Here is a 208,369-nt window from a genome sequence, read left to right as displayed (position 1 = left end):
GCTGCCTAGGTTGGAGAGAGATCAGAGATATTTCTGGACTGGAACGTGGGCAGTTTGCATTCAGAAAGGAATGAAGTTCTCATCCAACTTTGATGCTAATACTTTAAAAAGAAGGAAAAAAAATTACAAACTTTTATGTGGTGTTCATGAGGGAAGGAAGGAGGGAAAGAGGGTGGGAAAGTAGGAGGAAAGCAACGTCCTCCAAGAAGTTATTTTATCAAACATTTAATCAACTCTTGCTCAAGGCTAATTGTAGAAATAAGCTGTGCACCTCCATCGGGGGCAGGCAGCTGGCAGACGGCGGGTGTGATTTGAGTCATTGTTATGTTCCCAGTTGCGATTCAGAAGACATTTCCTAAGAGCTAAACCAAATTTATGAGCGTGAATCACTCAGATCTTATGAGTTTTTAATACAATATTAATGTAATATTTCTTTATTCATATACTATGTTTAAACTTAATTAACAGACTCCTTAAATACATCACAAGAATTTAACAAGCAAACCTTTTTTCCAGTTTTATTGATATATAACCTTGTATAAGTTTAAGGTGTACAACACAATGATTTGATATTTGTATATATTGTGAATTGATCGCCACAATAAGACTAGTTAACTTCGGTCACCTCACATGGTTACAAATTGTTTTTCTTGTGGTGAGAACTTGTAAGATGTACTCTTGGCAACTTTCAAATATACAAACTTTTAAAAAAGATATTTACTAAGAGACAAACCAAATTTATGAGTCTTGCAGTATATTTTGGGAACCAGACATGGATTACACCAGGTTAAAATATCTTGAAAAGAGAACTGTCACCAGATGAGGGCCTACACTTAAAAAAAAAATGTTTTACATTGCGGTAAATTATACATAACATCAAATTTACCATTTTAACCATTTTTAAGTGTACAGTTCTGTACTATTAAGTACATTCACATTGTTGTGCAACCATCACCATCATTTCCAGAGTTTTTTCATCTTCCCAAACTGAGACTCTGTACCTATTAAACAATAACTCCCATTCCCCCTCCCCCAGCCCCTGGCAACCACACGATTCTACTCCCTGTGTCTAGGAATTGACTATTCTATGTCCTTCACGTAAATGGAATCAGTGTTCTTTTGTGACTGGCTTGTTTAATTTAGCATACTGTACATCCAGGTTGCAGCGTGCCTTCCATTTTAAAGATGAATGGGCCTATACTTTTTAAGTGGGAGGCATGATGCAGAGTCTGCTTTTTCTTAAAAAGAAAAATGTGTATATATCCATATCACTTTTTAAAAACTGCTACAGCAGCAAATACATTTTTTAGCATTTATTTGGTTGCAGAAGAGGCTGGGGCTGGACTTCAAGGGCCTTGTTCAAAGGCCTCTTAGTTCCTGGGATGGGTTCTTTTAAATCTCACAAACAAGAGACCATCCATTAGTGGATGAGACTGAGGACAGAGTTAACCCTCAGTCCTCTTGATTCCTGCCCCCTCCTTCTCTCCCTGACCCCTGAGCCCCCCCATAAGAGTTTTCTGGGTAGAATATATGGGAACAACAAAAAAAGGAAGAGGCATGCCTCTGCTCTTTCAAGTAGAATTCCTGACAAAGGAATACCTTTCCTGGATCCAAATTTTGGACACTGAGTTCTGAGCTGTGTTCTGGTTTTTAGATCAAGTGAATTAAAGAAATTCATAACTTTCCTCCTCTCAGCTCTAACCTTAATTTCAAAACTCTGTGCCTTTTACTGAAATAAGACTCCCCTTATCAGCTCAAAAATGGCTTTGGGGGTGGCTTTTGACCTTATTCCCCCAAAAATCAAAAAGTCCTTTTTCTTTAAGTCACTGCAGGGCACCTGTGGTAATTAATGGCAGATAGGAAGGCACGCTGAATCTCACCTTGTGCTTTGAAATGACAGCTGGCCCTGAAAATAATCTCCCAAACTCAGTAGTCTCTGAAGTCTGTGTTGTTAAGCACGGTACCAGGGCCTGTCAGTAACCCCTGGCCCATCTCTTCACGCCCAGAGCAGAGGCCTAGGAAAACAGGAGCGTTTACAACAGCCGATGCACAGACATGGTCCCCGTGGAAATCAAAGGCACTACAAAAGGGGGATGGGAGACACTAGAGTTTTTAGACCATTTGAAGATTTTTAGATATAGATATATCTAAAATATATTAATATATATTTAGATAGATTTGAAAAGATTTTCTTTTGCGGGAACATGTTCGTGTTTCTTACAAGTCATTCTGAGCTGTTTTAATGTAAAATTATTTACTGGAAGATTGAAACTAGAAAAGGCCTGTATTTTCAAGCTGGACAAGAAAGCCAGTGTTCTTCCTGTCAAGACAGTTGGGAGAGGAAACTGTGTAGCCCCTGTAGTTTCAGTTTACAAGTTAGACCACTGATTGTTCCATGAAAAAAATGGAAAGAAGTTCTAATTTCAGGAGTGGAGGAAGGAGGATCTGGAAGGAGAAAATTCAAGAATGAAGAAGCCCAAGAATTCATACTTCTCCACTCCGTTCTTAGACATTTTGGCCTGATGTAAAAAATATTGTTCCACCCAGCCAGCCAGCCTCCCGGGTATACTGTTCCCCAGCCTTTACTGAAATTCTGCACAGAGGTGGTCTAGGAGACAATGCTTTGACCTTCCACTACATCCAATCGCTCTGCGTCTGGATTCAAGTCAGAAGGCTATGTGCTAACAGTTTGCATTTCTCCTTTTAAGAGTCCTTTGCTTTTGCAGGAAAACTGAGGCTATTATAAGAGTTTTAGAAAAATATGGGACTTGGTGTATTTTGGGTGCTGTGAAATAATTTTCCTAAAAGTGACATTATTTAGCAATTGGGAAGGTGTTAGCTCTAGCCTTATTTCATGGATGTGTGTGTGTGTTTAAGATATATGTAACGTAAAATTGACCATTTTGACCATTTTTAGGTGTACAGCTCAGTGGCATTAAGTACATTTGATGCCTATTTTAAAAATCCTTTAGCTCTCTGAATGCAGAGGCTCCTTCCTACTTTTTGTATAAACCACACCCTGCACATAGTGTTCAGGGACCCTTCATTTTTCAACCTCACTATAACAAAATTATGTGTACTTCTCTCACCCGTTTTTAAAAACAGAGATTCTAAAATGGAGTAGCTGGAAGACTGTCTTTTTTCTACAGGTCCATTGCTCTTCTGTGGTCTTTTATCCACTAAAAATCATGATTAAGTTTATTGTAAACCTGCTGTCCCCCAAGCTAAGCGATTTCCATTTCTTTGTCTATTAATAGACACCTTTGCCCACACTTTAGTCCTGGTGGTTCTCACCGGGGGTCTTCTCTGAACCATGTCCAAAGTTATTTATACCACTAGAGTTTTGAAATCTGGTAGTAGTGTCTATGAACTCTATTTAAAATAAAACAGAACAAAACAAAACCTAACAAGAGTTCCCCAGAGTAGCTTTCTTGACTAGCATCACGAGAGTGAGAAGCAGCTAGTGTTCCAGGGAGGCTGTGGTCTTTCTCACTCTCATCCCCACTATCCCTTTGCCACCAGGATCTAGTCTCATCCAAAACTCCAGTCCAGAGTAAGAAAGCCATTTCTTTCCTTAGTTCCTTACAGCGCAGACAGTACAGCAGTGTGGACAGAAAGGAGGATGTTAATTACACTTTCCAGAGCAGACTGGATTTCGGATATCCTGAGCTGTCGTCATACCTCATGGCAGGTGTGTGACTTGCTCTTTTGTTCAGATAATATTGGCTAAACTATTAATGAAGCCTTAATGGAGGAAAAAGCACCCAAATAAGAACAAGTTTGGTGTGGAGACCAGCTTGGTGCTCACTGGTGCTCGTGGCCCCTCCCAGCATCGTCCCATAAACGTGGAGCCTTGGTGAATATTTGTTGACTGAATAAATGAATGAGTAATGGGTAGGTCTTAGGTAATATTCTAGCCCCTGGTAAGCAGAATAATCCAAAAGTGGAAGCAGGGGCAGGCACAGCCAGTTAGAGTGAGAGTAACTTGTGACTTAATGTGAGGATGTGGTTCAAGTGGGGAAGATGAAGGTCTGAGTGGGTTTGAATTTGGCCATATCGTCCAGGCTGTGACCACCCCAAACGATTTGCAAATGGTTTGCAAAGAAGGTATATCGTCAAAATTCTAAACAAAAATTAATGAATGAATGAATGAATTCTCTTTTCCCTGAATTTTCCCTGCCTGTCACACTTCATGGGCATAATCCTAATTGTTTAGTGTCCTCTGAGTGCCCTGGCCCTACACACCAACACAGCCACACCCAGAACAAGTCTATCTTCTTCAAACTACACTTTGTCTTAAAACTATCCCTTTTAAAAGTGCCCTTCAAGTAAAGGTTCCAATTCCTCAGAACTGGAAAACCATCTGACCACCTGGTCATATGCATGTGTAAGCCATGGTCACCAAGCGCTTAACAGTCAATACATGTTTGAAATTACTTGGTTGAAATACCGTGTTCTAAGTCTGAACAACAGATAGACACACTTGTGTCTCAGAAGAGGGTCTCATTAATCTCAGTGAATATAATGGATGGGATGAATCAGGGCCCCTCTGTGCCAGTTCTGGGCAACATTCTCCTCTCCCCACCATCAGGGTGGAAACAGAGGAATCAGTGACTTTGTATCCCAGTTACAGTCCCGTTATCAGCCGTGGGAAGCCGCTGTAGGTTCTGTGGGGGAAAGGCATGATAAAAATGCGTTAGAAAACAAAGTTTTAGGAAGTTTGCTAGAGAAATGATGTTTATTCTAGATCTAGATGAGGACTTTCGGAGGTGATGTCTACTGCTGCTGCCCCTGGTGCTCGCTGCCATTCGGATTGGGTCCAGTGGAAGACACAGGTGGCTCTGGTCAGTATTCGTGAGGACACTGCCACCTGGTTCTGAAACACGTGCAGAAGATGTACCAGGGGTACAAAGACACGTAAGGTCAGAAAAGGGTGATCAAGTTTACTTGAGGGAAATGCAGAAGAGAGGGTGAGCAGCCCTACCTCTATAGGTAAGAGGGTCGCCAGCCCTCCTGCGAGAGTGGAGGAGGTACCCCCAGGCGACAAGGACCGGGCCAACAACACTGACCATCTCGTGTAGTTACCAAATCCACTGTCCATCCGCCTGGCTCAAAAACTCTGCTGCTACTTGAGGGCGGGGGTGACTGTTACCGATTTTAAGGTAACTTCCGGCCCTACTTGGCACAGGGTGGTGACTGCTATAATTATATTTGAATGAATACATCAACATCTTTTTGTCTTGAAAGATGAGTAGAAATGCAAAGGGAAGAAAGGGGTCAGCTACTCTGTGTGGAGAGAGCATAGCATAGCAATAGCAGAGGTGGGAAATTCAGTGAGCCTTTTAGGAAATGCAGTCAGTTCACTCCTGGAGTGGGGGGTGGCTGGGGGAGGGGTGGGAGTAAAGAAGTGCTGGAGGGGGGGCCAGAGGTCAGAGAGGACGGCCTCGCAGGCTCTGCTAAGAACGTGGACTGTATTCCGTAGGCAAGAGGAAACCATCCAAAGTTTTAAGGCAGGGAGATCATCAAATCTGTGTTTTAGAGGGGTCCCTGGCAGCAACGTCAAGACGAACTGCAGTAAAGGGATGTTCGAGCTAACACCCGTCGGTTCATTTGTGAGTGGAGTAGAGGGCCAGACATTTATGAGAAAATTCAGAGTAGCACTTACTAGTATTAAGAGAATAGAAAGAGTTGAAGGTGACATCATTAGTTTGACCTTGAGCAAGAAACCGAGAGGAAATGGAAGAAGAGAAGCAGGCAGGGGAAGAAGAGATTATTCATTCGATTCTGAATTCTTGGAGTTTGAGAAGCCTATACATTTCCAGGGAGAACCGTGGGTTTGTGGTCAGTAACATGGTGCCCAGAAGAGAAGTTGGGGACAAAGACACAGTTCAGGGTGTGGGAGTTGGAATCATGGGGCTGGATGAGAAGCCCAGAAGCTTCACTTGGAGGGAGAAGAGAAACACTGAGCCTGGGAAAAGGAGGATTCCCTTCCCCCTTTTAAAGTTCACTGCCCTTCTCCCTGTTATACAAATATCTACACAAGAGGATAAGTGGAAATGACACCAACATTTTTTCCCAGAAGTTCTTTAACTTCTGGTCCTGTGACAGGTGAGCTGGCCCTTTCCGAGTCTGGGTGCTTCTCCGGGAGTTGAGCGCCGTGAGGGATTAGGAAGGCAAGAAACAGCCCTGGAGACGTCTGCGCTCCAAGCCCCGGGCCGGGGGCCAGAGCACCAGCTCAGCAGGGCTTTCATTGTTAACTGTCTTGAAACATCTGAAGATGTTGTGATGGTGAGACCAAAGGAGGGGACCCCCAGGCTGGACGAACGCCGCCGTCGGGCTTGAAGGCACAGCCCAGGCCTGGAACACGACCACTGATAAAGTGCATGGTATTCAGATTGGGGCAGTCACTGTTGAGTGAATTCTCAGTGAGAAAGGTGAGTAAGAGAATTAGAAGCTGAAGAATGGACAGCGGAAAATCGGTGGCTGCCAGAGGCGGCAGGTGGGGCCGTGGGAGAAGTGGATGAAGAGGGTCAGAAGGCAGCAACTTCCAGGCATAAAATGAATACGTCTTGGGGGTGTCATGTACAGCATGGTGACTAGAGTTAACAATACTGCATTGAATATGTGAAAGTTGCTACGAAAACAGATCTTAAAGCTTCTCATCACAAGAAAAGAAAAACTGTAACTATGTGAGGTGATGGATGTTAGCTAAACTTATTGTGGCGATCATTCCACAATGTACACACATATGAAATCATTATGCAGTGCGTCTAAAACTAATGCTATAGTTCATGTCAGTACCTCAATAAAACCGGAAAAAAAGAAGTGGAAGACTGTAAAAACTTAAGGGAAAGTAGCTATTGAGGGAAAAAACTCAACAGTGATCCCATAAATCGTATTATTGGATTAAAATAAATCATTACAGAGAGGACATTGAAGACAACAGCAGAAGTATTGTGCTGGGGATGTGGTCAGGGTAGGCTTACTCCAGGATGTGGGACTTGAACCAGCCTTTTAGTGATGGGAAGAGGGGGGATTATCCCAGGCAGGAAGAATGGTGTGAGCAAAAGAACAAGCTTGGGTATAAACTGGAGTGATAATTGGGATGACACAGCGGTTATTTTAGCAAACTGACGTTTTTTATTTATTTATTTTTAATTTTATTTTTACATCTTTCTTGGAGTATAATTGCTTTACAATGGTGTGTTAGTTTCTGCTTTATAACAAAGTGAATCAGTTATACATATACATATGTTCCCATATCTCTTCCCTCTGCGTCTCCCTCCCTCCCACCCTCCCTATCCCACCCCTCTAGGTGGTCACAAAGCACCGAGCTGATCTCCCTGTGCTATGCGGCTGCTTCCCACTAGCTATCTATTTTATGTTTGGAAGTGTATATATGTCCATGCCACTCTCTCGCTTTGTCACAGCTTACACTTCCCCCTCCCCATATCCTCAAGTCCATTCTCTAGTAGGTCTGTGTCTTTACTCCTGTCTTACCCTTAGGTTCTTCATGACATTTTTTTCCCTTAAATTCCATATATATGTGTTAGCATACGGTATTTGTCTTTTTCTTTCTGACTTACTTCACTCTGTATGACAGACTCTAGGTCTATCCACCTCATTACAAATAGCTCAATTTCATTTTCTTTTTATGGCTGAGTAATATTCCATTGTATATATGTGCCACATCTTCTTTATCCATTCATCCGATGATGGACACTTAGGTTGTTTCCATCTCTGGGCTATTGTAAATAGAGCTGCAATGAACATTTTGGTACATGACTCTTTTTTGAATTATGGTTTTCTCAGGGTATATGCCCAGTAGTGGGATTGCTGGGTCATATGGTAGTTCTATTTGTAGTTTTTTAAGGAACCTCCATACTGTTCTCCACAGTGGCCTTATCAATTTACATTCCCACCAACAGTGCAAGAGGGTTCCCTTTTCTCCACGCCCTCTCCAGCATTTATTGTTTCTAGAGTTTTTGATGATGGCTATTCTGACCGGTGTGAGATGATATCTCATTGTAGTTTTGATTTGCATTTCTCTAATGATTAATGATGTTGAGCATTCTTTCATGTGTTTGTTGGCAGTCAGTATATCTTCTTTGGAGAAATGTCTATTTAGGTCTTCTGCCCATTTTTGGATTGGGTTGTTTGGTTTTTTGTTATTGAGCTGCATGAGCTGCTTATAAATTTTGGAGATTTATCCTTTGTCAGTTGCTTCATTTGAAAATATTTTCTCCCATTCTGAGGGTTGTCTTTTGGTATTGTTTATGATTTCCTTTGCTGTGCAAAAGCTTTGAAGTTTCATTAGGTCCCATTTGTTTATTTTTGTTTTTATTTCCATTTCTCTAGGAGGTGGGTCAAAAAGGATCTTGCTGTGATTTATGTCATAGAGTGTTCTGCCTATGTTTTCCTTTAAGAGTTTGATAGTGTCTGGCCTTACATTTAGGTCTTTAATCCATTTTGAGCTTATTTTTGTGTATGGTTTTAGGGAGTGATCTAATCTCATACTTTTACATGTACCTGTCCAGTTTTCCCAGCACCACTTATTGAAGAGGCTGTCCTTTCTCCACTGTATATTCCTGCCTCCTTTATCAAAGATAAGGTGACCATATGTGCGTGGGTTTATCTCTGGGCTTTCTATCCTGTTCCATTGATCTATCTTTCTGTTTTTGTGCCAGTACCATACTGTCTTGATTACTGTAGCTTTGTAGTGTAGTCTGAAGTCAGGGAGCCTGATTCCTCCAGCTCCGTTTTTTGTTCTAAAGATTGCTTTGGCTATTCGAGGTCCTTTGTGTTTCCATACAAATTGTGAATTTTTTTTCTTGTTCTGTGAAAAATGCCAGTGGTATTTTCATAGGGACTGCATTGAATCTGTAGAATGCTTTGGGTAGTAGAGTCATTTTCACAATGTTGATTCTTCCAATCCAAGAACATGGTATATCTCTCCATCTATTTGTATCATCTTTAATTTCTTTCATCAGTGTCTTGTAATTTTCTGCATACAGGTCTTTTGTCTCCTTAGGTAGGTTTATTCCTAGATATTTTATTCTTTTTGTTGCAGTAGTAAATGGGAGTGTTTTCTTGATTTCACGTTCAGAGTTTTCATCATTAGTGCATAGGAATGCCAGTGATTTCTGTGCATTAATTTTGTATCCTGCTACTTTACCAAATTCATTGATTAGATCTAGTAGTTCACTGGTAGCATCTTTAGGTTTCTCTGTGTATAGTATCATGTCATTTGCAAATAGTGACAGCTTTACTACTTCTTTTCCAATTTGGATTCCTTTTATTTCCTTTTCTTCTCTGATCAAAACTATGTTGAATAAGAGTGGTGAGGGTGGGCAACCTTGTCTTGTTCCTGATCTTAGTGGAAATGCTTTCAGTTTTTCACCATTGAGGACGATGTTGGCTGTGGGTTTGTCATATATGGCCTTCATTATGTTGAGGAAAGTTCCCTCTATGCCTACTTTCTGCAGGGTTTTTATCATAAATGGGTGTTGAATTTTGTCGAAAGCTTTCTCTGCATCTATTGAGATGACCATATGGTTTTTCTCCTTCAACTTGTTAATATGGTGTATCATGTTGATTGATTTGCGTATATTGAAGAATCCTTGCATTCCTGGAATAAATCCCACTTGATCATGGTGTATGATCCTTTTAATGTGCTTTCGGATTCTGTTTGCTAGTATTTTGTTGAGGATTTTTGCATCTATGCCCATCAGTGATATTGGCCTGTAGTTTTCTTTCTTTGTGACATCCTTGTCTCGTTTTGGTATCAGGGTGATGGTGGCCTCATAGAATGAGTTTGGGAGTGTTCCTCCTTCTGCTATATTTTGGAAGAGTTTGAGAAGGATAGGTGTTAGCTCTTCTCTAAACGTTTGATAGAATTCGCCTGTGAAGCCATCTGGTCCTGGGCTTTTGTTTGTTGGAAGATTTTTCATCACAGTTTCAATTTCAGTGCTTGTGATTGGTCTGTTCATATTTTCTATTTCTTCCTGATTCAGTCTCAGCAGGTTGTGCATTTCTAAGAATTTGTCCATTTCTTCCAGGTTATCCATTTTATTGGCATGGAGTTGCTTGTAGTAATCTCTTATGATCTCTTGTATTTCTGCAGTGTCAGTCGTTACTTCTCCTTTTTCATTTCTAATTCTATTGATTTGAGTCTTCTCCCTTTTTTTCTTGATGACTCTGGCTAATGGTTTATTTATTTTGTTTATCTTCTCAAAGAACCAGCGTTTAGTTTTATTTATCTTTGCTATCGTTTCCTTCATTTCTTTTTCATTTATTTCTGATTTGATTTTTATGATTTCTTTCCTTCTGCTAACTTTGGGGTTTTTTTGTTCTTCGTTCTCTAATTGCTTCAGGTGCAAGGTTAGGTTGTTTATTCAAGATGTTCCCTCTTTCTTAAGGTAGAATTTTATTGCTATAAACATCCCTCTTAGAACTGCTTTTGCTGCATCCCATAGGTTTGGGGTCGTCGTGTCTCCATTGTCATTTGTTTCTAGGTATTTTTTAATTTCCTCTTTGATGTCTTCAGTGATCACTTCGTTATTAAGTAGTGTATTGTTTAGCCTACATGTGTTTGTATTTTTACAGATCTTTCCCTGTAATTGATATCTAGTCTCATAGCGCTGTGGTCGGAAAAGATACTTCATACAATTTCAATTTTCTTAAGTTTACCAAGGCTTGATTTGTGACCCAAGATATGATCTATCCTGGAGAATGTTCCATGAGCACTTGAGAAAAATGTGTATTCTGTTGTTTTTGGATGGAATGTCCTATTAATATCAATTAAGTCCATCTTGTTTAATGTATCATTTAAAGCTTGTGTTTCCTTATTTATTTTCATTTTGGATGATGTGTCCATTGGTGAAAGTGGGGTGTTAAAGTCCCCTACTATGATTGTGTTACTGTCGATTTCGCCTTTTATGGCTGTTAGTATTTGCCTTATGTATTGAGGTGCTGCTATGTTGGGTGCATAAATATTTACAATTTTTACATCTTCTTCTTGGATTGATCCATTGATCATTATGTAGTGTCCTTCTTTGTCTCTTCTAATAGTCTTTATTTTAAAGCCTATTTTGTCTGATATGAGACTTGCTACTCCAGCTTTCTTTTGGTTTCCATTTGCATGGAATATCTTTTTCCATCCCCTTACTTTCAGTCTGTATGTGTCTCTAGGCCTGAAGTGGGTCTCTTGTAGACAGCATATATATGGGTCTTGCTTTTGTATCCATTCAGCCAATCTGTGTCTTTTGGTGGGAGCATTTGTCCATTTACATTTTAGGTAATTATCAATATGTATGTTCCTATTCCCATTTTCTTAATTGTTTTGGGTTTGTTACTGTAGGTCTTTTCCTTCTCTTGTGTTTCTTGCCTAGAGAAGTTCCTTTAGCATTTGTTGTAAAGCTGGTTTGGTGGTGCTGAACTCTCTCAGGTTTTGCTTGTCTGTAAAGGTTTTAATTGCTCCATAAAATCGGAATGAGATCCTTGCTGGGTAGAGTAATCTTGGTTGCAGGTTTTTCTCCTTCATCACTTTAAATATGTCCTGCCAGTCTCTTCTGGCTTGCAGAGTTTCTGCTGAAAGATCAGCTGTTAACCTTAGGGGGATTCCCTTGTGTGTTATTTGTTGTTTTTCCCTTGCTGCTTTTAATATGTTTTCTTTGTATTTATTTATTTTTTTTGCAGTACATGGGCCTCTCACCGTTGTGGCCTCTCCCACTGCGGAGCACAGGCTCTGGACGCGCAGTCTCAGTGGCAATGGCTCACGGGCCTAGCCGCTCCGTGGCATGTGGGATCTTCCCAGACCGGGGCACGAACCTGTGTCCCCTGCATCGGCAGACGGACTCTCAACAACTGTGCCACCAGGGAAGCCCTGTATTTAATTTTTGACAGTTTGATTAACATGTGTCTTGGCATATTTCTCCTTGAATTTATCCTGTATGGGACTCTGTGTGCTTCCTGGACTTGATTAAATATTTCCTTTCCCATATTAGGAAAGTTTTCAACTATAATCTGTTCAAATATTTTCTCAGTCCCTTTCTTTTTCTCTTCTTCTTCTGGAACCCATATAATTCGAATGTTGGTGCGTTTAATGTTGTTCCAGAGGTCTCTGAGACTGTCCTCAGTTCTTTTCATTCTTTTTTCTTTATTCTGTTCTGCAGTAGTTATTTCCACTATTTTATCTTCCAGGTCACTTATCCATTCTTCTGCCTCAGTTATTCTCCTATTGATCCCATCTAGAGTATTTTTAATTTCATTTATTGTGTTGTTCATCGTTGCTTGTTTCATCTTTAGTTCTTCTAAGTCCTTGTTAAATGTTTCTTGCATTTTGTGTATTCTGTTTCCAAGATTTTGGATCATCTTTACTATCATTATTCTGAATTCTTTTTCAGGTAGACTGCCTATTTCCTCTTCATTTGTTAGGTCTGGTGGGTTTTTATCTTGCTCCTTCATCTGCTGTGTGTTTTTCTGTCTTCTCATTTTGCTTATCTTACTGTTTTTTGGGGGTCTCCTTTTTGCAGGCTGCAGGTTCGTAGTTCCCGTTGTTTTTGGTGTCTGTCCCGAGGGGCTAAAGTTGGTTCAGTGGGTTGTGTTGGCTTCCTGGTGGAGGGGACTAGTGCCTGTGTTCTGGTGGATGAGGCTGGATCTTGTCTTTCTGGTGGGCAGGTCCACGTCTGGTGGTGTGTTTTGGTGTGTCTGTGGACTTATTATGATTTTAGGCAGCCTCTGTGCTAATGGGTGGGGTTGTGTTCCTGTTTTGCTAGTTGTTTGGCATAGGGTGTCCAGCACTGTAGCTTGCTGGTGGTTGAGTGAAGCTGGGTGCTGGTGTTGAGATGGAAATCTCTGGGAGATTTTTGCCGTTTGATATTATGTGGAGCTGGGAGGTCTCTTGTGGACCAGTGTCCTGAAGTTGGCTCTCCCACCTCAGAGGCACCGCACTGACTCCTGGCTGGAGCCCCAAGAGCCTTTCATCCACACAGCTCAGAATAAAAGGGAGAAAAAGAAGAAAGAAAGAAAAAAAGAAAGAATGAAAGAAAGACAGACGGGAAGGAGGAAGGAAGGAAGGAAGGAAAGAAAGAAGATAAAATAAAATAAAGTAAGATAAAATAAAATTATTAAAATAAAAAATAATTATTAAGAAAAAAAAACGGACAGATACAACCGTAGGACAAATGGTGGAAGCAAAGCTATACAGACAAAATCTCCCACAGAAGCATACACATACACACTCACAAAAAGAGGAAAAGGGGAAAAAATCATAAACCTTGCTCTCAAAATCCACCTCCTCAATTTGGGATGATTCGTTGTCTATTCATGTATTCCACAGACGCAGGGTACATCACGTTGATTGTGGAGCTTTAATCCGCTGCTTCTGAGGCTGCTGGGAGAGATTTCCCTTTCTCGTCTTTGTTCTCACAGCTCCCGGGGCTCAGCTTTGGATTTGGCCCCGCCTCTGCGTGTAGGTCTCCGGAGGGCGTCTGTTCTTCGCTCAGACAGGATGGGGTTAAAGAAGCAGCTGCTTCGGGGGCTCTGGCTCACTCTGGGGGGGGGGGGAGGGGCACGGAGTGTGGGGCAGGCCTGCTGCGGCAGAGGCCGGCGTGACGTTGCCCCAGCCTGAGGCGCGCCGTGCGTTCTCCCGGGGAAGTTGTCCCTGGATCCCGGGACCCCGGCAGTGGCGGGCTGCACAGGCTCCCCGGAAGCGGGGTGTGGATAGTGACCTGTGCTCGCACACAGGCTTCTTGGTGGTAGCTGAAGCAGCCTTAGCGTCTCATGCCCGTCTCTGGGGTCCGCGCTTTTAGCTGCGGCTCGCACCCGTCTCTGGAGCTCCTTTAAGCAGCGCTCTTAATCCCCTCTCCTCGCACACCAGGAAACAAAGAGGAAAGAAAAAGTCTCTTGCCTCTTCGGCAGGTCTAGACTTTTCCCCAGACTCCCTCCCGGCTAGCGGTGGTGCACTAACCCCCTGCTGGCTGTGTTCACGCTGCCAACCCCAGTCCTCTCCCTGCGCTCCGACCTCTCCCTGAAGGCCGAGCCTCAGCTCCCAGCACACACACCACCCCCCCCCCCCCGCCCCGCGGCGGGTGAGCAGACAAGCCTCTCGGGCTGGTGAGTGCCGGTTGGCACTGATCCTGTGTGCGGGAATCTCCCCGCTTTACCCTCTGCACCCCTGTTGCTGAGCTCTTCTCCGCGGCCCGAAGCTGTCCCCCTCCACCACCCGCAGTCTCCGCCCGCAAAGGGGCTTCCTAGTGTGTGGAAACCTTTCCTCCTTCACAGCTCCCTCCCACTGGTGCAGGTCCCGTCCCTATCCTTTTGTCTCTGTTTATTCTTTTTTCTTTTGCCCTACTCAGGTAACTGGGGACTTTCTTGCCTTTTGGGAGGTCTGAGGTCTTCTGCCAGCGTTCAGTAGGTGTTCTGTAGGAACACGTGTTCCACGTGTATGTGTATTTCTGGTGTGGGGAGGAAAGTGATCTCCGCGTCTTACTCTTCCGCCATCTTCCCCTCGTCCTGACGGTTTTTTAAAGCAAGGAAAAATACAGATTTGTGGAGGAGTTGGAAGTTTTATTTTACCACCATCTCAGCTGATGGCGACTCCACTCTTGGGGTCGCTTGGAATCATTCTTGGCTCCGTTTTTAAAATTCACATCTCACAAACAATCTAAGTCAGGAAATCTTCTTGACTCTTAAAACAGATCTGGGGCTTCCCTGGTGGTGCAGTGGTTGAGAGTGCGCCTGCCGATGCAGGGGACACAGGTTCGTGCCCCGGTCCAGGAAGATCCCACCTGCCGCGGAGCAGCTGGGCCCGTGAGCCATGGCCACTGAGCCTGCGCGTCCGGAGCCTGTGCTCTGCAATGGGAGAGGCCACAACAGTGAGAGTCCTGCGTGCTGCAAAAAAAAAACCAAAACAGATCTGGAATCTCACTACCTCTGAGTCCCTCCCCTGCTCTCACCTGCTGCAAGTCACTAATAATCTCTAGACTAGGTGACCCGTTTAGCCCCCAGTCTGATTGTTGCATCGCTGCCCTCGGACAGTCTACTCTCAACACTGCCGCCAGAGGGATCCCCCCGAAATGTCCATCAGATCAGGTCATTCTGCCGAAAGCCTTTCCTGACTCCCCATCTTTCCGCAAAGTAAAAGTACATTTCAAAGTCTTGACAATGGCCCAGGAGGCAGTGCTCACTCTGCCTGACATTCTGCCCTCTGATCGCATCTTCCAAATGTTCCATCTCACATTGCTCCGGCCACACTGGCTTTCCACAGGCACACTCCTGCCACAGGGTATACTCTGCCTGGAATATTCTTCCTCCAGCTAGTTGCAAAGTTAACTCCTGCTCAAATGTCATCTTTTTATTGAGGCCCACCTTGACCTCCCTACTGAAAATTGTCTGTCCCTGTCTGCCACTGCACCACCACCAACTGGCTCCTGTTCCAGGTTACACAGGAGAAAGTTCTCCAGCCCTTTTTCAAATGGCTCTTAAATATTCTCATCTCACAATCAACTAAAGCAGATCTCCTTCCTTCCAGAGAGTTCCAATATTCTGGGTTGGGACCCAGGTCAATGAATTCAAATACTTACGGTCAGTGGCTTTTATAGCAAAGTGCTGATCATGATATCTGTTGTAACAGGATACAGAGAAATAAACATAGGAGAACATTCCTCCAGGGGGACTTTAAATATGTAGACTTGGACTTCCCTGGTGCGCAGTGGTTAAGGGTCTGCCTGCCAATGCGGGGGACATGGGTTCGAGCACTGGTCCGGGAAGACCCCACATGCCGCGGAGCAACTACGCCTGTGCGCCACAACTGCTGAGCCTGCGCTCTGGAGCCCGCGAGCCACAACTACTGAGCCCATGTGCCGCTTGCCGCAACTAGAGAGAGTCCACGTGCAGCAACAAAAACCCAATGCAGCCAAAAATAAATAAACAAATAAATTAAAAAATATGTAGACTTATGTCTTGATACTTAAGAAGAATCCACTTTTGTTGCCATAGACTTTAAATCTAGTTTTATAAAATGGTTCATAATTTGACTTTTCAGGAAATGAAAACACCTATTATACTTAAACAGACGTGAATCATTCTTTCCTATTATAATCTTATGTATTGCCTCTCCCAAACAGACATAATTATACCTTTAAAAAATTGTATAGGGCTGCTCTGGTCATGCAGTGGTTAAGAATCCACCTGCCAATGCAGGGGACATGGGTTTGAACCCTGGTCCGGGAAGATCCCACAAGCCATGGAGCAACTAAGCCTGTGCACCACAACTGCTGAGCCTGTGCTCTAAAGCTCGTGCACCACAACTACTGAGCCTGTGTGCCACAACCACTGAGGCCCACGTGTCTAGGGTCCGTGTTCCACAACAAGAGAAGCCACCGCAATGAGAAGCCTGCACACCGCAATGAAGAGTAGCCCCTGCTCATCGCAACTAGAGAAAGCCCACGTGTAGCAACGAAGACCCAATGCAGCCAAAGATAAATAAAATAAATTAAAAAAATAAAATCAGTTTTATAAAAAAAATTGTATAATAAAGTTTGAATTCCTTTATTTTGAGAATATACACTCCTCCTTCAAACATTATTGTTTTCATTTCTTAAAGGTTTGAAATTAGCAATATCAAACAAATCAATCTAGAAATGTACAGTTAAATCTTTAATCTCAGAGAAGAAAAGACCAGTAAGGAAAAGGATCATTGAACTTCAGACCTAGGAAAAAGCTTCAGGGTGCAACACCAGCCCAACTCCTCCATCTTGCTGTTAAAGAACCAGAGCACTCAACAAGACATGGAAGGAACCTAAATGTCCATTGACAGAGGAATGGATAAAGAAGATGTGGTACATATATACAATGGAATATTACTCAGCCATAAAAAAGAATGAAATAATACTATTTGCAGCAACATGGATGGACCTAGCGATTAGCAACATGGATGGACCTAGAGATTATCATACTAAGTGAAGTAAGTCAGACAGAGGAATACAAATATCATGTGATGTCACTTATATGTGAAATCTAAAAAAAAAAAGATACAAATGAATTTATTTACAAAACAGAAACAGACCCATGGACTTTGAAAAAACTTATGGTTACCAAAGGGGAAAGGTGGGGGGAGGGATAAATTAGGAGTTTGAGATTAACATATACATACTACTATATAGATAAACAACAAGGACCTACCATATGGTACAGGGAACTCTACTCAATATTCTGTAATAACCTAGATGGGAAAAGAATCTGAAAGAATGGATATATGTATATGTATAATTGAATCACTTTGCTGTACACCTGAAACTAACACAACATTGTAAATCAACTATACTCCAATATAAAATAAAAATTAAAAAAAAGAACTCGAGGGTGTGAGTGGAAATCACTCAGCTGGGGGACCATAAGCTGGTCCTGGAAGCCAGGCCTCCTGAAGGCTAGCAGAGCAATGTCTTCATTATGCCAGAGAAACCTGAAAATCAGCTGGGGTAATTGTGCAGCTAGTCAGATTTTATTTATTAGTTAGCACTAGCTGATACATTTGGGGAAAACCAAGCCATGCCAACATGATACTACCACTCTTCCATATACAATGAAATTTAAGTCATAAATATGCAGAACCCACTTCTATAATGTTTGAGTACTTTCCTGGCAATTCACCCTCTGGCATTATCCCATTTGTCACAAAGTATTAACTCCCTGTACCTATGTCTGCTTATGTGGCTATCTCTTAGGATCTAGTGAGGAAGAGTTGGATCAAAGAAGAGTGGGATGGGGTAGTGTTCAGGAGTGATGACACAATGGAGACCTTGCCAGGTGAAATTATGGGGTGGAATGGTATGACCATGGTAACCAAGTTGGGACTCAGAACTTCTGAAATCAACCAGCTGCCCTACTTATCCCCAGGATGTTCCCAATGCCAGGTTCCTAGTGACACTTACTCTTTCTTTTCCCAACTCCCACTCTTCAGGCCTCAAGACTCACAAAAATAAAGAGAAGTTTTAGCGATATTTGTTCGATAATCTACACAATTATTCTGAACAAGAAATAAACTGACAGTAGCTCAGGTCATACATACGGGATAGCACAGGACTGAAAATAGGTGATTATTCCTTACATTGCCATCTGGACTAGGAGTTCATTTCCAAGGTAATTGCAGAGATTCTGCAACTGTTTATATACCATTTGAAATCCTAGACCTCTACTCCCAGGAGACCATCATAGCCAGACTGTTTACGTCTCTCACCAGTTGAATGAGAGTCACTTTATTATCTTAAATGTGAGCTCCCCTCAGTCTTGCCCTATTTCCTGTTAACCACCCTTCACCAAGAGATTGGAAGTGACATTAAGAATTGGGGGGCTGGGGACTTTCAGGATAAAGTCTATTGTCACTAAGGTATAGAGATTTTGTGGGCTGCTCTATGTTTTCGGGAAAAAAAAAATTCTAAAAATCAAATATGTTTGGCAAACTTACTCATGCTTACATCAAATTAAAGAAGGAAGCATGGCCTATTTCTGTTTTACAGCTCACTGTCTCAGGGCCTTAGGTATTTGGAATGCAGACTGTGCCCTGTTGGCAGGGATTCGGAATCAATTTAGAGTGTGTGATATGATAACACATGTTCTGGATCAGTGGCAGGGGAATGTTTGGAGCAGTAATTCTGTCTGTCTCCCCATTAGCAGGAAGGCTTGCTAAACTCACAGCTGGAGAGGTGCCTAAAAAGAACTAGGCTCTGTGTGTCTGTGTGTGTGTATGTGCGTGTGTGTGTGTGTGTGTGCGCGCGCGTAAAGGCAACACAAAACCCAACCCCCAGGATAAATGCTAAATTAAGGCCGTCAAAAATGAAACGGTACTTTCATCACAAGGATAAACCGGTATCAAATCAAGATGACTGCCTTTTTCAGCTAGAAGTGCTGCTCTATCCCTTCAGACACTGGGCTTAAAGACACAGGTGATGTTTGACAACAGTAGGGAAAAAAACCTAGACCCAGTGGTCCCAAGAAGAAAATCAAAAGAAAGTGTTCATTTTAATAAGGCACAGAAGGTGGGTGGGTTGGGGGGAGGTATAGAAGATTCAGACAACAGGAGTGAAACTTGATATCTCTCAGGCAGAAGTAGAAGCTGAGTCTTGGCCCTGGTGAGCTGAACATTAAGGAAACACGTAAGTGCGTGTAAGTGCAAGCATGCAGCGAGCGTAATTCAGCAGGCGTTGTGAGGCCGCATGATAAGCTTAGCAAGAAAGATCAAATGTTGTCTTTTGCAAAGATGTAAGTTATTTACTCATTTTGATCAGCAGAAAGGACAATTTGTATAACGTATCCCTGCTTTCGTATTTCTCTTTCCCTAAAGTCTATAGTGTTCTGTAACTTCCTATTGCCTTATAGTTTACCCTGCTTACACAGACACAGCACTTCTCTCCAGATTGACCTGGATGAATGAATGAATGAATGAATGAGTGGTGTTGGATTTAAAATATTCAGAATATAGGGACTTCCTTGGTGGTCCGGTGGTTAGGACTTCGCCTTCCAATGTAGGGGGTGCGGGTTCGATCCCTGGTTGGGGAGCTAAGATCCCAAGTGCCTTGTGGCCAAAAAGCCAAAACATAAAGCAGAAGCAATATTGTAACAAATTCAATAAAGAATTAAAAAAATTTGTCCACATAAAACACGCAGAATACGAACATCATGGAGCCAATCATAGTTGATTTGGCGTTTTAGATTATTTCTCTAATTCACTCAATCAATTTAATTATGGCTAGCTTAGAGATCACCAGGAATCTCTTGAAAAGAGTCAACATGGTTAAATGGTGAAGATACAAGCATATGATTTTACCACTACTTGGTCAAAACTAAAACTGTAAGAATTTATAAAGTCATCTATTGATTTACGATTAGAGTTAAGAACATACTGGCTAACTTTGCAGGCTTCTTCCTTAGAATGAAGCCCTAGTCTTCAGAGGAAGTACTTACCAAGCATTTCTCAGTTGGCACAGTGCTTTTGCACGTATTATTCCATGTAATCCTCTTGACCTCTTACCTGTTGGTTTTAAGATACCACCCCGGCTTTTTTTTTCAGAGGTGATTTGAAGTGTTAGGTCTTAATAATTGAGCAACATTTTCCCAGAGTCCTGTCTTCATTACGTCAACTTCCTTTGACAACTAGGACAGTCTTAGCCATTTCCTGTTCAGATCCCTTCTCCCTCGAAGACACTGACCTGCATACGGGCTTCCTCCTTCAGAGGTGCCTTGGATTATCTGCTCACTGGAGGGGCAGAGAGAGGACCGACCACTGATCCCCTTGCCCACTGAGGTTACCAAATTCACCCCTCACACACCTCCTCTCCTACAGTTTCAGGTCTTGGTTTGTGTTTCAATCCACGCGCCATGTGCTTGTTGATCCTGCCACTTACACCTTTCCAAGTGGAGCTGCACCTCCCTTCCCACTTCACAGTCCCCATGTTCTGCCCAAAAGAAACACTGTCCTCCACCCTTTCCCGGCTTTATTGCCTAGAAGTCCCTTTTGCTCCAGCCTCACGTGTGTGTACTTTTTTCTCTGCACAGTATTTTAAAAACCTTTTATATATTTCTCACTGTACTGAGTAGTTTTTCACCAAATCTATCATAGTTATCGTTGCCATTTCCATGTTAGTGGATTTATTTCGGGTGTTTCCAGTTTGGAGCTATCACAAATAACATTGCCATAAATATCTTGTAAAATATTTTTCATTTAAAATGATTTTCTCAAAATAAATTTCCAAGAATATTACTGTGTCAAAAGGTATAATCATTTTTATGGCTTTTATTCTGTATTTGGTTGCCTTCAAGAAAAAGTACCAACTTGTCCTGTCCTTGGCACTGTGAAGAGTGGGCTTCTTTGAATCTTTCCCAACACTGGGTTTCATAATAATTTGCGTTTTTGTTGTCATTAATTTAATCATTATGAAATAATACTGCAGAGTTATCTTAATTTGCACTTTTTTTTTTTTTTGCTATACGCGGGCCTCTCACTGTTGTGGCCTCTCCCGTTGTGGAGCACAGGCTCCGGACGCACAAGCTCAGCGGCCATGGCTCACGGGCCCAGCCGCTCCGCGGCATGTGGGATCTTCCCGGACCGGGACACGAACCCGCATCTCCTGCATCGGCAGGCAGACTCTCAACCACTGCGCCACCAGGGAAACCCCTTAAGTTGCACTTTTAATTGAGGCTGATTTAGCAATAAAAAAAATTTCAGGACTGGAATGATCTTTAACACAGAGCAAAAATAATTTCCAAGGGGAGCGGAAGGGGGTCATTTCTTCAAATCTATTGGGCTGGCTCGGAAGAATTTGCCTACACACTGGCGGGAAAAACTCGATTGCCATTTAGCAAAACTGCCAGTACCGCTCTAGTCTAGACCCTGCTTTCCTCACACACAGGTGATTGCCAAAGTCTCTTAACCAATTCGCCAACCTTCCACTCCCCGAGTCATTTACCCGCAGCTCCCGGTTTAAAGCGCTCACAGAGGAAACAGGGCCGCGGGAGGGACCAAGGGCGCAGCCCCCTGAGACTGAACCTGTCTCCCGAGCCCTAGACGGTGTGCTTTCTCCGTCGTGCGCCTCTCACTACTTTCTGGGAAGCCAGGTGTCTCCGAAGAGCCGCCGGCTGACGTTGGAGGCTTTTTCTCCAGTCCTCTGGCTGCAGCTCCTGCAGCCGCGGTGCGAGGCTCACCCCCAGCTGTGTGTGATTCTGCCCTTGGCCTCAGAGCTGTGCCCCAGTTAGGGATGCACCGGCCGGCTTGCTCAGGTTGCTTGCCCTGCCTTTTGTTTGCCTGCTGCTTGGTTTCTAGGGCTGCTCCCCTGCGCTGCCAGGCGGTCAGGGTACGGCGAGGGTGGCGAGGTGCGGCGAACTGAGTTTGCGCGCAGTGGAGACCCCTGATCGCTTGTGTGCCTCTTCTTTCCCGAGGGAGGTGTGTGGGAGGTCTGAGTTTAGCAGGACGTGGAATCGTTGTGCCCTGTGAGCGTGTATTGTTTGATCATGCAGATCAGATCTTAATCGAGATGTTCCTTTCCCAATGGCTGGGCAGTTTTATTTTGCAGTTGGAGGGAAAATAAGGAAGCCCTATATTGCCTTGCCCGCCTGGGAATTGAAACACATGTCTAAATAAAAGAACTGAAGTGGAGACTTTTCACAACATGAGGGCATTCTGTTCATGTGGGCCTGGCATTAACGTTGACTCGGTAGAAGCATCGTCTGGGCCATCAACCTGAGCTTCTCTCCTGCTGTGATCCTACAAACTCTTCGGGCTGACCTCCTTCAAGTTCTCATTTTGTTTTTCTTAATACAGGAAACGGCAACAACAAAACAACATGTGCCGGGCACTCTTCTGCAGGCTTATATATATGACCTCATTTTTCTGCCACAACTTATGAGGTAGATGATTATTATCTCCATTTTACAGGTAAGAAACTAAGGCACAGAGCGGTTAGATAACTTGCCCAGCCCCCCAGACAGGACCCTAGATTCTGCTGACTGTATCCTTAGCCAGTGGCTGGAGCCTGGCAGTACAGGTCCGAAGAAACGGCAAGAACAATCCCCCTTATCACGTCAGAACCATAACATCTGGCTCCCCGCTGCTGACCTGGCAGCTTTTTATTTGAACTTTAAGTGCCAAACTTAACATGATTGTAATCTGAAAGCACGCAGTTTCAGGAAGCTGTGAAGTTGCTTTACTCAGTGGATTTTGGAATAGTAAGAAATGATGAATAAAAAAAATGCAGGCTTCCTGCTCTCAAGCCATCAGGTCTGGGCAGAAAATCATTCAACGCAGGACATGGAAAGGACCTTAGAGGTCACATCATTTTATGGCTTCATTTTATAGTCAAGAGAAAAGGCCCAGGGAGGTGAAGTGCCTTGTTCAAGGTCGTGAAACACATTTTCCAAAATTTCAGTTAGATTGTTTAGATGGGTAAGTCAGATAAGTGTTGTTGAAATGCTACTATTAGAATCCTATCTACTAATGGAACTTGATAGATGATATTAGTTTGGGGAGCTTCTACAGCAATATGTAGAAGTTCATATGACTTAATTCAGGGTTACCTCACCTAGACAGACCCATTTCCAATACTAAGCGTGCCATTTTTTCTGGAACCATGACACATTCAGCGACCAGAAATTGGTTGTACAGTATTGACATCCTCTTAAAGAGAATTTCTTAGTTTTCTTGGTGCCATAATGGCCTTTATTCAGTGTTTCCAATTTCCATGTGCTTTCTATACATTTCTAATGATCACCATTACATCACTGTCCATTCACATGAGAGTAAAGGCGGTATTGCTCTGGTGGTGAAGAATGTGGATTCCAGAGACAGACAGCCTGGGTTTGAATTTCAGCTCTGCACCTTATTGCTTTATGATCTGTGCCTCAATTTCTCCATCTGTAAATTAGGGCTAATAATAGTACCTACACCCCATATGTTTGCTGGAAGGATTAAATGACTTAATATAAGCAGAGCTCTTAGGATAGGGCTTGACATGACATAAGCAATATATGAAGGTTATCATTATTTCTAGAAGAGGAAGCTGAATTACAATGGAATCACTTTAGACTGTTAAATGGAGCTGAAAAAGTGCTTACTATTTCTGCTTCCCAGACTAAGGCTGGGCTTTGTTTTATAGCTTAAGTGGGACCTTAAAAAAAGCAGTTTTTCCAAGATCATCTAACAAGAAATTGACTCAATTTACAGAATTGCAATTCTTGCCAACCTTCTGAATGAAATCTACTTCTATATCTTTTCCAATAACAAATAAGAAAGAAAGAAAGAAATGAAGGAAGAGAAAAATAAATTCTCCTCTTTGGTCTACATTTTGAACTCCCAAGTAGAACATTTTAATAGCAAGTATAAACAAATCAGTTAATGGAGTCACTATTTTAGACGTTTACACAAATAACTTTCTCAAATAGACTGTAAGCTACTATGTACACAAATCAGTAAAGGGACAAGATCTGTATGTCCGAAAGTGTGGAGACTCAAAAGAAAAATGACAGATTTTACTGAATTTCACATTGACCTTAATTTATCACCTGGACATTGTACAGATGGGGTATGGTTTGTAGCTATTTGTGAAATCGTAACTTATTCTTAATCATTGTAGCTGGGCCTTCATAGACTTTTCTAACCTTCCTACAAGCATCCTAAAATAAATAGAATTGAAACATAGGGGAAAAAATGGAAGTTTCCAAGTGAGTTCTTGCTTTTTTATCTTTGGAGACAGTATGGTGCAGTAGAATTAGAGTCCAATTTTAACTCCAGATTAACAATCTACCCTGTCAATTTCAGTTTCTAACATGTAAAATAAGGACAATAAGGCTAATCCCATTGCGTTTTTGCCAGGTTTACATAAGACACGAATGTAAAGTGAGTGCCCAGTGACAGTTCTCCCTTCTCTTTAGACATAAGAAATAATACTTTGTTCTGGAGAGAGCGTGGAGAAAAGGGAACCTTCCTACACTGTTGGTGCAGCCACTGTGGAAAACAGTACGGAGGTTCCTCAGAAAACTAAAAATAGAGTTACCATATGATCCAACAATCCCATTCCTGGGTATATATCCAGACAAAACTGTAATTCAAAAAAATACATGCACCCCTATGTTCATAGCAGCACTATTCACAATAGCCAAGACATGGAAACAAACTAAATGTCCATCAACAGATGAATGGGTAAAGAAGATGTGGTACATGTATACAATGGAATACTACACAACAGTAAAAAAGCATGAAGTAATGCCATTTGCAGCAACATGGATGAACCTAGAGATTAACATACTAAGTGAAGTAAGTCAGAGAAAGACAAATATCATATGATATTACTTATATGTGAAATCTAAAATATGACACAAATGAACTTAACGACGGAACAGAAATAGACTCACAAGACATAGAGAACAGACTTGTGGTTGCCAAGGGGAGGTGGGGGAGGGATGGAGTGGGAGTTTGGGATTAGAAGATGCAAACTATTATGTTTAGAATGGATAAACTTCAAGGTCCTACTGTACAGCACAGGGAACTATATTCAATATCCTGTGGTAAATGATAATGGAAAAGAATATGAAAAAAATGTGTATATATGTATAACTGAGTCACTTTGCTGTACAGCAGAAATTAACACAACATTGTAAATCAACTATACTTCAATTTAAAAAAAAGAAAGAATATTTTGATTAGAAAAAGCTGCCCCCTCTGGGAGGATGCAGCATCATGGGCATGTGGTCTGGCCTGTCAGTGCCCTTGTGGAATCAGAAGGCAGCTCCTCTCACTGCAGGCAGCCTGGAGCCAGGGCCAGCTTGGTGCATCAGGGCTGGATTTCAGGCCCCGCTTCTCGGGCGCTCCAGGCATGAGCATACATGGCAGCCCAGTGTACGTGATGAGAGGGAGCCAGATGTGTGCTCATCAGGACAGAGAGCTTTCCAGGAAGAGAAAACAGCAAGTGCAAACGTCCTGAGGTGGGGCGGGGGTGGTGGTGGTCAAGCCTGGTGAGCTCGGTGGACACAAAGGCCCCCGGGCTGAAGAGCAGTTATCAAGGGGAAAGCTGTGGAAGATGAGGTCAGAAAGGTGAGCAGGGCCAGATCGCGCAGCTCCCTGCAGGACAAGGATAGGAGTTTGGATTGTATTCTAATTGTATGGGAAACCACCGGAGGGTTTCATATTAATACATAATATGAATTCTATGTTAAAAAGGTCATTTTGGCCATTGCACAGCCGACATATATATAAGTGATGAGGGTGGAAGCAGAGAGACCAGTAGAGGGCAATTGGAGGAGTCTACGTGAGCGATGGGGCGCTAGCAGGCTAGTGGTGGAGAAAGAAAGGTGAGGTAAGGGAAATACTCTGGAGCTGAGTGCCTCAGGACTTCCTGAGAGTTTTAAAGGCTGTAAAGGAAAGAGGAATTAAATATGACTCCTTGGCTTTTGGCTCGAGCAACTGGGTAGATGGTGCTGCCATGGACTGGAGGTTAGGGAGAGTGGGGATTTAACAGGTTTGGATGGGTACAATAAAGAGTTTGGACATGTTATGTCTGAGACGCTTATTAGCCATTCAAGTGGGGATGGCAAGCAGGCAGTTGGATGGATATACGAGTGTGGAACTTTAGGTTCGGGCCAAAGTTCTAAACTTGAGACTCGTCGGCTTATAGATAATATTTAAATATACTGGGGCTGGATGAATTCAGAGAGAGAGAGAGAGAGAGAGAGAATATCCAGGACCAAGCCCTGGGATCCTCTTACTTTCAAAGTTTGGGCACAGGAAGAAGCAGCTGCAAAGCAGATTGAGGAGGTAGGGACAGATTGAAGATGGTAGAAAGAGTTGTCTGCTGCACTTGACGGGAGTTCCATTGACACAGACTTACAGTGATGGCCCTGGGGAGAGTAGACTGTCCTCTGGAGAATAAACTAGATTACTAAGTGCTAAACACTTTCTCTGCAGCCCTCTAATCAGTATTTACTTTTGTTGCTTTTATTCATTTAGCTAATTTAGTTGATATAAAATGATACATGATAGGTCTTTTAATTTGCACTTGTAAAACAAACCAAGTATTACTTGCTATTTCCTCTTGTTATATGAGCATTCTGTTAATATCTTTGAGACTGGTTATTGTTAATGATTATGGCTCACTTTCATTTTTGTATTGGTGAAGTTTTTTCTTTCTCTCACTTGTGATTGTTTTTGACAGGAAGTAACAGAAAACTTGACCACAATAAGAAGGGGTTACTTTTGCTTACAAAACAAGATGTTAAAAGGTAGACAATCTAGCAATTCTATAATTCCTCTAGGATCAAGACTTCTGCCTTTCTAGTGCACCATCCTCAGTGGGTAGTTTGTGTCCTCAGGCTTGTCTGAAGGCTGCCAAACCTCTGGGCATCACATCTATATTCCATCAGGAAGAGGAACACGGAGCAAAACTCTTGTACTAGCTGAGTCTATTCGTCTTCATCAGGAAAACAGTAGCTTTCCTTGAAGCCATGCCAGTAGAAGTCTGCTTACATCACAATGACCAGAAGTCGGTCAAATAGCCATGCCAAGTTGCAAAGTTGGCTGGGAAGGTGACTATTTTTTTTTTCACTCATGTATCATTCATTTAATCATAATTAAACACGTAGCAGGACCACACTCGAGGCATCCTGTGTAAATCACATTCTAGCCTCTCTTTAAAAATTGTCTTTATTTTTTTAAAAAGCTATCTAGTAAATGTAATCAATTTAATTAACTCTTATTCAGTAAAATTTACCCTTTTTATTGTACAGTTTTATGAGTTTAAAAAAACATGGAGAAAGATGACGATTTTTAACTATGAATACTGTTGCTCCCTCAAATTGCTTGATGTTCCCACGGCAGAAAAGGACAGTGGATTAACACAACAGAATAGGACTTCCCAGGCAGTCCAGTGGTTAAGACTTCGTGCTTCCATTGCAGGGGGAAAGGGGTCCATCCCTGGTCGGGGAACTAAGATCTCCCATGCCACATGGCTCGGCCAAAAACAAAAACAAAAACCCAACCAAACAAAAAACCACAACAGAGTAGTTTAAGAAAGGTGTGAATACTTAATTGATGCTTCCTGAGATGAGATGAAATGGAAGAAAGAATAAGAAGGGTCCTCTTGTGTCAAGGGGGAGGTTTGCATCTCAAGAGTACCTGACCATAATCCCTAGGTTTCTGCCAAACTCAAAAACCATCCCTTCTGGGCATTTCCTCCCAGGCAAGGATGAGGCTTGCATCCCAGCAATGATGGTGGTGATGATTTGATAAAAGACTTAGTTTTGTTGTCTCTACTGGGGTGAGACCTGAAATGTATGAATAGGTGAGCTAGAAAACAGCTGTTACCTGTACATTTTCATTAATCATTCCCATTTCCAGCATGTCTGAGTGATAAGAGATGACAGTGAATGGCAATGAATAGGTAATTCAAGTAACTGAACATCAGTGTCAAATTTACCGTACTCATGATAGTCTGGCACGTCCCCACAACGTGAACACAGGGTAATACCATTACTAGCATTTATTGAGCCCCTATCCTGGATGCTTACCCTACAGTATCTCATTTAATCTTTACAACCACCTTGTGACCTGGTGTGTTGAATCTTCTCTGGATTAGATATAAGTGATTTGGGCTTGACCCTTCCCCGTCAACTTTACGTGGGATGTGTCGAGCTATAACTCACATTTATAAACTTGCTTGGTTTTCATCTGTACTCATTAAGAAAAAAAGAACAAGGGTAAAGTAAGTCAAAAGCATGGTCAATATCTTGCATGTTTAAAGTAAGTATAGATTTAGTTGATTTTAGGAGTGGTTTAAAAAAAAATTACACGCATCTAATTTAAAATTGATATACTCTAGTAAAATATCTCCTGTGTCTTTTCCACCCTTTAATCATCTGTATATAATTTGCGTATTGAGTTAATTCATGTTTACATTAATTTTCTTCCAGTTAACATTATTTCATACATACTTCTCCATAACTCTGCCACTATAACTTGGATATTTCTCATCCTTTCTGGGCTTCAGTTTCTTCTGTAAAATGAGGCAGTTAGGCTATCATGTAATAGCCAAAGTTTTTCCAGCTCTAATAGAATACCTATTATCCACAGGGGAATAATGGAAATATAGCACAAATGACACAGACTCTTCTTTGGAGAACAAATTTACTTCAAAACATGGACGCTACTTAATGGGCCATAACTCTCCTGTTGTTCATGAGTCAGCATGAAAAATACCTCCAGAGAAGGCTAAGTAGGTCAGATTTATCTAAGAAGACAGCTGTGTAATCCTGTATCCCTCTCCAACCTCATGGCACTGCAGATACATGTTTCTGGCTTTTTGAACAACAGTCAAATAGCATTACCAACTTTGTAAAGTTCACAAGACTGCAACTTGAAAAATTAAGCTGGCCTTTAAAAAGCTTCAGTAGCAGATAAAATAGAGCTGTGTTTATATATGGTCCATAGCAATTTTCTTCTATCTTTTAAGCCATTTCCATTGATTCTGAGATACTGGTTGGTGTGAGAAAGACTTTTACTAAAAAGTAAAATAATTTAAAAATTGGTAAAGTTTTGGGTTGTGTCTGTTTATTAAACCTGTTGAATAAAACCTGTTAGGCTGTTGATGTTTGCTTGCTTTCCTTTCTAAGTAGTATGGTCATAAGTGGACTTAAAAATACGTATTGTAAATAAATAGGCCAATGAGAGAACTTTCATGTAGAAACAAACTTTGAAAGTGCAGTTACTGCCGAAGTGGGCTGGGCAAGTATTCTTGTCATAGAAGGCCGCCTTAACACAGTAGAAGAAAGACCTTCAGAGCCCAAGGGGCAAATGCAAACCTAGAGAAGTGAAACTAAGAGAAAAAAGAAGGGACGCGTTGGGATGGGACTGGAGATCCTTGCTAAGGAAAGGTAGATGCTGGCAGGCAACACAGAAAAAAAGGCAAGGGACAGAGAGAATACTGGAGAGTGGATAATGCAAAGTGCCCTTCTTTTTTTTCACATCGAGGTTTTATATTTGTGCTAATCTTCTTAAATGTTTAGTTCTGGCCAAGCAATTAGGCTATTTAACCTTGTTTAGAGTTATGCCCAGACAGTGTGAGATTGGGTTCACAGTACTGTATTATGTCCTTGGGAAAGAGAGGATCCATAATTGATTTAGTCCTTCTCCGCATCTGCCCTGCTATTCGACCACTGCTTTGCCATTGTCTAGACTCTAAGGCACCAGAAGCAATTAAATAGAGGATCAATGTAAGCAGACAGGTGTGCCACGGTCACTTCCCCTCTTCATTCTACGTGGCTCATATTCTCTGATTTTCATACAAGCTACTCTGGAAGCAGCAAATTAAAAATATCTTAAGATTGCCAGTACTTCCAGGTCGTGCAAATAGATCCCTGAAAAAACCTTGCTCCTGATACCACTGGCAAAGGCATGATATTAACTTAAAAGAGATCTCAGATCTTAGACGTACTTTTTAGTTATAGTCATCAAAAAATGTATTTCCAAGTATCACTTATATTACCCCGTGAATGTCAGAGACAGCAACTCACCACGTCCTTGACCCCAACCAGGTTTCAGAAGAGGCTGACTAAATTTTGCAATAGGAATCCGAAAGGAGTGTGTGCAGGGTCTTTAAAGCTCTAAACCCCCTAGGAAGAGGCTTCCCCACCTGTCACAAACTGGACCGTCTCCACAGAGGGTGCCGGGCCCACCACCGCCACGCGGCGCTGAGGTCAGCCTCTCGCGTCTTGGGAGAGCTCTTTTTAATTCTAAATTACAGACTTTGCAGCCACCGGATATCCTCGCTGCAGAACTGGCAGTAGCCATGTGGCAGCACTCGCCTTTCCTGACAACCACTGCGTTATTTCCACTAATAAATACCCTGTCTGGGGCCTCTTGCTGGGCGACTCCTCATTTCCACCTCCCACCGCCGCCCCTGCCCCTGTGGGTAATAACCCGATCGTGGCCAGCGTGCCCAAACAAAGCGGAAACCACCCCAAAGTTCTTGGCGATAGTGGCCCGGGAGCCCCTCCCGCCAGCCCTCGGCGCCCCTGTCACGCCCGCGGAACGTGCCCGGGCCCCGCAGCCTCGTAGGGGGGTAGCCGCAGGTCGCCGCGGAGCGGGCCCGCAGCCATGTGCTCCGAGCCGGGCGGGGCGGCGGCTGCGGCCTTCGCATTGTCCACGTTCCCCGCGCCCCGCCGCGCTCCGTCCCTCCCTATCTGTGGCGCACACGCGCGGAGCAAGCGGCGCGCCCGAGGCTGGCCTGCGGCGGCGGCGGCGGCGGCGGCGGCGGCGGCGGCGGCGGGCGGAGGCGACGCGGCGCGGGGAGGGGCGGGGCAGGCGGCGCGGGGGCGGGCCCGGGGCGAGGAGGCCGGGGCGCCAGCTAGCGAGAGGCAAGCGCGGCGAGCAGCGCAGAGGAGCGCGAGCAGCAGCATGGCGGGGCTCCGACGCCCGCGGCCGGGCTGCTACTGCCTCACCGCCGCGGCCGTGAACCTCCTGCTGGGCGTCTTCCAGGTTCTCCTGCCCTGCTGTCGCCCGGGAGGGGCTCAGGGACAAGGTCAGCCTGGCGCCGATCCGCTGGCTTCCCTCTCCACCCCGCCCCCCCTTTCTTTTGGGGGAACTGCCGAAAGCTATAAGAGGGCGAGGGGAGGAACGAGAAAGGAGGAAGGAAAGCGGTTGCAATTCCGGGCTGGTACCCTTTGCTCACCGCGGCGTCCCCTCCGGCACCCTCCGCCCCCCGCCAACAGAAGGCTGGGAAGTCGCGGGGCTCGGGGACCGCGGCGCGGACCGCTAGCCGCGCGCGCCTCGGAGCCTTTGTGCGCGGGCCCCGGGCGCCCTGGGCGCAGCCCCCGCTTTGTGTGGCGCGCGCTGGGGCCCCGCCGCGGCCCGGCTTCCTGCAGCTTTGTTCCCTGGCCGCCCGGGCCGTGTCCCGCACACGCCCGTCCCAGCTGCTGCGGGATGCGGAGCGCAGGGTCCCGCGGGGTGGCCTCTCCTCTCCGTCCCCCCAGCGCTAGAGCCCCCGAACCCGCACGTCCGAGGGGCCACCGGCTCGCACTCCGTCCATTGTGTTCCGATCTTCGGCTCGCTCCTCGGGTGGCCTCCGCTTCTAGAAGGGAAGGGAGGCTTGTTTTGGTGAGGCGGGTGCACGGGGGGACAATCGGGAAACAGGAAGCGTTTTTTTTCCGTGCATTAAAAACGCGGTGTGTTTTTTGGTGTTGGTGCAGCGATCGAGCCCTTGCCGAACGTGGTGGAGCTGTGGCAGGCGGAGGAAGGGGAACTCCTGCTGCCCACTCAGGTGAGGACGGGCAGGTGACAGGGCGGCTGCGCGGGTGCAAGGGAGGAGAGGCCCGGAGGCCGCCGGCCCCCACGGCGGCACCGGCGCTCGGGCCACTTTGCAAGGCAAATAAACGGTCGGGCCGAGCCTGAACACCTGGCCACGGTGGCCTGCCTGGCCGCCTCCCGTGCCATGTGACAGGGCGTGAGTCACGCCGGCCCCAAGTTCAGGAGGTGGGAGCCGAGGCCACCTCAGCAGGGCCGCTGCCGGCGGCGGCGGTGCAGAGGGGAAGGGCGGGCCCCTCGGCCGCCAGTGGTCCGGGGTGGGCGAGGGACCCGTGCCTGATCTCTGCGTGAGCCGTCCTGTGTGCCTGAGGACCACGGGAGGATGGAATATTGATTTCAGAAATGTTAGAGAGTGGTCCTTGCCGTTAGCGTTAAGTAGCTTTGGGATGAAGATGTGACTTTAAAGGATTGTAATCTTGGGTTTTGTCCAAGTGCCTTTAATTTGTGTTAGAATACACCCTCTTGTTAAGAACTTGAATTTCAGGTTTCGTATCCCCCCCCCCGTGTGATGTAATGATTGCATGTGGAAAAATCATTACTAATGATTTGTTGGGAATCTGGCATCATCAGATTTACCGCTTCAATAGAGTATTGCAAAGCCTTTGTGTTTAAGATTTAACTTCTAGGAGAATTTCTCATTGACTGCAGAATTACACATTTAAATATAATGTTGTTGACTGTTTTTCATCAGCGACAGTAGTGACCCCAAATGCATGTTTTGGATGGGTGGGGGAGTGGTTTGAATTGTAAGGGACTACTCAGATTGTGTGCCAGTAATTTTTAAGATGTTCATTACTTCTCACGTTGGTGGCAGCACTTAATTCTATGTTGTCTCTTGTGGCTGTTTAGAAAACAGGATGTGTAGCTATAACTTCACTGGCGAGGCTGTGCAGTTTTACATTTCAGTGTTCTTCCTCGTATGTGGAGCATTTAGAGGGCTGGTTTTGAGATATTTGGAATATTCATTTTAACCAGGACTAATGAATAACAGCTTCAAGGTGGAGAGGTGATTTTTTTTAGAGGAAAAATGCACTGGACCTTCCCTGAAGGCCAGCAGGCTGAAAGAGACCAGTCCTTGGAGAAAAAGCCCCATCAGGATGGGGAGCAGATAGTCTGTCCTTCTCTTAAAAGTTTATTCCTAAATAGATTTTTTCCCCTGATTGTAAAGGGCAGATGTGTAGTGTTACAAAAATGCAGAAAGATGAAAAGAACGAAATAGAAATCACTCAACTCCTGCTGAGAGAACCATGCTGAACATTTGGCATATTGACTTTTCACAAATGCAGTATAGTCATATTTGTGTATATCAGAGTTTTCAGCAGAGATGTTAGTGACATTTTGGGCTGGAGAATTCTTTATTGTGGGGGGCTGTCCTGGGAGCATCTCTGCCTCTTACCCGCTAGATGCCAGTGGCAGTCACTCCTCCCTCCCCGCAAGTTGTGACAGCTAAAAATGTCTCCAGATCTTGCCAGATGTCCCTGGGGAGCAGAACTGCCCCGGTTGAGAAGCACTGGTGTATATCTATACATTTTTGCATTTTTACTCAATCGTACCCTCTACCTCTTCCTGGTTAGTGTAGGAAGCCAACCCAGACTGAAAGGAAAGGAAAGGAAATGATAGACTTTCATTTGTTACAGCATTAGTCGAAGGCTCAGTCTCTGTGCTCAGAGATGGAAATGTCAAAGCCCCTGATATGATGAATGATTTTACTTATAGGCGCAAAAATGATCTGATGTAAATCTTAATTTCTGGTTTTGTTTATATGTATAATACAGTTTGTTTTGGTAAAAAATGTTAGAATTTTAGAAGCTGTTCTCTGGAATACTCACTATAGAAGCATTTATAACTAAGCTCATTTAATCGAAGCTATAATGAAAGTGAAACTGATATTCAAAATCATTTTCTAAATACTCCATCCATATGTGTATTTTTTAGAGACTGTTTTACCGTACATGTACCTCGGTGGGGGTGAGGATAGATATAGGTCTGTCTGTCTATATTTATCTAAGCTGCATATCTATCTAAACTGCACGTGTGTGTGTGTGTGTGTGTGTGTGTGTGTGTATGTGTGTGTGTGTGTGTAAACTGCAGAGAGTTCTGAAGAGAGTTATTTTTAGGGAATTCTTTTCAAAGTATTTTGAATTTTTTCAGAAAAAGTTCCCTCATGTGTGTCAGGGAGTCTGTTGAAAAGAGAATATTTATAGGTGTTATGTAAATTTGCGGGTTTTCTGCCTACTTTGTAAGTTGGGTTCCTTTCAGGAAGACTTAAAAGATGGCTTCAGAAGCGAAGATTTGTCAATGATCAGTGAAACAGGAGTGTCCGAAGATGTGGCATTAAAAAATTGATACTAACATTTATACAGTTATCTATTTTGGGCATGTTTTCTATAGGTTGGGCCTTTTTCTTTTCTTTTTTTTTTTTTTTTTTTGCGGTACGCGGGCCTCTCACTTTTGTGGCCTCTCCCGTTGCGGAGCACAGGCTCTGGACGCGCAGGCTCAGCGGCCATGGCTCACGGGCCCAGCTGCTCCGCAGCATGTGGGATCTTCCCGGACCGGGGCACGAACCGTGTCCCCTGCATCGGCAGGCGGACTCTCAACCACTGCGCCACCAGGGAAGCCCTCTTTTTCTTTTTTTAATGGGTCTCTTAAGTGACCAAGAACTTGAATAATGCATCATTAGTAAAACCAGATATAATAATTGAATTGTTATAAACTGCCAGCCTTATAAATCCCTCTGGCTGGGCTTCCAGGATTTGACTCAGGGCTCCATCGCTTTCCACCTCTCTGTCCTTGGTTTCTTCATCTGCAAAATGGGGTTAATAGTGGTGCCAATCTCAGAGGATTTTGTGAGGATTGAGTGCCTTGAAGTTAGTAAGCGCTTAGTATAGGTTACCTGTTTTTTTGACAGTATCTCATCTGACCCCTAGATTTGGTCCCTGGAGAGCGTGGAACAGCTTTTCTGCTTTGAAGGGGCTGAACTAGTGCAGATAACTCAGTACTAGCACATGCCCAGCAGTTGCATAGATAAGTTACATTATTCATACCTTTTTGTTACACTCTTTTATGTTGTAAAATGTTTTGGTCTAAGAACATTAAAACTTGATCCATGGTGATAATGAGAAAGAAGAAAAAAACATGTAATTTTATTCTTAGATTTACGGGATTTTTCTTCTCTGACTCTACTTCATTCATGCTTCACCGCACTGACTCCAGGGTGGTGATGTTATAGAAGCCAAACAAATGTTTTCGTCAAATGTTTTATTGTCAAGAAGTGATTGTCTGTGTGCAAGGTACTGCTTTGTGCACCTTCTTCCTCCGCCTTCAAGGTCAGAAACTTCCATGACCCCCTGTGGCCCTCGGGGCCTTTTGCAGTGTGACCTTGTCTGCAGCTCCGCTCAGTCCTCTGGGACACTCGCCTGCCCCTTGACCGTGCAGGCCCAACATGGATCTGTTGAATGAAAGCACAAATGCGATTGCCCTGCCGTTTGTCCGAGATCAGTCCTTCCTGACCCCTAGCTTGGCCGTGGCACTGTCTCCATTTCTCCTCCCCTTTGAGTTTCTTGAGTGTCTGGATTTTTTCCTTTGTCTTGTGTGTGCCTTGTTGCCCTAACTGGGCTCCCCTTAAGAGGGTTTGGGCATCTACGCTTGGGTGCCCCGTTGTGGCCACGATGTTGTGCATGCATTAGGCCTTCAGGGGTTCTTCCTGGTGGAGGAGAGGCCGTGCTCAGTGTCTTGAACAGTTCCCCTATTCATGAAGTTAGCCACTCCTGAAGATGGCAGGTGGAATGCCTTAGGCGTCGAGTTCCTCTTACTGTTTAATAATCACATTTCTGAATCAGTTCTAGGAGCAAGAAGGGCAATCTACAGTTTGTTTATTTAGTCCACGCAGACTTTACTGGGGTGAGAAGCCTCACTCCTAAGGGCCGTGGTTGGGTTTGGGACGTGGACATCGGTGCCGAGTAGGAGCCGTTTCCTGATGCAGAAGCATGTTGGTCTGGGATGGGATGGTGAGGCTGTGCGATCCTGGCCTTGTTAGTCCATCGAGCAAACAGCTGGCCCGGGCCTGACCCAGATAGGCCCCTGCGGTACAGTGATGAATAAGAATGTTTCTGCCTTGAAAAATCCCGCGTCTTGTTTATTTTGCCCACTTAAGCCTGAGCGTGTAGATATCAGAAATTGGTAGAAAGTGAACCAGGAAGTGGCACAATGAGTATCTCAGGTACCCTGTGAGGTAATAGTCTCTTGCCCCAGGCTGGGAAGCATTGACTAGCATTTGGAAATCTTTTTGTCATAGAAATTTCTTTTTGGTTGAATCAAATTCCACTATTAACATAGAAAAATGATAACCAACATGGGTTGAATACTACTGGCATTGTTTAGCCCTTTACGACCCTTAATTCATATTAAGATCCTGAAAGCTATGAAGTATTGTGAGCTGATTTCAGATGAGGAAATTGAGGCACACAGAGGGTAAGTAACTTGCCCAAGGCGATAAGAACACGCACAGCAGTGGTGGGATTTGAATCCAGGAGGAGTTTAGCTCCAGAGCCCAAGCTTTAGGCCACTTTGCTACTGTATGAGTTTTAGCACAGTCTGACCAGGAAAGTAGTATGGTGGTGATAAGGTGTCTGTGTCTGAGAGAAGTAATTTCATGTTATGTTTTGAATTAGGAAGGTTTGCTTAATGAAATTTTGGTTTTTAATTAATTAATTTATTTATTTTTGGCTGCACTGGGTCTTTGTTGCTGCGCGCGGGCTTTCTCTAGTTGTGGCGAGAGGGGGCTACTGTTCACTGCAGTGCACGGGCTTCTCATTGCGGTGGCTTCTCTTGTTGCAGAGCACGAACTCGGCGCGCGGGCTTCAGTAGTTGTGGAACATGAGTTTAGTTGCTCCGCGGCATGAGGGATCTTCCCGGACCAGGGCTCAAACCCGTGTCCCCTGCATTGGCAGGCGGCTTCTTAACCACTGCGCCGCCAGAGAAGTCCAAATGAAGTTTTAAAAATAGTTATATCTGGGCTTCCCTGGTGGTGCAGTGGTTGAGAGTCCGCCTGCTGATGTAGGGGACACGGGTTCGTGCCCCGTTCCGGGAAGATCCCACATGCCGCGGAGCGGCTGGGCCCGTGAGCCATGGCCCCTGAGCCTGCGCGTCCGGAGCCTGTGCTCCGCAGCGGGAGAGGCCACAGCAGTGAGAGGCCCGTGTAAAAGTTATATCTACTGGTATTTAACATTTTTTAATTGGAAAAATTTTTATTGAGCTATTATTCACATAAAGTATTATATTAATTTCAGGTGTACAGCATAATAATTCTATATTTGGAGCTTTGCAAAATAATCACCACAATAAGTCTAGTTAAGATCCATTACCATACAGAGTTACAAAAATTTTTTTTTCTAGTGATGAGAACTTTTAAGATTTACTCTCAAAAAAAAAAAGATCTACTCTCATAGCAAATTTCAAATAATGCAGTACAGTATTATTAACTGTAGTCACTATGCTGCATATTGCATCCCCCATGCCTTATTTATTTTATAAATGGAAGTTGGTACATTCTGACACCCTTCATCCATTTTGCCCACTCCCCACCTCTGCCTCTGGGAACTACCAATCTGTTCTCTGTATCTGTGGACTTGGTGTTCTGTTCTGTTTTGTTTTGTTTAAGATTCCACAAGTAAGTGAGGTCATATGGTATTTGTCTTTCTCTGTGTGACTTATTTCACTTAGCATAATGCCCTCCGAGTCTATTCATGTTGTCACAGATGGCAAGATTTCATTCTTTTTTATAGCTGAGTAATATTCCAGTGTACATACATATCACATCTTCTTTATCCATTCATCTATCAGTGGACACTTAGGTTGCTTCTGTGTGTTGGCTATTATAAATAATGCTGCAGTGAACATAGGTGTATCTATATCTTTTCAAGTTAGTGTTTCAGGTTTCTTTGGATAAATACCCAGAGGTAGAATTGCTGGGTCATATGGTAGTTCTATTTTTAATTTTTTGAGGAACCTCTGTACTGTTTGCTATAGTGGCTGCCCAGATTACAATCCCACCAGCAGTGCAATGAGGGCTGCCTTTTCTCCACATCCTTACCGACCTTTGTTATCTTTTGTCTTTTTGATGATAGCCATGTCACAGGTGTGGGGCGATGCCCACTAGTATTTACGAAACACCTAGGCTGTGCTTAGCCCAGCAGACGTTTATGGAGCATGTACTGTGGGCTGAGCACTGTTTTAAGTACTGGGGATGTCATGGGAACCAAAAAAGAAAATCTCTGCCCTTGTGGAGCTGGCAGTTTAGTGGAGGCATGTAGATAATAAGTAAGAAATAGAGTAAGTGATAAGCTATGCAGTTTGTTAGAAGGGCATCAATGCTATATGGTGGCAGATTGGAGGAAGATTTGGGTGATGGGAGTTTTACTTCAAGAGGTCAAGGTAGGTCTCTTCGAGGGGGCCTGTATTTGGTATTTGAGACAGCCCCTGAAAGCTGTGAGAGAATTAGAATAGCTAGCAAGGTCCGGAGGGACTGCCAAGAGGGAGTGGGGAGAAATTACGGGGTTTGGTCCCTGCCCTTTGAGAGCTCGGTGTTGTTGGGGAGATAAAGCTGGATCCAAGTGCTGAAATGTAGGAACGGAGAGGAGGGAGAGAGGAGCAGTGTGTATTGGAGGGTCTGTTAAGGCTTTGGGGAGGGAGTGGCCGCTTAGAGACCTGCATTAGCCCAGAGCGTCACAGGGGAGGTGTGTTTTATGCTTTGTATGGGAGCCAGAGCCCTGCTGAAGTGTGGCTGTAGAGATTGGGATGGGTGTCTCAAGGTCAAGTGACGGTTGCTCAATTCCAGGTTCAGGAGCTTGGAGGTTGGTTCTTGAGCAGAGATCAACACGGTGACCTTGACTGCTGGGTCCGTAAGTAACGACTGATGTTGAAAAAGATTGGTCTCACAGTGGCACACAGGCTGGGTTGAAGGCAGCAATCTTTAAAAGAAACATTTTTTTTAATTGGGATGTAATTGATGTACAATATTAGATAAATTTGGGGCGTACAACATAGTGATTCACAATTTTTAAAGGTTACCTCCATTTATAGTGATTATAAAATACTGGCTATATTCCCTGTACTGTGCAGTATATCTTTGTAGCTTATTTATTTTATACACAGTAGTTTGTGTCTCTTAGTCCCCTACCCCTATCTCGCCTCTCCCCCTGGTGACTACTAGTTTGTTCTCTATGTCGGTAAGTCTGTTTCTTTTTTGTTTCATTCACTAGTTTGGTGTATTTTTTTAGATTCCCCATGTAAGTGATATAATATAGTATTTGTTTTTCTCTGTCTGATTTATTTCATTAAGAATAATACCCTCCAGGTCTATCCATGTTGCTGCAAATGGCAAAATTTCATTCTTTTTATGGCTGAGTAGTAGTCCAATGTGTGTGTGTGTGTGTATATCACATCTTCTTTATCAGCTCATCTGTTGATGGGCACTTGGGCTGCGTCCGTATCTTGGCTACTGGGAATAGTGCTGCTGTGACCATTGGGGTGCATGTATCTTTTCGATTTAGTGTTCTTGTTTTTTTTTCAGATATATACCCAGGAGTGGAATTGCTAGGTCATATGGTAGCTCTATTTTTAGTTTTTTTGAGAAACCTCTATACTGTTTTCCACCGTGGCTGCACCAGTTTACATTCCTGCCAGCAGTGGATGAGGGTTCCCTCTTCTCCACCTCCTGGAAAGGCGGCCGTCTTAAACAGAGTGAAAAGCCCGTCACCAATGGTAGTGCAGGCCTGGGGTGCTGATGACTTGGGCCGATTTGCCGGCAGGAGGGATGGAGAAGGACAGATCTGAGCTGTATTTCTGATGAGTGGGTAGATCTTCATGCTTGGAGGTGACAGCAGGAGAGCAGTGTAGGACGACCCTCAGGTTTGCCCAGGGGCAGGGAGTGTGATGGCCTCTTCGACACAACGGGGCCCTTCCCTTGGCAGGGACCCCTGGCATTGAGAAGTCTGGTGTCGTTGTTTCCGAGGAGACAGTGCGTAGAGCCTGGAGGTGTCTGGCGGTGGGGCCGCAGCTGTGGGTTAAGTGGTCCTGCATGTACTGTGGGGTCTGACCTAACCTGCCCGAGCCTTGGCTCCTGTGGGAAGGTTGGTGTTTATCTCCATGTGTGATGGTGTGAGAAGCTGGGGCTGCAGGTAGGGATTGGGGCCCTGTGGCTCCAAGAGTGGGTTAACAGTCAGAGGGCGTTAGTGAAGCGGGATCTGGGCCCAGGAGGATGGGGGTCAGGGCGACCAGGAGAGCCTCGGGCTGGGGGCGCTGGAGGCACAGGAAGGGTGGGTGCTTCCGCAGCCAGCGGTGCAGCTTCGGGAGAGATTAGAGCCGTGCCAAGAGCACGGGTGCCGGGCAAGCGCCGAGGCGGCGTTTAATTGGATCGGCCCTTTTGCTTCTGTTGCAAACACCTTCTCTTTTTACCCACCTGGTATTTGGCTTCTGGTCACAGTGTGGCATGGTAGGTCTCAGAGAAGATTTTGGAAGCGCATTTGAGTGAGATATTTACGCCACTTCTAAGTCAAAATCTATCAGGTGCTCATTTAGGGGATTCTTGATGTTTGGGGATTTTAATTATCGTTAAATTTTATCTTGTGCAATTAACCGTAAACACCAAAAAAAGGCTCTTGGAGAGAGGAGTGATGTCAAACCAATTTTGAGACTGTGTTTTGGTGACGATGTTAAACAGGTAGGATGTTTACTTACAGTGAACATCTAAGGGATCACTTGGGAGTTTCTGGCTTTCAGTGGTGCCATTCTAGTGTCATTGTTTTTTTCAAAAAGTATTTATTGAGTGCCTGCTGTGTACCAGGCACTGTTATAGACAAGCTCACCACCCCTGTGGGATTTGAAGAACTGTTTTTGTGTTTTGGGAAATTTTGTGTTTCTTTGAAACAACTGTTAAAGCCTGTTCTCTCTCAATAGGGTGATTCTGAAGACGAAATGGAGGAACAGTCTCGAGAACAGAGGTAAGGAAAAAAAATGGAAGCAAATCCACGCTAAGTTTCTCTGCCCACTTTGGATGCTGTCTGAAGTCTTGGGATATGTCTGTGTTTATGTATTTAACATTATCTGTGATATACCTTTCTCTTTGGCATTTGGGGTATCTATACTCTCTAATAATGAATATGGCTTTGTTTTAAAATAAGGCTGCACAGAAAGCTGTTAAAACACGCCCCCTCTAACTTCACTTTCCCATGACGTGCATACACCATTCTGTTTACGGACATCTGTTGAGCATCAGGCAGTGTGCTGGGTGCTGGACGTAAAACACTGAACGAGACCTGTTTGCGTGTAGTAGGGAAGTCAGACGTTACTGTAAACAAAACAAAATAGTTATGCTTGCAATAGGAACTATCAAGAATCCAGTTGCTGTGGTAGAGAATAAGGAGATGGATAGCATGCTTAGGTGGTTGGAGGTGACGTTTGAGCTGAAGTCTGGAGGCTGTGTGGGAGCAGCCAGGCGGCAAGCAGAGGGAGTGGCAGGTGCAAGGGGCCTGTGGTGGGAAACACTGCTGGCAATCCAGGGACGTGGAGAAGGCCAGTGTGGTTTCATAGGATAGTGAGATGAGCTAGGACCTTAGAGGCCATAGTGAGGAGGTTCGGTTTTAATTTCTTTAAGTGTGGGATGAGTTGTTCAAAGAGTTTAAGCAGGGGCCAGCAAATCAAAAGATGTAAATTACATTTTTTAAGGGAATGCTTTGGTCACGGGGCACTCTTGGTTAGCTGTTGTCAGACTGGGGTATCTGGTCCCTTGGAGGTGCCTGAAGACCCTAAGTGGTACCTGGGCGTGGGGATAACTTTCAGAGAATCAGCTTCTAGATCCCCAGCATCCACATACTCTCCTAAAACTCATCTGTCTGAGGTCACAAGTTCTCCTTTTCCACCTCTTCTTTCGCAGTCTCACTTCTCCACTTTGCCAAACAAAGGCAGACCTCTCTCCGGGCCCCGATCCTGCTTTGTGCTTCATCTTGGGCAAAGGGACAATTTGAAGTGTTGGTATTGGTTAGGAGAAAGTGATTTAATTCTGGATGACGAATTCATTAGTAACTTTGGTGGTTTTCAAATCTTTATTCTCTATAATATTGAAGGAGAATCCAATCTAATTGTCAGTTGTTAGACCATTAAAAAGTGATTTGTGGATAAAATGCTGAGGGAGTGTAGAGCGTATAGGGTCAGTGCTGTAACAAATCTCCTTCCATTCACATCTATTTATGTGAACAAGCTTTCTCAGTGTTTACATTACAAAAAAAAAAAAGAAGGGACAAGGAAAATAAGATTAAATTGATGCTAATTAACCCTGTCTCATTCTAGCAGTAAGAGTCGTATAAACCAATTGAGGGGAAAAAGTTCCATAAATCTCATTAAAGGATGCATTTGCAATAAAATTTGAACTCTTATGTTTAATTAACTATCAAAATTTGTAAAATTTGTTAGATCAGTTGTGTGCTAATAAAAATTATGATAATTCAGAAGAAAAAAATTTGACACTTAGACCCTGTGGTCACAGGATATTTAAAAAACCCCTAGACCTCAATTTATACCCATAGTTTTGTTGAAAAAGGCTTTGCACATAAAGCTATATTAGGTTAAAATTCTTTGAGGGAATATCCAGCAATACAGGAATGCCTATCTGTATATTTCTAAAAATGAATAATGATGGATATCATTATATAGTATTCAGATTCCTTTGAATATATTTTAAAAAGTGAGTTTTATTAAAAATGCCAATATTTATAATAGGCCAGAAATTGCATTCTTTGCAAACATTCAAATTCATAGTATAACATAAAAATTTTTTTTTCTCCTTGACTTACATGTATGTTTTTTTTTAAGTGAAGTATAGTTGACTTACAGTGTGTTAATTTCTGCTGTACAGCAAAGTGATTCAGTAGTACAGCATTTTGAATGTTGGGATTACTTAAATATACGGGGCAGAGTTCAGAGTTTGTCACAATCCTATCTGAGCGTCTGGGAGCAAAAAGAGCTGAGGAATGCTGACGCTGGTGCCTGCTGAAGGTGGTGCGGACAGAGGCACGTGGAAAGTTCTGAGATGAATTTGGGTTGACTCAGTTGTGGAGAGTGAGAGAAAGAGGAACCATGGAGGGCTGCTCGGATTCGGCTGGAGCATCTGGGGTGACGATGACGGTGATGGGAACGGTCTAGCGAGAGGGCAGTCAGGAGCTCTCCTTGGTTGTTCTAGGAATCTCAGGCTTGATGGGACACATCCTGTCCCGGGAAGATGCAGGTAGGCAGTTGAGGTGAGTGTGGAGCTAGAAAGGCCGGGCTGCATCTCCAGGGGGCATTGTTCTGTGTGCCTTTGCATTGGTTTTCCTCTTTCAGAGGTGTACTTCTCTTCTTTCTTATTAATTAGAACTAGTTTCTATTCACCCATTTCCTGTCACAATTAAAGGTGTGAAGTAGATTTTTATCCTTCGCGCTCTTTTTTTTTCTTTAATATTATTTATTTGGTTGCACTGGGTCTTAGTTGTGGCTCGTGGGCTCCTTAGTTGCCGTGTACATGTGGGATCTAGTTCCCTGACCAGGAATCGAACCCGGGCCCCCTGCATCGGGAGCACGGAGTCTTATCCACCGCACCATGAGGGATGTCTCCTTCGTGCTCTTTTGACACAGACGACCAGAGTGAGGGTGTAGAGGTGAGGGGGAATTGAGTCAGTGGCTTTCAAACTTTTGGACAGTGACTCAGATGAAAGACACATTTTATATCATGATTACTTATTACCCACAGGCAGTATATGTGGATGTATGAATAGGTACATGTGTGTTTATTTATTTATTTATAAAATAGTGCTTACCTTTGCTGCCTGTGGTGTACTGTATTTTCTATTTTCATTTTTTTAAAATTGTGGGAAAATATACATAACAGTTACCACTTTAGCCACTTTTAAGTGTGCAGTTCTGTGGCATTAAGTACATTCACATTGTTGTGTAGCCGTCACAACCACGGAACTTTTCTGTTTCATTTTCTTTTGTTAAAAAAATGCTGGTTGCTACTACTGAATTGATTTCAAAACTCACAGTTTGGTCCACCCTGATTTATATGTTTTAATCTTCTCAATATCAAATATTCCAGTGTTTTGCTGTTATTTTATCCCTAGTCCCTTTCCTCTTAGCTGGACTTCCAAGCCTCTTGGGTTTTTTTTGTTGTCGTTGTTGAGGTTTTTTGCCTTTTGTGTAAAGGCAAGATGATGATGAAGGTTGGATGCCGCAACCAGAAAACCTTCTTTGTGTCCATTTTCTGAAAATGTAGCTTCTGGTGTTCTCTCTGAGTCTAATGAATGAATTCTCTCTGAGTCTGATGTCCTGTGATGGGTCAGTCAGTCACCTAAGTACTTACTGTTCATTTACCTTCTACTGTGCAGTTGGGATTTTTAAAAAATGAAGATTTTAATACCTTCAAAGCTGGTAGAATCTCTTGCTACTTTTAAATTAGGCCTTTTGCTTTAGCATAGATTTAGATTTATGGAAAAGCTGTAAAGATGGTACAGAGAATTCCCATTTACCCTTCACACAGTTTACCCCAGTGTTAATGCCTTATGTTACTGTGGTACCTGGGTCACAACTAAGAAACCAACGTGTGAACTAAACTCCACACTTTATTCGGATTTCCCTGGTTTTTCCCTAATGTTCTCTTATCCAGGAGACCACATTTAGTTGTCATGTCTCAGGACCCTCTTGGTTGTGACAGTTTGTCAGACTTCCCTTGTTTTTGAAACCGTGGCAGTTCTGAGGAGTTCATCCTTCAATTTGGGGTTGTCTGAGGTTTTTTCTCATGGTTAGATCGAGGTTATGGGTTTGGGGGAGGAAGGCCGCAGTTATAAGTTGCCATTCTCCTCATATATCAAGAGTATCGACTGTCAGCGTGACTTACACTTTGATGCTGACCTTGACCACCTGGCTGAGGTACTGTTTGTTGGCTCTCTCCACTAAAGTTCTTCTTTTCTTACCTTTTTCCATACTACACTCTTTGGAGGGAAGTCATTAAGTGGAATAAGCTCCACCTCCATAAATTATTTAGAATTCCTCTGTATGGAAGAGGTCTGTTCTCTCTCATTTATTGGTTTATTCAGTTATTTATTTACGTCATGGGTATTTATTTTATACTTTGGGTTATAGGCCAAGACTAGGTTTGCCCTAAATGCCATTTATTCTTAACCTTATTTATGAAGTCATTAGTATCTCCTTACAACATTTTTCAAACATTTTTGTGATTTTCATTTTAATTACTACCCTGCTACGCTAACCTTAATGATATTAAGGTGAACTTGAAGTCAGCACAGGCAGCACATATGAATTCCACAAAACGAGTGCTCTGTCTCTGAGAGAACCCATGTAGAGGAACAGCTACTAACTTGGGAAATAGATTTGATCGTAAAACAGAGTCTCAGTACGTCCTAGGAAAAGTGTAGTCCTAGGAAAAGTGTCAGTGGCACTGACCTCTGTCACTGGAGAGAGTCTGGGCAGTGAAGGGGACTCTGTGTTTCCCCCCAGACTGGCCAAGGTGGGGTCCTGGCTGGACCACTGTAGATTCTGGGGCGCAGGGTTCTAGAGCAGCTTGCCTGTCATCTCAAACAGAGTTTGGAAAGCTTTTAGGGTAATTGGCTTCATTGAAGATTTTGTTTATACTATCTTGACTCCATCTTCTGTGAATGCTATGTAATTGTACTTGGTTGAAAGCCAGAAAAGCAGTATTTGAAAAACGTTCTCCCCTCTCTCCTCTCCATCCTCATTTTTCTCTTGGGTGTTCTCACATATCAGCAGTAATCTGTTCCTCTGCTGAGAAAGAAAGATTGCTGTTGGGTATTCAGTGAGGGGAGCAAAGGAGAGCGAGCTGACTGCAGCTCTTCCTAGAGCTGACACTCTCTGGGAAGCTGGTCTGACTCTCTGGACGCATCTCCAAAAGGCCTTTTTGGGGTATATTTGTTAGAATGTGAAAAGTTTAAGCGTTGGCAAAGTATGAATAGTATATTAACTCTGCTTTTAAAATGGTTAGGTAAAAATCGTAAGTACTGACCGGCCAGGGGGTGTCTGTGGAAGATTTCTTCTGTTTTGTTTTTCTTTTAATGTACTTTTATCTGATTGGTAGCAGCAGCAACATGTGTTCTCCTGAAACCGTTTTCGTCAGAACATGAAGAAAATCTCGTTAACCTTTCAGCAACATACTGAAAGTTGTAGTTGCAGACAGAAGCGACTTAATCTTCAGGGAGCTTCCTTCTGGCAGTGAGTTATCTCAGAGCCCCCATGGGGCAGGGAACTACCTTCCACTTTTCTTTGTTTCTCTTCAGAAATCGAAAGCTGTGTTTTTAGCACAACGTTGAAGTTCCTTACGTGTTGATAGGATCGGGCATTTTTATTTATTTATTTATTTATTTATTTATTTTTTGCGGTCCGCGGGCCTCTCACTGTTGTGGCCTCTCCCGTTGCGGAGCACAGGCTCCGGACACGCAGGCTCAGCGGCCATGGCTCACGGGCCCAGCTGCTCCGCAGCATGTGGGATCTTCCCGGACCGGGGCACGAACCCGTGTCCTCTGCATCGGCAGGTGGACTCTCAACCACTGCGCCACCAGGGAAGCCCGAATCGGGCATTTTTAACCTGAACTTGCCTCCCCAGGGCTGCATCCTGGACGCTCCTCTCTTCCCATCTGTCATTTCCCTGGGTGATGGCGCCTGCTCTCTTGGGTTTTTAAAGAGAGAGAAGGAACTTGAACTCGGTGGTACCTTCTGCCCAGGGGTTGCACCTGTGCAGTTGCCCAGCGAGCTCTCCTCTGCTTTCCGGTGCCGCCCAGTCAGCGTGTCCTGAACTGAGCTCCTGGGCTCAGTCCCCTCAGGTTCCTGGCCTCCCCCATGGCCCTCCCCGAACCCCCCTTCGGCTGCTCCCCTGGCATAGCCCCGCCCCCACTGCTGGCCGGTGCCCCCCCCCCCCCCCCCGTGCGTTCATTTGCATAATTCAGAAATCAGGACGCCCCTTGCCTCCTCTCATAGGCCTCGTCCCCAGCGGGTCACCAGGTCTGGCTGCATCTTCTTCACATGGTCTCCTGCCTTGGTTTTACAGCTGCCCCAGTCTGTTCTCCAGGTTCCTACCCAAGTGATGTATCTAAAGCATGTGCATCCTTGCCCGTCATTCCTCTTACAAGCAGCCTTACCTTCTGAGCATGGCACAGAGGCCACCTCTCCAGCCTCGCTTCCCCTCATGCACGGCCTCTCTCCCTCTCTCTTTGCCGAGACGCTCTTCTCTTCCCTGGCACACCTCCCACCTGACTAACTCCATCCGTCCTGCTCCACACGCACCATGGCAGTTCTGCCGGCCCGGACGTTCACTCCTCTGTTTAAAATTGCCTTTCTCCGGATGCCCACCCACCTGTCTGAGTCTCAGTCAGCTGGCCCCCCGGCACCTAATCCACTACCTAACACCTAGGAGAGGAGGTGCTAAATGAAGTGATGCACCCTCCTGTTTTTAAGTCTTTTAAACTGATTGCTTGTCATGCCTCACTTGCTCTTCATATCCAAGCACACAAACCGTATTTGCCATTGAAACCACAGTACTGGTACTAGGATTAGGGGTTGTAGTTTTTAAATTGGGTTCCTGCAGTTGGCGTATTTTTGAGAATGGGTTATTAGCTCTATCTGTGTGTACCCTGTGGAACCTTCTACAGGGTCACGTGGCCCCGAGAGGGGTGCAGTGAATGCGTTCAGTCATGGTCTTTGTGGTCCTGACAGTGTGAAATGAATTTCCTTTGACTGTAATAGGGCTCATAATTTAGGTGTTGGCCTTAGAATACAAGCTTTTAAACAGGGTTCTTGGTATATATTAAATTTGTTAAACCACAAAACCCCTTTCAGATTTTTGGGGGGTTGTGAAATTTCTAGCAAAGCTTTTGACACTTATATAATTAGTTAACCCTCAATTGAAATCAATTAGAAAAATAGTATAATAGGATCAGAATCTTAATTCTGATTTTCACTAAAATTTTTACTTTTCCTGGATATATTTTTTTACATACTCTGGAGTGATTAGGCTTGTGCTAATTTGTATCTTTATATGGAAAAGATATATTTGAACCAACTTTCATAATTCCAGGTGTATTTTGAAGGTTAATTTAGAACAAAAACAGGCAAACCACTTCATTAATGTTGATATTCCAGAAACAAAAATGGGGAATTGAAGTCTGGAGAGCTTGGGTGTGTTCTGTAAGTGTGGCCACCCAATGCCAGAACCTCAGCGTTGATTATGTTAGACTTAGGGATGCCTTGAGGAGAAGTGGCTAAACTCAGCACCGAAAGTCCGACCCTCAGCTGGCGTCCTTCCACAGGGCACTCAGTGGCCTGGCTGATTACTTACACACTTGTCACAGTATTGAACAGGGAAGTAACTATGGAGTCCATGCAGTCAGGTGGGTGCTCTGAAGAAAGAGGGAGGCAGATTCAACAGCTCGGGAAGACTTGCCCACGGAAATTACCACATGGTCAAAAAGTGTATAAAAAACTCGGAGAAGCTTATTTTAGACAAGAGAGAAGGTAGTGCTATGAGCAAGAGAGAGACTTGGGTGTTTTGTCGCTGGAAACACAACTTAGGTCTTAAGAGACTAGCTGACATTGTGGCTGTTTGGCCCTTCTTTGTTGTGCTTTGGGTCGATGAGAAATAAAGGTACCCTAGGTGGAGCCCAAAGTATTGGCAGCAGTGTTGATTAGCTCTGTAAAGGTGTTCGAGACGTGTCGTGACTCCAAGCTTCTTATTGCTTAAGAAGGGGGCAGAGCCTAGGATTTCAGGGTTCAAAGGAGAAATATGATTTCCCAAGGCAGTGTTCTCTGTCTAGGAACACCAATAATGAGATAATGGGGTCTCCTGGGAGCTTGTTACTCTCATTTTAAATGAATTGTCATCAAATTATGAGTTTGTTGTTAGAGTCTTCCACAGAGGAAATAGGACTCCAGAGTAACAGTGATCCCTCCGCCCCCAATAAATGTAACAAAAGAACATTGGCACTTTACAAATGATTACTGTGGTAGCCTGGACAGTATTTCTCAGATGTGCTCAATAAAGATGTTTTTGGAACCATTACTTTAGGGTTTGCCATTGCATCTATGTCTTAAATGATGCAAGAAGAAGTTTCATTTGCTAAGTGTAGTCCTTCCCAATGCTTTCCCCAGAGTAGTGGGAATGGACTTTTGAAAGGTCTGCTGTGAGCATGAACATTCTTTGAATTAAAAAAAAAATTAAAAATTTATTGTGAATTTTTAGTCATTTAAAAATGACTCACTGGTTATTCCTTTTTTTTTTTTTCCTCCAGAAATCTTTTAATAAAATTCATGTTTCAGGAAGATGGCCGGGTTTACCTCCTGGCATTCTCTCTCTGCTCCACAGATACTTATCCCAGTCTGAGAAGCATGGGTTTAGGGCCGTACCTGCTTTTTCCCTCACTCCAAGTCCTGTGGTTTCTACCCAGTTTGTCCAAGTAAACACGGCTCTGAAGGACATGAGGCTGTTGGGCTAAAACTAAACTTCTCCAGTAGAAAAGAGGATTTGCCACCTGTGGGATGTCCGGAGGAGCCCACGGCCGCTGTCGAAGGTAGTTCCCAGGGAGCAGCTTCTGTAAAAGCGGAGACACAACCTCCCGAGTTGACCTCTGTGAAAATGTGCACAGTAACTAATCCACGTTGATGTCGTGCCTTGTACAATGGTGACTTTCAGGGTCATGGTGCCCTGTGGATGTTGGTTCCTTTAGCTGCTGCTAAATCATTGATAATAGGTGAAGTCCAGTTTGAATAACATGCAGCAGTGTTCCAGTTGATAGTCACGGCAGGTGTGTGTATGTACTGTGAATTTTTTGTGAAGTCATTCTTCTGGGAACATGATTTATCTTTATCTCTCAAAATCAGGCCATGTTAATCCATGTAATCCATTCAAAACTGGATTTAAGTCATTGCCTTTGTACTTTATGGTTTACAGAGTACTTTCACATGCATTGTCCTTAAAAAAACAGGTGGATATGAGCTGGTATTCTCATTTTATAGATGAGGAATGAGTTCATAAAGGCAAAACAGTTTAAGATCACAGAGCTGTGTGGTGGCAGGACAGGCACATAAGTTGAGGTGTCCCCTTTCTAGATATGCTTGTCTACCTTGTCTCTAAAGTGAAATAGGTTAGAAGATCATTTTCACAACTAGATATACTGGTACCTGCTTTCTGCAGAAGGAGACTAAGTCGAAGAGTGATAGGTGAAAACAATTGAATTCTCTGGTGAGCTCTAGTAGTGGGGGGTTCCTGGGAAACCCCTGAAAAAAATGAGCATGGCTCTCGTAAGACAGACCCGAGCTGGGTCTTCAGTAACCCTTTACGGGGTGCTAGACGCCTTCTTCAGTTTACACTATTTCTGGGTGTTGCACACCCACTGACTGTCAGCTGCATAGCTTTTGGAATGGTCTGCAAAGTTCAAATCTGGAATTTTAGGATTATTTGTGGAACATACGCCACTGTCATGTGTGCTGAGAGGTTGCCCTCTGTCCTGGACGGACGTGCTATCCTGTTAGCTTGCTTTGCTTTGTGATTAGATATTTTCAGCTTCAGGTAACAGAAAACCCTGACCCAACCAGCTGAAACAATAAAGAATGTATTATGTCACCTAACAAGAAGCCGGGAGCAGGGTGGTGCTGGCTTGGTTTGCTGAGCAGGTGGATGTCAGCACCGGGCAGCCGGGTCCTTCCCACCTGTCTGTGCTGCTGGCTGCCGGTCCTGCCCAGCTCCCCCCGGGCCTCACGGCCTCCGGCCACCCACTTGAACATCCATGGGCAGCCTAGGACAGCCTGCCTCCTGCGCCTCTTTCTCAGGAGCGCCCCTCAGCGACTTCCGCTTACGCCTCACACGTCAGCATGGGTCCACGCTCACCCTGAACCCCTCCCCGGCCGAGGGCTTGGTGGGGCCACTGGATTGGCAGGGTTTACCCCAGCCCTGGGGAGTGGTGCTCTCCGCACACTGCAGGGGAGAGGGGGAAGGAGGGGCAGGCCGGCTGCAGTAGTGCCACCAGCTGTCACTTGTGCCCAGTGCGGAGTGGAGGGGCTAGGACGGCGTTTCTCAAAGCACAGTCTTGGAACCAGCAGAGTCAGCACCACCGGGGAACCTGTTAGGCCGGCTTCCAGACCCCACCCCAGGCCCAGCGTAATCAGGAGCTCCAGGGACGGGCCTGCGAGCTGCTTTCACAGGCCCTCCAGGGGATTCTGATGTGGCTCAAGTCCAGACTTGGATGCCATTGGTCCAGGATGAGGCATCTAAGGGAGCACATTTCAAAATCCACCTTTGGCTGAAGGTGGAATAATGAGATGCAGAAATGGTCTTGGAGGTGAAGCAGCGGGTGGCAGTTGGGAGACAGGCTGTGCTCAGTGCGGCTCCTGGTCGCTGGCCCGGGGTTTGAGCCAACCTAGGACTCCTGCATTCCTTTCATGGGACCAGCCTTCCGCCAGCCGATGCGATTTTCCTAAATGAGCTCTGTCCGGGGTGGGGATCGGTTCCCCCCGTCGGGGTCCACTGTCCCCCAGCAGGCCATCGAGGTCGGCTTCCAGGGAGAACTGAGGAACTTTCTCTGGGATAATTCATTCATTATAAGGGAAGTGAGTCTGGCAAGAAACCTTGGCCCAGGAACAGAAAGTCTCAGTTATGGGATGGGAGTGGCCACTGGCAGTACAGGGTGTGTGTGTACTCGGGTCTGCCTCCTGGCCCAGCTCCCTCTGGGCACGTGGCTGTGTGTGTGTGTGTGTGTGTGTGTGTGAGTGTGAGTCTGTACGGGGCTTGTTGGGGCAGGACAAAGGATACTACTTCAGTAAAAACTGAAAGAAATGGGGCTTCCCTGGTGGCGCAGTGGTTGGGAGTCCGCCTGCCGACGCAGGGGACGTGGGTTCGTGTCCCGGTCCAGGAAGATCCCACATGCCGCGGAGTGGCTGGGCCCCTGAGCCATGGCCGCTGAGCCTGCGCGTCTGGAACCTGTGCTCCGCAACGGGAGAGGCCACAACAGTGAGAGGCCTGCGTACCACAAAAAAAAAAAAAAAAACCTGAAAGAAATGTTCTAAAAGTTCTGTGAGGAGCTGGGGTGGGCGGGAGCAGCACACTGAAGGGCACTTGCACATCCTGCCTGACCTTCCCCCCTCCCCCCTGGGTCAGGGGTGCTGGCCTGGCCGCAGGAGCGGGGCTGGTGCCCAGGGGTGGGTGGGAGCTGGAGAGAAGGGAGACAATTGGGACCAGGGCCTGGGCTGGCTGAGCCTGCCTTGTGCTCCCCAAGCAGGCCACAGACGGGGATTCCCTGGGGCTCTTTCGTGGTGCAGTGGGAGTGTCTGCCAGCGGCAGGGGCAGGACGGAGGAGGGCAGGAGGAAGAAGCCCAAGTTCAAGTGTGCTGTGTTAGTTTCCCAGGGCTGCCATAACACAGTACCACAAACGGGGTGGCGTAAAACAACAAAAATGTTTTCTCTCAGTTCTCGAGGCCAAGGTGTTGGCCGCGCTCCCTTTGAAACCCGCAGGGAATCCCTCCTTGCCTCCTCGTAGCTTCTGTTGCTTCTCCGGTGACCTTCGTGTCCCTTGGCTTGCAGCCACATGCCACCACCTCTGCCTTTGCCACACATGCCGCTCTCCCTGTGTGTCTCCGTGTCTTCACACGTCTGTCTTCTTGAAAGGACGCCAGTCGTATCGTGTCAGGGGCCCGCCCTACCCCAGTATGGCCTGATCTTAACTAATTATGTCTGCAGCAACCCTGTTTCTAAGTCAGGTCACATTCTGAGGTCTGAGGTAGGACTTCGGCACGTCATCTTAGGTGGACACGATTCAACCTATTACATACAGAGACTCATTTGTGAGCCCTTTGAGGGTCCCCTCACCTGCTTCCCCTGCCCTCCCCGAACTCTGGGGCTCCCGGGAAGTAACTTTGGGTGTTGGACTGGCTGGGCGTTTTCATTCTGAGAGCTGCACTTACGGGTCACACAGCTTTGGGTTGCCAGGGCGCCAGGGACAGCGTTAGGGCCCATGGGTTTTCTTACCGACTCATTGAACCTGACCTTTTGGTCGAATGGGTTTTATTTCTAAATTATTTCTTTGTGTATCTGTAAGAGCATATCCATGGGAATTCTTTATTTACACAAAACTGTGGGCGCCGGGGACAAGTATTTTTTATGATTTTTTTTTTTTTTAACTTGTGGGAAATAAGTGGGAAGGTTGAAGAATATTTCGGTATACACTGAAGTTTAGCAAACAGGCAAAGCCTTGAAATCAAACCACAGTCCTTTGATTAGAATTCAGAAAAATACAACTACTGAAAATGCTGTCAGGCCATGTGTGCTGTGTTGGGGCTGCATGTGGAAGTATCAGTATCTTAAACTTGCTTCATTCCCAATTTAAACCCAGCAAGTGAATCCTTGTGGGTGACGCACATGCTGAAGCACATCCCTGTGAGCCATTCATCGGTTTGGAGGGAGAATCCTTTTGTTCTTCCCTGGAAATGCTTGAATCAAGATGAGTCTCTTTCTGCCTCCGTATGTTTGGACTGCAGTGATCTGGGTGTCTGATAGTGCCAACAGTGAGGCATAGCTGCTGGTACTGTGGGTTTTTTTTTTTTTTAATAAATTCATTTATTTATTTTTGGCTGTGTTGGGTCTTTGTTGCTGCGTGCGGGCTTTCTCTAGTTGCGGCGAGCGGTGGCTACTCTTCGTTGCGGTGCGTGGACTTCTCATCGTGGTGGCTTCTCTTGTTGCGGAGCGTGGGCTCTAGGCGCGTGGGCTCAGTAGTTGTGGCTTGCGGGCACTAGAGCACAGGCTCAGTAGTCGTGGCCTACGGGCTTAGTTGCTCCGCAGCGTGTGGGATCTTCCCGGACCAAGGCTTGAACCGTGTCCCCTGCATTGGCATGTGGATTCTTAACCACTGCGCCACCAGGGAAGCCCTACTGTGGGTTTTAATACTTCATCCATCAGTCTGCTTTCAGGTGGATGGATGTCCCATCCAAATTGCCTGTTGGTTTGACTTTCATGTAACTTTAATTAGCAGATTCATGTTTTGGGAACATCTGATCTGTGATCTTGAAATTGGTTATGGTTGGTGTAATTCTTGGGTAATTAGGCGCTTTCACAGTGACTCCTCCAGTCATTAGAGGGCTGGGGTAATTTGAGGTTGAAACGTGAGAGCGAGGTGGAGAAAGCCCTTGCACTCTAGCCCTTAATCTTTTAATCCATTTAACCTGGGTTGTAAATTCAGGCTTCGTTTTAATTTGAAATGTGTTTAGGTAGTTGGGAATGGGTTTCATTAATTCACCACATTTAGACCATAATTAAGGGAGGTTATTCCTAATTACCTAAACTCCTTAAAGTTAACCGTGGGTACAGTAAGGGTCCATTAAAAGCGTGTTGCTCCCCGTTGGAAACCGAAATTCCAGGTTGAAAAAGTGAGCTGACAGTTAAAGGGAACAAGCACGACAAAAACAAAACCCAGTTCAGAGGTGCGTCCTGGGCATTGTTTTTGTGAGTTCAGAAGTATATTTGTGGCATATGGAGTAGGGTTCATGGACGCACAGATATCAAGTAACCTGGTCTCTTGTTGAGTTTAAGGACCATCTCTCACTTAAATGCACAACACTGTCTACATTTTCTTTTCTTTTTGTTTCTGCTTTTGAATTGGGGCTAAAGGGGAAACTGGAGAAGGAGAGAGATGCTTCAGGAGACCTGCACACCTGTAATATTGACTAATAAAAGGAGAGAAGGGGAGAAGTAAGTAGAATAGGAAACTAGAACAAGAAAAAGAACAGCTAGAGGACCTGGATTGCATACATTTTTTTTTTTTTTTGTCTATGCCCTCCCCTCAACTTTGGGATTTTGACCAGGTAGATGTGGTTATAGGTTTTAATAGTATGAAGTTAGATCTCCAGTCTTTTGTATTGTTTTCTCAGTGATCCATGTCAGTTTTCTGTCCCTCTGTAAGTAAAATCCTTCAGGAGGTTGGTAAAAATCACTTTTATTCGTGTAAATCTGTTTAGGGACAACTTTACATATTTTGTTGCGTTAGTTACTTTATTCCAGTTTGTATGGTCTGTGCATTTATTTTTTTTAAAACATAGTAAAAGCCCTCCATACACATTTAATATAGTTAATCTCTGTATTACTTTTTAGTAGTACAGGTGGTCTCTGACTTACAGTAGTTCAGTTTACGATTTTTCAGCTTTACAATGTTGCCAAAGTGATTCGCATTCAGGATTTCCCTGGTGGCGCAGTGGTTGAGAATCCGCCTGCCAATGCAGGGGACATGGGTTCAAGCCCTGAAGATCCCACATGCCATGGAGCAGCTAAGCCCGTGCGCCACAACTACTCAGCCTGTGCTCTAGAGCCTGCGAGCCACAACTCCTGAGCCCACGTGCCACAACTACTGAAGCCCATGTGCCTAGAGCCTGTGCTCTGCAACAAGAGAAGCCACCGCGGTGAGAAGCCTGTGCACTGCAACAAAGAGTAGCCCCTGCTCGCCGCAACTAGAGAAAGCCTGCGTACAACAATGAAGACCCCACGCAGCCAAAAATTAAAAAAAAAAAAAAAAAGTGATACGCATTCAGTAGGAATTGTACTTGGAGTTTTGAATTTGCATCTTTTCTCGGGCTAGTGGTAAGAGGTACGATTCACTCCTGTGATGCTGGGCAGGGCAGCCGGAGCTCCCACCAACCCCGCCATCACGAGGGGAAACAGCCGATACAGACAGCCATTCTGTGCCCAGACACCCATTCTGCTCCCCACTTTCAGCACAGTATTCCATCAATTACATGAGATACTCAATATTTTATTATAAAATAGACTTTGTGTTAGATGATTTTGCTCAACTGTCGGCTACTGTAAGTGTTCTCATCACATTTAAGGTAGGCTGGGCTAAGCTGACAGTCGGTGGGTTAGGTGTATTGCGTTTTCGACTTTGATATTTTCAACTTAGGATGGGTTTGTCTGGATGTAACCCCATGGTAAGTGGAGGAACATCTGTACTTTTGTAGAGTACTGCTTTTTTGTAGAGTACTTTTTTTTTTAAGGTTTCTTTTGGTTTCCCAAATAAGGATTTTTAGTATCTAAGAATTATTTACACTATTATAGTATGTGAGTTTTCTAAACTTACATAGCTTTTGGAGGCTGTCCCGGTGAGAGCTGTGAAGTAAGATGTGAGACTCAGGTGGAGATGGGAAGGATGACCAGAGGGAGGCAGGGCATTTTTCCCATCCTCAAGGTACTTAGTAGCCTAGGGGCTGGAAGATGTGCTTGGAGCCAGACCCTCTGGGTTTGGATCTCACATCCTACTTATTAACAAGTTGCCAAAACTCTGTGCCTCAGTTTCCCCTTCCCTCAAATGTGGGTATTATGAATAGTACCTATTGCAGTTTGTTGTAAGAATTAAGTAAATACACGTAAGGTGTTTAGAACAGTGCCGCACACGTAAGCACTCCAATATTACCTGCTGCGAGATCGAGAAGGTTGTCCTCGTTTTGGTTGCACCTGCCGTATAACATCAAGGGACCGTGCTCTGGCCTGCACCTGCCCCTTCTCCAGGGAGAATCCTTTTTTTAGGAATTGTTGCATTTGAGAAGCCAGTAGTAGTGCGGCTAAGGCCGCAGGCTCCGAGTTTGAACCCGATCTCTGGCTTTACCAGCTGTGTGATCTTGAGACTCAGTTTTCTCATCTGTAAAATTGGGACAGTAATACTAAATACTTCACAGTCACAGGATTGCGTGAGGATTAAAAAGGTTACGTGTGAAGGAAGCTCTTCAGAGTGGAATATGCAGCACGTATCAAAGTGTGTGTATGCTTTAAAGAAATTATACTCTGTGTCTTAAGGAAACAGTAGGCTAAGTTTACCAAGACATACTTAAAATGATGTTCATCTTTCTATGGTGGGAAGAAATTAGAAACAACCTAATTTATTTTGGGAAAGAATTAGAAACAGCCTATGTGTCCAGCAGTACATCCGTATAGATAATGTCGTAGTGAAATGTTTGTGAGAGAAAGAGGTTCATGATACTGAATTTTTAGTAGAAAAAAATTACGGACAGATGTTAACTAGACTTATGGTGGTGCTTATTTTGCAGTATACAAATATCAAATCAGTATGTTGTACACTTGAAACTAATATAATGTTATATGTCAATTGTACTTCAATAATGGAACCATTTATCTTTTCTTTCTTTTTTTTTTTTTCCGGTACGTGAGCCTCTCACTGCTGTGGCCTTTCCCGTTGCGGAGCACAGGCTCCGGACACGCAGGCTCAGCGGCCATGGCTCACGGGCCCAGCCGCTCCGCGGCATGTGGGATCTTCCCAGACCGGGGCACGAACCTGCGTCCCCTGCATCGGCAGGCAGACTCTCAACCACTGCGCCACCAGGGAAACCCTGGAACCATTTATCTTAAAGAGTGATGTCGATTCAGTGGTTCTGTGCCAGGTTCTGTGATAGGCTTCCCCCTATATTACTTTGTTTTGTCCTTATGACACCTCCCAGGGATGCTGTCCCAAACGTGGAACTACCTGTGCGATGCTGCACAGGATCACTTGTGTAGTCTGGAAGAATACACTTGAAGTAGTTCAGTGTTTTCATTTGGTAGTGAAGTGTTATTTTTATTTTTGCCTCTTATGCCATAAGATACATGAAAAAATAAGACATCTTGGCTTAGGGAAACTCACAATAAGGAGGGGAAACAGACTGAGAATAGCTAACCAGGGTCCCTGATGGCATCTGAGCACGGCAGCCAGGGAGAGCCCCTTCGCTGAGGCAGTTCGCATCCCGAGGTAGACCTTGCTTGAGGCTGTCTCACCTGGAGAGTGGAAACTTGTCTTCTTGCCAAGGAGGATTATGAGGCCTTGGGAAAGGGAAAATCGTGCAGAGCTATTTATTTACCAAGAGCTGTGGGTTAGAGGGGCTGGGAGAGAGTTGGCGCCCTACTGCGCGTGAGGTGATGCCCTGACGGCGGCAGTGGCGTTGGGGGCCCTGCTTTGCCAGGTGTCTGCCCTTTACTTGCTCCATCCTGGGGAGGTGTGAGGGGGTCCTGGGGGAGGGGTAGCAGCTCTTTACCAAACAAGTGTGAACTGCTTCAGCCTGTTCAGAGGATGTGGCTGTGCCTTGGCTTAGGGCATGGAGGCCAGCCCTGGCCAGAGGAGAAGTCTGAAGACAATTCCTCGAGGGCCAGCAAGGCTCGTGATGCCAGGCCAGCCGCGCTCTGGGGTGGGGTAACCAAAGACAGAAAGTGGTTGGTTGAAGAGAATCCTGTTTGGAGTGAGGGTGTCAACATAGATCGGGCTGTGGATTTAATGGTTAGGAATTCTCTAGAAAGGTATCAAATAGTACTTGCCTAGAAGCTGGGTCTAAACTACAGTTTCAAAAAAAAACCCATTTAAAATCACTGAATGCTGTATTTAAGCAGAATTTGCTGTAGGAGCTTGGAATACAAATGATGAACACAGGCTGCTCTGTTACACTGGGGATGGAGAGGCCCACTGAGGCAAAGGGATATTTGCCTTTCAAGAAGCCCCCACTGTGGGGAAGGCCACCCCCTCCCTCAGCCCCAGGGGCTGCTGGCAGTTAGCCTGAGTCGGCGCCCTCTGCATAGACGTGTGTGTAGTGACCATGACAGGTTCATGGTGGTTCCCTCGCCTTTGCCCTTGACCGATCTAGGATTGGACGTTACGAGGACAGTTTTGAAGGGATTGTTGTTTGAGGACTTTGGGAAGGTTTTCCTCACGTCTCCAGAACAGCGGTGGGGCTGTGATGCTGAAGGAATGGCAAGGCGGGAATTCGATGATGTCACTGAGTCGCGGAATCAGCCTGCCCAGGACCACCTGCTCCGGGACGTCAGGTCCTATGAGTCATGTGCGAGAAATACTCCTTTTAGCTTGTTCCGAGTCAGGCCTCGTGCTGCTTGAAGCTGAAAACATCCTGTTACGCCTGTGTTTTAGGCGCCTCTCCTCCAGCCCCCAAGACAAACTGGTCACAAACCCGTGACTCCGTCACCCAGTTTGAAACTTTTTGCTGCATAGGGTCATCTACCTGGAGAGTTAATTTGTTGAAATTAGGTCTTATATTTTATGTTATTCGTAATTTCAAAGACCTATTTTTGAAGCCTGCATCTCAGATAAAGCATTTTCCACGCCACAGTTGAGTCACGTCTGCTGGTTCTGCTGTAGAAAAGAAAGTTAATTTGGGCGCTGAACTCACAGCCTTGAAATTAGAAGGTGATGACAAACACTAGCGCCTGGCTCTTCTCAAAGACTGTGCTCTTTTCCACTTTTTACCATTTCATCTGTGTTCGCAAAGATGCCTCTCAAAATGCAGAAATACTTATATATTTTTTTCTTTTTCTCGTGAAACATTTCAAACATGAAGAAATCTTTTTTTTTTTTTTTTTTTTTTTGCGGTATGCGGGCCTCTCACTGTTGTGGCCTCTCCCGTTGCGGAGCACAGGCTCTGGACGCACAGGCTCAGTGGCCATGGCTCACGGGCCCAGCCACTCCGTGCATCAGCAGGCGGACTCTCAACCACTGCGCCACCAGGGAAGCCCCATGAAGAAATCTTGAAAGAATTGTAGAATGAACGTCCAGAGCCACATCTCGTAGATTCAGCTTCTGTTAGCATCCTTAAAGCTTTTGGTAGCAGAGGCCAGTGTTCAAGCATTTTGAAGTTTCTGGCTAAATTAAGAAAAAGGCTGTGTTGCCTCCTTCCCTGCCTTTTTATGTTTCCACATTTAAGGCACGGCTCCTTTTCCATGTGCCTGCCATTCTCCGAGTCTGTGTAAGTTTGAGAAGGCGGGTGGGAGAAGAGGGCAGAGGCTGGAGAGAGAGCATCTCACTGTATCCACACACACTGCTCAGTGGGTCCTGGACAGAGATGGGGGTCCCCAGGAGGCCTGTGCAGGGAGCCCTTTACCTCCAGCCCTTTATGTGCTTTTGCCCCCCAAGAGGTTGGGGAGACCGTGAGGGGCCTTCCCCGGCTAGGAACTGTTCCTCAAAGTCCACTCTGGGCAGAGAAGCAGGGTTGCAGCTGCAGAGCCAAGGGGGCCGAGGCCAGCTCTCCTGGCTCTCCCACTCATTTCCGGCTCACTACTTAATTTGAAATCCTGGAACATGTGTTTTAGTGAATTGGTTCATAAAAATGTTTTTTGCAGGATTCTGGAATAGAGGCTGCGCCTTCTTTAGCACAGCATACGTGGATAACTGCAGTATGTGAGAGAGAGAGAGTGGGTGCAGTGTGTCTTTTTGGAGGTGGGTAGGGAGGTGGAGGGTGAATACACGTCTTTTAAACTCTGTCTTCACAGGATGCAAATCGTTTCCTGCCTTAGTATTTATTCAGAGTGCAAACAAGGAAGACCTGAGATCCCATGATCCTCTGGGACCCCAGGCTCTTCTCACTCGGCCCTTTTGGACAAGGCTGGGCCTCCCGCTTGACTTCATCTTTTTCCCTTTCAGTCCCTTTGGAAACTAGTGGTTAGAAGCTGGAAATTGAGAAGTTGCCATTTAGAAGTTTATACAACATATGCAGGAGAGTCTTTTCCAAACTTTACAGTTGTGTCAGCTTGGAGCTTTTGCCAGCCCTTCTTGAAGAAAAACCCAAAGCCCTCTGGAGTTAAGAGAAACCTCCCAGTCGTGCACAGCAGGGCCAGTTCTGCCTTGTAGTGTGGAAGCCTCACTGTTTTTGTTGTCTTTCTGTTGGAATTCAGTCTTACGTAGAGAACTTGGGCTGCCTCTGATTTTCCTAAACCTTTACCTGGCTTATCCTAGACGTTTTTTTCTTTCTTCTATCAGTATAGAGGGCTGGGTCAGGCCTGAACTCACTGTTTCATGGTGCTGAGACTGCGCCTTATGCTTGGGACCGCTGGTCCTGGGCCGTCCCTTTCCCATGGTCAGGGATGCTGAGATCTCAGGCGCTGGAGCCCCTATAGGCCCCTGGGGGTGTGTGGAAGCTGCCCAGCACCCACCCGCCCAGCAGCTTGCTATGGCCAGGCCACGGCGTGTCCTCTGGAGGCTCAGGCCCGGTGGGAGTCGTCTAACCCTCTGCCGATGAAGAAATCAGTGCCTTTACGGCGTCCTCTACACTTGATTGGTTCCTCAGCCTCGGCTTGAACGTGTCGGGTGATGGGGAGCTCACCGCCTCTGACGCTGACTTCCCGTCGTTGAGCGTCTCGTGGCTGAGCTGCCCTGCGATGGGGTTTCCCGTCTGCCGTCTTGGCCTCCACCAGCTGTTTGCAGTCCGCCTTGCGGAGCAGTGCAGAGCACGGCCATTCTCTCTGCCGGAGGACAGATAGTTCTTCACAGATTTGGAGGCGGTTGTCAAATCTCCTCTCTTGGTTGATTTTACCTAATTATTTTTTAAACATCTCCAGGCTAACTTATTCCTCATGCTTTTCAGCTCTAATGTTAACTTGGTCAGAACTTTTTTTTAGTTTAACTTTGGCCCGTACTGGCTAAAGGGGTTCAGTTGAGATCCCAGGGATGCCATATGGAGTGAATTCATTTCTGTTTTTGTCTGGACTCTTCTGATCTAATGAAGCCTAAGATTTCATTAGCACGGCTGCACTGTCTCTTCCCACTTAGAACATGATGCAAATGCAAAACAAAACAAAACAAAACAAAAAACCCTTAAGCCTTTCTTTTTCTCTTATCCTTTTTCTTTTTACCAGTTCTCTTTCTCAGTACATACTTAGGTAGTTAATTACCTTCTTTAAGAAAAACAAAACTTTAAGTGTAAGTGTTTACATTTGGTCTTGTTAAGGTTTCATCTTGTTGATTTGGACCTGTGTTAGCCTGTTGAGCCCAAAGAAGAACACACACACACACACACACACACACACACACACGTACTTTTTTTTCCTAGCTGTGAAAATGGGGCCCCAAGTGACTTCGTCTCCTCTCTCTCCCAAGACCTCATTTAAATATGACAGGATAGAAATTTAAAAGGTAGAAAGAGCCCATAGTAAACAAGTGTTTGGGAGAGGAGTTACCAGTTGATAAGAAATTTCCAAAAAATCCTGGAAGATTGAAAATGGATGAAGATGGTAACTGATAAGGAGACAGAGAAAGGCTTAAAACATGACGATGAAGGGGGTCCACCAAGCCTGCTGTGGACTTTCAGAACAGCAAGGAGAAGGGGATGGTTCTTGAAGGTTCTTCTTGGGAGGTGGCTGTGGATTGGTGGAGAACAGGTCAGGTAGCTAATGAAGACACCACAGGGGTCTTCTGTTTGACTGTGCAGGATGCCTAATGAGGACGTGGGACTTAGCATGCCCACCTCACAAGGTTGTGGCCAGTATTAGATAATGTGTGCAAAGCATCCACTGTATTTCCTGGCACGTGGTAAGAGCTGTCCCGGTGTGTGTGCAGGTGTCACTGCTGTTGTTACTATCACTGCATCTACTGTGCCGGGGAAGCAGTGTATCAAGACTAGGATCAGCTTCACGAGACAGACAACTCAGTGGCATAAACAAGATAGAAGTGGGTAAAATGAGATAGACGTTTACCTTTAGATTGCTTATCTGAGAGTGCAGTGGGCAGGCCAGGGCTGTTGTGATGGTTCCGTGCTCACCAAGGTTGTGGCTCCTCTGTCTCTTGGTCTAAAATGACTGCTTACCCTGCAGGATCACGTTCGTATCCTCTCCAGGGAGGAAGAAGGAGCGGCAGTAGCATTTGGCTACCCCCCCCCACTCCCCACCTTAAGGTCACTTCCTGGAGGTAGTCCCCAAACTTCAATATACATCTTATTTCCAGAACTTAGTCACATGATTGCATCTCAGTCAAAAGGTAGGCTGGGGAAAGGAGTCTGCTCTGCAGCCACGTGCCTGCTTAAGCATTTCTTTTAAGGAGGAAGGAAAAAACAGCTATTGTGGTTGGTAGCTAGCATCCTCTTTGTCGCAGTAGGCTTTAATTATCAGTACACCAGATCCCACACTTCTGGAGTATAAGATTTGTTTCAGCTCTTTGGGACTTATCACAAAGGTCCATTGATATATTAACTTATACGTTGGTCCACTTAAGAATTATGTGTTAAACTAGGCGATAAACCACAGAAGCTTTTAATATGGCTGAAATTCATTTAAATGGGCTCCACTGAAAAAGTTCAGTTTAACCTTACTTTTGAAAAGATCTGCCGATACGGAGAAAATTGGAAATTACTGAGACTGTCTTGTGAGGCTGGTATTAGTCATACAGTACCCTTTTGGTATGGAGACAATTTGCGCAGATTCCTTTGACTGTTAGAGGATACTTGCAGCATTCAGTGTTTATAACTTCTTGTTATTTGATCTCTCTGCCCTGGGAGTGCTCTAACTCTCTGCTGTCACTCCTGGGAAATCTGCATCTTAGATTTTTCACATTATTCCCGTCTGTTCGGAGGATAACTATGGGGTCCATGACCCTGTTCCTAGAGATGAAATTTCTAGAAAGCCAGTTACTGCAAAGTCTCATCTTGCAGGACGATCTTTTTTTTAAGTCTTCCTGACTATGTTTATTTCTCTTGACCCAAATACTTGAGATTTATTTTTAGTTGGCAAAACTCAGAGATGCCTAAAGGTTAATCTTAAACTGTATAAACTGTATATTAAAGCAAAGACATAATTTCAGTTTCTCACACTTAACTCAGAGAGTACTTTCTCACTTAGGAAATTTCTCAAGAACCTTAACACTTAACAAATGTTCGTGTGGTGTTCTCCATTGCTGTAACTTCCTTGTTCAATTCATTTTTTCCCTTATCCCTTTTTAGAATGCAAAGGAATTTTCACATTTCAGGGATTTGGTTATTATTCCTTCTTGCCCTTGGAGCATAACATAGCTTTTAAACATAAACCAGCACAGGGTTAACCATATTAGGTAGGATAGAATGGAGTAGGCTAAGTGGCGCAAATGGACGGCTATTTAAAATATAGCAGGATGAGTAGATTCTGTCTCGGTGACTGTCGTTTTCAAATTCAGTCATTATTTATACTAAATTCTATTTAAAGCAAGTACTAGGATATAAACCAAAATATTAAATAGTTAAGAAAAAAATGTTAGGTGTATATTAAATTCATGCCTTAATTCAGTTTCATGGCCAGAGCTAGGACAAGGATTCAGGGAACCTGGCTGCTACAGCTTGCTAGTGATGCGATTTGGGGCAAGTCATTTGACCACCGAGTTTATTTCACTACAGACGAAATAAGGCTAATGTCTGCCTTGCCGGCCTCATTGCAAGAATTTAATACTATGCTGGTTATGGAAGTGCTTTGAAAAAGATTGAGGGTCATGAGTGTAAGGTTATGTTATGGAAGAATCACAGCTGAGACTAGAAGCAAATCTTTAATAAGGAAAGAAAAAACAGAAAACTCACTGCTTTTCAATAAATATTGTTTTCAAATATATTGAAGTCTTTGCTTTTATTTTATTTTATTTTTATTTATTTATTTTTTTTGCGGTGCGCGGGCCTCTCACTGTTGTGGCCTCTCCTGTTGCGGAGCACAGGCTCTGGACGCACAGGCTCAGCGGCCATGGCTCATGGGCCCAGCCGCTCTGTGGCATGTGGGATCTTCCCAAACCAGGGCACGAACCCGTGTTCCCTGCATTGGCAGGCGGACTCTCAACCACTGCGCCACCAGGGAAGCCCAAGTCTTTGCTTTTAAATGAATAGTGAAAGCTAAATGTGTTGGTTCTTTGTGTTTTATCTTAAGCAAGAGAAAAACTGGCTTGTTAGAATGATAATTATTTTGTGGCTTGGTTAGTCTGAGTTGTAATATAGATTTTCTTGTAAGTGATGTTTTTTTTAAATTATTCCATAGAACTAGCAAAATGTTTTGATTCTTTTAACAAGGTTACCAGATTTTCTTCTACCAAAAGGCTTTTTCTACAAACTAGTGACATTTAGGGTATATGAAAAGCAGAACCCTTCACCCTGTGCCTCTTCCTCACTTTACCCCGACCGTACGCCTTTGTCAAGGATGGATGGGCTCAGTTGAATCTCAGTTTGTTTTCCAGAGTGAGCAGCCTTGCTGAGCTGTGAGAGTGCCTGCAGTTCTAGGGGGCCTGTGGGAGGGGAGGTTAGGGCTGGCTAGGCGCATACTATAGGGTGTAGAGCAAGTGTCAGGGGACCTTGGAGGGAGGATGAAGACAACTTATATGTATTTTTGTCCATAAGTAGTTACAGTGTAATACCTGTCTGTAATGAACTCCAAAACTGTGAACTCATTCTTTAATTATAATGTGAGTGTACACATGTTTGTGTATTACTTGAATTAGAAGTTGAAAGCACATTATGTACTGAAGAGGAAAAGAAAATGTTGTCAGGATTCAGGCTCTCATTCTGTTTGGAAAACGAGTTGTAAAGCCCACGACACATCAATGGTATGAGAGAGTACTATAATTTTATTGCCCGGCTAATATGTCTCATGCCACTAAAATGAGGTGGGCAATAAAATAATAAGGATTCAGAAAAATGGAGGTGACTTGGAGTCAGAATGGTAAGAGAGAGACTCTTGAAATAAGCAGGAGAGGACCTGAGAGGAATGAGGGACATCACATTGGAAGTGAGACCCAGGGTTCTGCCGGGGCACTGCTGGCCAGAGCAGAGGGGTTTTTCTTGGTGTGACAACATAAATCTCATGGATGTGTTATACCGGGTTTTGATAGCTTGAATTCTTGTGTGAGAAATGAAAACTTTTCCATGAAGCAAGAAGGATCAGAGAGAAAGTGAAGTAGAAGATGATAGCAAAGAAACAACTTATGTATAATTAGACTGTGAAGAAGAAAAACAAAGTTGTGTGGTGGTACTAATATTTAAAATCCCGGAAAACTTTCCAAAAATAAAAGAATACTTGAATCTATAAATTGGAAGAGACTGTCAAGTACTTGGGGGTAATTAACCCAAAAAGATCAACGTGGAGATATATTCTAGAAAAAGCACTCGACTTCAAAGAAAAGAAAAAAAATTCTCAAGGTTTCCTCGCAAAAAGATTGAATAATGTACAAGGGCAACAAGGATTTGCTCATTATCACGTTACTCAAAATGACGTATAAATCAAGGCCACAGTGGAGCAGCATTTGCAAAAGATCTTTAAGTGCCAACCATGGATTTATATCCAGACAAGCTGTCCTTCAAGTATCAAAGCTAGAAAAACAGTTTTAAGCATACACAACCTCAGGGAGTTCTGCACCTTTGAGCCCTTATGGAGGAGTTTGTGAGAGAATGGACTTTATTTAACCAAGAAGTGACTGGGGAGGCTTCAGGAAGATGACTGAAGGTGAGCATTTCGTGTTCTGTTTGCAGGTCTAAGACTGAAATGGAGGAAGAAACAAGGGTGGGAGAGTAAAAACCATCCCCGTAACCGTAATTGGAAGCTCTTGAAGGGGGTTTTCTGTCTCCGTGTGGGTCCCTTCGAAGCCGCTGCTGAGATGGAGTTTGGCGTACAAGATGTTTATGAAGGATGAATGCCCGTGGAAGGGAGGGGCAGACGCAGGATGGGGCGGAGGGAGGAGAGTCAGCTGCCTGTGGGTCTGCAGAGCCTGGCCGCACTACAGGGCGCTTCGGAGTGTTCGCGCCCATCAGAGCTGTCCAGTCTTGGGCTCTTGCACCCTGTCTCCATCAGTCACTGGGTGTGGGCTGCCCTTTGAAGGGCCTGTGTTTGGGTGGGTGGCCGAGGCAGACCCCGAAGGAGCTGGAGGCTGGCTGTCTACCCACAGCACATCTCCATGCCCACGTATACTTTTTCTTTCCTAGAAGACTGTGGTCAAAGTGATAATTTAGAAAGATGAATTTCTTCTCATTGTCATAGACCTCAGTTCTTTTGTGGTTTCCCAGAATCTTTTGAACATCCTCTCCATATTTGGGTAGCTCTCTGTATTGTGAATCCTGACTTTCCACAGAGAATACACAGCAACACCCCCAAACACAAGAAGCCCTCACACTGTATAACCAGGCTCTCTTGCTGTTAGGGCACGGACGTTTGACTTAAGTGCTGCCAGTTTGAGTGTGAGCCCTTAGCAAGACTTGGATTTGCCACTGAAATGTGAAAAAAAGAGGCAAGGCTGGAAATACCCATTTTGACGCTGGTGTGGCTTCAGAGGCAGCTTTCTGATCACGGCGGAGCTGGTTGGTTCTGGTGCCGGTAGCTGCTCCCTAACAAGACCAGTCCTGTCATGTGATTCAGCCTAGACCCCAGACCTAGGAGACAGCCTAGTCCCCTGCCGCGGTAAATGCCTGTAAAACATGTAGAAAGGGTTCTGTGACTGACAACTAAGAACCTGACACATGTGTAGAATGGATTGTGGGGGAACCAGCTTGGGGGCAGGGAGATCAGCTAAAAGACACTGAGCATAGTCGGGGGGCGCTGGTAAAGGCCTGACCTAGGATGGACTTAGTAGAACCTGAGTGGATTTAAGCAGAGTATGAAAGAAGCAATGAATCACATTTAATGATGGTTAGAATAAGGAATTGATGGGCAAAGTCAGGCAGCATTCAGCACTACCTCTGGGGAGTGGATTTGGGTGTGACAGGGATGTTTGGGTGTATGTGAATGACAGTGAGGCAGACAGTTTTCAGTTTTTACCCTGCTGTGTGTTGTGTTGACTATATGTTCATAGTATTTTCATGAGTTTAACAAAGATAGCTCTGAGGTTTGTGCCAGGAGGATTAGAAAAATTGGAGGGTCCAAGTATCAAATTTTGGTATGTGTATTATACCTGTGTTTGAATGTGTTATTATTTTTTTTAATCTGAGAAGTCACAATAAATCAAATGAAAGAAGGCAATGAAGACTCGAACTGTAGAAAATTATATAGATGTTCCATTTGAATCCTAAGTTCAGAACTCATAAAGCACAGTTACTGAGTTTCCTCTATGTACCAAATGATGTCCTAGGTTCTGTAAATGTTTTCTCATTTAATATTTTCTTCTCACCTCTGTATTGTAGGTAATGTCATCCACTAAATAAATTCCCAGCACACATTGTTTGAAGATGTATCTCATAGGTTTCCTTCAGTTGAGGGATTTGATTTAACGTTTGCTTTAAATGTCCTCTTTTAAGTGACTGAAAGAGTTGGTACATTTTGATCTGTATAGAACTCTATCACTATAATGCTTTTTAAATTATTAATAATACATCATGAAAATTAAAATAGTTTAAACTTGGGTTAATCTACAAATCAGGAATGTACATCACCCCTCCACAATTAACAACACATTTTAATATTTGGTTATTAATTAGTTCAGCGGTTCTCAATCCTGGCCACACTTTAGAATCACCTGGGGAGTTAAAAAAAAAAAATACTGATGCTACTGGCTCCACCGTAAAGTAATTGAATCAGGATATGGGCAGCCAAAGTTGAAATTGCTGCATCAGAATTTCTATTGTAATAGACCGGCGGCTGCTTTTATGGTGCCCTTGTTTTGATCTTGCTAACTGGAATATGATCTGTCAGGAAAGGGACGGCAGTGTTTATTTTGTTAGAGGGCTAAATTTTCATTTTAAAGTGAAGGCATGTCTGATGATGTGAGAGGGTACAAAAACACTCATCCTTACATTATAATTTTGACACCTGACTCTCCTTTGTCGAAGAATATGTGTATGAAACAGCCCAAATTCGAATCAGATTTTGGATAATTTTTTCTTAATCTCTGTCCTGTGCTTCCTTGTCATCCCCGTCTTGTCATTCCCGGCTTTTGAATTTGAGGTCTATCCATGCAGGAGTCTTAGAGCAGCGGCCTTCAGAGCCAAGAGGATGCACACCTGGGGGTACTTTGAAGCCTTTTTGAGGGATATGCTGGCACCGATCATTTAAAGGGAATCAGTTTCAGATTCTTCGATCTTGCCTATAATCAGCCTTAAAATGGACCTGCCTGTGGCCCAGGTAGCCTACTGGTTCCCCTTTCACACTTCTCCTTTCAGAATTACCACTCTTTAAAGGGAAGGCACACCTCTCACCCACTTCTCACCTCATCCTCAGGGTGCTGAGCAAAGGGATGATCAAAAAACTGGTGTGTGGGCTTCCCTGGTGGCGCAGTGGTTGAGAATCTGCATGCCAATGCAGGGGAAACGGGTTCGAGCCCTGGTCTGGGAAGATCCCACATGACACAGAGCAACTAGGCCCATGAGCCACAACTACTGAGCCTGCGCGTCTGGAGCTTGTGCTCCGCAACAAGAGAGGCCGCGACAGTGAGAGGCCTGCGCACTGCGATGAAGAGTGGCCCCCGCTCGCCGCAACTAGAGAAAGCCCTCGCACAGAAACGAAGACCCAACACAGCCAAAAACAAACAAACAAACAAACAAACAAACAAATAAATAAATGGATAAATTAAAAACAAACAAACAAAAAACTGGTATGGCTGCTGCGGGAGGGAATGACTCTAAGCGCCGGGTAAACGATCCTCTGCAAATAAATTTCCCATTCTTCCAATAAAATTGAAAGAAGACTTAATTGAGTGGCCAGCTGAGAGATTATTAAATATCACAGCCATGGATGCATATTATTTTTCTTTGCTAGAAAAATCTTTTTCCATTTCCATCTACCTGTTTATGTGAGCTCATTTGCTCAGTGCCTGCATCTATAAGAACTAAACGCAATCCTACATTGCATGTGGCGTCTTGTCTTATTCCAGTAATAAGTAATAATCTCCTACAAAGAATAAACTAATGGGAGAGAGAGTACCATCCATATAATTAAGATGTACATTTCCAGTAAAATTTTACTTAGAATAATTTGTAATATTTCTTTGGTCAATTTTGTCCTTACAATGCTAATTGTATTTACCTCAATTTAGAAGAAACTTTTAACACTGATTTGTATGGTTAAATACATAAATCTCAATTTGTTTGCAGATATTTGAGGTGTGATGGACTTTCAAGCATAAAAGTATATTAGAATGGAATACTCTGGGGAGAGTGGAAAGGACAGATGAGATCAAGGAGAAAGGGGAATGATGTACAATTTCCAACTCTTTTTTTAAAAAATATATATTTATTTATTTGGTTGCACCCGGTCTTAGTTGCTGCATGTGGGCTCCTTAGTTGTGGCATGCTAACTCTTAGTTGCAGCATGCGTGTGGGATCTAGTTCCCTGACCAGGGATCGAACCCGGACCCCCTGCATTGGGAGTGCAGCGTCTTATCCCCTGCGCCACCAGGGAAGTCCTTCCAACTCTTAAAGAGTCAATTCATTTATTTTTTTTAAATGTATGTTAGTATGTGGGAGATGGTGATGGAATTTAGACCAGAAGAGATACATTGAAAAGTGATGTAATAGTTTTATTTAAAACTCAATATTTACAGTATGCCAGAAATCATCTTCTTTGCAACCATTTGTGAGATTTTGAATGTTAAGTTCAAAATGTGTGGAGTACATAGTTTTTCCAAATCCTTTTTGGGATTATGCAAACAAAAATGTGAAGGAAGGCCTGGTATGGGCGCAAGCATGAGGAGGAAGACAGGTGTCATTTATTTGTTTATTTTTCCTTAGTTAAAATACCTGGAAAGATGACATAATTCAATATTTTTAAGCCTCTTAGCAATTTTTTTTTTTTTTTTTTTTTTTGCGGTACGCGGGCCTCTCACTGTTGTGGCCTCTCCCGTTGCGGAGCACAGGCTCTGGACGCGCAGGCTCAGCGGCCATGGCTCACGGGCCCAGCTGCTCCGTGGCATGTAGGATCTTCCCAGACCGGGGCACGAACCCGTGTCCCCTGCATCGGCAGGCGGACCCTCAACCACTGCACCACCAGGGAAGCCCTCTTAGCAATATTTTAACAAAAAAGGATAGTTGCCAAATTTTAACATGGTGTCCAAAAATGCACGCTCTTTTTTTCCTCAGATCACTTCACTTTTCCAGGCCCATTCTTCTCTGAGCCTTTGTCCATAACATTCCTGACATGTCCTTGTCTTCTGCCTTCTTCCTGCTCAAAGAATGTTTTCCAGTTGAGATATGGAGGCCCTTTGCATTTATCAGTAGATGTTGGTGGGGTTTTAACTCACCAGTTTGTCACACTCAGGTATGCCTTTATCTTTAGGTAATTTTCATTTTTTCTGCTGGTTTTAGTTATCAAGGAGTCTAGAGAGATTGGGAATGCCTGAAGAAGTAGATGGAGCCCTGGAGAAAGTCAGGATGCTCTGTGGTCTCCTACTTCAAGCTGTTTGCATTTACAGATACTTTGTGTCATCGTAGCCTGAGAGGGGAATTGGTATATGCCTTTGCTGATGCCTTTACCTGTGTATTCACTAGAGAAGATTTTGAGGTTTGACCGTTAAAAGCTTATTTCTGTTCTCAGTCTCAAGTAGGTAGGATAGGACCTCTACTCTGTCATTTTTGATAATTTTGAAAAGATATAATAACCAAAATATACTTATCAAATGAGTAAATTGAAAATTGAAAAAGGGCAGAATGCGTTCAGTTTGGTTACATTTTGTGAGATTAAGTATTGGGAGAACAGTATAGGTATTCTTGTTTTCTTGCTTTTTCTCTGACTTTCACTACTGAGGTTTCATAGTATTGCAGACACTGTCATACTATAAAAATATTTAGCAATAAATGAAACACTTGTAAACATGGTCTCCATTCAAACATGCCTTCCTGCTTAATACTAGCTTCTGTTCCACCCATTTCCCATCTGGTTGGTAGCCAGTGTCTTTGTGTTGGCAATGGAAGAAGGGAAAATGGACACAGATGATGTATTTGGTGCTTCAAAAGAGGGTGGTTTAAATGTCAAAACATTAAGGCATGCTCTTGTGAAAATTAATATAGCCCTTAAATATTTTAGCAAAAATTACTTCTGTCATATCATGCTAGTATTTGTCCAGAATTATGCTAAAAATTCTCAACTTTTGACTCATTTTTTGTTTCTACTGAGATTTAGGGCATGGTTGGGATTATAACAAAATTTATTAACTATAAAACACTTATTTTCATAACTTAGTTTTATATTTTTAAGGCGTAAAGTCCCAGATAAGTCTCTCTCCCTCCCTCCCTCCCTCTCTCTCTCTCTCTCTCTCTCTCTTCTTTTCTTTTTCCTTCTCTCACTATTGTGGACGTTAAGTGGATTCCTTTGAACAGCTTTTTTTCAGGTACCAGTTCTCCCTTGGATATGGCAAAGCATAGGCTTTGAAAGCATAAACCTGGGTTTGAATCCTGGTTCAGCCCCTTGCCCTGGACAACCTTGATCAGATAAATCCCTGCAAGCTTTGATTTCCTCCTCCGTAAAAAGGGACCAATGGTACCTTTCCCAGAGTGTGCCGAGAAAGTGTAATACATATAGTGCACACACAAAGCTTGTAGTGTGGGGTCTGCTCAACAGCAGATGCTCACTGATAGGGCCAGAGGCTGTCGTTAAGTAAGTGCTGTGTTACTCTCGCACCTCAGTTACTTTGTACTTGGCATTTGTGTCGGCTAACGAGGGAACTGCTTCTTAAACGATGAGGAACGAGTCAAGAATGTAGTGACATCAGTAGGAGGACATGTTTCCATTTTCAAAATGGAAATCGTGTTTTAATTTTAAAGGTTATAATCATAATAGCTAATTTTTAAGTGTTTGCTTTATGTTAGATACTCTTTAAAGCCTTTTACAATTGGAATCTCATTTATTCCATCTCATGAGCTAGATGCTGTTAAAATGGGTATCGCTACTATCCCCATTTAATAATAGGAAACCAGAGTTAAAGTTAGTACTCACTCAAGCTTGCCCAGGTGGTAAGTGTAATGCCTGTTAATGTTTTCTTAGAAAATACTATAAAATATAAAGAAAATTAAAGCCACCATAAAATATGGGAATAAGTACTGTATTTTAAAAAACAGCTTTAAGCATTGTGTGTGTGTGTGTGTGTGTTTGTATATGAATCATTTTGCTGTACACCAGAATCTAGCACAATATTGTAAATCAACTATCGGGGGAGTGAGGGTTGGATTGGGAGTTTGGGATTAGCAGATGCAAACTGGTAGGTATAGAATGGATAAACGACAGGGTCCTACTGTACAGCACAGGGAACGATATTCAATATCCTGTGATAAACCATAATGGAAAAGAATATGAAAAAGAATGTATATGTATGTATAACGGAGTCACTTTGCTGTACAGCAGGAGTTAACACAACATTGTAATTCAGCTACAGGAATTAACACGACATTGTAATTCAGCTGTACTTCAATAAAAAATAAATTAAAAAAACGTAAAAAACATTAAAAAATAACAACCTTATGGAGATGTAATTCACACAGTCCCACATAAATGCACCCTGTTAAGGCATTCAGTTCAGTGGTTTTTAGAATATTAGCAGTTGTGCAGTCATCGCCACTGTCTAATTTTAGAACATTTTCATCACCCCAAAAAGAAACCTCATACCCATTTGCCGTCACTTCCCATCCCTCCACTCCAGTCCCTGACAACCACTAATCTACTTTCTGTCTCTATAGACTTGTCTATTGTGAGTATTTCGTATAAATGGAATCATGTCATACGTGGTCAGCCTTTTGTGACTGGCTTCTTTTATTTAGCTTTACCACATTGTAGCATATGTCAGTACTTCTTTCCTTTGTATTACCAAATAATATGCTGTTGTGTGGCTGTACCACCTTTTGTCTATTCATTCATCAATTGATGTACATTTGGGATATTTCCAGCTTTTGGCTGTTATGAATAATGCTGCTGTGAACTTTGCTGAACAGGTTTTTGTGTGGACATATGTTTTTGATTTTGTTAAGTATTTATCTAAGAGTGGATTTGCTGGTTCCTATGGTAACTCTGTGTGTAACATTTTGAGGAACTGCTAAGCTGTTTTCCAAAGTGTCTGTACCATTTTACATTCCTTCCAGCAGTGAACAGGGGTTCTGATTTCTCTACATCCTCACCAGCACTTATAAGGTAACTTGTTGATTATAGCTGTGCTAGTGGGTATGAAGTGGCATCTCATTGTGGTTTGGATTTGCGTTTCTTTAATGACGAGTCATGTTGAGCATCTTTTCATGTGCTTATTGGCCATTTGTTTATATTCTTTGGAGAAATGCCAGTTCAAATCCTCTGCCCATTTTTTAATTGGATTCATTGTATCTCTGTTGTTGAGTTGTGTACTGTAAGGTTTTAATGTATCCTGCCAGGACTTTTTTTCTATTAATAAAGTATATTATTTTTACTATATATTTTAAAATGGGATTATTAGACACGTATAATTTTGTAACTTGATTTTTCCCTCTTTCTCTAGTTTTATTGAGATATCATTGATATGCATCACTGTGTAAGCGTAAGGTGTGCAGCATAGTGATTTGACTTACATATATTGTGAAATGATTACTGCAGCACATTTAGTTAACATCCATCATTTCATATGGCTACAGTAAAGAGAAAAAGCAAAAAAATGAAAAAACTTATTTCTCTTCTGATGAGAACTCCCAGGATTTACTTTCTTAACAGCTTTTCTAGATACCATACGGCTGTGTTAACTGTAGTCATCATGTTGTACGTGACACTCCTAGTACTTCGTTGTCTCAAAACTGGAAGCTTGGATCTTTTCACCACCTTCCTCCAGTTCCCCCTTCCCTAATCCCCCACCTCTGGTAACCACATACCTGATCTTTTTTTCTGTGAGTTTGGTTTTTTTAAATTTTATTTAAGATTCCACATGTAAGCGAGATAATACAGTATTGTCTTTCTCTGCCTGACTTATTTCACTTAGCATGATGCCCTCAAGGTCCGTCCATGCTGTTGCAAATGGCAGGGTTTCCTCGTTATTTATGGCTGAGTAATATTCCAGTGTGTGTGTGTGTGTGTGTGTGTGTGTGTGTATGTGTGTGTGTGTGTGTGTGTATACACACACATCACAACTTCTTTATCCATTCATCCATCGGTGGACACTTAGGTTGTTTCCATTTCTTGGCTATTACAATAATGCTGCTGTGAACATGGGGGTGCAGATATCTTTTCGAGTTAGTTTCGCTTGATTTTTAAACTTAATATATTCTGACCATCACTTCTAACGACTGCTTTGTAGTACATTATATGAATTTTCTGTAATTTCAAATCTAATACTTTATATATGGGATTTATTTAAAAGGAAAAAAAACCCAACCGCACTGCATCTGCATCTTTGAACAATCATTTCTTTAAGATGCATTGCTAGAACTGGAATTGCTGGGTCAAAAAGTGGGCATGTTTTGAAGCCTTTTTCCCAAATTGCCCTCCTGAAAGGTGGTTCTGGTTTATCTTCTCACATCAGTGTTTTAGGATTGCTGGTTTGCCCACAAACTTCCCAGCCCTGAGTACCACTATTTTGTTGGGTTTTTTTTTAGCCTTACCACGTGGCATGTGGGATCTTCCCCGACCAGGGAACGAACCCGTGCCCCCTGCACTGGGAGCGTGGAGTCTTTAACCACTGGACAACCAGGGAAGTCCAGTCAGTATTTTCTTAATCTTTGTAATTTTAATCTAAGAGGCCCCAGTTGGTATTATATACTTTTCATTTCTCACCATTGGACTTGTTTCCTGAGCCTGGAGGTTTCCTCCTGTACCTCCTCCAGGTCGATTTCTGTCTGACATCCTTCCTCTAGGAAGTGTTTCCTGCCCCTCCTCCCACCTGCACAAACACACTCATTCTCAATGGGAGGGAGCCTAGGAATGTGCTCACACGATTATGCTTTTTATTAAATTTTCAAAAGTAAAGTATATTGTGTATTTTTTTCCCTTAAAGAATACCCTTCCCCACCACGCAAGCAATAAGTGTCAAACCCCGCAAAAGTGGATCTGTCCCTGCCTGGCGCACGTTAGGTACTCAGTTCAAAGCTAAACTGAATGGAATCTATTCACTAGCTTTTCTGGCATTTAGGTGAGGCACCTTTTGTTCATCTGAGGCTTGGTTCCTAGTAGGCTTGTGAAAAATATGGTAGCATTGAAAGAAACCCTCTACGAAGATTTTTAACAGTTAAGATAATTCTTTGTGCAGTTTGTGTGTTTATGCCATCGTGTGTTCCCAAACTTTGCTAGTCAGAAGTTGAAAATCTATTTTGGTACATTGCTGATTTCCTGTGATAACCCAGTCAAATTACTCAGTGCCCTTATAGCCTCTTTTTTAACTCACTCTGAGATTTATCACTTTAAACGTCACTTTATAAAGCCTTTGCCTGGAGTAGGAGTCTTTTGGAACCCTATTTTTATGGCTTGAAAATTTGCCCAACTTGAGTGTTGGGCTTTCAGGGTGACTTGTTTATCGCTGATTTTCCGTATTTCCTAAACTTAATATGAGTGTGTGTTTCTTAACGGGGCAAAAAGAACCCACTAAGCTTTCTGTTGAGCAGAACTTTTTTTTTTTTCACATCTTTATTGGAGTATAATTGCTTTACAATGGTGTGTGAGTTTCTGCTTTATAACAAAGTGAATCAGTTATACATATACATATGTTCCCATATCTCTTCCCTCTTGCGTCTCTCTCCCTCCCACCCTCCCTATCCCACCCCTCTAAGTGGTCACAAAGCACGGACTTGATCTCCCTGTGCTATGCGGCTGCTTCCCACTAGGTATCTATTTTACGTTTGGTAGTGTATATATGTCCATGCCACTCTCTCGTTTTGTCACAGCTTCTGACTGGCTTTCAGTGAGCGCTGAGACCTGCCTGGAGAACGGGGTACACATGCAGGGGGGTAATTTGACCCCAGCCCTGTCCGGGTTTAGAACTGAGGCTGGTCAGCAGGTGTTTGGCTTCTCCCCAGTTCCCCTGGACGTGCTCTGTGCTGTGATCACCAGATTGAGAACTTAACGTAAAAGTGTCTCCTCATCTCCTGAGCACCTTTGGAGAGCACTGCTAGATGCTGCTGAGTATTTTGAAAGGCGGTGTTTTGGTATAAGAGAAAAGCCAAGGCAGGACAGGGCCGAGGCAGGACATCCCAGAGCAGATCCAAAGAGAAAATAGAATCAGAAGGGGCTGAGCCCAGTGTCAAGGTCTCTGAAAATAAGAAGCAGGTGTAATTAGCAGGGAAACTGTTACTGGAATAGAAAAGCTTGAAAACACAGTGAATAACTTAGTTTTTGTCTCAACATTAGCTCACCCTGGAGAGAAGGTCTATGTATGTGTGTGTGACGTTGCAGGGGAAGGGTATAGACTGGTGAGACTCTAGCATGATGTGTGCAAAGGGAGAATTGGGTAAGGTGAGAAATTTCCTGTTGATTAAAATCATGTGTGACAGTTTCAAAAAGTAATGACAGGTTTTGGTATATGTTGGTATATGTTTACTCTAAAACCCAATAAGCTGACTTGGTGCCCAGACTCTATTTGCAGTATCGCTGGGATGTACCAGGACCATTTTTCAGCTTTTTGATGGTATCTGTGACTTTGGGGGACACACGTGCCGATCATTTAGCTGTTTACCGACGGCACCGCCTCTCTTCTCTTTGTCCCACGTCGGGGCAGGCACCTGGGCATCCTAGCTGTTGGGGCCATATGGACGTTGGGAGACTTGAGCCCGTGGTTTATTTGCTGTATTTTAAACTTTTGACCACTTTTCTTACCTGTGCTGTGATCAGTTTTTAGTCTGTATGTGCAATACTTTTCTCCTTGGCATCCTGTGGGGGAAGAAATTCTGTGTGTGAGGGCCTCGTTACATGGGTGGTGTGACCCAGCACCCTTCGAGAGGTGAGACGTAGCTGAGGGCCTCCTGAGTGTGCTGGTCAGCTGGAGAGATGGGGCAGTCGTATGCAATACTTTTGGTTCTTTGCTTAGAGATTTACTAGAGAAAAATCTCTGGGATTTTGACAGCGCTTGTTGTGATGTCATGTGTAAATACTGTCTTTTTTGAATTGCTTGCTTGCGGCCACACTTTCAGTGAAAGTTGCTGAAGCGACAAAAGTTGTGATAGAAAATTATGTGGTGGCCCCGCATACTTATTTTTGAACTTGAAGTCTTTGTACCCAAATCCAATCACTTTTTACTCTTGCCACAGAGATTGTGAAGTTTTACTTAAACTTCAGGTGACATTCACACCACAGAAGGAGAAAAGCTGGGGTGAAAGCAGGGAGACACTTTCAGTTGCTGTGGAAGGCGTTTGGCCATCTTTACCTGTATATTGGCCAACACATTTACAATATGGAGAATGAGCAATTTGAAACTTTAATTTTCTTTGGTTTGCATAGGAGGGAAACAACAGGCAGATGTAATTTTAAAGCAGATACGTGAATTTAGTGCCTATATGATTTGGCCAGTTTTAGCAGCCAGGGACAAAGGGAAATGGCCCCCCGGCCGTCGGATGCGTTGACGCCATCCTCGTTGGTCCCCATCGGAGCCGAGCGGCTGATCAGGCTTTGAGACAGAAATTCACTGAGTCTTTAGGAAGGTGGCCTGTTGGCTCCGATCACACTCTCCTTTTACACAAGGCTTCTTTGAAGAACCTGCTCTACCAAGTGTCTGTTATGCGTAGGAAACAGGATTAGATGCCGTGGATGCATAGGGAAGTTTGACAGCCCTTGACCACAGGGAGTTTACATTGATGCATGTGAAAACGAACCACCAGGGTAAAGCCCGGTGCCTAAAGGCCATGTGAATGATGAAGGCAACAGCACCGGCCCAGGGGTTCCTGTTGGGTCCAGGAAGGGGGCCCTCCCTGTGCCGGACAGCCGGACCCGCTTCCTCCTCTGAGCAGACTGTGGTGGTGGGGGTCTCTGGAGGCTTCAAGCACATCCATGATCCATCTTTCTTGGTGCCAGTTTTACTTAAGATTTAGAAGGGAGATTTTTTTTTATCTTAAAACGAACCTCAAAGATAGAGTGCTCACTTTGCATCCATCTTAAAAATAGACAATTAGCCTTGCTGTGAGCTCAGGAAAGGCCAGCCCCACACAGACCTCTCCTTTCCCTTCTCTTTGGAGTTAGTTAACGGGAAGCCCTGCGGAACCTTCCAGGGGGTGGTTGTAGCTTCCGCTTTTTCTGTTGAAGTCTTTGGATCCAGTATTTCCATGGTGCCGTGAAGTTGTAGAGCAGGGGTCCAGCGTGTATGTAATGAGTGGGTGGAGAGACTTGCAGTCCACCCCGGGAAGTGTGTGTGTGTGTGTGTGTGTGTGTGTGTATGTTGTGACTCAGGGGCAGTGGGTTTATGGTGGGTCCACACTGGGAAGCAGCCTGGCCCCAGGTGGGTGATGCCCAGGCTTCAGCCGCTTTCGGCTATGTCATCTTGGGCCTCGTTTCTTTATGTGTAGACTGGAGACCATACCTACTGTCCTAGGGTGGTTGTGGGCGTGGAGAGAACATGTATCAGATGAATATGTTTTGGGGATTCAGCTAATGGTGGCGGCGGCTGTGTCGTGGGTAATGGTGCTGGTATCCTTGGGAGGGAAGGGGCTGGCTGCTTCTCCAGGGAAAATTCTGGGCCGTGGCCTTCCAGGCAAGATTCTCTCAGTACACATGTCCACCCTCACTGTTCTGGTTAGGAATTAGATAGTCTCTGTTATAATTGCTGGGACCATTGTGCATTACTCGAGAAAAGTATGTGTTAAATACAGTTGGACCCTAGTTTAGATACAATAAATTCTTGAAGATTGTTCCTTTTAAAAATTTATTTATTGGGACCTCCATGGTGGTCCAGTGGTTAAGGCTTCGCCTTCCAGGCAGGGGGTGCGGGTTCGGTTCCTGGTCAGGGAACTAAGATCCCACATGCCTCGCGGCCAAAAAACCAAAACATAAAACAGAAGCGGTGACAAAGTGAGAGAGTGGCATCGACATATATACACTACCAAACTTAAAATAGTTAGCTAGTGGGAAGCAGCCACGTAGCACAGGGAGATCAGCTCGGTGCTTTGTGACCACCTAGAGGGGTGGGATAGGGAGGGTGGGAGGGAGCTGCAAGAGGGAATATGGGGATATATGTGTATGTATAGCTGATTCACTTTGCTATAAAGCAGAAACTAACACACCATTGTAAAGCAATTATACTCCAATAAAGATGTTAAAAAGAAAACAAAACAAAAAACAAACGGAAGCAGTAGTGTACAAACATCAAAAAACCCTTTAAATAAATTTTATTTATTTTATTTGTGATACAATATATATAATATAAAGTTTACCGTTTTAATCATTAAGTGGCATTGGGTCGTTTCACACCGCTGAGTAGCCACCACCACCGTCCATCCACAGGACTCTTTTCTTCTTGCAGAACTGTGACTCTGTGCTTTTTACACACTAGCTCCCCATTCCCCGTCCCCCAGCCCCTGACCGCCACTCTTCTACTGTCTGTCACTATGCGTGTGACCACACTAAGCACCTCATGTAGGTGAAATCATCAGTGTTTGTCCTTCTGGAACTGGCTCATTTCACTGGGCGTCATGTCTGTGTTGTAGCCTGTGCGCTTTGTTTTGCTGTTGGTCTTCTTTTGTTCTTTATTTCTTACTCTTATTACAGAAGAAATGCACGTTTATTTCACAGTCTTTCAGCAAGACAGAGAAGAAGAAAAACATTCTGTAACTCTCCTACCCAGCACGACTCTTGCTATTTTTGGTGTCTGTGCTTCTGCTGAGGCTACGTCTCAGGGCAGAGTGGCTTAGAGTTGAATCGTACAGGTGCCGAGGCCTCTGGCCTCCTCTTCGGATGTGAGGGACGTGAGGGAATGTGGAATGTAAGTCGTGAAGACGGTGAGGAATCAAGTGCAACTGTGTGTCGGCTGCGGGGAAGGCGCTGGGGGAGAATGTGGAGCAGAGGAGTGGGAACCCTTAACCGCCTTGTATGAAACGGGACATTCTCACCTTTGAAGCTTCAGCTTGTGGGTTTTGAGTTCCTGTGTTGTGCCCTTTAATTTCAACTTTCTAAGTTCATAAGTTGCTAGCAAATAGGTGTGCTGGCTTTCACTATGTGCAAGTATGAGGAGGCCTCAGAAAGGTAGTCTCTTTCCTTCCGGGGTGGGGTTGAGGCGGGCTGGGAGGGAGGCCGTGTGCTGGACACCAGGGCAAGGAAGGGATGGGATGAAGGAAGCAGAGGTGGATTCAGTGCCAAGAGCGTTCCCATCTGGGTCCCCAGGGTGTCGCTTTCAGGAAGCCTGACCCCTCCCCCAGCCGCCGCTCCCTCTGCTAGAACATTCTGCCTTCCACCTGCATCTCTCTAGTCTCTGGCTTGTCTGCACTAGATGAAGTGAGATGACGTTCTTAAGAGCAAGATCCTTCTGCTGTTGATAAATTTTTGTGTCCCCAGTGTGTTTCTTCGAATGACTGGAGACCCTGCCCAGAAGGTGGTCGCTCCCAGGTCTCCTTGTTAATGCCATGCCTGCTGCTGTCCCTCCATCCTTTACTCTCACTCTGTTCCTTACCGCCCCCCGCCCCCAACCAGGGCCTCCCCATCCTCCCACTCCCACCTCCCACGGACCACTTTCTGCTCTGGGTTTGCCTGAGGCCCTACCTTCAGTTGCCTTTGGTGATTCACAAAAGTCAGAGGAAATCCCCACGGCCTCTGTGGGCTGCTGGGTTTTCCCTTAGCCCACTTTGATAGTTGATGGTTAGACTTTATAGGACTTAAGGATTGAGTAGGTTTTTGTGGCTTTGTCTATTCACTTAACTATTGTGTAATATTTCTATGGTACTGTTTTCTCTTTGGTCTAAAAAAAAAAAATTGAAGACCATGTGACTGTACAATTACCTATATTTTTTTTGCCGTGGACATTTGTCGTGCCTTTGGTATTTCCTGTCAAAATAAGACCTGATGGGACTTCCCTGGTGGTCCAGTGGCTAAGACTCTGCTCTCCCAGTGCAGGGGGCCCGGGTTTGATCCCTGGTCAGGGAACTGGATTCCACATGCTGCAACTAAGAGTTTGCGTGCCGCAGTGAAGATCCCGCGTGCCGCAACTGAGACACGGCGCAGTCAAATAAATAAATAAATAAATATTTTTAAAAAAAGACCTGAAATAGAGTTTCCTATGAATGTAATTCCTAAATATTATGTCAGGCATTGGCAAACCACGTTAATTAAAACTGCCAGAATTGTGTTGCTGTTTAAGTAGAAGTATTTGTGAAATTTAGGGATTTCCTAGTTTGTCTCCGTTGCTGTCTGTCGAATGGGATTCCTTCTATACGACATGAGTTTAGGCAGTTTGCCTAAGGCTGGAGAAGGGCACAGTTGTCTCAAGAATGAGATGGAGAGGGGGGAGAGACATAATGGTAAGCAAAAAATTAAAAATTTGAAGGAAAACATCACTGCATTGTGTAGAAGGAAACCAGATCTGTTGCAATTCCAAAGGTAAGACTTGAGGTAAAAAGAAGAAGTCTTTGAGGAAGAGGAACTGAGGTTTAGAAATGCAAAGGCTGACCTTTGCACAGTTTGTTGGCTAGCTGTTTTGAAGGATGCTCTGAGGAGAGCAGTCAGAAAGGAGGTTGCATGCTTGTAATTACCCTCAAGTTTTAGAGTTGAATTTTCATGTGATCATTAGTTAACATATTATTATCAATAGGATTGTGGGAAAAGGTCTGCAGTTAGCTAGTGTTAAAATTAAAATTTATGTCTGGGACTCCCCTGGTGGCGCAGTGGTTAAGAATCCGCCTGCCAACGCAGGAGACACGGGTTCCATCCCTGGTCCGGGAAGATCCCACATGCCACGGAGCAACTAAGCCCATACACCACAACTACTGAGCCTGCGCTCTAGAGCCCGTGAGCCACAACTACCGAGCCCGCGAGCCGCAACTGCTGAGCCCATGTGCCACAACTACTGAAGCCTGCACGCCTAGAGCCCGTGCTCTGCAACAAGAGAAGCCACCGCAATGAGAAACCCGTGCACCGCAACCAAGAGTAGCCCCTGCTTGCCTCAACTAGGGAAAGCCCGTGCGCAGCAACGAAGACCCAATGCAGGCAAAAATTAAAATAAATAAATAAATAAATTAGGGATGAGAAATCATATAAAAAAATAATACAATAAAATTTATGTCCGAATGGGGGCCACACCCAGAAAAGAAGCTATCACCCTCACCCTGCAGTCAGCCTCATAGTTTATGCAGAAAGTTTTGTTTTTTACCATGTGTTCTGGGGGATACCCAGGGTTTCAGCCAATCAGAAGAGGCTTAGGCAGTCAGGAAAGGGAGTCCATCCTAGTCCAGACCTACCCTTCATGACAGAGTTTTCTTATGACATTTCTCATTACGAAAGCCATGTTTGTTGTAGCAAGATTAGGGAATTCAGAAAAGAACCACGAGGATAGAAATCGTCCTTATCCCACTCTCCTCACTAAGACTGTTTGACCAGCACACGTCACTTTAGGTGTGGGGAGGCTGTCTTTCTCTCCTGTGTTTCGCTTCTGTTTGACTTTTTCGGCCTCTCAAAGTCTAGTGGGAGTTTGGCCACTGGCTATGCTAGGTGGCCCTTCTCAAAGCTTCCCACCCCAAGAATTCCCTTCTGGTGCATGTGATCCGGGGAAGGGCTCCGATGGACCTGCCTTGGGTCACGTGCAGGTCCTGGTGGCCAGAGAGGCCAAGCCTCTAACTGGAGGGAGAGGATGGCCAAAAGCCAGGGCTACTCAGGATGGGCAGTCCAGGCCTTCTCCCAGTACTTTGTAACTTTAAAAAACACCAAAAAGAAAAATGGTAGCTAATAACAAGCACACAGATATATAATTTTTAATGACTGATGTTGGCAGGTGAAATGTGTTATATGGGAGTTATGTTTTTTACGTATGTCTTTTTTTTGGAGACAGCATGTATATAACGGTGTGTGTTTTTTGCCTGTTTCCAGGGACTTTTGTAAAGAAAGTACGCTTGTCTAGAAGCACACGATTGGCTGGTAGGAGGCCTGGGTTTGTTTCTCAGTTGGCTTCTAACTAGATCCCTGGCGGTGGGCAAGTGGTCCTCTGGATTTCCATTTCCTGACCTGGCGAAGGAGAGATTCAGACCCTGTGGTCTGTAAGGTCACTTCTAACACAAAATTTCAGTGTTTGGGCTTGATTTTGATCACTTTATGTTAAATATTTGGAGGGTTTGTAGCTGTGTCATAGATTTTGTGCAAATTGTCATTGCTGTTCATTTGGTGCCTTTGACCGGGATGTAACCTGTTGATTGTACAGTTGTAATGTTGTAGTTCCTATGGGAACATGGGATCGGCTTCACGTTCCTTCCGGTTTCTAGTGATGTGCTGTGGCGGGGAGGTGGGGACTGTCTCTGTGTGAGGATGGCCCCTTTTAAGACCAGCTGTCTGGAAGGTGCCTCGCCCTCCACAGTGCTGCGTGTGTGACCGGCACGCGGTCCAGGCATTGATGGGCCACTGTCCATGTGTTAGCCTTTCCTGCCTTAGTGAACCGTCTTGCATTTGTTTCTCTTTAACTTCATCTCTTTGGTTCCATATTTTTGCAATTTGAGAGGATTCTTTCATTTCTGGTCCTGTGTGTTTCGAGTGTCGGCTGTACCAGTCGTGTGAGCAGCTGCTCTGTCCTGTGGACTGTTCTGAGTTTCCTTGGCCTGCTGCGGCCCAGACAGGCCCTCACCACGAGTTCTGTCTCTGTGACGTGGACAGCAGTGTGGATACGTTTGGACTTCTAGAACTGGGGGTGAAATAGTGTAGCCTCTGCTTACCTTCAGATTTTGGCACTAGATAATATAAAACAGGTTACAGCTCGCCTCTTCAAAGAGCGGGTTATTTAGTTGTAAAAATGGAAATTTATTGATAGGGAGAACCTAGGCTATGAAAACAGAACAGAGAGTAAGGCCATACTTGAGCTCCTAGCACTTGGCATCGGTAGATTTTGTGGGTTGAAAAACCCGAGTTTCATGTTTAGTGTATCCTTTTCCAGTGACTGGAGAAAACCATGTGGCATGTTTTAAAATATTGAAAAGAGAGGATTGGTTTTAAATAGAGTGTACAGACTGGTTGCAGTAATGCAGATCAAACGTCCACCTGCGAAAAAATGTAGGGGGAAACCTCTAGGTTTAAAAACAATAAAACAATTAAAAACAGTGAGAACAAGTGTCAGTTTAAAAGCAGGTAGAGGAGGGAAAGACTGACTTGAACGTGAGGAAATACCTCCCTCGTGTCCATTTTCTCCTATGTTTCTACTCTTACTTCCTTGAAAATAACTGGTCTTGTCTCCTGGAGGCTCCCTTCCTCGGCCTGTCTTGTAAAGTGTTTGTATTAAAGTTGCTGTACAATCAACAAGGCGGTTACAACATATGCCTCAGTTTTAGAGTTTCTGAGACTAATAGAAAGAGCACAGGGAGAAAAGGGCTTACTGCGGGTGGGTTGGGGGAGGGTGAGGGAGCCGCTCCCTCCCTGGGAGAGTGTGGGCTTGAGACAGGCTAGACTCTGGAAAAGCAGCAGCGTGGCTTCTTTCTTTCTTTCTTTCTTTTTTAAATTAATGTGTTTTTTTCAGTATCTTTTTTTTTTAACATCATTATTGGAGTATAATTGCTTTACAGTGGTGTGTTAGTTTCTGCTTTATAACAAAGTGAGTCCGCTATACATATACATATATCCCCATATCTCCTCCCTCGTGCGTCTCCCTCCCACCCTCCCTATCCCACCCCTCTAGGTGGTCACAAAGCACCGAGCTGATCTCCCTGTGCTATGCAGCTGTGCAGCATGGTTTCTTATCTGACATGTACGCTGTGGGTCACATGAGGCACTGCAGTTTTGCTCCCTTTCTGTGGGGAAACTTTGTGTTTAGTGGTCTGGGAGGCTGGCATCCTCTGGATTAAGGAGGAAGGGTCCCGGGAGGTGAGGAAGAACCTTCCATTGCTTTTACCCCCACCGTCCAGAGGGCTTCGGGACACCACTGTTGTCTGTTCTGAGATCATTGGTGATTTCCGGGATATTTTGTGATTAATTTTATCTTGGTGCTTATGAGAAATTACACTGAATTTAGTGTCCACGAACTTTGACATTCATCTGTACAAAATGGAAATGTTCCGTCCCACATAGAGTTGGTTGTACTTGCAGTAGTAAAAGAAATGATGGATTACTTTGAATTTTCTATTTAAGGAAATTGCATACAGCATGCTTCTAAAGTGTGGTAGATGGGCTGGAATCCTTTTACAAAAGAAATGAAAGTAAAATTTCCACTTAAATCAGCAAACATTTGTGGGTGTGCATCTTCCACCTCTTCAACCATACCTTGAAGACAGCTCGCTCGGTGTATATGTTTCCACTTACCGGAAGTAAGCATGTAAAGTAAGAGACCGGTGTGGACTCCTTATTTAGAAACAGACGCTGCTGCTTTGGAAGGGAGTGGGTTGAAAGAGGTGAAAAACCAATGAGCAGAGAAGACTGAATCCTCGGGGGGATATCTTAATGTGGGTAAAAATGCGATACCAAATTAATTTTACTCATAAGAGAACACACATGTTCTCTGGCCTGCTCCGTGGGTCAGGAATGATTTCATTTGCTCAAAAGATCTGCCTTCCCTCCCCACCCCATCCGGGTAATGTGGGAGAGTTTTCAGATTTGACATATGCCCATGTTTGGAGTCACACAGTGTATTGAATTAACTAAGATCTGATTGCAGAAGTGGACTCTGTGGGCTGTTACACAAGATGTTTCCGTATGTTCATTTCATGAGACCATGTTTTAAGAATCACCATCACTATGTCAGGTCTGAGCAGTTCATGGTTCATATTGGTGTCAGATGTTCTATTTGCAACATGTAAAGTTCTCGCTGTTTCTGCTGTTCCTTTTTCTTAAGTCTCTGCTACTTCTCTGAGAATAGCAACTCCTTGTTTGTGGTCAGGGGCCATTTGTAGCATCTCATGCTGTGTTGGACATGTAGCCCAGAAAATACCATGTAAAAAATGCTGGTTGAATTTGGTCAGATCTTGATAATGCGATATTAGAATTTTCCAGTGAAGGTGGTATTAGTATATTTTAAAAATTAATCCTATCTGTTCAGTTCAAGAATCATTAATTTGGTGAATGACAGGATTTGGGGGCAAAGAGTCAGCTTATTGGATGATAAAAATCAGGACCCTAAAAGATCTAGATTGGCTGCATTATGAGCTGAATTAAAGAAGAAGAAATTCAAAAGATATCATTAGGTACAGTTGTGGGATCTGAATGAGCATTGTCCCCACAGGAAGGCGAAACGGAGAGGAGAGAGGCCTGAGGAGGTGAGGAGGTCAGGTAGGGGAGGGAGACTTGAGGGGTCAGAGGCTGCCTGGGGGCAAGTGCTGCACTGGTGTGTGTTAGAGGTGAGGGCCTCTGCTCAGAGTAGGCTGGCCCACTGGACTGCGTTCTGGTGAGCACCGTTCAGTGCAGTAGCATCAAAGCACTTGCAGCTCATGTAAGTTCAACCTCTGGAGCATTAGAGTGAGTGATTCTTCCCACCCTCCCACTCAGTGGATATCTGCCGTAGGACATCTGGTGGTGGCAGAGGCAGTGTTTTCAGGTCCTGGGACACTCCTGGCTCAGTGGTTCCAGGGCAGCCTCCCAACGGGCTCCACCTTCCCCGTGTGACAGAGGCCAGAGCCCATGGTGGGGCAGTTCGCTGTTGCTCTGGAGCTCCTTCCTGGAGGCCCAGCCTAGAGCAGGCTCCCTAGAGCCTCTCAGTGATCTCATAAGCACTTAATTCCCTAAATTAAAATCCCTTTCTGCTTAAAACAGCTAGCGTGTTTCCTGCCACCTGACTCTTGCGGAGACTGAAACGTTTTATAATGGGAATGAGCTGCATTGGAAACAGAAGTATTGCTGGACGGATCTCAGAATGAGCTGCAGATAGATGGATGAATGGATCTGTGGTTCCCAAACACACCTACTCCTGTTCTAGTGGGTGCAAGGGCGGTGGGATTGCTTGGGGACGTTATTCCCAGAACATTGCCAGGCTCTATCCCCAGAGATTCTGATTCAGGAGGAACTGGTGGATTCCTGGTAGCCATATTTTTAAAAAGCTGCTTCTGGTTATCCTGAGAGGTGGCCACATTGAATTCCAGCGGACTAAATAATTTCTTGACGCTACAAGCTGGTGCTTATGATGATTCTTTTTAAAAAGAAGGAAATATTTAGGAGCTACATACTTTAAAATTCCGCTGCAGAGGATTTACCTTTTCTTGGATTTCAAGGGATTAATTCTGTAACTACTGCCAGAATGTGGCAGTATTTCTAGTGTGGAGTATACAGGATTTCCTTCTTTTGTTATTAAGAGAGGAAAGAAATATATTTTGAAAAGTGTTACTGAATGCAGAATAAAAGTTGAGTTGTTTGTAATGAGAGTTAAAAATTTAACGGAATACTTTATATGCAGCAGTTATTGTACTAACTATGGAATGTCACAGTATAATTCCCTGATTCATTGTATGAAGTACTGTTAGTGTATTTTCTTATCTCTGTTTATAGTTAAAGGAAAACCACAATGGAGGCTATTTGAAATACGGAAATGCCTCCTCAGAAGAGAGGTCAAAGGATTATTTGGAGAACTGGCAAATTCAGAGTTATTGAGTAGCAGTGGAGTTCATTGAGCTCTAGGGGCCAGGTGGTTTAAGGATCAGGGCTCACATGTCCACGAAGAAGTGTATGGGGACGGACACAGCAAGGGGAGAACATTTCTTGGTGTAAGCATCTGTTCTGCTTTTATTTGATTTCTTCACCGCCTCCCCTCCCCCTGCCAAAAAACAAACAAAACAAACAAACAAACAAAACCTACCCAAAACAAAAAAAACCCAAACCCCAGAACACTAGTCCTGATTTCTGCCCTTTTCTTCATCTTCTCATGCTGGCATTTGGAAGGTACATGCTAACAGATGTGCCTGCTTGATTGAAATTGATTAGCTCTAGATGATTGGGGTCCTTGTAGCAACAGGGGTTATATGTCAAATGGGCCTCCACTGGAGGGCAAGGCTGTTCTTCCCCTGCAGCTGCCAGGCTGCTTGAAATTAGGCGGAATGATTTTGCACTTGGATAATAGGCAGGCATTAACGGCAGCTTGTTACAAAGTGCTGCATAATAATGGGAAACGTGGACGTGCTAATCAAACGTATCTGCATATGGCATTTTCATTATGCATAAGAGGCATCTGTGTGCGCAGAAAGGAAATGAGCTTGTGGGGCTTCCATTACGTGTTTGAGAAGATGCATCTGTAGAAATGACCTGGTTCCTTTCCTACGTTGAATCCTGACAGGATGATTGAGTTAGGAGGCTGGCATGTGTACTTGCTTTTTTTTTTTTGAAACAGCTTTATTGAAATATAATACACATACCATACAATTCACCCATCTAAAGTGTGCAGGTCGGTGTTTTTTTAGTGTATCTGCAGGGTTGGATTGCTGTCACCACAATCTAATTTTAGAATGTTTCTGTCCCTCAATAGAAGCTGTGGTTCTTTTATAAAGAAAATATAGTTTGTACCTTTTAAGGGACAGTTTTTTGATGGGGATGCAGATGATTAGGGCTTTTGCAGAATCACCCTATTTCTCAGAAAGCATTTTTTTTCCCCATAAATAGTCATAAAATGTATTTTAATGTTCCAGAGGTTACCTGTGTTCCTGACTTTTGGACCCAATCTCACGAATTAGGTTTTAGTTACTGGGTTCATCTAACTGTTAGTTGGGACCTTTTCAGCCTCAAGTGACAGATTCCGATTAAAAGGAATTTATTATTTAGTTCTCACAACCTGGAAGAAGGAGGGCTGTTGGCTTTCGGAATAAGCAGAGTCAGGGACTTTCTCTCCATTCCTCAGATCTTTTATCCCCACATTGGCCACATTCGCCACTACGGTAGCTGGGGGACTGGATGTGGGTGTGGGGGACACATCTCCCCACTGGGGCTTGAACCCGGAGTGCAGCTGAGGTAGCAGAAGTGAGATTTAGGATCAGGTGCCGGGCGTCACCTCAGCTTGCCTCTCTTCTTGTGTACCTGCTGTTTATTTATATAGGCTTAGATTTATTTCTTCCTTCTGGGATTATGAATCCACTCATGCAAGCAATGGAACCAGAATGGGCATCTCAGGCATGTTGCTGCTTCGATGTTAGTTAGAAGGTTTGAATAGGCCCAGGCCTGGGATGCTGCTTCCCGAAGATCTTCCCCAAGCCAGGGGTTAACAGACAGGGTCTCTTCTTACGGTCCTGGGTCTTAGCCTAATCTCTGCATGGTTCAGTGCCTGATTCAAGGCCTTATTTTTCTCAGTAGACTCAATATCCTCTCTGCTTCTTAATTTCTTAGTTGTCTCGGCATTTTATTAAAAATTGCGGCATTTGTAATTTAGTAAGTCACTCTAATTTGTATACCCTTGGCATGACTAGACCTTTTTTTCTTCTTAAGGTGAATAAAAAATATAACTTGCCTGACATTTTTGGTTTCGTTTTGTTTTTTTAAAAGGTAACTTAAAAAAAATTAATTTATTTTAATTTTTGGCTGCGTTGGGTGTTCGTTGCAGTTGTGATGAGCGGCGGCTACTCTTCTTTGCGGTGTGCAGGCTTCTCATCGCGGCTTCTCTTGTTGCAGAGCATGGGCTCTAGGCGCGCGGACTTCAGTAGTTGTGGCACGTGGACTTCAGTAGTTGTGGCACATGGGCTTAGTTGCTCCGTGGCATCTGACATTGGTTTTTAAAATTTTTCTATACATAGTTTGTTTCTCCTTTTTTAAACAGTTAGATTTGGTCAAGGTTTATATTGAAATTTAGGAAACCTTTTTTCATGACCTTTCCTGTGGTCTCTGATATATTTTGGTGAGGCTAACTTTATACTGGATAATTAAAAAGATAGTCTGAGGCCTGGATTGTGATTTTAAAAATCCGTGACACCAGTTGAAGAGTTTTTCTCCTATGCAACAAATGCTGTTGAGCAACTGTTGTCTAAATGCTTGGGACGCATTCTGCACAAAACAGACCAAAATCCCTGTCCTGGTGGCACTTGCAGTCTAACAGAGTGTGGGAGAGAGACGGCAAATCTGAGTATAATAAACAACTGACTTGTATGGATGTATGAAGGTGATATGTAGCGTGGAGAAAGTTGAAAAATAGGGCAAGGAAAAAGAGGATGAGGATCGTGGGGTGGGGCTGTCATTATAAGCAGGGTGTTTGGGTGAGATTTTACAAAGATTTGGAGGAGGTAAGGGAGCTTGCCATGAGGCTACGTGGGAAAAGAATGTTCCAGACAGAGTGGCCAGTGCAGAGGCCTGTAAGGTGGGAATTTGTGCCTGGAGTGTTTACAGAGCAGCCAGAAGACCTTGGGCTACAGCAGAGTATCCCAAGGTGGGAGGGAATTGAAGGTGAGTCATGGGGAGAGTGTGCTGTGGAGTTAGTTCCTGTGAGACCCATGAGATGGGGAATCTTTGGGGGCTTTGAGCAGAGCGGTGAGACCAGCTGAATTCGGTTCAAAAAGGCTGTCCTGGCCGGTGTTGACCTAGACTGTGGGAAGGCCACTTGAGCCCAGTTAATTGCAGTCAGTGGTCAAAAGATCAAGAGAGGGTGGTGCCCAGGCCTGGGTGGAGGTGGGGAAGGCGGTGTGGTTCTGGATCTGTTTTGCAAGCAGAGCTCACAGGATTTCCAATAGATGGATGTGGGCGTAAGGCAGAGAGCAGTCAATGATGATTCCAAGATTATTGGCTGGAACAGCTGAGCCAAGATGGCTGTTGATGCAGGGGGGAAGAGTTTTTTTAATGTCTTTTAGACATCCCAGTAGACCTGTGGGTGGGCAGCTAGAGTACTGGGATTGCTGACAGGGCTGGGCCCGAGATGTAAATTTCAGGTGATGGAGCCTGGAGACTGGGTCACATCAGCCAGGGAGTGGTTGTAGGTGGGAAAGAAGAAGGCCTGGGGCTGGAGCCTGGGGGTCTCTGTTGAAAGAGGTGGAGGAGAGTCAGGGAAGTGGAGCAAAGTAACAAGAAGTGTTTGAGAGTTGAAACTTTCGTTAGCTTTCAGATAACTTGTAAATGTGCAAATGTGTTACTTGAATGATAAAAAGAAATAATTACAGGTTGTATCTAAGAAGAATGTACCTTCCTATCGCTCCTGAGTTTTCTAAAAGCACATAACTGAAAACTGTTAATATTCTCAAAGACATTGAACCCTGTAACAAATTTGGAAAACCGGGGGGAAAGGGAAATGTTACTAGTATTCCCCCATCCTAACATGGCCTGTTAATATTTTGGTTATTGCCTTTTCATTTTCCTCTGTATGTTTTTAGTTGTAATCATGTTGCACAGGACAGTTTTGTTTCCGCTTATTTACTTGTTGGCAGCTTTTTTTTTTTTTCCCCCAAGTTGCTATTATTATCTTAGAAACACAGTTTTTACTGGAGCGCTGGACTTCTTTTGCAATTGGTGTTCATTGACAGAAGGATTGAAGGGCTGAAGCTGCATTGCCGCTGGCTGATCCTTGTTCCTCCCTGCTCTGCTGGGCTCTGGAACCCGTGTGGGATTCACACCGTGCTTGTCTGGGCTGGAGAATGCTGCAAGGAGAGGGGAGGGTGTTAGAGACCTGGGAGCAAGACCCTGGACAGGCGCAGGGCTGTACAAAGGGAGGGCAGGTTGTGCCCAGGGGCCTCTCTCCTGGGCCCCACGACCTCGGGGCCATTCTTTCTTCAGCAGTAACACTTCAGTGCTTCAAGGGTTTGAAAGAAAAATTACAATTTAAAAGGAAAACCCTTCATGCACTATTTGCATATGAGTGGCATCTGTATAATTAAGAACAATTAAGTTCCCTGGGCTGAACTGAAAGGGAGGCTCCTGCTACTTTGCTGCTGTTCCAGCTGAGAGCAGCCCGGTGCTGTCAGCTCGCGGGAATTGTTGGAGGTGTTTCAGCCCCTCCCCCCCCAACTCAAGCCGCCCCCTCCTCAGTACGTGAAATTCTGAAACATTTTTGGTCTTGTCCTGATTTGCTTCTGGAGAGTCCATGGAAATCGGAACATGAATCTTTACCATTTTGCTTTTCTGCTGCCCTTAGAACAGACACCCGCCTCCACCACACCGCAGGCACTTTGCGAAGCTCTCTACACACAGATTTCATTTAATCTTCACGGTGGGTCTAGGGGTGATATCTTAACTTTATAGTACTGGAAACTGAAATTCTGGTCACACAAACAATCTCTTGTACTCATCTAGCTCATTGATTCCACCTTTGTGAGTTGGTCTCCGCTGGGGACCCAGTGACTCTAGGCCCTGGGAATTCAGCAGATTTCTTTCTTTCACTGCCGTAACCTTTTTTGGACTCCTTTCTCCCAAGCCTGACTAGGAAACAGGACACAGTCTGGCCCCGATTTTCCTCTTCTGGTTTTGCAAGAGCTCTGCACTTTGTCACGGTGTTGAAGGACTTTGAATAGGGCAGGAAGATAGCCTTTCCCCATTGTAGGGTTCCTGCAGTCACCCTGGGGAAGAAAGTCATGTGTATCAATGACTGAGGAAAGTTCCAAGCAGTCTTTCAAGAGTAGAATAATTTTTACTCCTTGCCCTCCCCGCAGTGTATTTGGTGTTGGGCTGTGATTGGTGAGGCCCCTGCCCGGACTTTATTCCTAGAAGGCCAGGTGGGGACATCACCTGTGTGTTCCTTCCAGCACCTCTTTTATTTCTGCTGTGGTCACATGGGTCTGGGTTCCCTGAAGTGTCTGACAGAGGTCCTGACAGGTCCCTGTGTGAGACTTGTCCCTACATGTGCACTTACGAGGCAGAACGATAGGTTCTAAACTAGAAGACAGTTTCTGTATTACCGGTCCTGAGGGCAGTTCCTATACAGGTGTTTCTCAGTTGGCACCATTGTGTGACCAGAGCCACCGTAGGCCACCACCGTAGTCATTGGCTTTTCCCAGTGTGAGACAGCAGGAACCGTCTTTTCTTTGCTTAGAAGTTTTGTTTTCCTGTCAGGTTTGGGTTACTTTTATTGCTGTAGCCATTTAGTCTGCTGATTTATTGGGAAGCTCTGGTTCTGGACCACATGAAAGGCTGGCAGTGCTGGACCCACCTCCCCAGGGCAAGCAGAGGCTGGGAGGATGGGGCTCTTGGATAGTGGTAGTTCTGTTGAGCAGTGGCCCCTGGCAGCTCTGTTGTTTGAAAAGGGTGAGAGCTGTTTCAATTAGACTTAACTGTTGAGGTAACAGAGCTACAAAGTACCAGAGGTTTAAAACATGCTTTACACTGCCTCTGGCTCCAGGCAGTCTTCAGGGATCCCCGCTCCCCCAGGATCCCCACATTCCTTCGCCTAGGGCACCGGCCTGGTCCTCAGGGTGCGAGGTGGCGGCATTGTGTTCATGGCTGCGGATGGGAGGAAGGGTGGAGGTAGGGCCAGAGAGTTCCTGGCACCCGCCACAGGACCCTACACCCCATTTGCTGGAGCCTGGTCCCGTGGCCATACCTAGCTGCAAGGGAGCTTGGGAAATGTGCCCAGCCAAAAACGAAGTGGAAGAAAGAGAGAAGGAATGTTGAGGGCCAGTCTGTGCCACAGAACCCTGTGGGAGAAACCATGACACCGTGACCATTATTTCTCAAGGGCAAATTGGTTTTGACATAACACATTTTTAAGTTACTAGCCCCTCCATCCCTAGGAGAAAACCCCAGTCTCTGTCTCGTGTTAAGGAGTCCTTGTTTTTCGGGGCACACTCGGGATGGTTTCTCCAGTGTCAGTAAGCCTTGGGCTTCACATGAGAAAAATCAGAGTTTAAGCCATGCTGACGGTGGAATTCTATGGTGTAAGCTGTGAGCTTGGCAGTAGTGAGTTATGCTCTGTGGGCAAGTGTGGGCTCTGTGTTACTATGTTAAGTGGAAAGCCTGATAGGCCAATCAGAAGAGCTTCTTCTACATTCCTGTTTTCAAAAAAAATTTTCATTCAGAGGGTAGATTTTGTTTTTCTCTTTTAAAGGGAGAGGACTTGAGCTTGTTGAATAGGGGCATGTTCAGAGCACGCGAATCCTTGCTCTTTGCAGCGCGCAGATGCCATGGCCAGGAGGGCTGGCCCTTCAAGGGACAGTTAAAAACGCTTAGGCATTTTTCATTAGATTTTTTGGGACAATATTGCTAATATTCTTCGTAATTGCCTGAAATTGTTTTGATATATTTGCTCACTTTGGGATTAAAAAAGTCAATCAGTGCATTGTGTTTGAATTCAAATGTTGTTCTGGACCTTGAAGTTATATAGGATGACTCTTTCATCCTCCCAAGAAACTATAAGAAATCCCCTTAGGTCCTTCCGTTTTTGTGTTACCAACCTTCCTGAAGTCCGTGCGCCTTCACTTGTGTTTCCCTTGTCGGGAACCCCTTCCTCCATGTTCACCTGAACACGGCACATCCAGCCTTCTGGTCCTGCTCAACGCCGTCTCGTCCAGAAAGCTTTTCTGAACCTGCTTCACAGCATCTTTCCCTCTTCTGGACTGTGCTCCACCTTGAGTGATATGTGAGACTGTAGGCCCATGGAAGTCAGGCAGCCTCTTATTCTTCTTTGGATTCTTAGGTCAAACTGCCTTGGCTGTGGTAATGTCTGATGCAGGTGGAGTGAAGGAATTAGTGTTGGTGGGATTTGACATTGCCGCTTTTTTTCTGGTGATGGTGGTTCCATCACCAGAAAAACTAAAGGAATTTCTCTGGAATACAAGCCGATATTGCTGCATCCTATTCGTCTGAAAGCGTCAGATGCAAAAGTAGTGGCTTTCCCAAGCTTTAAATTTATAGAACTAATCTAATTAATCAAATTCTGCTATGACCAATCCAGTATATTCATACCGTTATCCGTCTAAAAGCATTTTTCATATCAACTAAGGTAATGTTTAGTTCCTGCTTAAGTATCAAGGCGGTTGTAGTTTGGAAGTCATCTGTGAATAAATGTGCAAGATGAGTACACATTGGATATATATGTTTGCCACGTGTTAGGAAATAAAATTATTTTGTTGAAGAAAAAGTGATATTTATATACCAAGTTGCTTAAAGGGTCATAGTTGAGCTTTAAAAAATAGCTTGTTCTCTACGTCAGTGAGTATCTTTCTGTTACCAAAGGAGAAAGGGCAGGGGATAAATTAGGAGTATGGGATTAACAGATACACATTACTATATATAAAATAAACAACAAGGATTTACTGTATAGCATAGGGAACTATATTCAGTATCTTGTAATAACCTATAATGAAAAAGAATTTGAAATAGAACGTGTATATATGAGAATCACTTTGCTGTACACCTAAAGCTAACAATAGTGTAAGTCAACAATTGTTCAGTTAAAAAAAAAAACAAACCAGCTTGTTCATGTTCAGAGAACTAATATCTAAATTTATATGGGCCCGTTGGTTGGTTTTCTAAATATAGCTACCGTATTGCACAAGCTGGCATTGTCCACTTATGATTGAGGAGGAAAAGGCCTTCATTCCCAGTCTCCCCATTCACTTATCGTTTGTGTGAATTTCTGTTTGGCTTCCTCTTCACCACGTGTAGCATCTGGCCAAGACTGTTACTGCTGGAGACGTCTAGTACTGATTTACTTTTTCATGCTAACTTGTCTTAGAGCTGAAAGGTAGTGCAAAATGTATTTTGTATTTTGCAGGTTTAAAAATCATTTTAAACTATTTTAACATATAGTAGAGTCTAGGAAAAGATGTTAAGTCTTTAAACTGTAGATGAGAAGCCATGTTTTACAGTAAAGAGAAAGTTGGGCTGGGAGTAGGAAACACACGCTTAATTACTGGCCTTTTCTTTTATAGGTTTTTGCATGGTTATTTAACCACTTAACTAAAGGCGTTCTTTATAGCATGTGGACTGTGGTATGATTAAATGTGTAAACGCAATAATATATTTAAAATTCTTTAACGTGCAGATGTAACGTCTTTTGAACGTAAGGTCCTGCTAGTGAGACTAGAAGGAGGGGATGGCTTTGTGTGGTATCAGCGTGTCAGATGCCAGCACGGCCCTCAGTGTCGGCTGCGTGTGGAGTTAAGAAAGGTAGAGAAGTCAGGGTGTCAGCAGGGCTCCTGGCTGGGCGGGTTGGCTGTCGCTCACCAGGAGGGGCAGACAGCGCCGTGAACCACTGGGGACACCAAGGAAGACGCTGAGCTCCATCTTGGATTGTGTTTGGGGGTTCCGGGGGGCCGTCTGCGGGCTGGTGTCCGCTTCAGGTGGAAGCACGAGTCAGAAGCTCAGCAGAGGAGTCCAGGCCACAGATACACAGGCTTGGGAAATGAATCAGTCAGACCACAGAAACCGACCCTGGCTGATTTAAGCAGAAAAGGAATCCATTGAAAAGATGTTGGGCAGCGGACAGAATCTCGAGGAAGACTTAAGAACCAGGCTCAGAAAACAAACAAGCAAGCAGGGGACTTTGCAGCGAGAACCACAGCCAGAGCGTGTCCTGGAAGGAGACTGCTGAGGACGCCCCGGCCCCTGCCGCTCCCCGTCTGTGGTGGCTACTACCCCAGAACAGCCCCACCTCCTTCCTCCCTTGTGGCATCATTAGCCGCTGCCCTGCCCCGGGCCGGTGAGCCTGGCCAAGTCTAGGTCGTGTGCTGGCGCCCGGCCGCAAGCTCGGCCACTAAAACTAGGGCGGTTGACCCTCGAACAACTTGGGTTTGAGCTGTGCAGGTGAACTTAGACGTGCTCTCTTTCTATCGATATGGACTACACGATCCGCAGTTGATGGAACCTGTGGGCGCAGAACCAGAGCTAGGGGGCGGATCCTGAGGGCTGACTGTAAAGTTAATGCAGACTTTTGACTGTGTGGGGGCGGAGCCCCTGAGCCCCAGTGTTGTTCAAGGTCACCTGTCATTGGCCCTTTCACAGCTCAGCAGGGGTGACAGTGGCAAATCTGTGAATGTGGTAAGGAAGCTTAGATGCTGGACAGCCAGAAACATCCAGATGTCTGTATGGGAAGCATCAGCCTGTTGGTGATGGGTGAGCCTAAGGGGTGAGTGTGATGGTCCAGAAAGAGTGAGAATTGAGGAAGGGCGGAGGAAGGGGTGACCTGGGAGAGGTGAGCAGGGGGAGCCCCAGGGGTGGGAGGAAGACTGGGCGGGACGGCTTAGAAACCAAGGGAGGGCACTCCAGGAGAGAGTAGCCCCGAGAGTGAGTCAGCGCGGTCCCCGAGGTCACAGCTTGTTATCCCTGGAGACCTTAGCAAGAGCAGTCTCGGTGAGGGAGGGGGCGATGCGGGAGAGAAGGGGGCCGGAGGCAGTGTGGGGAGGGGCTCTGAGCCGGGTTCACGGTCCCCTTCAACCACTGGCTGCTAAGTGGGCTACGTGGGCTTCGGCAGGTCACTTAAGCGCTCAGCGCGTCTGTGTCCCTGTGTGTGGAAGCGGGGTACTAACAGTACCCACGGGGTGTATGGGGTTACACGGGGTAATCGAGCGCTCAGCGCGTCTGTGTCCCTGTGTGTGAAAGCGGGGTACTAACAGTGCCCACAGGGTGTATGGAGTTACACGGGGCAATCAAGCGCTTGGCACAGCATCCGTGCGCTGTAAGTGCTCGTAGACGTGCTCGCGGTCATCGGTACTCTCACCGGCAGCTTGCTGCGAAGGGCAGAGAGGGCTTGGAGCAGGTGAGAAGCATCAGGGCCTCTTCTTAAATGAAGGGGTGTGAGTTTCACGTGTGTAAGTGGACAAAAAGACGGCGCGGGTAAGGAGATGGTGAAAACCCTGGGGAGGGCAGGATGGGGCTGGGAGGCCCTGGAATCAGCCCAGGACCCACGCAGAAAGGCGAGGTAGGGGTCGTCTTTGAGAGAAGGAACACCTCCTCTGGATGGAGAAGGACATCAGCAACTCAGGGGGCGGACTGCTGTGGAGGACTTTTGTCCTGGCCTTGGAGGGGTTGGCCGTCACCGCGCCAGGTGGCTTGAAATCCCAGATCTCTTGTCAGTGAGACCGCCTCCAACAGACCACTGTTGGTACTGCTCCAAGGACTTTCCTCGACTTTGATTTTGAAGCCCAGGGCTTCTATAGTAGAAGAAACTAGGAAAATCGTCTACTACCAAATGACTTTTTTCCCCTCTGGGAATTTAATGGGGAAGAATACGGGTTTCTGCCTCCATTTCCCCCTCCCCCCCATGCCTCTTGGCTTGCGGCTTGCGGGGTCTTAGCTCCCCAACCAGGGATTGAACCTGTGCCCTCGTAGGGGAGAGCGCAGAGTCCTAACCACTGGACCGCCGGGGAGTCCCTCTGCCTCCATTTTTAAGCTGTTCTTTGCGAATAGTTAATTTACCGGGAAGAATGACATTTCTAACTTAAGTAGACATGCCTGTGTATTTCATATTTTTTTTCCTTTCAGTAGACTTCTGGGGAGAAGTAATTTTTAAATTAAAAGTAAAGCAGAACTCAGTTTGTACTACCAAAATTATGATGTAGAATTTTATAACTCGTGTAGTTACAGAGCTCATTTCATAAATCATGCAGCCTGGGCCGTTTGTTCTTCAACTGAAGGCCCTAGAGCTGGTACCGATGGGTCCGAGGGGTACTCAGGGCAGCGTCAGTGCCATTGGTGGGGCTGTGCAGGCCTTGCCCTGCGGTGGCCAGTCTGACTGTGGGCAAGATTCCTAAGGGCTGCTGCAGGCTGGGGCTTCTTATATCTGTACAGTGGTGGGTTCCAGTTCCATTGCATAAGGGAGAAGTACTGAATTCCTCCATGGTCCCTGGGAATAGCAGCTGAGTCCTAGAAGTCCCTCTTTCCTGCTCAGGGTCCAAGGGGATTAACAATGCAGTGGCCTTGTCAGTGGCAGTGCCTTCTCAGTCTCAGGGCTGCGCTCCCGTCTGCGCTCTCCTTCCTCCCTGCTCACACTGCCCCGCCCGGCTTTGTGCTCCCCACTCTGCATCTGGCTGGAGCCACCAGATGCTCAGAGGGTGTTCTCCAAAGTGACCTGTGCTTCCTCAAGCTGTTAGCCTGGCTGGAGATGCCTTGGTTCAGTTTCCATTGAGGGTTGCTATCGGTGGAGCCCCAGCCCTCGGAGCCTTTCCTGACTCTTTCAGTAAGTTTCTCCTCCCCTGCGCTTCGAACTCTCTTGATCTTTGAGTTTTGCCTGTTGGCACACAAGCCTGGCCCGGCCTCCTGGATCACGATCTTCAGGGGCCCCGTGCAGCGCCCCGTGCAGCTGGGCCACACCGAATTCAGCCGAGGGCTGTGAGGCAGGGGCCCGAGCCCCTGGGCCCTGATGCTCGTTCCCAAGAGGAGGAGCATTGCGTCTGAAATGATGTGTTTTGGTTGGATAACATTTGTGAATGGCAAGAACAGTTGGTTATAGTTAATTCATTTTTATATCCAAGTTACTGGATTGAATTTTCTTAAAGGGTGTGTCTGATATTCGCAGATCGATTTAATTTTCCTAGGAAGGAGGACTGGGCATCCGAGTGCTTTTCTAAGGATCTTGGCATCATCCAGCCCAGCCCCCTCGATTTTCTGAAGAGGAGACCAAGCCTTGTGTCACGTGGGAGCTCCTGGCTGGGACCTGACCCAAGGTCTTCTCATTTCTAGTGAAATTTCTTTCCTCTTACTAGCCACTTTTTCGAACTGTGTTTCTTTGTTTCATATACAGAGAAAAAAGATGGCCAAAGTTAAAAAAAAGAGAGAGAAAGAAGATAAAAAAGTCAGGTAATCTTAAGCAAAGATATTCTTTCAAAAAAGCATGTGTGGAATTCCTTGTCCACATGTCCTGAAACTGAGGGAAGGCGCGACTCTGCAGGAGGAGGGCATCTTCAAAATAAGTGGGCATGGGACGAGGTCCATATAACAAGAGTGCCTCGCCTCAGTTTGCTGTCAATTTTATGTCTTATTTCTGTGCCTCGTTCCTGCTGTAGAAGCAGAACAGGCTCGCTCTTATTTTTCTCTTTTAATAAAGGGCTTTTCCTTGTAATCATCTTGCAGATGGGGAAAGGGTGAAAGTTAGAAATACATGGCATGAATTTAGAATTTAGTTTTACAAGATGCATGCCTTTATTTTATGGCAGATGTGGGGACTCCTAAGAGTACAAGAGGCCAGGTGGACTTCCACATAAAAGAATCATCTGTATTGTTAAGCGGACAGATGTGAAGAGGGTAATGCTGATTTTTGAGAGAAAAAGGAAAGGGAAAACAGTGTATCTTTTATTTCTGAAGCTCTTGAGGCTTAAGTTATTTCTTTGATGTTGTCGATTTAGAAATGAAAACTTCGGCATCTTTAAACACAGTATGATTTCCTATGATTTCCTAGCTAGCACTGATATTTGAGGATAATTGTTGATGTCCATAGTTGACTAAATTTTGTCAGTTTGCTGCTTTTCCCCCTTCAGTCTTTAATACTCGAGGTCATAGGTATGTGCGTGAGATCCTTCCAGGTCAGTACCTGTGTCTAAAATGGTTTTATCTATGGGAACTAACTTTTTGACTCATATAGTGATGTTAAATCTCCTTGTACAACTTGATCTGGTTTCCAGATTGTAAAGTCAAGTGAGCTGAAACTGACCAAATGAGAAAGATAAATCTGTTCTGTGACTTTTAGGAAAAAATACTGACGTGGTTTTATTTCTCCATTGTGAGGTCAAAAAATAGTTTCTTTGAAGTTTCTACCATACTGCTTAAATGTCTGATTTTCACTGGGTATGAAAAACTTCCTGCTCGTGGGTTTTAGAAAACTCTGTTATGGTGTGAGACAGCCCAGGTTTATATTTCACTTGTTCTATTCAGAGATAATTACTACTACCCCATTTGGGACTTCTAAATCCTGAGGTCAGCTCTGACTCCATGCTCAGTTGGCCTCTCCATCTGTTCTCATTGCTTTTGCTGTTAGATGACAGTCATCCTCTTAGTAACACGATCTAATATTTATTGCACTTAACTATGTGCCAGGCGTGTAGCAAAGGCATTATTATTTCATTTTAACCTCATGATAACTATAAGGTGGATACCGTTGTTATTTTCATGTTACAGATACTAAGGCTGGGACTTTCGAGAAGTTAAGTGACGGCTTTGGGTCTCAGCTCTGAAGCCCTGCCCCTGTCCTGGCAGGTGACACTGCCTTGGTTCCTTGGGTAGGTCATGTGAACTTGGATGGACTTGAACTCCATGCAGGGTTCAGGTTTCTGACCTGGATAGACAGATCTGCATTGGAATTTTGGCTGTGCCTCTTAGTGACTATGTGATCTTGGGTGAATTACTTAAATCCTCCAAAACCTCGTCTTCATTCAGAAGTTGTGTGTGAAATCTGATGATAAATCCACTTTCAGTACCCAAGGCAGGAAGAAGACTCTCATTAGTTATTTTACTTTTTACTAATACAGTAGCCTGACTTTTCTAAGATCATTCTTGGCATGTGAAGTTGCCTGTTTTCTTTTCCTTCTGGAATGCTGAGCCCTGACCATCTCTGTCTGGAGTGGGGGTGACTGCGGTGCGTCTGATGTTGGCACCTCTTTATGTCGCCTCCTGTGGCTCTTTAAAATATTTCTGGAGGCAACTGGGTGTGTGTTTGTGGCCTTTTTTTGCAAGCAAGTCATGGAGTTAGTACTGGCCTTTTGGGGCTTGAGAGAGACCAGTTAATAGCATACCTCTCACCTGCCCGAGCTGGACACGAGGGAGGAGGTTGGCAGATGGACACTGAGGTCACCTTTATTATTAATACAGTTGATGCTGAGGTAGAATAAAGGAGATACAGATAAGAGATAACAGAGAAAGGATTCTTAGGAGAGGGGATGGGGGAAGGGAAGCTTACACAGAGACAGAAAAGTGGAGAGAGGAAGAAGAGATTGCAACCAGGATTCTTCCTATGAGATGAGGATCTTGGAAGGGGTTCTCTGTATTGTTTGCACCTTCAAGAAAAATGGGAGAGGGGCTTGCTGAAGGTTATAGCGTTTCTGTGGGCCGGCAAGTTTCAAACTCAAATGTCTATTCCTGGACCAGCCTCTGGACTGTGCTTGCTGGAGGGCTACTTTGCGGGAGGAGAACATGGAAAGATTGTATTTTGGAAAACTTACTTGAGTCTCTGAAAACAGTTATGCATGCTACATTTAGGAGCTTCTCCAGTTAAGTATTTTTGGAGTACATGGCTTTTAAAATGTCCTGTGACACTAAGTGAAGTAAGACAGAGAAAGACAAATATATCGCTTATATGGGGAATCTAAAAAAAAAAAAAAAGATACAAATGAACTGATTTACAAAACCAAAACAGACTCACAGACTTAGAGAATGAGTTTATGGTTACCAGGGGAGAGGGATGGGGGAGGAGGGATAGATTGGGAGTTTGGGGTTGACAAGTATACACTACTATATTTAAAATAGATAACCAACAAGGACCTACTGTTTTTTTTTTTTAAAAAGAATTTCTTAAAAGAAATGTCGTATGACAGTTAATACTTTCTTGATACACACACGTGTATATATTTTATATTTATATATATTTTTACATATATTTTGTATTTTAAGTCTTTAAGTATGTGTATATATTGTTATAGCTTATTTTTTAATGTCTTTATATGTTTTTTAGTATTTTAATTTCTGGCTTTTGGTTCTGAAGGAAAATGAAATCATAGTAATGATTAACAACTGCTGAAAATATGACCTGCCGTATGAGATTTTATTTGATTGTTAATCTTAAAAATACAGACCTGGTGATGGTTTCAGCCTTTGGGAGCAACCCTGGCTGTGCTCCTGATCCTTTCCCTGTTACAACTTGTCTAACGAATGTGGAGGCCGAAGCTCCCTCCCTCTGCAACCCCTGACCCTCAGCTCCCGCCCTTGTGTGTCTTTTCTTGATTTGGGGTTTGTGAAAATAGATATGTTTCCTGAATTCCCCCAGAAATGAAGCCTATTAAAAATTAAATCTATCTCCATTTTTTATCTGAATGCTTATAGAATCTATATATTTGGTATGAAGTTATACTAACCATAATCTAAGAGTATCTTAAATTTTTGCAGCTGTAGAATTATATTAGGCTTCAAATAATTCAGCTTTAACATTTAAAATCTAGTTCCGACTCCTTTATAAGGGAGTAAAATTATATCTTATGAGAGCTATCGGCCTAAGTATATCCTCTTAACTCAGCATTCAAATTTTAAAAGTACAACAAAAATTAATCTGTCTTGTCTTGTCTTTTTTAGCTTCTCAGACAAGCTATTTAGTGGAAAAGCTTTACATTTTCAGCCATCAGTTCTAGATTTTGGAGTTCAGTAAGTATCTTCTCTTTATAATTTTTAGTAATTTATTATTTACACTCTTTGCTTTCAGGATATCTCTTATGTTTATGTATGATGTTAAATATATTTTAAATATATAGATAATATCAAGAGAGATTGATCCTAGAACTTGTTAAAAGGAACATTTTTGTGAAAAGGAGAGTGTAAGAGTTGTTCTAGCCCTTTCGTTAGTTTTTAATGAATGTACCGTATAATTTAAGTCGATAGTAAGTCCTTGTTTTTCTGAAACAAAGCAGGATATTTTATAATGAAAAACTCTACATATTGATGGTTTCTGAATTTTTAAAATTAGATTCACTTATTCACTCAGTTTTTACTGCTCCTTATGCTTTGGGATTCAAAATTGTACATACATTAGTTACTATGATTGAGGCTTTGGAAACAAGTTAAGTGGGGAAGACAGCGTGGAAGCTGTAATTCCTTGTAGTACATCTTGTTGAGAACCATGAGATGAAGGGGATGTGATCTGAGTGTTGGTTGAGGGACTGATCTGGGAACTCAGAGAAATTAAGGAAGAGAAGGGTGAAGCTGTGCTCAGGAGGGAACTTCAGGACTCATGTTGGTTGTAATGAAGTGTTAAGACTCCCTGGACGCAGAATTTTGCTGCACTGAGTAGATGTAATTTCACGTTAGTAGAATTTCGAGGTGGAAGTAAAAGAGTGTTTCAGGATTAAAAACTCTGCTTGTTTCAGCAGCCTGGAACATCACTTCAGTTTTATGAAGAACTTTTTTCAGTTACAAGAAAAGTTATGTGAGTGAAATAACCATGGTGCTAGGAGAGCATCTGGGGTGAGTTAGTGGTGGTCTCCTGGTGTGCTCTCCTTTATTCATCTGGTTTCCTTCTTTCCATTTCCTTCTGATCATCAAAATATCAGAGCTGCCATGAAGAATAATGAATTTTAAATTTAAAAGCACATTGTTGAGCTTTTTAAGGAGAGTCTGTAAAAGGAAGAAGTGATAAAAGTGCGAAGGGAGCTTGCTGATTTTACAAGAGTCTAGGCGCCTACTTTTTTGTTTTTGAATTTTTATATTTTTATTCTTAGGTAAAGAATGAGGTTTTATAATCAAACCTCACTGATTTCAAATTCTGAGTTCACTTTGCTTTTGTCAAAAGTATTGTAAAAAGAAATTTCAGTGCAGAACCTACTTTAAAGTGTATGTTAGAGGTTGGTAGATATAACAAGATGGATAGTAGTAAATACACTTAGATTAGGATAACAATTCCAGTTCATGGGACACTGGCTGTCCATAGGATATTTACTCTTCAGTCATATAAAAATATCCTACAGTCGTCAGTGCACATGATTGGATGTATGTATGCATTATCTGTGTATGTTAATTAGCTCTGCACATCAATTTCTGGTTCTAATAGCCGGAAGCATGTTGAAAAGGAATGTTTAAAGTTCTTGATTTGAAAAGGTTACTGAGTTTTAGACTTGAATCACCTTTGGATAATTCAGTTTTGTTTATGTAGTAGTTTATAGTTCTTAAAGCACAATCTTGTCTCTTGTGAGTTGAGTCTTAACCGCAATCCTGGAAGGATATTGGAGGTAGGTGTTGTCTAAGAGAGAGAATCATTTCCAAATATCTCTGTATTGGAGCGTGTACTACAAATGCTCAGATATTTGTTGCTGAGAAGTAATGCAGTTTTCCCAAGGTCATTTTACTGGAAGTGACAGAGTAAATCTTTTGATTTCTAAGCCAGCATGTACCATGCTATTTTTCTCATAATTGAGATCCAGGATATGGTTATGGGAATAAATTATTTTTGCTGAAGTTAAAAAAAAACTCAATAATAACAAAATATAGCCTAAATCAGAACACTTTAAAAAAATTAGTCAAGTTTTACCTTGCATCTAACAAACGGTCTCATCCATAGGCATTAGGTACACATTTTAACCAGAGAGTTCTCGTTTCTTCACTGCCCTAGGTCAGGTTTTGCTATTGTTTATTTTGGCGTTGACCTTGAGCAAACCTCATTCCTTCTCAGAGTTCTGGTTTCCCTCTAGGATGCAGAATCAGGATCATGTTATTCAGTTGCCCCCTGCCTACTTCTTAGGGTTTATGTTAAGGGTTAATATTCTGCTGGTCCTGAGATTAAACATGCTAATCATTCATAAGAAATTTTAATCATTCCTTTGTAGTATTAAATTAATAGAGTATCTTCCAGTTGTCACTAGTGAAGGAAATTCTTATCCTCATAACACTTTTAAAAATAGAATTAAAAAAAATAGGATAAAAATAGTACTGTGGTGACTAGGTTTCAGCCAGCATTCTCTGTTAGGTCTGGTGAGGTTTCTGGTGGACACAGCCACTGGGCTCTGTTACATTGCAGTTTTGTGGTCTTATTTTTTAAGGTGTTTCTCGGGGAGACGTTTGTATCCTTTGAAACTAAAAATCTTGTATTCCAATTATGTGAAGGAAACAAAAGCTTTGAGGATAAGTATTAATAACTGCTGATTGATTCATATTATTCACGTAAAACCTAAAATCATGGAAGTTCTTATTTATTTAATTTAATTGAGGGAAAAGGCAGATGTGAGCCTAGTACTCCTGACACAGGGCTTTCTGAGGTGCTATGATAGTATAAAAAGTTTTTAGTTGTTTTATTTAAGAACACTCTAAAAAAAATCAATGTTTTAATCACACTTACTGTATTTTATTTGTAACTGGCTGTTAAGGACTTTTACAATACATATTGGACATACTGAGTCTCCAACTAAGACTTGTGATTAAAAGTAGAAGGAAAAGCTGAAAGAAAAATTCCAAGGATTTGATGACACTAATACAGTATTTTGGAAATCATATTGTATATAAGAGAAACAGCATGCACTTAATTTTTCCTAAAGCACATGTTTTTTTTTTAATATTCAACTGTGAACCCCTAGTTTTTTTGTTGTTGTTGTTGTTGTTGTTGTTTTTTGCGGTACAGCGGGCCTCCCACGTCTGCGGCCTCTCCCGCCGCGGAGCACAGGCTCCGGACGCGCAGGCCCAGTGGCCACGGCCCACGGGTCCAGCCGCTCCGCGGCACGCGGGACCCTCCCGGACCGGGGCATGAACCCGCGTCCTCCGCATCGGCAGCCGGACTCTCAACCACTGCGCCACCAGGGAAACCCTGAACCCCTAGTTTTTAATATAAGAGAAATTGGAACAAAATCAGAAAAACACAAACATAATGTAGATGATTTTTTTTCCTGTATTTAGAATATAGTTTCACTTCTAGGCCATACTAAAGAGAACCGTTTATTTGGGCCTCTGCCACTGAGGGTGTTAAAACTGGAAAGATGACTTAAGTGAAATATTTGCTGGCTCTCTATTTATCACAACACGGTTTAACTGGAGTGAATTTGGTATTGGGTAGTAGCAATCAGAGTAAAGGATTCGAGGGAACATTGCAGGTAGCTCCAGGCAGCTGGGCTAGAAACTGGCCCCTTTCCTCTTGAAGTTCCTTTGTCAGAGCCCACCTTGCAGATGGAGAGCCCTGCGGAAAAGATTCAACATCAAGGTTTCCATTAGTTAGGGTATTTGCTGAAGAGCAGAGATTCTTAACTCTGAGGGTCATGGAAAGTTTTGAAAGTATGTATAACACTTTTGTGTGCATGTTTGTGGATGGAGGAGCCAAAGCTTTCATTAGAGTTTTCTGAAAGACTCATGCTTTAAATGGATACCAGCCAAAGCTAGAAAGTGCTGCAGAGCTTTCATTTTTCTCGGAAGAATGGTGTTTAACAATTAAGTTTTCTTTTATAAGACTTAACACAGTCTCTTTGCCAGTTGAAATCCATTCCCCCCAAAAGTATCTTTAAATGTATTACTCAGAAAATGAACCCTAAGAAGACTGGCTCTTTCTATGAGTATGGTTTCTTATCTAAACATATTTCCATTTGCATTAGAGACCCATGTCAGACAGATACCTAGTTCCCCCTAGATGTTTTTTTGGAAGCATTCAATGGCCTCGATGGGTTGAATTCTTCTAATACAAAAATCAGTTGGGGTGCTACTGTGGGTTGGCGTGAGTGTCTTGTAAAAGAAAGGATTAAAAAATTTTTTTGACTGTTGTGGATAGAATGCTTTATTAACACTAGGATTGTTGCTTTTAACTTTGTAATGAAGTTCAGCAGCTTTCTGGGTTTAGAGTGTATATATGGATGGATGGATGGATGATTTTGTTTATAACCATACAATCCCTTGCGTTTTTTCCTTGTTCCCTTCCTAGGTTCCTGGGACACCCTGCAGCAAAGATTCTCTATGCGTATAACCCTAGCAGGGAGAGCGAGGTCGTGGTGAATTCCGTGTTTACAGCTGCGGGACATTTCCATGTGCCTCCCGTTCACTGCAGGGTGAGTGTGGACGCGTCTTGGAAGCTGTGCTGTGGCGGGCTGCCAGCTTTTCTTGCTTTCTTTGCCTGTAGTTTGTTCACTTTCTGTTGCCTGTCTCCCCTTTTTCTGCTACCCAGACGCTTTCCTTCTATGTGTTTGCTTTAGCATTTATTTTTTCAGTTGTTCAGATTCATAATTTTGGTGGCTCTTGATTATGTGGGGAAAAAAAGTTTAACGAATTTAAACTAGGTAGTAATGCATGTGTATTCAATACGACTTTCTCATACTTAAAGAACCTTAATATTACTTGTCTCGTAGTGACTATCAGTGCTGAAGCATTTAGTAACTAGTACCAGTTTACAGTGGTGATCTCTTCACCTGGCGAGCGTGCTAGGATGGTTAGGACTCTTTTCTAAATTCAGGCCTAAGGGGGGTGGGTGGTTCCTTGTGAAGCTAATATGCACCATAACACAGAGCTCAAAACCCTGATCTTCTAATAGTTTTAATATAATTTAATTTTTTAAAAAATTATTTACTTTTTTGGCTGCGTCAGGTCTTCATCGTGGCAAGCGGGCTCTTCGTCGTGGTGCGCGGGCTTTTTGTTGCGGAGCGCGGGCTTCCCTCTGGTTGTGGTGCGTGGGCTCAGTAGTTGTGGTGCGTGGGATTAGTTGCCCCGCGGCATGTGGGATCTTAGTTCCCTGACCAGGGATTGAACCCGCGTCCCCTGCATTGGAAGGCGGATTCTTTACCACCAGACCATCAGGGAAGTCCCTAATAGTCTTAATTTTACTAATTCAATTTAACTTTAATTTTTAAACTTTTAAAAGGTCTTTAACTTTTAATGAAGATCCAGGTTACTACTAGAGTTTATTTTCCTTACTATCCCCATTATTTTTTAATACTGGGACTCAGGAAGTGGAGTAAGGGGGAGCCCAGTATTTTGATCATGACAGTCCATCCAGATAAACGCCGTCCCTGACTTTTACTAAGTAGCAACATGTCGGTACACCGGTGGTTGTCTTTACTTAAGTGGAGGTGGAAGTGTGTTAGACACAGGCCCTTGAACACATGGGGGAGGAAGAGGAGGATAAAGGAAAGGTATGAGGCACGTGGCTCCACTCGGGGTGAAAGCTGTCTTGCCCTAAGTCTGCGGTGTGTTCTTTGATATTTTCTCTTAGATTGTTGGATATTGATCTGTTTGGACATTCTCGGGGATTCATGATATGCTAAATCAAGGGTGCAAGAATATGCAAATATCTGTTAACAGGAATTGTCAAGAAGAAAGTCTGTGAAAGACAATTTGTCAAAGAGGGGCCATTCCAAGTGGCTAATGAGGTAGCTTTCTTTCAGGTAATTCCAGCAATGGGGAAAACGTCCTTCAGAATTATTTTCTTACCTACTGAAGAAGGAAGCATTGAAAGTTCTTTATTTATTAATACCTCCTCACATGGAGTTCTTTCTTATCACGTAAGTAGCTTTTTCTGTTGGTCATATAATTTGGCTGTTGACGTAATGAAGGAGTTTGGGTGTTAAAGAAAAGCCTTTTGGAAATGTTGCCACCTAGTTTATGTCATTCAAGTATAAGGCTGCTTAGTTGATGTCTAGCTAACCAGCCCTCCTCCTTCCTCTGCCTCACGGGCCAGGTGGCCATCTTTCGTGCAAAGTGCACGGCTGGAATGCACCTTGGATCTCGAAAGGGTATCAGAACAAAACAGAGAAATCTATCCGACGGTTTTCTAGTATAAAATATAATGGGGTTTCAAAACTCACGACGCTCATCTCCAGCAGTCCAGGGATAGGAAGCTTGTGAGGGCGGCCCCTGGGGGTTTTGCTTCCTCCTCTCCCGGGCTCAGGACTGTTTCTGCTCTGGGGACACGGACTGCATGCTTGGGGGCCCGTTCCCAGGGAGCTCCCTATTCTGGCAAAGCACTGGGGAGTGAGTGAGAGGAGTCATTTTGTTGTCGGTCACAGAAATAGTCAGGAATCTTTATCTTAAGCGGCATCTGTGACATCTTTCTTTTAAGTGCCAAGATCTATCGCTTTGGTGGCTAATTCTTACAGGATTTCATGTAACTCGTGGTCCCATATCAGAAAAGTTGTCTATTTCTGAAGAGATTTGCCGCATTGAGGAACATTCAGCTTAAGTACAGCAACTTTGGTTGCATTTTTGTTTTTTGGGGACAAAGATAAATATAATAATTGGATTAATAGTCTTGACGGCCAAGTTGACGAACACAGATTTCCTTTGGAAAGGTATTTCAGCATGATGTCAAATGTGTTTCAAAAGTAATAGATTTTTTTTTTTTTTCCCTGCAGGTATCTGGCATTGGCACTCGCAGAATCTCTGCAGAAGGGTCCGTAAAACAGCTACCAAATGCTTACTTTCTGCTTCCACAGGTCCAGAGCGTTCAGCTTTCACAAACACAGGTGATTTTCGTAGGACATTTATTTTGAATGCTGATAAATACCAAACTTTGTAGCCTCTACATTTACGTGTCTTACACAGAGTACAGACAGACCTTTTTACCTAGTCAGAAGTGGGATTTTAACATGTTCCGCTTTTGGAAAGAATCCTGGTACATATGGAGATAATGTATGTATGTAAAGTGTCAGTGAAATCCGTATACTTCTTTTTAACGGCTGTATAGTCGACGGTGTTGATATTCCATAGTTTGCTTAGTCCTGTTGTTGGTCATTTGCAGGGTGTCCAGTTTTTCATTATTTTTACCATTAGGCCGTGTACATATTTTACAGGTTTCTTTATTTCTCCTTTGGACTACGTGTTTCCTTGGGGTGTATTTTGTAAAGAGGATTCTGTAGTTAAAGACTACCAACCGGTTTATAGGGCTTGTTAATCTCGCCAGGGTGCTTTTCAGGGAGCCAGACCCTCCCTGGTCACTGGTAATGACATTCCTGCAAGCGTCTTTCCCTCTCCCCGCCCTCCTACCATGAGTCCTGCCTGGGTGTGGCTCAGGGGAGAGAAATGTTTTCAATGTCTTAGTAGGTATATAATGGAACCTTAAAATTCTTTTAATGCGTATTTCATTAATCGCTTATAGGGTTGGCCGTTTTTTCCCTTCGATTATTTATATTTCCCTGCAACTGTGGATAACTGTTGAAATTCCAAAAGCACTTGACCCAACATATTGTGAAGCTTACCACCTTACCTACCCTTTCTTTTTTTTTTTTTTTTTTTTGCGGTTCGCGGGCCTCTCACTGTTGTAGCCTCTCCCGTTGCAGAGCACAGGCTCCAGACGCGCAGCCTCAGCGGCCATGGCTCACGGGCCCAGCCGCTCCGCGTCATGTGGGATCTTCCCGGACCGGGGCACGAACCCGCGTCCCCTGCATCGGCAGGCGGACTCTCAACCACTGCGCCACCAGGGAAGCCCTACCCTTTCTTTTTAATGAATAACTAAAGCCCACTGCTCGGACTTCTTCTAGGTCATGGTAACTAGGCTTTCCTTCACCATCAGTTTCACTGCGCCTCTGCTCTGGGCCAGGCATGAGTCTGGCACCTCTGTCTCCATGGAGCTCTCATTCCAGTGGAGAGAGAAGCAAAATTAATTTACCTGTAATGTAATGCCTGGGTGCTTTGCCACCCAATAGGTCATTCTTAGGGATTTAACATACTATTTCCATTTTTTTATAAAATGGAATAGCCCTTCCTCAGGATTTTAAGGAAGATTTCTTTTTATTTGCAAATTTGGATTTGGTTTAAGTTCTAAAACCAGTGGGACTGTATTGAAAGGTTTTAGGCTGGAGACTGCTGTGATCTGACCTGCATTTTGTAAGGGCTTGGAAGGCCTAGAGAAAGTTTAATTTGCATGTGCTGACAGCGAGGGCTTTTCCTGTGAGCACTTTCAGCCTTATCTTGGGGCTGTCCTTCAGCGGGGGGCGGGGAGAGGGAGGGCAGCTGGGAATGGCCAGGTTTCTCTGGTGACTGAGAGCTTTGAGTGCCTGGTGCCATGTTAGTGGTGATAAAAGCATTGAAACCGAGGCGGGTGTTCAGATTACCTTAGTTAATGCTGTTAATTTAAGGATACGTGGAATTAAGGGCCTCAGAGGCCTTGGTGTGATGAGAGCGTGCCTGCCATCCACTCTTCCTGGCAGATCCCGTCCTTGCCGTGGTGCCCTCTGCCCTGCCCCACATCCAGGCCATCCTCATCTGGGCCACTGTAGCAGCCCCTTAACTGGTCTACCAGCGTCTGCTTCAGCCCTTTCAAGTCCTCTTCCCCAAAATGCAAGTTGGACCTCGTCAGTCACCTGCTCTCCATGCATTCCCGTAGGATTTAGGACTTAAACGGAACCCTTCGTGTGGCTGGAAGGCCTTGCGCGGTCTGGCGCCGTCCCTCCCCCGCCTCCCTCCCTCTGCTGCTCACACTGCCTCTTTCCCTCCTGCCCCTGGACCTCTGTGCCTGCCGTTTCCCCAGACGCCCCTCCCCCAGCTTTTCTCACAGTTAACCCTCACTTCATCCTTCCTTTCTCATCTTGAGTTCTCCAAGGATCTTGCTGTCTCTCCCATTCAGTTCCAGACCTCGGTTGGCCCGCAGTACAACTGACTTCCTTCCCCCTTAGGACGGGTATCCGGTGAAATAATCCCACGCCCACATGGTGTGTTTACTTAGCCACTCTCTCTTTCACTCGTGGAATTTAAGACCCACGAAAGCGAGGGCCACCTGACTTGGCTTTCCGTATCCTCCCGGCCCAGCCCGGGGCCTGCCGTTGGAGGGGCCCATGAACTCGGGCTGAGGCGAGTTTCGGCCAGCTCCCCCTACCACGGCGGTGACTTGGCTTTTCTTGTATCTGCTTTAGCTGGTACGAAACTCTGTTTTGTTTCTTTTTTCCTTTTTTGCATTTTTATCTATATGTAGCAGCTTTATCGAGATATGATTCACATACAACAAAATTCACCCACTTAAAGTATACCCCCACTGGCTGCTAGTATACTCACAGAGTTGTGCAGCAGTCACCACTCTCTCACAGTCTAATTTTAGAACATTTTCTTTGCCTTAGTCCCTGGCAACTGTTACTCTATTTTCTGTCTCTATAGATTTGTCTATTTTGGACATTTCATGTAAATGAATTGTGTGGTCTTTTGTGATTGGCTTCTTTCACTTAGCATAGTGTTTTCAAGTTTCATCCATGTTATCAGTTTTTCCTGCCTTTTTATTGCCAAATGATACATTGTGTAGGCATATACCACATTTTGTTTAAACATTTATCAATTGGTTTCATTTTTTGGATTTGTTTTAGTTTTTTTGGCTATTTTGAATAATGTCGCTGTGAACATTCATGGACAAGTTTGTGTGGGCGTATGTCTTCTGTTCTCTTGGGTGTGTATGTAAGGGTGGAATTTTGCTGGGTCATGTGGTAATTCTATGTCTCACATTTTGAGGAATTGTCGAACTGTTTTCTAAAGTGTTATCATTTTACAATCTCACCAGCAATATATGAGGATTCCAGTTCTCTGCAACTTTGCCAAAGCTTGTTATTTTCTGTTTTTTTGTTGTTGTTTTGTTTTTTATAGCCATCCTAGTGGGTGTGAAGTGATACCTCATGTGGTTTTTATTTGTGTTTCCTTAATCACTAATGATGTTGAGTGTCTTTCCATGTGCTTTTTGATAAGTTTTGTATCTTCTTTGGAGAAATGTCTATTCAGATCCTTTGCCCATTTTTTAACTGGGTTATTTGTCTTTTTATTGTTGAGATGTAAGTGTTCTTTATATATTCTAGATAGTAGACTTTCATCAGGTACATGATTTGTATGTATTTTTCTCCCATTCTTTAGGTTGTCTTTTTATTTTTAATTTTGATGAAGTCCAGTTAACCTATTTTTTATTTGGTCGCTTATGCTTTTATTGTCAAATCTAACAAGGTCAAATCTAACAAGGTCCAAGGTTGTAAAGATTTACTCCTGTGTTTTCTTCTGAGTTTTATAGTTCATCTCTTGTAGTGAGGTCTGTGATCCATTTTTACTTCATTTTAGTGTATAGTGTGAGCTCGGGATCCAAGTTCATTCTTTTCGTATGCATTTCCAGTAATCCCAGTACCATTTGTTGAAAAGACAGTTCTTCCCCCATTGGAGTGTCTCGGCGTTCTCCTTGACTGTCTCAGCTTCAGCTCTGTTCCCAATGGTAGATTCTCTCCATTTTCATTTATACTGGGATCTATGAGTTTAGTCAAGTCACTGTCTAAGGCTGCCCCTGTTGAACATAGCTCCCCCCATCAGTCAGTCAACAGTTAGTTATTAGATGTCATTTCTTGAATGTTCCAGGAAGTGATAGGGCAGTGAACACAGCACAGTGTCCCTGCTCTTATGACGTGACAATGTAGAATACATTTCAGAGTTTGAAGGTAAAACTCAATTTTTTTGACTGATCTTTTGTTGGAACCCAGTATTGAGAGGTCTAAATATCAAAAAATATTTCTTAAAAGGCAATTGTTTAAATTTCTTTCATTTTTACAGTGATTCAGAAAAAGAAACTTTAAAGTCTTTTTTTCAAGGCTTACTACACCTAGAAACAAAAACAAAAACCTACAAAATTTAAACTTAAGAAATAATTATGGCATTCCTCAGAAAAAATCCTGACTATACTATTTTCGCATTTAAACTGCACACGTAAAATGCGTTCAGGTTGTGTTTTAAGTGGCTGTAAGGTTGCCGGCTGTCCTTTTCCAGAAAGGAGTATCTTTATTTTGATATTCTTTCTGTCCCGTGTTTTTGTCCACCTTTTGCCCGTGGTCCAGAACCCATAATCTGGGGTGGGTGCTGAGTTCAAGAGGTCTCTTCTCTCAACGGGGAAGGAGGGTGGGGGAAGGAGTGCTCATGACTGAATCTTCTCCAGAACAGAGCTGGAAAGTGCATCTGGTAGAAAGCTAAAGAGCGAGAAGGTTTAGGCAGAAATGAATATGTCTTGAGTCTTTCAGATACAGGGATTGTCACTGGCCTTTGCTCACACATACTTAAAATTGCTTCCTAAAGTAGCAACTAGAAAGTTATGTAATCAGAACACTTTGGCTCACTTACCCTTGCAGCTTACCGCATGATACCTCACACAGAGGGACTGTGGCAGCACTTGGTCTTGTCTCCTGAGCTGCTAAAAGATTCAGTTAGCTATGACAAAATCAAATTTAAATAATGCTAGTAAAAAAACCCATGGATTTATTCTAGGGATACAAACTGGAGGAAAAATTAAGTACTTCCATGAGGGTCAAAAGCCAGTTTCCTCCCGCTGTCTGTCTTTTTCCAAGCCTGTGCTCCTTCCACTGAGCTCACTGTCTCTCGTTGGATCGCTAAATGAACACCTGTAAAGCCCCAGGACAGAGCCCAACCCCAGGTCACAGAGTATAACTTTACTAAAGCCCCCTGGAAAGGGCATTGTTTTATATTTCATCCTCCTTTTCTGAAAGAGCATACATTTAGGGAAAATGGTCAGATGAAATATGTCCATTTTATTTGATCTTATTTCTATGGATAGGGGGAAAAAGAGTGTGACTATTTATAATGTCATAGAGATTGTACTTGGTTCAAGACCTCAGTTTGTTTTTTTGGAATAACAAAAAAAAATGTGTCCCTCTTGTGAAATAAACTAGGTTGTTGTTGGGTTATCTCAGTTTTTTTGTAGTATGAGCTCATTCCAGTCCTTTTTGTTTGTGTCCATCCATATCTTACTTTTGCATTTTTCCTGCTCAGTCGAACTGGATTAAGTGGCTCACTCTTCTGCTGAAGCCGAGAGTGTTTGTGTGACTAGTCTTCTGTCTAAATTCCTGCTGGCCAGGAGTTCTCTAGCAGGGGCTGAGTTCAGTGAGAGGAGGGTGTGCATTGCAGTCTCTCTGCTGCACATGTGTGTCTGCTCAGGGGAAGGAGGGGGCAGACATGAGGAATTAATTTGCCTTTTCATTTAGTCCTTCTTTTTCATTTGCTTTGACGTTTATGGAGTGAGCGTTCCTAGCAGACAAGACGTCACTGTGACAGTGGGTTTGAGTGAGAATCTGAGGTCCCTCTGCTTTTGTTGCAGTCCTGTCATCATTTGGCACCTGGATTATCCCCCAGTCAGGCTTTCTCCCCTCCGGTGCACCTGCTGCGCATGCTGGTGATGTCTTCTTAAACAAAACTATCCGTTATTTCCCTGGTCACTACACTGCTGGGTCCCTGTTGTTTGCAGGATCCAGCCCAAGCACCCAAGCTTGGCCTACAAGGTCCTTCGTCACCTGGGTCCAGCTTCTTCTCCAGCCTCGGGGGTACCACCCTGCTCTTCTCATCTCTGGCCTCACAAACCTCCCGTCACTGCTAGACCATGCCATCCTTTTGTACAGACTGTCTCCCCTTCATAAGCTTTTCCCCCGTTCTGACTCCACTTTTACTTCTAATTCTGTCCCTTGAGACCCAGTTCAGATATCACCTCCTCTCCAGGTTCCCAGGCCAGTCTCTGCTCTGGTCCCATGACGCTTGGTTCAAAGCTGCTTTAACATTTAGTGTCCCGGGCTGTCTCCCTCCACTGTTCTTCCATGAGACTCTCTAGGCCCGGGCCTGTTTCTTTTTCATTTTCATAATCTCAGCATCACCTTAGTATTTGGTACATTGAGGGCAGCCCCCAGAGTTTTTCATAGGTAGATGAGTCAGTGGGCACCCAAGTTAAGAGCCCCAAATAGCATATCTCCAGTCGTAATATCTAAGATTTGTCTAACTTCACCTTTTCACCACATCAACCAGATGACCTTCAACAGATTTACTACCAGGGCAGGTGGTAATTATTCTTATTTTAGAAATTGTAGAATGGTCTTAGAATTTAGGTTACTTGGTGGAGGTTGAGGACAGAGCTGGGATTGGCAGTCCTGGCTCAGTATGCTTTAAATTTTTTCCCAGGTAACGACTTTCATATTGTTGACTTTGTAATTCATGTTCCAGGAAAGGTATATGCAAAAAAAAAATTTTTGGCAACATTTTTATAACGGCAGAAACAGAAACAGCCTAAAACCTCAACAGTCGAAAAAGGATTTGATAAATTTAAATATATCAGCATAGTAGAATATTAAGTAGTTCTTCCAAGTTACAATTATGGTGCTTATGTAGAAATGTCTGACAAGTGAATAGTAGAATATAAGCTGGACTGTACTCTATGATTGTAACTGTAAAGTATATGGTGGGATGTAATATGTAAATAGAGTTGTGTTAGGCTCATGAAAAAGTAAGAAGTTTTATTTTTAAATTTTATTTATTTTTATTATTATTATTTTTTTGCGGTACGCGGGCCTCTCACTGTTGTGGCCTCTCCCGTTGCGGAGCACCCGCTCCGGACGCGCAGGCTCAGCGGCCATGGCTCACAGGCCCCGCCGCTCCATGGCACGTGGGATCTTCCCGGACCGGGGCACGAAGCTGTATCCCCTGCATCGGCAGGCGGACTCTCAACCACTGCACCACCAGGGAAGCCCAGAAGAAGTTTTATTTTTTAACGTTTTCTTTAGTGTTGTTTTGGATCCAAGACATTGAGATTTGAGGAATGTTTCTGTGGTTTATTTGGACAAAACAATGTTTGAAATTGTCATTCTTTCAGAATCCAGCATATAGGGTCACTATAGCAATAACCTTGTCTCAGAGAGCTAAAAGAACTTAAATTATTATTATTGGAATCACTGTAAAATAATATTTATTGTTAAAGGTGGAATTATAAGGCAATATGGGAAACACAGAGAGGTTTTAAATTAGAGGAAAGCCGACGACACAGTTCCCACGAAGTAACAGGGGATCTGTGTGTCCTAACCTAGTATCATAGTATTGAATTCTCTCAAAAGGAGATTGTGACGATAAAAAATTACAGTGTAATTATAAGAAAACACAGGAAACCAGAGAAGTGAAAAATCAGAAATAAGCCCCAAGACCACAGTCACACTCAACATAGGTGACCAGGAAGAATACTTTGTCACCTCCTTTCTGAACTTTTCAGAGTGTCTGCAGTATCCTGTTACCGGATTGTGTAAAGGAGAGATTATTTCTGGGGATTGTGTGTGATGTCTGATAACACTTCAGACCAGGAGTTGCTACCCTTTTAAGACTGGCACAGCCTGGCTTTGGCGTGCTGCCGTCAGGCCCTGTGCCTGCCGGCCCGCCCGGGACAGGTGTTGGAGAGGCCTGCGGTGCCAGCCTGCGTGCAGCCTGGTGCCGGCCAGGCTCGGGGAGGGTGCCCCACGTTGCTGTCGGGGGACTCGCCTCCTAGGTGTTGATCCCTGCCGAGTAAGTGCGGTGGTCTGGAAGGGAAGCTATAAACTCAGTGTGGGAAGGAGGACAAGGAATGTTTCCAATCACAGTTCGACAGAGGAGAAATGGAAAGGGGCAGGTTTCTCAGTAACAAATTAAGTTGCAGAGGTCTGAACGAGGATCTGGAGATGGAAAATAAAAACAGGGAAAGGTTAAAGGCCGCTGTGGCTGCCCTGTTTTCCTGATGTCTTACAGGATAAGTTAAATGAAATACACAGATTTTCTGGGTGTGATAGCTAAGAATTCCTACAAATCTGGGTGGGAACATAACATATTTAATAACATTTATTTGCCTGCTAAAAGTTACCTTTTTTAACACAAAAATGTTAGTCTGTCAGACTCTGGAGAGTTATTACTGTATGTTAGGAAAATATATGCTGTTAACCTACTTGCCTCTGAATGCAGCTTTTAAAGCAAGGAAATTGCTTAAATTTAAAATTTTTTCTTTTTTTCATTGGAGCCTCCAGTGAGAATGATTCAGTGGAGTGGGAGTTTGGGAAGAGATAGAGGGCTGGTGAATGGGAGACAGGAAGGAAGCTTGGTGAAGCTGCAGGAGGTACCCAGGGGTGGGGGTGTTCCCCTTTCCTCGGCTTCTTCCTGCCCCCCAATCCCCCCAGCCCATGGAGTCTCCTCCCGCCATCAGCCCCATTTGCTTCTCTCAAATCTCTGCACTCTGGGCAGGACAGAACAGTGTTCCAGGAGAGAACAGTTTCTCGGCCCCTCCTTTTTTTAAAAATTTTTATTTATTTATTTATTTTTGGCTGTGTTGGGTCTTCATTGCTGCGTGCAGGCTTTCTCTAGTTGCTGCAAGCGGGGGCTATTCTTTGTTGGGGTGCTTGGGGTTCTCATCGCTGTGGCTTCTCTTGTTGCGGAGCACGGGCTCTAGGTGCGTGGGCTCAGTAGTTGTGGCATGTGGGCTCAGTAGTTGTGGCTCGCGGGCTCTAGAGTGCAGGCTCAGTAGTTGTGGTGCCCGGGCTTAGTCGCTCCGCGGCATGTGGGATCTTCTCGGACCAGGGCTCGAACCCGTGTCCCCTGCATTGGCAGGCAGATTCTTAACCACTGTGCCACCAGGGAAACCCTCGGACCCTCTTTTTAACTCAACACTTGCTTAGTCCCTTTTTTGCCTCCTGGAGAATTGACTAGCTCCTTACTGAAAGCCCTGAGAGACCCGTGTCTTAGCAAGGATAGTATGCAAAAGCTTTTGTTTCTGTGTATGTGTTTTCCTTTGATAAGATTATAAGCTCCTTAAAGAGCAGGAATCGTGCCCTAACCAGTATTTGTTTTCTTATCACCTAGCACAGAGCCTCGCCACAGAACACATAGTAAATAAATGATTGAGAATTGAATAAATGACCTTAAAAAGCAAGAAATTGTAATTCTGCCACATTCACTATATTAGAATATTCCAGAAACTTTTGTTAGAAGACTTGAAGGTGCCCAATAAATAGATAGCACCTCTCTTCCTCAGGTTCTGAACTGGTGGATATATAAGAATCAGAAGCTAGAAAACTAAATTTATATTACTGATAAGCCACATTCTGTGTCAGCTGACGTAAGAGGGTCAGAGTTGCTAACTCCCGGCCCCCAGGTAGACTGTGGTGTGGCCCATTGGAAGGGACTTTTTTTTTAGTTGAAGTATAGTTGATGTACAATATTACATAAGTTACAGGTGTACAATATAGTGATTCACAATTTTTAAAGGTTATACTCCATTTATACTTATTATAAAATATCGGCTTTATTCCCCGTGTTGCACAGTGTGCCCTTGTAGCTTATTTTACACATGATAGTTTATGCCTCTTAATCCCCTACCTCTGTGTTGCCCCTCCCCTCTTTCCTTTCCCCACTGGTAAGCACTAGTTTGTTCTCTATATCTGTGAGTCTGCTGCTTTTTTGTTTTATTCACTAGTTTGTTTTGTGTTTCAGATAAGTGAAATCATACAGTATTTGTCTTTCTCTGTCTGACTTACTTCACTTAGCGTAATACCCCCCAAGTCCATCCATATTGTTGCAAATTTCATTCTTCTTCATGGCTAGTAGTATTCCATTGTGTGTGTATATATATATATATATATATATATATATATATATATATATATATATATATATACACCCCATCTTCTTTACCCATATCCATTCATCTGTTGTTGGACAGTTAGGTTGCTTCCATATTTTGACAATTGTAAATAAAACTGCTGTGAACATTGGGGTGTATGTATCTTTTCAAATTAGTATTTTTCGGATATATACCCAGGAGTGGAATTGCTGGGTCATGTGGTAGTTCTATTTTTAGTTTTTTGAGAAACCTCCATACTATTTTCCACAGTGGCTGCACCAACTTACATCCCCTCCACCAGTGTAACAGGGTTCCCTTTTCTCCACATGCTCACCAGCGTTTGGTTATTTGCGCTCTTTTTGAGGATAGCCATTCTGTCAGGTGTGAGGTGATAATCTCATTGTGGTTTTGACTTCCATTTCCCTGATGATTAGCATTCATCTTTTCACGTGCCTGTTGACCATCTGCATTTCCTCTTATGGAAGGGATGTTTGAATCAAGGACAAACACCCTTACCCAGGACGTAGAGAGAAGGAGAAAAGAAACCAACTCCTCCAATAGCCCCCGCCCTGTCACCCTGCCTGCAGTGCAGGGTCATTGTCTGTGGCTCGCTCATAGGCAACTGCCTCTACCTTGAGGGGAGAGGAAGGCTTGGGGCAAAGGAACAGGAGTATCAGGAGTATTTAGTGTTTAGTGTTTACTTTCCTGATACCGCTCCTCAGTTTTAGACTTTCGACCCTTTGGGCTTACCCGTTGTTAAGCCCATGGCCCTCCCTCTCTGCACGGAGATGAGCAGACTTCCCGTGGCCGTGCTCCTGCCTTCCTGAGCCTGTTCCTTCTCCCACTGGCACCAGCCCTGCTTTGTCGATCCTCTGTGGACCACTGGGATGCACAGTTGAGTTTTCCCCTGGAAAGCTCTGAGATGCATTATAATAATTCATCAGTAATCTGCTCCAAAGCCACACTATGCCCCAGGTCTGACGTTCATATCCTCATCTGTTTCCCATCCCAGATTCTTTTCAAGTATCCAATAAAGCTTACCAGAGCTTTGAAAGGGGATCAAATAACAGAATTAAGATATTTCAAAAACAAAAACAAAAACAAAAAAAACAACCCAGCCTTATAAGGATGCCCCATCACAGAACTGTATAGTGAAGTGAATAAGAAAGTGAATTCTAAAACCAGGCCACCTGGGTAAAAGTCTTGGTCCTGAGTGGTCTTGGCCCGTTTACCTAACCCTTTCATGTCTCAGTTTATCTATAAAACAGACAATAGCGCTACCTCATAGGAGTGCTATAGTTATTGAATAAATGAATACATGTAGAACGCTTAGAACCTAGTATCTGGCACATAGCTAAAATGCATTTATCACGTAAAAAAGTTTTTGTATATAAACCCTCTCCTATTATGAAACTCTCAGGGAGAAATTTAAAAGTCAGAGAAGTAATCCTTGGCAAGACATGAAAGTTCAAGGTTCTAGTCCCATATCAAATTATGTTGGCCTGTGAGCTAACATGCAGAGAATTTGAAGTCCTCCCTAATTCCTTTTTTTTTTTTTTTTTGGTCTTAGCCAGAGAGCTTCTCCATGCCTGTGTGCAGCTGGGGTAACTCCTCCCGCCCCCCGCCCAGGACTTCTCGGAAAGCCCCCTGCCAGGATGTGCGTGGCTTCCCCAGGGCTTCTCAGAAATTACAGTAGTTCAACACTAAGTCTCTCTTGTCTCTGCTTGTTTCAAGTGGAGCTTGAGTCTAGAATCTTTTTTTTAAAAAAATAAATTTATTTATTTCTTTTATTTTATTTCTGGTTGTGTTGGGTCTTCTTTGCTGCATGTGGGCTTTCTCTAGTCATGGCGAGCGGGGGCTGCTCTTCGTGGTGGTGTGTGGGCTTGTCATTGTAGTGGCTTCTCTTGTTGTGGGGCACGGGCTCTAGGCACGCGGGCTTCAGTAGTTGTGGCGCACGGGCTTAGTTGCTCCGCGGCATGTGGAATTTTCCTGGACCAGGGCTCAAACCCGTATCCCCTGTGTTGGCAGGCAGATCCTTAACCACTGCGCCACCAGGGAAGCCCGAGTCTAGAATCTTAACAAGACACACAGGAATATTAGATTATCAACCTTACATCCACCAAATTTGGAAAACATGCCCCCCAGCCCTCAAGGCACTAATTTTGGGCAGAATTGTTCCCAGTACTTCATCTTTGCCAAAGAGAGGGATGGAAGGCTGAAACCATCACCTTGGTTTCAGCTTCAGCTCATGCCAGTTGTTCTGAGGCCAAGACCTGCGCCCTTAAACTCTGCGGGCAGAGGTTGTCTCTCTGGAGGCGAGTTTGGGGAGGAGCCACCTCCTCTCTTCAGAAGTGACACCGAGATGCTCAGATTCTCAGGTCTGTGCTCAGAGTCAGAGCCTTGCGGTCGGGCAGTCCAGTCACCAGGTGTGTCTGTCCTCTCCTCTTTGCAGGGAGCCCTTGTTTCCGGCACTCCTGTGCTGAGTGGTGTCCCCGCTCTGTTAAGGGATGGAACATCTGTGGGTGGGGACTTTGAGACCTGTTTGTGGTGTGGTTTCCGTTGCCTCTTACCAGGAGCACATAGAGGCTTCTGGAACCTGCTTCTTTGGGAAGGTTTTTCCCTTTTCGTCCGGCTTGTTTCAGGTAGAGCTTGTTCGCAGCAGATTCCTGGCGGGGAACTGCTGTTGACACTCGGGGAGCTTGGGGCCCAGTGCCGGTAGCTTCTGGCCCCCGAGCCCTGCGCTGTCTCCTCCAGCTTGTGCGTGTGCCCTTCTTTGTCTCTAGGCTGTGTTCTGCCTGCAGGATGTGCTGGTCTCTTCCTGTCCCCTTTTCCTGTCAGGGAGGCTTAGATGAGTTTCTTGCTGTTTAACCAGCTGCTTTTGCCAGTCTCTTTTTCCCTAATGCTTGTAAGCTACTGCTGTCTGCTGGAATTGCTGCATTCCTTTTTCTTTTTCTTTTTTTTTTAAACCTTTTTCTTTCCTTTTTGGTCTAAATCTATTTTTTCCTCTAGGTGTTCCTCTAGATATTTTCTTGTGATTTCTCCCAAGGCAAGAGAGATACAGTTGCTAAGTTCTGGGCCTGCCGAATCTTCTTCTATTCCTTGCATTGGGTGCTCTTACATCGGAGACGCTCTCCCAATAGACCAGCATCTAATTTAGGGCTGGCATCAGTCTGTCTTGTTCTCCCTGGTTCCCCTTTAGTAGGTTTCCTCGATGCTGTGCCTTCTCTTAGACTGAGTCCTAATTCCATAAACTTTGCAAGTGTGTTCCCTCAGGGCACAGGCGGTGACAGTCCCTCCACCTGCTGTGCTCCGAGCATCTTCTTCTGATCTCCGATCTCCACCGCTACCCCCACCCCTCACAGCCTGTCCAGAGTTTGTGTAATCCTTGGTAGAGCTGTGTCAGTCTTTGGAGATGTGGGTAGGTCCTCAGTTGTTCTCACTGTGGGTTTTGTACCTGGCTTTAGAAGTGTGTTTCTCCACAGTTCCTACAACTGAATCCTGGTTCCTTTAGGAGGAGCAATTCCAGTCCTCTGAGATCTTGCTTGTCTTCTTTTATTAGAGGTTTTTTTTTTTTTTTTTTTTTTTTTTTTTTAAGGCTCAAACAAGCACAAAGATATTGCTCCCTCACTTGAGTTAGACTCCAGGCTGTCCCTGTCTCTGTCTGTTGAACCGGGTGTCAAGGTCTCCTTTTCTGTTGCAGCTCTGTCCAGTTATTCCCCAAGATGTCAACCTTTCTCCAAAGGGTGGCCCTCTCTGCCTCCTGTTTCATCAACCTGCCTTGCTTATTTTTGTTGTTTTGTTTTTGTTCCTCTTGTCCTGACAGGAAGATGAGAGAGTGTTCTAAGCTCTAAGCTTCTAGCACCTTTCTGATTTCCGGAATGAGCCTAATCGTTCCAAGGACAGCCCTTAGTGGTTGCCTTCTTCGTGCATGCAGTAATTTTGTCAAATTGCTTTTCTGACTCAACCCAAGATGACAGCATATCTCTTTAATAAGATTATCCTTATTGCTTCTGTATTTATAAAATCTGCCTCCATCTATGTATCTTCCACTTTGGATCTTGAAAATCTGAAGCAGCGGTTAGCATTTAGGTGATTAATAGCTGTAGGGCCAGGGATTTGGAGGGGAACTCTTTCGTCTGTGGACCAACCACATGAACTTAAAATAAACCTTCTCACAGTTCCGACTTGTATCCATAAAGATAAGGCATAAAAAGGAACAGAATTTGGAGCAGCCTGTCTATACTGCTTGCCTGGAGTTGGACCCAACAGTTTCTTCAAGATCGGGCTATAGAAACACCAGATAGTATTCTGGAAGCTCTCTCTATTTTGAGGAGAGAGCCCTGACTGGGACACCATTTTGTTTTTGTTTTGTTTTTCCTTCCCCTGCCCTTTCGCTTTTCTTTTCTTGTGGTAAAATATGCATAACACAGAATTCACCATTTTAACCGTTTTAAAGTGTACAGTTCAGTGGCATTAATTATACTCACAGTGCTATGCAGCCGTGACCACCGTCCACTTCCAGAACTTTTTCGCCTGCCCAAACTGAAACTCTGTCCCCCATTAAGCAGTGATTCCTCATTACCCACTCCTCTCAGCCCCTAATAAACATTATTCTACTTTCTGTCTCTATGAATTTGAATATTCTAGGTCCCCTCGTACATGGACTCATACAGTATTTGTCCTTTCGTGACCGACGTATTTCACTTAGCTCACAAGGTTCCTCCATGTTGTAGCAGGTGTCAGAATTCCCTTCCTTTCCCTTTTTAAAAATTAATTAATTAATTAATTTTTGGCTGCATTGGGTTTTCATTGCTGCGCGTGGGCTTTTCTCTAGTTGCAGAGAGCGTGGGCTACTCTTCGTTGTGGTGCACGGTCTTCTAATCGTGGTGGCTTCTCTTGTTGTGGAGCACGGGCTCTAGATGTGCGGACTTCAGTCGTTGTGGCATGTGGGCTCAGTAGTTGTGGCTCACGGGCTCTAGAGTGCAGGCTCAGTAGTTGTGGCGCACGGGCTTAGTTGCTCCGCGGCATGTGGAATCTTCCCAGACCAGGGCTCGAACCCCTGTCCCCTGCATTGGCAGGCGGGTTCTTAACCACTGCGCCACCAGGGAAGTCCTCCCTTCCCTTTTAAGGCTGAATAATATTCCACTGTATATATATCCCGTGTTTTGTTTATTCATTCATCCATTGGTGGATTTCGGGATGTTTCCATTTGGCTACTGTGTGTAATGCTGCTGTGAACATAGGTGTACAAATACCTGTTCAAGCCCCTCCTGTCACTTTTGGGTGTAAACCCAGGAGCGGAACTGCTGGATATTTTAATTCTGTGTTTAAAGTTTTGAGGGACCACTGTACTGTTTTCCACTGCAACACCCTTTCTTTCACATCCTTGTCTGTGCCATGCTTACTAAGGTCAAAGCCGTGCTGTATTGCTCAAGGGCAAGCCACAGCAGCCTGCATCACAGAGCCTGAACTTGGGCCGAGTGTGGGTCCAAGCTCAAGGGCTGAGCCAGGCCTTCAGGGCTCACTTGCCATTTGCTTTAGGCCCAGCGGCAGCCAATTGTGTAAAAATAGCTGCTTGTCTTTGGATCGCACTTCTGTATGCTGCATGACCTACCAAGGTGGAAATCCCACATGGCTGTCCTGGAACTGCCAGCCCAGGTTGTGGTCGTTAAGGGCCAGCTGCCAAAGTGTAGAAGTCCAGGGTATTGCACAACGCAGGCCACTGCCGCTTGGTCCGACCAAAAGTATTAATATTTCAGTGTTAACTTGTTCTCCACATTGTGTTTTGTCTTTAATGGTTTTTGGCACATTTCAGGGGGGTGGGAGATGGTGTGCAGTCAATGACCCTTCTCTCTTTTCTTCGGTTCTGAACCATTTATGAAATAAGTCGAGAAGAATTTGAAACGTTTAAGACAAAAAATCCCTTCTCTTGGAAACCAAAGGACTGGGGAAGAGGAGTTTCCCTTCTAACAACTTTGATGTGGGGAAAATGCTTCCTAGAAGCATTTAAATGATTTGTTGTGGAGTTTGACTAAATGAATGCATGAACTGTGAATGAAAAAGCTAATGCTCCCTTTTGAGGGCCTGCTTCATGCACTGTGACTGGCATATGTATCACATTTAATGCTGGTAGCATGGCTGTGAGTCCATTAACTGTTTTATACAAGAGGAAGCTGAGTCTTGGAAAAGGTAGGGATTATCCCCAAGGTTTCATCTTCAGTCCACGTTGACTGCAAAGCCACTTGGCCACACTGCCTTTTTCAAAAAGATGTGGATAAGGGAAAATGTGATACATATGCTTTTCTTTAATGATAAAATTGATTTTTATTTATGTCTAATATTAAATTATATATTGGAAAGAAATCTGTTGCTCTGACCAAGTACTATTCACTTTTCTTTTTTAACTGGAGTCTAACAGCTTTACAATGTTGTGTTAGTTTCTGCTGTACAATGAAGTGAATCAGCTTCATTGTACACATATCCCCTCCCTCTTGGACCTCCCTCCCACCCCACCCCCCATCCCACCTGTCTAGGTCGTCACAGAGCACTGAGCTGAGCTTCCTGTGCTTTATGGCTTGTTCCCACTAGCTGTCTATTTTATGCATGGTAGTGTATATATGTCTGTCCTAATCTCCCAATTCATCCCACCCTCCTCCTCCCCCACTGTGTCCACATGTCCGTTCTCTATGTCTGCATCTCTATTCCTGCCCTGGAAATAGGTTCATCTGTACCATTTTTCTAGATTCCACATATATGCGTTAATATACGGTACTTGTTTTTCTGTTTCTGGCTCACCTCACTCTGTATGACAGACTATAGGTCCATCCATATGTCTACAAGTGACCCAATTTCGTTCCTTTTCATGGCTAATATTCAACCCTTTTTCCCTTAAAACAAATAAAAACAACTCATTTCAGCCAGTTCTTAGGGTTTTACAAATATTTTCGTGAGTGGGTCTGATATCGTTTCAGTGGTTACAGATCTGATATTGTTTCAGTGATTACAGATCTGAGAACCAGAAGGTTAGTGGTAGTGGTGAGGGCTGAAACACAACTGATGGTTAATATTAGGGTGAAGCAACCGAACTCAGCTGAGCCTGTCTGTTATGCAGGAGACGCTAAATTAGGAGTTCAGTTAAAGAGTGTGAGTGTTGTGCAGAAGGGACCCAGGAAAGCACTCATTTTATACAAAATGCTTTGCTGTATAGAATGTATTGTGTGTAGCACCATATGTGTGGGCCACTGGCTGGAATGGTCACATGGCTTATGTGGGCTCTGTGTTCCTGAGACACACGTGGGTATAAGAGACTTACCTTTGTAAGCGCCTCTACAATTTAGCATTCAGAATTGTGAAAGGGAAGAAAAATGAGAAGGAGAACTCTCAGGTTGGGATATATCTAAGTAATTTTTTTTTATATTTCATACATTATGTTCCTGAAATGAATGGTTTTCATATGTGATCAGTACTGGGAACATCATAATTTCATATCTGTTGTTCATTCTCTCTGGATTAATGCATTATAGACTCTCATATACTCTTGTCAGGTTATGGTTTACTCTTGTTAGTGAAAGTCATCTCAAATGACTTAGAACTTTGTCTATCATTTTCTTTCCTGTTTAATTGCACACAGACCCCCAGAATCACACTCTGCCCCTGGCCTGGTACACAAAGACCAATTTTTTAGCAAGTAGAGGAAGGTGATTTTTTTTCTCTTTCATCCCATTCCCTAAATTCATACGTCTTCTCCACAAAATATATGCCATACAAAAGAAGTCTTAACAGGGCTATTTTCTGGACTGTTACATTATCTCCTGGTATGGTTTTCTAAGACATATTTTCATGCTGAAGAATTTTTAGGCTTTTAAGTACCTAGGAGAAATAGACTTGGCCTGTTCAGATTTACTTGGAAAAAATACTGATGACTTATGTTAAAAGAACTGCTGTTTTGTTTTTTTTTTCTGTTTTTCTACTAACTAAACTTCGGACCTTTGATAAGTCATTTAACCCCTCCAAACCACATCTTTTCCCATCTTCTAAAATAGTATCATACACTTATGTGAAAACTACTTAGGGGACTTCCCTGGCGGTCCAGTGGTTGAGACTTCGCTTCCCAGTGCAGGAGGTACAGGTTCGATCCCTGATCAAGGAGCTGGGATCCCACATGCCTCAGGGAACAGAAGCAATATTGTAACAAATTCAATAAAGACTTTAAAAATGGTCCACATCCAAAAAAAAAAAATCTTAAAAAAAACTACTAAGGAATTATTGTTTCTTTTAGCTGTCAAATTTAGGAATTAATTTATTAAAATAATGTGCGAGGTTTCAAAAGTAGAGAAGTAGGTTTTTGTTTGTTTTTCTTTTATAATCTGCCCAGGCACACTTCTGCATAAGGGGTCGAAACAAATGTCAAAACAGCTGGGGTCCTTTCAGAGGTAATTTGTAATCCCAGTGTGCCTGTGGTTGCCCCAGGTGGCTCATGTTTTGGTTATAGTTTCTGATTTTAAGTCGAGATTGCAATACTTTTGTTCTTTTGGGAGAGAAAGACATGAACATTTAAATTTCTCTTTGAGAAAAACCAGCATGCTTCAAGGGCCGTTTGGAGGTGTAGGAACTCCCCCTGGTGGGAGTCTGAAATATGTTGTACAGCAAACGAAACAATGTTGCAGTTTATTTTTGTTATGTTTTCAGCTAACAGAAGAATCTTACTTAACATGGTAAATTATAAATTCATTCGTAGTAAATTATAAATTTGTCACCAAGAATGACAAAATATTGGGCTTTAAATCACATCAAATCACTGTGCAGATAGGATTTTTAATCATGTTCAAAGTCATAATTTTGAACTTTAACATAATTTCAACATGTGAAGGAGTATTTTAGGCAAGAAAATTGCCTTGTCAGGTTAAGACCTATAGTTAAATTGTTGGCAGGCTGGATTTGGCCTACCGGCATAGCGAGTTGACCCCTGATCCTTCAGGTGTTTGTTAGGAATAAAGGGGAGTGAACAGATCCAGGGGCTGCTGAGGAGGTCCAGTCAGCACACCTGGGGTCTGGGTCTGTTTGCTGGAGCTGAGTGAGGGAGGCACAGTGAGGTTGGTTTCCAGGTTTCTGGCTTAAACCACTTTATGAGTAACGAGACCCACAGCAAGGACCTGGCTCTCTGGGCGTGGGTGAGGATTCAGAGGGGCGCCCAGCCGCCGGTTCCCTGTGTGGGTGTGCGGAGAGGCCTGCGCTGCTGAGATGAACGTGGGGGGCTTCAGCGTGTCGCAGACCCCCCGCGGGAGAGAGGGAAGGGGGCCGAGGTGGAATCTGGAGTGAGTAACAGCTGGCGCCCGAGGAGGAACAGCCAGCGAAGCAGGAGCCTAAGAGGACGGAGGAACACCGAGAGAAGGCGACGTGGCAGAGAAGTGTTGGGCCAAAGAGGTTTCTGTCAGGTTTGGATACGAGGGGGTCACTTATAACTTTGATTAACGCAGCTTCAGGGAGTAGTGGGCTTTCTTTGTGTATGTCTTTAATGTGGGACCTGCTCACAGAAAAACATATTCGAAGATCTAGCTCTTCTTTAAGATTTGAGGTTCAGTTTACAGGTGGTATTACTCTAAGTCTAACTGATACTAGCAATTACTTTTTTTTTTTAAACGTTTCTTTTTTAAAACATTATTTATTTATTTATTTATTTATTTTTGGCTGTGTTGGGTCTTTGTTGCTGCACGCGGGCTTTCTCTAGTTGTGGTGAGCAGGGGCTACTCTTCGTTGCTGCACGCGCACCTCTTATTGCAGAGCACGGGCTCTAGGTGCGCAGGCTTCAGTAGTTGTGGCACGCGGCCTCAGTAGTTGTGGCTCATGGGCCCTAGAGCGCAGGCTCAGTAGTTGTGGCGCACGGGCTTAGTTGCTCCACGGCATGTGGGATCTTCCCGGACCACGGATCGAACCTGTGTCCTCTGCGTTGGCAGGCAGATTCTTATCCACTGCGCCGCCAGGGAAACCTGCAATTACTTTTTAAAAGAGCCTTTGGTTAATGTTTGGTCCTATTTACAAGCTTGGTTAAACCCCCTAACTATTTTTTACTACACTTTAAAATGTAATGTGAAAAAAAAAAAAAAAGTAATGTGCTCTGGTCCCTCGGCATCTGTGGGTGAATGGATCCAGGACCCCCCTCGGATACCACACTCCAAAGGAGGCTCAAGTTCCTTCCGGTCTGCATCCATGGAACAGAGGATCAACTGTGTTTTGTTCTTGTTTTGTACTTTAATTGCTGAATGACAATTGAAGTGGTTAAGCATGTGTTTTTATATAATGTACTTAGGTAGTTCTTATAAATCTAACAAATTAAACGTAATTGTGGTGATTCCACGTAAAACGAAAGTCAGCCGAGGATTTGGGGGATGCCTTCTTACCTTGCTGAGATTTTCGGGTGTTCCGACTGTGACTGCCAAGCCAAGTGCCTTGATTATAACCACTATGCGAGACACATCACACTGAACAGAAGGGGAAATCTCACAGCGGAGATCCTTTAGACTCATGTGCTGCACTACCTGCCTTCTCTGTGTATTCGCCGTCTGCTGCCCCCGCCCTCCCACCCAAATGGCTGTATCCCTGGATTGACTTTGCATTTCTTTGTCTTCACAATATGTCGATATCATCCCATGTGGCTGTTAAGATCTTTGAACTTTATGAAATTCTGCAGTCTTTGCGTATACTTTTGTCTCTTCCATCCACGTCTCTTCCACACGTGAAAAATGATAGCCGGTTGAATTTTGGGCATCTCCTGTGGTTTTCTCATAGCGTCTAAGCTCACTCTACGGATGGGAGGCAGACGTCAGAACCGTTGATTGGCTCTTACTGGGTGAACCTACTTTAAAATAAGAGCAGACTCCTACGTTGGAACAAAATATTTGAAAAGTATAAGAAATGCCAAACGACAGTGTTCCTGTGTATATTGAGAACATATTTATCTGCTTATTGCCATAATAGGAATTTTCATGTTGCCCAAGGGAGAGCTTATGATTTCCATTAGATGTAAGCTCAGTGACAGAAAAGATTTTTCTCTGTTTTATTCACTATTGTATTTCCAGTAAATTGAATTTTACCTAGCATTTAGCAGACGTTCAAATATATGGTGAATGAATGAAGAAATGTCCTTTCTGAATAAATGATAGATTGTTTATTACTGACAGTAGATTGTGCCTTTTGCTTCCTTTTAATTTCTTTCTCCCCTTTTTTCTGCTTTTAGGCAGAAACCACTAACACTAGCCTCTTGCAAGTGCAACTGGAATGCAGTTTACATAATAAAGTGTGTCAGCAACTAAAGGTAAAATAAAAAATTTAGTGTTTTCTTCCTGCCTTCCTTCCTGCCTCTTTGCTTAGAAATAAAAGATAAAACAGCATGTTCTGTTCTCAGAAATGCACATGCCCTTACCTTAAGCGCTTTTTTCCCTGTGAAGTTCAAAACGAAAAAATTCAGATGATATTTTTGAGTTTTTCCTTTTTCTCCATCCCTCCGATCTCAGAGTTGCTATGTGGAATCAGACGATGTTTTACGGCTACAAATGAGCATAATTGTAACAATGGAAAACGCCTCGAAAGAATTTGAAGAAAACACACAAGATTTGTTAGATCATCTCTCTATTATTTACGTAGCTACAGATAAATCTGAGACCTCAGGTAAGGTGGAATCTTTAAACTTTTCTGTTACAACATATTTTGATTAACCTGTGTCATCATTCTATATCATTTACTTATAGATCGTATCATTGCAATCCAAGACAGAGAGCCTTTGCTTTCATTATTAGCACAGTGTAGTAGTAACTGGTTCTCAATCTGCACCTGCTAGTAAGGCTGTATTATTTTGGGGTAAATTAAGTGGCAACGGACTTCCCTGGTGGCGCAGTGGTTAAGAATCTGCCTGCCAGTGCAGGGGACACGGGTTTGAGCCCTGGTCCGGGAAGATCCCACGTGCCACGGAGTAACTAAGCCTGCGTGCCACACCTAATGAAGCCCGTGCACCTAGAGCCCATACTTTGCGACAAGAGAAGCCACCGCAATGAGAAGCCCATGCACCGCAACGAAGAGTAGCCCCCACTAACTGCAACTAGAGAAAGCCCGCGTGCAGCAACAAAATAAACAAACAAACAAACAAATAAATAAATAATAAATTAAGTGGCAACGGCAAACCATTCTGTGTTTCCCTGGGAAGAATTTTTCTTGGCGTTCTGAAGATAGTAAACTAATTAAATGGGCACGACAATCTAATATAAATATTCACGAAGTATTTGAAGTCTTGTGTCTCTTGTTTCTGTTTTACTGATTTGCAGAAGCTCAGTTGACCAAATCATGCTGTTTATATTTCTAATAGTTGGTTGTCTGCTGCTTATTCCTGGATGCCTGGTCAGTAAGAGTAGTGTGAGTTTCAGTGTTCATTTCTATGAACTTTATCTTTGAAATTGTGTGTCCTACTTACCAAAAATAACCTAGTTTATCAGTTTAAGTTTCTGAGAGATTTTGTAGGAGACACGTATGATCCATGTGATTTATCATGTAGGGTTTGCTCTTATCCATTGGTTATCAAGACTGTTCTGGTAAGTGAGAGTGTGTGTGTATGTACACACATATACACATTCAGAGAAAGAAATGGTACCAAAATATAGTTTTAAATTGGCAGTCTTAATTGTTGGTCAAACATTGTTTACTTTCCAGTCCTCAGAATTGGCTGTAGTAGACATGGGTCAGCAGGAGAGCTTTCCTGTCCTTGGGTTCATAGTTTCTGGTGATTCCCAGAATGGCCAGGTAGACATCAGTGTAGAAAAGACTCGTGTCCCATGGGGAGCACTTCTGTTGGTGAGGATTAAAGGGAAGCCTGCATTTTGAGATCCAGGGTTTTATTTTTCCCAAGTGTGGTTGTCAAATAAGGAAATGAGGAGCTGTCTAATCAATAGGAGACCTTAACTTTATTTGAAGCTGTCCAGTTGGTTAGTTTCATCCAAGGGAGTAGTACTATGACCCTAAACTCAGACTTTTTCCACCGGTAGCTCATCATTTAGAGAACCTGTGTTGACAGGTCAATCTTTTTGCCAAGGTCCTTTTTCTTGTGACTTAATCAACAGAAAATAGCTCCTCACTTCAATTTTGTTGAAAAGTGAGTTACATTTTTTTATAGAGATGTGTAATGTGATGGTTTAACTACTATATTAAGGTGTGAGGATGAGATGGCCCTTTCTTCTAACCTCATTGCACTGATTCTTTTGGACAGATGATTCGGCAGTGAACATGTATATACTGCATTCAGGAAACAGCCTTCTATGGATACAGGTAATTGTAAATACTTTCATAAAGTGTAGTTTAAACTTACAAGTGTGTATTTAATTGCAGAACGTGAAGATTTTGGAGAAAACACTTGTCTCTATTATTTTTTGCTTTCATTTAAACCCATTCTCCCTTGCTCGAGCCCATATTTGGACGAAGATTGTCAGCACCCCTTCGTACCATCACAGGCACATCTGCTGAGCAGTTGTTCTGTATGCCAGTCTGAGCTACTTAGTCATTTTAACAGGGTTGATTCAAACTGGATCAGTCTTCTCCAGCTAAGAGCAGTACTGTGGATTGTTTTTTGTTACAGGATGTACATCATTTCTCACAGAGAGATGCCCTGTCTCTGCAGTTTGAACCAGTACTCCTACCTACTTCCACAACAAACTTTACAAAAATTGCCTCTTTTACTTGCAAAGGTACGGATTTTAAAAATATTGGAGATTGTCTTTTTATTTTCATTATCCAGTTGTTATCCCTGCAGTTCTTTCTGTGAAATGACTCACAACTACAGCGTAGGCAAGTCTTTAGGAAGTGAATGGGCTCGGTTTCAATTCCACAGACTTAACAGTTATAAGAGGTAGCGTGATGGAAGAAGTGATGGTGATGCTGCTTTTGTTCTGCCCCATGTGCAGGATTTTGAGTTTATAGATCGTAATTCAGTTGGTGATTTGAAAGACCAGGTTGTATATGAGTCTGATGGACATACTGCTTTCACAGAGAGGTTGAGCTGCCCCATGTTTGTTTCTTTGTGTAGAAATCAATGCAGAATGTCTAGCGAGTATAAACCCAATCCTATCTTCAGGGTCTTACTTATAGTTCAAAAGATTTCTGTAAAGAAATGCATTTTAAACATAAGAAAACAAGCACCACCTCACTTACACTGAAAGAAATGTTAACTTAAAGCAATACATGAGGTATAATTTATGACTTAGATCTATAAGGTCAAACAGAATGTTAATATTCTGTGTTGGTAATGATTAGGAAGAAAAAAAACCTCATATTTTTGACATGGGTATAAATTGATGCAGCCTTTTTGGGAGGGAAAATTGGCAGTCTCTGTGAAAATTGAAGATGTGCCTATGTGCTCTCTGATCCTTAATTCTACTTCTAGAAGGTTATCTAGAGATACACTTTAGATGTTCAAAACTGTAACATAGGAATATGCATTGTTTGCGGCAGCATAACAGTATAAGCCTCCACTGACAGAGAATTGTAGTTCATCCCCGGGGGCGGGGGGGCTAGCGTCTGCAGGTGTTAAGAAGCATACGTGGGCGTGCAGTATCAGCAGTGTCGTTCTTCTAAGGGTATCTGTGTATTTGTATATGTTAGAGCACCTGGAAGGATGCTTGGGAGTCTGTTGGCAGTTGTTTCCTTTGTCTAAGGTAATGGGGAAGTCAGGGGGAAAGGTAGACTTTTATTTTCACATCTTTTTGTTAGTGTTTGAAGTTTGGGGGGAACCATATATATAGCTAAAAGAAAAAAAAGAGTTGGGTATTAGTATCAGAGTCAAGAATTCAGTACCAGTGTTTTGATGTCCTGCCATGGCTCAAGGAATACTTGAAAGTGATTTGATACCTCAGCAGTGTTTTGCAGCGCGGGCCCACTTTGGCTGTGATCTCCTCCGTGCTCTCAGGTTGAGCTGCTCCTTTCTCACTCACACCTCTACCACGCCTCTTCACTGTTCACTTTTGTCATCTCTGCAGACCTAAGGACTTGCCTCTTACTTAAGATCTTTGTAAAAGGAGAGCCACAAAGCGTTGACTGTGTTCCCCCCGCTCCCCCCGCCAAAGAAGAAATGAGAGGTTGCTTTAGGAAAGAGGGGTGGGTAGGTAAACACCACGTTCTCCGTAACTTTCTGGGCACGCAGCCAGGAAGGAGGAAAGATAGTGTTCAAGAAAGGATTTTATTGGAGCCAGAAGAGTGAAGGAACTAAAACATTACAAATAAAACATTTATCTTGTTTTTGTTTGGGCATAATGAAAGAAAAGATACTGATACTTCACATTTATTTCCTCCTACCTCTAAACAGCTCCATCCTGTGACAGTGGGATGAGAGAAGACAGGAAGAAAAAAAACACTCCGACACTAAAAGCGTGCCTCTCCTCTCCTGTGTCTCAAGGGTGGGTGAATTTCGCTTTCTCTGGTATTGAGTGGTTCCCCTCCACCCCCTCCATCTAGAGACGATTTAAAAATATAACGGAGACTTGCATGATTCTGTCTCTGGACTTGCCTTCCCTACATTAGCACAGCTAGTAGGAAGGAAAGGGTGGTTTGCAGGATGGGAGGGAAGAAGCTGAATGACGGAGGTTGTGGATCAGATCCAGGCCAGGTGGCCACATGTGGGAGAAGGAAGAAGTACTCCTGCACAGTTTCTGAGTTACATTTGGGTCCTGGTTTTGCCTGGTGGCCTCTGTGAGCCATCCTGGTCCTGGCTCCATTGCACCCTCTGGCCTTCAGATGCTCCACTCGTGGGCAGGAAGGTTGAAGAAGGCAACTTGTCTGGTCCTTGCCAGTACTTACATTTGTTCTCTGACATGTTATGTGGCTACTATTTTTGCAGTTAGAGGCTCATTCGCACGCTAACAGCTGTTGTACACACAGGGCTGATGGCATGCATGTCCTGTGTTCACAGGTATTTTCGAATGGACTCTTCTGCCACCCAGTTTCACATAGAGACTCATGAGAACACATCGGGGCTTTGGTCAATGTGGTACCTCAACCATTTTGACCGTGGTGTTGTATTGAATGATGTGTTTGTTTCCAAGGAGACCAAGCGTGTTTTAAAGGTACACATGGTATTTTTATCCAAGTTTAGCCTATTTTAAGATTTGTTTAGTGTCAAATACTATGAAACTGATATTTACAGAATCTTACTTTCACCTATGAATTTTAAAGCAAGTGTTTCTTTTAACGTTTTCAGAATTACATTTAGGCTCTCTTTATTTTTTTCAAACTATTGTTCAAGGAGCTCAAAGGGACCAGGATACATCTTTTAGAGATATTTGCTGTTACCATTATTTAAAAATATTATAAATTATAATTTATTCTAAAAAGATTATATTTAGTAAAAAGAAGCCTGGTTCATGATACAATACTAGGTTTTTGTAAAAGACTGCCTGTGAACATTTCAAGATTACTTTTGTGAAATTTAAAAACAGTTGCATGCTAAATATTAAGTGAAACCTATCATTTATATAAAAATATTTCAATATTGGACCTGGAAATAACTGAGTAAAATTGTATTTCTCAAAGTATAGAAGAACTTTAGTATCACACATTATAATGATTTTAATCATAATTAGCGTTAGTTAGGAAAGTAATTTCTCTTACTTCTTTTCTTTTTAGATTCTGAATTTCACTGGCCCTTTATTTCTACCTCCAGGCTGTTGGAAAATATTTTCTTTGAAACTTGCCGTTAAAGACTTTGCCATAAATCTATTCACCCGTGTATTTTTGACTACAAACGTAGGTGCTGTTTTTGCAGTACCTCTACAGATTTACTTGGCGCCGACCAAGGTATTGTTTACACAGTACATATGTGTTATAATTTTTGTAGTAATTATTGTTTCTTTTTATTAACTTATCTTACGGTGCTTGGACTTTATTGACCGAGTTGAGCTCATGTTTTTTAAGGCTGCCTAAGAAATTGAAGGATATTACCCAGCCAGTCTTAGATGATAAATTGTTCAGATACAGAAATCTTTATTTGAAAAGAGTTTCTATTTCTCATAAAGTGATGAGGTAATTTTCAAATGAAATAAGGCATTACAGGTCGATAGATCTCATTTTCACTTATTTCCAAAATGTATGGAGCAAGGAATATGTGCTTGCTGTAGCAAACACAGTTGAGCTTTTAGCACATACTTGCAATGACTTCAAATAAACTAAATCATTAAATGTTTTATTTCGACCTCTGGTAACTGGCTCCCAGCTGCTCATAATCCTTGAATTTCCTTAGCGGGCCAAATCTAAAGCCTGAAAGGGTTCACAATTAAGAAAATGCTTTCTAAAATCTGGGTAAATTGTATTTAATCTAGATCTTATCTTAAACATGCCTCATTTTTTCTTAATGTTTATTTCTTTTCATTTAGTTACTGTTATTGCTTCTTTTTGATCCAAGCTCTTCTGTATAATGCTGGGTTCTAATTTTCCACTATGAGACATTCATGCAACCATCTTTATGATTTTTCTCACTTACTAGCGTTGGTGTTTCATAGATAGAAGTGCCTCACGTTTAGCTAAAAGCTTAAAGATAGGGCTTCTAAAATTGCGCTAAACAAAATATAAGGTTAATTTCATTCATCCATATTTTGAGCAGGGGAGGTTTCTTGGAAATTTCCTTTTCCCATCAAAGGATGCATACTGGAAGCGTGACTGGGAGGGAGCAGGCAGGCTGCAGGAATGTGTGGAAGCAGCAGGTCTGCTTGCCGAGCCTAGGAAGTGCGACATTCATTTAAATGTCCTGAGTAGCTTAGGAGTTACTATGGATTAGAGTACAGTTTGTTACAAACCCTACTAAGAATGTCCTGAGACTAATTTAATCCTGACTTCAGAAGGCAGCTTGGTGTCTGTCAGGCCCAAGGGGTGTGTGTCACTGTGGGCATTGATTATTGCACAGAATCCACTGTAGTGACCCTGCCTGTATAGACAGTTAGAGCTCTCATTCAAGGAGAAAGGAAGCCAAGAAACCCCTCTCTAGCAGTCTGGCTTCTGGACAAAGGGAAGTTCGCTGAGGTGGAGGCCAACGTCTGCTACGCATTTGAGTGCATTAGGATTTGTGTGTTTAGTGTTGTGTTGTAAGTTATTCATATATTACTTTTCAATCTAGGAAGGGAGTCTGGGTTTTGAAGTGATAGCACATTGTGGCATGCATTATTTCATGGGAAAATCAAAAGCGGGTAAGTATTTTGCCCTTAGGCTTTTTGTAGAACTCTAGTTTGGGATTGGGTGGGAAGTAGTGAGGAAAATTCGTATTTGTAGATGGAATAATTAGTCCTATTAACGTCATTGCATCATATTCTGTTCTTTAAGAGCATGATCATTAATAGAACGGCTTGAAATTGTTAAGAATCCTCCAGAAACATCCGAGTGCTTGTGTAATTAAAGCCCCCTGAAGTCTTAGCCTCTACTTTTGTAAGGGATTTTTTTCAGACACGTTATTTGATCATCATAGCAACCTCGTTGCCAGGAACAATTGGAAGATCCTGGTTCTTTTATAAAAGGGCTGACTAGAAGTTAGTAAAAAAATAATTTGGAATTGTGTTTGAAAACTCTAGTACAGGAGCATAAACATCGCATAGGGAGCGCTAGTTGTTGTCTGAGCCTGAGGGCCAGAGTGTTGACAGAGAAAGCTGTTCCTGGTTTTCTTCCTGCTTTTTGACTTATTAAAATATGTAATCTAAGGACACTGTTATAGCACAGAGATTTCCTTTGGGAGATTCCCACTTTCCCACCCTGATAATGCTCTTTAGCACAGACAAGACAGAACAGATAAGTAGAGAGGGCAAGGTGAGCCGGAGACCAGCTTACAAATGTAAACACGCACCTTCTCTAGACTGAGCCCTGCTCTGGGCTCTCTTCTGAGGCTTGCTGTTTGCGCATCAGCATTCTGCCTAATAACCCGGCTTAGATGATGACTAGCACTTACGTGGAAGCAGTTTAGCCTTTTAGGTATAAAGCTGTTAAACATGGTCCGAGTATGATTTTTAACTTGTTTCAGACTGTATTCATGAGCCATGTGTCTTTTATGTTATTACCTTCACATAATTCGATTTAGTTTTGTTTTATACGTTTCTTTGATTTGATATATCATTTGCCATTGAGTTAGAGGGACTTTTAGTAGAGCAATCCGAGGACAGGGGGGCATTGATCACTTTACCGTCCTCTCAGTTTGAGAAGTTTTAACCCTCAGCCCTTGGCATTATTTACTAAGTGAATTGTGTTTTCCGTACATCTAAATAGTACATCTGATTTAACTTGTAGAAAATCCTAACTGGGAAGGGAGCCTTTCTCTGGATTGGTCTACCTGGGATGTGGATTCCGAACTTGCAAATACACTGTATGAAAGATGGAAGAAATTAAAAAATGGTGACGTCTGCAAGTATGTTTTCACCTCTCTTTGTTCAGCACTGGGGAGACATTGTGACATAATACTTTATTGAAATTTCAACACCGAATTTTTAATATCTAGCCTTTTATTTTGACAAATTTCAAACCTCAGAAGATTTGAAAAGTATAGTATGGTAAATATTCAAATATTCCCAATCAATCTAGACTCACTAGTTGTTTACATTTTTACCACTTTTGCTTTTTTCTCTCTCTCTACGTCTGTATCTATGTGCACATACATACATTTTCTTTTTGCTGAGTCATTTGAAAGTAAGCTGTAGACATCATGATACTTCAACCCTCAGTACTTTATTAGGAAAGACATTCTTTTCGAAGGAGAACGTTATCCTCCATATAACTACACTGCCATTACATACCCAGAAAACTTAACACTGATGCAATTATATGAGCTGATATACCGTCTAGATTCACATTTCCCTAGTTGACCCCAAAATATCCATTATAGCTGTCTTTTTCTTTTTCCTTTTTTTTTAACATCTTTATTGGAGTATAATTGCTTTACAATGTTGTGTTAGTTTCTGCCATAGAACAAAATGAATCAGCTATATGTATACATATACCCTCATATCCCCTCCCTCTTGCATCTCCCTCCCACCCTCCCTATCCCACCCCTCTAAGTGGTCACAGAGCACCGAGCTGATCTCCCTGTGCTATGCAGCTGCTTCCTACTAGATATCTGTTTTACCTTTGGTGGTGTATATATGTCCATGCCACTCTCTCATTTCGTCCCAGCTTACCCTTCTCCCTCCCCGTGTCCTCAAATCCATTCTCTTTGTCTGCGTCTTTATTTCTGTCCCACCCCTGGGTTCTTCAGAATCTTTTTTATGTTTTTTAGATTCCATATATATGTGTTAGCATATGGTATTTGTTTTTCTCTTTCTGACTTACTTCATTCTGTATGACAGACTCGAGGTCCATCCACCTCACTACAAATAACTCAATTTCATTTCTTTTTATGGCTGAGTCATATTCCATTGTATATATGTGCCACATCTTCTTTACCCATTCATCTGTCGATGGATACTCAGGTTGCTTCCATGTCCTGGCTATTGTAAATAGTGCTGCAATGAACATTGAGGTGCATGTGTCTTTTTGAATTATGATTTTTCTCAGGGTATATGCCCAGTAGTGGGATTGCTGGGTCATACGGTAGTTCTATTTTTAGTTTTTGAAGGAACCTCCATACTGTTCTCCATAGTGGCTGTATCAATTTACATTCCCACCAACAGTGCAAGAGGGTTTCCTTTTCTCCACACCCTCTCCAGCATTTCTTGATTGTAGATTTTTTGATGATGGCCATTCTGACTGGTATGAGGTGATACCTCATTGTAGTTCTGATTTGCATTTCTGTAATGATTAGTGATGTTGAGCATCCTTTCATGTGTTTGTTGGCAATCTGTATATCTTCTTTGGAGAAATGTCTGTTTAGATCTTCTGCCCATTTTTGGATTGGGTTGTTTGTTTTTTTGATATTGAGCTGCATGAGCTGCTTATATATTTTGGAGATTAATCCTTTGTCAGTTGCTTTGTTTGCAAATATTTTCTCCCATTCTGAGGGATGTCTTTTGGTCTTGTTTATGGTTTCCTTTGCTGTGCAAAAGCTTTTAAGTTTCATTAGGTCCCGTTTGTTTATTTTTGTTTTTATTTCCATTTCTCTAGGAGGTGGGTCAAAAGGATCTAACTGTGATTTATGTCATAGAGTGTTCTGCCTATGTTTTCCTCTAAGAGTTTGATAGCTTCTGACCTTACATTTAGGTCTTTAATCCATTTTGAGTTTATTTTTGTGTACGGTGTTAGGGAGTGTTCTAATTTCATTCTTTTACATGTAGCTGTCCAGTTTTCCCAGCACCACTTACTGAACAGGCTGTTTTTTCTCCATTGCATATTCTTGCCTCCTTTATCAAAGATAAGGTGACCATATGTGCATGGGTTTATCTCTGGTCTTTCTATCCTGTTCCATTGACCTACATTTCTGTTTTTGTGCCCATACCATACTGTCTTGATTACTGTAGCTTTGTAGTATAGTCTGAAGTCAGGGAGCCTGATTCCTCCAAGTCCGTTTTTCTTTCTCAAGATTGCTTTAGCTCTTTGGGGCCTTTTGTGTTTCCATACGAACTGTGAAATTTTTTGTTCTAGTTCTGTGAAAAATGCCATTGGTAGTTTGATAGGGTTTGCATTGAATCTGTAGATTGCTTTGGGTAGTATAATCATTTTCACAATGTTGATTCTTCCAATCCAGGAACATGGTATATCTCTCCATCTGTTTGTATCGGCTTTAATTTCTTTCATCAGTGTCTTATAGTTTTCTGCATACAGGTCTTTTGTCTCCTTAGGTACATTTATTCCTGGGTATTTTATTCTTTTTGTTGCAGAGATAAATGGGAGTGTTTCCTTAATTTCTTTTTCATATTTTTCATCATTACTGTATAGGAATGCAAGAAATTTCTATGCACTAATTTTGTATCCTGCTACTTTACCAAATTCATTGAGTAGCTCTAGTAGTTTTCTGGTAGCATCTTTAGGATTCTGTAGTATAGTATCATGTCATCTGCAGACAGTGACAGTTTTACTTCTTCTTTTCAGATTTGGATTCCTTTTATTTCTTTTTTTTCTCTGATTGCTATGGCTAAAACTTCCAATACTATGTTGAATAATAACGGTGAGAGTAGGCAACCTTGTCTTCTTCCTGATCTTAGAGGAAATGGTTTCAGTTTTTCACCACTGAGAACAATGTTGGTTGTGGGTTTGTCAAATATGGCCTTTATTATGTTGAAGTAGGTTCCTCTATGCCTACTTTCTGTAGAGGTTTTTTTTAATCATAAATAGGTGTTGAATTTTGTCAAAAGCTTTTTCTGCATCTATTGAGATTATCATATAGTTTTTATCCTTCAGTTTCTTAATTTGGTGTATCTCATTGATTGATTTGCATATATTGAAGAATCCTTGCATTCCTGGGATAAACCCCACTTGATGATAGTGTATGATCCTTTTAATGTGCTGTTGGATTCTGTTTGCTAGTATTTTGTTGAGGGTTTTTGCATCTGTGTTCATGAGTGATATTGGCCTATAGTTTTCTCTTTTTGTGACATCTTTGTCTGGTTTCGGTATCAGGGTCATGGTGGCCTCGTAGAATGAGTTTGGGAGTGTTCCTCCCTCTGCTATATTTTGGAAAAGTTTGAGAAGGATAGGTTTTATTAGCTCTTCTCTAAATGTTTGATAGAATTCGCCTGTGAAGCCGTCTGGTCTTAGACTTTTGTTTGTTGGAAGATTTTTAATCACACTTTCAATTTCAGTGCTTGTGATTGGTCTGTTTATATTTTCTATTCCTTCCTGGTTCAGTCTCAGAAGGTTGTGCTTTTCTAAGAATTTGTCCATTTCTTCCAGGTTGTCCATTTTATTGGCATATAGTTGCTTGTAGTAATCTCTCATGATCCTTTGTATTTCTGCAGAATCAGTTGTTACTTCTCTTTTTTCATTTCTAATTCTGTTTAATTGAATTTTCTCCCTTTTTTTCTTGATGAGTCTGGCTAATAATTGTTTATGAATTTTGTTTATCTTCTCAAAGCACCAGCTTTTAGTTTTATTGATCTTTGCTATCATTTCCTTCATTTCTTTTTCATTTATTTCTGATCTGATCTTTATGATTTCTTTCCTTCTGCTAACTTTGGGTTTTTTTGGTTCTTTCTCTAATTGCTTTAGCTGTAAGTGTAGGTTGTTTGAGATTTTTCTTATTTCTTGAGGTAGGATTGTATTGCTATAAACTTCCCCCTTAGAACTGCTTTTGCTGCATCCCATAGGTTTTGGGTCATTGTGTTTTCATTGTCATTTGTTTCTAGGTATTTTTCTATTTCTCTTTGATTTCTTCAGTGATCTCTTGGTTATTTATTAGTGTATTGTTTAACCTCCATGTGTTGGTATTTTTAACAGTTTTTGTCCTGTAATTGATATCTAGTTTCATAGTATTGTGGTCAGAAAAGATACTTGTTACACTTTAAATTTTCTTAGATTTACCAAGGCTTGATTTGTGACACAAGATATAATCTATCCTGGAGAATGTTCCATGAGCACTTGAGAAGAAAGTGTAGTATATTTTTTTGGGATGGAATGTCCTATAAATATCAAGTCCATCTTGTTTAGTGTGTCATTTAAAGCTTGTGTTTCCTTATTTGTTTTCATTGTGGGTGATCTGTCCATTGGTGAAAGTGGGCTATTCAAGTCGCCTACTACGATTGTGTTACTGTTGATTTTCCCTTTTATGGCTGTTAGCATTTGCCATATGTATTGAGGTGCTCCTATGTTGGGTGCATAAATATTTACAGTTGTTATATCTTTTTCTTGGATTGATCCCTTGATCACTATCTAGTGTCCTTCTTTGTCTCTTGTAATAGTCTTTATTTTAAAGTCTGTTTTGTCTGATACGAGAATTTCTACTCGAGCTTTCTTTTGCTTTCCATGTGCCTGGAATATCTTTTTCAAGCCCCTAACTTTCAGTCTTTATGTGTCCCTAGGTCTGAAGTGGGTGTCTTGTAGACAGCATATATACAGGTCTTGTTTTTGTATCCATTCAGCCAGTCTGTGTCTTTTGGTGGGAGCATTTAATCCATTTACATTTAAGGTAGTTATCGATATATATGTTCCTATTACCATTTTCTTAATTGTTTGTTATTGTAGGTCCTTTCCTTCTCTTGTGTTTCCTGCCTAGAGAAGTTCCTTTAGCATTTGTTGTAAAGCTGGTTTGGTGGTGCTGAATTCCCTTAGCTTTTGCTTGTCTGTAAAGGTTTTAATTTCTCCATCCAATCTGAGTGAGATCCTTGCTGAGTAGAGTAATCTTGGTTGTAGGTTTTTTCCTTTCATCACTTTAGGTATGTGCTGACACCCCCTGCTGGCTTGCAGAGTTTCTGCTGAAAGATCAGCTGTTAACCTTATGGGGATTCTTAGACCCTTTCTTTTTCTCTTCTTCTTCTGGGACCCCTGCAATTCTAATGTTAGTGCGTTTAATGTTGTCCCAGAGGTCTCTGAGACTGTCCTCAATTCTTTTCTTTCTTTTTTCTTTATTCTGCTCTGTGGTAGTTATTTCCACTATTTTATCTTCCAGGTCACTTATCCATTCTTCTGCCTCAGTTAGTCTGCTATTGATTCCTTCTAGAGTATTTTTAATTTCATTTATTGTGTTGTTCATCATTGTTTGCTCTTTAGTTCTTCTAGGTCCTTGTTAAACGTTTCTTGTATTTTCTCCATTCTATTTCCAAGATTTTGGATCATCTTCACTATCATTATTCTGAATTCTTTTTCAGGTAGACTGCCTATTCCCTCTTCACTTGTTTGGTCTGGTGGGTTTTTACCTTGCTTCTTCATCTGCTGTGTGTTTCTCTGTCTTCTCATTTTGTTTAACTTACTGTGTTTGGGGTCTCCTTTTTGCAGGCTGCAGGTTTGTAGTTCCCATTGTTTCTGGTATCTGCCCCCAGTGGGTGAGGTTGGTTCAGTGGGTTGTGTAGACTTCCTGGTGGAGGGGACTGGTGCCTGTGTTCCGGTGGATGGGGCTGGATCTTGTGTTTCTGGTGGGCAGGACTGCGTCTGGTGGTGTATTTTGGGGTGTCTGTGAACTTAGTATGATTTTAGGCAGCCTCTCTGTGTTCCTGTCTTACTAGCTGTTTGACATGGGGCATCCAGCACTGGAGCTTGCTGGCCATTAGGTGGAGCTGGGTCTTAGCATTGAGACGGAGATCTCTGGGAGAGCTCATGCCAATTGATATTACATGGGTCCAGGAGGTCTCTGGTGGTCCAGTGTCCTGAACTTGGCTCTCCCACCTCAGAGGCTCAGGCTTGACACCAGGCCAGAGCACCAAGACCCTGTCAGCCACATGGCTCAGAAGAAAAGGGAGACAAAAGAAAGAAAAGAATAAATAAATAATTTTAAAAATTATTAAAATCAAAAATAAAAATAATAAAAAGAAAAGTAGAGAATAACCAAACCAATAAACAAATCCCCCAGTGTTAACAAGTGCTAAAAACTATAGTAAGATAAGCATAAAAATCAGAAACAAATCAGTTGCAGACTGCCAACCCCAACTCTACAATTGCTCGCGAAGTCCACTGCCTCAACTTTGGGATGATTCATTGTCTATTCAGGTGTTCTACAGAAGCAGGGTACATCAAGTTGATTGGGGGGATTTAATCCGCTGCTCCTGAGGCTGCTGGGAGAAATTTCCCTTTCTCTTCTTTGTTTGCACAACTCCTGGGGTTCAGCTTTGGTTTTGGCCCCGCCCCTGCTTATAGGTCACCCTCAGGCATCTGTTCCTGCCCAGACAGGATGGGGATAAAGCAGCGGCTGATTAGGGGGCTCTTGCTCATTCAGGCTGGGGGTGGGGAGGGAGGAGTATAGTAGTTATACTTCAAACGTGAGATGAGCCTGCAGTGGTACAGGCTGACGTCACGTTGCAACAGCCTGAGGCGTACTGTGTGTTCTCCCAGGGAACTTATCTCTGGATCATGGGACCCTGGCAGTGGCGGGCTGCACAGGCTCCTGGCGGGGTGTGGATAGTGACCTGCACTTGCACACAGAATTTTTTGTGGCAGCAGCAGCAGTTTTAGCGGTTCATGCCCATCTCTAGGGTCCGAGCTGATAGCCACGGCTCACGCCCGTCTCTGGAGCTCGTTTAGGCGGTTACCTGAATCTCCTCTCCTCACGCACCCCCAAAACAATGGTCTCTTGCCTCTGAGGCAGGTCCAGACTTTTTCCTGGACTCCCTCCCGGCTGCTTGTGGCACAGTAGCCCCCTTCAGGCTGTGTTCACGCAGCCAACCTCAGTCCTCTCCCTGGGATCTGACCGAAGCCGGAGCCTCAGCTCCCAGCCCCCATGTGCCCTGGCGGGTGAGCAGACAAGCGTCTCGAGCTGGTGAGTGCTGGTTGGTACCGATCCTCTGTGTGGGAATCTCTCCACTTTGCCCTCTGCACCCCTGTTGCTGCGCTCCCCTCCATGGCTCTGAAGCTTCCCCCCTGCCCACACCCCATCTCCGCCAGTGAAGGGGCTTCCTAGTGTGTGGAAACCTTTCCTCCTTCACAGCTCCCTCCCACTGGTGCAGGTCCCGTCCCTATTCTTTTGTCTCTGTTTATTCTTTTTTCTTTTGCCCTACCCAGGTACGTGGGGAGTTTCTTGCCTTTGGGGAGATCTGAGGTCTTCTGCCAGCGTTCAGTAGGTGTTCTGTAGGAGCAGTTCCACGTGTAGATGTAGTTTTGATGTATTTGTGGGGAGGAAGGTGATCTCCACGTCCTACTCCTCCGCCATCTTGAAGGTCCCTCCTCTCTTTTTCCTTTTATAAAATCCAGAGTCCATTCAAGGACCATGCATTGCATTTGGTTGTCATGTTTCCTTAATTTTCTTCAGACTAGTGTCTGCACTTTTTTTCGTCTTTCATAGTGTCAGTGTTTTAAAGCGTCCTAGCCAGTTGTCTTACAGAACATTCAACACGTTGGATTTTTTGGGGGTTGCTTCTTCAAGTTTACATTCCTGTTGAGCATTTCGGGGAAGAGTACTAATTACTTGGTCGGTGTTGTGTCCTTATCATTTCATCACCTGAGGGAGGGACATAAATGTCAATTTGTCCCATTATTGACATTGCTCAGTTGAATCGTTTGACTCTCTCCATTGTAGATAGTTTTCCTTTTGCAATTAATACATAATATATGCTATGATAATTCAAGACCATGTACATTTCCTGTTCCCTAAGAATGTTTCACCCCATGATTTTGGCATCCATTGATAATCCTTGCCTGGGATCAGTTGTTGAATTGATGGCTGCAAAAATGGTGATGTTTCTAATTATTTTGTTCATTCTACACTCTTTGAGCATCACTATGGATTCTTTGGTCCTTACCACCATTATTATTTTTGATGCTGACTTGTCCCAGATTTGCCTGATGGGAGCGCTGTGTGCCAATCATTCTTTGAGCACTTCCTTGCTCTCTAGTAAAACAGGACCTTCCAGGATCATCTTGTAGTTTGTGTCACCCAGACCCCAAATAAATCATTTTTTTCCAAGATCCCCTTGTTCCTCTTAGTGGAAGTGATTTCCTTTTTTTCTGTCAAAATTATTTTTCATAATTTCTTTGTTTACGAACTACACAGGAGGAACGTTTTAGGCATGACTCGGTTTGCCCACTCGAAGAAATCCAAGGAGTCCGAACCCTTTGCTCTCTTCCTGCCTCGCTTGATCCCGGAGGCTGGCCTCGTGATAAACTTCAGTGCCACCGCCCTGAGGAACAGCGTGGTGAGAGTCCTGCGTCTTTTCATCTCTTCATTTCACCCCAGCTCTTGGGTTTTTATGTTATCAGAGTATCGCCACCTTGAGATACTGTTTTAGAACCAAAATTAGTTGAAATTAAGTGACACACATATGCCATTCAGTGCTTTTAGGAGGGAGGTGTCAGAAGAACAAAGTAAGGGGTAAAACTCGTGAACAGACTGAAAGTGCTTAAAACAAACACGTTTTATGAAGTCTGTATTCAGTTCAGAATCTATCAGCTAAGAAAGTATTCAACTGCAAAAACAGAGAAAATCCTGACTAACACGGGCTTCAGTAGGAGTGAGTGAGTTTGAAGTTCAGAGGGGAGAGGAATTGACTGGGTGATCGTTCGTGGTTAGATGCAGGTGATGCACTTTTGCAGGGGCATCTCAGGAGTGGTCTGCCTTCCTTGGGGTCTGACTCTCTTCTCTGCACGTCTAGGTGAAGTACTTTGTGGTGAAGAACCCTTCCTCATGGCCAGTCTCCCTGCAGCTCCTGCCTGTCTCCTTGTACCCAAAGCCCGAGGCTGCCGCGCGCCTGCTGCACAAATGGTAATGCCCAGCTGGTGAAGACCTCTCACGGGGTGTTGGGAGGTCCTGTTAAGACCCAGAATTATTTAACGTCCTTTGCGTTTTCCCTGGGACCTGTGTGTGGATGTGCATGGGATCAGCCTGTGACCACAGCCCCCGTCTCCTCAGTGCAGACCCCTGAGGACAATTCCCAGTTCTGGGTACTGTGTGGGTCTTGAATGTTACCATGTCAAGTCCAGGGCCCAGCAGAATATTCTTTTCTTGTCAGGGAACCTTTACAATCATGATTTTTCACATGTACTCCTAAAATTTAGAATTGAAATCACAGTGACCTCTGGGCAACACAAGAAATGAGTTTAGTGGTTCAGTGTGTTTTAACCTAGTGTTGTTATACAAAATATGATCATAGTTCACGTCCGTTACATCTTATTTTTGCACAGTAGTCACAGTTTCACTTAGCATGTTTCCTCTTCTGGCTCATCCCTGGGTCTCAGCTTCAGGATTCCTGATGTTTTGGACCACATGAGTCTCTGTTTGGGGTGGGGGTAGGGGTGTTCTGTGCTTTGAAGGATGTTTAGCAGCATTCCTGGCTCCCACCCAGTAGATGCCAGTGGGACCTCCCCAGCTGCAGCAACCAAAAGTGTCTCTAGATGTGGCCAGATGTCCACTGGGAGATAGAACGGTCCATGGCTGAGAGTCACTTCCTGTCAGGTTCCATAGCTGTGAACCATTTGGGGAAAAAAAATTGCTTCATGTTGGGAGCTTCTGTCACCATATGATTCTTTACATTCTGTGCTGCCAACATGATTCATTCAACAATATTTATTGAGCTCTTACAACATGCCTGGTACAGCGTGGGGGGCTGGGACACAGGAGTGACAGGTTGGGGTGAATTGTGTCTGTGTGCAAATAAATGCATATATATCTATATGCACACGTATGTTCTTCTTTCTTTCTTGGTGATCTGAATGCTATTTTAAACATTTTTTTCTTTATAGGTTTGGCACCGATGTGCAGATGATTAATTTCACAACGAGTGAATTCCAGCTCACCAAAGCTTGCCCTTACCGGGTAGGATGTCATCTTTAAACAGAAAAAAGAATGCTGACCAACTAGACACGTAGCATATGGGCCTCACTGATTTGTGTTTCAAGTGTCTTTATGTAATATATGTGGCTGTCTATTTTTATATTCTAGGAGTTAAGTATACATAGCAGCTTTTTCCAGTTAACTAATGCAGCAGGAGCCCATGGTTCATGTGAGCCTGTAAATCATTTTAATTTGATCATTTAGATTCATGTGAGTGAGGAAATAACAATTGAATCAGAGCTATGTAGAAAACCATAAAACCCGAGATCCCAGAATTTATAATTGTCTTAAGATTCCTTGGCCCCATCAAATTCTTTTAAGGGCAAGATAAGGTAAAAACAAATACGTTAAAAAGAAATCTTCTCTTACTAAACTGGCTTCATGTTTTTAGCAGATCACCCAGTTTCTGTGATAGTCACCTGCTCTATAAAAAAGGATTTCTGGGAGTCTTGAGCCTGTGGGCCCTCATGAGGTCTCGCATAAATTATACCCAGGGAGGGAGTAAACATGTCACGTGGCGAGGACATTGCTTAACTGGGAACTGGCAGCCTGCTTTCTGAGTTTTCACGCAGTCGTTCTGTGCGTCACTGGTATTCTGTGCTTGAGATCAATTAAAAATGAAGCATCTCTTAAAAAAATACACAGACACACATATGCATGTCACTGTGGTTCTAATACACACATGTATTCAAATGCCTTGGGTATTTTCTTCTTTCTCTACCCATAACCCTCCAAAGATACACTGTTGGCTGTAGATTAACTTGAAAGGGGGGGGCCACAGATAGCCTCCAACTGTGAGTTAGAACGAATCAAAGCAAGCTTTTAAGTGGATTTTTAACAGAGAGTTATTTATAGTAAGAAACACGCAAGCAGTAACGTTCCTTTCCCTTTGTCAGTGGTCTAGGCAGCAGGGTCTTGTGTTAGCAAGCCTGTCCTGCCCTGTCCCTCTCATTCTTCTCTTCACCAGGCAGCCTCCCAGGACTGCTGGGAGGTAAATGAGTCCAAAATGCTGACAGGTATTTTGTCCCACGACTATTTAACCACATGTAACTTGAAATTCCAAAAATAATGCCAGTTTCTTTTACATGTCAGTGTTCTATTCAGATTTAAACAAATGGTGGAACTCGCAAAAAGTTTTTAATCTGTGATTGAAGATTTCCCCCGAGAATGTTATACCTTTTGTGACAAAGGAGATATCACTATTGTTAATTTATTACATTGACAAAAAGAATAGTCAGTATCAATGTCTCTGAGACACTACAAATTTAACTTAAAATTCTTATTAGAATTCTTTGCCATATAAGAAAGGCCTACATTTTTGTTGGTTTATTTTTAGAAATGCGGTTCCTTTGGTTAAGAGCATGTGGAATTAGACATTCAAAGTTCCAAATCCAGGCTCCTCCATGTAGTCCTGGGTAAATTATTTAACCTCTCCAGGTCTTCTCCTTCTCACTCATAATAATGTTTGAAGATTCCATAGGTTTATAGAATGCTTAGCATTTTATATACCTAATTATATTCCAGAGCCTGGCATATAAGAACTATTTTATTTAATAATTGGTGCTGTTGTTATTATGCTTTTAATACCCTAAATCGGCAGCTTTTTTTCAACATTCATATGTGTATAATGAAGTTGTAATGAATTATAAACTTCATGAAGTTTATAATTTTAATGAAAATGAATCAAATACCATCACTATTTCTTCTTTCAGATAGTATGGGAAATGCGAGCAATAACTGAGGGATAAAACAAATTTAAAAACTAAAAATATAGAAAAGAGAAATATTATGTAGACTACATGGTTACAGTTCTAAAGAATTAATAAATTATTTTTAGTGAGAAGGAGCTAGAGAAAACATTGGAAAGAGGGAAAGTCTACCACAATGATGAAGAACTAAATCTTTTTTTTTTTTTTTTTTTTTTTTTTTTTTTTTTGCGGTATGCGGGCCTCTCACTGTTGTGGCCTTTCCCGTTGCGGAGCACAGGCTCCAGACATGCCGGCTCAGCGGCCATGGCTCACGGGCCCAGCCGCTCCGCGGCATGTGGGATCCTCCCGGACCGGGGCACGAACCCATGTCCCCTGCATCGGCAGGTGGACTCTCAACCACTGCACCACCAGGGAAGCCCAAAGAACTAAATCTTGAATATTAACTTTAGAACACAAAATTTATTCAGAGAAAGTAAGAAATCTTGGGGAGAATAAAGGAGGATATGAATAAATAAAGATCTTTCTCCTAAATGGAGAAACTAAATAAAGATGGTTTCTTTATAAACTTAAAGAGAATTTAGGGTTGTTCAGCAGTGGACATGTGGTTTGGTCAGATCCCTGTAGCATTCAAGCAGAGGCTATTGCTCTGTCTTCTCAGTAATGTTTTACATCCAAAGCATCTTTGCATCAAAGGCCTGTAGCCCCAGCTCGCATCTGGTCCAGGCGGCAAGTCCCCTTTTCAGCCTCCATGTCAGGTTGTCCTGCAACCTCTGCCTCTGCTTCTCAGCCGGGCTCAGGAACTTTTGATGGGTGTGAACTCTCGCAGTAAACAAGTTCCACAGGTTGATTTGGGTGGTCAGATCCAGACGTTAAAGAAACAGCAGTCATGTTTATGCATTTTAATGAAGATGGAATCTTGTTCTGTAGGAGTTAATTGCATTTATTAATGACTTGCAGGGTGTGCATTCTGAGGAATCCAGGTTTGGCATCCTCCACTTACATTTGCAACCTTTGGAAAGGAAAAGGGTTGGTGTAGTTTTCACGCCAGCTGACTATGGAAAAGTCACCTCCCTCATCCTAATCCGGTAGGTGTGTCCCTTTCTCATTGGCTGGCTGACTCTCTTCCTCTCAAGAATCTCTTTAGCTAAGAGGTGACGTTGACTCACTCAGGCCCTCAGTGATGAGCTGTGTCCAAGGGTAGGAGAGGCAGTGGCTGAGGAGAGCGGCTCCCTGAGGCTCCGCACTTAGGCCTCCTGTGTGTCAGGTTCCTGCCTTGTACCGTGAAGAGCGTGTACCCACCTCGCCAAGGGCGGTGGTACCCTTCCCGCGGCATCTCAAACACCGTCACAGAGGGCAGAGCATACACGTGAACACACACACACACACACATCCACACTTACTTTTCTGTCCTCAGCTCAGAAGAATAATTGAAACGCTGCCATATATGTTTTCATTCCGTGGTGTTTGGATTTACACTGTTCTCATGTCTCTCTTGCTTCTGGAATTCTCTGTAGCCCCAAAGGGCAATGGAAAAAGTCCTTAGTTGAGCCCACTGGCTTGTTTTACTTCTTTTCCTTCCTTCTAAATGAACAATTATTGCCAGCTGATTTAAGCAGCTAAATGTTTTTCATTCTGAATTTTTTTTTTCCTCTTTACTCTTTATTGAGTCTTCTTTCAAAAATTTACAGTAACTACAGATCTCTGTTGAAGCTCTCCCTGCATTGGTGAGACTTCTAACACAAATTTAATTTTTTCATTAATGACGTTTTAGTTATATATATCTTTTAAGCTTTTCCAGTGTCATTCCAGTTGGCAAAAGACTTTCTTATTCAGGACTTCCTTTAATCTATGAGTTTGTTCTTCTGCAAGTGAGTGCTGCTAAAAAGAAAATGCACTAAGATAAAGTTCTTAAAAGAGTCTGCTTGTTCATTGTAAAACAACTATACACGCCCCCTGCCAAAAAAAGAAGTACCCATAAAGCACTCATACTGCATCCATGGTTGTCTCCAAGAAAAATACGTTGGCGACTGTTTGAATTGTAAGCTGAATTAGCCACTCTTTTTCATGGAACACCATTTTTACTTGAAAGGATGATTAGCAGAAAAACTGTGGTTGTTTCAGATTCAGGTACTTGGCAAACGTTTTCCTGAAAATGAACAAAGTGAGCCTGTCACTTCAAGGGTAGTGTTTGTTGCCAATGATAAAATTTGAGCATTCGCATGAAAAGTAGAGTTTTGGAAAACTTGTATCTGCCACTGTGAGCTTCACAGCTTCTCAATACTTAAAGTACTTTTCTATTAACCATAGTGAGGATATTAACAAATGTGATTTTTATAAGTATAATGAAATTTGTCAGCATTGGGAAGATCTACATATCACAGTGAACAGTCTTTTCCAAATAACTAATTATGATAATCCAAAAATCATCCCTGGTAAAATGTGCAAGATAGACCACTGGATTTTAATGTAACAAACTATGAAAATTCATTAATATAGTTTCAGATTTCACATCATAAAGAACCTTCAGGAGACTTCACTTGTTGAATATTGGTGTTATATCAAAGATTTGCCACATAGATAACTAAGCACAGGGAACTGTATTCAGTACTCTGTAATGACCTATATGGGAATAGAATCTAAAAAAGAGTGGATATATGTATATGTATAAGTGATTCACTTTGTTGTACAGCAGAAACTAACACAAGATTGTAAATCATCTATACTCCAATAAAAAATTAAATTAAAAGAAGAGACTGTTTTGTTAAGCATTTTAAGTAATGCTGACTAGAACAAACTAATAACTAATGTTCTAGTAAGCATTTTAGTGCTCTGCTGACAACGTGTGTCCTTTTAAACCCATTCTCTGTTGAAGAACTAAGGTCATGGGAAGTGTAGAGATAAGCTTTACCTCATCCCAGCTTAAGCTGTGCCAGGCTTGAAAAGAAAGTCTCAGTTTTTTATAGTAGTTAATTTAGTTTTGGTGGTTTCTGTATTGAGAGACACCATATTTTTCTGTAAACAGTATCACTCATCTAACATCACTTTAAAGGCTTTTAAGTGGTTCAATAAAGGTTTTAATCCTTTAGATGAAGGTGTAAAGATATCTCAGTGTATTTTGCTTCTAGGGTTTACCTTAATGGCAACTGACTTTCAGTGCAGTCTGCATCATTTAAACATCATTTCCACTGAACTTTCCATCCTAGGAATCCTGATTTCAGTTCATGAAAAGGCAAAAGCTAGTCTGAATTACTATTTGACTGATAAGAACTTGAGTAGATACATGCTATTTGTAGGATGCTATTTTAAATCTTTGGTTCGAAAGGTAGGATAGGATTTCATTTCTAGAATTATCCCTAAGGGAGAATTTCTTACAGTCACAATTACTATGAAAACTCCTTAATTCACCCTGTAAACAATTTTTATCAATTTGTCTAAATTTGTTAATGTTTCTTTGTGGCCCCCCAGTTTACTCCTTCACTTTTTGTCTCTTGGAGGTCTGATCACCACCCTGGTGCCTGGTTAGAAAAATATAGGTTTCCATTCTTGGGTGGAAACTGGAGAGCGATCGTGGTCATTTGCTGGTTCTTGCCCACTCAGCTTGCCTTGACGCCGCCGGGCTTGGCAGTTTCTGTGCTCTGAGATGGCGGGAGATGCCACACTATTTCAACTGAGTTTTTTCTCAAAACTTAAAAAATTTTGTTTTGCTAATTAGGAATATTTCAATTCAAGTTCATTGTATCTTGTGACACCTCGATTGCAGTGCATTTTTAGTTGCATCTCCTTTCTCTGTAGGAATAACTTGACTGTTATCGACATGATTGGCGTGGAAGGATTTGGAGCAAGAGAGCTACTGAAGGTGGGCGGGAGACTTCCTGGCACTGGAGGTTCACTGCGCTTTAAGGTGCCCGAGTCCACACTGATGGGCTGCCGGAGACGTGAGTCCCTGCGTGTGGTCCGTGTGTGTGGTCTGTGTGTGTGGCACTCGGACAGGACAGGCTTGGTGCCAAAGCCAAGAGCAAAAGGAGATATGAGAAGATTCTTTTAAAAATATACAGTAAATTCATTGTATTGATGCTAGTAATTAAATCAGGCAAACATTTGAGTATATGTAGGCTGGTACCACTTGATTAGAAACAATAGCCTTAGATATTTAACCCAACTTAAATAATAGGTATGGGGGGAAAAGTATAATGTTAAGTTACCAGTAGAGTGTCAAACATTTAAGATAAATAGTGTGAAACTGTTAATTTGGTTATCAGTTACCTAATCCTAAAAAAATCACACCAAAATGATAAGTAGAGAGAAGGCTGAAGGTGAACTAACCACCCTTTTGCAGTAATGGAAATGTTCTACGTCTGTGTTGTCCAGTATGGCAGCCATGCGCTACATGTGGCTAATGAGTGCTTAAAATATAGCTCGTGTGACTGAAAAACTCAATTTTTAAATTTATTTAATTTAAATTTAAGTAGCCATATGTGTCTAGTGGCTACTATATCAGACAGTGCAGATTTAGAAATTTGTTTAAGTGTTCCATTAGAAAATTCTAAGTTTTACATGTATTTAAATTAAATGCTTTTAAACTATTTATATTAGTTCCAAGAACTTCCTTAAGAACTAAGCCAAAAGTAAAACAATAGATACAGAATGTTTTTGGTAAATTCTGTCTTGTTTTCCTGTTACTATTTTTAATTTCAGGAACACACTGAAAGCATTTTAGTGTAACAGTATGTTTCCTGTGGAGAAAACTGATTGGTGAAACCATTGGATAATTTGTAGAGCTATTTTAGTGCCTGATTGTACATTTTTTTGGTTTAGAAAACTATGCTAAATGAGCACTGAGTTTGAAAAGACTGGCCATTTTGCATTCAAAATCTTCATCAAAGTGTTCATTTTTTTTCATTCATTCATTCACTCATTCATTCAATAGTTTAGAGTTGCCTTGAAAGTTAGAGTTATGGAGGAGTATAAACCGTAGAACCAGATAAAATGTTAGTCCTAATATGGAATAAATTGTGGGTTATAAATTTATAGGAATATTTTAAAAACCGATACTTCTTCCTTTTTTAAACTCCCAGCATGAAATGTGCTCTCATTATTTGCAAGGATTTAACTATTTACTACCTCTTAATGTAATGGGAGTGTGAACTGTGTTTCTAGTGTCCATGATGGTTTTACACAGAAGCACACACACCCTCCAAACTGGTCCTGTTGGGTGTGAATGAGGCTCCCGGGGCACAGGGTGCATGGTGGCTCGTGGTAAATCCAAACTATTAAGCTTCGGAGAAGAATAAACTTTTCACCTTAACCTTTAATAAGTAAAAGAACAAAGAAGAGATTTGGGTTACTTTGGGTACGTAGGCAGATCACTTAACTTAAGAAAAACCTTGACTAGTTAAGTATTTTTATCATATTCTGGTAGTAGAATCTAGAACCATTCTAGAATTTAGCTAGGAATCATACTTTGAGCTTGTATTGAATTTTTTTTTTACATTTTAATCATGTAGATCATGGTTTGTGGATTCAGTAAATGTTGATTCAGTAAATTATTTTAAATAAATTTTTCAGTTCATCTGTACTAAATATCACTTTTCATCCTCACTAGAACTGAAAGACAGCAAGCAAATTTTATCAATTACAAAGAACTTTAAGGTTGAGAATATCGGACCACTTCCTATAACTGTGACATCTCTGAAAATTAATGGGTATAATTGCCAAGGTTATGGATTTGAAGTTCTAGACTGTCAGCAGTTTTCCTTGGACCCCAACACATCCCGGGACATCAGCATTGTGTGAGCACTGGACTTTAACCTCATTTCAGTTTGGGGTCACATTTACTATATTGTGGGGAAAAACTTTTTTTCATTGGTAAGACGTCTTGAGTTGTTTTCATGTTAGTATTTATCTTGCAGAAGTAAGAAATTCTGCTGCCATTATGATTATTCTGTTTTGTGCCTAAAATTAAAACCATCAAAGTTCATAAAGATGCCTCTTGCTGTCAGGTTTACTCCAGACTTCACCTCTTCCTGGGTCATCCGCGAGCTGACTCTGGCCACCGCGGCAGACCTGGAGTTTCGCTTCACTCTCAACGTAACCCTCCCTCATCACCTGCTGCCTCTGTGTGCGGACGTGGTTCCGGGACCCAGCTGGGAGGAGTCGTTTTGGAGGCTCACCGTCTTCTTTGTCAGGTAAGCTGCCACCTTCTCCACTGTTCCTCCCTCACTGAGTGGAGACGCCATCCAGCCGAGTTGCATGGAAATGTATATTGCCCGGTGGGATCGAAGCATATGAATTGAGTGGAATTTTGACATTCGTGAAGTAGACAAAGTAGTTCCTGGTATGCTTGAAGAGAATTTACTGTTCTCTAAACTAATTGTAGGAGAGTCATAGGACCTAGGAGTGTAATGGACAGTTGTGTTCCATATATTTTCATTGGCCGTCCCGGTGGAAGATGTGAATGTTATACGTAACATTTAGGATATATGAACATCATCTGTGACATAGGATGTGTTATTAGCTCAGTGCAACGGCAGTTTGAGATTAGAAGACTAGAATGACCCTTTAAAATGTGATTTTATCCTGGAAATGTCTTTAAAAATTGAACTGGTATGTCAGAATTATAAATATTCACATTTTCAGAAACAGTTTTTTTGAATCTTTAAGAGATGTCAGAAATTATGGAGTCATTCCATATCCATAAGATACGGAATCTTAATAGCATTTCTTTAGACTTTTCCCATCGATTGATTCACCGCTCTTCTGTAGAGCTAGTCTTTTTTTTTTTTTTTTTATTGGCATATAGTTGATTTACAATGTTGTGTTAGTGAGCTAGTCTTTTTAATGCCAGTCACAACCGGGCAGTAATGAACCCCGTTGCTTTCGTCCTCAGTTTGTCCCTGTTGGGTGTGATTTTAATAGCCTTCCAACAAGCACAGTACATTCTGATGGAGTTCGTGAAAACGAGACAGAGGCAGAATGCCAGCTCCTCTTCACAGCAAAGCAATAGTCCGATGGATGTAATCAGCTCCCATTCTCACAAGTAAGAATTCTTGTAGTGTGGGGAGAGGGTTCTCACCTTTGGTATGACTCATTTCTGATTTTATTTTAAGGTCATATACATTTTGGTTCCAAATTTGTTTCAGTACCATTTTCTTTAAGTCGCTGTTGTGACAGCTACACCATTTCTTTCATTATAAGATAGACTTCACGTAAGGACTTAGTTTATTAAACTCCCGGAGCTTTCGGAGCACGAAAGGTGAGAGCTCCTTGGTGTACCCCAGACTGCTCCCTCTTTCTCATGGAGTTAGAAACAGAGAGGGAGAGGTTTACTTGGTTTGCCTTTATGTTAAATGTTTTTCTTCTTAAATCCAGAAGCAATTGCAAGAACTTTCTCGATACCTACAGCCCCTCTGATAAAGGTCGAGGGAAAAGCTGTCTTCCGGTAAACCCCCCGCAGAGCAGGATCCAGAACGCGACGAAGAGGAGCCCGGCCACCTACAGCCATTCGCAGAAAAAGCACAAGTGCTCGGTCTATTATGGGAAACACAAAGCCAGTGCAGCCGTCGCCGGCAGTGCCAGCGCCCCCGCAGAGGACAAGCAGACCTCGGCCCCAGGCGGCTCCCTGGCTGCTGCTAAAGAGGACGCATGCCCTGCCGGGATGGGCGAGACCTGGGTGGGCCTCAAGTACACAGGTGGCCTAAACGTCAACCTGCAGAAGAATCTAACTCTTCCCCAAAACTTACTGAGTAAAGAAGAAAACACACTGAAAAACGCAATTGCTGTCAGTAATACTTCTTCCGAGTGTCACGTGAAGGAGGGAGTACAGACATGTATGTTTCCTAAGGAAACGGACCTTCAGATTTCAGAAAACATAGCCGAGCTCAAGGAGCGAGAGGTCTGTCCTCTGAAGACCCCTAAGAAACTACCTGAAAATCACTTGCCGAGAAATTCACCTCAGTGCCAGTCAGACTTGCCAGAAATTTCCAGGAAAAATAATGGTAATTTTTCCATCCTCCTTGGTGACTCTTCTCTCTTGTTTGTCTCCAGTCTGTTCTTAGTGGAATTTGTTCTCATCTGTGACTTTAGTTTGAACTGTGGCCGCTGAATTTTTAGTTCACACACAAAGTTTTATTAGCAAAGGTATAAATGTTGAAATACCATTTCTGAGAAGGAAAGTTTAGGACGGGACACCAAGTTTTTAGAGCATCGTGGTTAAGAAGTTTACTTTTTTCAGTCCATTCATTAGAATGATGTGAATATCATATTGTATTGTTGGAATTTATGGACACCTCTTCCGAAGTATCTTTTTTTTTTTTTTTTTTTTTTTTTTTTTTGGCGGTTCTCGGGCCTCTCGCTGCTGTGGCCTCTCCCGTTGCGGAGCACAGGCTCCGGACGCGCAGGCTCAGCGGCCATGGCTCACGGGCCCAGCCGCTCCGCGGCATCTGGGATCTTCCCGGACCGGGGCACGAACCCACGTCCCCTGCATCGGCAGGCGGACTCTCAACCACTGCGCCACCAAGGAAGCCCCCGAAGTATCTTTTATCTTGGCTTTTCAGACTGTTTGCAGGAATCAATCAGTCTATGACATGTTTCTGATGGAACAAAACTTAACAACTCTCTGTATGTAACAGCTGCCACCATTGCATGCTCCTTCTCCCTGGTTCTTCTCTGGTCGTGTTCCTTGGTTAAAAGAAGGTAGATGTTCTCTCGCAGCAAACGCAGTTAATAAAAATGCAAGCAAAACTAGACTAGGAAGCCTACCTACACATACATTTGTCATTAAATCTTTAACTGATCCCTCTGGCTTCTGGCATAAGAGCCTGTGCTTATTTTTGTGTGTTTATCCTGATCATTTCGATAAGCACATTTCTACTCCCATTAAGAGTCAGCTTTTTGACACTTTTTAATCTGGAAGAATCAGTTACCTTTGATCTTATTTGAAACATGTAAATATAAATAACATCATATTTTTCACTCCTTGGTATTGTAGAGAAGATTGTATTAATAGATTGGCTGATTCTAATGAGCTTGATGCATTTAGTAGGGAAAATACCAACCTGAATTTTAAATGTTCCATCAAAGGACGTTTCTAATTCAAAAGGAAGGCAGGGTCCTCTGAGTAGAACATGGTTTGGGCGATTTGTGCATCACTCCCAGTGCCCCTTGTTCCTCCCTGTTGGTGCCATTTCCCTGGCAGCAGTGCGCGCGCTTGAAGAGGACTCCTGTTTGCAGGGCCAGCTATCCCCACGGCCTCTCCCCCAGTGTGTGAGTGCGCCCCCTGAATGAAGCCTCTACCAGATCTCCATGAAGTCGCAGCATTCCTTGTCTGAGGGTGTTGATGGCGGGGCAGAGGGGTGTCTGTTCATCCATTTCTGTCCTGACACTGTCTAGGTCCCAGACTACAAAACTCTTGTGAAAGGGTGAAATCATGGAGTGAGTCTAGCTGGGTTTTTCTCTTGTTTCATGTGTCATTTAGGCCTGAGGACAGTATTTGACATAGGCTGACTTTACACAAACTTCAAGTCAGACTTGTTTGAGGGACTTGCTCCTCCAGAAGTGCGTCTTCTGTGGTCCAGGGCATCCATCAGACATCTGGGTAGATGTGCCTGCAGAACGCAAGGGCTGTGGCCTTGTGGGCGGGTGGATGGGAAGGCCTTCTGCTGCATCAGAGCTCTTTGAAGGGCGTGGGCCAGCCATGTAGTGCTAGGGGGGGTCAGAGGATTCGACTTGGTGCTCCTGGATACTCTTGTCCAGTACATGCTGTTTAATGCCCGTAGTTGAGCCTGGATGACCATATAGTATCTAATAACACTTCAGCAAGTGTGAGTAAATTTAACAAGGGAACCCACAAACATAGGGTTTGCTTGTATCATTGTAGATGGCAAACCCGCCCCGAACCTTTCCTCCCTGTACAGATGACTGGTATGCTTATGATGCTTTAAATGAAAACCAATCTCTCACTTCAAGAATTTTTTTAAAACTGCTCTTTAGCTGACTTGTCAGCCTGTTAAGCAGTATCAGGGTGATTGCTGGTCAGATCACATAAGATTTGATGAAAGAACTTTGGCTTTCCACCATGTTCATACCAGCAAATTCAAAGGCGCTAATTTGCAGCCCTGTATTTCTCGCCAGAATTAATCTGTCAGCAGGAGATTCCTCACAGGGAAATCCATTCACTGACATGTATTTGGTTCTGACTGTTTTCTGTTTACATCACTGTTCTAGGAAAATATCAAAGAGGTTAAAAAGTAAACAAGCGGCCTGCCGTCAATTTACAATTTAAACATTTTAAAGAATTGAGAATTTTAAAAATAAGAAAGGACTGAGAAATTTAGGGGAAGCAAATTGTAGTTTGAAGGTAAGATACGGAGTCTTTTGGTCATATTGAGGGTTCAGGGTTCCTTTGTCAGAATTTTAAGGAAAACATTGTAATAAGCTGGCAGATGGCGACAGGCAGGGGGTCACAGGGTGTAAAGGACACTCAAGAATGAGAAAACCAAAAACGTAAGAACCTTCCAAGTTTTCCCTTCCAACTTTGAGCATCAGTTCTTTTCTTACTTTGAAAAGGATTTCACTTTGTGTTTCCATCTTAAGATCCTTTCTAGAATCTGAAGAAAACAGCTTCAGTCTTGCGAGCTGAACCGATGGCCCCTCGGGAACTTCCACTCACTCAGTTGAAACCAGTCAGTGTCTGTGCCACATTCTAGCCATTCTCCCAAAGTACACAGACGTTCTTAGAACCAGGTCTAGTGACAAGACTGCCTTTGGGAAGGGGGACTGGGGAGGTGACCTTTCTCCCGAGAGTGCCTGAAATGGCATCCTGAACCCTCCAGAACTCCTGGAGATGCCTGAAGCACTGGGCCTTTTCTTATTCTGAGACAATTTTTTTTTTCTGAGGGTAACTTCTTGTGTGAGAACGAAATCTTCCAGGCTGTATATTAATGGCTCTGGCTACGTGCTCACCGTTGTTGTTGTGGAGAAACAGTGTTTTCTGAATAACAGAAAATGTGTCACCCCTTTCCTGCTCTTTCTCCTGCCTCCTCCTGAGAGGCCTGTAGTAAATCATAAATTAAAATTCCCGATAGAAATGCAGTCTCTTGACTTGTTTTTTGGCATCAGCCTGTCAAACAACCTTGAAACAGCGACGCCTTCCAAGCATGTGTTACATGGTCCAGAGTCTCTTGATGCTCTGACAACAGCAGGGCTTTATGTGTCATGTAAGGTGAAATTTGTCTCTTTTCAAACTGTTTATAACTGTTATTTTTTCATTATATGATCAAAATAATACAGACTTAGAATTAGGGCTAGAGGCAAATTGCTTCTGGCCTCAGGAATAGTTAGCAATTTTTTCGTTGTTTCTGCTTATAATAATGTAAAGGATAATGAACTTTTAAATTTAATAATACCCTAAAACCTTGAAATTAGTAGCACATGAAAGTTTTCACTGAATTAGATAGATACCTCCAAAATTTCTGAAATACCAATATTTGCAGAAATTCAAAAAATAGTCTCATTTGCACACATACTGGTTACTGGAAATGAAGATCTAGTGGTTTACTCAAAATACAATTAGATTTGATTCAGTAGAAATCCAAGCAGGATTCTGGCCCCTTAACTTGTTCCTGTTCTTGTATTTGTTTTGTTATCTCTGTGGCTCAAATACTCCTACTCCGTGAGATAAATGGCAGAAGAGCGTATAATGCTGTGAGTAAGCACGCTTAGTAGGATGCCACGGGATGGCTCCATTTTTTAAATGAAGTGTATGCTCACGGTATTTCTGAATTCTTGAATATTGTGATAGAATTTCTCAAAGGCTGAATTTGAATTCATTTTATTGTTGGTCCTAATTCTTGGCCCCCACAATAGGCATTAGTAATTTTCGGAGAGTCTGTGCTTTATCCCTTTTTAGGGGGTAGTTTAGTGTTGGATATTAAATTTGGATCCTTCCTAAGAAACTTTGATGGCTAATACTTTTAGTGCGATTCTTGGCCTGAAGAAAACCATTTTCTCATGAATTAAGACCCTAGGAAAGTCACAGCACATTTTTGGAGGAGAATATCTATATTCCGTTCATACCGATGGCTTCCGGCATCTGAAGTGATGTCTTTGTTTATGATGTCTTTTTCTGTTTGGACCCCTGTCTCCCTTGCTCTTGGCTTTTTCCTGGCTCATTCGCGGTCCTGGATGGTTTCCTCTGTGGGCGTCTCACACCCAATCTGTGTTGCAGAGGAATTTATGCTTCCCCAGCATTTTTATGGCTACGTAATATTTACATAATTTTCCGTTAACAAAATAAAAGAATGCTTACCTTTTAAGCATCATTGTTGAAATGTATGCATCTTGCTTTGAGTGAGCTTGATTTGTAGCTTCAGGATTGCAGGGTCTGGAGGGCGTTTGACCCCTCCTGTCATTTGGGTTGAGAGCCTCATGCAGCCCCAGGCCCCTCAGCAGGGCCGGATGGGAGCCGGAAGCCTGCTCTGCTATGATGTATTTGCACCGTAGGCATCTACACTTTCTCAGATGGCCAAGGTGTCGTGAGGGATTTTCAGTTAAAGAAAAAAGGGGAAGGTACTGAAATCCTTTCTGATTCATATTAGAACACTGAGCCCAGTTATGGTGGGGTTGAAGTCTGTTTGACCATATGTCAAAGTCAAGGATAGAAGAGGAAATACGCTTAGGAATGACGTCACTTGAAAAAAAAAGGAAAGGTCACATTTCAGATGTGGTTCCTGCCGGTGCAGACCTTGCCAGCGTGATTGTCTCGCACTTGGTTCTCACCCCGCAGGTGCTGTTCCCAGGGCAGGTGGGCGTTTCCTGCAGGAGAAGGCCCTGCCCTCCAGCAGTTCATGTGTCTCTTGGTGGTGACCCTTTATATTTCTGTCTGTTCTGATTGCAGCTCCATAACAGTCAGTCAGGGTAGGCAGAGGAAGTGGTATTGTCATTTCATAAATAAGGAAACTGGAGCTCAGGAAGCTTAAGAGACTTACTTCTGATTAGTAAAACTAATTAGTGTCTGAGTCATGACCAGAACCCAAGATCTTACCTCCCTCTCTCCTTCCCCTAACTTAAAAAAAATTGTGGTAAAGTATGTAGAACCTAAAAGTTACCATTTTAAATTGTAAAGCTCAGTGGCATTAAGTACATTCACATCATGGTACAACCATCATGTCATCCATTTCCAGAACGTTTTCATCATCCCAAACAGAAACTCCGTACCCATTAAGCAATAATTACCCGTCCTCCGTCCCCGCACCCCCTGGGAGCCACCATTCTACTTTTTATCTCGATGAATTTGATGACTCTAGATCCCTCAAACAGATAGGATCACACGATATTTGTCTTGTGACTGGTTTATTTCACTCAGTATAATGTCTTCAAGGTTCATCCATGTTGTGTCATGTGTCGGAACGTCATTCCTTTTTTCCCTCATCTTAACCATTTTTGTGTGTACAGTTCAGTAATGCTAATTATATTCACCCTGTAGCGCAGTGAATCATTCCTAATGGTGTTACATGGTATTTACCACATTTTGTTTATCCTTCCATTCGTCCATGCACGTTTGGGTTGTTTCTACCTTTTGACTTTCATGAATAATGCCGCTATGAATAATGGTGTGCCCCCTGCTCTTTCTTCCCATGACCTCTTTTAATGACTGTTTGTAAAACTCTTAATATAAGTACATTTTCACCTGTAAGCAAAATAAATTTCTAGAGCATTGTGGATGTCAAAACAGTCCTTAAGTCTAAATCTCATTAAATCAAATGAGATTGTTTGGTGTAGGAAGAAGATTTAACTATGGGGAATGTGAATGGAAATAATTAGCTAGAAATTGAATCATTTTTATTTATTCAAGGGAATAACCAGCAAGTGCCTATCAAGAATGAAGTAGACAATTGTGAAACTTTGAAAAAGGTTGACACAAGGTCTGCTTCAGAAAAGAAGATTCACAAAGCGTCTAAAGAAGACGTATGTTCTGAGAAGCAGGACGTACCTTCAGTCGAGGTCTGTATTCCTTTTTTTCTTGCCTATTAGAACAAAACCCAAGTTTAGGACTTAGAGTGCAAATATCTAACTGTACGTCTGTATTTCATACTTCTCAAAGAGGATAGCTATGTATTTGAATCCACATTGATAATTGGTGAGGTTCATGTATTCAGAAAGTTTATCTTCTAATTATACAGGAGATACTAAAACAATTTTTGGTGATATCAGATAGCTTTTATTCTCAAGAGAAGCTGTTCTTAAGCAAGTGGATTAACTCCTGGGTAAAGATGGTGGAGTAGAACCAGATCCCATATCTTGCCTCTCCAGTTGTTACCCAACATCCATTTTTAGGGCAAAATCTTGCTGAGTTAAAAGCATTATCCAGGATCCACAGGAGAGGGATGCCTTTCTAGCTTCAGTGCATGGGCCCTGGTGTGACAGAATCCCAGAAGAGAGGGCAAAGCTGGTGCCCAGCCAGCTCTTTCCCTTCCCACTGTGTAGGCCACTGCAAAGTGTCTAGAAAGCAGAACCCAGCCCTGTATCTCATAGGAACTAAAGTTCCCAGATAAAGGTGGGAAAGGGATTTCGGAGAATTCATCTACTTCACAGCAGGACAGAGCTATCTGTGTACTAGCATAAACACAGTGAAAAAAAATAGCATTGCAACTGTTCAAATATACTATAGTAAAAAATGAAGGAAAGGAGTAGAACGTACAGAAGACAGACCAAGATCCCAATCTAGATGAAAACATATCCAGAGACCTGAAGGGAACTCTGGAAATGCTTCACACTATAGACTGTGAATTCAATAAAATTCTAGCTTTTAAAGGCAAATTAATATACTATGATGAGGTTGGAAGAGATATTGTAAAGTTAAGTCAATAAATGTAGACAGTACATTACCTATTCAGTGGCCGAAAATTGACTTATTGACCTGAAGGAAAGGCTTTGAGGTAATCAGAGTGAATGTGGAGGAAAAATTTTAAGAGATTGTAGATTTTGGAGAAAAGATGATGATAGATGAGGGGACAAAGACAAAAAAAGTCCAACATCAGAATAATGATTGTCTCAGTAAATGGCCCAATAGTGGATCAGAAAAGTATTCAGAGATGTAATAGAAGAAAAATTTGCCAGTGTGAGTGAAAAACTGAATTTAAAGATCCAAAGGCACACTGTGTACACCAGGAAAAGCTGATGTGTGATATTGGACATAGGCACATCTGGTTAAGGTGTTGAACTTAAAGCTTAAAGAATTGTGCTGAAAAGGCAGGAAAATCAAGAAAGACACACCTAGGCTTGCCTCAGACTTTGTAGAAACATCGAATGTCTGAGAACAGTGGAACAGTATCTTCGAGAGAATGAAAATGTGAACACGAACATTATGTCCAGTGAAGCTGGCACTCAGGCACGAAAGCAGCAGACATTCATCTGTAAACTCAAATGAACTTGGGAGCCTTCCTTGAAAAATGAAGTTAGTGAAATTTAGCCAACCAGGATAGAAGTTTGAGGAAGCTGTGTTAAAGGTCTTCTGAGGTTTCTCTCCATTTTATATCCAGAACTTTGGTTAAACAGTGGGCAGTTATGGTTGCAAAGTGGATCGCAAATATTAAAACTTTAACAAAACAAAAATAGTAATAAAATCTGCAAAAAACGGGGTGGGACTGAAAGGTAAGTGAAAGTAAGTTTTAATTTTATCTTTCTTGGTAGCTAGCCAATCCTGTGCAAAACTGAAACAAGTAGTTTAAAAGGGTGAAAACCTACGAAAATATCTTTCACCATCTTTTTCTTAACCTTAGAGAGATCCTTAGGCAATTAATGTATCATGTGGAGAAGAAGCAGTTATTGAAAGTTGGCATTCCTTTGGTTCTACTTCGTTTTCTTCTAAGTTCAAATAAAATTGAGCCTTAAATTTATATTTAAAAATAATGCATGGTCCTGGTGTTCTAAATTTCTCCCATCATCTGTCCTCCCATCCTTATGTATGCATAGGTTCTTAAAAAGACATTAAAGAGTAAGGTTTGCCAAATAATCAGTGGGAGAACCTGCTTATTTCTGAGTGATGGGATTTTGCATGATTTCTTTTTTCCTCCTTTATGCTACTCAATTTTTGCTTAAACTCTACAAAAAGCATGCATTTTTCATTTAAGTAAATGGAATGAGAGTGATACCGAATAAGAAAATCGCAGACATTCCAAACCAGGAATTTGTGGTCTGTCGAGAAAGACATTTCCATGTAGTCAAGTGCTAAAGTCAGTGCATAGTAGAGGGGATTGCAGAGATGGGAACGTCAGCTTAGCTTGCAGGGGCCATGGGAAGCCCCGAGGACGAAGGAACTTGTGCAGGGGGAGAGTAGAGAAGCAGAGGAGGGAAGGGGGCAGCCGGCACCACCGGGTCTCGTGGCATGGTTGGGAGCAGTGAGGGAGTCGTCTGACCGAGAAGGAGCTCAGTCAAGAGGGGGAAGGAAGGGGAGGGCAGAGGCAGAGTCCTGCCCGCTTGCCAAGGCCCTCGTATGCCAACTCAGAGTTTAGACTTTAGTCCCTGGATCTCAGTGGGAGACACAAGGAAGTAAGTAAGCACAAGCACTAGGAAGGGAAGGTTGCCTGCTCAGGAATTTCAGGATCAAATTTTTAAAAGCACATTGGTCCAAACAGAAAAGTCTTTTTGGAGGATTTGGCCTGAGGGTGGCCAGTTTGGGGACCCTGCTGCAAATCATGGAATGCTATTGAAGGGTCCTGAACCGGGCAGGGGGTGGCGGGTAGAGGAGGGTGTACAAGAAATGGAAAACAACCTGTGGACTGCGATCTTCTTGAAGGTCGTAATTGAGTATCTTTCAATTCAGTTTCATGGAGATGGGCAGGGCACCTGTTACAAAGAGCCAGTGTGGTGGTTTAGCGAGTGCTTGAATGAATGTGTGAATAATGCATTTCTGAAGGATCAGTCCTAGTGTTTTGGAGGCTGGGTTGGGGAGGGCAGAAATGGATACCAGCTCTCTTCTCACCGGGAGGCTGCTTCTCTGCTGGGAGGTGTGATGTAATCAAGATTCTGTTTGGGCAGGAGCAGGGGTGAAGGACGGGAAGAGGAGGTAGGAGACAGTGTAGAAGAAAGACCAGCAGGACTTCTTAGCACCTGGCTGCGTAAAGGGGAGGAGCTGGCTTTGCTTGCAAAAAACAGCTCCAAGGTTTTAAGTCTGGGTAACTAAAAGATGGGGAATTGGGGCTTCATTTTTATGTTTGTCAGGGCCGTGTTGCCTCGTGGTTAGCAGCATGGACTTTGCAGCTGGTGTGAGCCCAGCTCGACACTTACTCTGTAACATTGGGCGAGTTACTCAACATCTCAGTTTCCTCATCTGAAAAATGAGGGTAATAATAGTATCTCTGCCTCCTAGGTTTGTGAGGACTGGAGGAGTGAATATAGCAAGTGGTTAGAATAGCAGCACTTGTGAAGCACTGCCCAGTAGTAAGAATCAAAGAGGTGACAGGTGTGACTGTGGTCATTGCCGACAGAGGGGGTTGGCTGGACTTGGACGTGGCAGAGCCTGGTAGATGGGAGATACCGAGCCAGAGCTGCCATGGTGAGGCCGGCCCGGGCCTGGGACTTGGAAGTTGTTCCCGTGGAGTTTAGAATTGAAGGGTGACGTGAATTCTCTGAAGTGTGCGCGGAGACCAGCGGCCCGAGTCTGCTTGATGGAGCAGGTATAGTGACGGAGGGCAGGCACGCCGGCTGGGCCATGGAGACAGGGCATGCAATCAGGAGCGGAAGTCAAGTCATTGGATCTGGGGGAGGAGAGACTGGACACATTAGGAGCGGGGACGTCCGTGCTGCCCTGCAATGAAGTGGAAGCCGAAGCTAAGTGGTGCCGACCCCTCCCAGATGTGTCCTGGGAGGAGAGGTGGGAACTGATCACTGCAGGGCCCTCGGTGCAGGGCTGTCTGGAGGGGACCCTGAGGTCAGACTGGGGATGCTGCGCCGTCTTCCGTGTGTGTGGGTGCCGTGCCCCCACCTCACATGCCCCCCAGCCCCGAAGTCTCCCCTGGCTCCCGTCCAGACTTGCCCCGTGTGCCGGTGCCCCCGGCCGTGTCTCCACACCAGGTTGAGGGGGCCACGGGCCGTGTCTTGATCCCTGTCTGTGGCACTCAGACCCTTCTTGGCCTTGGTCCCAGGGCTTGGGTGGGTTCCTCCTTCCCTTCCTGGTCTGTGATCCTGGGCAGGACAGACGTCTGCTCTGGGTGCGGGCTGCAGGGGGGCTGCAGCGGGGCCGAGGGTCTGGGGGCTTGGGCTGTGCTTGGGGCTCCGAGGTTGCTTGTAGTCACCTGGGCGGGATGGGGGCGGAGCTGTGGGCGTTCCTCTCTGCCGGCTCTGGGGGCCACGCTCAGTTTTGTAGGCTCTTCTTTAAACCACCTTGAGTGTACTTTCCATCCCATTGTTCATTTGGAGAAAATCATTCTCAATAAACACATTCCCAAGCGCAGTGCTCAGTGTTTGTTTTTCTTGTACGTTCTTGGAGCCTGACTTTGCAGCTTAGAAAATTGTACAGATCTGTCTATAGCACATGGGGAACATTCCTCCAGATTTATTGGCAGAGGAGGTTGAAGACCAGATTTGGGAGCCGCAAACTAAATTTTAATCCCAGCCCTGGCTGTTTATTTTCTTGTAAGCAGATCTTTTTTTTTCCCCCTTAGAAAAGGAATTCATGATTATTACAGAAGCATAAAGAAGGGAGGGCAAGATCTGTCCAAAATGGACCACTTTTTGCATTTTTCTGTATTCTCTTCCTTCTCTATGCAAGTGTTTTAAAACTTGGGATAATTATTATTGTGTATATGGAGCCTTGTTATAATGTCGTAATTCTGAATTTTCTCGTGTTAGAAATAAATGGGAAACTTTGTTTTCAGTGGTTACATAACATTCCATCATTTAACTGTGCCGTAATCCAAACCATTCCCCAGCAGTTGGACATTAAAGTTGTTTGCAACTTTTTATTTTCATAGTAGCATGATGAACTAAGTCTGGCCTGTATATCTGGTACGTCCTTGCTATAGGTTTCTAAAAATAGAATTAGAGTGTCCACTGTCAGGGCCCCTGGTGTGTGCCGCCAGCTCACTCTCCGGAAGCAGGGTCCCTGTTTCCCCTCATGCCTGGTGCACGACAGCCATTGTGTTACTCTGGTCTCAGCAGCACCGTTTTTTGGCAAAATCTTAGTCAGTGGGATAGGTAAGTGATGGTGTTTTGTTTCTCATCTCAGTTTGCCTCCCTTACTAGGGAAAAGTAAGCATTTTCCTTCATTTTTTGTAAAATTCTGAAAAACACAAGCAAAAAGTCATTCATCCACGATCCTGCCACTGACATTTAAAAATATATATATTTTTTCTAAGTTAAGAGGTGAATGTCTGACCTGGTTTCTCTTGCCCTGCTGAGAGACACACGTGGTACCACACGCGGCTTCCCTAGCCTGTCCTCGTGTTTGCAGGCATAAACACGCAGTGTCAACACACTTGTGTTTTTAAAGCCAAAATGGAAAGATGAGGTAATTGGTCTCTTCTAAAAACATACTTTATTATTAAATATTTTGGAGGAACTCTTCATGTTTTTGGCCTTCTCTATTTCTTCTGTGAATTTGCATTTCATGTCCTTGACCCACTTTTCTATTGAGTGTCATTGTTTTTTTCTTGTTTTCTGTGAGAACATAGGTGAAGGTATTAGCTCTTTGTCTATCAAATAGTATCAGATTTTTTTCTTAGTTTGTCATTTCCCTCTTATTTTTATTCGCTTTGACTTATGTACAGTGGCTTTAAGAATGCCTTTGTGCAGTCAATCTGTGATTTCTCTTTGATTTCTTTCTTTTCTTTTACTATTAAAGCTTAGGAAATCTTATTTCCTCACCCTGCGGCCAGTTAAATTGTCCCTCATTCAGGGAGATCAGAGAACTTAGTTCAGATAATTCAACAATGATGATGATAATAGCTAAGTCTTATGTATACTGCTTACCACTGTCAGGTACTTTAATCCTCACAACAGCCTTTTGGAAGACCTGGGAAACCGAGGCAAAGAGAGGTTAAGTCACTTGCCCAAGATGAGTCAGCTTGTCACACGAAGTGAGGTTCAGACCAGGTGGTTTGGCCACAGAGACTGGTCTTAATTTCAGGTCTGCGTGGACCCTTTCCGATCCTGGCTAGTCCTGCTTCGTCACATGTGGCACCTCCCCACCAGAAAACAAAGAGCCGATTGCCCCTGTCTTCTTCCTCCTATTTCCTGACAAGTCTGTTGGCTTTGGCTCTCAGGTTGCTTTCCCCTCTGTCCCACCTGCGGCATCCGCTGCGGGCCTGTCCGCCCCCAGCTGACCCCAGCCCCATGCCTCTGCACTGCCCCGTGCTTCTCTCTCGGTCTCTCTTTGTGTCACACACACACACACACACACACACACACACACACACACACGCCCCTCTTCCCCAGCCCTCCTGTGTGTGCTGCTTCTCCAGCACTCCATCCACACCTCCTTGTCCAGCATGTCCCCCGTGCTCCTGAAACTCACTCTCTGATACTCACAGTAGGTGGCGATGCTTCTGACCACCAAGTCCCCGCTGGGTGTAGCCCTCCAGTGCCTCCCTTCTTGTGGCCTGTTATGCCATTCTAACCAGGCTGTGCTGAGAAGGCAGCCACGTCCAGAGTGACTCCTGCTCAGATCACCCTTCCTGGCTCCACTTGGGGCTGGTCCTTTATTTGTGGGTGACCCTGGAGGGACAGAAAGGTTCAGGTACTCGCTGTGTTGAAAAGCCTTTCTTGGCCCTTAAGTGGACAGAGTGAGGCAGGGCAGGGGCAGACTCTCCCCCCCCTCCCCCACAGCAAAAGTTGGAAATTCACAGAGAGCAATACTTGAATAAATGTGGTTTGTATTTAAAGTTTAACATTGGATCGCATCTGATCATACGTCTTTAATGTGTCTATTTAGCATCAAACTTAAACGATTAGCATACGGTCCTGTAGGATAGGACTTTGTATGTTTAACTTACCATGTTTTTAAAATGCCTTCAGAATGAGAAAAAAGGTAATACGTATTGGGAGAAAAAATAAAGGAGTGTAAAGAAGAGAGCAAAAATACCATAATCCCACCACAGGTACACTTAAAATATCATTTTATTTCTAGTGTTCGTCTATTGTAGTGAGCATATTGCTTTGATGGAAGCATGAGGCTTTCAGTACCCCAGACATGTAATGTGCAGGCATCTAAAACCTTTTATTTTTCTTCTGCTAAAGGGGCAGCATGGTGGAAGGAAAAAAAGGAGAAAGTATTAGTAGACATTAGAGATATGAGCTACTTAAAAAGGGAATCCCCCTCCCCTTGGGCCTGTTAGTAGACCATGCCTAACATTTAGAAGAGGAAAAAACCCAAATTAAAAAAATTTTTATTTATATGCGTATATATATATATACATATTATATATAATATATTTCTGTCTCATGCTAAATTAAGTTTTTCAGAACCACATTAAAAAAACATCAAGCATATTCTTGGCATTATTTACTTGAAAAGCTTAAACTAGTTTGGAGCATTCTCTGGAGTTTTGCCTGTTCTCCTAAAGTTCATCTATAAACAAATAAAAACATAAATACACAAATTACTCCTCAGTTGCTTTTTTACACGATTTTTCTTCAGTAGTAATTCATGTGAATTGCACATACCAAATAAACAGGTGAAGGTCGGAGGATTTACTGCTGCTGAGGTTAACGGGCAAGCTGACCATAAATTACTAACAGATGTTTTTCCTTTTTAGCCCCTTAGAAATTTTATAGGCGACAATTTTTTTTTCTTTTTGCAGAGGCTGAGGGGAGGTAGAGAAAGAAGGTAAATGAAAACAGACTAGAGATTGAGAAATGTATGTCTGTTTTCACTAGTGGAATGTTCTGAATTCAGATGGAGTTGGTCTTCAAAAGTTAAAAGAAAAAACCATACACAGGTTTTATTTGTGTTAGTAAATTGCAACCCTTACTAAAACTTTTCTTTTTCCTCTTTAGCAGGAAGATCCTTATAGGAAGAAGAGGCTTCAGGAGAAAAAAGAAGGAAACTTACAAAATTTAAATTGGAATAAAAATCGAGCATGTAGAAAAAACAAGAAAAGGGGTGCTGCCCAGGTCTTGAGGTGTGTGATTTTTACAGTCCCTTTAAATTTTTCATCTATTATTTACGCTATAATTTTACATTTAGCTATTATGTTTCCATCTTATTTTTGTTACGTTGGATACAGATAATATGAGAGTGTAGATGTTTGTGTTTTGAGATAAAGATATATTCTTAAAAGTAACATATCTTCTGGTTATGTTTTTATTTATTTTGTTGAAAACCCCTTAAGATGAGCAAAATTTTAAAATTTTACTTAATAAAATGTAAAAAGCTATAGCAGGTTTTAGGGAAAAAGCATAGCCATCCCTCCACACCAGGGGCGTTGGTGGAGCAGGTGGTAGAGGACCTCTGGGCACAGGCAGGCCCACGGTCCCAGCTTGACCCTGACTGTCTGGGGTCCCGATAATGCAAGAGAATAGTCCCCACGCATAGAATCTTTGCCCCGATTGATCGTCCAGCAGAAGGTAGGTTCTTCTGCTGTGGGAAGTGAGCTGCAGATAGATAACTGTGAGATTTGCCTGAAGCCCCAGAGGTGGTCGGGGGGCAGAGCCAGACATGACCCCAGGCAGTCAGGCAGCCTCCTTGGGAAACCTTGCTTCTTTTCTAACCTGCAAAATTAAGGTGCTGCCGTGTTCGTGCGGATCCCATGTGTCTGGGTTCCCAGAAGTAGCTCTCCAAGCCTAATTTTACAGAAATTCCGTAGCTCGAGAATTTTTTCCCACCAGGTCAGTAGCGCATCCATTCTGATGTCACATACGGAGTGCCTCTGGCAGACCTGTGCCCCTGCGCCCTCTGCCCTGGTCCCTGGGGAGCCTCTCAGGTGGCCCTCGCGCTGACGAGCTCCCTGATTCCTGTCGCGAGTGGGCTTCGGAGCCTGTTTCCTCCCACCTTGCCCCTCCATCTCCACTGCTCCGGCTTTTCTTCCTTTGAGCATTGGCATCTGGGGATTTCTCTTTCTTGTGAGCTCAGCTAGGTACTTAAATGTGTTGCTGTCAGATGTGTTCTCTAGCAGTTCCAGATTTGCGTGGGGAAGGGACTCCACCCTGCTGTAAGTGGTTGCTCTTGTGGTTGGGAGGGAACTGTGGCAGAACCGCCCACGTGGTGGCCAGGACCCCCGCATGGAGGCATGTGACGTGCTGCTTCCAGTGTCTGCCCCCTTTGCGATCAGGAGCTTGGACCCTGGGATTCAGCCCTGTAACACGTGCCCCCCCTTCCTCGAATGTCCTGTTCTGCTGGAGGAGGGCCAGGCGACCCCAGGGGGCCTTCAAGCTCTAGTTCTGTGTCCTGCAATCAGCAAAATGCAAACAGGAAAAAAGGAAAGATACACATTATTAGATTATTGATGGGTAATTATTAAATTATTAAATACTACTTACTAATGGGTAATTATTCTTATTTAGGCTAAACTATTATTATTATTTTTTTTTTTTTTTGCGGTACGCAGGCCTCTCACTGTTGTGGCCTCTCCCGTTGCGGAGCACAGGCTCCGGACACACAGGCTCAGCGGCCATGGCTCACAGGCCTAGCCGTTCTGCGGCATGTGGGATCTTCCCGGACCGGGGCATGAACCCGCGTCTCCTGCATCGGCAGGCGGACTCTCAACCACTGCGCCACCTGGGCAGCCCTGGGCTAAATTATTTGAAAGCTGCAATGTGGTCTCCTATAGAAAGGAAAGTCACACCTTGTATTTTCATAAAAATTTGATGGACTTATGTGGTCACTTTCAAGTGGCATGTTTTTCTGATGTGGACATATAGAAAGATAAACAATTAGGGTGGAATTTCACCAATTAAATGTTACAATATATTTTTGAAAGCAGATTTCTGACATGCTAAAGAAACAAATTACGGTGTTAAAGAATAACTTCCAAGTAGCTTGTAGGTAATCAGAATGTTTTGAGAACGTGATGCTTACGTAGGTGGTGGTTGTTGGACTGTCTGTTGCCAAGCTGTCTCTATACTCTGTCTCTCTACTCTTTACCCTGAGTGGTCACAAACCACTGAGACCATCGGCTTCATCTCACACCTGTCCTCCTACAGATGTGACATGAGGTGCGGAAGTTGGACTGTGTGAAATAATCACCTAGGTCTTCATGGAGCGTTCTCTGACACATTTCTGTGTCTCCATTTGCAAAGCTGTGTTACAGATGTTCCCTCAAGTTCATAGTCTAGTTAGAGAGGTATAAACGTTGGACTGTGAACTCCTTGGGGGAAGAACTTCATTCTTCTTTGTAGACGCCACACCTTTCCTAACAGTACATGGCTCATGGTCGTCACTCCACAAATGTTTGCTAAATGAATGAATGAGAAAAGATTTCAGTTAACGCTCAGACGTTCCCCCGGACGCCAAGGAGCAGGTTCATCTACTGAGAGTCATGTTTTACACGAAAACCAAGGAAGACATACAGAGAGTCATGGGTTCTGGTCCTGCACCTGCCACTTACCAGTTGACCTTGGGGGACTCATTTAACCTGTAGAGTTTTACTCTTCTCACTGTAAAATATGAAGAGATTAAATGAGCTCCAACTTAATTCTCGTTCTAAAACAGCAAAATCTTGTTCTTCCTAATCTCTCTCCCTTACTTATCGTCTTCTCCCAGCAGACCCAGAGAGAAGAGGGCTCAAGTTGTCCCAGATTCACCTTTTCACCTCTGCTAAGTCTCAAGGAAAGCAGGTATGTGTGTATGCACGATAAAATGCAGACGTGATTTTTTTGTGGCTCTTCCAGGCCTTCGGAACAGAGTGAATTAAAGCTGGTGTGCAGTGAATTTGAAAGGTCTGAGCTGAGCAGTGACATCGACTTAAGGAGCTGGTGTATCCAGGAAAACCCTGGGGAAGCATGTAAAACAGATGCTGGCATTGGAAGCAGCTTACCTGCCTCGCAGGGAGAGGCAGGTATGGAACCGCGTGGAGCTACCAAACAGTGCTTCTGTCGGGATTGTTGTTGATTGTTATTTCCTCGGGGAAGTGCCCAGTGTGAGAGCTTATCACTTCACCCAAGCCTGAATGGAAAGCTGTCCGGATGAGACAGTAGGCTGCGATTCTTCTGAGCCTGGGCAGGCCCGTAGGGTTGCCCCGCCTACCTCCCACTCCTCTAAAATCTGGCCACTCTCGACTGTGTCATGCCGACGGCTGAATAACCGTGGGTGATGGCTCAGGACAGGACTCCCTTGGTGAAAGAGGAGGGTAGGGGAAAGCCAGGGGAGAACAGCGGCCGTCCTCACACCCCTGCGCCAGGTGGTTCCTGCAGAGCCAGGCTGCTGCTCCGCCGAGGGCTGCTGGCCGGTGACCTGGGGGCCCCGGGGCTGGGTCCAGGGAGGGGTGGAGGGTGGCAGGAGAGGAAGGTCCTGCGGGGGGGGGAGGGGTGTGGGACACCGACACGCACATTTCCAGACACGTGTGCGTTGTTTCTCGGTCTTCCTGGAGGTTCTTCCCACCCACACATAAATAATACTGTGAAACTCTCGGTGGACATTTAAAAGCACTTTTTATGAGAGTCTAGTTGATTTACAGTGTTGTGTTAGTTTCAGGTGTACAGCAGAGTGCATCAGTCGTACGTATATCTTGGGGGACATTTTAATACAAGAGAGAGAAATTACCTACACGTCTCCAGTCCGAGAGAGTAGCCTTGATTTTCTTGAGAGAAGTACTTGTTATTTCCAGAACCACTTTTAGGTCGCGATTATCATTGGTGTTGACTGTCTCAGGCTAGACCACGTTCACTGTCCGGCCCACGGCAGAGCCTGTGGGGCCCGTGACTCATCCCCGCGGCTTCCTCAGGGCCCATCGTCAGTTTCAGGGAGCGTCTTCCTTCTCGCTGGATGGGCAGAGGGGGCAGATCCTGAAGCTGAGCCCTGCCTTCTTCATACCTTGGCCTCTCTCCTTCTACTGGAAGTGGCATCAGGTTGAAAACTCTGTAAGCGAAACACGACTCCTCTCTCACTTCCCACAGAGGGTTACTTCCAGAAGCCGGGGAAGAAGCGCATGGAGAAGTCCTGCTCAGACTCCAGCTCGGACTGTGGCAGCTCCTCGGGCAGCGTGCGTGCCAGCCGGGGCAGCTGGGGCAGCTGGAGCAGTGCCAGCAGCTCTGACGGGGACAAGAAGCCCATGCTGGGCCCTCAGCACTTCCTGCCACCTGGTGAGTCTGGGACTGAGGCCTCCTGGCCCTCCTGCCCCGGCACCCAGAACAGGGGCCTGATCTGCCTTCCAGTGCCGCCTGCCCGCGGTGGGCTCTGCATTGCCGTGCTTGCTTTGCTTTGCATTTTATCCACTTTCTTTTTTCTTTCTTCCTTCCTGCCTCCCTCCATTATTATTATTATTTTTTAAAGTCTGTATCTTGGAAACAGTTCAAAGAATTTCCACGTTTATTTTTTCACTTGTACATTTGTTTGTTGTGGTAAAGAATATATAACACAAAATCTACTATTTTAACCATTTTTAAGTGTCCAATTCAGTGGCATTAAATACGTTCACATTGTTGTGCAGTCATCACCACCATCCATCTTTGGGCCTTCTTCCCCATCCCAAAGAGAAACTCGGTACCTATTAAACCGTAGCTCTCCCTTCCCCACCCCTACAGCCCTGTGAACCTCTATTCTGCTTTCTGTCTGTGAATTTGAATACTCTCGTATCTGGTAAGTGAAGTCATACAATACTTGTCCTTTGGTGAGTGGCTTATTTCACTTAGCATGGTGTCTTCAAGGTTCATCCATGTTGTGACATGTCAGGATTTCCTTCCTTCTTAAAGGCTGAATAATAAATATTCCGTTGTCTGTGAATAGACTGCATTTTATCTCTCTATTCATCTGTTGATGGACACTTGGGTTTTTCCACCTTTTGCGTCTTATGAATAATGTTGCTATGAACAGTGGTCCTCCCTTGTTTTTGAAAAATTTAAAGATACAGGAAAGGTCAAAGAAGCATCTATATTTCTGTCACCTAGAATTAATAACTCTTAATTTTGTCATATTTGCCCTCCTTTTTTTTTTAAGAGGTAATATTTTGTAGTCTTCCGCTTCCTCCTGCTTGAGAGACTCACTGTCCACTGTCATGGGCTTGCTGTGTATTCTTTTAATCCATACTTTATTTTACATTCATATATCAACAAAACAGAGAATTTTTTTTTTTTTTTTTTTGTGGTACGTGGGCCTCTCACTGTTGTGGCCTCTCCCATCACGGAGCACAGGCTCCGGACGCGCAGGCTCAGCGGCCATGGCTCACGGGCCCAGCCGCTCCGCGGCATGTGGGATCTTCCCGGACCGGGGCACGAACCCATGTCCCCTGCATCGGCAGGCGGACTCTCAACCACTGCGCCACCAGGGAAGCCCCAGAGAATTGTTTTTAACTTACATAACGGAGATCACGCTTCAGTAAGCATGCTGCGTCTTGCTGTTTCACTCAGTGTTGTTTGTCGTACCTCCATGTCTACGTAAAGATTTAATTCACTCCTTTTCGCTGTCATGGTCAACATAGTACAGGTTAAGCTTTGTTATCAGGACAGGGGGGAGACGGGTTCCATTGGCGTCACCGTGGCATCCATGGGACGCTCACTCTGTACGCAGGGCCACGGGGGGCGCTCCCCGTGCCTCCAAGGACCTGGGCTCAGAGAGGTCCCGTGGCTTGTTGGACACCCTGGGACCCTGACTCCTCCCGAGCCCAGCCCACTTCCCACTGCCTCCCGCTCATTACAGCGGCCTCTGCTGTGTCTCCTGCCAGCAGTGATTACCTATAAAGAAGCTCCTGTCTGGGAGACCTGGGCCCTGGCACCATAAAAACCTAGACACATGCCCACTTGTGATTTCAGTCCGTTTCTCAGCCTTTTTCACATCATTGGCCCTTCCTGCAGGTGCGTTTTTAGACACTGTTTGCCTAGTGACCCCCCACGGACATACACGTACATCTGTTTATTACTGTGTGCCGGAGAACGCCATGAGGGCGTGGATGCAGGACGGCTTGCAGTGTTTTGTTTGGTGGTGGGGATGGTCTTCTTGGCCACTGAAGGCAGTACGCCTGATGGTGCTAACGCGAGAGTTTTTAAAATTGGTGCTTAACATCAATGAAAAAATAGAAGCGCAGCTCTCGCTTGGGGGATAAGGCCAACAGCAGGAGAATGAGAAAGGTGAGTGATGGCCTTGCTTGTAACACAGGGCATAAGACTCAGTCTAGTTATGTTCAGAGGTTGTATAATAAATATCAGGAAAATGTCCCCAATATAATTTTTTAAAAGATGTATTTATTATGTACATATTTATTTTATTTATTTTTGGCTGCGTCAGGTCTTAGTTGTAGTATGCGGCATCTTTTGTTGTGGCGCGCGGGCTTCTCTCTAGTTGTGGCATGCAGGTTTTCTCTCACTAGTTGTGGCACGCGGGTTCCCCAGCATGTGGGCTCTGTAGTTTGTAGCACAGGGCTCTAGTTGAGGCTCATGAGCTCAGTAGTTGTGGCATGCAGGCTTAGTTGCCCCGCGGCATGTGGGATCTTAGTTCCCTGACCAGGGATGGAACCCGTTTTCCTCTGCATTGTAAGGTGGATTCTTTACCACTGGACCACCAGGGAAGTCCCCCCCCAATATAATTAATTGTGTAAAAGATCAAAAACACAAAGTATTTTTGAAGTATGATCCAAGTTTTATACACATTCATACGTAAAAGTTTTTTTAATTAAAAAATCGACTGACTATCCATTAAATGTGAAAAATAAATCATTCATAGGGGTTAACGACGTTAGCGATCTGCATCTTAACACAGGATATACACAGTTGAATTATGCTTATAAAAACTTGTGATCACCTTTTTGTTTTTATGCAGGAGACAGTGTTTCACAAAATGACTTTCCCTCTGAAGCTCCCATCTCCTTGAATCTTTCTCATAACATCTGCAATCCCACGTAAGTGTTTAGTTTTCCAGCTTTTACAGTATGTTTTAGGTACTGCTTTTTTCTTTCATTCCGTGTGTTTCTTCTTTGTACTTGGTTCTGCAGGCTAAAATAGGAAAACCTTTTAAGGATGTGAGAAAGTAAAATCTGATTTTATTAATAATTCAGGGCGTACAATCTTTCCAAGACAACACGCTTGTGTGGGGACGTCTCTGGTATCGCTGGTCCTTTCAGTGAACGGCCGCGTTAGAAGGTGTCACTCCTGAAAGTAGGAAGAACAGTAGTAACAGTAAGGATGGGAACCAGCTACTCTTTTCTAGGACTTGAAATAAAACTGAGCACTGATGATTCAGAAAAGTTTGCAAGAACCTAGGAGACACATGTTTACGGTTTCACCGTGTGATGATTTCTGCAGCATCGGACAAAATAAACAAGCACCATTTACTGAGAGGGAGAAGAGGAGGGTATGTTAGAAGGAGAGGGTTTCAGAGTGAGGAGTGTGGTTAGGTTTTAGGCACCATGAGAGGACAGGGGGTGGTGTCATAAAAATGGAATGGATGAGGAAAGCTCTATGCGAGCTGTTTCTGTTAGGGGTAGAGAGTAAACCAGGAGTGGGAGGTTGTTGCCAGCTGCTGAAAGGCAGATTGGAAACTGCAGACTACCTTAGTTAGCATTGTGCTGTTGGTGTTTGTTAAAACAAGACTTCCCTGGGGGCTTCCCTGGTGGCGCAGTCGTTAAGAATCCACCTGCCAGTGCAGGGGACACGGTTCGACCCCTGGTCCGGGAAGATCCCACATGCCGTGGAGCAACTAAGCCCGTGCGCCACAACTACTGAGCCTGCAGTCTAGAGCCCGCAAGCCACAACTACTGAAACCCACGTGCCGCAACTACTGAAGTCCACGCATTCTGGGGCCCATGTGCCGCAACTGTTGAGCCTGTGTGCTGCAGCTACTGAAGCCTGTGCACCTAGAGCCCGTGCTCCACAACAAGAGAAGCCACCACAATGAGAAGCACGCACACCACAGCAAAGGGTAGCCCCCACTCGCCACGACTAAAGAAAACCTGCGCAGAACAACAAAGACCCAACGCAGCCATAAATAAATGAATGAATGAATACATACATACATACATACATACATACTCTTACACCAAAATAGAAGATTGAAGGTAGATGTTATTTAAAAAAAAAAAAGACTTCTCTGGATCTTGGGAATTTAATATTCCTCAGCCCTTTTGTGGGTGTATACCTTTATGTCTCTAGTATCTTTATGGTTTTTGAGGGGAAGAATTCATGTAAAAACGCAGTCAGGGGCTTCCCTGGTGGCGCAGTGGTTGAGAGTCCGCCTGCTGATGCAGGGGACGCGGGTTCGTGCCCCGGTCCGGGAAGATCCCACATGCCGCAGAGCGACTAGGCCCGTGAGCCATGGCCGCTGAGCCTGCGCGTCCGGAGCCTGTGCTCCGCAACGGGAGAGGCCACAACAGTGAGAGGCCTGCGTACCGCAAAAAACAAAAAAAAAAACAAAAAAAGCACGGACTTAGTTACAGAAATCCAGCATTTCCTTGTACAGAGAGGGTCAGTGGCTCATCTTCTTGCTCTCCCCGCAGAGACGTGAGTAGCTTCCCCCGACACGTGGACGCCCCCTGTCCCAGCCTTCCTGCTGGGCCTGCGGCTGTTGAAGAAGATAAAGGTGAGGCCCGTTGCTCTTGCTCCGGACACCGGCCAGGTGTCCATGTCGTGCTGCTGGCCGGGGAGCTTGAGAACAGACAGAGCTGGCTTGTCTGTGCCCCGGCTCCCGAGCGTCGGGAAGGCCCCTGTCCTCTGCCCTGGCGTCCTCAGGGCCCCTGGCCTCGGCTGCCCCTTCTGCACGGACCCTGAGCTCCATCCTGGGACACAAGGCACAGGTGGCCTGTGGCCCCGGAGCAAGGTGGGGCCCCTTTACAGGGGTTGCCTCCGCCTTTAGTTCCCTTTCCCATCTAGGGTGGCAGAAAAGCGGGGAGCAGACGGAGGGTCCAGCGCCCCGATTAGCTGACTTCCACCTCCCGTGTCTCTGCCTGTCCCCCGTCCCCACTCCTCCCCCTTGTCTCAGAAGCCTGTCCACTGATCCAGCCTCCCTCCTGCACCGGTGCTGAGGCCAAGCGCTGAGCTCTGCTCCTCAGCCAGGCAGGGACGGCGGCCCAGGAGCCTGGACACGGGGCCCAGGGAGGGAAGCCGCTCCGCCCAGGGTCTGCCCCGGAGGTTAGCTCCAGGCCCCCTCTCTTTCCTTCTCCTTCCCTTCACCTCTCTTGCCTTCGTTTCTCCTCTTTTCTCCTCGCGCCTCCTTCCTGCCTAACCAGGCTCTTGAATGGTGGCAGGATGAGCCTGGTTGTTACCCTCTGCGGCACCGTCGAGCTCTTGCTTTTGCTCACGTGAATCGTGCTGGACTAAAGGCTGCCCAGCACAGTGGGCACTTTTACTTTGAAGGCAGGAGGCTTCCAGCTCTGTGGTTACAGAGAGTTTATCTGCTGTCAGATTATCAACAGAAATAAACTATTTGTGAGTTGGATCTGCCTACTGGTCCAATAAAAATAAGTGTTTTTGATGAAAAAATACTCTTAAATTCAGTAATTTGCTTAGGCAAGATTTAGGGAGGTTTAGAAGGTACCACCTTTTCTCTTTGAGGTGATAGAGGAGGGAGAGGATTTAATGAACGGTGAGGAAAAAGAAAACCTGTGTCAAAACAGGTACGCCTGCCATGTTCTCCTGTCTTTGTTTTTGTCGTCAGTTGGAGAATCGTATGTCATCTAGAGTCTTATCCATGTTGTGTGTATGTGTTTCAAGCGCCTTTTTACCTCGTCTTTGTTAATAGTCTGCAGTTACTTTTTGATGACCCGTTACAATCCCTGTTGAGGCCCTAAAGTCACTACAGAAACAGCCCTTGTTCACAGTCACTGTCCACAGCGCCGGTGCCGTCCCCTTCCTCTGCCCGCACCTCCCTCACGCGCCCCAGCCTCAGTCCTCCCACCTGCTGTCACGTCCCCTCTGGGCCCCCTCCCCCTGCGCTGCACCCTCCTTGCAGAGCCACGGGCGTGGTTTTGCCCAGTTTTCCAGCTTCTCTGCCCTGTGCCGTGCAGATGAGTGAGACTGGAGGGCAGCACACACAGCCGGCCGGCTGCCAGCCTCGCGGCAGCTGCGGCCCCCACCCCCCCCACCCCGCCCCCCGTGCCCACCTGTCAGTCCTCTGCCTGGTTCCCTTAGCTGATGCTTCCTGCTTCCTGGGGAAGAGAGAGGCTCCGCCTGCCCTGTCTTCCACCCGCCACCCCCGCTGCCCTCCTGCTGCGGCCCGTGGGTTGTCAGGCTGCCCTCCTCTGTGGGGTCCCGCTCCGGCTCGGTGCCAGCGCCAGGTTTTCTCTAACGGGTCGTGCCCACCGGCATCCGTACATACCGTGAGACCTCCCGTCCCATCCTTAACACAGAAGCAGTCGCTCTCTCCCTTGACGCCCCCTTATCTGGCTGCTTCTGTGCCCTCCTCTCTGGGAGAGCCGCCTGGGGGAGTTGTCTGCCTGCTGCTTAGATTCCTTTCCTCCTGTTCTCCCTGAAACCGCTGGGGCTGGCTGTGCCGTGACACCGGAGCAGTGTCTGCGGGACCCCAGTGATCTCCGTGGCCGGGGCCCCGCACTCCGGCCTCCTGAGACCTTCTGCTCGGGCTGTGACCTCGGGGGTCCCGGTGCAGTTCCCCTCGGCTCCCCCAGCTCTCATGCTCATCTGGGTCGTGCTCTCCTGGTGGTCCGTCCACCTCCAGCCCCCCGACAGCTCCCACTTCTGCACAGCCCGCTGCCGGTGCCATCTGTCCTCAGGCCTGCACCGGTGTCCCGTACGCTCACCTGCTCAGCCCTACTCCTCACACAGCCTCCCACTCGGGCTTTCTTGTTGCTCAGGCCAGAAGTCTGGGCGTCATCCTGGACTCTTTTCCTCATCCCCACATGGGATCTGTTCTCTCACTCTCTGCCTCTGCCTTCCAGACAGACCCAGAATCTGATCACTTCTCCCCACGGCCACCATTCTTTCTCGCCGCAGCCTCCCGACAGGTCTCTCTACTTCTCACCTCACCTCGCTATCTCATTGTCTTTTATTTTCTTTCTTTTTGGGATATAATTGATACATAATATTAGATTAGTTTCAGGGGTATAACTAATGTAATGATTCATCATATGTACATATTGCAAAACGATCACCACGGTAACGCTGGTGAACATCCGCCACCACCTTACCGTCTCTTTTCAGTACAGCAGCCAGAGGGATGATATTGAACGTGAGTCAGATCACATCACTGTCGAGACCGGGGAAGGGTCTGAGGTGTTTACCCTACTTATTACGAGCTGACAAGTTAGCCTGCCATGATTTTGTAGCTGCTGCCAGAGGACAAGAGACTCCTGGGTCAGAGAATAGGACGCTTAGCACAGCAAGCAGCCTGAGCGTCTTGTAAGCACACTTCCTTCAGGCCTCCAGTCTCTTGGGGGCGATGCAGGGCCGCCCAGGTGGGCGACATTATCTTTATTATGTTGGACGAAGCAAACTTGCCCGTTGCTCTAGGGGGAGATCCTGTCTCCATCTTCTGAGGCTTTGTTTAGCAAATATCCTTGGAAAGATAGGTCAGAACGTGGGCAGTCAGAGCATCCATTCCAGGAAGCAAAGAAACGTGAGACCCACAGAGATCGTCTCGAAGCAGCATACACACCCCTCGTTTCTGTGCGGTCTTGGCTTCCGGTCCATTTGTTCATGAGCACCTGAGTGCAGAGGCGGTTCTTGGTTGATCTGATCTTAATCGGCTCATGCAGCCTCTGGTCCCAGCGATTCTCAACAGGACTTTCACGGCAGGATGCCCCGCCCTGCAGGACTGACCGTAGGGTGCCTGCCCAACCGCTGAGCGAGGCCCCAAACACCAGGGCGACCTTAGGAGGTGGACCTCGTCCTTGAGAGACCCCCACAGCTATGACAGCTACGTGGTCTCTGGTGGTGTTTCTTTAAACGCTCGAGGGTCTCTCTGACCACCGTGAGCTGCAGGTCTCCGGGTCTCCAGGCGGGTGATTGCCGCCGGCTCCCACATGGGGGTGCAGCCCTGGGGGCGCACACGCTGCCTGGAAGGCGAGAGTTGTGTCCACGTATTCCTGTCCATGTATTCCCCCCATCCCCGTGTGGCCTGGTTGGCTGGTAGACCTTCGGGTTCCCAGTGCATTTCGAATAGTTGAGTCTATTCTTTCTTTGTGGAGTTCCTGCCCATGTGCAGATGGCCAGTCTGCCCCTTTAATCCATGCCACCAACCAATGGCGTCCATCCGTGCATCCCACGAATGAGCAACGGCTGTGGCGGTGAAGGTGGAGACAAGCAGAGGTGCTGCAGGTGTTTGCTGGGAAGAGCAGGAGCCGGGTGTCCCCTGGAAAGGTTTAGGGGGACGGTGTTCAGACTGAGGTCAGGACCATATTGTTGGCACACCCAGCAGACAGGCGCTTCCACGGCTTGGGAGCGCCGAGCCGGGACAGGGTCCCTCCCGAGGAAGCCTCGGGGGCAATTGTGGAAAACAGGGCTCACTCACGTCACTCCAAGCCCGGTACCTGCAGGGTGCAGGGTGTTCTCTCCCCTGGTGCTGAGGTTGGCCCCCTCCACTGCCACAGAATCCTTGTGTCTCATCCCTGGGGCTGTAACAGCACCGTTTTCCCAGCTTCTTACTTCTTTTGTTTGTTGTTTGTCTCCGCTCACTTGAATGTCAACGTGTTCACTGCTGTGTCCTGGGAATCCTGCCGGGGCTTTGCAGGAAGCAGGCAGGCCCTGCAGTGCTTGTTGAGTCACTACCATAATCTCGTAATCCGGGCCAGGAGACGGTTGTGTCCCGTCTGAAGTGCAGGTCAAAGCAGCGCGCGGCCCTTGCACTTTACAGACAGAAGGGCTCTAGCGGTGAAGCCAGCGGGTGATACGGGCTGGGGGCGGGGCTTCCTGGAGGGAGGAGAAGTCGAGCTGGTCCTTGCAGGAAGGGTGGCCGAGGGCTGCATGAGAAGGAGGGGGGCTGAGAGGCCTGTTCTCTTCCGCAGGTCTCTACCCCCCGGGGGACCTGTGGCCCGCACAGCCCGTGTGTGTGACCAGCGGCTTCGGCTGCGCCCTGGAGAGCAGCGGGCCGGCCGTGCTGCCCGCGCCCGCCCCGGTGCACAGCAGGTATGCGCTCCATCCCGATGACGGCAGCAGCGGCCGGGTCCGGGCTTTCTCCCCAGCTCCTGAGCTGGGTGTTGCCAGCTGCTTTCTGGAGTTGAGCTGTGATGTCTGAAAAATTACAAGCCAGGAATTGAGAGAAACAGGGAAGGAAAAAAGTAACAGCCGGTGACCACGTCAGTGTTTTCCTTTTTAAACTGAAAAGACGAGCTATTCATATATTAGAGGCAAAACTGAAAAAACAAAAACAGTCCCTCATAATTCCTACCCGCTAACAGAATAAAAATTTCCATTTTTCCTTGGCATTAATCTTGAACACATTTAAAAATTTTAAAGATCGAATAATTTGAGTATTGAAAAATAGTTCCACAAGTGGCAGCTTCTTAGACTTGACATTAGATTAATCATTCGATTATGAAACCTTGAGAAAATGTTAATATCTGTGTTTAATCAGAATCCAGTTGAAGTTTTATTGGGGAGTTTAGCTTATTATAATAGAGGTAGTTACTTTCTTATTTCTATAATGAAAATCCAGATTGCAGTTGGGATCAAAGCATCTACCATGAGTCATAGTCTGGCCTTGCCCCGAGCGGAAGGTGGCAGTTCGTAGCGGATGTGTTTGAGCCCCCTGGGTGGGTGTTGGGACCCTCTCAGCAGTGTCCCATCCTCCACGTGCTGACAAAGCCACAGCCACGGGCTCTGCCTCTGGTTAGACTTAACAAACGCGGGTGGGTTTTAGTTTGTTGTTTGTTTGTTTTTTTTTTAAATGTAATATCTTTTAGTTAAAAGTGAGAGCAATTTTCTCTTTCAAATCTTGGTCCTGCTTACATGCTTTACACCTAACCATGGGCAAGTTTTTTACAGTCTAAGTGAAAGTACTTCTCTGGCAAACTGAAAGCCGGGTTTTGATCCATTCCCCTTATCTAGGCATAATTTATTTGCTTTTTCTTGTCTCATTTAAAGAAAAGCTCCCCTGCCCCCACTTTTCCCTGAGTCCCTGGCTCTCTGTACTCAACAGATCAAACTCCATCTCTGACTTTCTTTGGAATTATAAATGACATACAGTATTACATTTCAGTTGTACAACATAGTGATTCATTATTTTTATACGTTCCAAAATGATCACCATGTAAGTCTAGTCATCATCTCTCACCACACAGAGTATTACAGTGTGATTAACTGTGTTTCCTATGCTGTACATTAATTACATCCCCATTGAAAGGAAGTGGGCATCCAGTCCAAGCCATCCATCCTGCAGTGCTGTGTCATTGGTGATGAGCGTTGAGTTAGTAAGTCTTTGATTCTGTGACAATAAAGTACTTCTTTAATTTTCCAGAGTTGAGGAATTAGCAGCGATGAGGATGCTGGGCAATAACATCGTACTCCTCTTTCTTTCCTTGATCTGTTGACATCCTGTTTCTGAAACTAGACCCCTTGTTTTTTGTAGCAGTTTCATTGATTGGAATGCAACGTGTGAAGGCCAGTTTCCCAGTGTGTACTGCCCCCTGGAATTGAACGACTACAATGCCTTTCCGGAAGGTAAAGCTATTTGGACAATCCTAATGCCATTCTTTTTTTTTTTTTTTGGCTGTGTCGGTCTTAGTTGCAGCCCGCGGGATCTTTCATTGCAGTGCACGGGCTTCTCTCTAGTCGTGCCATGTGGATTTTCTCTCTCTAGTTGTGGCACGGGCTCCAGGGCACGTGAGCTCTGTAGTTTGCGGCACACGGGCTCTCTTGTTGAGACACGAGAGTTCAGTAGTTGTGGCACGCGGGCTTAGTTGCCCCGCGGCATGTGGGATCTTAGTTTCCTGACCAGGGATCGAGCATGCGTCCCCTGCATTGGAAGGTGGATTCTTTCTTTACCACTGGACCACCAGGGAAGTCCCCAGTGCCATTCTTTTATTCTCAGAAAGTCAAAGCAGGAAGGGCGTGTGGACTCAACACACTAACTGCAGAGAATGTGCCTTTGAGAATGATCTTCCAGGATGCTGCTGAGTCAGTCCTTCGTGTGGGTCCAGCACGCCTGCCATATGTAATTTTATATGGCCCAAAAAAGCCCTCTAAACCCGGGTGTCTGGGAACTTGTACAAATAACCCTAATCTATTTAGTCCTTCAAATTAGGTAGAACGGGGTCATTTGGATCTATGTGGACCTAAACTGTGGATTATCCATTGGATTATCCATTGGGAGGCTGGGGTTAGTTACTCTTTTTAGGCAAACAAGTCCCAGGTGAGGTAGAATCATTTACCTGCTTGTTCCTCAGCATGTCCTGATGCTTATGCCCCTGGATGGTGCTGCTGAAGGAAGGGAAGGAGCTTGAAGGGGAAATTGTGAAAAATTGCAGATTCTTGGGCCCAAATATAAGTACAAGATGCTTGTACTTATCTGGGTTTTGATATATGCAGTGCTCTATGATAATCACAAGGGGGTGCTGTGGTAACTTTCTTTCTGCCTGTGAGGCTGTGTTTATACCTTCTTACTGCTGTTGGAGAAGGGCTTGGTTTCCTATTACTTTATCAATGCATATGGTGTATGTGGAGATGGCCGACATTGGCATGACAGGCAATAAAAGAAAATTTTAAGGACTGGTAAGAACCTTGACACTATTCAAATCTATGGTAGTATCTACTACTATAAAAGTATAGCAGTATTTTAGTGTATTCTGTGTATTAGAAAGAGTCCCATCAAATTATCAAATACAAAAAATTAAGCCCAGAGGAAGAACTTCCTGAGGGCTTCCCAGGTGGTGTGTGTCATGGAGTAATTATTTTATGTTCATCTTTAACTTGTCAATATAGTAAGGCCTTGAGAGCTTTCTGTCTGAGAGGGAGAATTCCATTGTCTCCAGAAAAATGTTCACCTCTGTCGATGTCTCCCATTCTTTGTAGAAAACATTAACTACCCCAATGGCTTCCCCTGTCCTGCCGAAGTTCAGACAGACTTCATTGACCACAGCTCCCAGTCTGCCTGGAACAGCCCCCCAAATGTGCCGACCGCCTGGGGACACGCTGGCCTCATCAGCTCTCCGGTCAGTGCCGCCCGGTCCTGCTGTGCCTGGGTTCTTTCCGGTGCCTGCCTCATCCTGGTCTCACTGTAGCTTTAGGGTTGGGTTCAGATCAGCCAGAGCCCGGCTTGTTCCCCTTAGGTCACCAGCCACGCTCTGCAGGGGGCTCACACGTAGTCAGATGGGCAGGGGCTTGCAGACACCAGCAGCCAAGACGCCCCAAACCACACTGAGGAGAGATGGTTGTTGATGACGTTGAACTTGGGCCAGGAAGCCCTCTGGGATGCAGCTGTGTTCCTGTGGCCTCGCTGACCTTTCATCTGTGGGAGGAGATGAGATGAACCTTCCAGGAAGGTCAGGCAGTGTCAGCGACAGGTCTGGAGGGCTTCCTGCCTGGGGACACCCTCTGTGCTTCTCTGACACCCACTCTGCTGCTGCTTTACAAATAGAGGGCATTCGACCTGTGGGTCCTTCCTTGGGTTGATAAAAGGTTATCGATAGTTTGATGGGAATTTCATGACCTTCTGTTTGAGGAAAATGGAATTAAAGCCACTCAGGTGGCTGAGAATAGTGTAATAATGTCCAGGTAGCTTGGATTGATTACACTGTGGTAGCCACGGGTAGCCTGTCTGTGTGACAGGGATGTTCCCTCCCCGCCATCAGGCCAGTCACCAGGGGCACGACAGCAGTAGGGACATGCTGGTAAGTGTCCGGTTTCCCTCCGAGCGAACAGGCTGAGTCCAAGTCCAAGTACTGAGCGGTTGAGGGTGCTGGTGCGTGTTTGCTAGGCTGGTTTGTATCTGCCTGTCAGATAGTCAACCTTGCCATTGCCTTTCTAAGCCTTCTTTATTTTTTTAAACATTTCTTTCTTTATTTTTTTTTTCTTCTCCTCACGTATCCTTCAGCCCTACCTCACAAGCACCCGAAGCTTGTCTCCGATGTCTGGACTTTTTGGTTCCATCTGGGCCCCGCAAAGCGACGTGTATGAAAATTGCTGCCCCATCAACCCCACCACGGAACACTCGACTCACATGGAAAACCAGGCGGTCATGTGCAAGGAATACTACCCTGGGTTTAACCCATTCCGTGCCTATATGGACCTGGACATATGGACTAGCACCGCGAACAGGAACGCAAACTTCCCACTGTCCAGAGACTCGAGCTACTGTGGGAACGTGTGAACAAGATTCGAGTTTTTAACAGTGTGAATAAAGAGGCTTGTGTTTTGATTACTAGCGTAAACTGGTTGTTGACATAGATTGACGTTTGTGGTTATTTTGGCACTTTTATATGAAAATAAATTTTTTAATGAAATCTGGGTGCTCTATTTTTTTTTAATCCTTCACAAAACAGTGATAGAAATGAAGCATCCATGTGTCCTAACTTCATAACTCAAGAAGCGTGTCAGACACACCAAATGTGTAAATCAGGACCAGGGCGGCTTCTAAGAAGGTAAGAGTTGAGAAAGAAAGCACTGCAGTGATTGCCCCCTCCGTGGGCATCGGACTCCCCGGGAGCTTGCGGAAAGTGACTTTGATCAGGTGGCTTTCCGAGGGATGCTGCTGTAACGGGCCTGTGGCTCAGGCAGCCAGGATTTTGTTTCAAGTGCTCCGTTGATTGAAACGAGCCTCCAGTGTTGGGAAGCCAGCTGCTAGTCACTTGCCTGGACGGACCAGTCCTGGTGGGCAGGGCTGCTGGGGTGGAGCAGAGAGCCCGGCACTGTTCTGTGTGACAGGGATGTTCCCTCCCCGCCATCAGGCCAGTCACCAGGGGCACGACAGCAGTAGGGACATGCTGGTAAGTGTCCGGTTTCCCTCCGAGCGAACAGGCTGAGTCCAAGTCCAAGTACTGAGCGGTTGAGGGTGCTGGTGCGTGTTTGCTAGGCTGGTTTGTATCTGCCTGTCAGTGATCTTAGAAATCCATGTGATGGAATTATCTGTTTGCATGTATCAACTTTGAAAACATTTCAGCTTTTAATAAAAATGTCTTATTTTTACATTTTGTTTTGTCTTTATTGGAAATGGAATGGGAGAGATTTTTGAGTGGAATGCTGGGTTCACTTGCTTTTTCTTACTCTTTGCCTTGGCTGTGTGGGACCCTGGGCGAAGGCTGAGTGTACTGTAACCCGGGACTGCCCTCCTGCAAGGAGCACCTCCGAGCATGCACGGCTACTGGAAACCTCTCAGGCTACCGACTTGGAATCCCCCATCCCCAGTACTGAATAATGCTGAAAAGTAATTTAGGTTCTAGGTATATACCCAAAAGAAGTGAAACAGATGCTTGTGCACCATGTTCACTGAAGGACTATTCACAGTAGCCAGAAGGTGGAAACAACCTAAATGTCCACTGATGGAAGAATGGATAAGCAAAATGTGGTATATACAGACAATAGGATATTCAGCCTTAGAAGGGAAGGAAATTCTGATACATGCTACATCATGGATGAACCTTGAAAACATGCTGAGTGAAATAAGCCCGTCACAAAAGTACAAGTATTGTATGATTCCACTTATATGAGGTACCTAGTGCGGTCAAATTCAGAGTCAGAAAGTAGGATAGAGGTTACCAGAGGCTTGAAGGGGAGGGGAATGGGGAGTCAATGTTTAATAAGCTCAGAGTTTCAGTTTGAGGAGCTGAAAATGTTCCGGAGATGGATGGTGGTGATGGTTACATAACTGTGAATGTACTTCATGCCACTAGACTGTACGCGTAAAAACGGTTAAAATGGTAAGTTTTGTGTATTTTACCAAAATAAAATAATTTAGGTTGATGAAAAATGCCCCAAAGCATTTTCAATATCAAATTCAAAACTTCGCCACCGGAGAGAGTCTGAGACATTTAGATGCACGTTCTTCTCTCTGCTCAGATCGTTGATCTCATTTTTTTCCTGCTTTCACCGATCCTTCAATTCCCCATCGGGAAAGACCAAAGCAAGTTTTTATTCCACTCTATACAAAAGAAAGTAAAACTCTTCGCTTTAGCGGGAATATTATCTTCAGCCATAAGACTAAAATCAGTGATGGGGGAACTGGAAGTTTTTATTCATTTAAAAATATTTGCCAAGCACCTCCCGGGAGCTGGGACCTGTCCAGGGGCTGTGGGTGCAGCAGAGGACAGGACAGACAAGGTCCTGCTGGCACATTCCAGGAGCAGGGTCAGGGAAGAAAGAAGCAAAAGGTTCAATGAGTATTTCGGGTCCTGGTGAGCGGTGAGAGGCCAAGGGGTGACGTGACCAGCAGGGGAGGTGGCAGGGGTACCTGGGGTATCAGGGGAAATCTCCCTGCGGAGGTACATCTGAGGTACAACCTGGGTGACGAGGAAGCCGGCGGTGCCCAGATCAGCGGGCCAGAGCCTCCAGCAGATGAAAGAGCGAGGACAAAGCCTCCGCGGCGGGAGGCCAGGGCGGCTGGGGGCCCGTGAGTCAGGGCCACAGGCACAGAGGCTGCGGGGCAGAGGCCACCTCCCTAAGGCCTCGTAGGCCTGTGAGGAGAGGATGGGAAGGGCAGTGGGCACCACTGGGGTGTCTTAAGGGAGAGGGAATGTCATCTGATTTGAGTGTCAGAGTCACTGAGGGCTGGATGGAGAGCAGTCCTGGGGGGGGGCGGGGCGGGAGGGACAGTCCCGGCAGTCAGTCACCTGCAGCAGCGGGTGACAGGACAGTGCCAGCAGGCTGGGATGGAGGGGCATAGGGAGGCCAGCGCCCCTGCTGGGCCTCGAGAGCTGGGTCTTGCTGATGCCCTTGACGGAGAGGAAGAGCCCCGGGGCGGGGGGAGGGTCTGGTTGGGAGCGGGGCTGGGGGGGGTGGGAGGTGGGGGGGGTGGTCGAGAGGTCTGTGCTGGACTATTCGGTGTGGGAGGCCTCATACCCAAGTGCAGACGGCACGGAGGCTGTGGCCCCAACAAATCTGAAGTTCGGTGGAGCTCAGGATTGGAGACTGGGGGGGCGTCCATCCTCGGCCTCCAGATGGTTCTAGAGCAATGGGACTGCCTGGGGCCTCTCGGGGAGGAGAAGGGTCCTGAGCACTTAGCCAGGGGCCCCCGTATTTAGAAGAGGAGGCGGCGGCAGAGAAGACTGAGGTGGAATCGCTGAGTAGGTCAGAGGCCCAGAGGGGAGACAGTGGCTCAGGCTGGGTCAAAGGCTGGGGGACCCGTCAGATGAGGGAGCCCTGAGGACTGCATCCAGCCCATGACCCTTGTGGTGTCCTCAGCTGTTCCAGCCTCAGCCAGTTGACACGGGAGACGGAGGTGGCAGTGGAGAAGGCCAGCTGTGGGGAGCCGGATGCAGGGACACGAGGCCAAGGTGGGAGAGCGCTGGGCCTGCTGCGTGCGTACTGAGGGCGAGGCCCGGGCAGAGAGGGGGCAGGTGGGGCCCTGGGTGTCACTTACAGGCACCTGAGCCTGGACGGACAGGGGCGCTTCACCCCCCATGGTGGGAGGGACGGCAGAGACCTGAAGAATAGGTCTATTTATGAGAGAAGTGACAAGACGCCCAGGTTTGGGTTGCACATCATGGCCTCTGGCCTGTTTTTGTGGATAAAGTTGTACTGGAACACAGCCACTCCTCATTCCTCTTCCAAACAGGGCACAGCCTAAAATGTTTACTCCAGTCCTTTACAGAAAAAGTTTGCTGATCTTTGCTCTAGGGGACGGAAGAGCAACAAGAGAGCAGGAACCTGGGTCTCCGACACCACAGAGGCACCTGCCCTCACAGCCCTGGGCTCCGACTGCACTGGGAAGGGACACATAAGTTCTCTCTTGTTTGGCTACTGCTGTGTGGGGTCTGTGTTACAGCATCAGCGCTAATACAGCCCTCTTCTCTTGTCTGGTTCAGTATTGTCTCTGGTGCCTGGCATAGTGTCTGATACACAGGAGTGTGTGGAAAGGAGTGAGTGGGAGGGGTGTATGTGAGCACAAGTATCTGGCAGTAAAGAAGTGAGTCTTAATAATTAGGGAATACTTCGATTATTCTGTGGCTGACCACAAGCAAAGGCAGGAGAATTACCACAGTTCCTTACATACTAAACACTCATACATACATACATGCTCTTACATACCAATCTCCATGTACAGAGCTCTTCATGACAACTGTTACTACATTGGATTATGTTACCACCGGGGAAAACCTGAGTAAGAGTCAGTAAGTAGAGTAAGTAAGGTGGTAGAGGCTGACCCTGCCTATCAGGAGCTTTGACTTTAATGGGAGACTCATCAATGAACATCCCCTCTGGGGCCAGACTTCATGGGGTCTAACTCCAGCTTTAGCACATTCTTAAATTTCCCATGCCTCAGTTTCCTCTTTCTGTAAAATGGGTATAATAATGGTAACATACCTCACAGAGTTGCTGGGAAGCTTTAATGAATGAGTTTTTAGATAGTGCTTGGCACATAGTAAACCCTCAATTGGCTACTTTCAGTATTCCATATAATTACTATCATCAATTTAAATGAAAGAACATGAAACAACAGGGTACATAGGAACTTAAGTCTCAGGGTGGGAAGGGGCAAGTGAAGCAGGCATTTGTACATTGCTGATGAGATGGTAAATTGGTGGGCAATATGTATTAGGTACCTTGAAAACTCTTCTAGGAATTGACTCCCAAGGAAAAACAGTAAAAAAAAATTGTGCACAAAAATCAGTTTTCTATTGCTGCTGTAAAAAGTTCCCACAAACTTGGGGGCTTCAAACAACAGAAATGTATTATCTTACAGTTTTGTAGGTCAGAAATCCAACACAAGTCTTGCTGGGTTAAAATTGAGGTGTTGGCAAGGCTGTGTTCCTTTGTGGGGGCTCTAGGGGAGAATCTGCTCCTTTCTCAACTGCTCCAGCTTCTAGAGGCTGCTTATATTCCTTGGATCACGGCCCCCTTCTCCCATCCTCAAAGCCAGCAATGTGGAACCCCTCTGACTATGCTTCCATTATCACATCTTTTTCTCTGACCACAGCTGGGAAAGTTTCTCTTCTTTTAAGGATTCATGTGATTGATTCGATTGGCTCCACCCAGTTTAACTCCCCATCTCGAGGTTCTTAACTTAATCATACCTTCAAAGTCACATATTTTTGCTATGCAGTCACATATTCACAGGTTCCAGGGTTTAGGATGTGGACATCTTTGGGGCAGGGTTGTTATTCTGCCTATGATGTATGAGCAGATTCATTACAGTGTTTAGAACACTGATGAATTGCAAATAAATGTTCCACGATAGGAATAGGTTTAAATTACAGTACATTCAGATGTTGGAATATGAGGAAGCCTCTAAAAATCATTGTAAGAGAATGACATAGGCAATGAAAGAGGTAGGATACAGTTTATACGCAGTATGAGCCCATACTGAATTTGGGGCAGGGGCAGTGGGAGGTTGCACCATCTGGTGGGTGGGATTGCGAGTGATTTTCATTTCCTTTTTTGTATTGATATATACTTTTTTGGATTGTCTAGTATAAGCATGTAATTACTATCACTCCACCTCCTCCCAAAACTTTTAATTAAATCTTAAGGGAAAATATATTTTATTTAACAATGGTGAAAGTAAGTATGTTAAAAACAAATGCTAAAGTCCTAATAAAATTTACATTATGCTATAAAATGACATAATTTAAAGGCAAAGGCAAAGTGAAACTTTCACTAAGCATTCCCTAATAAAAATCCTATAAAATGAGGTATGTAGTAATTACTTGGGCTAGGATTAAAGGCATATAAGAATGTCTTTAAACACTCGTAGGCAACATACAAAATGCAATGCAGTCTAGTTATAATTAGTTAAAATACAGGGCAAGTATTATAAAAATCACCTTTTAAATACAACTTTAAAAAGATACATATAATATTTATACAAACTCTAATTAACATGTCAAAGTAATTATTTCTGTGTGACCCAGACATTTGAACAATTTAATACTCCCGCTGGAGTATGGAGAAGATGTCAGTAAAATAAAATGTATTTATTTGTCTACCTGGAATGTATGTAGTATTTATAAAGGAAAACTCTTACTTCAGAAACTGAAAACAAACAAGAACTTTACACAGTGTCATTTCATCCGGATGGATGTTTATTCCAATTGGATGTTTATTCATTCGCTGTAGATGCAGAACTTATTGACAATGTTTAAAAAATGGAAGGGACGACAACAACAACAAAAATGGAAGGAACAGACCAAGCGCCGTGACCTCAGGACTGGGTGGGCTGCAGCACTGGCTCGAAACATGACCACTGAGTCTATTTCAATATGAAAAGCAATTCCTGCCACAAAAGGAGCAAGCCGCGCTGGGTTAGGCCACGTCCCCCAATCCATCACGTATTCCTGAACCACAGTGCTGCTGAAAAGAAACCAACCACTTGTTGGCCTTCCTTCTTTAATTAAAAAAGTTCATTATATCAGAATAATGTGTCAAAATCCAGGGCTGAGTGTGTATTAGTTGGGAAAGGCTAGGTTACGCTGCAGAAACAAACGGATCCCCAAACAGGCCCTAATGACACTTCAGGGTAACTGTCCTCTGGTGGGACTCAGTATCGAGGCCACTGTGCTCTTGTGACTTGACCATCTCCGCAAGCAGTTTCCCCGTTTACATCCACAGGAGGATCTGACAAGACCCAGCCTGCTCTTCCGGGCTTGGCCCGGCAGTGACGTACAGTACGCCCATACGTCACTTCCGCCTACAGCTGGTTGGCAGGAATCAGTCACGTGGTCCCACTCTGGGGAAAGAGAGACTTTCACTTGTCCGAGCAACGGGTAGCAGGTGCCGCTGAGCCCTCCTAATGTGTAACCACGCTGTACAGTCTTGGAGAAGGTTTCTTTATTTCCCCCCTAGTTGGAGAGGTTTATGGAGTCTAAACCCCACACAGCCAACAAGGCCTGGGCCTCCTTGTGGGGAGAAGGCCCTGCAGTGCCAGTGGAAATATGACTTGCGGCCCCGCCATTCCGGGAGTTCCTCAAAGTTGAGTACTTGTTCCGTGTACCCGGCCAGCACCCACGCTGACAGGCTTCCACATCCTGGGGAACTAGATGCAGCCCACAGTCCCTGCGGTCTGTGTCTGCCCTAGGAGCCCAACCTGGCTCCTCAAACACAGTGTGTGCTCCCTGTGTTGCTTCTACTTCAGAACAATAAGGTTTAAGGTCACAGGCACAAATATATGTCAATTACTGAATAGCTATTCAAAAACAGTTTGCCAGAGTAACTAGTAGGCCTGAAACCCAGGTAGCCAAGAAAGGGATCATTGCTGGAGTAAATCTGAAACAGAACTTGGAGAAGTGGATAGTGGTTATACTGGAGGAGGTCACAGGTTGGTTTCCTATGTTTCACTTCCTGATGGGAAGTGAAAGTCTGGTCAAGTTCCATTGGGGATGAGATGAAGGCTGAAGCAGTCTTAAGCTCACGATTTTATGCCCAGGCTACAATGAGAAGGATGATGAAAACAATTGTGGGATATTACTCTAGATAGCAAATGCGAGACAGCCTCCAGGGCTGGGAAAAGCTGGTTGCTAGCAGGAAAGAGTAGACGTGCAAGTCTACTTGAGAAAAAGGCTAGGCTGGGGTGTGGCCAGAAGTGGATTTGAAAGGCAGGCCTGAGACATGTTTCAGAGAAGGGGGCTGTCAGGGCAGGCAGAGGGAGCTTGGCCGCAGAGGAGGTGGCCGTGCTGCTGACAGTCAACAGCAAATGCTTTTTCTCTGGCCCAACCAGAAATCTTGCAAATGCTGGGGGTTTTGCCCACAGCAACCATAATCCTCTCTTCTCCCTCTCACTGGGTTACTTCTCCACCCCGGGAATGACCTCTTACATGGTACTGACTTACATCCATCGTGGCTCTTTCTCAACTTTTTAAGAATAAGTGGAAATACCTTTATTGTTTGTTCTGTCTGTTGTAGAAAATATGGATAAGCAAAAGGAAAAAAAAGAAAAGAAAAGAAAACCACTGTAATCCTACCACCCACAAACAGCAGTCAGCATTTCGGTATGTTTCCTTTGAGACTTGTGTATATGTGTTTTTACAAAAATAGGATATGCACACTATTCCGTGAATTGCTTTTCTCATTTAACATTCTATGAAAAGCTAGATTTATTTCTGAATGCCTGTTAGACATTTTACCCATATTTCTCAATGTGTCCACATGAAACTTATCACTTCTAAACTATCCCTACCTTAAATCTATGCCTGAGTTTGTTCATTTACTAACTTATTCATTTACCACCTTCTGAGTCCACAGTAGGGGCCTAGGCGCTTGATAATTACAGATAAGTCAGCCCTGACACTCTCTCTTCCCAACCCTCCTCACGTTTGATTGGCCACTAAATTACTCATTCATTCAACAAATACTTGTTTCATCTGTCCTGACGTGCCCTGTAGCAGCCCGTGTCCTCATGATTTTCTCATTCAATATAATTGAGCAGCTATTATGTGCCACACTTTGTTTTGTGCTCTGGACATACCACAGTAAATAACACAGGCATGCTCCCTTCTACCAGGGTGCTAATAATCTAGAGGGGGGAAAAAATGATACATCACTGCCTTAGTTCTTGATTACTGCCTGACAGATGACCTCCAACTTAGTGACTTAAAATAACAACAGTTATTATGTCACAGTTTCTGCGGGTCAGGAATCAGCACAGCTCAGCTTGGGGCCTTCTGTCTCAGAGTTTCTCTCACAGCTGCGTTTGGGGTGTCAGTCAGGGCTGCAGTCACCTCAAGGCTCAGCTGGGGGAGAATTTGTTTCCAAGCTCATTCATGTAGTTGTTGGCACGATTCAGTGTCTTGCTGGTTGTTGGCTGCAGGCTGGCCTGAGTTTTTGGCCACATGCACCGCCCCATTAGGGCAGCTCGCGTCAGCAGAACAAGCAAGCGGGCTGGGGATGGGGGAGAGAGAGAGAGAGAGAGAGAGATCGGAAGAGAAAGGGAAGACAGAAGTCATGCCTCTAGGACATAATCTCAGAAGTGACCTGCCATCACTTTGCCATATTCTCTTTGTTAGGAGCAAGTCCCTAGGTCCTGCCCCCCACTCAAGGGGAGGAGATGAGTAGCAGGAAGTGGGGGCCTTCGGGAGCCACTTTAGAAGGTTGCCTGCCCCCGTCATAAATAGACAGACAATTCCAGCTCATTCTGGAAGGAAATGAAACAGGGAGAAGACAAAGAGTGCCTGGGAGTGTTGGGAAAGGGACTCCTGAGTGAGCGGGCAGGGGAGACCTCATGAGGAGGGAACAGGTAAACAGGGACTTGAATGACAAGAAGGATCCTGTCTGGGAATACCCAGGCCTCCCTGACAGAGGAACAGGAAGTGCACAGGGGGACAGAGAGCTTTGTGTGTTTGAGGAAGAGAACAGAGGCCAGTAACATGGAAGAAAGTGAGTGATGGGGACACGGTGACTGGTGAGGTGAGAACCTTATAACAGACCTTGTAACAAATCACACAAGGTAAATACTGTCTCTGTTTTGGAATAACAAGTAACTTCCCTAAGATCGCACAGCTTGGAAGTGACGTAGCACACACAAAGATTCAAAGATTCAAAGTTCAAAGATTTGAACTTGGGTCTACCTGATGCTAAAATCCATGTATTTGCCCCAGCAGCACCCTGCAGTTCATTGCAGAATCCACTAGAAGGGATGAGTTGCAAAGGAAACCATAAGCAAAATGAAAAGACAAGCTTTAGAATGGGAGAAAATATTTGAAAACCAAGCAACTGACAAGGGATTAATATCCAAAATATACAAATAGCTCATGCAGCTCAATATTAAAAAAACAAACAACCCAATCAAAAAATGGGCAGAAGATCTAAATAGACATATCTCCAAAGAAGACATACAGTTGGCCAAAAAGCACATGAAAAGATGCTCAACATCACTAATTATTAGAGAAATGCAAATCAAAAGTACAATGAGGTATCTGCTCACACCAGTCAGAATGGCCATCATCAAAAAATCTAAAAACCATAAATGCTGGTGAGAGTGGGCAGTAAAGTGAACCCTCTTGCACTGTTGGTGGGAATGTAAATTGGTGCAGCCACTATGGAGAACAGTATGGAGGTTCCTTAAAAAACTAAAAATAGAGCTACCATATGATCCAGCAATTCCACTCCTGGGCATATATCCGGAGAAAACCATAATTCGAAAAGATACAGGCACCCCAATGTTCATTGCAGCACTATTTACAATAGCCAGAACATGGAAACCACCTGAGTGTCCATTGACAGATGAATGGATAAGGAAGATATGGTACATATATACAATGGAATATTACTCAGCCATAAAAAAGGATGAATTAATGCCATTTGCAGCAACATGGATGGACTTAGAGATTGTCATACTGAGTGAAGTGAGTCAGACAAAGAAAGACAAATATATGATATTGCTTATATGTGGAATCTTAAAAAATGATACAAATGAACTTATTTACAAAACAGAAACAGACTCACAGACTTAGAAAACAAGCTTATGGTTACTAGGGGGGAAGGGGGAGAAGGGATAAATTGGGAGATTAGGATTGACATATACACACTACTATATATAAAATAGATAACTAATAAGGACCTACATAGCCCAGGGAACTCTACACAATACTCCGTAATGACCTATATGGGAAAAGAATCTAAAAAAGAATGGATATAGGTATATGTATGACTGATTCACTTTGCTGTACCCCCGAAACTAACACTACATTGTAAAAACTTAAAAATAAATAAAAATTAAAAAAAAAAAAGGATGAGTTGGGTGACCAGCCACCCCACTGGCCCAGGATGGAGGAGTTGCCTAGGACGTGAGACTTTCATGGCTAAAACCAGGACAGTCCAGAGGAAACCAGGACAGTTGATCACCCTAGGTGAGAACATGACCACTGGGGTATTTGATGTGATATTAAACCCAAGCTGAGTCAGCAGCCGTGAGTCAGCCAGAGGAAACTCAGCTGTGTGTTTTGTTGCCAAAAGAATAAACTGTGGAATAGCCCCACCTTGTTGATAAAACACGATGTTTTAAATACTGAAGTTTTGTTGCCTTTTGTTTTTCTCAGGTCATTCCTGTGAGAAAAGCTGGCCTCATATAGAGGTGTGGTCATGGAAACTTAGGACTGGGAGAGACCAAAAGCTGGTCCCCACCCAACCTCAGCCACTGAGCAGGACACAGGGCACAGGGCAGGGCTTCCTGTTCCTCAGACATCTTCCTACTGGGCATCCTGCTTTCAGCATATGTACTGATACAAGTGCCTCGTGCGCCTTCCTGAATCACACCTTCCCCCCTCCCCACTCCCCACACCTCAGTGAGGCCCCTAGCCCCTGGGAGGTGCTACACGGCAGTCCAACAAATGACAGTGACCTGTGCACAGCAAAGTGAGATGGGACTGAAAAGCTCACACCAGCGAAAGCTGGAGGCTGAGCTGCAGACGTTACTTGGCTTTGATTCCTTTACCATATCCCGGTGACTTGAAGCAGGAGGTCCGTGGCTGGAAGACAGCCCCAGTGGCATTGGCCGTCTCTCGTTGAGGCAACTGACCTTCACTTCCTGCAGACCACCTCTCTTCGTGAACCTCTCCTACTGCAGACGCTGTGACCCGGAGCTTCTCGGCTCCTCACAACCACTCCTCTTCCTGGCCTCACTCTTCCCCCAAGAGTGAGTGACAGCGTGACTGGGCCCTCGCTGCCTTCTCCTTCCCAAAGAGCCCCACGCTCAGCTGGAACTTACGCTTCTAAGCTGAGGACCTCCTAAGGAATCTCAGACCAGACTGACTTGATCTAGTGACCCAGGTAGATCATATCCACTCCCTCTCTGAACAGCACCCCCTGTGGTTGGGATATACTCCATGCCCCATTGTCAGGCTTGGCCTGATTTCTTGCTTTGGCTGTGAAATGTGGGCAGAGTGACAGTGTGCTAGTTTCCAGGAGAAGATTTAACAGGCGCCGCATGGCCGTTTGTCTCATACGCTTCCCTTCTGCCACTGAAGGGCATGCTCAAATAGAGGCTTGTCTTTCAGCCTGGGATTCAGAAAGAGACAACCAAATACCTACTCTCTCTGTTTTCTACAGAACCTCCGAAGCTGATGGTATCATAAAAAGCACATCATTGAAAGGTGACTATTTGCAGATGGGATCAGATCTCTAAGAATGACTGGATAGGAAGCTTCTGCCCAGTAATTATTCAAGGTGAAATGGAGAATTGATACATTCTGAAAGAGTACCTAAAATAATGCCAAGATCCAATACTCAGAGACCTATTACAAGTGACTTCTGAGAGAGACAAGCTTTAAGAGAGCTCTGCTTGCCCCACCTACAAAGGTTGGGTTATGGAGTGTGTAGGCTTTTGGTTTGAATGACAAGGTGTTGAGATAGTCTATTCTTAACAGAGCAACCGGAGCCGGAACTTTCAATATGTCAGCCCGTGTCACACTTGCACTCCATGCCCACCCGTGGCTTTCCATGACACGTGAGAGCCATGACCGCCAAGAGCCTGCATGACAAGATTCCCACCACCCCATCTCCCACACTGCCCTTCTTTCTCACTTTACTCCAAGCACTGGCCTCCTTACCATCTCTCAAAGACACCAAGAAAGCTTCTGCCTCCAAGGCCATGCACCTGCTGTTCTCACCAGCCAAAACACTCACTCCCTACATGTCCCCATGATACTCCCTCTCTCCCTTTAGGCTTCTATCCTGGTCTCACCTTATTGCCCACGTGGAGACTGTACTTCCTTGCCCTTTATCGCTTTTGTTAAAATCAAACACAGATGGAGACTAGACTTGAGAATTTCCTGAGTCGTCATACAAGCAAAGCTTAGTTTAACTTAGTTTTGCAAGACAAGTGAGGTTACTAATTCCTACTTAAGTTTTGCATTGGTTTTACTTCTGTTTTTTTATGAACTTTTGAAGCTTTGGATAATGAATTTGAGCACAAGTCACGTCACTCCTGGTTTGAAGCTCTTCAGAGTCAATGTATAATATTGATGTTTGCTTTCTTCTGCAGTGAGAGGCAGACCACATGTTCCAGATGATTTGACCACAGGTGGGTGCAGCTTACATTAGCCTGAATTGCTGAGTCACTACCTAGAGCAAAATTTCCCTGGAGACTTGTCTGGACCCTCAGTGGTCTCTGTATATTTGTTACAGCAGCGTAAGCTAAGCTATCCTGATTGATACCCATTCCCACATGCCATCAATCCCTCTCCCCTTACACTACCTTATTTTCTCCATAGTATTTATTATCACTTGACATGTTGTATATTTACATGTTTGTTTGTGGAGGTCATTAATGTTGCTCACCAAATATTTCCATCTCTCCGCCCTCTGGACATGTAGGATGGGGCCGTGTTCCAGAGTTTCCCTTGTGCACAACAACTGGCCCCTTTGGACTCATCCTGGGTCCCAATGTGACACACAGACCCTAGGCTGGTCCCCACGATCCCTAAATCTTGGTGTTCATGCCCTTGCATAATATTCTCCTCTTGAGTATGGACAAGAGCTGTGACTTACTTCTCACCAATAGAATGTGGTGAACGTGATGGGGTGTCGGTCCTATAATCATGTCACGTTGTATAAGACCCCTGTCTTGCTAGAAGACTCTGTCTGTGCCTCCGGCTTTGAAGTATCAGCCGTCATAAAGTAAATGGTTGTATTAGAGATGCTCACGTGGCCCCTAGGAGCCAACAGTGACCCTGAGCTAGAAACAAATCCTCAACCCACGGCTTCAGGAAATGAATTCAGCCAAAACCCTGAGAAATATTGGAAGGACTCTTTTCCTGGTTTAGGCTGTGGTGAAAGCCCCAGTCAGTATCTGAATTTCAGCTTGATGAGACCTTGAGCAGGGGACCCAGTGACGCCGCCATGTTGGCCTACCCACCCACCTGACAAGAATTAAGCTCCATGAGGGCAGAGATTTGTTTTGTTCGCTTCTAATTCCCCAGCATTGCTTGGCATATAGTGAGCACTCAATAAATATTTATTGGATGAATGAATAAATGGAAAAGAACTTTGTTTTGTTTAACTTAAGAGAGAGACACTTGCCTATAATAAATTATTCATTAAATATAACATGTTAAATATAGTATGTTTTGAAAAGTCTAAAGCAACTAAAACTCTGTCATGAGTTTCTTACTGAGTTCCAATTCTCATTATGCACAAGGATGATATGATTTGATCCATGGTAGGAACTAAATTTATGCTAAAACAAAAAATAGGATAATATAAAATGAGTGTTTCTTAATCCAGATAAATAAAACAAAACTTTCATTGGTCTTAACCGTGTCATGAGAAATTGGCTGTTAGTATTTTTGCCAAACTTGGAGAGTATGTCTGGAATAGTCTGGTTTACAACGTAGGCTACATAATGAACAGGAAGTCACATAGTGGAATCTCGTTGTCAAATAAGAGCCTCAGAATGAAAGCCATGAGGACAGGCCTCGATTTACAGTAAAGCCATTTCTCATGTAGGGAACTTCATAAGGATTTATTTCATAGTGATGGTTATACTTGTCCTGAGAAATGCAGGAAATTGGGACAGCCAGACTCGAACATGTAGATATTTTGTGACAATGTTATATTGCAAAGTGGCTTCCCTTTGTCAACCGTCACACTTGTGGATTCCTTTCCTACTACTTGTGATAGGCACAATAATCGTCTCCCAAAGACATCCACATTTTAATCCCCAGATCCTGTAAACATGTTATGTTACACGGCAAGGAGGAATTAAGGCTGCAGATGGAATTAAGGAGGCTAATCAGCTGGTTTTGAAATGGGGAGATTATTCTAGATTCTCTGGGCAGGCCCAATATAATCATAAGTGTGTTAATAAATGAAAGAAGGAGACCAGAGTGTCAGAGTCAAGGTCATTCCTTGACTGGTTAGCTTGCAATTGGGGTAAAACCTCAGATACGATCACTTCTGGACAGTGCTGTATTAGTTCCCTATTGCTGCTTTAACAAATTACTGCAAATTTAGTGTCTTTAAGACAAGAAAAAAATTTTAATCTTATAGTTTTGGAGGTCGGACACTGGGCTAAAATCCTTTCTGGAGAAAAGTCCGTTTCCTTGCCTTTTCCACCTCCCAAAGGCAAGCTAACCAGTTGGCTTGTCACAGTCCCATGGATGCTGGCAGAACACAGGAGACCAGTGACAAAGGATAATTTCTTACAGCAAAGGCAGCAGCTAGAGTACCAGCATTTTGCATGGTTCACTGAGCCCAGATTCCCATGGGGCAGGGTGACGAGGGCCCCGTGACACCTGCACACACAGTGGGGTGTATGACAGCAGAGGATCGCTGAGCTTGGGGAACTCAAATCGTTCCAATTGGGCAGTAGGCACGCCTGCTCTTTGCTCCCAAGGAAGGTACTACTGTATCTTCCAATGCTGAAAAGTAGTAGTAAGAATAATAAGCATGAGAACAGTGGTTTTAACTTACAAACTACTTTTCACATCCACCATCTAATTTAATCTTCTTAACAACCCTGTAAAAAGGTAACACTCCCAAGAAATTGAGGCCCAGAAACACTGACTGACATGCAGAAGACCACCGACCCAGTGAGGGTGGGGTCACCACTTCCTGTCGCCATTTTTCATCCTACTACTCTTGGCAAATCCACCCATTTGTGTAGCTCTTCACCCTCGGAAGGTATGAAGCTCAGAGTAGTTTTTCAAGCTCTCACCCTGGTGACATGCACATGGTAGAGACTGAAAGGCAGCTGATAGAAAGAACATGGGCTATGGAATTAGGTGACTGGAGTTCAGATCCTGACTGTGCTTCTTACTAGCTTCTCTGACCTCTACGGGCCTCGGTGTGCCCATCTGCAAAATGGGGTTCATAAATCTTTCACAGGGATGCTGAGAGACTTTCGCCTTATGTGTAATGTTCATGTTGTCCCTCTTGGAATTACTTGCACAACTTATGTCTTCCCTGTAAGACTGTGAGTTTTTGTTCTCAATCAAAGTATGACTTACAATATTACGTTAGTTTCAGGTGTAGGACACAGTGGTTTGATATTTTTATAGATTATACTCCATGTAAAGTTCTTATAGAATATTGGCTATACTCCCTGTGCTGTACAGTACATCCTTGCATCTTATCTATTTTATTCCTACGAGTGTGTACCCCTTAATCTCCCTCACTCATTTTGCCTCTCACCCACAACTTTCCCCTCTGGCAACCACCAGTCTGGTGTCTGTATCTGTAAGTCTGTTTCTGTTTTGTTAAATTTATTCCTTTTTAAAACTGTGAGCTTCTCGAGGGCAGGGGCCATGACTTTGTGCTGTTCACCCCAGCAACTAATTCCATGCCTGAGAGAAGGACACGCTGAGTAAACGTTGTCAACAGAAAGCCAATGTCTGGCCCCTCATAGGTGCCTGACAGTCCTGGTCTCTTGACACCCTCCCGTTGCAGGCCGCCCCTTTCTGGGTTGGCTTCCTGCACGATGGCTTGTGCTGGGCATGGAGTGGTTCCAATAGGAAGTTCAGGTCCCCCAGAGCAGTCGCTTTCATTTCCTAAAACTGAAATTTCTGGAAACATGTGATGCAACAGTGGAATTTGACAGAAGTCACTCCCTGGACAGCCTGCAGCAAGACAGAGTTGTCCTGCCCACTTCCTGGCAGAGCTGGGGTTGGTCCAGTTGTGCAAGTTTCTGAGATTTCAAGCAGAACTAATCTTCCTGTGTGCCTGCGGTGCAGGGAAGCTTCCTCAGCAGAGCTGGCCCGCGGTCTTGGAAAGGAGAGCAGCGACCTTCCCCTCCCAGAGCAGTCCTAGGTCTCTCTCCTCCAAAAGGAACAGTATGCTATTGTTGGGCCTTCGGTTGTGGCCTGGAGCCGTCCCTTGACAAAGAGGCAAAACATGTTCTCAAATGGAGTGTGTTCCTCCCCTGGAGTGGGTTTCCTGGAGTGGGTTCCTCCCCTCCTCCTTCCTCTGTCCCCTCCCCTTTCCTGGACTCTATTCTCTGCTTCTGAGGGGGTCCCCCCCTCTTCCCTAATACTTTGCCTTCATTGTCCCAGTTGAACCTGCCTGAGGCCACACCATTTGCTCCCAATTTGCACCTCCACCTGTGTCATCAAACCCTCATTTTCTGAGAGAAACTGAGCTTCTCTAGTTGGTAAGAGGGAAACAATATTCATCTTAAAGTCGGAAGCCCCATAATATTTACATTCCTTAGTGTATTTACCTTTTATCAAAGGGGCTTATTCGTCCAAGTGAACGCTCTCTATGGCATCATTTTCATACAGAATTTCTGGTCAGTTAGTCCTTTCCAGGTCCCTCAAGGAATAATTCTTTCTTGATAACGCCTGCTTCTTTGAGAGTGACACGGGGGGAGGGTCGGTGACTTTATATTTGGTTGACGTTGGATAAGGTCTTTCCTCACCTATTGGGTCTTCTGCCCTCATTGGACCAGAAAGATAGGTTTGGGATCTGATTATCTGAGTGGCAACAGTTATCTGGTAATTTTCCTGGCAGTCAGCTTAAGATTAGAAACAAATGCTTTTTTAGGAAAGAGTGGGGGGAAAAAATCTACTCAGATATCCACACCCATTCATATTGTTTAATTTTATCTCGGAATTTTTATTATCTGCCAACACAGCTTTGAGTTCTGCAATTTCATGGGTCTAAGAGCTCCTCAGTCAACAGAGCCACAGTCTGCTTTCTCTTCTCATCCACCCCACCACTGCGTACTTTTGTCACCTAAGATTATTATCCATATGCTGAATGTTTGTGCACAGATATGGACAGGCAGCTTCATTTCTCCAGTTGATTTTCCACAAAATAAATACAATTATTCTTTTGGCTCTAC

The 208,369-nt window shown here is 44.1% G+C and overlaps 1 protein-coding gene across 4 annotated transcripts; it reads left to right on the top strand.

Moving 5' to 3' along the window:
• The first annotated feature begins 30,875 nt into the window (after positions 1-30,875).
• On the top strand, positions 30,876-190,949 carry TMEM131L (transmembrane 131 like). 4 transcript variants are annotated; one of them, XM_067736615.1, is made up of 35 exons: positions 30,880-31,055; positions 31,723-31,793; positions 40,793-40,836; positions 103,716-103,784; positions 108,025-108,148; positions 109,478-109,594; positions 110,444-110,554; positions 131,672-131,749; positions 131,949-132,102; positions 133,688-133,746; positions 134,054-134,162; positions 135,776-135,866; positions 136,379-136,532; positions 137,092-137,262; positions 138,575-138,644; positions 139,729-139,846; positions 148,001-148,142; positions 148,599-148,708; positions 149,686-149,758; positions 152,443-152,570; positions 155,278-155,420; positions 157,088-157,274; positions 157,485-157,670; positions 158,372-158,521; positions 158,857-159,479; positions 165,335-165,483; positions 173,476-173,600; positions 176,308-176,474; positions 177,532-177,717; positions 180,386-180,464; positions 182,058-182,140; positions 186,516-186,636; positions 188,078-188,169; positions 189,520-189,659; positions 190,541-190,949. In XM_067736615.1, exons 1-35 carry the CDS (start codon positions 30,932-30,934, stop codon positions 190,814-190,816), a joined length of 4,824 nt encoding a protein of 1,607 aa, XP_067592716.1. In that variant the 5' UTR covers positions 30,880-30,931; the 3' UTR covers positions 190,817-190,949. The 4 variants fall into 4 exon arrangements, with proteins under 4 accessions (XP_067592719.1, XP_067592716.1, XP_067592717.1 ...); XM_067736616.1 differs by having other exon boundaries at positions 158,854-159,479; positions 173,479-173,600; XM_067736614.1 differs by having other exon boundaries at positions 158,854-159,479.
• Positions 190,950-208,369: the final 17,420 nt, after the last annotated feature.

The sequence above is a fragment of the Pseudorca crassidens genome, chromosome 4, assembly GCF_039906515.1.
Source record: "Pseudorca crassidens isolate mPseCra1 chromosome 4, mPseCra1.hap1, whole genome shotgun sequence".
In the NCBI taxonomy this organism is placed as follows: Eukaryota; Metazoa; Chordata; class Mammalia; order Artiodactyla; family Delphinidae; genus Pseudorca; species Pseudorca crassidens.
The sequence above is the reverse complement of the archived record's forward strand: the minus strand, read 5'-3'. Positions and strand labels throughout refer to the sequence as shown.

Coding starts and splice junctions, on each gene's coding strand:
- TMEM131L (XM_067736614.1), top strand. CDS start 30,932: ATGGCGGGGCTCCGACGCCCGCGGCCGGGCTGCTACTGCCTCACCGCC. Junction 132,103..133,687: donor AGATAAATCTGAGACCTCAG/GTAAGGTGGAAT, acceptor TCTTTTGGACAG/ATGATTCGGCAGTGAACATG. Junction 158,522..158,853: donor ATCAGCTCCCATTCTCACAA/GTAAGAATTCTT, acceptor TCTTAAATCCAG/AAGCAATTGCAAGAACTTTC.